The 288,358-nt window shown below is 46.5% G+C and overlaps 1 protein-coding gene across 9 annotated transcripts; it reads left to right on the top strand.

The window, feature by feature from the left end:
- The first annotated feature begins 9,173 nt into the window (after positions 1–9,173).
- ATP10A (ATPase phospholipid transporting 10A (putative)) lies at positions 9,174–197,509 on the top strand. 9 transcript variants are annotated; one of them, XM_031668919.1, is made up of 23 exons: positions 9,183–9,852; positions 97,748–97,952; positions 142,533–142,618; positions 146,655–146,747; positions 151,306–151,412; positions 152,160–152,291; positions 154,245–154,375; positions 156,319–156,571; positions 160,072–160,289; positions 161,522–161,716; positions 164,197–164,761; positions 170,145–170,248; positions 170,343–170,469; positions 175,875–176,059; positions 181,382–181,709; positions 184,561–184,637; positions 188,473–188,598; positions 192,778–192,978; positions 195,166–195,246; positions 195,326–195,430; positions 195,920–196,107; positions 196,254–196,562; positions 196,665–197,509. In XM_031668919.1, exons 1-23 carry the CDS (start codon positions 9,404–9,406, stop codon positions 196,870–196,872), a joined length of 4,473 nt encoding a protein of 1,490 aa, XP_031524779.1. In that variant the 5' UTR covers positions 9,183–9,403; the 3' UTR covers positions 196,873–197,509. The 9 variants fall into 9 exon arrangements, 7 of the variants coding, with proteins under 7 accessions (XP_031524782.1, XP_031524777.1, XP_031524779.1 ...); XR_004185236.1 differs by lacking the exon at positions 196,665–197,509 and having other exon boundaries at positions 9,179–9,852; positions 195,326–195,513; positions 196,254–196,470; XM_031668916.1 differs by having other exon boundaries at positions 9,185–9,852; positions 196,254–197,509.
- Positions 197,510–288,358: the final 90,849 nt, after the last annotated feature.

The following is a 288,358-nucleotide window of genomic DNA, read 5'->3' on the forward strand; positions in this document are numbered from 1 at the left end:
GGGTCTGTTTAGTGAGGGTATTTCCAGAAGAGACTAGCATTTGAATCAACAGACTGAGCAAGGAAGATCTGCCCTCATCTGATGTGGGCAGGCACCATCCAATCAGCCGAGGGCCTGGATAGAACAAGAAGGCAGAGGAAAGGCGAATCACCTTCTCTTCTGAAGTGGGCCATCCATCTTCTCCTGCCTTGGACATCAGCACTCCAGGTTCTCTAGCCTTCACACACCAAGACTTACAGCAGTGGCCCACCGGGTTCTCAGGCCTTTGACCTTGGGCTGAGAGCTACACCTTCGGCTTCCCTGGCTCTCAGACCTCAGTACTTGGACTGAGCCACACCGCCGGCTCCCTTCATTCTCCAGAGGGCACATCATGGGACTTCTCAGTCTCCATAATCCTTGTAGCCAATTCCCACAGTCAGTCCCCTCTCATCCATCTGTCCATCCATCTATCCATCTATCATCTCTATCCATCATCATCTACCTATCTATTCTATCTATCTATCTATCTATCTGTCTGTCTATCTATCTATCTATCCATCCATCCATCCATCCTCTATCTACCTATCATTTATTTATCTATCTGTTATCTATCTACCTAATCTATCATCTCTTGTCTCTATCATCCATCCATCATCTATCATATCTATCCATCCACTTAAATATCTATCTATCTATCTAATGTATCCATCCATCTACCTATCGTCTCTATCCATCAATCAATCATCTATCTACTTATCATTTATCTATTTATCTATCTGTTATCTATTTATCTGATCTATCATCTCTATCATCCATCCATCTATCATCTATCATTATCTATCCATCCATTTAAATATCTATCTGTCTATCTATCTATCTATCTAATCTATCCATCCATCTGCCTATCATTTCTATTTATCCATCCATCTATCATCTGTCAATCCTTCTATCTATCCATCTATCTATCTATCTATCATCTATTATTTCTATCTTTCTATCTATTAATATCTATCTTCTATTATTTCTGTTTTTCTGGAGAATCCTGACTAATACAGCTATTTTATAGTTAATTTCTTGAGTTGAAAAAATAAATCCAGCTGGAATATTAGTTTGGAAAATGTATAAAATGAACTGGTTACTTTCAGAGTTCCATTTAGGGACATGGCATATTTTATAGATACTATTGGGATCTTTATCACATTCAGTAAAATTTTAAGTTGACTAGTCATGTGACAACATACTTCTCATCTATAATATTGGGATAAACATTCTTCTGCCTCAACGAATGGCCAGTAGGGTGGAGAAAATGACTAAAATGAGAAGCACATGCCTGGCTGGTGTTACATGTGCCACACAGGCCAAATATTACTGCTGCTGTTGTTTGCTGTAATTATTTGCAAACATCTTGAACTAGTTTTTGTTATTGTTCCTTAAATATTTTATTCTAAAAAAGAGACCATTTTGTTCATTTATTGCATTTTCTAATTGCCTGTTGCTTGCATGGGAGTAACTTACTGATTTGTGCATCTTTATCATATAGTTAGCCTCATTACTAACCACTTCCCTGATAAAACCACAGTTTATTACCTGGGCGTGGTGGCATGCCTGTAGTCCCAGCTACTTGGAGGGCTGAGGTGGGAGAACCACTCGAGCCCACAAGGTCAAGGCTGCAGTGAGCCGTAATTGCGCCTCTGCACTCCAGCCTGGGTGACAAAGCCAGATCTTGTCTCAAAAAAACAAAACAAAACAAAACAAAAAACCTCACAAAATTGCAAATAGTGATAGATTTTGCCTTTATACCTATAAATATTACTATAGAATAAAAAAGAAAACTACAAATAAACTATTTTCCCTTGCAATTATGCTATCCAGTGTTAATAGCAGGTTTTGCTAACCTTGCAGAATCAATTGAGAGGGTTTCAGTATCTTTCTGTACTGCGTTATAAATAAAATTGAAGAATAAACCATTTTGTAAACTTTGTCAAATGTTCTTCATTGCGTGATTTTGGAGGATGAGATTCTGAGGACCCGTTCAAGATCTTCTGGAGATTGTTAATCGATTCAAAATATATGCTTATTCTTTATTAATATATATTTTGTTTATTATATAAATACATGATCGTGATATCAAGGTAAATACTTTTTCTTTCAGCACACAAGCACAAGTGTTGTCTCTCTGAGTCTTTGCTTGCCTGGAAGTGGATGTGGAGCCCTGGGTGGGTGGTGTAGGAAGAGGTGCCTGGACAGTCGCAACCCCAGCTGGGCTCAGCTCTCTGGTGTCTTCCTTCTGCCGGGTCTTGGTTTCATCATCTTAGTTGCCCCGTTAGTTCCCCGTGGCTTTAAAATATATTTTTTGTAAGCATTTTGTCCATCTTTCCTAGATGTCTCCTGAAGGGTTATCCCAATTTTCTTGGTCTGCTATTAGCACAGGCAAAAGCGAGAGGGATTTTTCTGGATCCACCCTCTCATTTTTGCCAGCCTCTTCTATATATTTTCGTTTCTTTATTTTATGCCCTATATTATGAAAGAATTCCCCAATATGATCATCTAGATTGTTAATGTTGCCACTTTGTGTGTGTGTGTGTTTTTTAAATTTGTTACCTGCTATGCTTTCTACTTCCAAGACTTTTTGGCTGTTCCTCATTTACTTCTTTTCCATGGCAATTTTATGGATGGGCTGGTCTGCTGGATATCTAAGGACAGTAATGGTGATTTCTAATGTTATTGTCTGTGTTCTGCATTGGCTCTTTTTTCTCAGAGAGGGGGAATTCACTTGGGTGAAGTTTGCTTTTTTTCTTTCATGCTACCAGTTGTTCTGAAACAATCCAGTGACTCTTGACTATAATATAGATTCATGCGTATCATGGCAGATAGAAACCAGAGGTCCTTAAACCCGGCTGCAATTGGAATCACGCAAGAAGCTTTTAAAAAATCTGGGTGCTGGGGCCAGGTCCCCATGTGTACTGAGTCTGGAGCGAGGCTTGGGCATTCCTTGGGCATTAGAAGCTCATCAGGTAACATTAAGGAGCGGCCGGTCTTAAGAGCAACTACTTGAAATGACCAGCATGCGACTTGGAGTGGCATCCGGGATGTAGCAACATAGCGGCCTCCCTATTCTCCCAACTGCGCCTCATCCTAGAATGGCCAGCTTTCTCTGATGTTGAGCCTTCTCAAAGGATCTACTGGAAAAACTCACTTTTTTAAAAAAAGCATCCTTGTCTACTTAACTCTGTAATGTGTTTTCTTTTTTCTTTTCTTTTCTTTTTTTTTTTCTTTTTGAGGCAGAGTCTCGCACTGTCTCCCGGGCTGGAGTGCAGTGGCGCGATCTCAGCTCACTGCAACCTCCGCCTCCCAGGCTCAAGAGGTTCTGCTGCCTCAGCCTCCCAAGTACCTGGGATTACAGATGCCCGCCACCACGCCCAGCTAATTTTTTGTATTTTTCAACAGGATTTCAACATGTTGGCCAGGTTAGTCTGGAACTCCTGACCTTGTGATTCGCCCACCTCAGCCTCCCAAAGTGCGGGGATTACAGGCGTGGGCCATGGTGTGTTGACAATGTTTTCTTCTATGTGTTAGACTTTCCCGCTAATGCGTTCATCAGTTTTACATATTCCTGATATCCCTCAATATCTTCTGAGATATCTTTTCGTCTTCTGAAAGTGCTTTTCCCCAGTTCCCCAGCACAACTGTACATTTATCTTTTTGAAAAACCTCGTTTTTTTGTTGTTTGTTTGTTTGTTTGTTTAATTAACTCGTCATTTCCATTAGGTATATCTCTTAATGCTATCCCTCCTCCCTCCCCACTCCCCACAATAGGCCCCAGTGTGTGAGGTTCCCCTTCCTGTGTCCAAGTGATCTCATTGTTCAATTCCCACCTATGAGTGAGAACATGCGGTGTTTGGTTTTCTGTTCTTGCAATAGTTTGCTGAGAATGACGGTTTCATATATACCATGGAATACTATGCAGCCATAAAAAAGAATGAGGGACGTGGATGCAGCTGGAAAATACCGTGTCTTTTTAAAAGAAATTTGGTTTGGAAAAAGGGAGAACAAATTATCTCAGGCAGGCATTTCAAAATATGAATTCCTTAGAAATGATGGTATGCAGGATAAGGAAAAGCTTAAAAATAAAATATATAAATCTTTGCTTATCTCTCTAGCTTTTTTTTTTTTTTTTTTTTTTTTTTTTTTTGACGGAGTTTCACTCTTGTTGCCCAGGCTTGAGTGCAAGAGTGCAATGGTGCAACCTTGGCTCACCGCAACCTCCACCTCCCTGGTTCAAGCAATTCTCTTGCCTTAGCCTCCCGAGTAGCTGGGATTACAGGCATGCGCCACCACACCCGGCTAATTTTGTATTTTTAGTGGAGTTGGGGTTTCTGCGTGTTGGTCAGGCGAGTCTGAACTCCCGACCTCAGGTGATCCGCCTGTCTCGACCTCCAAAAGTGCTGGGATTATAGGCGTGAGTCACTGTGCCCGGCCAGAATTTGTATTTCTAGGATTATGTACATAATTATAGATTCAGTTTATTCAATCATTAGTCAATTACTTTTATCTAAAATTTCACAGCTCTATATTTTGGAACTTTTTGAATGATGCAGAGGTCATATTAATTAATTGACAGATAGCATCTGTGCCTGCTTTTTCATATTACAAATTTCAGAATCTGGCTGGACCAGGCAGGAGGATTGCTTGAACCCAGGAGTTTGAGGCCACCCTGGGCAACATAGGGGGACCCTGCCTCTTTCTAAAAATTAAAAATAAAAATTATTTATTTATTTATTTTTGAGATGAAGTCTTGCTCTCTCACCCAGGCTGGAGTGCAATGGCGCAATCTAGGCTCACTGCAACCTTCACCTCCCAGGTTTAAGCAATTATCCTTCCAAGGCCTCCCAAGTGACTGGAATTACAGGTGTGCATCACCATGCCAGGCTAATTTTTGTATTTTTAATAGAGACAAGGTTTCACCATGTTGGCCAGGCTGGTCTTGAACTCCTGACCTCAAGTGATCCAGCTCACCTCGGCCTCCCAAAGTGCTGGGATTGCAGGAATGAACCACCATGCCCAGCCAAAATATTAAAAACATTTAAAATAAAAAATTTTAAAATGTCAGAATCTGTTATGCCTATTTGTAAGGGCAATCACTAGAGTAAATATTAAACAATGCTGTCAGGTTAAAATGTTTTAGACTGTGATTCTTACTTATTCCATAATTACTTATTTCACCAGCCATTAGAGGTACTGATTCTTGGTACCTGAAAACTGGAAACAATCTTGATGATTGTCTCATTCAATTCTTAGTTGGAAAGTAACACCCAGAGTCTCTTCTCTGTGCTCCGTTTATGCCCTGTGTGCATCTGGTGCATCTAGGTGCGATCTCATCACATAGCTCTAAACCGCAGGTGTCTCCCAGCATCCCCCACAGCTGTGTCACCAGTGCAGACCTTTGCTGTCATGTCTGAGTCTTCGATATGCCACTGCCCACTTGCCGTCTCACACTTAACATGGCTTATGCTGAGCTTGCATTTTCTCGTTAAACCTGTTCGTTTATTTTCCTCACTGAAACATCCAACCTATTGGCCAGTCACATTAGCTCTACTTGGAAGACGTACTTCCAATTTGTCTATGTGTGTCTACAGGTCTAAGCCACCTCTTAATTTACACCTCTCCTGCTCCTACTGTGCTCTGAATCGATTTTCTATCTATTAAAAGAGAATATAAGATCCTCTCATCTCATGCCTCTCTGCTTGGGGCAGCCCCTGGCTTCCTATTGCACTTGGAGCAAATCTAGAGACTTGTTCCTTCCAAAGGCCAGTGAAGCCCCAAACGCTAGCCACTCCGCTGTTCCTCATGGCTACCCTTTCCTGCACCCAGACCTGCTCTTGACCCCAGACTACATCTCCAGCTAAGCTTCTCCCCTGACGTCAGATTCCTGCACCACTGCCAGCATGAGTCCTGCTCCTGAGGGCTGGTGAGCACATCCAGTTCTGCCTCATCCTCTGTCTTCCCAGCTCAGTAGATGAAACTTGGGTTTTTAGCTGCTGGGCCACCCTCACCTCCTTTCTGGCACATCTCACAACCAGTCCAACAGCATGTCCCGCATGCTCTGAGGCCATGTCCCACCTCCACCATGGCCACCCAGCCTGAGCCTCAGCGCCTTTGCAGGATCACTGCAGTGACCGCTCGCCAAGACGTCTCCCTTCTTCTGCTCTGGCCCTCTACATTCTATTTACAATGCAGCAGGGGTGATCTCTGGAAACCTCGGTAAAGCCACTTGATGCCTCTGCTCAAAATCCTCCCAAGGCTTTCGCTCTCGCTCAAAAGCTAAAATCCTCACCAGGATCCAAAAGGCCCCACATGACCCCACTCGAGGCCACATCTCCAATCTCCCACTCAGCTCCAGCCACCCCGGCTTCCCTGCTGAGCCTGAAATCCCTGAACGCACCCCCACCCCGCCCCGTGCTTGCCATTTCTTCCCTAGATGCCTGCACGGCTTGTGCCCCCAGGCCTCCGCTCGTGTTGCCGGGAAGCCTCCTCGGACCACCCTATTGACAGGAGCAGGAGCCCACCCCTCCCAGCCCTGGTTTCAGGTGTCCCTTCAGTTTCTGAGCCGTCTTTGTTGGTATTCCCAGGTGAGGACTTAGTGTTCTGGGGAGCAGAGACTTGCTATATTTCCCAGGTGTCCCCATCGCCTAAAGCAGAAGCTGTGGGTTTGAAGGTTTTGGAATGAGTGTGAGGCAGCGGCCCCACCTGTTTCTTAAACATATGGCGATTTCTCCTTCTTTGGGGCCTTTTTGACAGAGCTTCCCCTTCTGTCTGGAAGCTTCTTGCACCTGATCTTGTCCCATTCAGGTTTCAACTTCAATGCCCCTCTTTGGAAACGCCCTCCCTAAGCCCTCCACGGGGGTCTCATGGTTTCTCGTTCGGTTGCTGCAGCTCCATGACAACGTCTTGTCTTCCCTAGCCCTCCGATGAATTCCTGTGCCTGGAACATTGCTGGGCATAAGGCAGGTGATGAGTAGGTATTTGCCAAACAAGGACAGTTACAATGGTTCGCAGGGCCTACGGCAAGCCCTTGTTAGAGCCCTGCAGTGCAGATGGCCAGCCCTGAGTTGACCAGACCACATCAGAGCCTTGTCCTCGTCCCGACAGGCCAGGGTCTTAGAGTCCAGCTGGCAGAAGACACCTGAGCTCAAAACCCCTCCAAGTTTCCCTGGATCACACAGCGTGGAGACCTTTCCGGAGGTGAGCAGCTGAGCTAGGCCCTCCTGGAAATCCTGACTTTGGACTGGGGAAGAGCAGGTGGAAGAATATTCCAGACTTGGGGACCATTGTGACTCACAGAATCTTGGAACCTTAGGGTGGAATGTGGATGGGATGAGCAAGGACTGTTCTGAGAAGGATAAGGAGACCTCTTGCCTTGGGGCTGGGTCTGAACCAGGGAGGGGCTGAAGAAAATCAGCAAGTTGGTGCCAGTTCCCCTCAGGGCCTCAAGGGACCTCTGCCTGAGGAATCAGCATTTGGCTTTGTAAGCACCAGGATACTCCTGGAAGCTCCAGGGTAAGCAAATGGAATGAGGCGGTAATTACTTTGGCAACAATGTGGACTGGCTGAAGCTAGCAGTCTGGGAGGCGCCCACACCCCTGGAGGGTTTGGGCCAAGGGTCCACAGGGGATGCCTGTGAAGACAGGAGGCCACTGTGGAAGTACAGGGAGGCCGAAGGCCTGGGGGGTCACCGGGTGGGCTGCTAGAGGAAAACAGGGAGCCATGAGATGTGAGGCTGCAAGGCTGCGGGTGCTGTGGGCCTTCATTCGCAGTTGATGCTCCATTTGGGTTGCTGCTGATTGACTGTGAGACCTGACTCCTTTCCCTGACAATGGAGATTTCAGCCAAACTCTTCCCTGATCTGGGCCTCTATATCTTAAAAGCACACCCCTGTGACTGGGGGACGGGATTATTTTCTTCATACCTGTTACCACTCTACCTTCTAACACTGGGGAACATTGTGGATGGTGGCAAAACTGGGTAACTATGTAAGAATGTCATAACTGGACCCGGGTAAGCCAGGGTGCGGGAGAAGAGGGCCTCCCCAAGCCAGGGTCCTGGGGAAGACTTAAGTGATTTGAGTCCATCCAGGGCAGTGCCTTGTTAGCAGGCACCCCCAGGAAGAGCCTGGGACCAGGGCCAACCCTCCAGCCCTGGGCAAGAAATAACTGCTTCTCATCTCTACTTCTTGAGTGGGAGGCAAACAGTCATAGCCGTGGGACATCTTTGGGGTCTCACTGCGGACATGGGGGACTCCCAGCTCCTTTTTCCACGCCGAGCTTATTCTCCTGCCCCCTCTCGGATGCCCCATGATATGGAGGGAAGCCCTTCGCCCCACACTTCTGGGACACACTCCTGACCCTCCCCTCTTTTCCCCACAACCATCCTCGCCTCCCCCGCCGTCTGGGCCATGACAGCCACCTCAGAGCTACAGCGCACAAGGAGCGTTTCGGTCCTCATGATTTCCCAGGGAGGGAAATAGAGACTCAAATACCTGCAAACCAAATCCTATCTTTGCTATAGCGATATATTTCTCCTTTCCACGAAAAAAAGAACAGAAAAAAGAAAAAGAATTTAGGAGAGGAAGGACAGTGATGATGATGGTGGAAAGGAAACTGTCTAGTTCACCCAAGAACGGAATCTGAAAGTGGTGGTGGGGGCTGGGCAGGGGGGTAGGGAAGAAGGTCTCAGAGGCAACGCGGAATCGCCCTTCCCAGGGCTCTCCAGGAACGGAGGTCCTCCGTAAAAAAGATTTTAAAAATTGGAGCACTGGATGCCATGGCTCCTTTGGATTCTGATTCCAGTTGATCCCCAGAGTAGGGTCCTAACCGGGGTCTCCCAGGTCGTTTCGCCATCCAGGATGAAGCAGATCTGGCCCCTGGAAGGGCGCGCGGGCTGCTTGGGGACGGCGGCGCCTTTTCTCGCGCTTCGCGGTTTCCTCTCTCCTACTGCAGCCAGCGCGCGTTTGCAGTGTTTTGGGACCGGACTGGTGCTTCTGGGAAACGAAACTAAACCTCTCTGAAGTTTCCAGCTCGGGCTTTTTTTGTTTCCCGCTATCCGGCGTGGCCCAGTCCGGGCGCGGAGCGAGGGCGGGGCCGTGGCCACCGCGGCGGAAACGACCCGGGCCGGGGGCGGGCGGCGCGGACAAGGGGGCCCTGTGCGGCACCCGCCCAGCCTGCGCCCTGGGGACTACGGCCGGGCGGCGGGGCTGGACGGGAGCGGACGGGGCTGGGCGCGGGCCGGGCGCGCTGACCGCGGTCTCCGTGCGTCCCGCAGGCGGGGAGCCCGCACCGCCGCGCCCGGGCAGCGAGTGATGATCACCTAAGAGGCCGGCGCAGGCGGGCGTGAGTGGCGGAGGAGCCGGGCGCGGCGACACGCGGCCATGGAGCGGGAACCGGCGGGGACCGAGGAGCCCGGGCCTCCGGGACGGCGGCGGCGCCGGGAGGGCAGGACGCGCACGGTGCGCTCCAACCTGCTGCCGCCCCCGGGCGCCGAGGACCCTGCGGCTGGCGCGGCCAAGGGCGAGCGGCGGCGGCGGCGCGGGTGTCCCCAGCACCTGGCCGACAACCGGCTCAAGACCACCAAGTACACGCTGCTGTCCTTCCTGCCCAAGAACCTGTTCGAGCAGTTCCACCGCCCGGCCAACGTGTACTTTGTCTTCATCGCGCTGCTCAACTTCGTGCCGGCGGTGAACGCCTTCCAGCCCGGCCTGGCGCTGGCGCCGGTGCTCTTCATCCTGGCCATCACGGCCTTCAGGGACCTATGGGAGGACTACAGCCGCCACCGCTCCGACCACAAGATCAACCACCTGGGCTGCCTGGTCTTCAGCAGGTGAGTCGGGCGGGCGCGCGAGCGAGCGCTGGGTGGCCCGAGGCAGGGCGCCCCGGGAACTTGGTGTTGGGCGCGGTGATTGGCAGGGGCTGGGTGCTTGGAGGGCAGCTCCACTCAGGGTGGAGGGCCCCGCTGCGCGGGACCTGGTGCCGACCGAAGCCACAGCGCCGCCAAGGCCCCTCTGCGCCCCGGCCGCGGCTAAAGGGACGCCCTGGATACGGGGACGCGTGGGGAATCCCCTGTCACTCCGTGTCGGAGCCAGAATGATCCCAGGGCTAGAAACCGACGGCCGCTGGACATCCTCATCCGCAGCCGCCCCCATCTGAAGTGAAAGGCAGGGAAAGCCAGCCTGGCCCCCTGGCCTGAAGTCCCCGCCTCAGTCCTCGGCCGGCCACAGTGGTCTGGGAACAGCCGGCACCAAGTCCCTGCCTCAGTCCTCGGCCGGGCACAGTGGTCTGGGAACAGCCGGCACCAAGTCCCTGCCTCAGTCCTCGGCCCGGCACAGTGGTCTGGGAACAGCTGGCACCAAGTCCCTGCCTCAGTCCTGGGCCCGGCACAGTGGTCTGGGAACAGCTGGCACCGGACAGTAGAGCTCAGTCTGATAACAGCTCGGCTCGGGACAGCAGCAAAGTGAAACTGCCGCCAAGTCCCGATGTGCCTGGCACAGCTCAGGTACCAGGGCAGGGAAAATAACAGCAGTGTCCATCCTCCACTGTGAGCCATGAGCCGCCAGCCAGGCACCGCCCGATAGCTGCCTGCCTAATTTTTTTCATCTTAACTTGCTTCCTCAGGGAAAGAGGCTGTGGGGGGTTTGTGAGCCCTGCTACAGGCAGTACTGGGGTGACCCTGCGATGGACCTCTCCTGCTCTTCCCTCCCTGAGTTTGAGAGTCTCGGGCGGGCCTGTCCAGAGGCCTGCAGCCTTTTCAGCCTTTATGCTCTCCACCCCAAGAGAGCCCCTTGGTAGATCCATCTTGGAGCTGTGTGCAGCAGCCTGGACCACCTCAAGGCCCTGTCCCTGAGAAAGGTTGGTCGTCTTAGCTTTCCTCCAAAGCTCAGCCCATCCTTACCTCCTGCCTCACCTTGCTTGACCCTGGTACAGGGACTGAAATGGGCTTCTGAATAGAACATTAGCGGTATCTGGCTTCCATCATGCATGGGAAGACCCTAGGAAGCCCTATTCCCTCTTAGTGGCAGATTGTTCCCCTAAAAGAGGAGGGTCACAGTGGTTCTTGCCTCTTAGAGGCAGGCATTCATGAATGCCTTAGACACAGGCACTCATGGCTTGGATGAAGCCATGGATGCTGCCTCTGTAGCTGAGTGCCTTTCTCCCTCCCAGCAACACTGCAGTGGTTATGCTCCATATTTATGTAAACAGAGTAAACGGGTTCAGAGAAGTTAAGTAAACCTGCCCAGTGTCACACAGCAGCAAGGTCGTGGTACTCAGATTTGACCCAGGTCTTCCCGACTGCACAGCTTTTCGAATATTTCTGTGCTCCTGTGAAACTTTTCTAAGAGTCACTGGAGTCGCTTGTAAAATAACAGTTTTCCAAAGTGTCTCACTCAGCAGGCCTGGGATTGAGCCCAGGAATGTATTAGATTAGTGTGCAGGTGACTCTTATATGATGGCTCACGCTTTCAGAAACACCTCTCTGCCTGCTCCCAAGCCTTGCCCTTTGGCCAGTCAGCAAGCGTCACTGTCATTGGAGCGGGCTGTGGGATTTCCTGGCACCTGTTCACCAGAAGCCTGAGCAGCGACAAGAGTGGCACCCCTTACACAAATGCCCTCAGTGTCTCCCGCGCGAGGCCTCCACCACATAGCCCTGTTGGGGCTCAACAGTTTTAAGCCTTTGCACAGATACCACTTCCTGTTATTACTGAGCCTGTAAACTCCTGTAGCCTCCTTTTTAGAAATACTTATGCCTCAGGAGAAATATAGTTTATTTTCAGTTGGCAAAGTGTTTTGAACCCATTATGTCACTTGATCCTTACAGTAACTATCACACCCATCTTGCAGATGAGGAAACTGAGGCTGGGATCTAAAAGCTATTCTCTTGCCTCTATGACCTTGTAAGGCTTCATGGGACTTTGAAACTTCAGCTTCCACTTAGACTACACTCATGTATGTCCCCGTCCCCTTCCACTCTGCCCTTGACTCCAGGCATCCTAACTCTCCCTCAGACTCTGTCTTTTTCCCTAGTGAAGGAACTGTCAGTGTTTTTCATTCACTTCCCAGCTGCCTTGAGGACAGTGGCCCCAATGCCCCATTTCTGTTTATTGTTCCCTGGGAAGGCAGGTCAAATTCTTCCAGTCCCAGAAAGGCTGTAAGAGGTGGTGCCAGGCCCTGGGAATAGAAGGAGGAGGAGGCTGGTTTCACCCAGAGTTTACTGTAGGGACAGATGGCACCGTAGGGCATGTCTACCAGGTGAAGTCCTGGATGGGGCTCCCAGCCCTGGGTTGCAGGCTCCATGTCAGGTGAGGCCTCCCAGCGCAGGACAAGAGTCAGGGACGGTGGTGTGAGGCCGGGAAAATGTTGCCAAGCAAGGTGGGGCAGAGGCCCAGTGCTGCAGTGAGAGATCGGGGGCGGGGGGTTGACAGGGTCATGGCACAGAGCTAGAGAACAGGTTCTAGGGTACACTGGGGTGAAGCATCGAGATGAAGCCCTGGCTCTCGGGTCCTGGCACCCAGACAGCACAGAGGAGCCAAGGAAATGACTTCTTGTCAGGCCAAGGTCTGTGCAGTGCCTTTGGTTGACTGCAGAGAAGATCAGAAGCAGGACTGTGAACTGTCTAGGTCTGTTTTGTGTGGCGCCTCCTCCAAGTGTTGCTGCTCTAGCTGCTGTGTATAGGAGTGTCGGTCCAAGCGTGCAACGCGTTGTTCATGGAGAGGATGAGCAGACTTTAGCTAGAAGTCTTACCTGCTGCCACTGTCCCGGAAGTGACTTCTTGGACATTCCCTTGTATGTGGATGTGCAGCCTGTAGTGTGTCATTTATGTGATTCTTTATGTGCTGTTTTTCAGTGACACCATCCTTGGGCCCCTTTCTGTGAGAATCCCCTATGGAGCCTGTTAGAAATGTAGCTTCCTAGGCCAGGGTGCTTGAGAAGCAGTGCTCTGTTTCCTCCTCCTGAACCCATTTTCTCCTCATGGATCTTACACGCTATTTAGGAAAACCCTCGTGAGCCACACTCAGCAGGTTGGAGGAGCGCGGGGTGATTCTGGGGGTTAGGTCCTGCCTGTGGTGCCTGTGGAGGGGAAGGGCCCACCCACCCAGCATGACTAGGCTGTGGTCCAGTGGGATGAGGAGGGTGTGGGAAGCCCCTCTGGTCATATGGACCTCGGTGTTGGCTAAGTCCGTTCAGAGAAGCCATCTTCCCACAGCCCTAGGTGGGAAGAAAGGGGCTCCCTGCGCTTGAGACCCTGCCACTCAGGGAGCCCTGGTGAGAGTCTAGGGTGATGTGGCCTCGGGCTTTCGTGTGGGGCTCGGACTTCCCGTGAGCTGACATCGGTGTCCCACACTGAGTGTGCAGCTGGAACAGGGTGCGTATCCCTGGGGGCTGAGGGCTGAGGGGGCAGCAGAGCAACCTCAGGGCTCCTGCTGGGCCAGGCTGGAGGAGGAGAGGGGAAGGAGAAGGGCACAGGGACTCAGCCCAGGCTGGGAGAGTGGCGGGCCGTTCTGCAGGCAGGAAGCAGAGATCTCCTATCAGAGGAAGACTGTGTGCCTTGCAGAAAGCACTCTCATCCACCTCTTCCACAGCAGTGGTTGGGGGGAACCTTCAATCAGCAGACCTGGCGCCCTGCTCCCAGAAATGGAGTGTGCCTGGCAAGGGTGCTGCTGGAGGAGGACCTGGGCCAGTGACCTCCTCTCTCCCCCAAAGCCTGCCTGGGCTATTGTTATCTTTTTTTTTCAATTTTCTCCCTTTTGCTTATATGTCCATTGTGATGACTTGAATATAACCTTATTGACACCTTTCAGTGTCTGTCTCCAGGATGCTGTAACCAGCAGTGTTTCCGCAGGAAATAACTGGAGGCGACTTTTCCCTGAATCTTCTGGGCTCTGTGCTTGGGTCTGAGGGCGGTGTCTCAGTGTCTCTCCGTCATCTTTTGGGAAACAGGTAGTCAGGAGGTGTTCTCTGCTTATTTTGGAATTGCCCTACTTTTGGTCTCTTCCCCTCACTCTGATTTTCACTCCATTTTCCCAGTCCACCAGGGTTATTTATCCAGCCTGTGTCCCCTGCCCTTCAATGCTTTGTTGTTTCGGAAAAGCTGAGCAGATGAGATGGTGAGATTCTCACTGAACAAAGTCCACCTTTTGTTTCCTTTTCTGCCGGGGCTTTTGTTTCTCTTGTCTCCCCTCTCCCACTCCTCCTCTGTACCTCTTTCCCTTCCCTTCCAGGTGAGCCTCGTGTCTTCCTCTGCAGCGTCCTTGGCTCTTTCGGGGCATATTCCCTCCATCCCTCCCTCTTAATGCAACAAGAGGCCAGCATTCAACACATCTTTCCCCTGGGAAGCACAGCATCTCTGTCACTTGAGTAAAAGGTTTGCAAAAGCAGAGACACCAGGACAAGACCCAGGAGTTAGGAACGTGCAGGGACCATGCCAGTTCTTCTTAAGCAGGGTTGACATTCCTGTAGGTAGGTTAGAGCACTGGGCGCTTGCGGAATATTATTTCAACATTGCCGTTCACATGTTTGTTGGAAATAGTTTTTGGTACCTGTTACATGTCATATATCACTGGGCTCACGAGGTCACGTTGCAGTGGAAAAAGAACGTTTCTTTTCCGAAAACCTTGGTTGTCATCCAAAGCAGGCTGGTTCGTGAGGCAGTTCTTTTTCTGCTTGTTAATACGAGCCAAATGTTGTATATGCACAATTCCATTTCATCCTCCCAACGATCATGTCATTTCCACACCCCCATTCCACAGATGAGGAAACTGAGGCTTCAAGGTTCAATAGCTTGCCTAAGGTCACACTCTTAGGGGATGGCAGTACCGTGATTTGAGCCCAGATCTACACTGCTCTGATCCCGTGTTCACAGTTATTACCTTACTTGCTATTCCCACCCCAAGAACAACAGGCCTCATTAAAATAATTATTCTAGAACATTTCACATACATAGAAATGTGCACATGTAGCAAACCGCCATGTACCATCATCCAGTTTCAACAATTAGCAACTCATGGCTAACATTATTTTATCTGTATTCCCACCTACTCCCTCCTCCTCTGTCATTCTGATGCAAATTCGAGACATCATGACGTTTTGCCTGTAAATGCATTGGTATTTGTCTTTAGAAAAGCATGACTCTTCTTAAAACTAAACTGTAAATACCATTATCATACCTAAAAAAAAATTATTATTTTTAAGACAGAGTCTTGCTCTGTTGCCTAGGCTGGAGTGCAGTGGCGTGATCACGGCTCACTGCAGCTTCCATCTCTTGGCCTCAAGTGATCCTCCTGCCTCAGCCTCCTGAGTAGCTGGGACCACAGGTGCACACCACCACACCTGGCTAATTTTTCTTAAAAATTTCACAGAGATAAGGTCTCACTGTGTTGCCCAGGCTGGTCTCCAACTCCCGAGATCCAGCTGTCTTCCCAAAGGGCTGGGATGACAAGCCTGAGCCAGTGTGCTGGGCTGCTTTCCTAATATTGTTAAATACTCAGTCTGTGTTCAGATCTCCACTTGTCCCATAAATGGGATGTGTGCATTTCAATGTGTACATTTGAATTAGCGATAAATAAGGCCTACTCAGCAAGTGGCTGATAAATGTTTTAAGTCTCTTTTAATCTATAGACTTTTCCCCCAGAAAACTCTATATTCTCTTTCTTTTTTTCCCTTGCAATTTATTTTGAAGAAATTGGGTTATTTGTCCTGTGGGGTTTTCCAGGGCCTGAATACGGCTGATGACTTCTGTGTGGTTTCAGGTAACATGTTCTTTTCTACTGTAATTCCTGTGAGTTGGTAGACGGGCCGCACACTTCCTCAGCGTTTCATCAGGCTCAGGTTTGAATTTTTGTTGTTGTTGTTGTTTTGGTCTCCGCATTCGTAGGTGGTGTTCTGCACTTCCATTAGGAGACACGTGTGCTCACTTGTCTTTTTGTGATGTTGACAGTGATTGATGATCATTGCCTATATCCATTGATTTATTAGAGGTTGTAAAATGGTGGTGTCCTAATTTATGATAGGAAATACTTTTATAAAGAGACACTTCCCCTCATCTACTCCTGGTTTTGCAGTGGTCCAGCCTATATAGTAAAAGAGAAATAAGTGCTTGATATTGGATCACTAACATCTTCTAACGCTAACTGTATTTTAGTCCATTCTCAGGTTGCTATGAAGAAATATCTGAGACTGGGTAATTTATAAAGTAAACAGGTTTAATTGACTTACAGTTCTGCATGGCTGGGGAGGCCTCAGGAAACTTACAATCATGGCAGAAGGCATCTTTTCACAGAGTGGCAGGAGACAGAATGAGTGCCAGCAGGGGAAATGCCAGACACTTATAAAACCATCAGATCTCGTGAGACTCACTCATTATCACGAGAACGGCATGGAGAAAACCGCCCCCATGATTCAGTTACCTCCACCTGGTCCTGCCCTTGACACGTGGGGATTATTACAATTCAAGGTGAGATTTGGGTGGGGACAGAGAGCCAGACCGTATCAGTAACCAATTAGCTTTCTAAAATTCTTAAACTTTCCACTTTGAAATCGTTTTAGACTTAACAGAAAAGTTACAAAAATAGTACAGATGCATACCCCTTACCCACCTTCTTTTAATTTGAACATTTAACTGCACTATAATTTTCAAAAACCAAGAAAATAACATGAGTACAAAACTATTCACTAAGTCACATTCTTTATTTAGATCTAAACGGTTTTCCATTAATGCATTTGTAAGTTTTGGTCAGTATGTTTACATGTTGGTCTTGTGTCCTGTCACCTGGCTAACTCATTTATTGTATCTAATAATTGTTTGGTGGCTTCCTTAGCCTTTTTTATATAGAACCATTAATCAGTAATCAGAGATAGTTTTACATATTCCCTTTTAACCTGATATCTTACATTTCTTTTTTTTGCCTGATCGCCCTGCCTAGAAGCTCCAGTATAATGTTGAATAGGAATGGCAAAAATGGATATCCTCCTCTTGTTACTGATCTTAGGGGGAAAGCATTCTCTTTTGCCATTGAGTATGATGCTAGCTCTGTGTGTGTGTGTGTGTGTGTGTGTGTGTGTTTTAATCAATATCGAGATTTCAAGCTGTGGGATTTTATAGTCGCTCTTTATCAGGTTGAGGAATTTCCCTTTTGTTTCTACTTTATTGAGTGTTTTTGTATCATGAAAGGATTTTGGATTTTGCCAAAGGCTTTTCCTATGTCTGTTGCAATGATCATGTGGCTTTTATATGTAGTTCAATTAATATGACATATACTCACTGATTGATTTTCAAATGTTAAACCAATCTTTCATTCCTGGGATAAAACTTATGTGGTCATGGTGTGTACAGTCTGTTGTTATATTTTGCTGGATTCCATTGACTAGAATGTGTTGGAGAATTTTGCGTTTGCATTCATATGTGATATTTGGGATTGGGGGCAGTGTGTGTGTCTTTGTCTGGTTTTGATATCAGAAAAGTACTGCATTGGTCTCACAGAATGAGTTGGGGAGTGTTTCCACTATTTTCTTTTTTCTTTGAGACGGAGTTTCACTCTTGTTGCCCAGGCTGGAGTGCAATGGGGCAAGCTCAGCTCACTGCAACCTCCGCCTTCCAGGTTCAAGCGATTCTCCTGCCTCAGCCTCCGAGTAGCTGGGATTACAGGCACACATCACAACGCCTGGCTAATTTTTGTATTTTTCTAGTAGAGACCGGGTTTCACCATGATCAGGCTGGCCTCGAACTCCTGACTTCAGGTGTTCCATCCTCCTCAGCCTCCCAAAGTGCTGGGATTACAAGCATGAGCCACCACGCCTGGCCTATTTTGTTTTTTGGAAGATTTTGTGAAGATTTGGTATTAATTCTTCATTAAATGCTTGGAGTAATTCAACATTGAAGATAGCTTCAGTCTGAGCCTGGGCTTTTCTTTGTGGGGAGTTTTAAAAATTACTATTGCAACCCATTTACTTGTTATGAGTCTGCTGAGATTTACTTTCTTCTCAAGTCGGTTGTGATAGTTGTATCTTTCTAGGAAGTTGTCCATTTCATTGAGTTACATAATTTGTTGTTGTAGAGTTGCTGATGGTATGTGCTTGTAATCCTTTCTATTTCCATGAAGTCTGTAGTAATTATTGTGATGTGGTCTAAAAGCGATTTTCTTTCCCCCCATTCCTTCTCTATTATTAACTAGAATTCTTAGAATAGCTGCTTTTCTTTCTCATTGATTAGTATACTCTATGACTGATGTCATTGTAGTCTAATGGAAATTTGTTTTATTCTGGGGATGATCAGTGGATATGAATGTAATTGATCCTTTTGCTTACACTGTTCCAGCTGTGGCCTTTGGGAGCTCTTTCAGGTTGGCTCTCCTGTCCTTCACAGGCCCCATATTTTCTTCTTTCTTGACTCCCCCTTTCTCTCTGACTACATGGGATGTTCCGGGCTCATCTATTTTGGCTGCCCCAGCTCTAGAATCAACCACTTCTCCTGCGGGCTATATAACTTTTCTAAAAAAAATATTATTATGAATTTGCGGATTTAAATATAATTTATTGGTTTTGGTTCATTGTAGTTATTATTGTAATTGATTTCTTTGGTCAGTAGGAACCAATCAAGTTGTCTCCCGAGTCTTTTTTTTTTCTGAGACAGAGTCTCACTCTGTTGCCCAGGCTGGAGTGCACCGGTGCAATCATAGCTCACTGGAACCACAAGTCGTCTTGTTTTTGGTTGTTTTGTTTTGTTTTAGCTGATTCTTTTGGATTCCACCAGGTCTTACTATTTTTAATGCAGTTCTTCTGTACCTTTCAGTGGCCTTTGAAGCCCCACCTGTCTGTTCCCAGGTGCTATCCCATGGCCTGCATGGTGCTCATTTAATGGTCATTCTTTGTGATGATTGTCAATTCTCAGGTTCCATCCTTCCTGCTAGGTAGGGGTCAGGGGTCTCATCTGGGGGGGAGTGCTTCCTTTCCAATGTGTTGGCAGACATTTAACAATCACAGTGACTGGCAGTGTCCCTGGCACTGGTACTCACAGCCGGGTTTGCTGGTTGATATGTGATGCCCCCACCTGCCTTTCCCAAAGGCCAGTCAGGCCTTCACTGAGAAGCATGTTTGGAAGAACCTTTTAAAGACAGGGCTTCCCCACGTTTTGGGAAGGTTGAGAAGGGGCAGGGTGACTGTTAGACTCCTGCTGGTCACAACGTGGTGCTCCAGCTTCTTGTTGAACTCCTGCAGCAGGGGAGCCCACTGTGCACCTTTGTATAAAACTCACCTTGCCATATTTAGCACAGTGACAGAACTTACAGGAAATACGAAGAGCTATTTTGATTTCTGCTTTTTTAGAAGACTCTTAGCCTGACCTTCTGTGTTTACTTGTTTTGCATTTTCCCGGAGTGCAGTTTGTACGAATTCCCCTGCACATACCTTGTGGTTATTTTCCCACTGGGGATGCTGTATTTTGGAATACTTTGCCTACCAAACTATTTTTATTAGGCAATTAAGAATTTTTATCCTCATTTTAAGTTAGAGACAATGAAAACGCCCTTGTAGGGCCTAAAGGAAAACTTTTCCTTTGTCCTCTGAATGTTTGCTGGAAATCAATTGACAAAAGTCAGATTAATAAGAGAAAAGGCATGCACATTTATTAACATGCATAGCACAGAAGAATTGTAGGAGAATGATTGCCCAATCTCAGTGGAGTATGGAGGGTTCTATACCCTCTTTCTTAGGGGAAAGGGAGATGGGAAGTGGGGATGATTTTAGGGGAGTAGTAAATGGGTTTTAGGGGAATTCACTGTGCTTGAAGAACACAGCAGAGTCTGGGCCACAGGCTTTCAGGCCTGCAGAGCACACAGTGGTTTGTGACAAAAGCCTGTCCAGCCGTGTTGACAGACTTCAGTTTTTCTTCCCACAATATGAATTCAGTTAATACAAACTTGTTTTCCTCTTTGGAGTGTCTGGATTTTAGGGAGAGAAGGGAACCTCAGAGGAGTTCATCTTGGGCTTTGGGTGAGACAGAGGATTGAGAGGTGGGGTTGGGGGGTGGTTAGAGAGCCGCTGAGGATTCTTCCGTTCAGCACGTCAAAGTGCCATATTTTGGGGTATTGGTTCCTGAGCCCCAACACCCTCAATGAGGTCAGACCCTTGCCAGCAGTTGGATGCTAGGCAGAATGCATTTCTCTTCATCCCAGTGTTCTCATTTAAATTGGAGGGAGGATGGCATTCAATAGGAGAGAGGATAACATTACTTTGGAGGGAGGATGGCATTTAGCAGGAGGGAGGATGGCATTCAATAGGAGGGAGGATAGAGAGAGGATGGCATTAAATTGGAGGGAGGGTGGCATCAAATTGGAGAGAGGATAACATTAAATTGGAAGGAGGGTGGCATTCAACAGGAGGGAGAATGGCATTTAATTAGAGGGAGGGGAAGAGAGAGGATAGCAGCCTCTGGTGTGCTGTGAGGAATATGTGAAATAATGCAGTGCCAGGCAGGCAGGTAAGAATTTGAAAAGGTTAGTTGCAACTCATTATTATTACTGTTACTACTGCTATCATTATTACTACTAAGATCTTTTGATCAAAATAAACTTCCTCAGTTTTTTTAATTTCTAAAATAGTTTTATTTTTAAAGATGAGGTCTTGCAATATTGCCCAGGCTGGTCTCGAACTCCTGGCCTCAAGCAATCCTCCCACCTCAAGCTTCCCAAAATACTGGGACCACACCTGGCCTGTCCACATTGCTAAGACACTGAGTTGTACCTCCAAGCCTAAAGAACTTTAGGTGTCATTTAGCTGTGTACTTGTACCGTGAGTAAATGGACAGCTTTTGGAAAGAATTTTGAAATATTGGGAATAGATCCGACCCCCATTGAGAATTTTAAGGACCACCAAGGATCCAGAGATACCCTCTGTTGGCGCAAATGTCTTCTGAGAAATGTACCTCACTAGAAGAAGCACTCTGGGGAAATGGTAAAATTAAAGCATTCTTTGTTTAAATGACAATGTGGCGTATATTGTAAATGAAATTGGATTTGATAGTAACCTTTTTGGAGGAAGGATTGTTTTGAAAACATAAAATGAGTTAAATTCATTGGCTCATTTAATGTATTTGATTCATTTTTGCTTATCAACAGTTATAACAATTAAAAAAAAAAAAACCTACAGTGAGTATTGGTTTTCAAAAGGAAACTCAACCTGTGGCAGGAATGGAGAACCTTGGAACAGACGCCTCCATGCAAGTCTTCTCAGAAAGGAGCTTAGTGGGTGCTTTGGAGGCCCGTGAGCTTTTGCATAGTAGGGAACTTTAGATCCGCTCAGGGATCTGCCTTATTTCTGTTTCAGCATCAGATTTGCCTCTTGTACCGGCATCTAGGACTTTTCTAGAAAGGTCCTGGGGTGCGAACGGACCTCAGCGTGGGCCAGGCCAGGCCTGACAAGGCTTCCTCCCCAAGTTTGGCGGAGTCCCCGAGAGATCCCTACTCATCCCTCCCCAGCCTCTGTCTGCTTTGCTTCCCCCAAGAAGTGATGTTTGGCATGGAAACTACTGCTTCTAAAAGAATCCAGTACACGAGGGGTTAACGAAACGGCAGGAAACCTGAGCTGTCACCGCACATTTGAACTGAGTCATTTGTAGAGTTTAAAACATTTCACTACTATGGTGTCCTGCCTTTTGTTTTTGTATACTTCTAACAACAGTTTAAAAAGTCAGGGGCAGGAAAGGTAAATGTAGCTTCCAAGTTCCATCCTTTGTTCAGATGTGACCCTGGAGTCCTTAGGTGCTCTGTGCAGGAGGGGAGGTGAGCGCGGCCGGTCCTGGGGGGCGGTGGGCGTGGTCTCGCCCTGCCCCGGGCTGCGGAGTGAGTCACCCGGGCTGGGGGTGGCGGGGAGGGAGGGAGGAAGGAGCAGCGCTGGGTCCGCTGCAGCCGGGCGCCCTACGGTTCCAGTTCTCCAAAACTGGCCGCCGCGTAGGATGGCGCCTGGGGACTCGCCTCGCCTGTGGGCTGGCCCCCAGGGTGTGGCCACATCCCTTTTTCTGGGCCTTTCCCTCCAGGGCTCGGCTGAGGCGGTAGCAGACACAGCTGGGGCCTCTCCTGCTGCTTTTTGCCAAGTTGGACATCAGTTTTGTTTCAGTTACAAAACGCATCCACGCCGTCTGTCTCGGTCATCTCCAGTGCTGCACCGTGGCCCAGGAGCATGGTTGACTCAGAAAACCAAGAGCATTGTGAGAGGAAAGACGAGGCAGGGCGAGAGCGAGCTGGGGAGGCCCCTGTCCTGCTGGGTGCCCCCCGCTGACGCCGTTTCTCTCTGAACAAACCAACCATTTTTGAACATAACTCAAAGCGATGTTTTCCAGAATGTCTCATATACATAATGGGCTACAATTGTTCACCTTCACTGAACACTTTCAAAATATACGTGGCATGTAATTATTTTCTCAAAAAGGGTAATCTTATCGACCTGCATGATTTAATTATATTTAGTTATGTATGCCTTGTCCTTCATAATTAATTGGTAGAAGCCTAGGTAATGACATTTCATAGTGCCATCGTTATCACTGTCATTATTTTATTTATTCATTTTGCCAGGACACACTTTAGTCAAACCAGATGTGTGTGTCTTTTCCCGGCATTTAACTCTCATTGTGACTTGCATTGTAATATTTTCCATGTACACATTTTTTTTTTTTTTTTTTTTTTGGAAAGAAAATCATTGCTTTTAAGCAGGATGGAAAGTTTGATTCATTCCGTAGAAGTCTGGTTGCTGCCTGTGGTCTTTCACATCCACGGGGAGCATGTTTGGGGGCCAGGAGGCCACGCTGACAGAGACCCTCAGGTTCTCTCTCGCATGGAGGTGAGAGCCAGAGTTGAGCTCAGTCCTGCAGCTGCACCTCGCTGCTCCTTGATCACGGTTAAATTCCTCCGTTTCTGGTCTTTTTCTCTATTTCTCCTTTTAGTTTCCTGTCCTGTGTTAATTTCTCTGTAAAGCATCTGGCCAGACTTAATGGGAATTCTTTCATAATGCGCCCTTGGGACTTGGAGAACTCATAGAAGGAGGGAGGGTGGTGTCTGTCATTCTTGGCTCTGTTCCCAACTACTGCAAGCAGTGACATCTTAAGTCAGTTCCTGCTTATTCAGTCCTGCACTAAGGATGTCTTTTTATTTTCTGTTTTCTGGTGCTTTGACATCTGGAGCCTTGCTGCCTCCTGAGGGACAGGCCCTCCCAGGGCTAGATAATTCCTAGAGATAGCAAACAGCATTGTTGCAGCATGCTTTCCGTGTGCAAGCCACGCAATCCAACGTCCACACCCTTGGCCCCCTCCATGTTTCATCCACTGTGCACCTGCTCTCATCACCCCAGGTCCAGCCACCAGGCAGCTGGGGACAGCCCTTTGTCCCAGGGTCTACCGAGAGGTTATTCAAACTAATGGATTCTACGCCTGCTTACCCCGCTTTCTCCTGTTCTTTCCCATGGAAGGCACAGAAGAGACTCCCTCCTCTAACCCCGGTCTTTGCCTCCGAGGACCCTGGTCTCCCCTATGTTCCCCCTCCCACAGCAGTAGGTGTGGCCAGCTCCTTCTCCGGAGGACTCTGAGTAACAAATCCTCTTTTCAATGGCAGTCCTCTCCTGACCTGTCAGCCCCACAGTGTTTGAATAATAATAGAACTTAAATTGTAAAACACCCCTGGAGCTACTGCCCTGGGTGAGGTCCCATGAGAAAGGGGAATGCAAGTCGGCTGCAGTTAAGTTCACTAATCAGTTGATGGTGCTTAGCTACCTCAACTGCAGCCGTTTCTAATTCCCCTTTCTCGTGGAAAAAGATGGGGAGATTATTCTGCAGTGAATCGTGGGCCCAGTGTAATCACAAGACTGTAAAAGTGGAAGAAGAGCGGGCAGAGAGATCCAATATGAATACTACTTAATTTGCCATTGTCGGCTTTGAAAGTGGAGGACCTAGAGTCAAGGAGTGTGGGCAGCCTCTAGGAGCTGGAAAATGAAGGAAACATTCTCTCCCACAGCCCTGCTGAAACCATTGTTTTGACCCAGTAAGACCCATGTCAGATTGACCTCCAGAATTGTGAAATGACAAATTTGTTTAGCTGGTGCAGTGGCACAAGCCTATAGCCCCAGCTCCTCAGGAGGCTGAGGCAGGAGGATCACTTGAGACCAGGAGACTGAGGCTGCACTGAGCTGCGATTGTGCTACTGCACTCCAGCCTGGGCAAGACCCTATCTCTATAAAATGAAATAAATAAAATAAAACTCCCCAAATTTGTGTTACTTCAAGCCACTGAGTTGTCATAATTTGTTGCAGCAGCGGGAAGCTAATACATGTGTTCACTGTGGAGTCTAACAAACAGATACTATGTTTTTTGTTTGTTTGTTTAGCGTCCTCAGTTTACAGATGATTAAAAAAAAAACTTTTTAGAGGCCAGGTCTTGCTGTGTTGCCAGGCTGGTCTTGAACTTCTGGCCCTCACACAGTCCTGCCTCAGCCTCCCAAGTAGCTGGGAATACAGGCTCTCTCTGCCATGCCTGGCGGAAACCACCTTCTTAACTACAGCTTTTTGTGTGTTAATATTGATTAAGATCATTTCAGTTAAAAAATGGCTGTAGGCCAGGTGTGGTGGCTCACATCTGTAAAACTAGCACTTTGGGAGTCCAAGGTGGGTGGATCACTTGAGCTCAGGAGCTGAAGACCAGCCTGGACAACATGGCGAAACCTCATCCCTACAAAAAAATACGAAAAATTAGCTGGACATGGTGGTGCATGCCTGCAGTCCCAGCTGCCTGGGGGGCTGAGATTGCTGAGCACAGAAGGTCGAGAGTGCTGTGAGATGTGGTTATGGTTGCACCCCTGTACTCCAGCCCAGGTGACACAGTGAGACTCTGTCTCCAAACAAACAAACAAACAAACAAAAAAAGCCTGTAGCTGTTTCAATTAGCTAGGAATATGCAGAATAGCTCCAAATTGCTTGATGGGATCATGAAGACCCCATGACCTCCAAAGATCATGATACGGTGGAAAAAAGGTGCTTTTTTTTTTTATTGTTGTTCAAATACTTAGTGATAAAACTTCACATATTTCTCCAGCACCGTGTACTTGCCAGAATTTTTTTGAACTTATATGGTACCATTCCTAGCTAGCTCTGTGAGGTGCTTATAAATCCTTCATTGTTCCTGTGAGGAAATGGGACCCCAGAGAGGGAGGTTTCAGTCCAAAAGGGGCAGAGCTTGGGAGCAGAACAGGTGGCCCTGGGGCTCTGGGGTCCCAAGGGATGTTACTCAGGGCCACCGGCCGAGTGCCTGCGCGTGCTGCTCAGTCAGAGCCTCCTGTGTCCATTTGATCTTTGACATGTGTGTGGATGAGATCAAGTTGTTTAAATATTTCTGGCTTTTGAGAAAGTGCCTAACACCAGATAGTTATGCTGATAAAAGCCAATACCCAGAATTTAACAAGGATAGCTGACAAAGATGCTGTATGGATGCTTTGTAGAAAAATGTATGTTATTGATCCTTTTTAGTGTAGCTGGTTCATTACAGCCGCAGTCTTCAAATGTTTTTGATCTCACACCTCTACCAGTAAAAAGTGGGCATGTGCACCCAATGTGGGTGGGTGTGTATTTGTTTATAAATTATAGGCATGTAATGCGTAAATATCTTACATTTATTGAAACATACAAAATATAAATAAAAAGAAAATAAACCCCAATTACAAACAAAGGTGGTCGTATTTTTCTGCGCCCCTGTGATGGTGTGTGTTTGTGTGTATGGGCCCAGAGCATCTTCCAAGAGCTTTATGTTGTGATGTCATTTGAGATCCCTGAAGGAACCCGGCACGTGTCAGGCACATGTCAGTCACATGTCAGGCTAGCTGATTGTCATGCTGTCTGCTGTCTCTTTTATCCAGGGATATTTAGGAAGTCTCCAAGAACGCCCAGCAGCCTGGGGCCACGTGGTCCGCTTGCATACCCAGGGATGGGCCCTTCTGTGCTATGGGTGTCAGTTCTGAAGGTTGAGGCATGAGGCGTGGGGTGTCCTGACTTCTCCACTGCCTGGAAATGGTCCACGTGCTGACCCGGGGCTTGCCACTGTCACACTGAGCTGCCGAGCTGTGCTCCACTGGCACACACAGCCTTATAACCTTAAGCATGTTCTTTCTTGTGCTTTACTTTTAGAAAATTGTTTTATTGTGGTGAAATACACATAACATACAATTAGCCACTTAACCCTTTTAAGTGTGCAGTTCAGTGGAATTCAATACCTTCACCTTGTCATGACCATCACCGCCACCCTCTCCAACACTTTTCATCCTCCCAAATGGAAACTTTGTGCCTATGAAACACTAACTTTCCCTTCTCCCATGCCCAGCCCCTGGCAACAGTCGTTCTGCATTCCACCTCTAGGAAGTGGACTGCCCTGGGTGTCTCATGTGAGCGGAATCATGCATTGCTTGTCCTTTAGTGACCGGCTTATTTCACTCAGCATCCTGTCCTCAAGGCTCGTCTGTGTTGTAGCGTGTGCCAGAGCCTCCTTTTTGAGACGGACCCCATTCCATTGCATGAATCCATCACCACATCTTGTTTATCCATTCATCTGTTAATGGACCCTTGGGTGCTTCCACTTTTGGTTACTGTGAACGGTGTTGCTGTGAACATGGGGGTACCGGTGTCTGTTTGAATATCTTGCCCTTTTCGTCCACGGAGACATTCTGCATGGATCCCCGGACAGCTTCGTTGGGGTGGTACCTAGGGCAGCATGCACCCTGAGGACCCTCCCACGGTCGCATTTGTGCTGCTCTCAGGACCTCTACGGAAGTGGCCCCTTAACTCACAGTGCTGCTGCTGCCAGTGGAGAGGTGTCGGGCCCTGGCCGGGTGTTTACTCCCCTCCCTGCAGCCCTCTGGCCAGGGAGCCCAGGAGAGTTGCTGTCAGCATGGGCGGGGTCAGGTGCCCTGTCTGTGGTCTTGTTGCTTAGATGTTATCTCACACTTTCTCTCAACCTTGACGCTCCTTGTAAGGTCCTGCTCTCTGGTGACAGGGACGTGACTGTGAGCTCGAGGCACAGTATGCGAAACAGTTCCGGGGAGGCTCAGTGTGTATGTTGGTGGAGGTGGCCGGGCCTCATCACAGTCAACCTCAGCCATCACCCAGGTGGCCTCTGACACACGCGCGTGCACACACACACACACACGCGAACGGTCTATGCTGATTTCCTGATTCTGAAGGCTTCACTTGGTCTTCTTGGCCTTTTGTTGAATATGTCACTGCCACCTTTCTTTAATACATTCAGTCTGTGTCCCTTGTGAGTGCCCAGATTCCTGGCAGTCAGCAGTGAGAAGCTGCTGCCAGCACTCCCTGCAGTTCCGGAGAGGCACCAGCTGGGGGGCTCCGTGAGAGGCGAGGTCTTGCTTGGTGAGTGTCCACCTCGTCACACTGTCTCCCGGTGTTTGGTAGGGGTTTGTGGAGAGCCACTTTCTCCTGGTGTGTGGTAGGAGTTTATGGAAAACCTTTTCATTCATCCCTTTGCTATGGCCCTTGTTCAGGCCGGTGCCCCTTGAGTAAAATCGGAGGCGTAAAGTGACTGGGGACGGGAGGGACAGGGAGAACGCCATGCCTGAAACCTGTCATTTAAGACAAGCTGAAGCCACCTCATGTGCCTCCCAGTTGTGGTGCAGGCTGCCAGCCCCCTTCTTGTCTCATTTTGCAGACAGAGGCTAAGCGTGTCCCCAGACGGCAAGCCACAGGGTCCACAAGGCCTGGCTGCTTGGCAGCTGGTGCACGGCCAGGTCTGCCCTCCCCACTGCTCGCCCACCGCAGCCTCTCGGAGTGGTCCAGGCAGGAGGGGCAGGAGCCCTGTTCTTCCTCTGCCACTCAGGGTGCATGGGGCAGGCAGGAGGATCAGACGGCGGGGCTGCACCCTGAGTAAGTGCTTGTTCTCCCTACATTTTAAAAGCTCACAGGAAAATGGAGAACTTTTTTGAAAGAAAACAATTTCAATTATTTGATTTAGTTTGGATTACCTGGGCAATTAATATCCCTTTATTTTAAAATATGACCTCATAAAATCAAATAGACTAGGAACATGGTGATAAAATAGAAAAATATCTGTTAAACTTCCTTAGTTTAGGAAGACCCATAAAATTCCCTTTTACTTGCCTTGTAATTTAACTTGAGGTTGCAGTTTATGAGTCCTCCCTTTCGTAGAGGCTCCAGCTGGCAAAGACATGCGGTGGAGAGAAACGCATGACCTGTTCCCTCGGGGTCCCTTCTACTGAATGGCAGATTCTCCTCCCGTCTTTATGAAAATGTTCAGATTGCAGTGTTGTGGCACATACCTCTCGTAAATAACAAATACGTGAGCAAAATGTATGACAGAGGTATGTTTTAATACCTGTGTGTGTTGTGGCCTTGTATCATTTGTTTCTGAAATTTTGACGCCTTCATGTTCTTGGGGTGACGGTAAAATCAGGTGATATCTCTATTCAATTTATCTTGAACACAAGTATCCGGTGTGATGGGCGCTGTCTCAGTTTTGGCGGTGGGTAATACTGTCATTTCAGACAAGTACTCTGAAACAGCTCTGCAAGATCACGGGAAGCAGGAAATCGACTAAAAGGGAGACTCCTGCCTGGTCCGTGTTCTTGAACTTAGTTTCTTGTGTTAACCGGAAAGCGCATCCAAAAATAGCTCCTAGAGTTAGTGGGGTCTGTGGCGGGAGCTGTGGGCATGGCGTGATTTTCCCAGATAGCTCAGATGGGAGTTTCCCTGTGGCAGCCAAAAGTCTGTCTTTGTACTGGAGACCAGTTCTCCTCAAATATCCCCAACGGACCTTTTCTACTGTGGATGCCTGGAATAACTCTGAGTAGATGGAGTCTGGGAGGGATGTTGGAAGAAGCTGTATTCACTTGTAGATGTCTAACGGGTCTGAGCCTGTGTGCTGCTTTTGCTGTGGTATAGGATGCAAATGATGAATTCCTGCACAGAGAGGAGTAACTCTTTTCTGCACCAAGTCTGGGCTCTGGTTTGGGAAAATCTATCATCCTGTCTATATAGAGGCACAGTTCAGCCAGATTCCTGGAGAATTTATGATGCTCCCCAGTCCCCGTTTAAGTCACATCTGTCTCTCTCCACTTGCAGTGAGGAGTTTCCTTCCCTCTCTGAACTTTGACATCTGTGGATCTGTGCTCCCGGAAGCCTCTGCACACACTGATGTGGGTTTGGGTGGGGATAGGTGGAGTGCCGAGGTCACACCCCCGGACGTTGGGGGTGGAGGGTGGGCCTGCTGCTGTTCATGGCAACCGTCTGGTGCCGGGGAGGAGGCACATGGAGTAACTGCACCGGACATGAGTTTAGCTTAATGTCATGCCAACTGTTGGCACCTCCTGGCAGCCATTCAGAACAATAGGTTTTGAAATTCTGGATAATGGAGGGTGATCATTTTGATATTTAAGTAAGCCTGCATGGCCAGGCACCATGGCTTGTGCCTGTAATCCCAGCACTTTGGGAGTCTGAGATAGGAGGATTGCTTGAGGCCAGAAGTTTGAGACCAGCTTGGGCAACATAGTGAGATCCCGTTTCTATAAAATATATATATAAAAATAGCCAGGTGTGGTGATGTGCATCTGTAGTCCCAGCGGCTTTGGAGGCTGAGGTGGGAGGACTGCTTGAGCCAGGAAGGAGTTCAAGGTTGCAGTGAGCTATGATTGTGCCACTGCACTTCAGCCTGGGTGACTGACAGAGTGAGATTCTGTCTTAAAAAAAAAGAAAAGTCTGCTTGATTATGGAGTCAAAGACGTTCACCTATCTATGCAATCAGAGATAATATTTATGACTGAGACCTAAAAGACTCTTGACATATTCATTCTATTCATCCTAGTATGAAAATCATTTGGCTCCTATAGAAATATCCCCTAAAATACAAGGAAATAGAAAACCCGTGTTTTATTTTCTAGGCAGTGCCCGGAAACATGGTAGAAAAATTTAAAAACAGGGGTGTCTGGTTTTAGAACAAGATGGTGTAGATTTATTTTTCCCTGCTCCTCCCTGTGATTACAGTAAATAATTCGACAGGCAACAGTAAAAGGACACTGAAAACTAAAAGCAGGCAGACTGACTGGGGCTTCAGGACATGAGGGGTATCAACACCGTGAGTCCCTGGACTTCGGTTTTATCTCCCGTATCCTTCCAGCCTGGGCACGGGAAGGCCTGTAACCAGAACCACCAACAGGTATAGAGGAAACAAAATAAAGCAAAACCAAAAGGCTCTGTCAGGCCAAAGGGGAAGCTCAGTGAGACCTAGTGGGAGCCCAAGGCCCGCTCCACACCCAAGCCACCAGTGGGCAGCCTGATGTCGTTGTGTGGACCCCCCCATCCGGTGGCTCCAAGAGGCCCAGGCCCGGGGCTTTTGCCCACCTACCCACACCACAGCAACAGGTGGCCCAGGGAGCTGCCTTCACTCCTCTATACAGAGCATTTACGAAAAGCCGACAACCAGTTTCACAGTTAAGGGTGAAAGATTGATTCTGCAAAACCAAAAACAAAACCTTTTACAACTGAAAAATGAGCTCATTACAATGACAGAATACAAGATCCATGGCTATGAATTGACTGCATTTCTGTATCCCCACAATGGACTAGTGAAAACTGAAATTACAAACATAATACCATTTACAGTTGCACCTAGAAAATGAAATACTTACATATAAATTTCACAGTGCTCATACAGGATGCAGGATGAGCATTACAAAATGCTGATGAAAAATATCAAAGAACATCTGAATAAATGAAGAGACTTCCCATGTTCATGGATTGGAGACATGAACATAAAAGGGAGTTGGTTTTCTCTATAATTATCTATAGATTTAACATAACTCCTATCAAAACCTCAGCAATGTTTTTTGTAGACATAGACAAGCTTATTCTACGTGGAAAAACACAGGTCCAAAAATATCCAGAAGTTTTCTCAAAAAGAATAATAAAGTGGAAGCTCTCACTTTTCCCAATATTAAAGCTTACTGTGGAGCTGCAGAATTTACGATAGTGTGGGATCAGCAAAGGGAGGGCACATATGTAATGAACCAGAGTGAAGAATCCAGAAATAAGTCCCAACAGATAGGCCCAATTAGTTTTGGACAATCAGTTCATTGGAGGAAGTTTAGTTTTCCGATAAATGGTGTGAGCGCAATTCGACATCCATTAGAAAAAACAAAACCTGAACCTCACAAACCTCATATAAAAATTAACTTGGTAAAGAGTATAGATTTAAATGTAACATGATAAAACTTCTAAAAGAAAACATAGAACATATTGAGGATCTAAGACTAGACAAAGAGTTCATAGACTTGACACCAAAAGCATGATCCTCTGCTGTGGGAAAGACCAAATGAACGAGAGTAGACAAATTCCAGACTTAGAATATTTGCAGATCACATCCCCGACACAACACTAATGTCTAGAATATGTAAAGAACTCTCAAAATCGAACATTAACAAAACAACGAATCCCGTTTTGAAATGGGCAAGACATGAGACATTCGCTGAGGAAGGTGCACAGATGGCAAAGTAAGCACATGAAAAGATGTTCAACGTCTTTACAAAACAGGGAAGTGCACATTAAAGCCACTCAGAGACACCACTGCACATCCGTCAGAACGGCACAAATAAAAAAGTGATACCACCAAATGCTGCTGAGGGTGTGAGAAACAGGGTCTCTCCTACATTGCTGTGGGAATGTAAAACATACCCACTCTGGAAAATAGTCCCTTCACAAAACTAAAAACGGAATTGTCATATGATCCACCAGTTGCACTCCTGAGCATTTGCCCCAGATAAATGAGAACTTATTTTCACAGAGAACCTTTGCAGAAATGTTCATCGCAGCTTTTTAAAAATATATATATATATAATAACCTAACACTGGAAACAACCTAGATGTTCCTCAAAAAGTGAGTAAAGAAACTGTGATCCATCCATACGGTGGAATACTAGTCAGTAGTAAAAAGGAACAGACTGTTGATAAACACAATGACTTGCATGGGCTTCAAGGAGATTTTGGTGAATGGAAAAAACTTAGGAGCTAAATGGTAAGAATTAGGAACAGAAAGAAGGGAACAGCGGATGCTGGAGTCTACCTGAGGGTGGAGGGTGAGAGGAGAAAGAGGAGCAGAAAAGATAACTGTTGGGTACTAGGCTTAATACTTGGGTGATGAAATAATCTGTACAACAAACCCCTATAACGTGAGTTTACCTACGGAACAAACCTTCACATGTACATGGGTTTGTTAGCTATGTAACAAACCCCAAAACCTAAAATAAAAGTTAAGAAAACCTAATTTCAAAAGGATATATACTGCATGATCCCATTTATAGAACATTTGTGAAATAACATACTTAGGGGGATGGAGGGCAACTTAGTGTTTGCCAGGGGTTGGGGATGCAGGAGGGGTGGGCGTGGCCCCCGAGAGGTAGCATGAGGGGGCCTTGTCCCCTTGGTACCATCTTGATTGTGTGTGGGTACTATTTTGGTTGTGGTTGGTTGAGAAATTGCACAGATGCACACGCGCGCGCACATGCACACGAATGCACTTAAAGCTAGAGAAATCTGAATAAGCTCTGTTGGCTGTAGCAATGTCAATTTCCCAGTTTTGATTTTGTCCTCTGGTTTTGGGGCGTGGTAGCCTTAGGGGAGGCTGGATGAAGGGTGCGTGGGACCTCCCTCTACATTTCTTTGCAACTTCCTATGAATCTATAATTATTCCAAAATAAAAACCTTAAAATATGACCATTGAGTTATTAATGGTAATGAGCCAGTATAAGAAGAAGACACCGAAATTCGGTGTGCCCAGCGCACACGTTGCCCAGGTGGGGCTCCTGCCAACAGAGTGCCCAGCGGTGGGAATGTGAGGTTTTCAGGACCCAGCATGCTCTGCAGAGCCGGAGAGACGACGAGCCTGCCGCCTTGCTAAGGAGGGCTAGTGTAGATTTACCCTCTTTCCAGCAGAGATGAAGATCTTGGTCAACGACATCTCCCATGGGTGTGAGGATACGCGTTAAGATTTATGAGTAACCTGAGGGCGAGTGGGAGAATGTTGCTTTTTTCCCCCAGACCTGTCCTCTAAGGAGGCTTGGCTCTCTAGTTACAAAGGGTACATAAAATGTTCTGGATGATTAGTTACATTAACTCCTGGAAATACCAAAAGTACTTTATTTTAATGTACTTCTTCTTGTAGTTATGAACAATTTGGATAATTAGAGTTGGAAGGGATGTGCTGACGCACATACGCTGGAGTTACTTACTATCCCTGCCTTGATCCTGGGAATATCACAGCCCTTCGCCTGTGACACTGGAGTTTAGACTGGAGCTAAGGTGTAGCCAGTGTCGTCTAGACAGAATGGGTATTGGATACAAGCCCGCTGTTAAGTCATTGCTGTCCCCTAGGTAAACATGCCATTGTAACACATTTATGAGAAATGGACGCCATAGAGAAATAAATACTACACGGCGATGGGATATTCCTGAATGAACCAGCTTGCGGTTAAACGTATCACTCCACCAGACAAGTTTACAGTGAACTCGGGGCAGGTGTCTTGCAGTCATATGGGAAGACGAGGAAGCTCTCAATAGGAAATGCTTCTGCAAACACACCGCTCGCTCACCATAAAGAAAGGCTGCTTCTAACATTGCAGTAGTACCCTGGAGTACAGCCCGTCCTTTCCCCATTTTCTCAGGGGACATAAGTGCTAAGGAAGTGCCACATGCGATGTCATCACCAAGCGCCACAACTCTCAAAGGGCTGCTTCTCTTAAAAAGCCCCAAGGGACTCTGCTGCAGAGTGAGTTTAAAGATGCAGAAAATCAAAACTTGATCTGCACTTGAGTAATAACACTAAGTTGCTGGATTACTGAAATGTGATTCTAGGATGGAGATTAAAGGGCGACACCTCAGCTCCCAGCCAAGCCCTGAGGCCCCTGGACTTTCATACTAACAGTGTGGTTAGGGAGGTTGCCAAGGGTGGCTTTGCTGGGAATGTGAAGGTGTCACTGTCACGTTACTGGGCATAGGCAAGGCACTTGGAATGAACAGCCCCAGAGCTTTCACTCCTGTCTCCCTGAAGGAATCTAAGGGCTGGGCAGACACCTAGCGTGCCAGGTGCAGGCAAGTCCTGGGTGACATGGGCGGTATATTCCAAAGTGTGTTAGGCCTCCTAGGTTCTTATTTCTGAATAATAAGCATGCCTTTCTTTTTCTTTCTTTCTCTCTCTCTCTCTTTCTTTCTGTCTGTCTGTCATTCTGTCTGTCTGTCTGTCTTTCTGTCTCTCTCTCTCTCTTTTTCTCTCTTTCTCTCTTTCTTTCTTTTTTTTGAGATGGAGTTTTGCTTTGTCACCCAGGCTGGAGTACAGTGGCACGATCTTGGGTCACTGCAAGCTCTGCCTCCCAGGTTCACGCCATTCTCCTGCCTCAGCCTCCCCAGCAGCTGGGACTACAGGTGCCCGCCACCACGCCTGACTAATTTTTTTGGTATTTTTCGTAGAGACGGGGTTTCACCGTGTTAACCAGGATGGTCTCGATCTCCTAACCTTGTGATCCACCCGCCTCGGCCTCCCAAAGCGCTGGGATTATAGACACGAGTCATCATGCCCAGCCATGTAATAAGCACTTCTTTGAGTGTGTTGACTTCACATAGAAAAATCAAAGCACCACACTTTCTGTTATGTTCAAATCGGGCCAACAAGTGCTGTCCAGACAGGGTATGGACTGCTCCTACCTGTCATCATCATTGCTCTCCACATTGGATGCTGTCTCATTTTTAATGAAATGTATTAAAGTTAAAAATCCCGAGATGCGCTAGTTTTTTGTAAAACAATGAACCTTATACATTAATCTATGCAAACCAGCTCTGTGGCCCGGAGCCCTGGCAGCTCAGCTGTCCCTCGTCCATCCTCCACACTGCCAAGGGGCAATGACAGGCTCCAGCATCCCTTCCTTCCAAGAGCACTGTCACCGGGACAGCCCTCCCCATCCGTCCTCCCCACTGCCCGGCTCCCCTTCCACCAGAGCCTGCCGCGTGCTCCTGAACAGTTTCCCCGTCTGTTAGCCCAGAGCCTCCCCCATGCCCTCGAGCTGTTTCCCAGGACCCTGCCAGCCAGCACAAAGCAGGAAGGTGCCTTTCGGGCAGTTTGCTGTTTGTGGATGTGCTTGCCTTCTGGTCCATGACCCAGTGGCGCTCCTGCTCGTTCATGTCAGATGGGAAATCCTCTGAGGGCTGAAAGACGCTTTCAGCTTTGATCTTCAGGTCAGCAGGACCAGTCAGCATCAACATCTACTACGTGGAAAGCCCTAGGCTTATGTGTCCTGCAGCCTCGAAACTTCCTGCCCTGTGACCACCATCTCTGCATTTCTCCCTCTCCCTGCCCCGGGAGCCTCCTTCCTACTCTGTCCAGGCGTTTGAGATTGTTTGTTAGAGTGAGATCACGCGGCATCTCTGTGTCTGGCTTATTTCACTTCAAGTCCTTCAGGCTCATCCAGGTCATTGCAAATGGCAGGATTTCCTTCTTTTTAAAGGCTGCATGGTATTTAATTGTGTGTATATACAGTTTTCTTTATCCATTCATTCCTCAGTGACTTAGGTTGCTTCCATATCCTGGTTCTTTTGAATAATGCTGTTGTGAACCCTGTTGAAGGGGCAGGTAGGAAAAATAAGTCTCAAGATCTAATGCACAGCATGAGGACTGAAGCTAATATGGTAGTTACTCTTGTATTATATACTGGAAATTGGCTAAGAGTAGATTTTGGGTGCTTTCACCAAAACAAATGAGGTAACTGTGTGAGATGATGGATATGTGAATTTGCTTGACTGTAGTGATGATTTCTCTATGTATTTCACTATGTTATATGTATATCAAAATATAGTGTTTTGTACCATATATGTATATAATAATTTTTTAAGAAAAGAGAGCCCCATGCAGGTGGTGTGTGGACCTGAAGGTAAATACTGGCTCTTGCCTTCCAGGGACTTGCAGGCCTGGGAGAGGGACAGCACCTGCATAGACGGTCTTGCTGGATGCGAGGCTCTTGCAAGTGACTTCTGCCCTCATCTCCTGTGAACCGAGACTAACAATAGTGCCCGCTTCCTAGGGTTGCTATGGGCACTGGCGCCCATAAGCCAATAGCTGCAAAGGACTCAGGACAGCTCCTGGCCCATGGTTGGCACTGTGTGTGTGTTTGGTAGAGGTAGGGACAAAGCTGCCTGAGGGAACAGGGAGGCTGCTAAGCCTTGGCCGCCCTGCCTGGAAGACACCCTCCAGAAGGTTCTGGGCCTGACCAGTCTTGATGTTCACCCAGGTAGACAGGAGTTTGATGAAATCGTCGCATGTGATTGCCTGGCTTTGGTGTTCGGCCTGCACCGTGAGCCTTAAATGCTTCTCGCTTTGCAGCCAGTGTTGCCACTCTGTTGTCGGGTGTGTTTCTCTTGCCAAACTGGACCTGTAGGATGGTGGGTTCAGACAGCCCGTGGAAAGGAAGCTGGAAAGAGAAGAGAATTAGCAAAGAGGAAAGGTTAGAAAGAGAGAGATGAAGACCTGTGGCTGGGAAAGTGGAGCAGGAATAGCATAGCAACTGAGAAGAAGAAAAAGTGGAATACTTCCAGGCTGGGGGCCCACACCTGTAATCCCAGTGCTTTGGGAGGCTAAGGCAGGAGGATCACTCAAGGTGAGGAGTTCAAGATCAGCCTGGCCAAAATGGTGAGATCTTGTCTCTACTAAAAATTTAAAAATCAGGCCAGGCGCAGTGGCTCACGCCTGTAATCCCAGCACTTTGGGAGGTCGAGGCGGGTGGATCACGAGGTCAGGAGATTGAGACCATCCTGGTTAACACGGTGAAACTCCATCTCTACTAAAAATACAAAAAATTAGCCGGACGTGGTGGTGGGCGCCTGTAGTCCCAGCTACTCGGGAGGCTGAGGCAGGAGAATGGCATGAACCTGGGAGGTGGAGCTTGCAGTGAGCCAAGATCGCGCCACTGCACTCCAGCCTGGGTGACAGAATGAGACTCTGTCTCAAAAAAAAGAGAAAAGAAAAAATTAAAAAATTAGCCGGGCATGGTGGCACGAGCTTGTAGTTCCAACTACTTGGGAGGCTGAGGTGGGAGGACCCGCTTGAGCCCAGGAGTTTAAGGTTCAGTGAGCAATGATGGTACCACTGCACTCCAGCCTGGGTGACAGAGTACGACCCTGTCTCTTAAAGAGAATATAAAAGTGGAATAGTGATTGGGAGGGAGGAGGATGTGCCCAAGGATGAAGGTCCCTATGGCAGGCCTTGTTGTGTGCAAAGGACCAGGCTCTGGCCCCCGTTCAGGACAACTGGCAACACCTGTGCTGACCCCAGAGCCAGGAAAGCAGCTGTGGTCCTGCCCTCACTGCGACCGGGGAAGGAGCTGCTTTCGTGGGCTGCTGCTCCTGCGGGGGCTTTACTGAGAGGCACTTCACATACCATACAGTTCACCCAGTTAAAGTATACAATCAGTAGCTTGGTAATATGTTTGAGTGTCTGCAAGAGTTTTGCATCCATCACCACAATCAACTTTAGAACGTTTTTAACTAATTAATTAACGTTTCAGAGAGAGGGTCTCACTCTGTTGCTCAGGCTGGAGTGCAGGGGCATGGTCATCACTCATTGGAACCTCGAACCGCTGGGCTCAAGTGATCCTCTCACCTCAGCCTCCCAGGCATAGCTGGAAGCACAAGCTCATGCCATCATGCCCAGCTAATTGTTTTTAAAACTTTTTGGTAGAGACTGGGTCTCACTGTGTTGCCCAGGCTGGTCTCAGACTTCTGGCCTCAGTGATCATCCTGCCTCGGCCTCCCAAAGTGCTGGGATTACAGGTGTGAGCTACTGCACCTGGCCTAGCACATTTTTAGCAGAAATATGAACCCCATATTCCTTAGCTGTCACCCCCTCATCCTCCACAGATTTGCCTAGTCTGCATATTTCACAAAAATGGATCATATATAATACATAGTCCTTTGTAACTGGCTTCCTTCACATAGCATGTTTGCAGGCTCATTCATACTGTAGCCTGTATCAGTGCTTGAGTTTTGTTCCTTGCTGAATGGTATCCCATTGCAGGGATGTACCACATCTTATTTATCCATTTGTCATTGATGGGCATTTGGACTGTTTCTACTTTTGGCTGCTATGAATAACACTGCTGTGAACATTTGTGTACGAGTTAGTGTATGGATGTATGTTTTCATTCCTCTTGTGTATGTCCCTAGGAGGAGACTTGCTGGAGCACAGGATACCTCTCAGATTTAACTGGAGAGCCCTTTGCATTCCCACGAGCAGTCCTGCGAGGGTTCCACTTTCTCCACATCCTCCAACGCTTACCTGTCTTTCAGACTCTAGCCATCTATCGGGTGTGAAGTCACGTCTCACTGTGGTTTGGATTTGCATTTTCCAGATGGCTACTGATGTTAACCACATGACGTTTGATGTGTTTATTGGCCACTTGTATATCATCTTTGGAGAATTGTCTAGTCAGATCTTTCACCCATTTTTAAATTGGGCCTTTTATTATTTAGTTGTAGTTTTTAGTAGATACAAGTTCCACTCAGATAATAGGACTTGCAAAAACCTTTCCCCATTCTGCAGGTTGTCTGTTTGCTTCCTTGATTATGTCCTTTGAAGCACAAACGTTTTAAATTGTTATTTTTAACTGACAAAAAATTGTGTATATTTATGGAGTAAAACATGATGCTTTGAAATATATATACATTGTGGAGTAATGAATAGTTAAAGCACACAGTTAATAGCGTATAATAGCATAATAATACATAATGACAATGTATTGTATACTTAAACTTGCTGAGAGAGTAGATTTTTTTTTTTTTTTGAGACAGAGTCTCGCTCTGTCGCCCAGGCTGGAGTGCAGTGGTGCGATCTCGGCTCACTGCAAGCTCCGCCTCCCGGGTTCACGCCATTCTCCTTCCTCAGCCTCCCGAGTAGCTGGGACTACAGGCGCCCACCACCACACCTGGCTAATTTTTTTGTATTTTTAGTAGAGATGGGGTTTCACCATGTTAGCCAGGATGGTCTCATCTCTTGACCTCATGATCCACCCGCCTCAGCCTCCCAAAGTGCTGGGATTACAGGCATGAGCCACCGCACCCGGCCAAGAGTAGATTTTAAGTATTCTTAGCACAAAAAAATTAAGTCTGTGAAGTATGCAGGAATAGCATAGGAACTGAGAGGAAGAAAAAAATGAAATGGAATACTGGCCATCGCGTGTTAATTAGCTTGATTTAGCCATTCCACTGTGATCCATTTTGTAATAATGGTAGGGTTACTCTACTGTCAAACTGCCCTTTAAATAAATGAAAGTGAGGGTTATCTCAAGAAACTCATGGTGAGCCGGCCTCAGACCAGTCATCTTCGGCTCTGTGGGCCCGGGCTTCTCTGGCTGTTTAGAGACCTCAGTGTTGCATTTCAGTGAGGTCTTTTGGGGACCATGGCCAGCATGCATGCATGCTTTTTATTATTTTAATTAAAGATAAAAATGAAAAAATATGAGCCGGGCGCAGTGGCTCACACCTGTAATCCCAGCACTTGGGGAGGTCAAGGTGGGCGGATTGTCTGAGGCCAGCAGTTCGAGACCAGCCCGGCCAACATGGCGAAACCCCGTCTTTACTAAAAATGCAAAAATAAGCCACATATGCTAATGTCCGCCTCTAATTCCAGCTACTTGGGAGGCTGAGGCACAAGAATCACTTGAACCCGGGAGGCAGAGGTTGCAATGAGCTGAGATCACGCCACTGCACTCCAACCTGGGCAACAGAGTGAGACTCTGTCCCCCCCCAAAAAAAAGAATAAAATAGATTTTAAAACTTTAATTAACATGTAACAATTATACATATTTGTGGGGCTCAGCGTGATATTGCCCATGTGTACAGCGTGTAATGATCAAATTGTGATAATCAGCATGTTTATCACCTCAAATACTTATTTCTTCTTGGGAGCATTCAGAATCCTCTCTTCTAGCTATTGGAAAATACACACTGAATTACTGTTCACTATAGTCCCCCTGTGGTGCTGCAGAACACCACAACTCATCCCTCCTCTCCGGTGGTAATTTAGTATCTGGTAACATTCTTTTAATTTCCTTTCTTTGGGCAGAAGGCTAGATGATGCCTGTTTTTGTTTTATTTTTCTGCTTCACATATAGTGCACGAAAGCAGAGTATATTCAAAAAAAAGGAAATGTGTTTGGGAAAAAAAAAAAAAAAAGGAAACAAATTTACATAGACCCCATAAGCATAAGACAAAAAAAAATGGAATCTGGTCATTGGCAACCTTAGATATAAAGATGCCAATTTTGTATAGCACGTGCGACCAGCACGTGACAAATCTTCGTGATGTCTTTGCCTTGCCCGGCACACTCACAGGCAGCTGCCTTTGCTCACATGAGGCCTTGTGTCTGCTAGGAGAGTAGCACTCGGGTTTTCCGCCCATTGCTGAATGAGTTTCCTGAGGCTTCTATAACAGATTACCATACAGCAGGTGGCTTAAACCAACAGAAGTGTCTTCCCTGACAGTTCTGAGGCTTCAAGGCTGAGACCAGGGTGTGGGCAGGGCCATGCTCCTGTGGAAGGCTCTGGAGAATAAGCTTTCCTTGCCTCTTCCTGCGTCCGTGGTGGCCGCCAGTCCTTATGTCCCCTGCCTCGCAGCCGTGTTGATCTGATTTCTGTCTCTGTCTTCACATGGCTATTCTCTCGCTCATGACTCTCTGTGTCTCTGTTTTCTCTGCTTACAAGGATACTAGTCACTGGGTTAGGACCCACCGTACTCCAGTGTGACCTCATCTTAACTAACTATATCTGTGAGGATCCTATTTCCAAATACATTGACAGTCAGAGGCTCTGGATGGACATGAATTTTGGAGGACACTATTCATTCAACACAGTGTAATTGCCAGTCACTCACTGGCACTGCCCTCCTGGCACTGGAGGGTTTTCGTTTGCTTGTTTGTTTTAGGCATTCCATTTTGCTCGTGAATAATGAGTTATTAACAGCAGGAGGTTCAGAAGGTTGTGTGGCTCTTTGGAAATAGGTGACAGTGCTATCTTCTAGATCCCCTCACCTGGGTCAGGCAGTGAGGTGGTGCCGGTATGAGCCTCTGTAAGTGCAGGTTCTCCTTGGTACCATGCCTTGCACATCATGTGAGCTCAGAGTTTGTGGATAGATGGAAACTCAGGAAACACAAAATATTGATCCATATGGTATTTAGCTGAATCTGTGAAGACTGTCATTGATTGCCAAGACTTTTGAGGATATTGCTAAGTCAGTGGCAGTCATTTACACTCCACGAAAAGCCATTTTCACATCTCGACACACTGAACGCATATTTTTAGAGAATGACTAAATGTAGTTCCATCCCCTATTAGGAATTCCCTGCCCGCAGCATTCTCCAGGAAAATGTTGTCAAGGAGATTAACTGTCTACACGGGTGAGTCCAGCATTTTTCTGAGGTAGCACAAACACGCAGAGCCCAGTACAGTCGCAGAACTTGCCCAACAATGTGTAATTGCAGCGTGGAGAGAATCTCATACAGGGAGGAGCCCCCCAGGCCCCCGAGCCACACACAGCTTTGAAATGAGGTGGGAGAGGGCACGGGCAGCGGTCCCAGACGTCCAGACGCGGTGGAGGGTGCTGGGTATGCACGGGGTCCAGCCTGTCTACTGAGAAGCAGGCAGGGCATGGTGGGGAAGGTGGGGCGGGCGGCTGGGACTTTTGTTTGCATTTCATTGCAGACTCGTCATTTGCTGCAAATATGATTTGGGCCTTGAATCATGTAGCAAAGCAGCCAGATGAAGGGAGGCCCGGCACGGCCAAAGCTGTGTGTTGCTGTCCCCCTCTGAGAACAGAGTTAGTTCAGTGAATCACTTTTCTGGCTTCCTTTCAAAGTCTGAGGCAATGAAGTCCTGAGGTTGGAAACAGTGATTTCCGGGTAAGTGCCGAAAGCCTCATCAGGCGGCACGTTTACGAAAGCCACTTGTTTCTTTGGAAAAGGGTTTAAGATAGACCATCTCGAAGTGTCATGACCTCATGGGACAACGCACGGGGACAGAAATAAGTTGTCACCTCTGAGTTTGGGACTGAAGACCCCAGAGCCACAGTGAGGGAAGATGGAAGAGGGCCGTGGCGACCTGGGCTGTTAGAGATCATGTGGCTGGTGCAGGGACACAGGCCCCCCCTCACTGGAGAGAAAGGGTCTGGGTCTCTTCTTGAGAGCCTGTTCGGGAATCTCCAGATTCCTGAACTGGTAGCGTGGTTTTCTTTGGAAAGGAAGGAAGGTGTAAAGAAGCCCAAGCCAGTTTCCTGCTTGAGAAATGCTGTTGCAAAGGGGCAGTGTGGTGCGAATTTTAAGCTTCGCCACTCCCTCTAGCAGAACTGTGTGGTTTTGGAGAAGCTGGCCGCCAGTTTCAGGACACAATAGAGGGACACTTCCACCCCTTTCAGTGACTTCCCAAGGTGGCTCTGCAGAGCACCCCTTCCTTAGGGGAGCAGAGGCCTGGCCTCTGAGGCCATTCTGAGTGAGGCGAAGGTGGGGATGACCCAAAAGGCCAGTGCTGCATGGCCACACCCCCCTCCTGCATTTACCCCCAGGTGCCTGTGCTGGCAGCGGCACATCACCAGGCCTCCTCCTCTCTGTGGCTCCATCCACAGCTCCTGCTGGCCGAGGCCTTGAACCTGGCTGCCCACCGCACTTCTCCCCGCCTGCACCACCTCCATCTCTCTCCAGACGGTGACTGAGGCCTCCTAGCTTACCCTAGACACCTGCCTCCACTCTGGCCTCAGCACACCCTGAGTATCCTCCACCCAGTGGCCAAAGCAATTCCTTACAATAGAAAGCAGACCAGGGCCCCCCTCTTCTTGGAAGCCTCCCTGTCTTCCCTTCCCTGGGACTGAGATCCAAAGTCTTTGCTTGACCCACAGGGCCTTGTACCTGGTGGCCCACTGTGTCTCTTCCCCACGCCCTCACTCTCCACCTCCCATCCCACCATGCCTTGGCCTCTTAGGACTCCGGGGCGAGCCCCGCCTCAGAACCCTGGGCTGCTGCCCCTTCCCCAGCTCTCTCCTGGCTCCCCCCTCGTTCAGACACCTGTCCCAGTGTCACACTCCCAGGGAGATCCTCCCTGAATGCCTCATCTCTGTCCCTACTCTGTTTATCTTTGACGTACTTCCTACACTCTGATCCACTTATGGATTTGTGCATTTAGCTGTTTCTCTACCCGCCCTCCTCCACATTAGAACGTTACCTCTTGGGAGCAAGAGCTTTGTGTTCTGTGTGGCCGCATGCGTGGTTCCTGCTCAAGAAAAAAATTTTTTTGAAAGAACAAATATCATCACTCAATACTCATTTATTGACATATTTAAGACATTTTTACTGGGCGTCCCATTTTAATTCATCCTTAAAATGGTACTGGTCTTGCCTCTTTAGCCTAAGTTCAGGGAAAATGGATGCAAAGCTCTGATAGTCACTGATCTGGGTGCTGTGAGAGGTGACATCATCACAGGTGACATCTCCACTCAGCCACGGAGATGTTTGAACGGACCCTCCCCCTTTCTTCCAGACAGGTGTGACCAGGCTTTATGAAAACTTTTCTGTAAAGAGGCACTTTTCACCACATTGTTTTAATACACTTGTGTTATTACCAGAAAAATGGGAAAGCAGGAAATAAAATTTGCATCGACTTCCTCCTCCTTACACCATGTTGGTTCTTGCAAAGTGACTGGAGTCGTGTGTCTGTTACCCCCTCCTTTCTTGCACACGTTCTAGCATTACGCATGATGTGGAACAAAGCTTTACTAATAAGGTTGCCAGGAATCACCAGCCATAGAAATACCTACATTTTTGAGTGAACAATTCCATTTCTATAAATCTATCCTGGGAAGATAATCTTTAATGCAAAGATTAAAGTACCCAAGGATAGTCAGTTTTTACAACAGCACATGTAGAACACAACATGAATGCTGCCAAATCCATATAATAATTAGATATCATAGTTCACTTACTGGAATACTGTGTATTTATTAAACTATATTTTAAGATACTTTCTAGTTACATGGAAATGCTTATGACTGGATAAAGCAGTACAAGTGATGTCAAATATGGGATGTTAAATTTCCCTCTAAGCTCTGCTTTGGCTGCATCCTGTATGTTTTGGTGTGTTGCGTTTTTGTTTGTGTTAATCTCAGAGTATTCCTAATTTCCCCTGTGATTTCCTCCTTGATCCATTGGTTATTTAAGAGTGGATTGTTTAATGTCCACGTATATATGTATTTCTCAAATTTGCTTCAGTTATTGATTTCATTTCTAAGCTCATTCCAAGAGCCTACTTAGTATGGTATCAATCCTTTAAACTTACTGAGGTTTGTTCTATGACTTAGCTTATGGTCTGTACTACAGGACATGCCACATGCACCTGAGAAGAAAGTTTATCCTGCTGTTCTTGGGCAGAGTATTCTACAGTTGTCTGTCAGGTCTAGTTCGTTTATAATACTGTTCAAGTCTTCTATTTCCTTGTTAATTTCTGCTAGTTCTATTTACTACTGAAAGTGGAGCATTGGATTCTCTATTATTGTTAAATTGTCTATTTCATCCTTCGGTTCTGTCGTTTTCTGCTTCATTTGTTTTGGGAACTTATTGTTAGCTCCATTTGTGTTTATAATTGTTATGGCTTCCTGATGGGTTGACTTTTTCTCATTATAAAATGTCTTTCTGGATCTATAGTATCATTTTTTTGCTTTAAAGTCTATTTTTTTCTAATGCTACATAGCCAATCCAGCTCTCTTTTGGTTACTTTTTGCACAGGATAACTTCTGTCATCCTTTTACTTTCAACCTATTTGTGTTTTTTAATCTAAAGTGTGTCTCTTACAGATCACATATAGGTGGATTGTGCTTTTTAAAAAATCTATTCTGTCAGTTCTGCCTCTTAATTGGAGAACTTGACCATTTACATTTAATGTACTTATTGAGTTGGTAGGATTTAAGTCTGCCATATTGCTATTTGCAGTCTTTATGTCTTATGTATTTTTATTTTTCTACTCCTCCCTTACTGCCACCTTTTTTGTTAAACAGATATTTTCTGTTTGCCATTTTTATCTCCTTGTCATTTATTTGATCACTTTTGGGGTTATTTTCTTGGTAATCACCTTGTGGGTTTTAATTAGCATCTAAATTTCCAGCAATGTAGGTCAGATTAATACCACCTTAATGACAGTGCCATGAGAACTTTGTTCTTGTGTAGCTCCGCCATCCTCCCTCCATTGTGCTGGTGTTGTCATGTCCTGTCAGTTACATCTTTTATACCTTGTACGCCCATCAACATAGATTTGTAAATGTTGCTTTATGTCTTTTAAATCAAGGGGAAAAAAGAGTTACAAAGAAAAACTACATTTGCATTTTATATTTACTTAGTAGATACTTTTACTGGTGCTCTCTTTATTTTTTCGGGTCTATTCAAGTTACTGTCTAGTGTGCTTTCATTTCAGCCTGAAGGACTCTGTTTATTATTTCTTGTAAGAGAGGGGTCTGCTAGTAGTGAATTCTCTGTTTTTGTTTATCTGGGAATGTCCAATTTACCTATGTATTTGAGTAGTTTTTGCTGAATATGAAATTAGTGGCTGGCAGTCTTTATTTCAGCACTTTGAAGATGTCACCTGACTCCCTTTTGTCCTTCATGTTTTCTGATCAGAAGTCAGCTGTTAAACTTATTGAAGATCCCTCGTACGAGGTGCATCACTGTTCATTACTGAATGTAGGGTTTTGGGCTTTTGACAGTTTGATTATGATGTGTATAAGTTTAGATCTCTTTTGAGTTTATCTAACTAGGAATTGTTTATTTAGCTTCTTACTTGTGCATATTGATGATTTTCATTAAATTTTGGAAGTTTTCAGCCATTGTCATTATCGTCATTATTATTATTATTACTTTTTTTTTTTTTTGAGACAGAGTCTTGCTCTGTTGCCCAGGCTAGAGTGCAGTGGCATGATCTCGGCCCACTGCAGCCTCTGCCTCCTGGATTCAAATAAGTCTCGTGCTTCAGCCTCCCGAGTAGTGGAGATTACAGGTGTGCACCACCACACCTGGCTAATTTTTATATTTTTAGCAGAGGTGGGGTTTCACCATGTTGGCCAGGCTGGTCTTAAACTCCTGAGCTCAGGTGATGCCACTTTTTGAGACAAGGTCTGGCTTTGTTGCCCAGGCTGGAGTGCAGTGGTGCAATATCAGCTCACTGCAACCTCCACCTCTTGGCCTGAAGCCATCTTCCCACCTCAGCCTCTCAAGTAGCTGGGACTACAGGTGCACCTTCGCACCTGGCTGATGTTTGTATTTTTATTTTGTAGAGATGGGATTTTGCCATATTGCTCAGGTTGGTCTCAAACGCATGAGCTCAAGCAATCCACCCACCTAGGCCTCCCAAAGTGCTGGGATTACAGGCATGAGCCACCGTGCCCAACCCAGTCATTATTTTTCAGCTGTACTTTCTTCTTTTTGTCTCTCTTTTTTCTTTCTGGGACTCCCATTATTCATACATCTGTTTGCTTGATGATGTCCTATGGGACTCTGAGACTGTTGATATTTCTTCATTTTTTTTCTGTTTATCATACTGAACAATCTCAATTGACCTATTTTAAAGTTTTCTGATTATTTTTTCTGTTTGCTCAGAAATCTGCTGTTGAGACCTTCAGTTTTTTATTTCATTTATTGTACTTTTCAACTCCAGAATTTGTACTTGGTTCTTTTTTTGCAATATCACTTTATTGGTATTCTCTATTTGATGAGACATTATTATCATACTTTTCCGTAGACATGGTTTTCTTTCATTTTTTGGAAATACTTATTTTTTCTAGTAACTCCAACATCTGAGCTTACTTGGGGACAGTTTTTCCTGTGTGCATAGGCTTTTATTTTCTTATTTATTTGCATGTCTCATAATTTTTTTGTTGTAGAAAATGACATTTAAAATAAAACAATGTGGAAACTTTGGAAATTGAATTTTTTTTCTCCCCAGTGTTTGCTGTTGTTGTTTGTTGCTGTTGTTGTTTATTGACTTTTATGAACCGGTTATCTTAGGTCTGTATTCTTTGTCGTACGGTAGCCTGTGCTTGATTATCTTAGTGGTCAGATAATGATGGATGGAGTCTCCTAATCTTTGCTGATGTTATGTGTGCATGTATTGGGCACACCTTCAACTCGGAGCCAGGCGGTTACTTCTGTCTTAGCCTTCATTCCTGCTTGTGCAGGACCTCATGTCTGCCAAAGATGAGGGCGCATGGCCTTCTCATGTGCCTTCTGAGTGTGTGCATAGCTCTGAGCATGTGCATATTCCTACACTTGTGTGTGACCTTAGAGATTCCCAGGAATATGTTGGAGTTTCAAAGCCCTCTGTTAATATCACGTTCCTCAGGCTTTCTTTTTAAGATTTTGATCAGCTTGTTATTTGCCCCACTTCATAGCCACCATCTCAGATGTCCTAAACAACTGCCTCTAATTTGACAAACATCCAGTGAAAACGTTTTTCCTAATGAGTGAGTTCCAAGTCAGGTTAAATAAAGACAGACTTGTGAATGGGATTTTCCAGGGAAAAGCAGCCTGGTCAACTAATGATGGTTCTCTGCTATGGTCTTTGAAGGAGCTCCAACCTCATATTTTGCCCTTCGGTAGCTGGTTTTTTGTTTTGTTTTGTTTTTCCCAGAGTCAGGGTGTCGTTCTGTCACCTGGGCTGGAGTGTGTGGTGCTCACTGTAACCTCAGACACCTGGGCTTAAGCGAACCTCCTGCCTCAGCCTCCCAAAGCACTGGGATTACAGGCATGAACCACAGCACCTGGCCCAGTGGCTGGTTTTAAAGGCTACCTTGGAGCTGCAGTGAAGACAATAGGAAACAAGGAAAGGTAAAACACCACAAAGCTCACTGTTCTTACTGAGTTTCAGCCATTTTTCTTGAATAAATGTTCTTGGATTGTTGCTAGTATTTGATTAATTTTCAGAGACCCGAAAAAAGTTGATTTTGACAATATTTTGCCTTTGTTCTTTCTCACTGCTTTTATGAAGGAGAGAATTTTTGGCGGTCCTTCACTCCACCATCTTCATTGACTTCCTAAACTTAGGATATTACACATATTTCGTTAAAATGAAAGAAAAAAAAGTGAGAATGTTAAAAATGTAAGAAGGAGGAATGAGTTGAGAAATGTTTTTTCTTTTTTCTGTTTCTTTCTTTTTTTTTTTCGAGACAGGGTCTTGCTCCCTTCCCAGGCTGGAGTGTAGTGGTGTGATCACGGCTCTCTGTAGCCTCAACCACCTGGGCTCAAGCAACCCTTCTGCTTCAGCATCCCTAGAAGCTGGGATCACAAGCGTACCCCACCACACCCAGCAAATTTTTTGTATTTTTTAGTAGAGGTCTCACTGTGTTGTCCAGTCTAGTCTGGAACTCCTGGGCTCAAGTAATCCTCCTGCCTGGCCTCCTAAAGTGCTTGGATTACAGGCATGAGCCACATTGCTAGGCTGAGAAATGTTTTTTTAATTACTATGTTCAGCGAAATTTTTTTTTCTCTTTAATAGTAGGATGTGTAATCTGTAAATGTTATGTTCATGCACAAGTAAGTTTGCCTTGTAGCAAATTTTTAGTAAATGGTGGAAGTTGGTAAACTACAGCCCCCATTTTGGTAAATTCAGTCTTACTGGCATGCAGGCATGCTGTTCTGCTAGTGCACTGTCCGTGGCTGCAACCATGCTGTGGTTGTAGAGGTGCATAGGTGCAAAAGAACGCACCTGACCTGCAGAGCCTAATATGTTTACTCTCTGGCTCCTTACAGAAATAGTTTGCCAACTCCTCATGCATCGGGATGTAAATAGCTATTTTTTTAGTATAGTAATGAATTGGGAAATGTGTTAACTTGCAGTTTGCTTATTTCTACATGGTTATTTTAAAAACTCTAATGTCAAGAATGAATTTATTAGAACACTTTGGTTGTGAGCAATGTTATGCTATGAAAATTTTTTACTTGCCTTATAGAAATTAAAGATCAACAATAGTTGAATTAATTCAAGTAATGCTTTTGGTGCTCTGAATAAATTGTACAATAACTTCCTTGGAAAACTTCTATTTGGAAACAGTTTGGTCCAGTCACTTATATCTTGGCATTTGGAATACAGCATAGTGGATATCTGACCCCAAAGCAGGAGGAATGCCTGTGTAAGGGCAGTGACCCCACAAAAGGGCACCCGGGGGATGTCCTCAAGTTTTCAGTTGTTATTTGAACTTGGGCAGGCCACTTTGTTTTTCTGGTCTCAATTTTATCCTCTATTAAATGGGTGTAATATAACTCTTCTGAAAACATTGTATGGATTAAATGAGGTTATGTGTGACTATTCCTCATAAACTATAAGAGTTGAATAATTGTCTGTACTGTTATTATTATCGATATTGTTACTAATGTGTAATCAAGATGCAGAAGAGGTTGTTTCCTGTTGCTGATGCCACTAGCCATACCACTGAAGCCAGATTCTTTAAAATATTAAACCTTCCATTAATTTAAAAACACTATGCGCTTTCCAAGCCCAAACCCCAATTTCTGTTTCACTCTTGAGATTTCTTTTTTCAAAAATAAAACAAGTTTAATTTAAAAATGTTGCTTCTTTAAATAGTTGATTTCTGAAAGTTTGCACATTGCAGAAGCATCAATAGTTCTTATTTTTTCATGTCCTTGAAAAAAAAAGAGTTCTTATTTAGGTTAAATGACTCATAATTTAGTGAAGGTAGAATTTACAATCCTAGATGGAAAGTCTAAGAGAAAATATTATATAGGAATCTAGCATGTTTTTATTTTAGGTTGGAATTAGCAATTCTATGTGGCTAAAACTTTGACTTACCGCAGTTAAACATTATTCAACGGTGAATTGATGATATACTGTGTTGTATAAGGTATAAAAGGTGAGGGAAATAGTTATCTCTAAGGTAATTTTCTCTAATAACATTATTTTCTAAGCAGTAAGTTCTGTATGTGTGTGAGAGAGAAGGGTACAGAGGGCATGTGATTAGGTTTGTCCTTGGAGCGAGACAGGTCAGGGTTTTGTTTCTGCTCCTCTTAGAAGCTCGTTGTGTCAATTTGGGCACGACACTTTGTGCTCCCCTGTAAATTGGGAATATTACTTGCCTCATATAGCCTTATCGTGTGATAGGCAAAGGTGTATCAGGACCCTGTGGTCTGCCCGCCACTCTGATCATTAGGCCAGCGGAAATGGGAGGGCAAAGCATAGGTCAGATCAGTAAAATTCACACCTGTCCCAAAGTTACATATCCAGACTAGAATGTTAATGAAATACTGAAAAACATAGGTTATTATTTATCATTATTTGTGTTTTCAGAAGTACTACCGAACAGCTTAGCATCGTGCGACATGTATTTGTGAATAAGACATACAGCCGGCCCTCCATATCCATGGGTTCTGCATCCCTGGATTCAGATCCAAAAGTATTAAAGACAAAAATCACTGGGTCTACACTGAACACGTACAGACCTTTTTTTCTTGTCATCATTCTCTAAACAATACAGTATAATAAGTATTTACATGGCATTTACATTGTATTAGGTATTATAAGCATCTAGAGATGACTGAAAGTATATGGGAGGGTGTGCATAAATTATATGCAGACATTTTAGATCAGAAACTTCAGCATCTGTGAATTTTGGTAAGGGGGACTCCTGGAACCAGTTTCCCACAGGATTCCATACTGGAGGGTTGACTGAATTTTCATGATTCTAGAAGGTACACAGTATTTACTATAGATCATTTGGAACATAGAGTAATGTGGAGGAAAACAGCCGTCATTTGCAGGCTTCTTTGCTATTACCAGTTTGGCATAGTTGTAGTTTTGTGTCCCATGTTTGTCCCAGCAATATTATGTTTCCTATGCCATAAAATATTCTGCAAAAATCTGATTTCTAAAGACGACAATGTTTCTGCTGTAAAGATTGTGACCATTGACTTCATTGTTTGTTTTGACCTGGGCATAGATCCTTATAGACAACTTTGTGCACTCTTCTGGTGATTTCAAGCAAAGCCCCTTCCAAAACTGGATGCCACAGTTGAAATGCTCACCCAGAGAGGCCCTCCCCACTCTCAATGACACTGGGACACCCCCTTAAATTTGGGCTTTCCTTTAAGGTAGGCAAAAATGGCATCTTTTTGTTTCCAGGTTTATCTATTGGATAGCTATGGTTTAATGTTGTTTCTTTAAGGTCGCTAGCCATATGCTTTTTTTTTTGAGACAGGGTCTCACTGTGTCACCCAGGCTGGAGTGCAGTGGTGAGAACACAGCTCACTGCAGCCTCGACCTCCCGGGCTCAAGTGATCCTCTTCAGCTTCCTGAGTAGCTGGGACCACAGGCTCATGCCATGACAACCAGATAATTTTTAATGTTTTTGTAGGGGTCTAGCTATGTAGCCCAGGCTGGTCTTGAACCCCTGGGCTCAAAGGATCCACCTGCCTTGGCTTCCCAGCGTGCTGGGATTGTAGGCATGAGCCATTGTGCCCAGTCTGTTTCTTCGTTAAATCACCTGTTTCTTTGCCAGTTTTTCTAAAAATTAAGGTTTTTTAAATTAAAAAGTTTATAGGATATATTGATATGACTATAATGTATGTTTATTTTTATCTGTCACGTATTTTTCCCACTTTATCATTACTTTCAATTTTGTTTAGAGTGTTTTTGGCTCGTAAAGTTGAAAACTTGCATAGCTTCCAATATATCAACCTTTTCCGTTTTAAGTACTTTTTAACTTAAAAAGTTCTTTCAAACCCTGAAATATGCAAATATTCGCCTACATTTATTTCTGTTTGCCTTATGGTTTTGTGTTTAATTTATCTGAAACTTTTAAATGTGTATTCTGTTTGGATATAGGTGTTGTTTTTCCTTCATATAATACATTTTCCCAAGCAGCATTTTTGAATTTTCTCTTCTTTACCAATGTAAAATCCTACCTTTATTGTACTCTTTATAAAACATTTTTTTCCCAGACCACTGCTATTATCTTGCACGCTATGCTGGACATTTATAAACATTTCAACACACAGTGGTGAAAACCCCCCTCTGAAATTGTTTTGGCCGAGCGCGGTGGCTCAAGCCTGTAATCCCAGCACTTTGGGAGGCCGAGACGGGCGGATCACGAGGTCAGGAGATCGAGATCATCCTGGCTAACACGGTGAAACCCCATCTCTACTTTAAAAAATGCAAAAAACTCGCCGGGCGAGGTGGCGGGCGCCTGTAGTCCCAGTTACTCGGGAGGCTGAGGCAGGAGAATGGCGTGAACCTGGGAGGCGGAGCTTGTAGTGAGCCGAGATCCGGCCACTGCACTCCAGCCTGGGCCACAGAGCAAGACTCCGTCTCAAAAAAAAAAAAAAAAAGAAATTGTTTTCTTGTGTATTTTCACCTATTTATTTTTCCATGTAAGTTTTAGAATTATTGTCAGGTTCTCTCCCTGACTTTGGAGTTTTAGTTGGGACTGGTCTTCGGTCAGGATTATCAGCATCAGTATGGTATACTGTGTTTCTGTTTAAGACATGGTAGGTCGTTGTATTCGCCAAGTTTTCCTTTTTACGTCATTCAGAAAGTACTGCCATTTTCTCCATAGACATTCTGTCCATTCATTTTGAAATTTCCTTCTTTAACTTTTGCAATTTTTGTGTTATGGTGAATGGACCTACCTTCCGTGGACAAACCCCTTTTCCCAGATTTTTCAGCTAGTTATTGCCGATGCATATTGTTCATGTGAAGCTGGCTTATTTGTTGAAGGTTTAAAATTATAATCCTGTAGTTCTATTGTATTTTTATTTATCTATACGTATTTCTATTTATATCTATAATACAATGTATTCCTTCTTTTAGTGCCATTTTAAATTTTAAATGTTTAAAAATTTGTATAAATTGAAGGGGTACAAGTGTATTTTGCCTGGGGGTGAAGCCTGGGTTTTTAATGTATTTACCACATGTATATAATGTACATTAAGTAATTTATCATCCCTCACCCCCTCCCACCTTTTTAAGTCTCCAGTGTTACCATTTTACACTCTATATCCTTGTGTTCACGTTATTTAGCTCCCACTGGTAAGTGAGAATACGTGGTATTTGACTTTCTGTTTCTTAGTTGTTTCACTTAAGATAATGGCCTCTGGTTCCATGTATGTTGCTGCAAAAGACATGATTTCATTCTTTTAGTGGCTGAATAGTATTCCAGTGTATAGATGCCACATTTCCTTTATCCAATCATCCATTGATGGACACTTAGGTTGATTCCACATCTTTGCTATTGTGAATAGTACAGTGATAAAAATACAGGTGCAGGTGTCTTTTTGATATAATGATTTTTTTTTTCATTTGGGTACATACCCAATAGTGGGATTGCTGGGTCAAATGGCAGTTCCATTTCTAGTTCTTGGAGAAATCTCCATATTGTTTTCCATAGATTTGCACTAATTTACATTTCCACCACCAGTGTTTAAGCGTTCCCTTTTCTCCACAGTCTCCCCAGCGCCTGTTATTTGTTAACTGTTTAATAATTGCCATTCTGACTGGCTTAAGGTGGTATCTCATCAGAGTTTCAATTTGCATCTCTTTGATGATTAGTGACATTGAGCATTTTTCATTTGCTTGTTGGCCATTTATACGTCTAGTTCTGAAAAATGTCTATTGATGTTCTTTGCTCAGGAGTTACTTGGTTTTTCTAAATTTGTTTGAGTTCCTTGTAAATTCTGGATGTTAATCCCCTATCAGCTGCATAGTTTGCAAATGTCTTCTCTTATTCCGCAGGCTGTCTATTCACTCTGTTGATTATTTCTTTTGCTGTGCAGAAGCTTTTTTAAAGTCCCATTTCTCTATTTTTGTTTTTGTTGCTTGTGCTTTTCAGGTCTTTGTCATGAATTCTTTGCCTAAACCAATGTCCAGCAGTCTTCCCTCGGGTTTCTTCTAATACTTTTATAGTTTCGGGTCTTAGAATTAAGTCTTTAATCTATCTTGAGTTGATTTGTGTATACGGTGAGAGATAGGGGTCCAGTATCATTCTTCTGCATATAGCAATCCAATTTCTCCAGCACCATTTATTGAAAAGGGTGTCCTTTTTCCCAGTGTTAATGATTTTGTAGACTTTGTGAGATCAGTTGAATGTATCAGTGTTCTCTTCCATTCCGTTGGTCTGTATGTCTATTTTTGTGCCAATATTGTGCTGTTTTGATTACTATAGCCTTGAGGTATAATTTGAAGTCAGATAATGTGATGCCCCGGCTTTGTTCTTTTTGCTTAGGACTGTTTTGGCTATTCAGGCTCACTTTTGGGTCCACATGAATTTTAGGATGGTTTTTTTTTTTTTTTTTTTTCTAATTTTGTGAAAAGTGATATTAGTATTTTGATAGGGATTGCTTTGAATCTGTAATTGCTTTGGGCAGTATGGTCATTTTAATGATGTTAATTCTTCTGATCCATGAGCATGCAGCATGGAATGTTTTCCATATGTTTGTGTGAGCTACAGTTTATTTTATTAATGTTTTGTAGTTTTCTAAAAATTCTTGTTAAATGTTAACTTACTACCTTTCTTTAACCTATTCTTATATATTTGGCTTTTAATATATTTTTCATATTAAAAACTTTCTTTAGGTTTAACTTGCATTAGGAGTATCTCCTATAAAGAGCAAATATTTTGACTTTTATATATTGTTTGCATAAAAATCAAGTTAAATTGGAAATTGCAAAGTTTCTTTAAAGATCACTTTAGTGGGATTTAAGTTCAAATAAATAATAGTATGAGATATTTTTGTGTCTCTAGATTTTATATATATATTTGTAAATGTATATCACAGATGTTTCAAACAAATTCCATGCAAATTGCTTTTTTTAAAATAGTTTTTTAAAAGCCAGTCAAATTTAGCAGTGGGGGGATTGAATGCCAACTTCAGTGACACTAATGTTAATAAGTTCTGATAACCCACTACCATCTGACCAGCCAAAAATTAACTAGAATACTAAAACTAATTTCTAGTGAAAAATAAAAATGAATACAACTTTGTATATTCTCTCTAAAGGAATGTACATTGCAAATAGAATTTAATTTATCATCATCCTATTATTACATGTAATCTTTCAAATTCTTTAAACCATTCCATCTTAACAAGAGCCCCGTGTTGTATTGTTCCCATTTTAGAGACAAGAAATATGACCCCAGGAAAGGTTAAATAATGTGTAGAGGTGGATATCCATGTATTGAGTTGAACTGACCATTGAACCTTGATAGTTCTTTTAAACCATGGTGGTGACCAGTGTCCTCCCAGCTATAATCGGAGTAGACTAGAGATTTGGGGGAAAGGAAAGAATAATTTATGTGCATTTGGGCAGCTGTTGTCTGCACTTATGTAAATTATTTTATCAGTCTTATTTAGACCCTTTTATAGGATTCAGTATGCTAAGTGAAGTCATATTTCCCATATTGCTAATATTTGCATTTCCGTTGTCTTTATACTATCCAGATTAGAAATCGATTTGTTAAACTGATCTAATTTAAATAAGAATCTCACCTTCTAGTTGCATACAAACCGCATTGTTTGTTAAAAGAGAGAGAAGCTGGGAGTGGTGGCTCATGCCTGTAATCCCAGCACTTTGGGAGGCTGAGGTGGGAGATCACCCGAAGTCAGGAGTTTGAGACCAGCCTGACCAATATGGTGAAACCCTGTCTCTACTAAAAATACAAAAATTAGCCAGGCGTGGTGGCGGACACCTGTAATCCCAGCTATTTGAGAGGCTGAGGCAGGAGAACTGCTTGAACCTGGGAGGCAGAGGTTGCAGTGAGCCAAGATTGCACCATTGTACTCCAGCCTGGGCGACAGAGCAAGACTGTCTCAAGAAAAAACAAAAAACAAAAAGCAGAGAGAGAGAGAGAGTTGCATTATAGATAGTATATTATATAGACTAGCTAAATTGTAAAATTCAGGCAGAATTTTTTTTTCCTACACATTAACAAATTTTAGGTTAGAGGCCCACACCTTTTATAGCCAAGAGTGTAAGATATACAACAGAATTATTTTGTTTGTTTTACAACTGGATTTTTAAGATCCATTTTTACTCCAGACTTTTCTTTGTAAGCCTCTTCTTTCCCTGACAAGCAGAATAATACATTGAAAGTGGAGATCTTAGATCTTTTCACTTTGCAGATGGGTCATACCTTAAAAAATAATGTGACAAAGACAAAAAATTATTATTTTCTCTCATTTCTTAATTCCTTACAATATCATACTGTCTCCTAATTGAATAGCATTATCACTGACACTGCAAGGTTAGGGAAACAAGTACACAAATATTTTGCATGGTGGATTGTTACTTTTTAAAATGTGTGAACGGAATGGCAGTACTTTTGAAAATATTTTTTAAAAATCACTCTAAAAATTGCACAGTTCTGTATTTCATATTTTTACTAGGCCCATCACTTAACACAACCTTGAATTTATATCATATGTAGAACCAATTTTATTATTTAGGCACCATCAGAAAGGAAAAAGGTTTTCATTTGGCTTTCCATATTTTTCCACCTTTAATTTTAAAAGCAGAACTAGAAAAGCAGCTGGGTGTGGTGGCTCATCTGTAATCCCAGCATTTTGGGAGGCCAAGGTGGGGAGATAGCTTGAGGCCAGAAGTTTGAGACCAGCCTGGTCAACAAAGTGAGACCCTCATCTACAGAAAACAAAGCAAAATAAAACAAAACCCAGAGAAGCAACATAAGATCTTTCATTTCATTTATAATAATTTTTATTGTTCTCCAAGTTCTATTTACCAACTTAAAATATTCTAAATTCTAAGTTTCAAATATTATTGATGGTAAATAAGCAAGTATATCTCACTTTGAAAAATATTCTTAATTTTCATATAAGTCAATTATTATTGGCATTCTAGATCTTCTACCCTGTAAATCTTTGATTTTAAAATGTTTAAGTAATTTCTTCTTTTCTTAAAACTTTCCACCCTAGACAATTGTCAGATTAACCCTCAGATTATTAGCACAGAGTTAGAAAGGCAAAATTTCCTTACATTTGCAAAAGTTGGAACTGAAGTCAATTAAAACACAAAGATATTCTATATAAAGCAAAAATGTGTTATTCTAAGCAGGCGAGCTAGTTGCTTAATAAAGTTAACGTTTCTTCTAAAATGGCTAACAAATAGCAAGTCTTTTAACATTTCCAACATTTTATTTTCGTGGAAAAAGCAATTTTTCACATGTGCAGAAAATGCAATGATTAAATAAGCTTAACAAAAGATTTTTTGCACAGTTCATTTTTGGGTTTGGTTTTGGCCTGTGTTTCTGTAGTACCCAGTAGACATAATCTTGTGGATGCCTAACAGTCTCAAGAGGTGAACTCTTTTTTTTTTTTCATGCTTGTAGTTTGCTAACAACGGGTTGTTGATTTCGTCTGTTATATATAAGATGCGCAGAGATGGGAGGGCGATTAGGACTAAGATAACCGCGGGTAAAATGGTTCAGATGGTTTCTATTTCTTGGGCGTCCGTGATGTTAGTGTTGGTTAGTTTTGTTGTGAGTGTTGCGGATAGGGCGTATAAGATTAAAAAGCTAATTAAAAGTATAGCTATAAGGGCATGATCGTGAAAAGTAACTAGTTCTTCTATGACAGGGGATGTGGCATCTTGTAGGCCTAGTTGAACTGGATGAGCCATGCAAGATATATAGGGCTTAACCTACAATTTAGCTTTGACAAAGCTATGAAATAATTTTTCTAACATCTTGTTGAAAAAGTTATAGGGGCTATAAGGCTGGCTTGAAACCAGTTTTAGGGGGTTCGACTCTCTCCTTTTTCACTTAGTTTAATATAGGCTGGTTCTTCAAATGTGTGGTGGGGTGGGGGACATCCATTTAATCACTCTAGGCTAGTGGAGGGTTGTTCGGTCAGCAGTACTTTACGTTTTGAGGCGAAAGCTTCTCAGATCATATAGATTATTAGGATTGTTGCTGTTAGTGAAATAAAGGAGCCCATAGATGATAAGATATTTCATGTGGTATAGGCATCGGGATAGTCGGAGTAGCGTCGGGGTATTCCGGATAAGCCAAGGAAGTGTTGTGGGAAAAAGGTTAGATTTACACCTACGAATGTAATGATGAAATGGGCTTTGGCGTAAGTTTGGTCTAATGTATAACCTGAAAATAAGGGGAATCAGTGGATAAAGCCCCCCATAATGGCAAAGACGGCTCCCATTGATAAAACATAGTGGAAGTGGGCAACGACGTAGTATGTGTCGTGTAGTACAATGTCTAGAGATGAGTTTGCCAGGATAATGCCGGTCAGGCCCCCCATGGTGAATAGAAAAATAAAGCCTAGGGCTCAGAGTATTGCAGGGGATCATTTAATGTTGCCCCCGTGGAGTGTGGCAAGTCAGCTGAAAACTTTAACGCCCGTAGGGATTGCAATAATTATGGTGGCGGAAGTAAAGTAGGCTCGTGTGTCTACGTCCATGCCTACTGTAAACATATGATGGGCCCACACAATAAAGCCTAGGAAACCGATTGATATTATAGCTCAGACTATACCTATATACCCGAACGGCTCTTTTTTTCCAGAGTAGTGGGTTACGATGTGAGAAATTATTCCGAACCCGGGGAGAATGAGGATGTAAACTTCGGGGTGGCCGAAGAATCAAAATAGGTGTTGGTATAGAATAGGGTCCCCTCCTCCGACAGGGTCGAAGAAAGTAGTATTGAGATTGCGATCTGTTAGTAGTATAGTGATGCCGGCGGCTAGGACTGGTAGGGAGAGAAGTAGGAGGACTGCTGTAATTAAGATTGATCAGACAAATAAAGGGGTTTGATACTGGGATATTGCAGGGGGTTTTATGTTGATGATAGTGGTAATGAAGTTGATGGCCCCTAGGATGGAGGAAATGCCTGCTAGGTGAAGAGAGAAGATGACTAGGTCTACGGAGGCCCCTGGGTGGGAAAAGTTCCCTGACAAAGGAGGATACACTGTTCAACCTGTCCCAGCACCGGCTTCTACTGCGGTTGATGCTATTAGTAGTAGGAAAGAAGGGGGAAGGAGTCAGAAACTTATGTTATTTAAACGGGGGAATGCTATGTCAGGAGCGCCAATTATTAGAGGTACTAACCAATTTCCGAAGCCTCCAATTATAATAGGTATAACCATAAAAAAGATTATGACGAACGCATGGGCCGTTACAATGACGTTGTAGATGTGATCATTGCCTAGTAGGTTACCGGGTTGACCCAGTTCGGCTCGAATGAGAAGACTTAGGGCTATGCCTGTAACTCCGGCTCATGCACCAAATAACAGGTATAAAGTTCCAATGTCTTTGTGGTTTGTTGAAAACAGCCAACGATTGATGAGCATGAGTGGAAGAAGTGGTAAAATGGCTGAGTAGGCATTAGGCTGTAAACCTAAAGACAGAGGTCTAACCCTCTTTTTACCAGCCTCGAGGTGATTTTCACATTGAATTGCAAGTTCGAAGGAGCAGCTTTAAGTTTCTGCCGGGGCTTCTCCCGCCTTTTTTTCCCGCGGCGGGAGAAGTGGGTCAAGGCCAGTTGGTTGGGGTATTTAGCTGTTAACTAAATTTTTGTGGGTTCGAGTCCCATTGACCTAGTAAGGGCTTAGTTTAATTAAAGCGATTGATTTGCGTTCAGTTGATGCGGAGTAGGTGTCTGCAGTCCTTATGTGTCTCAGAAATTAAGTAAGTCTACTTGCTAAGGGCTTTGAAGGCCCTTGGTCTTGTCTAACCTAAATTTCTAGGGGATAGATAGGATTAGAGGAGAGATTGGTAGTAGGAGGGTGGAGATGGTGGTGAGTGCGGGGATGAGGAGTGTGGGTTTTGTGTTTTCAAGTTGTCATGTTATTTTTGTGTTGTTAGACGTGGGGAGTAGTGTTAGGGAGATGGTGTAGATTAAGCGTATGTAGAAATATAGGTTGAGCAGAGTTATGGTGATTATGATAGTTGGGATGATAAAGTTATTGTTTATTGTGAGTTCTTGAATAGTGATTCATTTGGGTAGGAAGCCAGTTAGAGGGGGTAAGCCTCCTAAGGATAGAAGGGTGGATGTCATTAGTGGTATTAGGTGGGTTGATTTGTTTCAGGTATTAGATAGTGTGAGAGTTGTAGTGCTTGAGTTTAGGTTGAGAGTTAGGAATATTGTAGTTGTTAAGGTGATATAGGTAATTAAATAAAGGGTTGTGATAGTTGGGTTATATGTTAGTGTTATTATTATTCAGCCTGTGTGGGTGATTGAAGAATACCCTAGGATCTTGCGTAATTGTGTTTGATTGAGGCCTCCTCAGCTACCTACTGCAATGGATAGGGTTGAGAGGATCAGTAGAATGTGGGTGTTGATTGATGGGTGGATCTGGTATATGATTGAGATTGGAGCTAGTTTTTGCCATGTGAGGAGGAGTAAGCCAGAGGTTAGGGGTGTTCCTTGGGTAACTTCTGGGACTCAAAAGTGGAAAGGAGCTATCCCTAGTTTTATGGTAAGGGCGATTGTTATTGCTAGGGGTGGGAATTGATTGGTGTAGTTTGTTGTTGTTCAGTGTCCTGATAATAAGTTGTTGGAAATAATTGCTATTATGAGGATTATGGATGCGGTAGATTGTGCTAGGAAGTATTTGGTAGCGGCTTCTGTGGAGCGAGCATTCGTTTTTTTGATTAGGGTTGGGATGAAGGCTAATATATTTATTTCTAGACCTGTTCAGGCGAGGAATCAGTGTGAGCTTAGTATTGTAATGAGTGTGCCTGTGATTACTGTAGTGTAGATAATAAGTTGGGCTAGTGGGTTGATTAGTACGGGAAGGATATGACCGACATTTTCGGGGTATGGGCCCGATAGCTTATTTAGCTGACCTTACTATAGGATAGAGTGTGAGGGGTAGCACGGAGAAGTTTGGATTCTCAGGAGCAGGTCCGATGCCTGTAATCCTAGAAATAAGAGGATTGGGGCCTCTATTGTTTACTCTATCAAAGTAACTCTTTTGTCAGACATATTTCTAGGTTTGAGGGGGGATGCTGGAGATTGCGATGGGTATTGAGGTACTTCATATGAGGAGTGCCAGTGTAAGTGGGAGAAAACTTTTTCATAGTAGGTGCATGAGTTGGTCGTAGCGGAATCGGGGGTACGCTGCTCGGATTCATAGAAATAGGGAAGTTAGGAGGAGTGTTTTAATGGTAAAGGATGTTGTGAATAGTTCCGGTGAGTGAGTGGGGTAGAATGTGCCTAGAAAGATTGTGGTTGTTAGGGCATTTATTATGATAATGTTTATGTATTCGGCTATGAAGAATAGGGCGAATGGGCCTGCGGAATATTCAATGTTGAAGCCTGATACTAGTTCTGATTCGCCTTCTATAAGATCGAAAGGGGTTCGGTTTGTTTCTGCTAGTGTAGAGGTAAATCATATTATAGCTAGCGGTCATGATGGTAGGATGAGTCAGAGGTGTTCTTGTGTTGTAATGAGTATGTTGAGGTTGAATGAGCCACTTGTTAGTAAGATTGATAATAGGATGATGGAGAGGGTAACTTCGTATGAGATTATTTGGGCGACGGCTCGTAGGGCTCCGATTAGAGCGTAGTTTGAGTTTGATGCCCACCCAGATCATAGGATGGAGTAGACGGTTAGGCTGGATGTGGCCAGGATAAATAGGAGTCCTAGGTTGAAGTTAATTAGAGGGTTGGGTATAGGGAGGGGGGTTCATAGGAGGAGAGCAATGGAAAAGGCTAGGGCGGGTGCTGTGATATAAAGGATAGTGCTGGATGTTGAGGGTTTTAGAGGCTCCTTAGTAAAGAGTTTTATTGCATCGGCGAATGGTTGTAGTAATCCATAGGGACCTACAACGTTAGGTCCCTTGCGTAGTTGTATATATCCTAATAGCTTTCGTTCAACGAGTTTGAACCACCACGCCTGGCTAGTTTTTTTTGTATTTTAGTAGAGACGGGGTTTCACCGCCTTAGCCAGGATGGTCTCAATCTCCTGACCTCGTGATCTGCCCGCCTCGGCCTCCCAAAGTCCTGGGATAAGAGGTGAACGCTCAAGCTTCTTTGCTTTTTAGGATTCTGCAACTTGAAGAACATTTGTTAGAAAGTAGCAAAGCTGATACATTTCAGTTTTCCATCTTCTGTGTGCCTGTTCTCTCCCGGCTTGGAAAGTAAGGAAGAGCTGGTGGGGAGGGCTGAGGACATTGAGGGGCCGGAAGAAGGGCGTGTCCACACTGAGATGCTGCTGGGTGCATGGGTACTGGAGCTCCAGGGATGGGGCCACTGTGTGGCTGCAGAGCAGCTTGGCCCCAGGGGGCCCGGAGCCCATGGAGTCCAGTGCTGTCTGAGGTGTACGACAGGGTACACGTGGAGATTTTCGTAACTGTCTTTTTCATACGTCTCCTTTTTTGAGAATCACTGGTTGGCATCTCGACACCCTCATGGAATAGACCGCCCATGCACTGTGTACATGCTATTTTAAAAGTGTCCGGAATAGACTCTTGAGGCAGGTAAGGAGCTACCATTCCTCCTTTACACAATGAGAAGTCTGTGCACGTATAAAATGAGAAAACAGGCTTAGAGTGCATGAGCGGCCTGCCCAAAGTCACGTGAAACATTTTGAGCACTGATGATCTCCATTTATCAGTAGTTTCAGCTAACTGGGTTGTTTAAGTGAGTAGGTATTTATTTGTGGTTTTGTTTTTCTTATGATAGAGAATAGTAGTCGGGTTTCATGGAACGTAACTTCTGAGTGCCTGGTGGTGTGATGTCGACCTGGTAGTGGGTTTAGGGGATGGAGGGAGATCCATCTAATCAAGTTGATTTTAACAACCAGCAGGATACTCAGTTGTGCATCTTCTTCCTTAAAAGGACATTCTGACTCTTTGAGAGAATCTTCCTGTGTATACATTCTTCATAGGCCAGGTGGATTTTTCCTGTATATAAGGTACACACCATACACAAAAATGCATGTGTTGGTGCATTTCCCCACTGGCTTTTCATCATTGGTGCCAGGCTGTGACAAGCTTTGCAGTACCAGATTATGTGGCTGCCTCTGCCTTTTTCTTTTCTTTTCTTGGACAGAGTCTCGCTCTGTCGCCCAGGCTGGAGTGCAGTGGCGTGATCTCAGCTCACTGCAAGCTCCACCTCCCGGGTTTGTGCCATTCTCTTGCCTCAGCCTCCCGAGTAGCTGGGACTACAGGTGCTCGCCACCACACCCAGCTAATTTTTTTGTATTTTTAGTAGAGATGGGGTTTCACCGTGTTAGCCAGGATGGTCTTGATCTCTTGACCTCATGATCCACCGACAGCCTACCAAAGTGCTGGGATTACTGGCATGAGCCACCGCGCCCGGGCAGCTCTGCCTTTTTCTTCTGTCTGTCCTCAGATTTGGAAATAAAAAAGTGTTTGCACTTTTTATACACCAAATGACTTCCCAAATGAGACAGAACGGTTCTGAGGACATTGCACAGTAGCTTAAGTTAACTTAAAGAAGGCTTATTCACCTGTCTTTAGACGTAACTAACTCCCACCTGCCCAGCTTTAGGACTGTGGGGACTCCAGGGATCACAGTGAAGGGGGTATATTCCAGAGCGATTTTAAAGAAACAGAGGAAGATGAGGTTCCTGTCATCACAGAAGGTACTGAGGAAAAGGGAAAATGGGATTTGGATTCCAGTCCCGATCACGGTGGTCTGCAGACATCATTGGTGGAGCCAGGCAGAGGGGCATCCTTGCCATTTCTGGTGCCTTTCATTCCCTGTGTACACGCAGATTTTGTCTGGCATCATTTTCCTTCTGCCTGAAGGACTTCGTTGAACATTTCCCATGGTACAGGTCTGCGCATGAGGAATGTCTTTAAGTCTGAGCAAGTCTTTATTTTTTCTACATTTTTAAAATACATTTGCACCAGTGCAGAGTTCGAGGCAGGCAGTTTTCTTTCAGTTCCTGACATGTGATGCTCCTCGGTCCTTCTGCTTCACTGTTTCCAGTGGGACATTTGCTATAGTTCTTACCTTTACTTCTCTGTATATATAAGGTATTAATATCATTTTTTCTCAGTTTTCAAGACTTTTCGTATCACTGATTTTAAGCAATTTGAATATGGTGAGCCTGGGTGTAGTTTTCTTCTTGTTTCCTGTGCTTGGGGTTTATTGGGTGTTTTGAATCTGTGGCTGTATGGTTTTCAGTAAATGTGGAAACATTTTGAGCATTATTTCTTTAACCATGTTTCTCTGTTTCCCATCCCACCAAACTTGAATTACAGATAGATTAGGCTACTAGAAGTTGTCCCACAGATTACTGACTCACTTTTCATTTCCTTATCTTTTAAAAAAAATATCTGTCATATTGGATAGCTTCTATTGGTTTGTCTTTAAGTTCACTAACTTTTTTTTCTTTCACAATGTCTAATCTGTCATTAATCCCATCAGTGGGTTTTTCATCTGAGACATTGTAGTTTTCACTGTAGAAGTTCAATCTGGATCTTAAAAAATTTTATTTTTTAATCCATTCCATGTCTCCATGTAACTTAATATTTCCTCTAGCTTCTGGGACACAGGGATATTTCACAAGCGTTTTATCTGCTGTCTATTCCTTTTATCATCACTACCATTCCTGGATCTTTTTCTTTTGATTGATACTTATCCTTATTTTAGGTTGTGTTTTTCTGCTGCTTTGCATGCCTGATTTTTTTTCATTGGAAATCTAACATTGTGAATTTCATCTTACAAAGTGCTGGACATTTTTATGTTGATATAAATATTCTTGAGCTTTGTTCTAGGATGCAGAGAAGTTATTCAGAACAGGTGGGCCCTGTGGAGCCTTACTTTTCACCTTTCTTAGTTGGAATCAAAGCAGCCTTTAATCCAGGCATTTTCCCCTACCACTGAGATAATATCCCTTAGATTACTCTACCTGATGGCCTATGAATTTCTACCTTGACTGGTGAGATCAAGGACTATTCCTGGGTCTAGGTGAGCTTCAGAGAAACTTTCCTTTGCTTTTTACCATTGGGTCTTTCCCTGAACTTGGGGAAGTCTCCTCACATGCATGCACCGATCAAGCCTCAGGCACAATCTCAAGGTGTACCCTCCAGAGACAACTAGAGCTGTCCTCCTGAGGCACTGCCTTACAAACCTGAGCTGCCTATGCCTCCGTGGGGCTTCATTCAGGGCTCCGCAGGCTCTGCCTGGCTCCTCAGACGATGAACTGGGACAGAGAGCTCACCTTGTTTTACCTTATTATAGGATCATTGTCCTTCACTTCCTGCTGTCTAAAAATCATTTCTTAATATGCATTTCTTATTTGGTGCAGAAGAGTAAATTCTGCACTTTCATTCTATCTTAGTGAGAAGTAGAGGTTTGTGATCACTTTCAAAGTGAAATTACACTTTGTCTTTCTAAAAATCTCACTCAGAGATCAATAGCGTGCTTGGCCACCCTTCCACAGCCAAGAGAGAATAATCAGGCAGTGTTTCAGAATCCTGTATTCCCCTGCGTTCAGAGAAAAACAAGAGGCAGCCCAGTAACAAAAACAACAAAAATAGCTTGTTTTAATTTAAAGTAGAACAAAATGAGTATTTTTTCCTTTCTGTTTAAGTCGGGTCAATCGTAGATAAATTAAAGGGCTTTGATATCATCAGCAAAGCATTCTTACAGTTCAGGAACAAATGCAACTGTTCTTGGAAAAGGGTTTGTGGGTGTACTTAGGGCGTCCTTGTTATTTTCCCTCGCTTTGAATGAAGAAAGAAACTTATTTATTTTTATAGTAATGTTTCCTCAAAGTGATTGTGTAGCAACCATAGAACATAACACTCTATGTTACAAAGCAGAAACAAATAGAGCTTTGTACTTAGTACAGGTCATGATACCCAAACTACAAAAGTCTTTTTAACAGGGTGAGGATCTGAGTGAGAGGTTCCTGTTTCCTGACTTGTTATTTTGAAGTGTGATTGATTCTGTGCTCTTCACCAGAGAAAAGTCAGAACTAAGGAAACTGTTAGCAACAGAAAAACTAAACTAAACTAAAAGTCATTTTGGTTGATGTAACTCCAAGGCGTCAGTTTCTTCGAGTGCCAACCCCAAACACTGGCTGCCATCTTTGCTGCTGTAAACATTTGCTCCATTTTAGGGGAGCGTGTTTGTGCCATGTAGGGTGGAACGGGGAGTGTGTGCTGGGTAAGAGCCACAGCAGTCTCTCCGCGATGCTCTGCACCAGCTGGGGCTGGGGCATTCTGCCCACTGGCAGTTTCCAGACATGTGCCTTGGTTTCCTCTGGCATCAGGGAGGGTCTGAGCTGTGTCGGCCCTTGCAGAGTGAAGAGCAGTCCAGGCAGGTGCAGCCAGCTTGGACAGATGCACGGTGGAAGGACAAGCCCACATCCTTCTGGACGAGGAAGCGCTACGAGGTCAGGCTGGGTCAGACCTTGGTCTCCTTGCCACTGATAAACCACCATGCGTGGTCCCTGGACTCCTAACGCCTGTGGTGTCTCTGGGCTCCCAGCGTTTTCTCCCCACAATCTCACAAGTGGTTTTCACTTCCTTCTTGTAAACTTTCAGATCACATCCCACTTATGCACTGGTCTTGCTGCAAACACTTACCAAATAGTGGAGGGGAGTGTGCACTCCTCTAACAGGAGCTGCGATGGGCCCATCCACAGGAAGCCGGGAGGGGTGCCCGGGTGTGCACTTTCCACACGGGGAAGTCAAGGGAAGGCTTCTAGCATGGTTCATGCCATTTGGTTTGTCTCCTCATCTTTACCTCTTGTTCCTTTCTTTGTTTCCTCTTCTCCTTTCTTCTCCCAGCTCTGCCTTACGTCTTTGGGGATCCTTCACTCCCTTGATGGCCTAGAACTGGGCAGGAAGCAAGGTTTGCCTCTGTCCTCCTTCTTCCTCTCACTCACTCCAATCCCTTATCTGCGAAGAGTCTGCTGGAGCCCAGGGAAGTCTGTTTCTGCTGGGGACATCCCAGCCACCGCCTTAGTGTCCCCAGATACTGACTTCCCCCTCCCTTTTGTGTCCCACCCGCGCTGAACTGTCCAGGACCTATTTTGCTATTTTGTCTGGGGACTTAAGGCTGTTCATGGGCTTTAATCAATCCAAGGAAGTAAAATTCCAGCCAAGCTGCATTTAAGGTCATCTGGGGGAGACCCAGATGATATGTAATATGATCCCTCTGCTGACTCTCAGATCAGACCCTCCTGGCTTTGCGTGCCTTTGTAAGGCTGTGGTTGCACCGGAGGATGCGGCTGCCCTCCTCTTAGCTGCCAGACGTAATTGATGGTGTGTGGGTCTTGGCTGCACCTCACTTTCCTGGCTCTGAAAATGAGTCACTAACCACCTCGATTCCTCGCGTTGGAATCCCTGGAGTGCTATTTTCCAATGGAGGCTTTTACTTTCAGAACCTGGACAGCCCCGGGCTCCTGCTCCTGCCCAGGGCGATGCTGGCTCGTTTTTCAGACTGTGGTACAAACAGGCCTTATTGAGCTTGTGCCTGTTGTAGGCAGGTATGAGGTAAAGCCCTGTTGAATATATAACCTGACTTTAGTTTGGCTACTGTTTTCTTTGACTGGCTTTCATCCATCTGTGTTTTCAACTTTTGGAAAACAGTCCCCGTGCCCAGAGTCCCAGTGGCACTGCGACACTTTGAAAATAAGCAATTAAACACATGATACCCTTTCCTAGGACATCCTCAGATTTAAAGGAACCATAAGAGCCTCGGGCTGGGCTTGAACTGCTGATAAGCAGTGGTGACTGCTGAGCAGTGCAGGTACCTCGGGCTTTGACCCACAGAGCCATCCTCCCTGTGGGCTCTGCCCTCTCGGGTGACCAGGGACAGGGAACGTTAGGGGATCTTGAGCCAGGCCCTCAGGCTTTCTGACAGCAGATCTTATTAGAAGGTCTGGGGGAAATGAGGAGCATGAGAATGGTTTTGCTGCTCTAGCCCCGCATCCATCATCTCCCTGACGCGTCCCCACTCTGGGTCACTGGGAGTGATCAGGAAGTGATGTGGAAACTCTCACCAAGGGTTCCAGTCACTAGGTGGTGATCCAATGTCTAAGATTGGCTCCACAACGAACGTTCTGTCATTTTTTTTTTTTTTTTTTGTAATGGCTTTCTTATGTTTGGATGGTTCACCATGCATATCCTAGATTTTCTGAAAGTGCTTGTAGCTCCCTAGCTTGGGCGACTCGGAACCCGCAACCACCAGGGCAGGCCACTTCCCCATGGGTGACCCAGGCAGCAGTGGTCCAGAAGTGGAACTGAGAACGAAGGTTGTGGGAAACAGGACTAGGTGTCTCCAATCCCTTCCTCGCTTGTCATGCGTTTCAGGATCTTCCCATGCTCAGGTTACAGTATGTTGCTGGAGACCAGAGACTAAATGCAGGAGTGGGGCTGCCTTCCCGCCTTCCCAGCCCCTCCGTGAGGAACGGCACTGCTCTCAGGCACATAGTACATACATGGAGCCATGAGTGAGTCTGAGGTTTTCTCAAGAAGAAAAGGAAAATGAATAAAAATGAAGGGTTTAAAGCAAAAATTGAATTATGTATGACTTTGAAGATAGGCTTTACAAAAAGAATATCATTCTTGAATAAAGTAAATTTGCCCTGTTTATTCTTAAAAGCTCACAGCAAATTTTTGATGGAGCAGATGGATTTCTTAAATTAAGGTTTGATACTCCATTTGATTTTTTCCTTGTCTGTGATTTTAAAATAAAATTTATTCCTTAGAGAAAAATCAGAGTAAAAGGCATGTTCTCCACTCCTCCACCATGCAGTAAGCCATCTCTGAAGGTTTGAGGAGTGCGTGCCTGGGTCATGTCTCACCCGCCCCAGATGTATGCTCCTCTCTCCCGTCTCAGGGGCTCTTCAGGTGACACCCTGCAGGGCCCTCCCCACCCCACACTCACTGGGGCTGTTACTGGTGGTGGCTTCATCCCACCCACGGCCACTGGGGATGCCCTGACCCACAGTGTAGACTCCTCTGTCCTTCAGGAAGCATCTGTAGGGCTCAGGTTTCAGGGACGCAAGAGGGACACTCTCAATTAGGCATTATGTCCCCTCTCCCCACCATGTGGCCCCTCTTCCGTTAGACCCTTACTGCCTGTACCTGGCTTCTCCACATGCCCCACCCTCATCTCGTGACCACACAGTGAGAATATCACACCCTCCCAACTACATCCAGTCTTCCCTCAAAGCCCAGGGAACCCTACTCTAATGTTAATGCCTGTCCATCTTCCCCATCCTCTAACCCTAAACTCAAATCCCACCTCACTCAAGGACCTGCTTCGGGTCCCCTCAAAGAATGTATGGCATTTGGCATAAAACTGGTATACTAACATAGATCCAGGTTGGCCACCCAATGGGGGAAAAGAGTGGGGTAAAAATACCTAAGTTGGGAATCAGTAGTTACTTATAAAACTGTTCTCAGCCAGGCATAGTGGCTCACGCTTGTAATCCCAGCACTTTGGGAGGCCAAGGTGGGTGGATCACCTGAGGTCAGGAGTTTGAGACCAGCCTGACCAACATAGTGAAATCCTGTCTCTACTAAAAATACAAAAATAAGCCGGGCATGGTGGCTTATGCCTGTAATCCCAGCTACTCCGGAGGCTGAGGCGGGAGAATCGCTTGAACCCGGGAGGCGGAGGTGGCAGTGAGTGGAGATTGTGCCATTGCACTCCAGCCTGGGCAACAAGAGCGAAACTCCATCTCTAAAAACAAAAGAAAACTGTTCTCATACCTGCAAAATGAGGTAAACTGGAGCATGTTTCTGTGAGAGCTATTGTGGGTTGTGTTGAGGTAATCCTTCCTTGCTGTTCCTCATGGAACCATTAATTTATGGCCAGCTGCTTAATCTAAAATTCCCTGCAGGACAGTAAACCCATGATGAGCCCTTGACCAAAGACAAATGCAACAGCGAGAACAAGCCTTAGACCCAGAAAATAATCTTGGGGAACAGGGAAGATTCATGGCAATGCTGTTTTCATATTGCAAAATTAAGGACATGTATTATGTCCAGAATGAAAACAAAGAGTTGAATCTCGAGGTGTGTTCTATCAGCCAGTGATACATCTGTCACTTTTGAAAAGTAAATATGACAGATTTAGCTTTAAATATTCTTTCATGATTGCTTATCGGGTTTTTTTCCTACTGGTATGTTCCACTGTGGTCTTCCTCAAAGAAATTGTTCAATTGACCTTCACCTCCACTACAAAACAGGGGCAGAATTCATACAGTTGTCAACACATACATGTTGGGTTCTTTCTTCTTTTTCTTTTTTTTGGGCGGGGGGATGAAGTTTCACTCTTGTCGCCCAGGCTGGAGTGCAATGGCACCAGCTCGACTCACTGCAACCTCTGCCTCCCGGGTTCAAGCAGTTCTCCTGCCTCAGCCTCCCAAGTAGCTGGGATCACAGGCGTGCACCACTATGCCCGGCTAATTTTGTATTTTTGGTAAAGGCAGGGTTTCACATGTTGGCCAGGCTGATCTCAAACTCTTGACCTCAGGTGATCCGCCTGCCTTGGCCTCCCAAAGTGCTGGGATTGCAGGTGTGAGCCGCCACACCCAGCCCCTTGTGTTTTTCTTTTAAAAATATTTGGTGAATGACGACTTCATTTAAAACTGTTATTTCACAGGGAGTGTTCACCTGTCGTCACAAGAACTTTCAAAGCCTTCATTCATTGAGCTAGCAAAGCTCACTTTAATATCGCTGGGAGGCCCCCGTGGCTGGACACCGAGACAGGCGGCCTGAAGCCAGCCCCCTGGCCGCAGAAGGGTAGGCAGGAAGGCCCCTGGGCTGGCGGGGGAACCACCCTGCTGGCTGCCCCACCTGCCTGGGGCAGGGTGCTCAGGACCGGGTGGAGCAACCAGTGACGCGCCAGGGAGGAGAGAGGATGGCATTGGAGCAGATGCTTAAAAAACATAAGGATGCCAGCAGGGGAGAGAAGAGTGAAGGATGTTTTCCTCGTCTCACAGCCATCACAGCCATTCCTTAAAAGCCATGAACTTCTCACTCCTCCCGCTTGTGCTCTGTTATTGCTCCTCCAAAGCTGCTCTCTCCACCCCGGCGGATGCCCCTCCTTTTGTTGGAAACACACGCGTGAGTGGAAGCATAAGCTGAGGTCAGAACGGTGCGATGTCCATGCACTAGAGAAAAATACATGCCCTTCAGTTTCTGGAGAAAGGGAAGGAGTTCTAGTTTGAAGTAAGCGAACATTTACGGTGGAGAGAAAGAGAAGAAAATGTACAGCTGACTTTTGAACAAGGTGGGGCTTAGGGGTGCTGACCCTTGACCCCTGCACAGCTGAAAACCTGTGTTTGACTTTTGAGTCCCCTGCAACTTAACTGCTGATAGCCCACTGTTGACCAGAAGCATTACCAATCACATAAACAGTTGATTAACACATATTTTGTACATTAGATGCATCATATACTGTGTTCTTACAGTAAAGTAAGCTAGAGAAAAGAACATGCTATTAAAAAAATCCTGGCCGGGCGCGGTGGCTCACACCTGTAATCCCAACACTTTGGGAGGCCGAGGCGGGCGGATCACAAGGTGAGGAAATCGAGACCATCCTGGCTAACATGGTGAAATCCTGTCTCTACTAAAAATACAAAAAAATTAGCCGGACGTGGTGGCGGCACCTGTAGTCCCAGCTACTTAGGAGGCTGAGGTGGGAGAAGGGCGTGAACCTGGGAGGCGGAGCTTGCAGTGAGCTGAGATCGCGCCACTGCACTCCAGCCTGGGCGACAGAGCGAGCCTCCATCTCAAAACAAAACAAAACAAAACAAAACAAAAAAAAGAAAGAAAATCTTAAGGCAGAGGAAACATATTTACTACGCATCACATGAAAGTCGATCACCATAAAGGTCTTCATCCTCGTCATCTTGATGTTGAGCGTGCTGAGGAGGGAGTGGAGGGCAGCTTGCTGCCTCAGGGGGGCAGAGAGGTAGAGGAGGTGGAAGGGGAGGCAGGAGAGCCAAGCACACTTGGTGTAACTTTTGTTAGAAAAAACCCACATGTATGTGGACCTGTGTAGTTGTGACTGTTTCATGTAGTACATGGAATGAATGAAAAAATCATTTGTTCGATGCATGACCAAAAGGATATTTAATTTTCTGTGTTAGAAAATAAAAAGTGCTAAAAATTTGGCACTTTTCTGTTTCTTCTCAAGGTTGTAAGGGGCTGCTTGTAATCATTAAGGTAAATGGCTTGGGAAAACTGTTCCAAATAAATGGCAGATGTTCCTGCCATCTTTGATTTCAAAATACATTTTCCTTTAGTCTCTGTTTGGGAATTGTGGGAATTACAGGTTTACTTTTTCTTCTCTTTTTTTAAAGTAAAGGCAAGACCTTGTTTTCATGAAGCAAACTGTAAAATGTTTGGCGTTCCCTAGACTTAAGTTAATTTTGGGGGGAAAAAAAACAGCGCAGCCTTTGTGTTTCACATATGGGTTCAGCATTTCCTCAAGTTCTTCCCCTGTAAGACAGACACACCCCTCCAATCTGAGGGCCCAGAAAGTGCCAGAAAGGAATGCCACCCGCGTTGCTTTGGCTAAAAACTGTGACTTTTATCTGAGACCTACTTAGATTTTAGTGCATTCTGTTCCCCATCAAAATGTATAAGTAGCCAGTTCATTTCTGTTCTCACTCAGAGATAGCACAAAAATAGACGCATGTAAAGCGTGCTGCCGTGAGTGGGTACATACATTGCTAAGTGCTGCCATTGAAAAAATTCACTGTGGTAAAGGACCTTGTTTTCGACAATGAAGACAGCATCTCTTTTCCTGGATCGAGACCCGCAGGCACAGTGAAGGAACTTGGAGTTGTGTGGCTGGTGGCATCGCTCCAGTCCCTTGGAGGCACCGGCTGCCGCAGACCCGCGTGGGCTCCTGGCACACAGTGAGTCACCCGGACCCAGCCAGTCATTCAAAAACAAGCTTGAGAAGGATCACTGGGTGCAGCCTCTCTCCACGTGGCAGACGGCTGTCCCACAGGCTGCCGGGCCCCGTGTGTGGACGCCGGACTGGCTTCTCCTGAAGAATCGTCCCCGTGATGTCCCACAGGCTCACCATGGCTGCCACAGGTCTCATTCTGGCAATGTGCCTTTTATTTCAAAATGATTTTTCCTTTTCCTCCACACCCGCCTTTCTATTTTCCAAACGAAGCGCCTCTGCCTACCAAGGCTTTATTATAATTTAAGTAAATCTATAATTTAAGTAAATGCCAATGTTTAAAATTTCTCATATTTCTATAATATTTTTTACTTGTAAAAGAACTTTCATATCAATTTTTTCAGCTATTCAACAAACACTTATTTGAAATATGTTAAATATTCAGCAAAGGCCTACTTTGTGCTGGAAGAATTCTCATTTGATTGTTAAAGATGGTGCTGAGAGGTGACTGGCCTATTGTCGTTACCGTATTTCACAGACGTTACCGTATTTCACAGATGAGATGGCTCGGGGTCAGCTCACAGGAGTGAGCTGCTTCTCCAGGCACATGTGTGGAGTGGGCGGCCGGGCGGAGCTGGACCTGGACCTGACCACCTGTTTAAGGCCTCAGCTCTTTCCACTCCACTCCGCTGCCTGTCACTTATCCTTTCCGTGTTTAGCCACATGTGCTCATTCATGTGTGTACACACATGTCACACACACACACTCACCACACACTCATATCCATACACCACACACACACACCCCGTGCACATAGACACACACACTACACATACACACACAGATGCACACACACACCATGCACATAGACACATACCACATATACAGACACACACAGGTGCACACACACGCCCCACACACATATGCACTCACACATACCATGCTACGTACTCACAAACACAGCCTCACATCACAAACACCTCATATCACACACTAAGCACAGTTATACCTCACACACACAAACACACACCACACATTCACATCCATACACCACACACACACCATGCACAGACACACACCACACATACAGACACACACACAGAGTGTGCATGCCACATACTCACAAACACAGCTTTACATCACAAACACCTCACATCACACACTGAGCACAATTACACACACACACTCGTTTGAATACCTCACATACATGTGTCTTGGGACCAAGCAGTATGCAGGCGGACCAGCAGCAGCACGTGCATGCCAGGAGAGGCGATGGGAGGACAGCGGCGGTTCCCGGTTACACTGAGAGAAGCTGAGGCCCACAGAGGTTTGCGAGTTGTCCATCATGGTAAAGACTGAGGGTCATTCTCAGGTTTTCTGAATCCACTGTTGAGTTCCACAGGCCCTGCCGGAGTGCCCACTGCGGACTGTCCCGGAAGTGCAAGCAGGATGACCACAGGCCTTGTATCCCGGGGAACGTATACGTGTGTAGAACAAGTGTTGGTGACGGATACTTGGGAGTAGGACAGGACTGGCCCACCTGAGGCTGCGTCTGGGGATAAAGCTGCCCCTGGTTTGCACGGACTCACGCAGACAGAACAACTTGGGCTCCTCATTTCAATTCTGTCACTTTCTTCACCAAGCTCTTGGTAGAGGGTGAGTTGTCCTAGCCATTCAGTCCTTGTACCTGAGAAGCAGGAGAGAAAATGTCCCAGCACCCAGGGGACACATGACATGGGCAGTGCCCACCTTGTGCCCCACTGTATCCTTGGCAACTAGCGTGTGCTCAGCAGAACCAACAGATGTTTCCTGAATGAACGCATGAATGAATGAATGGAGGAGCCCAGCAGGTGAAGTGTAATTCAGGTGTCGGAGAGGACGTTGTGGCGGAAGTGCCCGAGACAGGGAGGGAGGCACCAGCACAGACCACAGGGTCACAGGCCAGCTGTCTGCTTACTAACCGTCTCCCTCCCCACAAGTGCCAAGATTGCTCCATCCCAGGGTGAGATGTGGCTGTGTCCTCATGACCCGGCTTTGCTAGGAATTATCTCACCTCTCAGAGACACAGACCTTGGCCATGAGGGCGCCTGGAGGAAACTAGGTTCTGGGCAAAACCCCAAAAACGGCAGCCCCTACTGCTGTTGGCCACACCCTCATCTGTGAAATGCAGTTTCACCTACATTCTGTTCATGGTTTGTTTTAGGCAGATTAATGACCTCCACAGATGTGTACATCCGAATCCTCAGAACTTGTGGGTGTTTTAGGTTGTGGGGCAAAGGGGAAGTCAGGAGCTCCTCAATGACCTCAAGACAGAGTCTCCTGGATCATCTGGGTGGGCCCAGTGTAATCATAAGGTTCTCAGGGTGGAAGAAAGGATCAGATGAGGGAACCAGAGTGCCGGTGGCCCAGTGCGCAAGACTTGCCACCATTGCTGGCTTTCAAGACAGAGAAGGCGGCCGGCCTTGAGCCGAGGCATGCAGGTAGCCAGCAGAAACCAGGAAAGGCAGGGAAGCAGACTATCCGCTGAGCCTCCAGGAAGGAGCGTGGCCCTGCCGACACCTTAGCTCAGTGGGCCCTGTGTTGGAATTCTGACCTACAGAATGATGACATCATAAACGTGTGTGGTTTTCAGCCACTCGGTCTGTGGCAACCTGTTACAGCAGCCCCAGGAAGCGAGTTCATGGGTCTAGTGGTCAGAACACAGCACGCAAGGTCTGGGTAGCCCCAACCTACAACAGGGAGGCTAACGGGCCTGAGAGAACCTGCTGGACGTTTATCAACAAAAAGCCTGCGGTGGGAGGTGCCGAGGAACATGGTCCTCGAGGTCTGCAAGGACCGAAGCTGGCTGCCACAGCCTGGTGCTGAGATTCCGATGTTAAGAACAGCTCAGTGTGTGCTGCAGTGCAGGCATACGCAGGTGTTTCCACAGTGCACTCTGCCCAATTTCTGTTCTGTTCTAAGGAGAAAAGCATCCAGACGGAGAGTTCCCAGATAGAGTTTTGGCCCAAAAGCAACATTTTACTGAGTCAACACAGGAAAATTATTTTAAAAGGCTCTTGAGAGAAGAAAGATGGCTTTGTATTTGTTGCTGAACCCAAGTGGGCCACATGCCCTTGTCCTGCAGATCTCATGTTCTCCGCGTTAACATAAAGGAGTTGAGGACATCCTCGGCTCCGGAACACGGGGAGGTGTGGAGCCTTCCGTGCGGTGCAGGTGGCCAGCTGTTCACCACCTGAATCCGTTATCTGTGTGATGAGTCAGTAACTGGGGAAGTTTACGGAAACGGGGCTTTTGTATGCTGTCAGATATATCCATCGGGGTGCAGAGACTGGCACGGGGGCCTTCCAGCCGGTGGGCTGCGATGCCATTCCTGCCCAGCAGTGCCGAGCAAAGCCAGAGCAAGCCAGGCGAGTCAGAGACACATGAGCATCAGGAGGCTTGAGAAAGCTGGAAAGTGTGTTTTCCCTGAAATGAAGCTGTCCCACACCGAACTGAACCACTGTAACATGCTGAGCACATTGAGGTCTCAGCGTAGTGACCACTGGTTGCCCAAGAGTTGACCAGGAGTGAGCATCGCACCTGCCCCCAGGACTCTCATCTGCCCTCATTCTCAGTGCTCTGCCTGACGCGGGGTGCTAAGCACTGCATGCACCTTAACACAGTCCCCCTGACTACCACCTGCCACACAGGCACTGCCACTGTTATCCCCACATTGCAGATGGGGACGCTGAGGCTCAGAGCCATGATTGGCTGTAACCTCTTAAGTGCTGGTGCAGCCATAATCCTGGGGGTCTGGCTCCCACCCTTGCTCCTGTTCTCTGGGGTCTGGCTCCCACCCCTCACTCCTATTCTCTGCTGATCCACCTCATGCACCGAGCCCAAGTGCAGTGGAAGGGCCTCTGGATACCTGCATCAGCTCCCTCTGGGCCTCAAGGAGATGCTGGCTGAGTGGCCCTGGGCATTCAGAGCACATGTCCCCAAATTCCAGCATGCACAAGACAGCCTGTGGGTTAATACACATGTCCTCAAATTCCAGCATGCACAGGACAGCCTGTGGGTTAATACGCCTGGGGGCATAGACCCCACAACCAGCCTTGGGACACCATTTGTGCACCTAACTGCTCTCCTCTGCTGAGGAGAGGCTGTCACCCCAGAGGTCTCTCTCTTGAGTTAGTTTTGTAAAAGGAGAACATATTTTCCCTTCATCTGGAGCACAGTTACCAAACCCAGTGACTGGGCCAGGAGCAGCGAGCGTCAGCATCTGGTAGCAGCGGGTTCATCAAACATCAGGAAGATGTGACAGAGACAGGCTTGACTTCTATGGGAATTCGGTTCCTGATGCTGTTGTAATATTGGTAATAAAGTTAAACCAAAAAATAACAGATGAAATGAAGTCAGAAAGACATGGTTAAAATAGTTACTGTGAGCACTAGCTTTTGAAATTAGGGCAGGTGGGAAGCCTCGGGGCCCCCAGAGTGGTCTGCTGAACACAGCTTTCCACGCGAAGCTAAGCTGAGTTTGCATGAACATCTTCAAGCGTTCGTGTTTCCCCCTGGTGCTTGTACCTCGGCACTCACTCTTCATTTGCTCCATTTGAAATTACCGTGTCAGAACGTAGCTTCTTGCGGGAAGGCGCATGGTGGAACAGTGCCAGGGAGCAGCAGCACCCAGCAGGCATGTGTGGAGTGAAGGAACGCGGTCAGCTCCCAGCTACAAATGCTATGTCACAAGGGGAGGGCAGCTGAGAAGTCAGGCGGGAGAGGAGAGGCTCTTGGGAGGCAGAAATCTGTGCTGTGTCCCCTGGGGAGGCAGGAGCAGGGGACAGGCAGATATCGGAGAAGGAAGGAGCAGGGGACAGGTGGATATTAGAGAAGGAAGGAGCAGGGGACAGGCGGATATTGGAGAAGGAAGGAGCAGGGGACAGGCGGATATCGGAGAAGGAAGGAGCAGGGGACAGGCGGATATCGGAGAAGGCAGGAGCAGAGGACAGGCGGATACTGGAAAAGGAAGGAAATGGTTCTTGGGGTGTTCAGCCATTGTAGGGTGGGCCAAGGAGAGCAAGGGAAGCGCCTTATCTGTCCAGGACATAGAAAACTCACTGAAGCCCCATGGGAGCCTGCAGCCAAAGAAAACTCAGCAATGTCGATTCTGTCTTTATTTTAAATTTCAATGTTTCTTCCTCAGGGATATTCTTTCACTCGTTTTGTTTTGTAAAAAAATATTGCATTAAAATAGTATTCATCCTGATCCCTGAGCTGTTGCTTGGACCCTTGCGTTTTGCACTTGATGTGAGCTCCTCGCCTGCCTCACCCTGGCCCCCAGGCGAGTTTGGTGTCTAATGATAAGGTTCTTTGTCGCTTTACCTCCTTCAGAATTCCTGAGACTGAGGAGGAGTTAGAGGCATCCATCAGTAGTTCCTATTAGTGAAGAATTGTTTCTGCTGTGTTGGGTTTCTGGGTTTGTTGTTGTTGTTGGCCAGGAAGAGATATATTGCATTTCAGAACTTTTACCTAATTTGTAAATGTACCAGTTTATAAATACTTAATTAAATATTGATGTTTTTGAACTGGATTCCCTCACAGTGATGCCCTGAAACTATATGCACTTTGGGTTTGTGGAATTTTACTTCTATTTATTTATTTTTGAGACAGGTCCTGCTCTGTCACTCAGGCTGGGGTGACGCTCAGCTGTGACATGATCACAGCTCACCGCAGACGCGACCTCCTGGGCTCAAGCAATCCACCCACCTCCGCCTCCCGAGTAGCTGGGACCACAGGCGTGCACTTCCACGCCTGTCTTGAATTTTATTTCTTTGTGGAACATGCCAGTGAATGTTGTTTAGTTTAACTTTGTTTTTTGTCTGTTTGTTTTGTTTTTATTCTTAGTGAAGAATTTGGCTGAACCCCATTTTGGTTCATCTCTGAGTTTAGGGTGCCTGGGCCGGGCTGCCCAGCCCTGAGTTTGTAGTGCCAGCCTTTAGAGGCTGTAAATTCCCAAAAGCTACATTTGAGCACCCTGGATGCCGTAGGCCACACGCTGACACATCAGCGCTCGGGAGCAGAAAAAGGTTTATTCGATTGGGCCAAGGTATGAGGGCGGGAGAGACAAGCTCCCAAATCCGACCTGTGTTTGGACGTAACTGAGGCTTTTATGAGGAAGGCAGGGATGCGGGAGGGAGGAGCCCAGGATGAAAGCTGCTCACCTTCCTGGGCCAGTCAAGCCAGACACCATCAGGGAGGTGTGCGTGATGGAAGAATGGTTGTTCTTTGAAAGAAAAACAAGTTCCGTAACCATTCGGAGGGCCCCCGAGTTAGGAGGTGAAGTTATGGATGACTAGTAATGCCCCTGTACCAAAATAACTGCGGGCAAGCAGGCGTGGGGGAGGAAGGAGCGGCACAGAGAAAGGGAGGTCGGCTAAACAGGCGCCTTATGGGGTTTTTATTGGGTTTTTTGTTTTGTTTTGTTTTGTTTTTTTGGGACGGAGTCTCGCTCTGTCGCCCAGACTGGAGTGCGGTGGCGCGATCTCGGCTCACTGCAAGCTCCACCTCCCGGGTTCCCGCCATTCTCCTGCCTCAGCCTCCCGAGTAGCTGGGACTACAGGCGCCGCCGCCACGCCCGGCTAGTTTTTTGTATTTTTTAGTAGAGACGGGGGTTCACCGTGTTAGCCAGGATGGTCTCGATCTCCTGACCTCGTGATCCGCCCGCCTCGGCCTCCCAAAGTGCTGGGATTACAGGCGTGAGCCACCGCGCCCGGCCTGTGGTTTGTTTTTTTAAAGTCACAGAGGCTCTGCTACGTGAGGACGGGGGGAGGTGGTTTCTTCTATGGGGGACACAGAGCAAACCACTCAAGCCAGTGGCGGGGGGTCTCCGAGTGGGATCCCTGTACCGGGCTGGTGGGTGCGGGCGGCGCACGGCGCCCCCCTGAGGAGGAGCGGAGGGACGGGCACAGCTGTCAGGCAGCTGCACAGAATCACGGAACTGGTTTTGCCCCATGGTCCGCAGAGTTTGTTCTCCCCCTCGGTGTCTGAGGATGGCCCAGTTCACTCAGCGGTGGAGACCTGGGCTCCGTTTCACCAGATGGGAGTCCGGCACAGCGCGGGGGGGAAAGAGCGAGCCTTCTCTGTGAACTTGAATCTTTGCCGCCTTGCGCCGCTCTGGCCATTTGGTGGGACATCCACGTGGAGGCTGCAGTAGGCTGCCTAAGCCCCGGGAGCGTTTGCAGGGTCATTTAATTACACACGACATCTGTCACCCAGGTGGGTCTGGGCTTTGGCCCCCTTTTCTATGACACATGACCTGCATGGGTGTCTGTTGAGGCTTTGGGATTCCTGCCTGAACCCTCCTGGTGGCTATGGGACCTCAGACTGCCTGGGGCAGGAGGAGGACTGGCAGGCGCTGGATTCCCCCATGTCCCCCAGCACTGGCTTGGGGAGGGGGCGGCCTGTTTGTAGAATTCAGACCTTACAGCCTGAAGCGCACACTGCCTCAGGCGCCTCCAGAGTGCTGAGTCGCCGCCAGGAGACTTGTTTGGAGTTTTGATGTTGTTGCTTTGGGGTCCGTCTCCCCTGCCAGGGCAGGGCTCTCATTGCTGAGACTGCCCATGTCAGTGAAGCTGAGGAGCTCCTTAGCTCCGGTGATGGGAGAAGCCGGCTGAATGCAACCCGGGGCCTCCCTCCCTCTTCCTGTTAACTAGGCCGGATTCCAGATTTGTAACCCTGATGAATTTTGCAAGGGTTATATTTTTAAGAAGCTTAAAATGAAGTCTATAATAACACAGAAGTCTTACATTTAACTCTCTTCTTGGAAAACTTATTGTGCTCGCTGGGTAACACACTCTCAGTTTAATCCCTGTAGACGTCCCTGGAGGGTATGACATAGATGAGGCGCCAGCCCAGGGTGAGATCGGGTAGCGTGGCTGTGCTGGCACGTGGAGGGTAAAGCGAGGGCTGAAGGTCTCTCTCCCCATCCTCACCCCCAAGGACGGCAGTCTCCTGATCTGCCTGCCCCAAAAGAGTGCCATCCAGAGGAGCCCAGCTCTGACCTCGGTGACAGGGAAGGATCTGCGGGCTGTGGAGCCAGGCTGCCCTTCTTGGAAGGCTGTCCCCCCGAGAGGGGCCCAAGGACCCACTGCCCACACTCCGGAGCTGCAGCACTGGCACCTGGAGCCCAGAGCGTGGCATGTCTCCATACGTAGAGAGTCTGTAATTTCAAAGAGAAAACCTAGCACTAAATGGAAAAGTGTGGTGGAAAGTCGGAGAGTTGAGTTCAAGGGAGCACAGAACCTCTGAAAGGGTGGGGTGGGGGCAGGGGCCAGGGGCCAGGGCAGTCACCACAGCACTGGCCTCAGGGGCCTCTCCCTGAGGGGGCTGGCCTTTCGTCATGCCACTGAGGAGTCCACATTCACAAAGACATGTACTTTGTGAATTCTTTTCTGAAAAAATTATGTTTCCAACTTACTGGAACTTGCAACAGCACAGATGAACCTGGAGAACATTATCATCAGTGAAATAAGCCAGCCACAGAAAGACAAATACCGCGTGATCTCACGTACACGTGGAACCTAAAAAAGTCGAACTCACAGAAGCAGAGAGTAGAATGGGGGTTACCAGAGGGTGGAGGGGACTGGGGGGGATTTTGGTCAAAGGATACAAAGTTTCCCTTAGACAGGAGGAGTCGTTTTAGGATCTGTTGTATAGCACCCTGACCATAGTCAATAGCAATGTGTATTTCAAAATTGCTAACTGAGTAGATTTTAAATGTTCTCATCAGAAAAAAAGATGAGTATGTGAGACGTCAGTGGTTTGATTTAACCACACCACAGTGCGTACATGTATCAAAACCTGACATTGTGTCCCATAACTACATACAACTATTATTTGGCAATTAAAATTTAAATTTTTTAAACATCTCCAAAGCTACGGAAGGAGGAAGGCCTCTACAAGGCCAGCTCCAATTACCGCTGTCACCACCTTCTGTCAAGTGTCACATTGTCCTGTGGCCTAGTTGGCCCATCCCAGAGGGATATCAGGCAGGTTCCAGGCAGGTAGCACCTGCCCAGGACACATGTGGCTCTGATGACACTCCAGATGCCTGCCTCACCTGTGGAGGGTCCATGACTATGGGAGAAGGTCCCCCAGTGTGGGTGGGAAGAAGCCACGTTGTGAGGTGGGCTGGCAGCTCCCTGATGACTCATGAGCACCACGTTTGTGCATGAATGGAGGCTTCTTTTCCGACTCCAGCTGCTCGGGCATTGCTGCATGCATGCACACAGGCCATAATTAGACCATGGCAGTGTGCGGGAAAGAGGCCGATGCCACACTCATATTTATAAGCTCTGAAACAAACTATTTTTTTTTTTGAGACAGGGTATCGCTCTTTTGTTCAGGCTGCAGTGCAGTGGTGCTATTGTGGCTCACTGCAGCCTCAACCTCCTGGGCTGAAGCAATCCTCCTGCCTCAGCCTCCCAAGTAGCTGAGACCACAGGGGTACACCACCACACCTGGCTAATTTTGTTTTTGTTTTTTGGAGAGCTCAGGCTAGTCTTGAACTCCTGGGCTCAAGCAGTCTTCCTACCTTGGCCTCCCGAATTGCTGGGATTACAGGTGTGAACCACCACGCCTAGCTCTGAAACAAGGTATTTTCACATATTGTCCTGGTTCATTTTGTGTTGCTATAAAGGAATACTTGAGGCTGGGTAGTTTACAAAGAAAAGAGGTTTATTTGGCTCACAGTTCTGCAGGCTGTACAGGAAGCATGGCACCAGCATCTGCATCTGGTGAGAGCCTCAAGCTGCTTCCACGCATAGGGGAAGGAAGAGGGGAACAGAATCAAAAGGGTGAGGACGGGGGTGCCAGGCTCTCTTTAACAACCAGCTGTCACAGGAACTAACAGAGCCAGAACTCACTCACATCCCCTACACCCCCAGGGCAGTCATCTCTCCATGCAGGAGGCAGCCCCATGACCCAACATCTCCCATGAGGCCCCACCTCCAACGCTGGGGATCGGTCTTCAGCAGAGGTCTGGAGGGGACAACCATCCACACTACAGCACATGTCAAAAATGTCCCAGTGTGTTATTACACAGGACTGCAGAGTGAAGGAATAAACTGATATCTAAAGAAATACTTCCGGACAGGTGTCTTCGTGCTGGCACCTGTCTGGCACACTTTGGGAAAGCAAGTTCTCCTGCTAGGAAAGCATAAGGGTCGTAACACATGACTAAAACCAAAATCAGCTCATTCAGTGGCATTGGGTTGTTATTCTCCTCATCAGGAATCCAAAAATGTTAAAACAGTTCTTGTTCCTATTTACAATAGGAAAGGTGTTCAATCTCAAATCACTGGGCAGAATGCAGGGAAGAGGCTGTCACTCTCTCAGCAGGTGGTAGGAAAAGCCCAAGGTCGCCGTTCATTAGGGGTTAAACATCGGACTGGAGGTGCCATGTTGGCGCAGGCCTTCCCTCCGTGGGCCTGTGTCATAGTCACATGGACGGTGGTGTCCTGGGTGGCCCCCAGGCCCCGGGTGGGTTGGGCTGTGTGGCCGTGATTCGTGCTGAGAAGGTGGGGATGCCCTGGCTGATTCAGCCCCTCAGGAGGGAGCACTGCTCACTGTTGTATGTTTGTGTGGTCACATAAGATACCTGGGATATAACCAGTTGTAACCTACACAATTTTCCCAAAGAAAAAAAGAAATTTTTTTCCTAAATAAAGATAGGAGAGAACCACTGTGATTCAGCAATGCCCGTTTCTCAGCACTCCCTGCCTCCCAGATACTCTAAAATTGGGCGACATGAGCCAGTTGAGTTTTGGGCCTTCCTTAGAACTGCTGTTCTGACTTCCAGCTGTGAGTCTTTGGGCGTTGACTCAACCCCCTCTATCCTCAGTGTCTTCATCCTGATAACGAGAAAGGCACACCTCCCAGGGATTGACTGGTGACAATGACTCTGCAATGGCCTTTGTGGAATCCGCGTGTGTGGCCTCCAGAGGAGGTGACCATCGGCATGGCCCTTCTCACCGTATTTCACCCAAGGAGGAAAACTCAGTTTGTAGTTAGTTCTGAGTTTCAGCCTTGTTGTCCATTCTCGGAATATTACTGGATGAAGTCAGTTTCGCCAGGGTACTGCTGCTGTCGATGCTTGGCAGGGAAAATTGATGTTGGCTTCCAAGCCGGGATTCACAAAGGTGTCTTAGGTCACTGCACACTGTGCTCAGGGAAATCGTGTCTCCCTAGTACATTTTGATCCACATGTCAAAGTCCTCTCTATTCCCAGGGCTGGATCTTCCAAGACAGGGCAGTGTTTGTTTGCTTAAGGTACTTCACTGATCATACTCTGTAGCCCGTTACAATTTAGGGATATTTGCAGTAAATATGTTACAGAGAAATATTGTTGTAATATTTTTTGGAGATATTTCTGGAGTGTTTTTTGTCTGCTTGTATTTGCTTATTTATTAAAGAGGTTGCTTTTGTGATTTCTAATTCTGCGTGGTAGGAGAAGCTAGCCTCTGGGCAGGGTGATGTTAGTAAGGGACTGATCGGAGGGTGCGTGCTTTCCGTAAGTCGTTGCGAGAGAAGCCTCAGGGAAAGGCACATCTGAGGGCTTTGACCCAGGCTGCCACCCTCACATGAGTGAGAAAATCAATCTCTCTGGTTTTTCATCCCCTCATAATGAAAAATGAGAGAGAGGGACCTCATAATCAGTGGAGCCTTTTCACCTTCAGAATTCTGATTTAGAGGAGTCAGAGGGCTCTGGGGAAATGGTGTCCTGGACAAAACTCTTCTCTCCCTCCCGTACGCATCCTGAATGAGGTAGCTGCCGTATCCCTGGGCATCTGCCCATAAACATCCTGAATGAGGTAGCTGCCGTATCCCCGGGCATCTGGGGCAGGACTTGGGTTCCCTGGGTCCCTGGACAGCACTGGTGCGGCGTTGAAGAACCCTGGGGTGAGTCCTGCAGAGCAGAGCATCTTGGAGAAAACTTGGGCTTGCAGAGGTCTGTGGGCCTCCAGTGGAAAGGAGGTCAGTTGTGTATGCAAAGGCGACTGCAAGCCCTGGTTCCCCAGGCTGATTTTCCCTTGCTCCTGAGGTAGGTTTGGGGAAAGCTATGTGCTCACAACTCTTGGGAGGCCGCTTCACCTTTTCTAAAGAAGGGATCTGCCATCACTTTAGAAAGCTGACCCAAGCGTGCTATGCTAACCAAAATAGTCACCATTCATCCGCAGCGTCCTGGCAGCCAGGGAGCGGAAGATGGTTCGAACAAACAGAACTCACACCCAGCGAAGTGGAGCTGCTGGGGAAGACCTGTGGCCACTTACAGAGAACTACTTATAATCACTCAGGGAGTACGATGAGCACTTAGAAGGGGAAGTGGGGAAGGTGGTCCACAAAAATAGGAACAAAAACTGCACAGTACTCAGGAAGAAACTTAACAAGAGGCTTAGGACCTTTGTGAAGAAAGTGGCGATATCTTTTGAAAGGATGTAAGCGTGCATGAGGCAGTGCAGCATCTCCCAGGGTCCTGGGTGGGACGGGGGAGCAGGTGTGATTGCAGTACCCGTTCTCCCAAGAGCAGCACACATTTCTATCCGGAGGCTTCTCTTGGAATTGAATAAAATGGCCTTAAAGTTTATGATGCCTCCAAATAGCCAAGACAGTCTTAAAAATAAGATTGAGGCCAGGTGCAGTGGCTCATGCCTGTAATCCCAGCACTTTGGGAGGCCGAGATGGGTGGATCACCTGAGGTCAGGTGTTCGAGACCAGCCTGACCAACATGGAGAAGCCCTATCTCTACGAAAAATATAAAAATTAGCTGGGCATAGTGGTGCATGCCTGTAGTCCCAGCTACTTCGGAGGCTGAGGCAGGAGAATCACTTGAACCCGGGAGGTGGAGGTTGCAGTGAGTCAAGATCGTGCCATTGCACTCCAGCCTGGGCAATAAGAGCAAAACTCCATCTCAAAAAAAAAAAAAAAAAAATTGAAAAGGAGCAACTTTTTGTACCAGATATTGGAACTGGGGCTGCAGGTGAAGTTGTACAGGTAAAGATGGTCTCAGCAATCAGAGCCCTGCCCTGATAGACCCCAAAGCCACAAAATTCAAACTCCAAACAAGTCTCCTGGAGGTGAATTAACACTCTGGAGGCGCCTGTGTGTGCGCCTGAAGTGCAGTGTGCGCTTCGTGCTCTAAGATCTGAATTCTAAACACGGGCCTCATCCTCCCCAGGCTGCTGCTTTGGGGGTTGGGGTTGGACATCCACATAGAGGCTGCAGTAGGCCATCTAACTGCCTGGGAGCATTTACAGGGTCATTTAAATACATGCAGCATCTGTCACCCACGTGGGTCTGGGGTCGGCCCCCTTTTCTATGACAAACGACCTGCATGGGTGTTTTTTGAGGCTTTGGGGTATACTGCCTGAGCCCTCCTGGTGGCTATGGGACCTCAGACTGGCTGGGACAGGGGAAGGGCTGGCGGCCACTGTCTTTGCAGAGAGCAGAGCAGGACCTCCCCAGTGTACTGCTTCAGGGCTCTGTCTCTGGGCTCCACCCTGAGCAGGTACCTTTGCATGAAGACTCCTCTCAGCGCTGAGGCTGATGGTGGCACTGATCCAACATACTGTACTATTGTGACATATGAGGTTGACATGAGAGAGGACAAGTAGATTACTGGAACCTAATAAGCCCAAATCAAATGATATTATCTATAACAGGGTGGGTATGTAGGTTCAGTGGGAAAAGAACTAGTCAGCAATATTGACACAATTGGCTGTCTGAAAGAAACAGCATTGGATGATCAGGTTGTAGCAGAGGAAAATGAACATCAGTTGGTTTGACCATTTAAATGTTTTTTTTTTTAATACTCTGCACTCCTCCCACAAAAACCAAACAAGCAATACTTGGAAACAACATGTATAATACAGGTACATAGGCGACTATCTTAGCCAGGCCTGGAGAAGTCAGCTATATTTAACTATATAAAAATCTGAAAGGATTATAAAACAAAATTATGCCACAACTAGAAATTTTAAAACTGACAAACCATGGCTCTTAGAGAAAAATATTTGCAAGGCAAAAGACAGAAAAAGGGTTAACATTTTCAGTATGAACACTCTCACAGGTTTCGTTGTCAGGAAGGGAGGAAAGAATACAATAGAACAAATGAAGGAGGCCAGGCATGGTGGCTCACACCTGTAAGCACAGTGCTTTGGGAGACTGAGGCGAGAGAATTACTGGAGCCCAGGAGTTTGAGACCACCCTGGGCAACATAGCAAGACTCCATCTCTACAACCAAGTCAAAAAACTGTTGGGCATGGTGGTGTGTGCTAGGTACTCGCAACTACTCCAGAGGCCAAGGTAGGAAGATTGCTTAAGCCCAGGAGGTCAAGGCCGCAGTGAGCTATGGTTGTGCCAGTGCAGTAAGCTAGATTGTGCCGCTGCACTCCAGCACAGTCAGCAGAGTGAAACCCTGTCTCTAACTAAATAAATAAATAAATGAGAAAAAAAAAAAAGAAAGATTGAAGGGGAAACATGCAGAGTTAATTCACAGAAGAGCCTGCCAAGTGGTCTGGGTGGCAGGGAGATGTACATTAAAAGTATAGTAGATGTCCAGCCATAGCCAGGTGTGGTGGTGCACGCCTGTAATCCCAGCTACTGGGGAGGCTGAGGCAGGAGAATTGCTGAACCCGGAAGCTGGAGGTTGTAGTGAGTCGAGATCGTGCCACTGCATTCTAGCCTGGGTGACAGAGCAAGACCCTGTCTTTGTTTAAAACACACACACACACACACACACACACACACACACACACACACACACTTGCAGGGAGGTTTTAAAAAGATAGAAGAAAGCAGCTGGTTTTGCAGAAAAAGGGGCCTGGGGACTCTTAGATACTGATGGAGGAGTGTGAATTGCTATAGCCTCTTAGGAAAAAATACTTAAAACACAAAACTTCTCCATAGGCATAAGGAGCGCACAACTCCTGCCCATTTCCTGAGATTGTCATACCGATAAATAAATTAATGCATTCAAGGTAATTTCAAGAAATTACCTTGAAAACGCTAGAAGTGCCCCCGAGTGTTTTCCATCCATTACTAGTGGGCAGTATTATCGAGATGTCTTGAAGTCTACTAAGATACTTTGAGAATGTACCATTATATCCAGAAAAGACCACAGTAGAAATGATTTGTCGGAAAAGAAAAGTTTCATGTTAAAACTTACTAAGAGGTTTGTAAGTGATCTTGTTTTTAGGCATCATTTTGCTTTCGCAAACTAGTGTTTCCTGGGGAAAATAGATTTAATTTGGGTGTTCAGTGTTGCATTGTAGTGAATAATTGTGTGATGTGAGCATAGCATGGTGTGTCACTTTCTCTGGGCTGAGAAACTCTGCATCCTTTCTTCATTCTAAAAAGAGGCCAGAGGCCCTGCCTTCTGGGGGTGAGTTCTGCTGGGACAACGTTCAGCCCTTTCCGACTTACTGCTAAGCGACCAGTATTTTCCATTCCGCTTGATCCATTGGAGTAGTCTGCTCCATGCACACATGTGCTTCCACACATCCGGGACATTGCTTAGAGCTCACGTCACCTCGAGGAGACATGCAGAATAGAAAGTAGTTCAGAAAATACATTTTGTGCATCTAGTCTACACTGCCGTATTTTTGGCAATTTTGCTATCAGAAGATTCGCTCCAGAAAAAGCACTCCAACTATCATTTCTCCCTGCCTCTCACGTTTGGTATTAGATTCAGAATCCATTAGCACGTCTCACTGAAGGCGCAGATGTTTCAGTTTATGGTGGAAGGAAGACACATTCTGGGCGTTACGCAACATCCTTGGCTCACGGTCCCGCTGCGGATTTTGCCATTCCTGTTTCAGTGCTGAGTTCTCACCTTCGCGATTTTAAAAATATGTTGGTTCTGTAAACATTTACTTAATAATCCATTTTCCAGAATGTTCGTCCCGGGTGTTTTAAAGCAGCATTTCTCAACTGGGAGCGATTTTGCCCCCCAGGAGGCATTTGGCAATATCTGGAGCCATTTTAGGTTGTCACGACTTGTCGGGAGAGGGCCCTACTGGCATCTATAGGGAGAGGCTGGGGATGGTACTCAGCAAACTGCAGAGCCCAGAGCCATCCACCATCAAGGATATCCCGCCCCAAATCTCAACAGCGCTGACGGCTGAGAAACCTTTGAAAGCTACTGTTGCTGGCTTTCTGGGCTTTCTGCTTCTCTGCCTGTTGTATAATGAGTGTATATTAAATCTGCAATAATTTTAGAGTCTTGTTTGGTCTTTTTAAAGTGATGTAAAATTATTTTTTCTCTCTCTCTCTGTCACACACACAGACACACACACACACAAGCACACTTCTTTATTTGTCCAGCATCTGAAAAATACATTCCATAATGGGTTTTCTTATTCCCAAGGCATCGGGCCTTGGCACCAATGATTATTCCACAGGATTCTTGGATCTCCTGTGGTGATCCTCCCATTTAGGGCTCGTCTCACTGTGTCCTGGTTTCACATTTGCCCTGTTTGTTTAAAGTATTATGCACTTCTCCTGTTAGCTGGGCAAAGGAGTCCCCCAGGCTGACCTCACTCGGGAGGCCTCAATCTAGTTGGTCTGCATGTTAGGTTCATTAACATGTCTTCTTTTTTCTTAAAAAATGTATTCTGGCCAGGCGTGGGGACTCACTCTTGTAATCCCAGCACTTTGGGAGGCTGAGTCAGGTGGATATTTGAGCCCAGGAGTTGAAGACCAGTCTAGGCAACATGGCGAAACCCCGTCTCTACAAAAAATAAAAAACAGATTAGCTGGGTGTGGTGGTGCACACCTGTCATCCCAACTACTTGGTAGGCTGAGGAGGGAGGATCCCTTCAGCCCAGGAGTTGGAGGCTGCAGTGAGCTATCGTCACAGCCCTGCACTGCAGCCTGAGTGACAGATCAAGACCCTGTCTCAAAAACAAAAAGCCCCACAAAATAACACGTTACCTGTTTTGTCTATAAGGCACAAAGCATCCAGATTCTTCTAGGTTTAGTCAAATGTAACACAGGTTTAATTGAAGCTTTCTCTTTGTAGGGATTAATTGTTCTGTACCAGTGAAATAATCCAGAATGATAGTAAACACATAGTCATATTTTATATACCACCGCACCTCAAGCAGTACCGTCTGTGTTCTCCATTTCATGGAAATCCTGTGAGCAATCTTACCATCTTTCAAATTTAAAAGAAATCAAAATAACAGCTCTTGCTTTAATTCCAAACCACAAATCAAATATAAGATGTAGCACGCTGCTCATTTGTACTATTTCTGATTGTATTAGTCAAAATCAAATACTCACTTCAACAGTAATGGTGAGGAAAAACCATGCTCAAAAAGAAAACACGAAATGTGAAGTCAAAATAGTGGCCACAGCCTCTCACTTAATTGAGCAGTCACTGTTGACAGTCCGGTGACAGCCGGAAGAGCATGAAGCGGGTGGGACAGGAGCAGAGGGCTACCAGGAAATGGGTCAGCATCTGCTGGGGGAGACTGTAGCGATACTGTAGACCCCCGTTTTGCAGATCAGGAACCCGGGCACTCAGAGTCGAGGCTTCTGGGCCAGCGCCCTGTCTTGCTGGGGGTGAGTCATCAACGCACTTGAGACTGTGTGTGCACCGTGGTTTTGTGACCCTAAATGAAAGTCGTGGCCAGATGTGAAGCATCCTTGTTAATTATTGATCACTCCAAAAACAGCTGTTTAGTGCTGCTCCTACACGTTTCCTGCAGGAGGGATTTTGTGAGGAAGGGTATGGCGGCTTTGTGCAGAAGAAACCTGTCAGGTGGCCCAACTGGGGCCCCTCGGTTGTCAAGTGTGCCCTGCCCACATTGGGAGCCACCAAAGCAGCCTGAAGCCAGGAGAATCAACACCTCTCCTGCCCTAGCGGGAACTCTCTCAGAGGCTTGTTTAGCCCAGAGGGAAGTCCCCAAGGTGAGCCCGGGGGAGGGCAGTGTCCTTCTGTGGCCACAGCTCAGATGGTCCCGACTGCAGGTGGTCCCAGTGAGGGAGGAGCTCACCCCTCATCTACGCAGGCTGCTGTAGGGGGCATGTCCCAGTTTGTAGCCAAAAAACCCACAGTTTGGTGACTCCTGATCTTGGACAAGCCCCCTCCAGTTGCTTGCACATTGGCAGTGGTTTTGGCAAATGGACTGAACTGTGTTACTCCATGTCTGCGTCAAACACTGGCACACATCTGGAACTGTCTGCCTTTCCTCCCACCTTTTGTTTTTGTTTTTGAGAAGGAGTCCTGCCCTGTCATCCAGGCTGGAGTACAGTGGCACGATCAGGGCTTCCTACCACCTCAACTTTCCCAGGCTCTCGTCCATTCTCCCACCTCAGCTCCTGAGTAGCTCGGACCAAGGGGTGCCAACATACCTGGCTCATTCTTGTGTATTTTGGAGGGATGGGGTCTCACCATGTTGCCCAGGTTGGTCTTGAACTCTTTGAACTCTTGAACTCAAATGATCCTCCCACCTCAGCTTCCCAAAGTGCTGGGATTACAGATGTGAGCCACCGCGCCTGGCCTCCACCCTTTCTCAAACATAGTGATATTTTATCTCAGACCACATTAGTCTCTGCACTGCATAATTTAAAAGGGAAAAATGGAAGAATTTTTTGCTTAGCATTTTACAGTCTTCATGAGATATTCCTCCTTTAGCTACCGGATCAGATGTGCTTTCAAAACCAAATCTCTCTAAGGCTTCCAGACTCTGGAGTCACCCAGGTTTGTGTGACTTTGGGGAGGCCAGTCTCTGCATGTTTGGTTTCCATGTCTGTAAGTGGTACCGTACTGTCAGGATCGCGGGAGGGCTCACTGAGGTAGAGACTGTGACATGTTCTGTGCAGGCCTGGGTCATGATAGGATACCTAGCACAGCTTCGCCGATTTTTTAATGTTGTTATTACTATTAAGATGATAATGATGTCTCAATGCTGAGAGGAATTTAACGTCTAGAGCTCCTGCTCGTGTGGCCTAAAGACCTGTCCCAAGCTCTTAGTCATCCATGGCCTTTGTAGGGGAGGTCCACTTCTGAAGAACAGTTCTGTCTTTCAAAAGACTACATGGTCTCGCTACAGCTGGGCATGAAATGTGCTTGAGTGGTGAACAAGAGGACTGTCTATCTACATGGATGTGCCACTGGAAGTTACTGTCTCCAAAAATGGAGTAAAACTGCGGTGATGACAGGCACACGTTCGAGATGTCCTTCCAGGCATGTTCACTCGGCCGTGGGAGGTGAAGGCCGAGGTGTGGAGGCAGACCTGTGGCTGCCGGCGGGGTTGGCAGCACCCAGGAACCCTGTGCCCGCCTTTCCCCCGTGTGGTCAGCCCTGGCCCACCCCGATGCCGTGTGCTGGCGTGGCACCTCTCTGCCCCCGGCCACTCCACCGGCTTCCCTGCCTGGGCACGACCTTGCCTGCGGGGCCTGTCCTCAGCCCTCAGCTCTCCTTCTCCCCACACTTCCCCCTGGTGCTCTCAGTGACGGCATCCACAGTGGGGGCTGCTGTCACATCTGTGCTTAAGACCTCCAAATATTTCTGTCTCCGTGTGCCTGTCTTCAAAGCTGGAGACACCTCCTGAGAGCCCACCCCGCACAGCCCCACCAGCTTCTTGAACTCAAAGTTGGTCACTGTTGGACTCTGTCCCTTCTCCAAGCAGACCCTGCCCCTGGGCAAGGTGGGTGGTGCCCCCCTTCCAGCCACTGGGGCCGGAGACCCGGACACCCACTCCCTGATGTCCTCTTCAGTAGCACAGGCAGACTTCCCCGGCCAGCTGTTCTTCCTGTCTCTAGAGGTCTGTGCTGATAAAAGCCCCAAGAAGGGCGTGCTGAGCAGCTGGTGTTAGAGTGTTGTGCCAGTGGGGTTGATTTCTGTCTTGGGGGTGTGTAGAACCTGCACGTGGGGATAAATTGCAGGGTGAGATGCCCCTCCTGCCACCCATTGCTTCTGCCTGCCCCTCAGTTTCTGTCACTACAGGCTGTGAGCTGCTTCTTCCAGCCAGAGTCACGAGAATGGACGTTATTAAGGGTATTCGTCAGTTCGGGCTGCTGTAGCAATGGACCACAGATGGGGTGACTTCAACAGCAGGAATGTATCACCTCACAGTTCTGGAACCCAGAAGTCAGACACCGAGGTGTGGGCAGGATGGGTCCTCCTGAGGCCGCTCCCCTCACCGTGTTCCCCCTGTCCTCACAGCTGTGTGTGCACGCCTCTGCTGCCTCTTTCTCTTATAAGGACACCAGCCACTTTGCATTTGGGCCTAGCCTTATGCCTCATTCTAACTGGAATCCTCTTTAGATCCTCTCTCTCCAAATAGTCTCTGGGGAGACACAGTTCAGGGAACATTAGGAAAGGCTGGAAAAAAAAAAGATATAGCCCCATGGAAAGGAGGGCTACACATACGTAAATACAAACACATACCTATACCTGCCTATATCATGAGATGTATATCTATGATATAGTTACTTATACAAACACATATCTGTATATATATCTGTATCATAAGAAGATTAAAAATCAGGGAAATGCAGCCAGTGATGACATGGCAGGGTCGATGCGGGCCCAGGCTCCTTGCCGGGTGCTCCAGCTGGAGTGGTTGCAGGGTTTGGACCCCCGAGGCATCTCTTGCCTTTGTGGTCTGCTGCAGTAATGAGGGGCTGTCCCGCTGTGCCTTCATAAGGGGTTCCTGAATCTGAGTCTTCCAGGGTCTGTCCCTGGTAGGGATTCCTGTGAACTGCAGGGCCTTTTTTTTTTTTTTTGAGATGGAGTCTTGCTCTGTCACCTGTGCTGGAGTGCACTGGCGCAATCTTGGCTCACTGCAGCCTCCACCTCCCAGGTTCAAGCGATTCTCCTGCCTCAGCCTCCTGAATAGCTAGGATTACAGGCACGCACCACCACACACGGCTAATTTTTGTATTTTTGGTGAGACGGGGTTTCATCATGTTGGTCAGTCTGGTCTTGAACTCCTGACCTTGTGATCCACCTGCCTTGGTCTCCCAAAGTGCTGGGATTACAGGCGTGAGCCACTGCACCTGGACAGGACCTTTTCTTAGAATCCAGCGTCCTTTCTGCAGCCCGTGAGGAATCCTTTCCCCCGCCCCCGCAAACCAGGACAGTGACCTGAGGTCTCCACGTGGCACCCCGGTCTCTCCATGTGTGGAGGGTCCTTGGGGGGAATCTCCTTCAGAGCCCAGATGCCTCCCCTGAAGTTTCTGTTTTAAAAGCCTCCTGGATGGGGCAGGCAAGCTATTGTTTTATGATTACAGAGCAGATGGAAACCGACTTTATTTTGGATGAGGGTTATACATGGAATGTAGTTAACATAAACTGAACAGAGACAGTGCCTTGCGGTGTCTCTCCTCCTCCGCCCAGGGTGAGGCCCAGGACCGCCCGGCCTCCCGGGGACCGACCCCATCGCCACAAAGCCGGCCCCGCCGATGCTCCGCACAGGCTGCCTTCCGCTGTGAGCGAACTGTGACTGAGCGCTGGGTAACATTCTTCCAAAGGGACAGGCCCTTTCAGATGGCTTCGTGTCCTCTGTAGGAGCCCAGCAGGTGCTTGTGAGAAGGAAGGACGAAAAAACTTGTGATGACATGAAGTCAAGGCTTGACCTTTGGAAAAGCAAGTAGGCACATGGCTAGACATGTCAATGTCTCAGTCATCAAAGCTTCCTGTCTGTGCTCGAAAGAGGTCAGATTGGCCGTCGCAAGCTGGGTGGCCCGGGGTTGGGGGTCACTGCCATGCCTCCTCTCAGACCTCGGGCTGGGGCCTGAGGAGGGAGCCTCTGCATGGCCAGAGGACCCCATGGTTGCCTGGACAGACCATGCTGGGACCACATGGCCTGCAGGTGACCGAGCTTGCCGCAGCGGGAGAAGCAGCTCTGAGGAACGCTTGCGTGAGCCCAGGAAGAACAACTTTGGGACCACTTTCAGGGGGCTTGACTCCACAGCCCCCAAAGGGCGCTCTCTGGTGGCGACAGCTTGCCTTGCGTTTGTTTTTGAGGACAGAACCGCATCCTCTAGTATCTTTGTTCCCACTGTAGCGCCCCGGAGCTCTGCTTTGTACATAACTGATTTGGTGGATCTTGAATTAGAGGATTTAAGAACACAGAGATTTAAAATGAAAGGGGATTCTTCTCCCTTCAGCCTCTAGGGCAGCCGATGGCTTCCTGGGAGCCTCTTGAACTTTGCCAGGGGGTCCCTCAAATCCACACAGGGGAATAAAATAGAAGTGAGAAAATTGGTGCGTGGCTTCCTAGCTCTGCAGACTCCCCAGACTTCTCATCCAATGCTCAGGCAGCTGACAGATGTGGCCAACACAGTCCACCTCCAGATCCACCTCCTGGCTGGTTTGGAATTCAGGCGAGAGCAGAGTTTTATAGGGGGTGTAGGGTGGGAGGATTAGTACGATGGTTATGGTTAACATGAAATGCATTTTCGTGCTTTTTACTCTTTTACAGTATCATCCAGAGGGTAGGTTTGTTGGTTTGTTTGTTTGTGTGTTTGTTTTTGAGACAGGGCCTCACTCTGTCGCCCAGGCTGGAGTGCAGTGGTGCCATCACGGCTCCCTGCAGCCTTGATCTCCTGGGCTTAAGTGAGGCTCCTGCCTCAACCTCTCAAGTAGCTGGGACTACAGGCTTATGACATGATGCCCAGCTAATTTTTTAATTTTTTTCTTTTGCAGAGATGGGGTCTCACTATGTTGTCTAGGCTGGTCTAAAACTCCCAGCCTCAAACAATCCTCCTACCTTGGCTTCCCAAAGTGCTGGGATTACAGGTATGAACCATGGCACCCAGCAACCCGGAGGATTTCTTGATGAGATTTCCTGTTGTAACATATCTTTTTCAGATAAATTTGTGTCCCTCCACTTATTTAAAGATGGCCAAAAACTGCCTTCAGGGAACTCTTACAAGTGACCTTTGTGGCATTAGTTAGCCTGTTATTCCAGGGAAAAAAATTGAAGAAGAAATCTGAAAATTATGTTTTAATCTAAATATCTGTTGATAGTGACTCGTAGGTTCTGCAGGCTGACTGTATTGGGCATTGTTCTAAGCAGGTGGCTTGGAATGTGTCCCTGGGAGGTGAGGGGCCTTCCAACTGCCAAGCGTCTCGTTACCTGCTGCAGTTTAAGTCCCATTTCCCATGGCTTCACGTGTTTTAATTATGTTTTTTTATTATGATGAAACACGCAAAATATAATACTTAACATTTTAACCATTTTACATTTTTTAAATTGTAAAATGCACATAAAATGCCGTTTTAACTTTTTTTTTTTTTTTTTTTGAGACGGAGTCTCGCTGTGTCGCCCAGGCTGGAGTGCAGTGGCCGGATCTCAGCTCACTGCAAGCTCCGCCTCCCGGGTTTTTACGCCATTCTCCTGCCTCAGCCTCCCGAGTAGCCGGGACTACAGGCGCCTGCCACCTCGCCCGGCTAGTTTTTCGTATTTTTTAGTAGAGACGGGGTTTCACCGTGTTAGCCAGGATGGTCTCGAACTCCTGACCTCGTGATCCGCCCGTCTCGGCCTCCCAAAGTGCTGGGATTACAGGCTTGAGCCACCGCGCCCGGCCGTTTTAACTATTTTTAAGTGTACAATTCAGTGACATTAGTGATACTTACAGTGTGGTACAATCATCACTACGATGTATTTCCAAAACTTTTCCATCACCCCAAACAGCAACTCTGTGTCCATAAAACGGTAACTCCCCGTTGTGCCTCTCTCATCCACTGGTGGCCCCTAACCCACTTTCTGTCTCTGAATTTGCCCACTCCGGGCACCTGGTATTAAGCGGAACCGACAAGAGTTGTCCTTTGGTGACTGGCTCATTTTACTTGGCGTAGTATCTTCAGTATTATAGCATTTCTCTTTATGAGATAATACTCATAAAGGATAATACTCCATTTTGTTTGTCATTCACCTGTTCATGGATACGTGGATTATCCCGCCTCCTAGCAATTCTGAGTGATGCTGCCGTGAACATTGGCTTGCTATGCCTGGTCGAGTCACTGCGTTCGGCTCTTCTGAGTGTAGAACTAGGAGTGGTCATTTTAATCATTTAAGAGTGAAAAATTCAAGTGCATTCAGTGGTGTGCAGCTGTCACTAATTCCAGAATATTCATATCTTCGTAGAAAGAAGCCTCTTGCCATTAAGCTGTGACTCGTACTCCCTTGTCCCCCAGCCCTTGGCAGCCGCAAATCCACTTTCTGTCTTTATGCATTTGCTTGTTCTGTGTATTTCATGTAAATGGAGTCATACAATATGTGGCCTTTATGGATACTCTTCTACTTTGAGTGGGCTTCAGTGGTATGAATATTCTTTCTTTTTTTTCTTTTTTTTCTTTTTTTTTTTTTCCCGAGACGGAATATCACTCTGTCGCCTAGGCTGGAGTTCTGTGGCATATGATTTCAGCTCACTGCAACCTCCGCCTCCCAGGTTCAAGTGATTCTCCTGCCTCAGCCTCCTGAGTAGCTGGGATTACAGGCACGCACCACCACACTCAGCTAATTTTTGTATTTTTAGTAGAGGCGGAGTTTTGCCATGTTGGTCAGGCTGGTCTCAAACTCTTGATCTCATGACCTGCCCGCCTTGGTCTCTCAAATTACAGGCGTGAGCCACCACACCCGGCCACAGATTCTTTTTAAAACACCTGTTTATTACGAAAATTTTCAGCCTATGCAAAAGTAGAAAGAATTGCCACATGAGCCCCACGTGCCCATCACCCAGATCCAGCCATGACCGATGTCTCGTGAGTTTCATTAATCAAAGTCTGTTTTCCAGGGAAGAAAAAAAGTACGTGAACCGATTCTGGAAAGAAATCCACGTGGGAGACTTTGTGCGTCTTCGCTGCAACGAAATCTTCCCCGCGGACATTCTGCTGCTCTCCTCCAGCGACCCCGACGGGCTGTGCCACATCGAGACCGCCAACCTGGACGGAGAGACCAACCTGAAGCGGCGGCAGGTGGTCCGCGGCTTCTCGGAGCTTGTAAGTGACCCACGTTTCCAGGGCCTCGCAGGCATCGCAGCCACACAGCGTCCCCGTGGCAGCCTTCCGGGGCTCAGAGCACCTGCATTTTCCTCTCTGTCCGACCAGGTTGTTTTCCCTGGTAGACGAGTCTGAGGGTCCGAGAGGACCCCTGACCTACCTGAGCCCACGACCTGCCTGTGACTGTGGGAAGCAGGACTCAGTTTTTCTGACTCTGATTTCCCTTGTGCATGTCTAAGTTTCTCAGAATGTTACTTGTTCCTGTAAAGTTACAAGGACCGTTTATGACCAGCTGATGGTCAACACGTACCTAGCAGTTTCACCGGTTCACTAAATGGCAACACAGCAGGAGTCACGGCCTGTCCCCACCAGGATGCTCAGGAACATTTTCTTCTCGAGGGTGTTTGGGTTCAGCGCCAGGTCTTCGTAGCTGAATCCTGCCTCTGGTGTGCCCCGGCCACCGTGCAGCAGGGTGAGGGGTGAGAGGCTGGAGGGAAACAGATCTGACAGCTGCACTCACACACCGACTCCGTGGGGCTGCCCAACCTCTGTCCCTGCCCCGGGGAGAAAGGGCTGTACTCACCAGGTCTGTCCCGGGGTGCGAGGTGCTAATGCCAGGTGAACTGACAGGGCAGGAGCCCTCAGACATCAGGAAGACCCTAGAAGGAAATGGGCCTGGCCCGAGCCTTCCCTTCCCGAGCCCCCTTCTCCCAGCCCTGCTCTGGCCTTGAAGGGTGGGGAAGCCAGCCTCTGGTTCACAGGGAGGACGCCGCTGGGGTTTTCCTCCTCTATCAGGCAGTGCCCTCCCGCATCGGCCTCAGCACCAGCCCATCGGGCTTCCCTGGGGCAGTGGGCTCTGCCCTCTGTGGACCTCAGCGAGGGCACTGTAGAGAGTGGGGGGTGAGCGATCGGCTGGGCAGGATCGTGGGGGGCTCTAGCATCCCTGCCTCCGCTCTAGATGCCCCCGGCCACCGTCACAAGGGGAGACGCCTGACACACTTGCAGCAGACCAGGTACTCCGCGCCTCGCCCGCCCAGCCCGCCTGCGGCAGGTGTCACTGCCGCACGAGCATCTGCCTGAGTGTTTCACCCGTGCTGACTTCCGCCATGACTTCCTCATCTACTTTTTTTCTTTTTACCTTCTTTTATGCCAAGTGTATTTTTGTGAACTGCCTCAAATCTTTTTGGAATAAGGCAACGCAGACATAAAAATTTAAAATAGTATTTTTTTGTTGTTAATGGAGTGATCTCATTTAGATCAGGAGAGCTGGTGAAAGAGTTAGGGACCCTCGAGGCACAGCCCGGCAGCGCCCAGCTTCTCCATGACTGCACTCCAGGGTTTCGTGATAAGTGAGGGTCCCATCCACTGCCACTCCCTCGCCCCAGCCCTCGTGCTCCCCGCTGTCTTCAGTAAGTCATGGGCGTGAGCTGGCCTCACTCTCAGCTTCTCCCCTAGACCTGCCCCGTCTCCTCTGCAGGGATGTGAACTCACGCTGACATCAACCAGGGACGGCACCCCCCTCAGTTCCCGAGGTCCAAGCTAGACTTAGGGGCAGGCAGAGGGCTGACAGCTCAAACATCACCTCTGAAAGGGGCAGCCCGTGTGCACAGAGGATGAGAGCCACTTAAACAAATGCAGATGAGTATCTAACTGGTGAAACCTCACACAAGGTGGAAAATACTGCAGAATTGAAGCACTGGAGGGTGGGGCATGCATGCTTGGCGTGGCGGGTAGGGGAACGCCACAGACAGAGCTCCTTGATTAACTCTCAAGAATGACTTCCTCTACTGGGCGCGGTGGCTCACGCGTGTAATCCCAGCACTTTGGGAGGCTGAGGCAGGTGGATCACTTGAGGTCAGGAGTTCAAGACCATCCTGGCCAACATGATGAAACCCCATCTCTAGTAAAAAAAAGCTGGGCGTGGTGGCGCATGCCTGTAGTCTCAGCTACTCGGGAGGCTGAGGCAGGAGAATCGCTTGAACCCGGGAGGCGGAGGGAGCCGAGATCACACCACTGCACTCTAGCCTGGGTGACAGAGTGAGACTCCATCTTAAAAAAAAAAAAAAAAAGAACTTGCCCATTTCCTATCTTCTGATCTTCAACTTCTGAACCCAGTCATATCTACAATCCTCCCCCGCCCGCTTTTTTCCCAAACAATAACCACAGCACTTCATAGCTCAGTGGTGCTTTATAGAAATGAGCTGCTTACAAGTTGGATGTTTAAAACTCGAGGAAGGCTGCAGACAGACACATCTACGTCACCCTTCTCAGGGCCCCGGGAATCCGAGGAAGTAGCTTTGAGCCGTGATCTGGTCAAAATGGCCAAATTAACAGCCTAAACAATTCTGAAGGTTTTTTTAAAATTATATTATTAGCACCAGAATTCTTTACTTGCATGCACATTCTGGTCCCAATTACCTTTTTTCCCCCACTTTCTGGTTTTTGGGTGTTTTTTTTTTTCCTCTTTCCCTAAAGGTCCAAAGACATTTTTTTTGGTATCCAAATTCCCATTTATGCATTACATTCTGAAATCTATGAACCACCCCACTGAAAATAAAGGAAGCAAGTCTCTGACTTTTAAACCCCAGCAATTGACAAACCACAAATGCCAAGAACATTTAAGTACTCTGTGTTTCAATTAGTTTTTTTATAATATCGAGTTAGCTTGTCTCGGACAGGTTAAGAACTGGTAATAATCTGTATACTGACTTATGTGAAATACAATATAATATTTTACCGGTTTAATGAAAGGTCAGTTGGAAGTGGGAGCCCTTTTGCAAATCACTTAAATTAGAAGTGGCATTAATGCAGGAACTTGGTGTATCCAGCAGGGTCCAATCAGGAGACAGAAACCACACATGATTCAATCAGGGAAAGTCTAATGTGAGGAATTCTTAGTTGAGGATTGAGTTGTAAGAAGTAATGATAAGTGAATTATATCTCAATAAAGCTGTTATCTTTAAAAAATAAATAAATAAGAAGTAAAGAGGACTCCGAAAAATATAGGAGTCAGGAACAGTGGCTCACGCCCATAATCCCAGCACTGTGGGAGGCTGAGACAGGAGGATTGTGTGAGGCCAGGAATTCCGGACCAGCCTGGGCAACACAGGGAAACCCCATCTCAAAACAAAACACAAAAACAAAATAGCCAGATATTGTGGTATGCAGCTGTGGTCCCAGCTGCTTAAGAGATTGAGTGGGAAGGATGGTTTGAACCAGAAGTTTGATGTTGTGGTGAGCTGTGATCACGCCACTGCACTCCAGCCTGGGGGACAGAGCCCCTATCTCTGTCTCGAATATATATGTGTATGGGGAATAGCTGATGAAGGGACAGCCACTGCCCCTGGCTCTGAGACAGACGTGTTCTCCTACTCATAGCGCCCTCCCAACCCCTGACCCATGGCAGCGGCCACAGCCTCAAATTGGGGGATGGCAGAAAAGGTACTTAGGGGCTTCACTGGTGGAACCTGCTGGAAGCCTTCCCTTGGGGGCCGGGGAGGCCATTGCCAGGGAGGTGCCAAGCATGGGAACTTGCTAAATGCCAGGGGCTGTTGGTCCCTGGACACTGCTGGAGCCAGGACCTCGCTGCAGTGGATGAAGACTGGTGGCAGCTCTCTGGACAGCAGCGCCGCGGAGCCCCACCTTTGAGAGGGTGCATGGAGCAGCAGCCTAGGCTCGAGACGGCCCATGTTGTCTGCAGGAACATGTCCTGGGTACCCCAGACTGAGAGGTGGGGAAAGAGTGGAGCAGGCCAAGCCCTGGAGAAACGTGGAGGGGGTGGGCAGTGCGGAATGGGTATACACACACACACGCACACATGCATGCACACACACACACCCCCCACCTGAAGACCAGCCACAGGACCAATACCTGCAGGACTCAGGCCTATTCACCAGCGATGCCCAGTACGGAGCAGTGAGATGAGTCCAGGAGGCTTTTGTTAGGGGTTTAGGGCCATCTGAGAGGTCAAGGGAGGTTCTACAAAGAGGAGCTTGAAACTCACTCTGAGGACCAGGATGGAGAGGTCTCGGGTGCCAGGCACTACAGGGAATGATGTCGGTCAGAAGGTGCCCCAGAGGTGGAATAGGGTTGTATTTATGAAGAGCATTGGAAAAAGTGCAGTGTTGAGGGGCTACAACAAAAGCCTGAAGGCATGGCCCACCCAGACCCCAGAATCTGAAGATGAGGCCTGGACACCGGGCTGATGGCTCCAGGACCTTAAATCACCCAGCGGTGTCACCTCTGGAAAAAGAAACAGAGATCTGCAGACGTAAAGATTTGATGTAAAGGTTGGAGTTGAATGGATGTTATCCAAGAATTGAGAGAGGCCCCTGTGTGGAGCCTCACACTCTCAGGCAACGACTCACATTTGGTTAACCTCCTGCGTGCCAGGCCTGCTATATCTCCCACAACTGTAGTAGAGCAAACATTTTTAAACAGAGTTTCACAGAGTTTTAAGTATAAATCTTGTGAGATAATGATTATCACACCATTTTATAGATGAGAAACAGAAAAAGTGAAGTCAGGAGATTCTCCCAAGGTGCCTCCCCTCCCCCACCCCGTCCACCAGTGTGGATTCAGAGCGGGTGCCTCCGCTTTGCGTGGGGTGTCTGTTCTCTGTCACCCGCACATTCGTACAGCCCTGCAGCCCTGCCACGAAGGTGCATACGTTCAGACGTTCTGTGGGTAGCAGTTTCTAGTTCATCTGTAACATTTGTCATTTCTGCAGAACTCGGAGATCCCTAGACTGATAATTTTATATAAAACTCAGTGTTTTCAAAGACTCATTTTTGTAAGTTTTAATTCATTCAGCAGATATGTATTGAGCATTTATTAATATGTGTATTGAGCATTTATTAATATATGTATTGAACATTTATTCTAGCCCCATTTTAGGAGGGGCATTGATGAAAACTGGGAGCGTCTTTCCCCTCATGGCGCTTACATGATCTGGGTGAAAAGTTAGATAGATGGTTGAAGTCTTCGGTGCTCACTGTAGACGAGAAACAGGGATATGAAATGTCAGATGAGTGTTGGAATTTCAGCCGGGGTGAGGCGGGGACAGGGCCAGCCTGCTTGAGAACAGCTGGAGAGTCCAGACCCAGAGGACACGTCAGTCGAGAAGAGCCATCCCAGAGGTGACTTCCGTGTGGGTTAATTTACTGAGAAAATAGTTTCCAAGTTTGTCTCTTGGGTGGACCTGTTTGGATTAGTGCCCACAGTCCCAGCCACACCCACGTGCTCTGTGCAGCGCTGTGGGGAGCAGTCATTGTCAGGCTTGCAGGAAGATCTGCTGCTGATTCTTCCCAGGCCTGCGCAATGTGTGCACGTGTGTCTGTGCACACTGGTGTATGTTCCAAATAAGGAAGAAAGATGAAAGGAGCGTGGAAACTTCCTAGGCTGGACAAACACTACTATTAAACACGTACCCTCACAGTCAGGTCTGCGTGATGCCAAGGCGGAGCCAGAGCTTCCCCTCTACTTTGTGAATACCCTGTGACCAGTCTCTGGGGGCCCGGTGTATTCAGGCTGTGACTCGGCAGTTTTCTTTACGGAGGAGAGTCAGTCCTGCCCCAAGTTACTTGACAGAATTCGGAAGCTTAGAAAATGACTCTAAAAGTCCAAATATGTAGAAGACAAAATATTTTTTTTAAAAAACTGCTACCTATACATGCTTCCAAAATTGTCTTTGGAATCACAGGAAAACTAGAAGTGAAAAAGTACAATTTGCAAGGTAGTTTTCGTACCCAAGTCTCTTTTCCCTGAGCTTTTCAAGTTGTTAGTCTTTAATGAAATTTAGCTACATTGGCCATGGGATTGAAGGAGGCAGGATAATCTGTCATCGAAGTGGAAAACAAAGACACCTACCTGGGTGTGTTAATTAGATCGATCAATTTTAAGCCTTTACGAAGAGGCTTACATGTTTTTCTCTTATATGTTGAAGGATAGTCAACGAGCTCATAAATTATACTGAGACATTTTTGTTTTTAAATTTAACAATCTCATAATTTTCTTGAAGGACATTAAATCTGGTAACAGGAAAGACAGAAATAAATGACTTTGACAATACAATAACTTTATTTAGATTAAATTTTTAATTCCAGCAAGTGTGGATATTCAAAGAAATTCAGTTTGGTAGGTAATATGATTACTTGAGACATACCATGTTTTCTCATATTAACTGTGTTTATTTCATGGCAATGTAAGTTTGGTCCTAGATTTTTGTTTTTATTTCTGGTGACTTCACAATGGATTCTTTGCCTTTAATTTATAGTCTATTCAATCACCACGTACAGAGAGTACAGCACCAGCACTCTGATCTTTTTTTTTTTTTTTTTGAGGCGGAGTTTTGTTCTTGTTGCCCAGACTGGAGTGCAATGGTGCGATCTCGGCTCACTGCAACCTCTCTGCCTCTCGGGTTCAAGTGATTCTCCTGCCTCAGCCTTCCAAGTGGCTGGGATTACAGGCATGCACCACCACTCCCAGCTAATTTTGTATTTTTAGTCGAGATGGGATTTCTCCATCTTGGTCAGGCTGGTCTCAAACTCCCGACCTCAGGTGATCTACCCATCTTGGCCTCCCATCTCAGCCTCCCAAAGTGCTGGCATTACCAGCATGAGCCACCGCGCCCGGACCTCTGATCTAAATGAATACATTAATGCCATGAAGTTGATGATAATTTGACTAGTCTGAAATATTTATCCAAAAAGATCTTATTATATTGTGTGGAAACTTAAGAAGTTTTGTGTGACTGGAAATGATTTCTTATTCCAGAAGTAAAAAGACAACCAAAGCAGTAAGATGTTTTAATTCTGTTCAAGGCAGCATATAATGTGAAATGCCTTTTTTCTCTTTGACTATATTTTCACTGTTAAAAAAAAGGGGGGGAATTTAATACAATTTCCAATTTTCCTAAATGCAGTTTAATTGCATCAGTAATTGCAAAGGGTTTGAAACTTTCTCTATGTGTGTTTCTGGAGCAGGGATTTCCTTACCAGTGGGAAGAGCTGACAATGTGAGACTGACTTTAGTTAACAAACAGTAAGCGTCTCCTCATGAGTGAGTGTGAGAGTGTGTGTGTGTGTGTGGATGTTTAGGTGTGTGTGTTTGTGTGAGTGTGTATGCAGACAGGTGTGAGTGCAAACATTCTTGCAAGTGAGTGTGCAAGTAAGTGCAAGAGTGTGCAAAGAAGAAAGCAAAATGAAGTGGTTTTGCTTTATTAGGTTATCACTTTCTATTATCTCTAAATGTAGGAGAGGATAAACGTTCCCTCCCGGGCTGAGATAGAGTGTTGTAGAAGTGGATTGCTCTGAAGAGAGTGCTCCCCGGGGGAATCTGGACTTTCCAGTCTCGCTGTTGAGGACCTGCTGTGAGCCCATGCATTAGGTGAGGGGTGCCCACGTGATCCACCTCTGCTGACTGGACTCTGGAACCTTCGTCCCTTGGTGGAGGCCCTGTGCTGTGTGTCATTTCCCTTCTGCTTGTTTTGTGAGCACGGCTTACAACAAGAGGGAACGTCCTTGCGTCCGCAGAGCACAACGCAAGACCCGTCGGCACCCCCTGGCCTCCGCAGACATGTGAGTTACCCTCGTGTTGTGAAATGGTTGGAGCCGGCTTCGCTCGTTCAGCCTATGCCGCGCTTTTGGTTTGCGTGTGCTCCTCCAGTGGAAGGCTGTATCTTGGTTCTCACTGTGGTGTTAGGGCTTCCTCAGAGTTTTACCCGTCCACAGCAGCAGAGATTCATGGGCACATTTGCAGTTTCATATAGTCACGTAAACCAGAACTTAAAAGGGAATCGACCTTTAAAGAAAGCAAGAACTCGACTTCAGAAAACACTGTTACCTCCTGGGATGTGGATGCAACTGGGCTTCCTGACATCTCAGTTGCGTTTAATGTTGAAATTAATTCAAGGCTTTTTCACCGTTGCTAATGAATAGTCCGTGTGCCAAGGAAATGACTTCATGAACCCCAGTGAGACTTTTCAACAAGCTGAGATCAGGCCTAAGGCAAACTTCTTTAGTTTGTCAGTTTTTACAAAGCCCTTTTCAGTAGTGTGTCTGTCCGAATGTCTTATGTTCCCCACCCCGCAAAACTGTAAAAGGACAAGAAATGTGGGTGTCATTGCTGGTGGTGAGCCGTCTTCCCTGGCGTTGCGGAGAGTGGGGGGTTAGGTGCATGCCGGGGGATTCAAGGTTAGGAATTGGGCCAGAGCTTCAGGGTCGTTCCACTCACCTGTCACAACTGACCTTTGCCGCACTGGCACCAGCCCTTGGCGAGAAACAAGCCCTTTCATTGGTGTGGTAAAGAAGGCCAACTTCAAAGCACTATGGATCTAGGTTTGTTTTGGACAAAACTTCAAATAGCTGGTTTGCTCATCCGGCCTTTATCAAGCATTCAGGAGCCTTGACCACCAGGCAGGAAATTCTGCGAGGACAGACTCTGAGGCTGACAGCTCCACCTCGGCCCAGCGAGCCTGCACGGGCCACGGAAACCACCCTCGGGGATTTTGAGTGTTGTTTTAAGGCTAAAAGTGGGCACGGAAAGGTCTCGGGTGCAAAGTCAGGTTCCGAAGCTGAGATCAGACTGTTGCAAGCATCAGAGCCGTCAGGGCCTGGTGGGTGGGTGGGGGACTTTGGGAGGAGAGCGCCCTACCTTTTCTGCAAGTCGCCTGTGGACCAGAGATTCAGCCCCAGCCCAGAACCTGGAATTGGGGTGGTTCTGAGTCAGTGTTCAGAAAGCCAGTAACCCCTGACGACTGAAATGAGTGACTGAGGCAGAAGTATCAATCAATTGAGGTTTGTGAAGCCAGCTTTAGGATGTGTCCCGGTAGAATAGGAACCACAGATACCTGTGGCTGCTTTCTGAAGAGATTTTTAGGCCAGGCGTGGTGGCTCACGCCTGTCATCCCGGCACTTTGGGAGGCCGAGGCAGGTGGATCACCTAAGATCAGGAATTCGAGACCAGCCTGGCCAACATGGTGAAACTCCGTCTGTACTAAAATACAAAAATTAGCCGGGCGTGGTGGTGGGCGCCTATAATTCCAGCTCCTCGGGAGGCTGTGGCAGGAGAATAGCTTAAATCCAGGAGGCAGAGGTGGTTGCAGTGAGCTGAGATCATGCCACTGCACTCCAGCCTGTGTGACAGAGTAAGACTCTGTGTCAAAAAAAAATAGGGGGGTTTTCAAGAGGTGTAGTATTCATACATGTCCTTAAAGCAGGAGGAGGCACGCAGGAAGAGGGGCAGACAGCAGCCAGGGAATGGTCACTTGCCTTTGAGACTTCAGTTGGTGTTCAGTAAATCCACATTTTTCCGTCAGACAAAGTGAATGTGTGAAGAGAAACAGAGAGCACAGAATCAGTTATGCAGACATCTCTGGGTGGGTGGAGGAAGGAGCTTTGTCTTTGTTCTGTACCTGGGAAGATAAGCTTGTAGTGGACATTACTAATGTGGAATCCAACAGACTTTAGTTTTAGAAGCTAGACTGAGATCGCAGACCTAACGTTTTTTCTTTTTATTTTTTATAGAGATAGGAAGGTCTCACTATGTTGTTCAGGTTTGTCTGGAACTCCTGGGCTCAAGCAGTCCTCCTGTGTTAGCCTCTCAAAGTGCTGAGATGACCGGCGTGAGCTGCCGTGCCGGGCTCTTCATGTTATGACTGGCGCGTGTTTGTTTATGGGTGGCCAGCAAACAGTGTCCTCATGTGTGATCTTGTCGGGCATGTTGTGCTGCACCCCTGTTAACCTCAGTGGGGAAGGCACAGGTCCAAGAGGCGGAAGGAGAGACCCAGAGCCAGGAAGTGTGACACGGGGTTTGATTAGGGGCTTACACAGAGGTGAGAGAGTCTGGTGGTGACAGGCTGAACAGGAAAACCACTACCGCTTATCACAGCATGCACTTTCTACAGCATTTTCACCTAATACCCTCGCCTGAAAGACCTCCACCTGGAAGCCTTCATTTTACCCGAAATTCAGGGCCTCAACCCCCTGTGCGGCCCGAGTTCCACAGGACAGGTGGGGGCTCAGATGCTTATCACAGTTGAGGAACAAATCTCTGGGTTGGCCACGCCCAGATGTCCTAGCTCAGCACATACACACAGGCACATCTGCCATGCAGTCACCTGCAGGGCAGGCTGGAGGTATTGCTGTCAGGTGGGTTTGCCCTGCAGGGCAGCCCTGCAGAAATGCCTCTTTCCTGTCCCTGGGGCGTTGGATGATGCGTAATGCCAGTGACAGCCGTTCATCTGGAACAGTGTGTTGCCTGACTCCATCCACCTCTGGGCGTAAGTTTGGGGTCCTGAGATTTATTATTTTCCTTTGCAACCCTCTGGTGAGAGTGACGACCCCCACTACTCCCTTCTCCTGGCTGGGTAACAGTGCCAGCTGACACTGGGCACTCGAGTGTGTCAGGCCCTCGTTCATTTAGTTCTCTTGGCAGCTCTGAGAAGGTGCTGTTATTACTCCCATTTAGCAAAGGAGCCACTGAGACTCAGAGGGAGTCAGCCCCTTGGCTGGCCGGGGCCCAAGTGAGTGGTGGGCCAGGTTCGCGGCCGACAGCTGGGGCACAGGGCCTGGCTATGAAGCCCCTCAGGGCCATCTCCGCAGGGCAGCATCACCACTGCTGTCACCGCTCAGGCTGATTGGGCTGGGCTGGGCCGATCGCAGCTGTGGTCCAGTCGGGAAGGAATCACAGGTGGCCGAGAATATTTCTGCACCTCCGAATTGAACTCCTGCTGTTAGTATTAGTGGTGGGTGCTCCAGACATGCGGCATGGGGCATTTCTGACATCCCAGGCACTGGCACGCGTTGGTGGTGGGTGCTCCAGACATGCGGCATGGGGCATTTCTGACATCCCAGGCACTGGCACGCGTAGGTCGATATGATGGGCTGGAAGGTTTTGAAAATGTATGCTGTAAATGCAGTGTTTGGCTGCCCACCTGCACTCGCTGGCCTGCACGTGTTGGGGGAAGGGAATTCTTAAGTCCCTGGTTCCTGTAGGTCACATTAGGGGATCTGCCTCTCATCCAATAAGGACACAGGCCTGCAGCGGTGGCAGCTTGGTGCACAGGGCAAGACGTGTCCCTGAGCCGTGACAGTCAGGCTGGTGTTCCACTCCCCAGAGAACACATGGCCCCGTGACCCCAAATCACTGCAGCCAGGAGCAACAGCCGTTCCTGCTGGGTCTGGCACTCGGAAACTCACGTTTCCACCCCAGCATGAAAGTCTCCTGAGGAACCAAAAAGAAAGGTAGGCTTTGTGTCTGGGCGAGGAGGAAGGGACCACCCCGTGATGGCTTTGTGTCCTTGGGACCCACCCAGCAATTTGGGGTCATCTCTGCTCGCTTGAGGTTTTAGTCTGCAGGAGTCCATGAATGCGGACACCAAACGAAGTCTCAGCTTCAAGCCCTGGGGGGTGTCCTGGCTGAAATCCACAGGCAGGGACGGCTGAAAGCATGGGTGGGGCCCCTCTCCGCCTCGCCCGGGTCCTGTTTTAAATGCGTACCTCATAGTTGGCTTGGGCTGCCATAACAAAGTGCCATGGATTGGGCAGCTTAAACCACAGAAATTTATTTTCTCATAGTTCTGGAGTCTGGAAGTCTGAGATCAAGGTGCCGACAGGGTTGGTTTACTTGAGGCCTCTGTCCTGGGCTTGCAGGTGGTCGTCCCTCTGTGTATGTCTGTGTTCTGATCTCTTCTTTAAGGACACCAGTCCTGTTGGATCAGGGCCCACCTTAGTCACCTCATTTAACCCTTATTACCTCTGTAAAAACTGTCTTCAAATCAGGGCACAGTCTGAGGTATCCAGGGTTAGGATTTGAACACATGAATCTGGGGAGGGTAGAATTCGACCGCTCGCAGTGCAGGTTCAGAGTGAAAGTAACCGCCATTCCTGGATGGTGGCGTCACCATGCTGATCACCTCAGATCAATCCATTTCACTGCATCTCAGTTCTTTCCACTGTCAGGAAGAGGAAAATGCTTTCTCGTGATGAACCTACAGCTAGAAACTGCAGCTCCAGAAAGTTAGCTGAAGGCTGAGGCACTGGGGCAGGATGGCCACTTCCCCGGCTGGCTGGCTGCAGCCTTCAAGGAAGCTGATGGTTGTGGTTAGTATATGCATGTCCTTTTTTTTTTTTTTTTTTTTTTTTTTTGAGACAGAGTCTTACTTTGTCACCCAGGCTGGAGTGCAGTGGCGCCATCTCAGCTCACTGCAACCTCTGCCTCCTGGGTTCAAGCAATTCTCTGCCTCAGCCTCCTGAGTAGCTGGGATTACAGGCACCTGCCACCACCCCCAGCTAATGTTTTTGTTTTTTTAGTAGAGACGAGGTTTCACCACGTTGGCCAGGGTGGTCTTGAACTCCTGACCTTGTGATCCATCCGCCTCAGCCTCCCAAAGTGCTGGGATTACAGGCGTGAGCCACCGCACCCAGCCTACATGCATGTAAAAGTAAAAGCTCTGTGGACGACGGTGGATCAAAAGGAATGAGGATTTTACTACGGGGCAGGCTTCAAAAATCTGATAGGAGTGTGTTTCAGCATCGGAGTGTGTGTGCATGCACGTGTGTGTGAGAGTCAAGGCGTTAATGAGCAGTGTCAGGACAGAAACTCTACTAAACATTTCCTTTAGAAATAGTGAGGGAAGGCCAGGCGCGGTGGCTCACACCTGTAATCCCAGCACTTTGGGAGGCCAAGGCGGGAGGGCCACATAAACCCAGGAGTTTGAGAGCAGCCTGAGCAACACATTGAGACCCTATTGCTACCAAAAAAAAAAAAAAAAATAGCCCAGCTACCTGGGCGGGTGAGGTGCGAGGATCGCTTGAGCCTGGGAAGTTAAGGCTGCAGTAAGCCGAGATTATGCCATTGCACTCCAGCCTGGATGGCAGAGTGATACCCTGTCTCAAAAAAAATAATAATAAAATAAAATAAATACAGAGAGAGAGAGAGAGAGCTCTACTGAGAGTCAATCAGAAATTGGAAACACAAGGCCGGACCTGGACCTGGGGTTGAAGCACTTGGAGTGGACAGGATGGGAGTCCAGTCCCCAGCCAGGACCTTTGCCTCTCAGTCCACACTTGCGAGTAGAAGGAATTAGGAAACGCTGCTTTTCTTTTAAACAGACAACGCCATTTTTTCTCCGATTACATCTTTCACAGAAAGTCCCCAATAATGACTGTGAGCCATAGTGACAGGAGTAGTGGTACAGGAGCCCTGCCGCTCACCAGCCCACAGCTCGGGAGGCCCAAGCCACTGACCCTTCCTCCATCCCAGCTGCTCACGTGCTGACTGTATCCTGTGAATGGTCCAGCCGTTTCGTCGTCATGCTGGCCCAGCACTTGGGGTTCCCTCTGACTTGGCTGTCCCTCATCCATTGCAGAGCACCAGCTGCCAAGTCCTGTAGATTCTACCAGTGCAAGTCCAGGAACCAGCCTCATAGGGGTGAGGGGACTTTGGGAGCCAGCCCTGGTGCGCCCTTTGGACCCCCTTGGCCCCATGTTCACCCCAGTGTCTCCTAGGTCAGGGACGCCCAGTGCCTGCCCATGCACCCATCCAGGTTGGCGTGTTAGGTGCGTCTCAGACGCAAGGGTCCCATACTGCAGCGAGCACACCTACCTCCGTCTACAGCGCAGTGCTTCAGAGAGGTGACCAGCTGGGTGCTTGCTCACTGCAGCGGCCGCAGAGAACATCTGCCGGCACTTAGCACAGGCAGCTAGCACACATAGTTTTTACCCCCTTAGTGTCTCACTGGCCAAGGTGGGATTCCTCCGAGGAGCTTTCGAAGTCCCAAAGGCCTGGGCTTACGCCTGCATTCTGACTCCCTTGATGTGGGGTGGGCCAGGCACTGGGGTGCTCCAAGCTCTTCTGCACTAAGAATCACCACCCTGAGATAAGTACAGTCGCTTCCCTATATTAGAAATAAAGGGGTCCAGGTCTGGATGGGTCAATGGGCTCACCCTACTATGCAGCCAGTCAGAGGAGGGGCTGCGCTGCAAACCCAGCGTTGAGCTCCAGATCCTGTTCTTACAGCACTCCCCATGCCTCTCTGCCTGAGCCCCAGTTCATCCAGGTCTCCCAGCAGACTCACTGTCCGGGATGTGGCGCAGCCTCCACCCATCCTCTTTGCTACCCGGTGACAGCAGCCTTGCGTGGCACCTCCTTCACCTTCTTAGGGGTGCCACAGCGTGTCCACCCATCTCCCCTCTGCAGGAAGCCCTGCGTTCTGCTGCAGCACCTGCCAGAATGATGCACCAAAAGTTCTAACCTCGGCACTCTCAGGCTGAAAAGCCTGCAGCGGTGGGTGTCGCCTTTGAACACCATGGTAAAGTTAAGGAATGGCTCTCTAGACCAGAACAGGCAGAAGGGAATTTGATTGCTGCTCACACATCTGACTGTAATGCGCTACGTAGCAGAACAGCCCTCTTTAAAGAAACTGCTGATGCCAAGAAACCAAGCAGGGCAAAGTGTGTGTATGTGTCTGTGTCTGCCAGTGCATGTCCATGTATTTAGTTATGTGGGACCCACTAAAGTTGTTTTGTTTCTTGTTTTTAGAAAGGGTTCCACTAGTTTATAGTATTGACAAAACCCCAATTAGAGTGTTTTTCAGGAGTTTTTTGGGACTGGCACCTTCTCAAGCTGCAGCTCTAGTCCCATGGCACCTGGCTGTGTTCTAGGACGTTTTGCTGAGGCCCAAGGAGCGCTTGCAGGCGGCACAGACACTGAGCTCAGGGTGCTGCAATGGAAGTGGCTGGGTTGGGGCTTGGAGGCAGTGTTTGAGCACGTGGTTCGTCAGTGCGTGTGCATACCACATGGCCCTTTCTTGTCACCGAGAACTGCCAGGAGGGAGATCCAATTACAGTAGAGGCTGGTGGAGCTTCCTGCCCTCCTCACTTCTTCTCCTGGCTCCGAGGGAAGCCCTGTTTCAGGAGGGGTGTGGGCCGCTGGGCTGGGCCTGGGGAGGGAGACGCTGGTGGAGCATTCGGGGGCTCGAGGATGTTGGGTCTGAGGGCTTGACTACAGCACAGTGAGGCACTTGATTATACAGGCAGGCTACAGTGTGGCATGGAGAGTGAGCTTTGGGGTCTGCCTCCTGCATTCACTAGCTTGTAATCCAGGAACATCATTTGACCTCTCTGGGCCTCAGTTTCAATATCTGCTGATACGGTTTGTCCCCACCCAAATCTCAACTTGAATTGTATCTCCCAGAATCCTCACGTGTTGTGGGAGGGACCCAGGGAGAGGTAATTGAATCAGGGGGGCCGGTCTTTCCTGTGCTATTCTCGTGACAGTGAATAAGTCTCACTAGACCTGATGGGTTTATTAGGGGTTTCCAGTTTTGCTTCTTCCTTATTTTTCTTTTGGCGTGGCCATGTAAGAAGTGCCTTTCACCTTGTGCCGTGATTCTGAGACCTCCCAGCTCTGTGGAACTGTAAGTCCAATTAAACCTCTTTTTGTTCCCAGTTTCGGGTATGTCTTTATTAGCAATGTGAATACGAACTAATACATCTGCAAAATGGGAATGATGTCAGAGGTGCTTCTAGCCTGCCCTTTGCACTGCACCTGGCAGGTGGTGAGTGCTCAAAAGGGTGGCCGTCCTCAGCACTGCCCCACTGCTGCTCTCATTGAAAGGCGGGCTCCTGGAGGAAAGGCAAGGCCGGCGCCAGGAGTGAAGTTGTAGAGAAAAGGGTTTGTGTTTCTGTGAGAAGAACCTGATGAATACAATACCTCTGTCTAATCCGCAGAGCTGGAAGAATTAAGGTGAGGCTGGAGAGTTTGGGTGTTAGATGAGAATTGGCGGTCCAGGGCCAGGAGCTTCCAGCTTGAGCTCTGGGAAGGAGGAAGCTGCGTCTCAGTGATCTCTTCCTTGCCCAGGACTTCAGGAGTGACCTGCCCACCTGCACATAAGAGCGGGACAGCTGTAGAGCCGCAGTGAGGGATGTGACACCATCAGAGGCTCTACACGGGCAGAATTCTGGAATGTGGGTGTTCAACGCTGAGTCTCTGACTTTAACGTGAGCTTTCTTGGTGCCAGAAAACCAGATCAAGTTGGACACGCTGAACGTTCTGGGGGGCTTCTGAGATACCGGCGGCAGGGGCAGGCGCCGAACGTTCTGGAGGCTTCTGAGACACCGGCGGCAGGGGCAGGCGCCGAACGTTCTGGACGCTTCTGAGACACCGGCGGCAGGGGCAGGCGCCGAACGTTCTGGGGGGCTTGTGAGATACCGGCAGCGGCAGGGGCAGGCGCCGAATGTTCTGGGGGGCTTGTGAGATACCAGCGGCAGGGGCAGGTAGACGTGTTTCTAATGGAAGTTCTGATGCTGAAAGGGAATTATTTGATCACATGTTGTCGTTATTGGCAGGTATTCTACAGAGGAGTGGAGAATATTGGATTACTATGCTAGTGGCATTAAACATAGTCTCTCCACGAAGCCACCAGGCCGTGCCAGGCAGACACAACACCCTCCGTGTGCTGTGCTGACTTCATCACGAGGGCTCCGCAGGGCTGCTGGTGCTCCCCAAAGACCCTTGACCTCAAACATCAGGGCTGTTTAAAGTCTGGGCTTCAAGGAGAAAATCATCTAGAAGCAAGCCCTGATGCTGTTTGGTGTGTGTCCTGCCTCCTCACTAGCATTCAGCAGGCAGACGCTTCAGCCGGGAGGTTTAATAGAGTGAAGTGCATTTCCCTACCTTTCCCTACAGTCTCAGTGCCCCGATGGTACTCATTTCCCGGGCCCAATAACAGAAGCCAGAATTACTCTCTGCCATTAGCAGGCTGGAGCTTTTAGCTTATGGCACTCCTAAAGCTGAAAGTGGAGCCTCTGCGGTTTCTAGCATCATAGGCTGAGTGATAACCCTTTGCATTTCAGGTGATGGGAAGAAGTGAAGGATAGCTCAGATTGTTGGAAAGGGAATACCTTGGTCTGTTCCTAATACTGTAATTAAATGACCACAGACTGGGTCATTTATAAATAATAGACATTTATTTCTGACAGTTCTGGAAGCTGGGAGTACAAGATTGAGGCGCCAATAGATCTGGCATCTGACAAAGGCCCTCTTCCCTGACCTGCAGACAGCCCCCTTCTCTCTGTGTCCTCACATGGCGGAGAGAGAGGCAGAGCTTCGAGTGAGTGTCTCTTCTTAGAAGGGCACTAATCCCACTCATGAGGTTCCACCCTCATGCCCTAATCACCTCCCAAGGACCCACCTTCAAATACTATCAAATTAAGGACTAGGTTAACATATCCATGGGGGACTCAAACACATACATTTTAAGGGCTAAGTTTTAACATATACATTTTGGGGGACTCAAACCTGCCACCTGCAGCAGGGAACATCCTGAGTCCTGGAAGTCCACGCTGCACCGTGCATCTTAGGCTGGAAAGCGCTTTGCCCAGGAGTCCTCGTTTTCGTAAGTCTTTGTCGGGTCAGTGGAGTAACAGCATCAGCCTCACCCGTTGCCTCTGAGAAATGCAGAGTCCCAGGCCCCGCCCAGACCCATTTAGACAAGGATCTGCATTTTGACAAGATCCTGGAGGATTGATGTGCCCATTGGAGACTGAGAAGCCCCGTGTTGCATGGGTGTCACCTGGACATAATTAGGCATATTCTTCTCTAATTGTCCTCGGTTTGGGATGCAAGTGGGATGATCAGCTTCTGTGATCTTGCTCTCCTGATGTAGTTGATATTTTCATACTTCACTAATTAAGGCACTTAAAAGAAGACACAGAGAGGTTATCTTTTACAAACAGTGTACTTCTGAAAAGCTCTGAATAAAATAAACAGTGTTCTCCTATAGATATCATTTTAGGGATGCTTTTTTCCCATTGCCTATTGATTGATCCACAGGGGAGGAGCTTATAGCTGGCCAGCTTTCATCTGCAAAGGAGTTAATTATTAACAGCACTTATTTGCACTGATCCTGTGCTTCCTGGAGTGAATCATTTTACAGCAGGTGCCGCAGAATCAGTGTCTTGCTGTGTCCTGGTCTTCATTAACCTGCAGCCTGTGTTCCTCCAGCTTTCCCAAATAATGAGCGAGAACAGACATTCACAGAAACAATGTTTAATCTGGGCACCCTGTGGCCCACTCAAGTTGACACATAAAATTAACAATCATGTGCATGGAAGCCTCAGAAGCCTTCTAGAACTGCTGGAAGGGATGCTGGAGAGCCAACTTCACCAGGAGGAAGTGAGTCTGGATGCAGGAGGCAGCCATCTGCTGTCGTCTGGGATGAGTCGGACTCACTGGTTGCTGATATTCAAGACAAACAGATGAGCGGATGTTACATTAGTGATCTAGAATTAAAAGGATGCCCAGTCCCACTGAAAATAATTTATTTCAAGAATTCCATGGGCAAGCAATTTAGGGATGTAAAATAACACCCTTATTCTCAGCAGGTTAATTTTGCTCGAGAATGAAGTGCAGGTGGAGGAGCAATTATTTTCTTACAAAAATAAGCTTCGCTTTCCCTAAGTTGAAAATAGCCTTGGATAAGTCAGATGACAGTAGTTTCTTAAAGACAGGCAGTTCATTAACTGGTTGTTTTTAGCTGCTCAGTAAAAGTCTTTCAGAAAATCAAAAGTTTGGGAAAATTTGTGCCACTTGAAAAAAAGCATCGTTAGTTAATTATCGGTTGAAAACTGTAGCCGTTCTTTCATTTTTTAAACAGCCTTATTGAGGTCTGACTGACGTAAAATAAACCGCACATATTTAAAATGTATAATTTGGCCAGGCTCATGCCTTTAATCCCAAATCTTTGGGAGGCAAAGGTGGGAGGATCACTTGAGGACAGGAGTTGAAGACCAGCCTGGGCAATGTAGCAAGACCTTGTCTCTGCAGAAAATTTACAAATTAGCTGGGCATGGTGCCACATGCCAAATCCTAGCTGGTTAGGAGGCTGAGGCTGGAGGATCCCTGGAGCCCAAGAGTTCTGGTTTGCAGTGAACTACAATTGTGCTATTACACACTAGCCCACACCGTAGAGTGAGACCCTGTCTCTAAAATAATAAATAAATAGGCTTGGGCACAGTGACTCACGCCTGTAATTCTAGCACTTTGGGAGGCCAAGATGGGAGGATCACGTGAGCCCAGGAGTTTGAGACCAGCCTTGGCAACACAGTGAGACACCGTTTCTACGAACATTTTTCTTTTGAATTTGCTGGGCGTGGTGGTGCATCCCTGTAGTCCCACCTACTCGGGACGCTGAGGCAGAAAGATTGCTTGAGCCCAGAAGATCGAGGCTGCAGTGAGCCATGATTGTGCCAGTGCATTCCTGTATTAGTCCACTCTCAGACTGCTAATAAAAACATACCCAAGACTGGGTGATTAAGAAAGGAAAAAGGTTTAATTGACTCACAGTTTGGCATGGCTGGGGAGGCCTCTTGAAACTTACAATCGTGGCCGAAGGGGAAGTAAACACGTCATTCTTTACATGGTGACAGGAAGGAGCAGTGCCAAGCAAAAGGGGGAAAAGGCCCTTATAAAACCATCAGATCTCGTGAGAACTCACTGTCACGAGAACAGCATGAGGGAAACCGACGCCTGAGTCATTTACCCCCCACTGGATCCCTCCCACAACATGTGGGGACTATGGGAGCTACAATTCAAGATGAGATTTTGGTGGAGACACAGCCAAACCATATCATTCCACCCCACCCAAATCTCATGTCCTCACATTTCAAAACACAGCCATGCCTTTCCAACAGTCCCCCAAAGTCTCAATTCATTCCAGCATTAACCCAAAAGTCCAAGTCCAAAGTCTCACTCAAGACAAGCAAGTCCCTTCTGCCTATGAGACTATAAAATCAAAAGCAAACTAGTTACCTCCTAGAAACAATAGGGGTACAGATATTGGGTAAATACAGCCATTTCAAATGGGAGAGGTTGGCTAAAACAAAGGGGCTACAGGCCCCATGCAAGTCCAAAATCCATAGGGCAGTCGTTAAATCTTAAAGCTCCAAAATGACTTCTTTTGACTCCATGTGTCACATCTAGGTCACACTGATGCAAGAGGTGGGCTACCACAGCCTTGGGTAGCTCCACCCTTGTGGCTTTGCAGGGTACAGCCCCACTCCTGGCTGCTTTCACAGCTGGCCTTGGTGATATGGCTTTCCAGGTGCTTGGCATAAGCTCTCGGTGGATCTACCATTCTGGGGTCTGGAGGACCTCGGCCCTCTTCTCACAGCTCACTAGGAGGCTGCCTGGACTCTGTGTGTGTGTAGTCAATTAACCCTCTTTCCTTTATAAAGTGCAGTCTCGAGGTATGTCTTTTTTTTGAGATTAGAGTCTCTGGCTCTGTCGCCAGGCTGGGTGAGTGGCGTGATCTCAATCACTGCAAGCTCCACCTCCCGGGTTCCGCGCCATTCTCTGCCTCGGCTAAAGTAGCTGGGACTACACAGGCGCCTGCCACCGCCAGGCTAATTTTTGTATTTTAGTGAAGTTTCACTGTGTTGTGGGATGGTCTCGATCTCTCTGACCTTGTGATCCGCCCGTCTCGGCCTCCCAAAGTGCTGGGATGACAGGCATGAGCCACCGCGCCCGGCTGGGTGTGTCTTTATTAGCAGTGTGAGAACAGACTCATACAGTAGGGTGGTGCAGAAGCATTGAGCAACCACTGATCTTCTTTCAGGCACTGTGGATTATTTCGAATTTTTAAGAGGTAGAAATGGAATAATACAGTGTGTCCTTTTTTGTCTGACCTTTTTTCTTTTTTTTTTTTTTTTTTTTCTTTTTTTTTTTTTTTTTTTTTTTGAGACTGAATTCTGGCTCTATGCGTAGGCTGGAGTCACGGTGGCTTGATCTCAGCTCACTGCAAGCTCACTCGGGTTCCGCAGCCATTCTCTGCCTCAGCCTCAGTATGGGACTGAGGCATACCCTTAGCCTGTTAGTTTTGTCTATTTTTTAGTAAGTGAGGGTTTCACCTTGTTATGGGATAGTCTCGATCTCCTGACCTATTGATCCATGCGTCTCACGGCCTCTCCTGATGCTGGGATTACAGGCTTGAGCCGCAGCGCCCATCTGACCTTTTCTCTCAATTAATATTTTGAGATGTATCCAAGTTGTAGGTATTCATAGTTTATTTCTTTTTATTGCGAGTAGTAGTTGGTTGAGATATATAGTATAACTCAACTATATATCTTTTGGATTCATTCGTCTGTTGATAGACATTTGGGTTGTTTACAGTTTTTGGTTGTGATAAACAAATATGCTATGAAAATTCATACAAAAGTCTTTGCAAAGACAGTCTTTCATTCTCTTAGTCACATCTCTTAGATAAATCCAGAGGTGGAATGACTGAAACATACGGTAGGCACATGTTTTATGTATGTATGTTTCAGTCACCAGGCTAGAGTGCAGTGTCATGATCATAGCTCACTGCAGCCTCAAGCTCCCGTGTTCAAGCCATCCTCCTGCCTCAGTCTCCCAAAATGCTCACATTACATGCGTGAGCCACCGTGCCCAGCCTCATGTAATTAATTCCTGCTGTGATCTTGCTTAGTACAAACCCATCAGTTTCTTCATTCTAGTTTTGGAAATTCAGCCCAATGCTATGAACTCAAAATTATTAGAAATTATATACTTGTCAGAGTTTTTTCATTCTTTCCGTTCTTTCCATGAACTGCCCTGAAGACATAACACTTTAAGACTGTCAGTGCTTGCAAGAAGCTTTCAGAAAGGCATCTGAATAAAGCAATTACTATGAACACCAAGGCTTAAAATGGCCATGGCAATGCAGTTGACAAAGAAATTTGGTTATTCGTGAACCAAAATTATGACTGATAGCATTTATACGAAGACATAGATTTCTAGGAACTTTATATGATTTTGGAACATCTATTAATAACACATCCATATAACGAACTCGAAGGCTAAACATCATTCCATATTTTGACAGTGCTTCCCATATAATTTAAAATATTCGATAAGCCCATGTTGGCTTAATCGCTTTCTTTTACAGTTCCTTTCAGAAGTTCCAGGGCTTTCTGGAATGTCCTAAAGTTAATTTGCGTCAAAAATTTTTTGAAAAGTTTGTCAAATATCCAAGGTTTAAATTACACAGCTACTCAGGAGGCTGAGGCAGGTGAATTGCTTGAACCCGGGAGGTAGAGGTTGCAGTGAGCTGAGATCTCACCACGTACTCCAGCCTGGCGACAGAGCGAGACTCCATTTCAAACAAACAAACAAAAAATTACATGATCAGATAGGAACATAGATCTTATGAAATAAAACCAAAGTGTCAGATTTCAAAGACACAAAGCACAAGAAATTATCTTGATTAAACATAGAATCAGTTTCCTAGGCCAGTTACCTAAAAGGTAAAGAAAAACATTTCACTTTTTTTTTTTTTGAGAGAGGGTTTTACTCTGTTATCCAGGCTGAAGTACAGTCGGTATAGTAGTGTGATCTTGGCTGACCGCCACCTCCACCTCCCAGGCTCAAGCGATTCTCCACGTCAGCCTCCTGAGTAGATGGGACTACAGGCATGTGCCACCATGCTTGACTAATTTTCTTAAAAACTTTTTGTAGACACAGGAACTCACCATATTGCCCAGGCTGATCTCGAACTCTTGGTCTCAAGCAATCCACCCCTTCGGCCTCCAGAAGTGCTGAGATTATAGGCCTGAGCCACCACACCCGGCCCACAGTTTTCTATTAAGGGCAGAGCAATGCTCCAAGAAAACCTTGTTCTAACATAGAGGCTCAAACTCCTCCCTCCCGTCAGTGTACTTTTTGTATTAATGCTCAGTTTTTTAAAAACTTAAATTTTCTAATTTTAGTCAATCTGATCACACATAAAATTCTTTTCATGAGGTTAATCTTGCACAAACCTACATCTTGCTTAAACCTTCCATTTTGTCCTATGCCTTCTACCTGAGGATAAAAATTTACTTGCCTTTTCCCTTTATCATTTTGTTATATATATTGTTACATATAAAGTTTCAGTGCTGCAAAAGAAATAGCACTCAAAAATAAAATTTTCCTTTTAATTCTCAGCAAGGCAAGTTAATTCTGTATAGAAGGGTGTGCCCTTACAGATGGAACAAAGGTGAGTGCACATTTGGACAAGGGAAGGGAAGGGGTTCTTGTCCCTGACACACGGGGCCCCTGCTGCTGTGTGATTCCCCTATTGGCTAGGGTTAGACTGCACAGGTTAAGCTAATTCCGATTGGCTAATTTAAAGAGAATGATGGGGTGAGGGCGGAGCAGGTAGCAGGTAATTGGAATGAGTTAGGGTGGAGCAGGTGTTCAGAATGAGTCAGGGTGGTGTAGGTAATCGAAAAAGGTTGCTTTACGAGGATGTTAAGTTTAAAAGTAGAAGGCAAAGAATTGAACATACTGACATATTAACTCTTTGAAAAGAAATTTAGAACTCATCTCGAACAAGTTTCACCACACAAAGTTATCTCTCATGCAAAAGAAATAAATTACTCTTTTTTCAACTTTTTAATCTTTTTACCAAAAATAAATCCTCAGAGTTATACCATTTTTCACATCTCTCCTATTTACTGCTCCTTTCTGCCTTTTTTCTATTTCCTTCTTAAATCTGTATTTTGATTAAAAATCTCAGAATAACTTTTGAATTAGATAGAATTGCTCTTTTTTAACATAAAATATATCCACCTATCTTCTCAAGATTTTTCTCACCAAAAACACATCTTACTTTCTTTGTACATTTTGCATACAAAATTGTTTTCCTTTTCTCTAGTAGTTCTAATTAGATATATTAATTAGAATTTTAACCTCTAAATTTTAACCTTTATGATTTGTGAAAACCTAGGAAATATGCAATTTTTATTTGTCACATACTAACATTTTATGAATTTACATTTTATAATTACTGGAAACATGTAACTTCCTCACAGAACAATTGTTTTATGTTTACTAACAGACCCAAATATATTTATCTACTCTCTACCATATAAAAATAAGATGTCAAAGTATATAAACTTTTAACTTATGCTTAATGATGAATGCTTAGTATTTTAACTTATCAAGAAATGACCTAAACATTTAATGAGTATCTATTACTTAATTTCACTTTAAGGTTTTAAGTTACCAAAAAGATTTTAAACTATGAAGAATTCATTTATAAATATTTATAGCTGTTTGAATGTACCTAATTTACTCATTTTAACAGTTATATTTGAGCTGTTCATGAAAATTTTATGAGACATTGAACTAAACTAGCCATCATCTCAAGTTTTCCCTGTGAACCATTTTTACAATATGCAAATGTTAGCACCTAAGCAAAAACCCTAAAGTTAAACACACGGGTATTTTGCTGACGAGAAGACACAACTGTTTTCATTAAACCAGCAATATTAAACCAGTTTTGTTTACCAAAGATTTACCCGGGTAATGTGAATCAAAAGTCATTTGAGTTGTTGTTTCTTTCTGATAGAATATTTGATTTAAGCACTCACTTTCCTTTTCTTTCTTTCTTTTTTTTTTTTTTGAGACGGAGTCTCACTCTATTGCCCAGGGTGGAGTGCAGTGGCACGATCTTGGCTCACTGCAAGCTCTGCCTCCTGTGTTCATGCCATTCTCCTGCCTCAGCCTCCCAAGTAGCTGGGACTACAGGCGCCTACCACCAAGCCCAGCTAATTTTTGTATTTTTAGTAGAGACAGGGTTTCACCGTGTTAGCCAGGATGGTCTTGATCTCCTGACCTCGTGATCCACCCGCCTTGGCCTCCCAAAGTGCTGGGATTACAGGCGTGAGCCACCGCGCCTGGCCAGCACTCACTTTTCTTTAAGCCAGTTAATCAGAGCTCTCACATATTTTGGCAGGGAAATATCACATACATAGAATACATACAGACATATAGACAGACACACAAATAGAAGCAGATCTTACAAGATTCTTCGTTTGCCAGTGTTCTCTCCTTCCTTTGACTGTCAGTCTTCTGCTTCCCTGTTCCATTGTCCTCAACAATTGCTAGCTAGGCAACCCTAAATTTGCACTCTCAAAGGGATGGCTCCCAAATGAAACAAGGTAAACAATGAACGGAACTTAGATCTAGATACTATCATTTGCCAAAACAAAGAAGGGGTAAAGGCCCAGTTAAGGCAAGATGGGCAGGAAATGTACATTAAAGAAAGGTAAGGTTTGTCATGTAAAGGTTGAGCCGATGTCTTTCCCAAAGTAAAAGTTTCTGGTGGTTTAAGTTCAGAGAAGGACACAGCCTTACAAATGGAGGTTTCCTTTATAGATGCAAATTTCTTTTACAAAGAGTTTCAAAATTAGCTAACTGAATGTCAGAAAATTGTATTTTAAAGACAGGTTTAGTTCCAGAGGTGGACTTTTCAGCTTTGTTTCTTAATTAGATTATTGCCTTAGGGGGTAGAGCCTGCTAATGAATGAGCAAAGAATATTAGGTAGAAGCCTCCTGGCGCTTCCCTCAGAGGCCCATTTGTCCTGGTGGTTAACATGGAGGCCATTTTCAGAGGCTGGGCAGACTGCTCTTAGGGGCTTTCTTGGGAATCTTTGAGACAGCCCTTTTCTAGTGTCCTGGTTGTTTGCACAAGTGGCAACAATGTTTTGGAAACTGTTGTTTAGGGGTCACCTATTAGAAAGTGCTTCAGGGCAGTCCCCAAACCATTCTAGCTTGTTGGTTACCATGGAGCTGAAACACTCTGGGAATGGCTCTCAAAAGCTCATTCGTGCTGTTTCAGCAGTGCCTGGCCCATAAGCAGTCCATTGAGGCTTCTCAGGTTCCTCTCATTCTCAGAAAATATCAGTGTGCCTCTTTCATTCACTTTTGGGCCTCCCCAGGTCCCACCAACACGTGTATTAGTTGGTAGCGGTCAGGTATCCAGAGGTCATACGTCACAATTAAGACCTTGAATTATTTAGAAAACTTTCAAAGGTCTTTCCTAGGTTTAGGAAGTGTTTGAACTATGGCCCTGGCTCTATTTCTGTCTAGGGAGTATAAGTCCGTTGGGGATTATCTCCTGAATTTTTGGGTAGTTCTTATAAGGAAACTGTTTAACTGCTATTTCAAAGGAAAAAGGCAATTCAGACAGAGTGTTAGCCTATGAATATTCAGGAGTAGACCATGAATATTCAGACAAAGTAGGATAGGGTATGGGGAATCTCTTGCATTTTTAGCTTTTCATTAGCTTTTTGTAGTGAATCTTTATAAACGGCTATTTTGGAATCCTGTTACCTCTTTGAGGATCCTGAATGCCAATAAGAATCCCATTCCCTCTGCCCAATGTGTGGAGCCCAGAACTCAGGTGCATTTCTTCAATAAATGGTTTTGTTCATCTGGAATGTTTTACATAATGGCTGTTGTAATTCTGAATTATCTTTAGTAAGATTTTTCCACTTCTGTAAATATTTGCAGGTTACAGGGCCAAATATACATGAAAAAGCAGGTCTGCAAGAAGGCAAGTACTTAGAGCGTGAGAAACGAGGGATCCCACTTTTATGTTGGATCTTGGGTCTCTCGGGGCCGGGATAACTTTGCCTCTGAGATCGCCTTGACCAACTTAGCCAACGATTTTCCATTTTCTGTCCGACCCAGACACCTAAGGCTGTCTTACCTATGTGTGTAAGAAAAAAGAACACACGGATCTAAATCTGTGAATTCCAAAAGCTGGAGTTCACGCCCTCCTGCAGTAGTAACCACTTATGACAACTGCTGTCAGTTCCCTTTAAAACTGCAGCCCGGTGGCTCACGCCTATAATCCCAGCACTTTTGAGGTCAAGGCAGGCGGATCACAAGGTCAAGAAATCAAGACCATCCTGGCCAACATGGTGAAACCCCATCTCTGCTAAAAATACAAACAAATTAGCTGGGCATGGTGGCACGCACCTGCTGTCCCAGCTACTCGGGAAGCTGAGGCAGAAGAATCTCTTGAACCCAGGAGGCGGAGGTTGCAGCGAGCCGAGATCATGCCACTGCATTCCAGCCTGGTGACAGAGCGAGACTCCATCTAAAAAAACAAACAAACAAAAACAAAACAAACAAAATTAAAAACTGCAGCTCATGAATGCACAGTGGTTCACACCTGTCATCTCTGCACGTTGGAAGGCAAAGGCAGGAGGATTGCTTGAGGCCAGGAGTTTGAGACCAGCCTAGGCAACATGGCAAGACTCCCATCTCTACAGCATTTTTTAATCTTGTCTATACAAGAACAAAAAATTAGCTGAGTGCGGTGGTGTACGTCTGTAGTCATAGCTATTTGGGAGGCTAGGGTGGGAGGATCCCTAGAGCCTAGGAGGTCAACGTTACAGTGAGCTCTAATCACGGCAATGCACTCCAGCCTGGGTGACAGACACCCTGTCTTTAACATATATATATAAGCTTCAGCCCTTTATTTATGCTAGCCACGGATGGGGGGCAATGTACACTTCTGTTCAGCCATATTCTTGGGAACTTGACTCAAGTCTTTTATGGAACTAAGCACAAGAAGTTCTGAAAAATGGAGCAAAAATTGCAGCCCTGCCCTTAAGAGTGACTTGTTCGGGGGTGCAGTTAGGGGTGCCTTTTCCTGTGTTCCTCAGGGGGTCTCAGGGAATCAACCTAAGTGTCCATCAACAGATGAATAAATAAAGAAAATGTGGTATACACACACAATGAAATACTATTCAGCTTTAAAAAGAAGGAAATTCTGTCATTTGCAACAACATGGATGGAGTTAGACAACATTATGTTAAGTAAAATAAGCCAGGCACAGAAAGACAAATATCTCATGTACTCACTTACGTGTGGAATCCAAAGCAATCATACTCAGACGCAGAGAGTAGAACTGTTGTTACAGAGGCTGGGGAATGGGGGAGATAGGAAGATAGGTGATGGTCAAAGGGAGCAAAATCTCAGGTAGACAGAAGGAATAAATATACATTTTTTGAGTTCTGTTGCACAGTGTGGTGAATATAGTTAGTAATGGAATATTATACATTTCAAAATTACCTAGAGGGTAAATTTCAAACGTTCTTACCACAAAATCTTTAGGTACGTGGAGTGATAGATACGTTAACTAGCTTAATTTAGTTATTCTATATTGTATTCACAAATCATACCATTACTTTGTACCCCATAAATTTATACAATTATAAGTGATTAAGTTGACAACAAAAATCACAAAATAAAATAAACAATTAGAGAAAACAGCATCTAGAATAATAAAATACCTGGAAGAAATTTCAGCAAGGAAGTGAAAGACTTATATACTGAAAACTATAAAATGTAGCTGAAAAAATTTTAAAAGACTTAAATAAATGAAAAAAACATCCTACGTTTGTGGATAGGAAAATTTCATATTGTTAGGATGCCATACTAAAAGCAATCTACTGATACAATGTGATCTCTGTCAAAACCATAATGAATTTTTGCAAAAATAAAAAAGGCAATCCTCAAATTTATGTAGAATTACAAGATTCCCCATATAGCAAAAACAATCTTGAAAGAGAAGAATGAAGTTGGAAGATTCACATATCTTGACTCCAAAGTTTACTATTAGACTACAGTAGTCAAAATAGTGTGGTCTACCTGAGATGTTGTACCCTTTGACCATCATCTCCCCATCTCCCCCAACTCCCAGCCTCTGTAACCACAGTTCTACCAGTTCTACTCTCTGCTTCTGAGTTTGGTTGCTTTAGATTCCACACATAAGTGAGTATATGAAATATTTGTCTCTGTGCCTGGCTTATTTTACTTAGCATAATGTTGTCTAATTCCATCCATGTTGTTGCAAATGACAGAATTTCCTTCTTTTTAAAGCTGAATAGTATTTCATTGTGTATATATACCACATTTTCTTTATTCATTCATCTGTTGATGGACACTTGGGTTGATTCCATTATTGTGAATAATGCTTCAATGAACATGGGAGTGCAGACATCTCTTTGGCAAACTGATTTCAAATCTTTTGCATAAATACCCAGAAGTGAGATTGTTGGTTCATATGGTAATTCTATTTTTAGTTTTGGGGGAACCTCCATATAGTTTTCCATAACGGCTGCACTAATTTACATTTCCATCAACAGCGTATGAGTGTTCCCTTTGTCCACATCCTCACCAACATTTGATATCTTTTATCTTTTTTATAATAGCCATTCTGACAGGTATGATAGCATATCTCATTGTGGTTCTAATTTGCATTTTCCTAATGATTAGTGATGTTGGGCATTTTTTCATAAGTCTTTGGGCCATTTGTATGTCTTCTTCTAAGAGTTGTTTATTCAGATCCCTTGCCCATTCTTTACTTTGATTCTTTGTTTTCTTGCTATTGGGTGTTTGAGCTCCTTGCATACTTTGGACATTAATCCATTATTATTCAACAATAGCTTGCAATAATGGATATATGGTTCGCAGATATTTTCTCCCCATTCGCAGGTTATCTCTGCACACTGTTAATTGTTCTTTTGCTGTGCAGCTTTTAAGTTTGATATTACCAAACTTGTCGATTTTTGTTTTTGTTGCCTGTCCTTTTGGGGTCAAATCAAAAAAAAATTCTTACCCAGACAAATGGGAAGTGTTTTGTATAATATGAGTTATGGTAAACTTGTTGACACTTGTTTTAGGACCTAAAATATTGGTCTATCTTGCTAAATGCTCTATGTGCTTTTGAGAATAATGTGCATTCTGCTGTTTTTAGGTGGAGTATTTTATAGATGTCAAACAGGTAACACTGGTTGATGGTGTTTTTCAAGTCTTCTGTGTTCTTGCTAATTTTATGCCATTTTTTTTTCTGGAAATTATTGGAAAGGGCTATTGAACCTCTGAACATAATGCAGATATGTGTATTTCTCTTTGCAGGTCTATCAATTTTGCTTCATTTATTTTGAAGCTTTGTTGTTAGGGGCATTTTGGCCCTTTTTTAAATCTCTGACAATATTCTCTGCTTTGAAACTTACTTTGTCTGATAGCAATATAGCCATTTTAGCTTTCTTTTGACTAGTTTCAGCATAATCTTACATAACATATTTGCATCTTGTATTTAAAGTGCATTTTTTTAGCAGCAAGAAATTGAGTGTTTTGCTTATTTTTTTAAAGAGTCTCTGCCTTTTAATTGAAACGTGTAAAGCTTCTGCATTTAATGTGATTAATGCCATGATTAGATTTAAGCCTATCACCTTGCTAGTTGTTTTCCCATCTTCTCTTTGTGACCTTTTTCTTCTTTTTCTCCTCCTTTTTTCTCTCATTAGTTGTACCTCTTCATTAGAGGTTACTTCAAGGTTTGTTGGATACATCTTTAATTCATCCTGATCTATCCTTTCAGTGATACTACTTCAGTTCACATATAGTAAAAGAACTTTGCAATGGAGTCCTTCCATTTCTCTCCTTCCAGACTTTGTACTGTCATCATCATCATCATATGTATGTTGTAAACAAATGTTATTATTTTTGATTATACATTTTGCTTATATATTGCAGAGATAATAAGAAAAAGTCTTACATACTTCCCCATGCTCATAAAAAGAACACTAAAGTCACCTAGAGCTTAAGGGTGAGCTTGCTGTCAAATAACAAAACAAACAAACAAACACAGTTGCCTTTTCCTGTGCACTTTATTCTTTTGTGTAGATCCATATTTCCAACTGATATTTTCCTTTTGCCTGAATGGCTTCCTTTATCATTTTTTTTCTGGTATGGATCTGTGGGTGATGATTTTTTTTTCAGCTTTTGAGTATGTGCAAACATCTTTGTTTTACACCCTCCTTTTTTAATTTTGAAAAATATCTTTACATGGTACAGAATTCTAGGTTGATCGTATTTTACACTTTGTGGCTTTAAAGATGTTGCTCAAGTGTCGTCTTGCTTGCATTGTTTGTAATGAAATATCTGTTCTTATCCTTACTTGTGTTCCTTTGTACATAACAGCTGCTTGCAAGTTTTTTTTTTAATTACTGGTTTTAAGCAAATTGATCATGATGTGCTTTGTAATTTTCTTCATAATTTGGGTGTTTGAGATTCTTGGATCTGTAGGTTTATAGTTTTCATTAAGTTTGGAAACTTTTCAGTTATTATTTACTCAAATTTTCCTTCATACCCTTCCCCTTCTTTGGAGATTCTAAGTAATAGAATATTGGCTTCTTGAAATTGTTTTACAACTTACTAATCCTCTCTTTTGATTCTTTTTTCTCTTAGTATTTCAGTTTGGATAGTTTTGGTTACTATTTTTCAAGTTCACTATATTTTTCTTTTGTAGTCTCTAATCAGCTGTTGATCTCATTCAGTTTATTTTTTGTGTCAGATATTGTAGCTTTCATCTCTAGAAGTTCAATTTTGGGTCTCTTTTTTACCTTCCATGTCCCTACTGAAGTTTTTGATTATTGGAAAGCCAGCATAATTACTGCTTTAATGTCCTTTTCTACAAATTCTAACATCCATGGCTCTTCTGTGTTAGGTTAAGCTGACATACTTATTCTCTTTATTATGGGCCTGGTTTTCTTGCTTCTTTGCATGCCTGATAATCTTTAATAGGTTGCCAGATATTGGATTTATGATTAGTTTTTACAGTGCAGCAGGTGGAGGCAGGCACTGACCCCAGATCTGTGTAACACAGTACATAGTTCCCTCTATTTCTCTCTTGTTTGCATCATCTTTAATCTCTCAATAATACTTTATGGTTTTCAATGTTGAGATCTTATACACTTTTATTGAGATCTTATACACTTATACACTTTTGTTGAGATCTTATAACTTTGTATTCCTAGCAAAGTGATTTTGTTAGCTTATTACAAATAGTGTGTTTATGAGTTCAATGTGTTTACATGTAGTAAATATAGTATACATGCATGTGTATGTATGTTCATACAGTCTATAGAGACATAGTAGATGATCTTGTATCCAGAAACTTTGCTAAACTCATGTATTAATTTCTTTTTTTTTTTTTTTTTTTGACAGAGTCTTGCTCTGTTGCCCAGGCTGGAGTACAATGGTGCTATCTTGGCTCATTGCAACCTCCGCCTCCCAGTTTCAAGCAATTCTCCCACCTCAGCCTCCTGAGTAGCTGGGATTACAGGCACTCACCACCACACCTGGATAATTTCTTTTTTTTTTTTTTTGTATTTTTAGTAGAGATGGGGTCTCACCAAGTTGGCCAGGCTGGTCTTGAACTCCTGACTTCAGATGATCCGCCCACCTCGGTCTCCCAAAGTGCTAGGATTACAGGCGTGAGCCACTGCACCTGGCCACTCATGTATTAATTCTAATAAGTTTCTAAGATTGTTTTAGATCCTCTATACAGTTGTTTTATTTTTGGATTATGATAGCATTATTTCTACCTTTTTAGTCATTATACTTTTATTTTTTTTCTTACCTAATTGCAGTGGCAAGGACTCCAGTACAGTCCTAAATAGAAATGGTGATATCAGACATTCTTTCCCTGATACAATGTGTAAAGGGAAAAATTTGAACATTGTACCACTATATATGATATCTTATTAGGATATTGGTGAATAGCCTTTACAAACGAATGATTCTTTTATTCTTAGTCTGCTAAGAGAAAGTATCATGAATAGATGTTGAATCAAATGCATATTCTGCTTCAGTTGATTTGATCATATGATTGTTCTCTTTTTGTGTTAATGTGTCTAATAACATTGATTTTTCTAGTGCTATACCAATCTTGAATTCTTGAACTATATCCATCTTCCTAATGTATTATCTTTTATGTATTTCTGGGATTCGTTTGCTACTGTTTCATTAAGGATTTTTGCCTAAGTAAGGTAGACTTGTACTTTTGTGTTTTTTAATGTGTTTATTGTGTTTTAGTATCAAGCCCATGCCAGCTTCATAAAATAAATTAAGAAGTATTTGTTCTCACTACTGGAAGAGTTTATATAAGTGAATATTATTTCTTCCTCAAATTTTTGGCAAATTTACTGGGGAAACCATCTGAATCTGAAGTGTTTTTTGCAGAAAGATTCAAATTACCTTTCAATTTGCTGAATGTTAAAGAACTATTGAGAATATGTCAGGTTTTTTCTACTCTTAAATTTTGGAAACTTGTATTTTTCTATTAATCTGTCCTTTTTACTTAAATTTTCAAATGTATTGGCATTCAGTTGTTCACATAACACTTTTAACCTGTTGATGTATGTAGGATTTGTACTGATGTTCCTTTTTTATTTCTGTTATTATATAATTTTTACTTTTTTCCTAGTTTGTCTTTTAATTAGTTATTTTTATGTTTTTTTCTGCTACTGTGTTTAGTATACTCTTCTTTTTTACTTTAAGTTTCATTTGTTGTTTTCTAATTTTTCAGATAGGTGCCTAGCTCATTAATTTCTCCTTTTAGTATTCCTTAATATATTCAAGTAGACTTTTAATTTCCCTGAAAGCAAGCAATATCCCACAATCTTTGATACATAGTACAAGTTGAACATGCTTTTTTTTTTTTTTTTCCTTTGAGGTGGAGTTTTGGTCTTGTTGCCCAGGCTGGAGTGCAGTAGCGCGATCTTGGTTCACTGTAACCTCCACCTCCCATGTTCAAGCGATTCTCTTGCCTCAGCCTTCTGAGTAGCTGGGATTACAGGCTCCCACAACCATGCCCGGCTAATGTTTTATATTTTTAGTAGAGACGAGGTTTCATCATACTGGCCAGGCTGGTCTCCAACTCCTGACCTCAGTTGATCCACCTGCCTTGGCCTCCTAAAGTGTAGGGATTACAGGCATGAGCCACCGTGCCCGGGTGTGAGTACTTGAAAAGACTGTGTGTTCTACAGCTGTTGTGTGCAGTGTTTTATACGTGTCCATTAGGTTAGTTCATTAAAAGTGACATTCAAATTTTATGTAACTTCCTGATTTTTTGACTGTTTTATGAAATACTCAGTGATACTTGATGATAAACGTGATAAACTCAATGAATCAGAAAAAAGGCAAAAATGGAGAGAAAAAAGAATACATTAGGAATGTTACCAAGTTTGTGAATTTGTTTTATGTCTCCTTTGTTTCTGTCCATTTTTGTAATCTATAATTTGAGTTTATGCTATTAGGATTATATACATTTAGACATTTTTTTCAAATGAGTTGAACTTTTCAAATGAAATTCATGCTTTTTATAGAGAGACATGCTTTTTGATTCAATATTACCTTGTCTAATATTAATACAGGCACACTAACTTTCTTTTTGTTACTCTTTGCCATGTATATCTCTTTCGGCTTTTCACACTGTTTTCTAGTATCTACATACTTTAGGTCTTTCTTTCTCATCAATATAGTTTTGAGTTTTTAAACTCAGTCTGACACAGTCTTTGGGTTTTCATTAAAATATTTTTCTTGATCCACTTTTAAAGTTACTACTGGTATATTTGAGTGTGAAGCACCCATTTCTTATTTTTATTTGTCCTGCCTGATGTATTCTTTTTTCTCTCCATTTTCACCTTCTTTCTGATTCATTGAGTTTATCATGCTTTCTTCGGTTGGTTTGGAAATTATATGCTTCTTTACTGTAATATTGGTGGTTACATGAGCGATTACAACATGCATCTTTGACTATCAGTATTAAATGTGATTTGATTTTTATTCTCTTTCTGAATAATGCAAGGACCCTTTTTAAACAAAAAACATCTTTTTATTCTCTTCCAACTTATATACTCGTGTGTGTTGTAATTATATCAGTTTATGAATTGCCAGAGACACTATTATTTAATACAGTCAACATGCTTTTATATTTACTTTCTTATTTACCATTTTTGTTGCTTTTCATTTCTTCCTGCATCTTAGTCCTTTCATCAGGGCCAGTTTCCTTCTCTCTCTCTCTCTTTTATAGCAGAGACAGGGTTCTTGCTCTGCTTCCCAGGCTTATCTCAAACTGCTGGCCTCAAGCAATCCTCCTGCCTTGGCCTCCTGAAGTGCTTGGATTATAGGCATGAGCCACTGTGCTTGGCCTCCTTCTCTTCTAACACTACTGTTTAGTATTTTCTTTAGTTTTTGTGTACCAGTAACAAGTTTTATCAATTTCCCTTTTGTATTTATTTATTTATTTTTTGAGACAGAGTCTTGCTCTGTTGCCCAGGCTGGAATGCAATTGTGCAATTTCTGCTTACTGCAACCTCCACCTCCTGGGTTCAAGCTGCAACCTCCACCTCCTGGGTTCAAGCGATTCTCCTGCCTCAGCTTCCCGAGTAGCTGGGATTACAGACACGTGACACCATACCCAGCTAATTTTTGTACTTTTAGTAGAGTCGAGGTTTCACCATGTTGGCCAGGCTGGTCTTGAACTCCTGACCTCATGATCTGCCCGCCTCGGCCTCCCAAAGTGCTGGGATTACAGGAGTGAGCCACCGCGCCTGGCCTCAATTTCCCTTTAGGAGTTTATTTTCTTTGGTTTTCATCATTTTAGTGTCATGTGCCTAGGTATAATCTCTCTTCACTGACCCTATTTAAAGTTCTTGGATCTGTGGTTTGTTGCTTTTTAGTCAGATTTACTACATTCTCAGCTATTATGTATTCAGTGATTGCTCCTGCATCATTCTCTCTCTCTCTCTCTCTTCTGGGGCCCTGATTACGTACACGTTAGACTTCCCTCTATCCTTTATGGTTTCTTCCCTCTCTTCTGCACCTCTCATCCTTTCATCTTCCCATGCTTTATTCAAAACATTTTTCTCATGTTTCTCGTAGTTTGCTAGTTTTCTCTTTGTGTTTGCCAAATCTGCTAATAAGTCATGCAGTCAGCTTTTAATTGAAAATTTCATGCAGGCTCTATTTTTTCCAAATCTCTTAGGTCACATTTTATAATTTCTAGCTGTTCTAAAATTTCAGGTGCATCTTTAGCTTTATGATCACAGCAAGCATGCTTTTAAACTTCCTGTGGGTCTGTTCCTATTCTTGTTTTGTTGGTTCTTCCATGATGCTTTACATCCTGTTATGCCTGGTTATCCCTGAGTCTGTGTCTCACATTGTACTTGGAAATTGACTTTTTACAAAAAATTTGAGGCCTTGTATTTCATATATATATGAAATACACACACACACATGGGCACACACATGCACACATATATAAAGAAGACTTTGCTGGTTTTGTTTAGTACCTAGGGGTTCTAGCAATTTAGAATTATTATACTCCATATTTTACATTGAGAATTTTCTGGGCCATTTGGTTGACTCTAAGCTGGGCAGCAGCTGCACAAAAGGAGCTCCGCAGTGTTCTGGATGTGTTTGATGCAGTGACGTCATGTTGGATTAAGTTCATGTTGAAGCTCTTTCCTGCAGTTCACTTCCTGTGTGATGCAGTTCTTCCTGGTTGTGTTAGAAAGCATAGGAGTTTAGCAGGCCCCTCTCTTGGTAGGTTTTATGGTAGACAGAATAGTGGTCCCCCGAAAGATGCCCACAGGTAATCCCCTAAACCTGTGGATATGTTGCGCTACATAGCAAGCAGAAATGAAGGTTGTAGGTGGAATTAAGGCTGTTAATCAGACCTCACTATCAAAGTGGTGCAGCGTTAGACACACTCAGTCCCCACACACTGATGACTTCAGAAATGGAAGGAAGCCAGAAGTCAGGGAATGTGACTCCAGACGCTGGAACAAGCAAAGAGATGGATTCTCTCCTAGAGCCTCCAAAAGGAACACAGCCCTGCCAACTCCTTGACCGTAGCTCAGTGAGACCTGTTTCCAACTTTCGACTTCCAGGACTGCGAGGTAACAAATGACTGTTGTTTTAAGCAACCACATTTGTGGTCATTTGTTACAGCAGCCATAGGCAACTAATATGGGCCCAGAGCACCAACGTGTGTCTACGGGCTCCGCTCAGCCTCTTAACTGCATCTTGCAGAAGCTGTAGACCCTCCACAGGGAAAAGAAACCTCAAAGCCCAGCCTCAACTCTGGATTTTTGTCTTTTTATTTCTTGGCTTGTTCCTCACTTTCCTGTTAAATTGTTCATACCTCCAGGCAGCTGTCTTCAGTTTTCTGTCCAGCATCTCTGTTTGCCAGTAACTGGAGGTTTGGTCCAAATTGCCCAGTTGGCTGGTGCTGGCGAACTTTTCGTTGGAATCTGATGACTGAGCTAATCTGGTTGTGCTTCAGAATTTCATATTTCTGCTGGCATTTTAGTCTTGGAATCATTCCCCAGATTAGCACAAGAGCTTTCTTCTTAGCTGACTCCTCTTTTTGTATTCTCCATCCCGATTGGCCTCTAAAATAGTCGTATGGTCTTCCTCTCTGTGGCTACCAATGGCCCAGTGGTCCATGGAACTCTCCCTTTAGGTCCCTTTTATTACAAATACAGAGGCTCCAGACCCATTACGCTGTGCAGAGAGAGCACCTTTCCTCCAGCAAGGCTGTCTACTCAGTGATCTCCGAAGCATGATACGTTCACACCCCAAAGGTGTGCCTCTGCTCACACCATCACCCCCACCTGGAGTGATGGCAGAGGCACTAAGTGGCCTGTGGCGGTGGAAGCAGACGGGCTTATGTGGACCCGGCTGTGCGGATTAGCTCAGCAGAGCGGCTGCAGGCAGGTTTCATGCGGGGGCACCCTGTTGGATTAAGTACAAATACGTTCAAGAGGGCAATTTTAATGAACAGCCCTCATCTAGGTTTGAATTTGGTGTTCTGTGAAACAACTCTCATTACCGACTGTCTGAATGCACAGCCAGTTCTTAGTCCTCTTAGGTGCCTTTGGCAGAGGAGAAAGCAAGGCTTTGCTGACAGCCTCAGCCCACTGAAACAGCGTGGAGCGTTTGGGGCCCGCAGGGAAAGAAAGCGTTTTGATTTTGAGACTTCAAACTCTAACCCTGCACTGTGAACCTTTGAATTTTGCCACCATCTACTGAGGCTTTTTGACTGTGAAACAGTCAGGAGGCAAGGGGACAAAAGATGAAAGGCAGGAAAGGCAAGGCGGGGCTGGCGCCTGCATTCTCAACTGGAATTTAGCAAGGGAAAAGCTGCCTTTCTGCTCAGACACTGAGGGAGGACCATTTAATCTCTAATACTCGTGCTTGCGGCAGGAAAATCTCCAGTTAGAAAAAGAAGGCAGAACCCAGGCACCCCTTGATCAGTGTCTCCGAGGCGTGAGCCTCCCAGAAGCCACCTGTGGACCTGTGTGAAGTTGACTCTGAAAAAGGACTGTGGAGGCCCCGATGCCAGTCCTCATTGTCCCCGTCACCTTGTCACCGTGGAGACGAGGACCACGTCAGGCAGGGACGCAGCACTCACAGAGTCTGTCACATGCTCTGTGACGTGCAGTGGAGTGTCCTGCCATGCGCGGCTGGGCCAACCTACTTATCACCTCCACATTTAGGACACCTTAAATACTACAATCACAGCCGCTATTGTAGATTACACTGCTGTCTAAATGGGTTTCATGGTCATTTCTATTCAGTATCTGTCTTGGGACATAAACCCCTAGAGTAACACTGAATCTGTGGAACTTGGAGAAATTATCACTCTGAGTTAAGTTTCCTTGTACGTTTGGTGTTTCTTGCCACCAGGATGCTTTCACTTGGGTATATAACTGATTGAGTGCCCACTGCGTGTCAGGAGACACCGGGGTGGACAAAACAGACTACTTTTCTATTTCAGTTTAGCAAATTGAAACGGTTCACCTGACAATACAGGCTTGGCTGTGAACGAGTGAATTCACTCATTCATTCAGTATTGGGATCGGGCCGTCTGCCCTCCTTTGAATTTCCACAGCACTGACCATCAAGTGGTAAATACAAATTAGATGGAAATACAAAACAGTAATAGTAATAATAAAGAAAGTACAAAACAAAAGAGTTGGGGGCAATTATTCCATTAATTTGGGTGAAGATGCTTGGCTTAATTTAATTAAGGTATTCTCTACCCATGATCAATAAGTAAGGAGCTAAGGAGCTAGATTAGGGACTATGAAGAAATCATTTTATATTGCTGCCAGGGGAAACGTGCCCACACTTTAAAAAGAGGAACTATGCATTCTGGAACACAGAGACGCCTCGCCAGGCCCTCTTGGCAGATGGTGCAGCAGCCAGGGGCTCTAGGTCCCCAAGAGCCCAGCACGGAGTTCTGGGGTGATTCGGAAGCTTGTGGCACATGAGATCCTTCTGAAATAAGCATTCATCACCCTCTGACCGTGTGTGTGCCAGGCACTGCGATGGTCTCAAGGGCACAGAGTATCTGTGCTCAGGGAACCTGTGGTCTAGTGAAGGAGGGATGGGAGCCAGCTCCAGCCACACCCAGGCTCAGGGAACCTGTGGTCTAGTGAAGGAGGGATGGGAGCCAGCTCCAGCCACACCCGGGAAGCACAGGGTTTGATGTCTGCATGGGGACCAAGCAAGTTTGGAGCTGTGACACCTGCCTACCCTACCAGGGGGCTGTCAGGAAGGCTTCTCCAGAAAGGACAACATCCTGAATGCTAAATGACAGGCACTTCGCCTGATGCTGCAGGATGGGAAGACAAAGGAAGCCATGCAGAAAGGTCTGGGCTTCCTCAGGGTTCCCTGTGTGCAGGAATGGGTGCCGGGAGGGGTGGCAGCCGAGAAGTTCAGCGCTGTGACCCTGGGCAGAACTTTGCTGTTGCATGGGATGAGGATTGCGTCCTGTAGGGCAGCAGCTGTCTCCAAGGCTTTGCTGAGGTGGGATACTTCTGTGATCAGATGGGGATCATTCAGTCCAGGGACAAATAGGCCCATAGCAGGCAGCGAGACCAAAGCCAGGTAGGCAGTGAGAGGTATCGTGTTTGTCCACTGAGAGCCTTCGAGGACCATGTCCTGGAGTGAGGTCAAGGCTGGAGGTGAACCAGGGGGACCTCAACCTCCTTGTGACCTAGGAGTATCATGACAGGGAACGCAAAGGGCGTTTTCAGAACGGGATCCAGATGCAGAGGACGGGAATGTGCGTGTTCGCCATGTCTTCTCGCTGGTGCAGGTGGTGGCCCTGCCTGCCTGGCAGGTGCCGCCTCTGTGCTCTGTGCATTATCTCACCAGGCTTCTCTCTGCCCACATCGTCCAGAGACCCAGACAGGTGGCCTCACTCAGAGGTTTCCACCTGGAGCATTAGGCAGGGTCCCTGCTGGCAGCCAACCTGCAGATGACCCAAGTGTGCACCTGTGCTGTGTGCTCACCCCATTGCTGAAGCAATATGAGCCTCTTTACTTTAGTTGTTTTATGATAGAAAAAAAATAACAGTATCCTCTTTAATGGACTATAAATGCCCTTTCCAACATCACTGCTTCTGTTTCAAGATGGAGGACATCTGTATTTGCTTTTGTTGAGTTACTTAGTAGCAATTCACTTAATGCAAATGTGAAATACAAGGTTGGTAATACGGTCTCCCCTGTGAATCAGACCATTCATTCAAGCAGCAATCTGGGCACTGCTGAATTAGACACACGCCTCCCCCATGTGGTTGAAGAGGGGACGCAGCTGTTCTACCTGGAGGAGGTCCCAGGCATCAGGAGGAAGCAGAAGCATGCCGCAGGGCTCTGGGCCTCCCTGGAGCGCCTCTGCTGTGGTCTCTAGCAGAAACGCAAGTTCGGGGCAGGGCTGGGGGGCTCTCTGTTGCACCACTCTCCCGCTTCTTTCTTTCCACCTAGTAAGGTCAAATCACTTTGCCCAAAGAAGCTTCAGAAATATTTGTAAGACAGCAACAGAAACGATGAGCACTTTCTTTCTTGCCAGTGAGATATTTATTTGAACATGTTGTTGCTCTGCAGCGGGCGAACCCTTCGCATTGTCCGCTTCCTTTCGTCTGAGACGCTGGGGTGCTGCGGCAGAGCTGTAGAGGGCAGTGCTTCAGCTTGAGGCTGCCTCGTGTGGCAGCACCCTTGCAGGTGATGCTGTTTCCGCAACAGTGAGTCTGTCGTCCCAAGCACAGGGATTAATTGGAACCACCTCTGCATCCTACAGAATTGTGGACTTATAGGGCAACAGAGACCCCAGAGATCCGAGTCCAAATGCCCTCTCTTCACTTGCCAAAAGTCTCATTTATTAATCAGAAGAACTAGCACTAAGTCCCCGGGCTCCTGATTTTTTACTCTGTTTTTGGGTGGGCTCTGGTAAGCCCACATCCGCGGGCATTGCTGAAGATGGAAAGAGGGTATCTACGATCAGATTAAGGTATGTTGAACTGAAGCATGTTTTCAAAACATTAAAACTTAAATTTTGGAAACTTAGAACTTTAAAAAGCAATTAAGGCCGGGCGTGGTGGCTCACACCTGTGATCCCAGCACTTTGGGAGGCCAAGGCGGGTGGATCACCTGAGGTCAGGAGTTTGAGACCAGCCTGGCCAACATGGCAAAACCCTGTCTCTACTAAAAAATACAAAAACTAGCCAGGCGTGATGGTGGGTACCTGTAATCCCAGCTACTCGGGAGGTTGAGGCAGGAGAATCACTTGAACCCAGAAGGCGGAGATTGCAGTGAGCCAGGATCACACCTCTGCACTCCAGCCTGGACAACAGGAGTGAAACGCTCTCAAAAATAAAAAGCAATTTAAATTTTGGGGGATATTTCTGTAGAATCTGTTACACATTTTCTGGCTTATTTCCACAATCTTTTTCTGTTAATGCCAGATTCTCTCTGCAGGTATTGATGGTTGAGCTGATAGCTCAGAGGCCAAGAAAGCTCCAGTGCATCACTCCAAGACCACTGTGACCTTGGGCATGATACTAAAGATTCTAAGTTGAAGGTGGTGCGAAAACCGACTTTCTGGCAGGGTTGCATGATAATTGAAGGGCACTTAGCACAGCGCCTGGCATTTGGCACGCCTTCCAAAACTCGTAATGATGTTGATGGTGACGACGATGAGAACGGCAGTGCCCTTAGGAATTACTGGTGATGGAGACTTTATGTACTTGTACTGAAAAGTCCCAGGTTTCTGGTCTATGTTCAACTTGATGATTATTTCATTTCTTCTCAGTCAATTATCAGAGTTTGTTTATATCCACTTAAAAATTTTTAAATTGTGTCTCCCATCCAAGTACTGACCCTGCTTAGCTTCCGAGATCAGTTAAGATTGGATGCATTCAGGGTGGCATGGCCGTAAATGAAATTGTTTATCATGGCAAAATATGCATAACATAGAATTTACCATTGTAATCATTTGTGAGTGTACAGTTCAGTGGCATTAAGTTCATTTGCATTGTTGTGCAGCCATCACCACCATCCATCTCCACAATTGCTTCCTCCTCCCTAGCTCGATATCTACATTTTAAGAAGAATGGAGTTAGTGTGCTCAGAGCAGAAGGTGGATCGGGGGCCTCCAGCTCTGTCCATGCTCCAGGGGGCAGGTTGACAAGTCTGACTGGTGGATAACTCGGGCATGACCTCAAAGCTGATTTGGAATGAGGCAGGGGTAGACATGAGTGCATGGAGGGATAAATCAATATATTTCCTAAGTGAGGAGTGTGTTGCTGTATTGGCTGTTGTTGGAAATAAACACCGTAAACAGGATTTTCCTCATTCAGAAGGTGTGCTGTGGACATGAAATGCTTTTTAAATGAGAAACTCAAAGTTGGCCCCTGTGTTCGTTTACCGGGGCTGCTGTAATGAAACACCGCAGACCGGGCTGCTTGAGCAGCGGAAGTTTATTTCTCGCAGGTCTGGAAGCTGGACGTTCGAGAGTAAGGGGTCAGCAGGGTGGTTTCTTTTGAGGCCTCTCTTTCTGGCTTCTCCCTGTGTCCTTGCATGATCTCCCCTACGTGTGTCTCTGTGTCCTGATTTTCTCTTTGTGTAAGGCCGCCAGTCATGTGGGATTAGGGTTCACCCTGATGACCTCACTCTAATTTAGTTACCTCTTTAAAGACTTCATCTCTAAATAAGGACACGTTCTGAGCTACGTGGGGTTAGAACTTCAACATATGAGTTCTAGTGGCGGACGAGGGGCTCCAGGTCAGCCCATGCCAGTCTCTAGAGATCCCTCCAGTTCTAAAACTCCTCCAAATCCTCCCCAGTTCCAAAAGGAAGCAGAGGAAGCCAGGCGTCCTGTGCCTGGGGCCGCCCCTGTGCACACTCCCCAGGGCACGGGATTGTTGGTAGAACATTACAGACACAGCTCTGAAGTCCCAGAGACAGAATGTCCTGCTGTTTCTGAGCCATGTCCATGACATTTTTCTTAGAGAGAAAGAATAATAAACAGAGACAGAATATTTTTAAGTCCTACCCTCCTTGTCTGCCAAGAATAATCCTGGTGTTCTCTGGAACTCACTGCCTTCATGGCCATCCTGTACTTTGTATCTGTAAATGTCTGCCCTGGAAAAAGCTATCCACTGGTTTCAAGATAATCCGCAGGCTTTAAATAAACACAAGACTCCTTGAAACAGAGCCTCGCTCTGGAAATAGAGCGAGAGGCCATTTCAGTCCAAGGAGAAGAGAGACTGATGGCTAATTAAACTCCAAGAAGTGCCTTTTAAAATAGCATTTCAGTTTCAGTTATTGAATCGAGCTACGATTATCTAACGCACACCCCTTTTAATGTACGCTTTGCACTGGGAAACAGTAGGAACTGAGTTTTATTATGTGCAGGGAAATATGTGGTTCTGGCAGAGCCATAGTCACCCGGGGTGGTGTCAGGCGTGTTTATGCCATTTCTTGATTTCTAACCACCTTCACTTTTTGTGTGTGTGAACAAAGATAGTTCAGTTTTTACCTTGTTATGACACTTGATAGATTAAGTAGAATGACAGGCCTGACCAGAGAGCTAATAAAAAAGAAATCCACTAATTGTACTCATTTATACGGAAAGCTTATTCCCTCCATTTCTCTCCCTTCTTCCTCCTTCCCCCGACTCCTAAGTCTTTTGTATGAGCCAGGCTGTGTTCTATCTATCAATGGAAAAATTCAAAAGACTTTTTTGTGGTGAGTTGTCAGGTTTTTTTTTTTTTTTTAATTGAGCAGAATGCTAAAGAAATTGTTGACTCCCTCATTGGCTATGTAAATCTTTTTCATCGAAGATCCATGAAGATCGTGTAGTGTGTGTTGAAAAAGTAGAATTTATTATAAGCTCCCGTTCTCCAGGTGGAATTTGCTTCTCTAAGTCTGCAAAAATGGGCAAGTGCCATGTGTCTTAAAAAATTCATTCATCCGGCCGGGCGCGGTGGCTCAAGCCTGTAATCCCAGCACTTTGGGAGGCCGAGACGGGCGGATCACGAGGTCAGGAGATTGAGACCATCCTGGCTAACACAGTGAAACCCCGTCTCTACTAAAAAATACAAAAAACTAGCCGGGCGCGGTGGCGGGCGCCTGTAGTCCCAACTACTCGGGAGGCTGAGGCAGGAGAATGGCGTGAACCCGGGAGGTGGAGCTTGCAGTGAGCTGAGATCTGGCCATTGCACTCCAGCCTGGGCGGCAGAGCGAGACTCCGTCTCACAAAAAAAAAAAAAAAAAAAAAAATTCATTCATCCCTTTGCTTCATTGATGGCCTCCTTTGCTTGATCACCTGTTCCCTCATTTTGCAATAGAGCTGCAGTCATGTCTGCTCACTTACTAGCCAGTAACCAGCATCGGTCCCCCAACTGCCACTCATTATCAAATGATTAACTGTTATTTATTATACAGTGGAGAAGGCCGTGCCTCGGCTTTCCACAGATTCATAGGCTGAGTTCTTCCCCTGTGAAACTTGCCTGCCACGGATGCAAGACAGAAAAACAAGTGCCTTTTGGAACGGAGCAGCCTGAGCCCGGATTTCTCTAACGTATACGTGCTGTTATTTTAGGTCTCCGAGTTCAATCCTTTGACGTTCACCAGCGTGATCGAATGCGAGAAGCCAAACAACGACCTGAGTAGGTTTCGCGGCTGCATGTGAGTATCGTGCGTCTGCCCGCACGCATCCTTCTGTTTGATAACTATATAGGCAGGTGCATACACTCGCTCAGTTATAAAGTATGCATTTAATACTCTTTACCACATGGTGTAGCTGTTCGGGAATGTGGCCCAGCACCTGAGTCTTCTTGGCTGCTTTTGGAACTGGTGGGTAAGAGCCTGTTGTCAGTAGAAGCTCGCCACGACCATCTGTAAGGAGGAGGTACCGCTTTTCCTCCCGCTAGCAGGCACTGGGAAGGTGATGGGTGTGAGCAGAGACGTGTCGCTGACCACACATGGCCCCGTGACATGAAAGCAGGAGTAGGCCGGGTGGAGTTTCGTGGATGTATGCTTCCACTCAGTCACTGAACAAGTATTTACTGATACCTGCTACATGCTGGGCACATTCAAGGCACTGGATGTAATGTGGTAAACTGAATAGACAGAAGTTCCTGCCTTTGTGTTTATTTCATTCTAGTTAGGGGGAAAGAAAGACAATTAAAACAAATAAGCATAACCTAGAGTGTGTCTGGTAGGCCAGCCCCTTCCTGCTCCAAAACAGAAAGACAGGTGGATCAGGGCACAGGCCTGGCCCTGTGTTAGCACTTGCTGAAGCCGCGTGATGGGGAGTAGTAGAGACAACCTTCATGTCTGTTTGGAAATTTCCATGATAATCCAAGTGTGTGTGTGTGGTCAGTGGTGGGGGGAGAAACATGGAAGAGAATAGGCAGTGTCAGGACGGAGCTGCTGAGTGGCCTGCCAGGGCCCTTGGGGATAGTCTCCTGGAGAACCAGCCTGTGACAGGGGCATGACACACATGGCGTTCCACTGCCCTCAAGCACTGTTCAGCTATCACACCTCAGCCACCTCCTGTGGGCTCAGCCCTCTCCCCTGCAGTACAAGGGGCCGCCTCCTGGCACTGTCCTACTTGGAGGCGGGGATGGATCATTGATGCCTGCAGCTGCTGAATGGCCCAGGCAGTGGTCTTCCCCCCCCTGCCCCCCGCAGACACACGGAGGTGTGGGGACGATCTGCTTCTGAAAGTGGCCCCATTTCTGAGAGCTTTCAGTGTGAGTTTGAGTCTTCTGATTTGCCAGCACCTCCAGCCTTGCTGCCTGTGCCCAGCACACAGTGGCAGGCGGTAGGGCTGGGGATGACTCAACAGAAGTGAACTCTGCACAGCAAAAGCTGAAATTCGTCTGCAGCCAAATGTTGACCCCGTCACCCACTGGAATTGCCCCGTAACCTTCACACCACACAGCCCAGAAATACTGGCAGATTTGCCTCTTTGAGGACCAGCCATTCCAAACTTGAAACATTAACCGTTTGCACTTGGAGAACAGAACTGAGCTTGGGTTTGTAGCAAGAAGACCCTAGCCTGAATAGAGGCTCTTCCTCTTCCCTGGGAGGTGGCCTTAGGAAAGTGATTCTGTCTTCCTGAGCGCCGGCCTTCTCCGAATCCTGGAGGTATCATCGGCTGCCTGTCAACATCACAAGCTGACGTGAGAGTCCAGTGAAGGAATGTACGTGACGTACGACATGAATTAGAAAGTGTCGCGTGTGGAATGCTCGCAGTAGGAAAATCTTAGAGATAGAAAGTGGATTGGCAGTGGCCAGGGTTTGGGGGTGTGGAGTGAGATAGGAATGGGAAGGGACTGCCCATGGGTCTAGGGTTTATTTTCGGGTTATGAACATGTTCTCGTTAGTTGGGTGTGGTGGTGCACTCCTGTAGTCCCAGCTACCTGGGAGGCTGATGTGGGAGGATCGCTTGAGCGGGGGAGGCAGAGATTGCAGTGAACCATGATTGTGCCATTGTACTCCATGCTGGGAGACAGAGCAAGACCCAGTCTCAAAAAAAAGAAAGAAGAAAATGTTCTCATATTAGCTGGTGGTGGTAGTTATACAACTCTTGATGATACAAAAACAAACAGAAAAAAAAGCTAGGCTGTGCAGTGGCTTAGGCCTGTAATCCTTTGGGAGGCCTAGATGGGAGGTTCACTTGAGGTTAGGAGTTTAAGACCAGCCTGGACAATGTAGTGAGACCTTGTCTCTACAAAAATCACACACAAAAAAAGTTAGCCTGGTGTGGTGGTGCGCACCTGTAATCACAGAAACTCAGGAGGCTGAGGTGGGGGGATGGCTTACACCCAGGGGATCCAGGCTGCAGTGAGCTCTGATCACAGCACTGCACTCCAGCCTGGACAATAGAGAGACCCTATCTGAATCAAATCAAAACACAGAACTGGATGAACTTAAATGAGTGAACATTATAATCTGTGAAATATATCTCAAGCTGGCAGAAAAATAGTGCTAGGAGCCTCATTATTCGAGTGCCCTTTAAGGCTGCATTCTTTGGAAGGATCCTCATATAGTTAAACCCTAATGAGATCTTCAGAGTTAGGATCTGGAAGTAACATCATTCCCCACCTTCTCCAGCTGTTCCCGGCACTCACTCCTCAGCCCCTGCCCTGAGGTGTCCTCGCCCAGAGAGGCCTCCTGGGAATGGAGACCTGGCTCAGCCTGACCCTGCTGATTATGCACAGCCAACTTTATGGCACACGGTCACCTCTGAAGCCACAAACCGATCAAACATTTGCATTTTCCCCTAAAGAATCAAGCGAAGAGGTTGGCTGGTTAATTGGTCATCCGACGTAAAATTCCATTTGACTTTGTAAAGCCGGTTCGCTAGCTCTCTTTTCAGACCTGTCAACATTTGCTCAGATTCTTGAGTGCCGATGGCCACGCACAGGCCATAACCATAAGTCTTCCTGCATAATTGCCCCTTCTTTGTCTTGTAGGACAGTTTTCGACTTAGTCTATTTTGTCGGATACAAGTATAGCCAGCCCTGTTCTCCTTTGGTGACCATTCTTACCCCACAGAGCAGGGTTCTGAGCTGCAGAGCCTCCTGCAACCACACAGGGCTGGCACGAGCACAGCTGCATTTTGGGGTAGACTCTTTGCCCTGGTGGGTGACACCCTCCAGAGACCATGGTTAGTAAAGCCAGCAGGGCTGTCACTAACAACAGAGCTGTCACGGTCCCTGCCCCCTCCTACCTGGTGTCTTCAGGAGCCTCAGCGGCTGGGTCCAAATGCCCTTATCGCTCAGTGACCGCCATTGCAACCGGCATCAGCTAGATTCACTAAACTAACCACGAATCAACTGTTACCTTTAGTTGACATATTTATATCTTAAAAATATTGAACATCAGCACAAAACAGTTTGGTAATTTCCATACTTACTTTTGTTAGATAAACAAAAATCTGAAACATATTATTTTAAAGAAAATTCTGCCAAGGATTTGCCAGTGAAGCAATTATCTGTCATTCCTTCCTCCCAACTTATGTCAGTCAGGATCCACTTAGGAAGCAGACTGAATCCACCCCATCCAGCTTACAGATGAGGAAGCATGCCACACATCTTGCTATGGGAAGGGGTGATGAATCTGTAGGCGCAAGGGTGTAAGTGTAGGGACGCATTGGGCATTGCAGAGCACACTGGATTAGTAGTCAGCCAGACCGGTCAGTCAGCCATGAGGCCCCATGAGGCCTGCCACCAAGATGCCCTGTGTAATCACACAGTGTGTGGAGAGGGCCCCGGGGAGACTCCATAGCCCCCGGCTTTCCTCCCAGGGAGCCGACCGCCAGCCTCACTTTGAACCCAAGTTCCTCCTCCTCCTGAGTGGAGGCGCGGGAGAACTCTCCTGTTCTGAGACAGAGTTTCACTCTGTCGTCCAGGTTCGAAGGGCATGCCAATCTGTCCCCTGCAAACTCTCACCTCCCAGGTTCAAGTGATTCTCCTGCCTCAGCCTCCTGCTGCCGATCAATAAGTACAACGCCAATCAAATCAACACCTGTATTATTATTTTCTTTTTTTTTTTTTGGTATTTTTGCAGAGATGGGATTTCACCGTGAAACAGCTGTGCTGGCCCTAACTCCTGGCCTCAAGCAATCCTCCCACCTCAGCCTCCCAAAGTGCTGGGATTACAGGTGTGAGCCACCGCGCCCAGCCTACTCCCTGTCTTTTCTTGCTCTCAGGCACTCCTCCAGTGTGCTTCCCGTCATCCCCACTGGATGGACCCAGCTCAAAGCCAAGGGCCAGGCAGCCTTCAGTGTTTGCCAAGCTCGGAGGTAGGCATTGGGGTGTGCAATGGATAGGACATGAGCAGCTCCTATTTGGAAGCAGAGACATGGAAGGAATACTGCCAGCAGGCCTGGCTGGAGGGCCTGGGAGTGTGGCGTGGAGGACTGCCCTGAAGGCAGCAGAACCTGAGCCCAGGCCAGAAGGCCGGGCTCCCTCAGGCAGAGGCCAGCACAGAGTCCACAGAACATGCTGTGTGGGGGTGGCTGGGGCAGAAAAGCACAGAAGCCACCCCTTCTGTGGGCCAAGCAGGGGCTGTGGAGCGGGCTGGGCCCTGCGTCAAGCTAGAGCAATGAGGAACTCCTCAGGGGACACTCACATGCACACATTCGAAGATTGCTCCGGTGCCTGTGTGAGGAACCCAGGCCGGTGGAGCTGAGGCCAGCAAGCATGTGTTGCAGGCTCCAGCAAGAGAAATGCAGACGCCTAAATCAGCAGTGCTGCATGGAGATAGAGAGAAGGGGACATGGGTTAAAGACACAGCCAGAGTAAGGTTAATGTGGAGATGAGGTTGAATGGATGTAAAAAATGAGGGAGGCGTCACGGACGGCCAGTGACCATGCCAACGTGGAGCCATCACCTGGGTACCGCGGAGAGGAGGGTCTGGGGCTCTGGTTGCTGGAGGCGATGTGACCTGGGGAGGAACTGGCTTGGAAACTGCTGTCCCTGGTGCCGGGCTTGCATGCTGCTGCCTGTGGCCGTGGAGGAGACACCGAGCACTGTTGCCCTGCACCACTGTGTTGGAAGGGGAAGATTCCCACCCTGGTTGCGGACCCTCACCTTTCTTAATGTGCTGGAACTCAGATGAACGAGACCCATTACCAACAGCAGGTGTAGTCAGGAAAACGTAATATCTTCTGAGAAGAAACACGGGGCAGGAGGTACCAGGCGAACACGGCCACTTCCCATGGAGCCTGCACGGGGCACTGTTCAGTGGATGGCTGGTGTTCTCACCAGACAGTTCTCCCATCCAGTTTTGATTTGGAAGACATGGGTCTGATGAGTCAGCAGACCTGGGGACTTGGACCGCATGAGGCCTTCTAAGTGGCTTAATTAAATGTTAAAGGATGTGTGTGAGTGCTTGGGCCACAGAAACAGTGCCACAGACTGGGTGGCTTTACCAACAGACTTTTGTTGTCTCCTGGTTCTGGAGGCTGGGAAATCTGAGATCAACGTGTCTGCAGGACTGGTGCTTTCTGAGTCTCTTTCTCATTAGCTTATGAATGGCAAGATGTCTTCTTGTGTTTTCACATGGTCTTCCCTCTGTGTGTCTCTGTGGCCTGATCTTCTCTTCTTAGAAGGACCTAGTGCTATGGAGTAGGGCCCACACTAAGGACCTCATTTTTTTTTTTCTTTTTGAGACGGAGTCTTGCTCTATCACCCAGGCTGGAGTGCAGTGGCATGACCCCGGCTCACTGCAACCTCTGCCTCCTATGTTCAAGCAATTCTCCTGCCTTGACCTCCCGAGTAGCTAGGGTTACAGGTACCCACCACCATGTCTGGCTCATTTTTGTATTTTCAGTAGAAATGGGGTTTCACCACGTTGACCAGGCTGGTCTCAAACTCCTGACCTCAAGTGATCCGCCTGCCTCAACCTCCCAAAGTACTGGGATTACAGGCGTGAGCCACCATGCCTGTCCAAAGGACCTCATTTTAACTTAATGATCTCTTTAAAGACGCTGTCTCCAAGTACAGCCATATTCTGTAGTCCTGGGCGTTAGGGTTTCACCAGCTGAATTCTGAGGGGACACAGGTCAGCCCATGACAAAGGAGCTGACGGATGACGTTCCTGTGTGCATCTTTGTGGAGTTGAGCCTCGTGCCTGTGTGGTCCTGGGCCTGTGTTGCCCTCGGCCGGGCGCCCTCTCTCTCACAAGCCCAAGGCAGCTTCCAGCCCAGGCACCAGGCACCTGATGGTGATGTTGTTCTCCAGCCTCCCCTTTCTGATGTGGGGCTGTTCACGCAGGAGTGCGCTCCCGCCCCCCACATTCCCTCGTCCTTCTGGCATGGACCTGTGTAGGTCAGTGCACCTGTATAAAGTGCCGAGTTTCCGTCTGGCTTGGACTCATCAGAAATCACAGTAGTTGCTCAAAAGTCAGTGTCACAATTAAGAACATTTAACGTAGAACATTTTTCTTGTTCCTATTAAGTTTATTGTTCGTCCTTAATAAGCATAACCTGAACTTGGAGACGATTTGTTATTTTCTGCTGTCCCAGTGCAATGGTGTCTTTGTCTGGCTGTCGCTGGAGAAGTCCATGGGAGACACGTGGTGGGTGGGGACCTCACTCCAGAAGTGTGGAGCCGGGTTTTGAACCTAAGGATGTCTCGTACCTGTCGGGCTGTCAGTGCTGTGGCTGCCAAAGTGGTTTGCCGTCTCGAATCTCTCTTTAAAGGAAGACCTTACTCTGTCTTGGAATTGCCAAGGGAGCAGTAGACACAGCGGTGGCTGAATAGCCCTTGTGCGGCCCCCTGTGTCTGCTCTGGCGAAGAACCCTTGCTGTGGGTAAATAACTGACTTGTAGAAAATGTATCCTCCCAGCTTGCATTTCAGCCTTGCCTTTACTGTTTAGCTTCTCTTCTCCACTAGGACATAGGTTTATTTCCCTGGTCAGGAGGCTAAGAGTTGGCAGGAGGGAAACCCCTGCAGGGGTCCCTGGTGAGCCGCTGAGAGCCACACAGGAAGCATTTGGGCTGTGAGAGTGTGGAGAAGATGTGTGGAGCAGGTGTGGGTGTGAAAAGGTGGCCTCTTGGAAGGCACTCCCTTGGTGGCCCTGCCTGGGGTGGGTTAGGCTGGGCCCCTGCTGTTGTTCTGGAAACCTGAAACTATAGCAGGCCTGGGCTACAGTTCCGGTTATGAGGCCTCCCCCTGTGACAGCCAGATGCACAAGCATCTGGCTCCTGGGGCCACATCTGTCCCAGTGCGATCCTAGCCCAAGGCTGCCCAGCCAGCCTGGGTCATGAGTGGGCCAGGAGGACAAATCTGAAAACCAGTAGCTTAAGCTTGGACTGTCCCTCCGAATCTAAATAGCAGTAAAACAGAATTTATAGAATTGTCTCATGGAATTTACCACATTTCAGACCACATATATTAATATTGCTAATAATTTTATAACTTCTTGTAAGAGAAAAGGATGTTAAAAATGAAACCAGTATCATCCCCTTTTGTAGAAAGGTGTTTACTTTTTTTGTTGTTTTTGGTTTTATTTTTATTTTTTTATTTTTTTTTTTTTATACTTTAAGTTGTAGGGCATGCATAACGTGCAGGTTTGTTAATGTATGTATACTTGTGCTGTTGGTCTGCTGCACCCATCAACACGTCATTTCATCAGGTATACCCCAATGTAACCTCTCCCTCCCTCCTCCCCCTCCCCATGATAGGCCTGTGTGTGATGTTCCCCTTCCTGAGCCCAAAGGATCTCATTTGTTCAGTTCCCACCTATGAGGAGAACATGCGGTGTTGCTCTGTTCTTGTGATAGTTTGCTAAGAATGATGGCATACAGCCAACAGACATATGAAAAAATGCTCATCATCACTGGCCATCAGAGAAATGCAAATCAAAACCACAATGAGTACCACCCTACACCAGCTGTTTTGCTTATCATTAAAAGTCAGGGGTCATGCCGTGGCCTGCCTGTAATCCCAGCATCTTTTAGAGAGGCCGAAAGACCATGGATCAATGAGGTCATCAGGAGATCGAGACCATCCTGGCTAACACAGTGAAACCCCGCCTCTACTAAAAATACACAAAAACTTAGTCGGCTGCAGGTGGCGGGCGCCTGTAGTCCCAGCTACCGGGAGGCTGAGGCAGAGAATGTATGTGAAACCCGGGAGGCGAGCTTGCAGTGGCTGAGATCCCGCCACTCTAATCTCCAGCCTGGTGAGGATTTAGACCCGCCTCAAAAAAAAAATAAAAAAATAAAAAAAAAAAAAAATAAAAAAGTCAGGAAAACAACAGGTGCTGGAGAGGATGTGGAGAAATAGGAACACTTTTACACTGGTGGGAGGTAAACCAGTTCAACCATTATGGAAAAACAGTGCATGTATGATTCCTGCTGACGAACTAGATACCATATGATCCAGCCATCCCATTACTGGGTAAGGTAAAATCAAAGGATTATAAATTATGCTGCTATGCTAGTGTTTTGTTTTTATGACAACTGAATGGATTAGGAGTAACATTTCCTGTGTTGAGCAGGAGATGTGCAGAGACCACGTAGCAAGGCCTTCCTTGGCCGGTTAGGGGTTTGCCCCTCCTAGCGGTGGTCAGTCCTGGAGTGAAAACAATTGCATCTGCAAAACAAACAAACACCAGGCCCTGGGGCTGCTTCTGGATGCCCAGTGACTAGTGAGCAGCAGTCCTGTCTCAGCTCTTGCAGAGACCCACAGGGCGAGTCACCCACCCTCGGGGCCCCCGTCCCCTTCCCAGTCCAGATCCGGCATCCCCAAGCTTTCATCGTGTCAGGGCCTTCCTTCCTCAAGGCAGTGCCGCCCAAGACACGAGGTACATGCCTGCAACCACGTGACACGTGCCAACCGCCCCTCCACAGCATACATGACAACGGGAAAAAAGCCGGGCTATATAAAGAAAACCTGCTGCTGCGGGGCTGCACCCTCAGGAACACGGACGCCGTCGTCGGCATCGTCATCTACGCAGGTAGGCTCGGGCACCTGGCACCACCTGCCGCCAGGCAGCACTGTGTTCTCCAGCCCTTCTCCCTCACTGCTTCCTAAGCATCACGTGGCCGGGCGCGGTGGCTCATGTCTGTAATCCCAGCACGTTGGGAGGCTGAGACGGGCGGGCAGATCATGAGGTCAGGAGTTGGAGACCAGCTTGGCCAATAGAGTGAAACCCCGTCTCTACTAAAATCACATAAAAAATTAGCGGGGTGTGGTGGCCTGCGCCTGTGGTCCCAGCTACTAGGAAGGCTGAGGCAGGAGAGTCTCTTGAACCTGGGAGAGGGAGGTTGCAGTGAGCCGAGTTTGCACCACTGCACTCCAGCCTGGGCAACAGAGCAAGACTCCATCTCAAAAAAAGAAGAAAAAAAAGTGTAACATATCCCCATTGTAGAAAATTTGGAAAACTAAGAAAACGGAAAGGAGCAAAAGCAAAAATTCTTTGAATAGTACCTCAACCCAAAGCCTTCTTTCTTGGCACGGTGGTGTATTTCTTTCCATTTCTTTCTCCACAGTCATTATGCATATGAGATTAATTTCATTTTATTTTATTTATTTTCCGACCTGTTCAACAGGAAGGAAGATTAATTTTAAACCCTGCTTTTTTGACCGAGCTTCTCACCTAAGCACCAGTGAATGGCAGCGTGGAATTCCCTCCACGCCGTCCGTGCAGCTGGTCCCTTACCTCTGGGCTCTGACTTGCCGTGTCCTTTGTCCTCCCTAACAGGACATGAAACCAAGGCTCTGCTGAACAACAGCGGGCCCCGCTACAAGCGCAGCAAGCTGGAGAGGCAGATGAACTGCGACGTGCTGTGGTGTGTCCTCCTCCTTGTTTGCATGTCTCTGTTTTCAGCAGTCGGTAAGTCTCCTAGACAGATCGGAAATAAGTGGGGGCTGGGCGCAGTGGCTCACGCCTGTAATCCTAGCACTTTGGGAGGCCGAGGTGGGAGGATCACTGGAGGTCAGGAGTTGGTGACCAGCTGGCCAACGTGGTGAAACCCCATCTCTACTAAAAATACAAAAAAAAAAAAAAAAGCCGGGCGAGGTGGCAGGTGCCTGTCGTCCCAGCTACTCGGGAGGCTGAGGCAGGAGAATGGCCTGAACCCGGGAGGCGGAGCTTGCAGTGAGCCGAGAGCGCACCACTGCACTCCAGCCTGGGCGACAGAGCGAGACTCTGTTTCAAAAAACAAAAAACAAAAAGAAGGAAATGAGTGGGCTCCAGGTGAGCTGGGTGGGCCGCCCCCAGACATGCAAGCCTAGCACTCTAAAGTTAAAACCCCGGTTTTCACCGATTTGAACTCAAGGGCAGCCTGCATCAGCACAGGCCACATGGAAACGCCGGGGTGAATGGGCATGGCAGAGGATAGCTGTCCCTCGGCATCCATGGCGGGTTGGTTCCAGGACTCCCCCACCATACCAAAATCTTCAGATGCCCAAGTCGTTGATAAGAAGTGGAAGAGTATTTGCATATAATCTACCTATACCCTCCTCTGGACTTTCAATCAGCAGTCCCCGACCTTTTTGGCACCAGGGACTGGTTTTTTTCTAAGATAATTTTTCCACGGATGTGGGGGTAGCAGGGGATGTGGTTTAGGGATGAAACTGTTCCACCGCAGATCATCAGGCACCAGTTAGCTTCTCATCAGGAGCGTGCAGCCTGGATCCCTCCCATGCACAATTCACAACAGGATTGGTGCTCCTGTGAGAATCGAATACTGCCGCTGATCTGACAGGAGGCGGAGCTCAGGTGGGAATGCAACTCGCCTGCCACTCACCTCCAGCTGTGCTGCCCAGTTCCTAACAGGCCGTGGACCAGTACCAGTCCGTAGCCTGGGGTTAGGGACCCCTGCTTTCAGTCACCTCTAGGTTACTTACAATGCCTAACACAATGTCAATGTCATGTAAATAATAGTTATACTGTGTTGTTTAGGGAATCACACAGATAGAATTTTTTTCTCCTAATATTTTTGGTCCACGGTTGGTTGAATCCATGAATATGGAACGCACAGATACTGAGGGCTGACTGTAACGTTATTTTCAGAATTGATGATTTCTTAGTGGAAGAATGCTTTCATCACAGCAGTGGTGGTAATTCCAGGGCAAGAAGTATCAGTAAGCTGGTGCTGAACTAAGGCTAATAGCTGGAGAAGCACAAATGTTACTAATGGGAACTTCATGAAAAGAGAGACAAAAAAATGGCTTTGAATCGTAAGAAGGGGCTAGCAGTTAGGTTCCATGTGGGGCCACACCAGGTGGGTGTGAGGTGGTCTTAGCCCAGTGGCATGAGATACAGATGTACGGGACCTGAAAAAGGTTCCGTGACCAGACAGGTGCGGGTCCAGTGGATTAGGCAATGTGCACTACTGTTGGCTTCCCAGAGCCTCCCATATGTGTATTGTGAATCTCAGGAAAGGGCAATAATGGCAGTGTCCGAGCCTACTGACTGTTTTTGCTGCGCATTTCATGAGACTGGTGTTTCGTGAGATGTGTGTTAAGAAATTCCGTCTTGGTGCCTCACACTGTCAGCTGCCAACACACGGGTAGCTTGTGTTGGGACAAGTGGTGCCACTTAGCACCAACAATGGGAAACTCTCAGTGTGAGGAAGAGACCAAGTCCCACCTCCTTCCTGAAGTTGGATCGAAGGTGCCAAGAACATTGTGTGTTTTCGCTTTCTGACATGGCAAAGCTGACTAAGAAAACCAAATGTGCTTGCGTCAGGTAACAAATATTCAAGTTTTGCTTTAATATACGCTAGCAATGTTCTTATTTTTCCATTGGATGAATGACATTTCTCTTTGAACTTTACTACAGGACATGGACTGTGGATATGGCGGTATCAAGAGAAGAAGTCATTATTTTATGTCCCCACATCTGATGGAAGCTCCTTATCCCCAGTCACAGCTGCAGTTTACTCATTTTTAACAATGATAATAGTCCTGCAGGTAACAATACTCAGTGTTGTACAATAATTGCTTTACTTTTATGAAGAGAACTTAAAATCATCATACTCTGTTCAGAATTTCCTATAAATTCTGCATCTGGGAGGACAGCAAATATATCCGCCTGGATTCTGCCTTTTATTTTTCAGCCTAAATCGTCTATGGGATCTTTCCTTGGGGGATTTTTAAGTCAAAATTTTCCTTTTCTGTTCTTAAGATTCTTGTACTTTGAGGGTTTGGTTTGGGTCATTGTTTTCGTTTTGTTGTTTTTCCTTTCGGTTACTTTTTTTTAAAAAGTAGATTTTATTTTGGAATAATTTGAAGATTTACAGAAAAGCTGCAAAGTCTTATTCCAAAATAAAATCTAATTTTCTAAATAAATTTTACAGAGAGTTTCCATACATCCCTCACCCAGTTTTCCCTAATGTGAACATATTACATTGTCATGGTACGTTGTGAAAACTAAGAAGCCAACTTTAGTCCTTTGCTTCGTTTTTTTCTTGTTTCTTTTTCTTTTTTTTTTTTTTTTTAGACAGAGTCTCGCTTTGTTGCCAGGCTGGAGTGCAGTGGTGCGATCTTGGCTCACTGCAGCATCTGCCTCCTGGGTTCAAGCAATTTTCTTGCTTCAGCCTCCAGAGTAGCTGGGATTACAGGGGCATGCCACACACCTGACTAATTTTCGTATTTTTAGTAGAGATGGTGTTTCACCATGTTGGCCATGCTGGTCTCAAACTCCTGACCTCAAGTGATCCACCCACCTCGGTCTCCCAAAGTGCTGGGATGACAGGCGTGAGCCACTGCACCTGGCCTAGTCCTTTGCTTTGAACAAAACTCCAGACTTCTTTCAGATCCCACTAGTCCTTCCATAAATGTGCTTTTTCTGCTCCGGGATTTAGTTGAGGTTATCCACACTGCATTTGTCTGCACTTGTTATTCTTACTATTATTATTAATTTGCACGCCTCCCTGACGCCTCCCAGTCAATGACTGGCTATCTATGCCCAGAAAGGTCTGTGAAAGAGTGGGGAGGGTCCCAGAGTCCAGAGGACGAGGGGGCAGTGAGTTCACCACCAACCTTCCTGGGAACTGAGTGACCAGAGGACATTGGCTCAGGCTTTGCCTAGGAGGGAACCTGCGCTGTCGCTTATATGTGCTTCATACAACAGGAAACAGTCTTATTTAACTGTCTAAATTAGTTTTTTAAAAAATGCAAATTTTGTTCTAGCCTTGAGTTAGGACTGCAGTTGGTGTTTCATTAACGTACTTCAGTTCCCAGGAGAACCCAGTTAGTCTGTGGATGATATTCTGAGTGTGTAAACATTAGTTCAATACTGTTACTCTGCCAAAATAAATGAGTAAGTAAACATTATTTTCGAGGAGAATTGTTCTTAAATTATGAAGGCATCACTGAATATTTTTCTCAAAGCCTCGTTCCCTTCCCTCTGCATTGTACAAGAAGAGCACAGAACCGGCATCTGAAGGACGACTGTGCTGTTTCACACTGTCCCCGGAACTTGGGGTTGTAGTCCTGGGAGAGGGGGCCCAGGGAAAGCCTGGGGGTCGAATGCCGCCGTGGAGTGTGGTGTGAGGTGACCTTGCTTATGAGGACTGACTGTGCCATGACTTTTTTTCTCTTTTCTCTCTTTCCTGTCCTAGCCTCTCTCAAGCACAACTTGCTTGCTTCTATCCAAGCCATGGGTACCATACTTCCAGACACGATAGTGGATCCCTGCTCTGCAGCTGCTCCATAAGCTGTCCTAGTTTATTCCCTTTGCCAATACTCTAATGCTTTTCCAATACTGACTCTAAACCAGGCTATTTAAGCTCTTCAAGGTACAGTATAGTCCCTACTTCCTTGCAGTTGTAGTCATTTGTTATTTAAATAGATTAATTTCCCGGCTCCCCGGTCCTCACGGTCATTCGTCCTGTGTGCCTTGTCTCTTCCAGGTTTTGATTCCAATTTCCTTATACGTTTCCATTGAAATTGTTAAAGCATGCCAAGTGTACTTCATTAACCAGGACGTACAGTTGTATGACGAAGAAACAGACTCGCAGCTGCAGTGCCGAGCTTTGAACATCACGGAAGACTTAGGGCAGATACAGTACATTTTCTCAGATAAAACTGGCACTCTGACAGAGAATAAGATGGTTTTCCGAAGATGCACCGTGTCTGGTGTAGAATATTCTCATGATGCAAATGGTGAGTCTGGAGGTGTGGGGCTCTCAACCCGGGCTGAACCAGAAAGCTGCTCTATCCAGAGCTGCTTGGAGACACACACATACACACACACTCTCACACACACCCCACAGGCTTCAGGGATTACTGATTTTCAAGGGAGTATAAAGATGTGGCTGTCAGAGCAGCTCAGGTGCCTGAAGCCCGGTGCTATTTATAGAGCAGGCACTGGCACGGCCGCCCGCCCTGTTCCTGCAGTGTCTGGGGTGCCAGGCATCCGCCAAGCAACCAGGCAAACCACCTGCGAGGAGCTCACTTCCAAGGCATCCGGCCCCCTTGCTCTGCCACCTTTCAGGGCATCCGGCCCCCTTGCTCTGCCACCTTCCAGGGCATCCGGCCCCCTTGCTCTGCCACCTTCCAGGGCATCCGGCCCTCTTGCTCTGCCACCTTCCAGGGCATCCGGCCCTCTTGCTCTGCCACCTTCCAGGGCATCTGGTCCCCTTGCTCTGCCACCTTCCAGGGCATCTGGTCCCCTTGCTCTGCCACCTTCCAAGGCATCCGGTCCCCTTGCTCTGCCACACCAAGGGACAAAGAGATGTCTCTGTTGTCACCCATCCATTTTCTAGTCATAAAATCCTCAGAAGGGCACCGGCTAATTCATGCTTCATTCTCTCCCCTGGAACAGTGTTCCTGGGAACTGGAAAGATGAATCGCCTCACTCCCAATTATTGAAGCGGTCCCCACTCCCACCTCTCCCTTCCGTATCTGTGGCTGCCTCCTTCCAACCTGGTGCCTCTGGGGAGACACCAGCTTCCGAAACCCAGGGTGTGACTGCAGCCAGCACCCCGCCCCAGCCAGGAGAGGGTGCAGACCAGGGTCCCCGCCACGGCTATGCCTGGGGCTGCAGCGCCTTGGGAGTGCGCACGCTGCACTGCAGCCTGGGGTCCATTTCCTGCCTGTGACAGAAGCCGAGTGCATGCTATGGAAACAGCAAATTAAAACCCGGCAGAGGGAATGCAAGCGGGCGTGACTAGGCAGCTGCTCTTTAGAAGGATTTAGAGGGAGGCCTCTGTCGAATACTTGACACTTTTGTGAGTTTTATAAAACCAAGGATTATCATGATAGCCACCGTCTTCCTCAACATGAAGTGAAGCAGTCGTAGTAAACAGAAGGCAGAGGAAATTACCCACTTTGTTTAAAGTTTTATTTGCCACCCAAAATAGATGATCGGTGACAGTACTCCATCCACTCGCCCATCCTCCCTCCCACCAGCCTCCTTCGGCCTCCCGCTCCTTTTTACCCTTCTGCTACCCTCCTCTCCTCTCCCTCCTTCCTCCCCTTTCCCTCCCGTAGTTGCTAAACCTGGTGCAGCACAGTGCATTGTGTGCTCTTCTCAAAAACAGAACTCAGCAGGGTCCTGAGGGGATCAGAGATCCGGGCAGTGGGTTCTGCAGCAGCCCTTAAAGCCGAAACCCAGTTTCAGACAGACACGAGGAATAGGTTTTGAGATCTGTTGCACAGCCGGGTGACCCGAGGCAATAAGAATGTATTACACATTTCTAAATGACTGAGAGGGTAAATTTTAACTGTCTCACCATAAAAACATGATAGGTGAGTAAAGTGATAGATTTGTTAATTCGCATGATTTAATCATGCCGCATTGTACGCATATATCAGAACGTCACATTGCAGCCCGTAAATGTATACAATGCTGATTTATCCGTTAGTAATTATAATAATAAATTTAAAAGATAATAATAAAGTTGGAAGCTCAGGCTCCCAGGGGTAGGATCCCAACTAAGATTACAGAAAGATTCTGACAGTTGCCAAATGCTACCGTAAAACCAGAGGGTTTCCTTGCCTCAAGACACAGGGGGCTTCCTGGTGATAAATGAAACCACGTGGGCCTCAGCAGCGTGTTTTAGAGAAGTGCCTGGATCAGCTGCTGACAGGCACCCAGGCAAGGAGCGTCATCAGCCAGTTATCTTACGATCTGACCTCTCCGCATCTTCCTCATAAAGGAGTTCAGATGGACTCTGAACCCCAAGCTCTGCTCACGGACCGGAACCGGATGTGGAAGTCCTGGGTGTACCCCCTCTGACGGCTTGGCCTGATGACCTGGAGCTGACCGGCTGTGCATGCCTAGGAGGGAACATTACCTGCTCCTGGGCCTCATATTCCCTGAGGGGATGGAAGGCATCCCTGGGGCCACTTCCAATCAGAACACCAACACACCAGCCATGGCCCCCACAGCCTCCGAGGGAAGGAGGGGGCCCTGAAGGATGGCGCCATGGAGCTCCGGATGTGCGGGACCGCTGCTGGGGGAGGGTGGGACGGGCCGGTCCGTTTTCCCGGAGGCTGAAGCCCAGCCCCTCACTTCATGCTGGACAGAGTCATGTGTCCAGGTTTTGTGTGTCCTTGCTTACGGTGCACTGGGCTGGTATCACCCAAGAGCTGGTGAGGCGTCTGCAGGACGTCTGCTCCTGGAATGAGGATCTCCCTGAGTTGGAATCCTGGTATTGGCAAGTACTCGGCCTCGTGACGGTGGGCAGGTGACTTCCCCTTTTTTATCCCCCGTTTTCCTCAGCTCTCACAGAGGGCCTGTTAAGAGATGTGCGATACAGGGCCTGGTCCACGCGGCTGGCCAACTCCACAGGCATCTCCTTCTCCGGCCTCTTGACAGGCCCCTGCAGCTTTAACTCAGCACCGTGCCTGTGCTTGACGTTCTGATGAAACGCTTGTTCTGATGAGTAAAGCTCATGAATGGTCCTCTTTTTGCTTATCCACGGTGAAACAAGCTGTCCTCACTGGGCAAAACGCAGAAGCCTGGTTCAGAGCCATGGGTTAGCAAGAAGCCGCGGTGCAGCCACCGCTGCAGGGGATTCGCCCTGCGTTCACGGGGTCATGGGGAATTTGCTCAGCAGGGGCCTCTACAGGCTTTGGAGCGACATCACAGTCAAGATCCCCTTGGATGGAATTTCAAAGCTGAGTCCAAACGCTGGCTGGCTGTAGGGGTCCAAGCTGTGCAGTCTAGGAGAGTGAGCCCCCCGTGCCACAGCATTTCATCCAGACAGGGGCAGATGGTGCCCACCGTCCCTATGGGCAAGGAGCTCAGCACCAAGCGAGCACGGTCATTCCAGCATGACTGGAAGGCTTGCCACCCTCTGTCTTGCCTCCCTCCTCCAGCCACCTGCCACCCTACCCCATGTACACCTGGGCTCTACCTGAACAAACCAGCTGGACGTCACCCGTTCCCCTTCCCCTAAGTCATGCGACCTTAGAAAGCTCCTTACGTTCTCTGAGATGAAAGTCAGTCTTCTCATTTGTGAAACAGTTGAGAAGATCAACCTCCCCAGGTTGCAGCTAACTGAAGATGTTCTCTGTCCCTTGCTATTAGAGATCAAGGGTGGTGAATCCTCTGGGGCTGCCCTGCCGGAAGCCTCGTGGAACCTAAAACACCCTGAATGGGTTCTGTCCTCCCAGCCTTCCCCCACGATGCCTCACCCTGCGCCCTCTCCCCACAGCGCAGCGTCTGGCCAGGTACCAGGAGGCTGACTCGGAGGAGGAAGAGGTGGTGCCCAGAGGGGGCTCGGTGTCCCAGCGCGGCAGCATCGGGAGCCACCAGAGTGTCCGGGTGGTGCACCGAACCCAGAGTACCAAGTCCCACCGGCGTACGGGCAGCCGGGCTGAGGCCAAGAGGGCCAGCATGCTGTCCAAGCACACAGCCTTCAGCAGCCCCATGGTGAGTGTACGGGGCCTCCTGCTAGGGCGCTGCCACGTCCCTTCCCCATTGTCACCATCCCCCCCGCTGGTGGAAGGTGTCTGTATTTAATCCTACAAATACACTGTCGCTGGGCGGCTTGGCTGTACTCAGCAGAAGCTTTTCTGGCCAACACTTTCTCTCCACCGTTGTCTTTTCCAAGACACTGACAGGGCCCCTTTGCCATGGCTTCTAAGGCTGGTTGATTGCTGGCGACTCACCCAGAAAGGGTGACAAAGAGGAAGCCGGTGCTGCCAAATGAAGCAAATAAAAACCTCAGGACAAGATGACAACTGCTAAAAAGCAAAGCCAACCCCTCCCGAGGGAGTTTTAATTAGACGAGCCCAAATCCATAAAATACTTTCTGCCTGGCCTTGTCAGCCGCCCAGACATGAATGGACCACCCTCATCCAGCAGGGAGGGGCGCAGAAGTGAGCAATGACCTCTGAAAGAGACGTTCACTTCCGACACGTTTCACCAGCACAGCGGAGGGGCAGAATCCCCCTTGCTCGCTCTGTGGTGGCCTCATTCTCTCATGTGCTCCTAAACCCACGGAGAAGCTGCCATCTAAATAGGGATGATCTGGAGTTTTGGACGCTGTCCCCTCGGATGGGGGCTCTCACGCTTGGCAGGAGGGAGGCTGCATTGGAATGAGGTTTCCTGACGGCATTTTTCAATATGAGTCAAGAGTATTTAAAGTATTCAAACTTTCTCGTCTAGCAATTTCGCGATTCAGCCAAGGATTGCTACATGTGGAAGTTTATCAATGTGTAATTTACATCAGCAAAACTGAAAGAAATTTAAGTATCCAGTGATAAAGAGACGGTCAAATAAATGATGACATGTCCATTTAAATGTGTTTTTAAATGATTTTTAAAAGCCTGGAAAACTTCAGACAATTAATAATGTTTTGGAGAAAATGGAAACCACCAATATGTACATAAAATATTTTGATTACGAAAAATTTAAATGTAGAGTGAAAAGACTAGAGGGCAATGCTGAAGCATGTTTTTCACAAAGTAGATAGAAGTTATGTATATTTTGTGCAATTAAAATCATAAGTAATTTACAATTATAAAACGACATATATGTATATTAGAGATGAAGTTCTGTTTACAGCTTATGATAAAATCAAAGCACCTTAAATAGTCACGCCCCAAGACCCTCGGCAGACTACTGGGTGGGACTCACTGCCAGCCTCCCTTTCTCCCCAGGAGAAGGACATCACGCCTGACCCGAAGCTGCTGGAGAAGGTGAGCGAGTGTGACAAGAGCCTAGCCGTGGCGAGGCACCAGGAGCATCCGCTGGCCCACCTCTCGCCTGAGCTGTCTGACGTCTTTGATTTCTTCATCGCACTCACCATCTGCAACACAGTCGTCGTCACGTGCCCGGATCAGCCACGAACAAAGGCAAGTTCTGGAGGGTCCCTGAGCTTCACCTTGACCTTGACCTTCTGCACTGCGGGCCATGGTTGTCAGTCCTCCTGAGGGCAAGCGCCCGGCCCTTTCCTGCAGCAAGTGCTCTTAGCACATCCTGACCTAGGGCGGATGCAGCAGACACTTCATACTGAGAAAAACAGCGCTGTGGTTCTGCAGCGTCGGTCCCGGGCTGTGGTGGGCAGGGGCTGGTTGGGGCCAAGTGGGAGGGGGCAGCCCACCTGAGATGCCTTCTGAGCCTGGGAGGGGAGGGACACAGGGCAGCCAGCTAGGCCAGCCTCAGGTAGGCAGGTGGGTATGTGGAGGCCCTGCCTGCCTGGGTCCTTCCTTCGCTGCCTGGCCTGGGGCAGGGCCGGAGGGAGGCTGCCCAGGACAACCTCTCTGAGCCTCAGGGTCCCAGATCCACACAGGAGAGAGGACAAGACAGGCCGGGGCCCAGCTTCTGGGATGAGGAACTTGCACGTGGACCCTGACCCTACCAGCCATGCAGGCGGAGACGCATCGGCCTCTTCCCTGTGCCCGGGGTGCCTGCCTGGGCTGCAGGCGGAGACGCATCGGCCTCCTCCCTGTGCCCGGGGTGCCTGCCTGGGCTGCAGGCGGAGACGCATCGGCCTCCTCCCTGTGCCCGGGGTGCCTGCCTGGGCCGTGGGGCCATGGGGAGGATTTATGGGGGCATCGAAGATTGTTCTTCAACGAGAAGCAGTCGAGAATTGATGAGAGGCTACTTAGGATACTAGAAATATAGCAATGCTCAAATTGGTTTTGGTTCAGTCTGACATTAAGGTTTTCTCCCGAGAGAGGAAAGGTTGTATGTATGAAGGCTCCTCTATCACCCAGTGCAGCCCAGAAAGCCCTGCGATGGGCTAGGCAGTGTGCGGGGCGCGGAAGCGATATGCATATGGAACCAGACAGCTTTGAATGTTTGAATGGGGTGCATGTGTGTCATAGACCTCCCAGCTGCCGACTCTCCCAGGATCCCTTCCCAGCCTCCTGGGTCAGCCCCTCCAGCAGGTTCCTCAGCAGGTGATGTGGGGTGAACAAGGTGGCCTGTATTTTCTCTGCTGTGGCAGCGTGTCTGGCAGTACCTGGACCCAGTGACTCCAATGGACAGGCCTGCCACTCAGAGACCAGCAGGCTTGAGGCTTATGCCGGCAGCCCTGGGCTGGAGCTCCTTCCCGAAGCCACAGTTCATCTCCTGGCTGCCTCAGCATCTCCCATCTGGCCTCTGGGCTCTGCCCTCAGCATTAAAAACCCTTCTGGTGTGTATCCCTGCAAAAGTGCCCCTTTTCGGGTTAGACCCTGCCTGACAGATGTTAAATGAAGGGTGAGAGACCACAGCGTCATGGAGGCTTATGCTGAAGGTTACACGACATGAGTTCCACCTAGGGAACAGCCTATCAATCACCCACACTCAGGCTGCAGGCGAACATGTCTCTGGGTGCATTTCTGTTCCCACGTATTGGTTGGTGAGCGCCACCTTCGAGGACATTTGGAGCTAGCAGGGATTGCCATGTGGGTGCCTGTGTCTCCCAGCTGGCTATGTAGCGTATTTACAGTCATGGCAAGACCAAAGGAAAAGCACCTGTATCAAAATCTGGCTCTGTGCGCCTTGCTTTACCAAACACCTGACTTTTCTGGAGGCTGTTACTGTAATTCAGAACTTAGGATGCAATGGTAAAATGGCGGTTTTAAGAATTGCTAATTCAATATTTCGGTTGTTTTGACATTTGCTCTTTCAATAAAGAGCAAGAAAAAAACATGGCTCTGTTGCTCTATCATTGAGCTTTTTGAAACTTTAACTCTGTGTGTGTGTGTGTGTGTGTGTGTAACTCATTTTGTTTCTTACTGTGGTGGTTAAAATATTGTTTCCATGTTTGGGATCCTCAATTTGTCAGTGTATTTAATGTGCTTAGAAAGATTATTTGGGGACTGGAAATGTGATTTGTATATTAAATTCTTATAGACATAATTCAAAGGAAGTATAAGCTGATGGTTTGTTAAATGGCTTTTTAATTGGAAAAAAATGCCCAGTTTTGTGCCAGGCAATGGTGAGCCTGCTCCTCTGAGCTGTTTTTTGCAAAGCAAGGGGACACCGTAGTACAGGGACAGCCCCAAATGAAGCCAGCAAATGCCACCAGCTGCAACTCCCCTGCATACATCAGGGCCTCACTGATGGGCCCTCAGCAATCACGTTCTGAAAGAACGTTGCATAACCTTTGCTTAAGAGAAGTGGAAGAGGCCAACGGAGGATCTCAAGGCAGGAATACTGTCTCTGCCTGCAATTTCAATGCATGCCTGAAATCTGGGAAATAGGAAATGTGTGTTCTGAGACCCCGTGGGGAAGTCAACACCATTGTTCCTCCAAGTGCCTGGAGCATCCTGTGGGAATCAGGGTGGGGCCTCTGGGGGACATAGCAGTTCCTTCACCTGCCTTCTGACCATTTCTCTTGCAGGTGAGGGTGAGGTTTGAGCTGAAGTCCCCCGTGAAGACGATAGAGGACTTCCTGCGGAGGTTCACACCCAGCTGCCTGACCTCTGGCTGCAGCAGCATCGGGAGCCTGGCCGCCAACAAGTCCAACCACAAGTCGGGCTCCAGCTTCCTGTCCACCCCGTCCAGCGACGGCATGCTTCTCAGGCTGGAGAGCCTGGGCCAGCCCACTTCGGCCATCACCAGCAACAGCTACAGCAGCCAGGCGGATGACTGGGCCTCGGAGCTTGCCCAGGAGCAGGAGCCAGACCATGAGCTGCGGTACGAGGCCGAGAGCCCGGATGAGGCGGCGCTGGTGTATGCGGCCAGAGCCTACAACTGCGTGCTCGTGGAGCGGCTGCACGACCAAGTGTCCGTGGAGCTGCCCCACCTGGGCAGGCTCACCTTCGACCTCCTGCACACACTGGGTTTCGACTCCATCCGCAAGAGGATGTCAGTGGTGATCCGGCACCCGCTTACCAATGAGATCAACGTCTACACCAAGGGGGCCGACTCAGTGGTCATGGATCTCCTGCAGCCCTGCTCTTCAGGTACCCCCACCCCTGCCCAGCTGCACCCCGGCTCCGGGGAGGAAGTCCTGATAAATATACCCACCCAATTCCTTCTCTTGAGTAAAGTGATTTTCATTAATCCTTTCCTGAAAGCAGTGCCCATCAGAGAATTGCACGGTTTCTTCAGATCACTGTTTGCCTGTTTGAAGGGTTTGGACTAGAAAGTATTCAGGGGGCTTCCGTGCCTGGACACCCCCACCTCCAAGAACTAGGGGGACAGAGGATACTTGGAGAGTGTCAGGTTTTAAATTTGAACGATGAAGGGTGAGAATCTAGATAGTAGCTCTGGAAAGTTCTAGTGCAGCTCAGAGATCCAGGCCACGGTTTGTGGGCTGCCTGGAGCCACGGTGGGGGCCCAGGAAGTGAGGGATGCCGGCCTCACCCACTGCCCTCTGTTCTGGCACTTGGGAGGGGAAGGGTCAAGCGCCTCTCATAAAGCGAACCTGGCCACCCACCTCTCCCTCTGTGCTCGGAGGATGGAGAAGTGCAGCCTCAGCTCCGGGGAACTGAGCTGGGTGGAGGTGAGGATGCTGCAGCAGCCTAGGGGCCCCACTGAGGCTCTACTGCCTGCCACAGGCTTCCTGTTTTCTGCACCCTGGAAGCAGCTCTGGGCAGCAGCTGCTGGGAAACGCTATCAGCCAGATGCTCCCTTCTGGAGCTCCGAGTTGGAGCTAGGGAGCACTTCACCTCCCACAGGCCTTTCTTGCCAGCATCTCAGTGCCCCAGGACAGGACCCCTGGCACAGAAGCCCAGGACCGTTCATGATGGAGAATTGGATGGGAGGAAGAGCTTCATACAGGAAATCCATGTCCCCATCACAGAGCTGTGACCTCCAAAAGGCAGCTGAGCTGAATCTGCAGATGTGTCTCTGAGAGGAGTTTTGATGACCTTCCACAATGACAGCCATTGCGGGGCGAGATTTCGCCTTTCTCCTGCTGCAGGGCCTCTGCCCTGGAGTCGGCAAAGAATCCAATTCATGGACAGATTTTGAGTTCTAGGAAGCTTCTTCGGAAAATGGATTCCTGTTTACATCCACACAAGAGAAAAACATAAACAGGGCAGTTATCTGAGTGATTTCATTCTACAGCAAAAAACTCTCTCTGTCTTACTCCACAACCTTGGGTTCAAGACAACTGAAGGGGTCCTGGGCTTCAGACTTCACAGCATGACGGGTGATGTCTAAGGGGAAGGCATGGAGTGGCCCTGGCATGTGGGGGCTGCCTGGCGCTGGCAGGTGAGGCCTGTCCCAGCCTGTAGAGCAGGGAGGCCTGTAAGCTGTGCGAGGAAGGCCGCAGCAGTTGCCAGGCTTGTACTTTGCTGGCAACGTGTTTTTTTACATGAGTAGAAAACCTCAAAAGCAGAACACAGACAAAAATAACTGCTGTCATTACGTGTCGCTAATACCATCAGCCATCATTTCATAAAAGAAAGACGAGATTTCACATCCACCCTGTCCCCTCCCAAAAAATCACCAAGGATATCCCAGAAAACTGGATGCCTTTCGATTGAATAAATTTAGCATCATGACCTGCTCACTCTTCTACCCCTGCTTTTTGGTACCTTACCAGGGTGGATAGAGCTTATCAGGAGGCAGGGCTCCCCTCCCTGTTCACTGGCAGGCACCGAGGCCATGGCAGAAGGAGCAGTGGCGGCCTGGCCTCCACGGGCCCTGAGTGAGCCAGGGATTTCCTCGTTCGTCTGCAAGTTGGGAAGGCCCTTGATGCCGGTTACAAGACCATCCACGCTGCTCTCCTCTGACTCAGAATCGACCTCACGGTCGGGGTCGGGGAGCCCCTACCCAGGCCGGGGAGCCTCTCAGGCCCAGCATCGTCAGCGTGACTTTGCTGTGGCTCTCAGGAAGGGAGCTTCCCATAACCAGGTAACCGCAGATAAGAAAAAGGACCTGAAATCCATGGCATCATGGAAAGGCCAGGTAATGACATTGTCACAGCTCTCTCCTTATCAAAACCATGACATTGATGGGGAAAATTAATCAAGGGCTTGCGTTATCTCTGCCTTCCTCTGGGAATTTTCAAGCAGTGCACGAAGTCAGGTTCAGATAAGGAAGATCTACGTGTCAACACTGGGCAGGTTAAGGTTCAGGAAGTTCAGAGATCCCAGCGGTTTCCCAAGAGAATGACTACAGCATGGCCCTGGGGTCCCCTTGAAGTTACCCACCTGTGACCACCCACCCTTATGCACAGATCGTTTGCCTTTTACTTGGGGAGTGGTGGAGGGATGTGGACCAGTGCAGACTCATTACAGAGGACTCACTGTGCCTGGCGATCGCTCTGCCTGTGCAGATCAACTTACCACCTACGTAGATCAATTTATCACCTGTGTGTAGGTGACAAACTGAGGAGGGCACAGAGCTGTCCCACTCCGGACTTAATCTGATGCCCTCTTTAGAGGGCTCAAAACATTTTCACCAGAAGAAGCCCGAGTTGGCTGAGCAGATAGTGGGCGTGACTGTATTACATCAGGAGGATGCGGCCACGGCTTACCTGCCCTGGCAGGTGTGGTGTCAGGCAACAAGCAGGGACTCCACCGCAACCCATTCTCACAGATCTCTGTTCAAATCCCAGGTCTACACTTACTGGCTGGGATGACCCTGGACGAGTCACTCACTCTTTCTGTGCCTCCGTTTCCCATCTACAAAGGAAATCACAGTGCCTACCTCTCACGGGAAGTCCCCACACGAGCCCCTAGCTGAGTGCCCTCTGTCACGTAGATGTCCAGCATCCACTCGGTACCTTCCCAAGTCTCTGGCCCCTTCCCGTTAAGATTCACTTACTTGCGGTTTGGTGGCATTGCTACTTTGTGTGGTCTTTAAGGCGTAAACCTCAAGCCAGTCTGCCATCTCTCAGAGCCAGGACAGAGAGTTGGCCTTAGCCCACTGCCTAGTGTGGGCCTCACACGTTGCTGCCATGCAGTAATCAGTACGTATTTTTTTATGATGAGTACATGCATGTACAAGCAGGGACTGCACCTTAGTTTACCATTTTAATCAGATAACTCCTTGTTGGGGAAATATCGCTTGTAAAGCGTAGAAGAAATGGAAATATCACTTGCAGCAACGTTAAAACACATGGTAAAATCACGAAGAGAGGCTACCCTCATCCCTCTGAGGGCCTCTGCAGGGCTGCAAGCACTGCTCACCAGCTGTCTCCTGGTGGGGATATCAGGTGCAGCCCACTGCCAGGCGCAGCTGTCTCGGCCCTGCTGTGTCTGAGGTCGGTGGGCACCGGAGTCATCTTTGCAGACTGTGCCTGGAGCTGTGTGCTTAGCCCCGTCCACCCCCACCCAGATGCGGCCTCAGGGGGCTGCGGCACAGAGCTCTCGGCTGTCCCCACCCAGCAGGGGGCGCCGGGCAGCACTGGTCCCGCTCCTGCGGGTGGTGTCACTCCTTACCCAAGGAGCTGAGTTCCAGGCACAGAATTCCTCCTGTGACCATAGGGAGACAAGACACACAGGACCTGGCTGGCTGTGGAACATCAGAAAGAAGGCGCTAATATTGCATGACCATCGCCAAAAATGCAGTGTGAACATTGCCATGCCTCCAGCCTGAAATCAGCCACCCCCAGCGTCACTCCAGCAGGTGGAGAAGAGCGGGTCTGACTGAATGCCTCTGGGGATCCACACTCTCGTTCCCCAGTACATTCTCCTTCGGAGGTTCCCCCAGCTCCTCAGTGATGGTCTCCTTGGAGCTTGAGTTCTTCCCATCCTCTCCTGCCCTCCATCAGAGTGTAGACAGATCCCAGCCTCCACAAGGGCCCCACCCTCCAAAGTCCAGCCTCGGTTTTCTGCAGTGACTGCTCAGTGGTAGGTGCAGCAAGACGTGTAAAGGAAAAGTCACCCAAGAACAAGGTGCAGATCTTGCCAGAAGGGGCACAGGTGTGTGTCCGTGTCTGCAGGAGAGGACGACGGGCTCAGCCGCTTCTGCCTGGCAGGGCCAGGTGCTCCCTGTCACTAGGCCCTGTGCAGATGGCCCTGCACAGAAACACCCCAGTGTCTACCTGAGAAGCAGACGCCTGTGGGGCCATCTCCTTGTCTGGGGCACCCAGGGTCCCGAGTGGCCCGTCCCCCCTCTGTGGGCTCAGTTCGTTTCGTTTTTGGAAAGTGTGGTTAATCTCAGTGTCACACCCAGTACCACCACATGTCCCAGTACACACCACATGTCGCCTCTGCCCGGAACAGTGGGACAGCTTTATCATGACTGTTTCATTTCCAAAGCCCCTCAGATAGGCAGGCTTTGTTCGAAGAACAATCTGATTCTGGGAAAAGGTTATCTGCGTCTTCTAAGAGTGTTACCATGATACCAGGAATACAAAGATGAGTTTGAGCATCATCCTGTCAGGAAATGTAAATACCTAAAGCAAAGGATCCCAGGGCAACTTTTTTTCTTCCCCGTTATCAACTCCATAAAGAGCCTTTTCAGACTTTTTTTTCAATTGTCCCCTCATGGCCTTCTAATAACATAGATATGCTGTGTATCTGTTTATGTTCTATATGTGTACTTAGACTTTATATAGAAAGGAGTAAGATTCTTCCACCTCCAAGAACCAATGATCACTCCCTTGAAGGCTCCATCACCCCCATGGAGAATGCAGCATGGCCAGGCACGTAAAAGCGTCTCTTACCAGGTCTGCTTTGTCAGGCGGTAGACTTCAATTAGTAGATAAGCCTTCCTGGGCCAGGGGCCTCATAACTGGTCAGTAGTGTTGCCAGATTTCACAAACAATGTATATATATATAGAATGTCCAGTTAAACTTGAATTTCAGATAAATCATTTTTTAAGTAAAAGTATGTCTTATGCCATATTTAGACATCATTTGTTATATCTGGCAGTGCTACTTGTAAGGATCCTACTGTTCTGAGGATAGAAAGTGCACTTCCCATTAAGTAAGACTTTTCATTAACAGGAAGAACGTGAGCCTCCATTTAATAGGCTGGGCAAAAGGATGCCAAATTGCTTTTGATGAAGTTTTTATTTTCATGAGCTGATTTCAACAAAGGTTGTTAGAAACAGCCAAACATCAGCCGGACGCAGTGGCTCACACCTGTATCCCAGCACTTTGGGAGGCCGAAGTGTGCGGATGGCTTGAGCCCAGGAGTTCGTGACCAGTCTGGGCAACATGGCAAAACCCTGTCTCTATGAAAAAATAAAATAAACAGCCAAACATTTGCATATTGATGAGATTCTTTTTTAAAAGTAACAGCTCATTTTTGCTTTGAATTCTATATGAAAACTTGTGCTGTATTCGCAAGTAACGAACAGACACGGGGTAAATCTCAGAGTGTCTGAAGATCGTTCCGCAGATGCCAGGTCTTACCCATGTTTCTGCTTATTCTCCAACCTAGTCGACGCCAGAGGGAGGCATCAAAAAAAGATCCGGAGCAAAACTCAGAATTACCTCAACCTGTACGCGGCGGAAGGCCTGCGCACCTTGTGCATCGCCAAGAGGGTGAGTGGGGGCGGCCCCGCGAGGGTGCCTGTGCCGGTGGGCGCCCCGCAGTGAGCAGCACCTGGTGCAGTACTCAGCAATGCATCTCCCACAGGTTCTGAGTAAAGAAGAGTATGCCTGCTGGTTGCAAAGCCACCTAGAAGCAGAGTCCTCCCCAGAAAACAGCGAGGAGCTCCTCTTCCAGTCTGCCATTCGCCTGGAGACGAACCTGCACCTGTTAGGTAATTAACTTGCGAGCCGCATGCCTAAGAGCAGCGTGGAGTTTGCAGGGGCAGCCCTGGAGGGGTGAGAGCTCTTGTCAGCAGCTGCTCCGCAGGCTGGCCTTGGTTAGGGAGCTGCCTGGCCGGACGCTGGTGCAGCCGAGGCGGGAGGGTGCTTGCCTGAATCTTCTCCCAGTGTCGTTTCTGTGAGGCGCAGCTGCTGCCCGCCAGGCACCCCAAGACAGCAGCTGCCATGCTTCCCCTTAACCTGCTTTCCCACCAAAAATAGAGACAAGGAGTGAGGTTCCTGACAGTTGGGGGTTGAAAGGATTTTTCCCTCGGGAAACAGGGAAACTTTTGGAACCCAGAGACTGCTGCATTTTGCATCTTAGGAATGTTTCACAGATTTGAGGTGGATGAAAAGAACATGGGCTCATTTTTTTTCTGAACTATGTCCACATTTCCTACTGTGTTCATCTTGGTACTTAGTAAATGCTAACTAGTATCAGTGATAAATGAAGATATTTTTTATGTTATTGCTTAATACTTAAAATATTTATTTTCCTATTTATTAAAGCATTCATTAAACTAGCTGAGTCACTGTATACGTGCTCTGTGTGTCCTCGAGGAGCTGGTGTTGAGGGTGCTGCACCCCCACCTCCATCCCGGGTGCTGTGGGTCAGGTGGTACCTCTCGAACACAAAGCCCTGAGGAGTTCGTCTTCACTTCACACAAAAAGGCGGTGTTCACTTGCCCTCTTTTTCTGGGCAGAGGAGTTGGGATAGCTATATATTTATATCTACATTTCTAGCATAATACATAGTTAAGGTTTGCATTTAATAGCGTAATGTACACTAGGCATAACATATATCTGCACACATTTTATGCATTATTTGCCCATAGTATCTTATAGAAGGCCACACATTACTCGGAAAGCCCTGGGATCCAGGAGCCCAATGGCACCACGAGTGGCAGCCCTGGATGTGAATTAAAGGGAACACCTGAGAAATGGCTGTGCCTGTTTTAGGCCCCGAAGTTTTGGCTTACTAAAACAGGGCTGCTGTCGTCTGGACTGACTGGGCTTCCCCAGAAGACAGTATTGTGCAGGCCTGTGGGGTAGGAGCCGTCTGCTGGTTCTCCCAGACGTGCCCGCCCAGCCTCACTGACCAGCCTGGCTTTTAACCCTTCACTGTGGGACACCTTCCCCAGGGAGCAGCTTTTCCCCCGGACAGCACTAACTTCTCGAATGGAGGGAAATTGACCCTCCGGTGCCTTTTCACAGTGTGTGCTGGTTCCACCCCCTGGAGTCATGCAGACAGAATCTCCTCCCTTTTCCGCATGATGAAACCTTGACTATTTGGGGACATGGCTGTGAGTCCCAGCCTGCCCTTTCTCCACCTTCCCTGCTCTCAGAGCCCAGGAGCCCTGACTCATTTGTCCAGCCCTGCTCTGCCCCTGCAAGCTGGTTGTGCAAGTTGGCCAGGCAGGCTGGTCGTGCAGGCTGGTTGGGCAGCCTGTGGCTCAGTCCTTTTTGCATCCAAGTTCTGCTCTGGGGGGCTGGTAATCCCAGTGTTTCGGGCTCCCGTGAGGGTGAAAGGAAGGGATGACGGGAGGCACTGAGCGTGGCGCAGGCACAGGGCCTGGCTCTGAGCGGTTGTGCGGTGATGAGTCTCCTGTTGGTGCTTCCACACCGTTTGCACCCAGCTGGCCTCTCCTCTGCCGGCTCTCTCTGGTGATGGTGCATCTGTCACCTCTCTTGGCCCTGGTGCTGTAGCTCTGTTAACATATCCTAAGTCATTAACAGCCCCTGCTGTACCGAGGCTCATAGTGAACTTGAGATCCAGTCATCTTAGGTCTTCTTCACAGGGATTTCTTGCTTGGATTCTGTAATTTTTACTTGGGCAACTGTGTGAAGATCTAAAATCAGAGTTTTCTGATCCCCTGTTCCGCTTCCTTTGATTGGAGTAGGGATCCTGGCCATCAGCATTTCTCCAAACCCTGATTCCACCACGTCCCACTGTCATCCTTAGGTGACACTTCCCTCCAAGTGCACATGAGGATGGCTCTGAGATGTGTTGGTGATGGAACTCCTGGGTTGCCCACATGGGTGCCAGCCGTGCACTGGAGCCTGCTCACGCCTGCTGGCAGAGCCCTTGGATAAATTTTGAAGCATTTTGCAGTAGCCCACATAAATGTTCAGGAATCTCACGTTGCCTTTTGATGCTATGTTAGTAGATTGAAGTCAGCCGAGGTGGGAGTATTTACACCACAGAAATGAGCAAATGCAGTCAGTCAGCCTCCCTCCCACAGGCCGGTTGTTCACCACTTACCATCTCCTGCTACCTGGTATGTTTATGTTTCAAATGACGAGGCCTGAGCCGGAGAGTACAAGAGCCACCCACCACCTTAGTGTTCACACAGCTCAAACGCGGACACTGTGTTCCAGCTCCTCGGCTTCATTGAGAAAAGTGAAGCCAGCCACTTATATATTTACAATTCCAAAGCCAAATACTCCTTTCTAAGTCTTTCCATGAAGGTGCTTTCTTTTTTTTTTTTTTTTTAGCTTTGAGACAGAGTCTCACTCTGCCACCTGGGCTGGAGTGCAGTGGTGCGATCACAGCACACCGTGAGCTCAAATTTCTGGGCTCTAGTGATCCTCCCGCCTCGGGCTCCTGACTATCTGGGACCACAGGCATGGGCCACCAGGCCCAGATGAATTTTTAATTTTTTTGGTAGAGATGGGGTCTCACTCAGGCTTGTCTCAAACTCCTGGTTCAATGCGATCCTCCTGCCTCAGCCTGCCTAAGTGCTGGGATTACAGGTGTGCACCCCTGCACCAGGCCCAGGTGCTTATCTTAAATAGCATCAGAGAATCATACATAACTATCTTTGGCAGAAAGATCTCCATGCTCTCCATGCTCTTGAAACTTTCTTTTTCTTAATGCTCTGGGCAGGAACCTAAATTCAAAGGACACTGTCTTGCTCATTTTCCCTGGCGTCCTTGCTAGTTTCTCTAAATGTCTAAAACTTCCTTGTTGGTGAAATCCTTTCCCCTCCCATTCGAAGCTGTGTGGCACCAAGCACAGTGACGCTGGGCTCTGCACACTACCAACTCCTGTGTTACGATACTCAGAAATGCCAGGCCCTCCCAAGGGTCAGGTCATAAAGACAGTGGCATTTACTCAGAGTCACATAAATTATATCACGAACAAGTACCTTGGAAAGCTGAAGAAAGCCACTGTGCCCCAAATCATCTTGAAAGGCTGCTCCCTGCAGACACTCTTTCCTCTGCCGTGTTTCATGCCAAGGTGGGGGTCCTTCCCATAACTCCGTTTTTCAGTTCAATGCTAGTCTGCACATGACTCAGGCTCACACCTTATAAAGGTGAGGGTTGTGGGGTGACCCAGTGGGAGGCCCATGAGTTTGACCAATTAGCTCCTGAACTAAGAAGTTCTGTTTTCAAGGTGTTAGCTTTTCCCTGTGAAACAACAGACACCCTCCGTATGGGAGTTTCCGGCAAAGCCTTCCCTGCTTTCTTTCTTGGCAGACGTTTAACTGAGGGACTCTAGCTGGGCAGCTGGGATACGAAGGTGGGACGCACAAGATCCTTGCGGCCGGAAGTTGCCATTTACAGAAGAGTGGGCAACTGCCTGGGTTATGTTTCAAGCACTGTAGTGGAAGCGTTATCCTGGCAAATTGTCAGTAATCCATCAAGGTTAGCCATTATTAGGCTTACTCTGTAATCACTATTACTATCATTAAGTATGAATGAATTACTGCGAACACACAGAGGAAGGCAAGACCATCCCTCTGCCCTCCCCAGACATGAAGAAACCTGTCACAGTGCAAGTGACCCTCAGGATGAGCCAGTTCCGCCTTCCCCTCCCCATGCCTGCCATCCCGTCATTCTAGAAGAAGGGGTAAGGGCGGCTTAGTTCATTTGTGCTGCTGTCACACAATACCACAGACTGGGGGCTTAAGCCACAGACATTTACTTCTCACAGTTTTGGAGGCCGAAAGTCCAAGATCAAGGCTGTGACAGCTTGCAATGTCTGGTGAGGGATCTCCTCCTGGTTTGCAGGCGGCTGCCTCCTTGTGGCGTCCTCACACGATGGGGAGATTGAGAAATCACCTCTCCAATGCCGATTTATTGATTGATTGATTAAGACAGAGTCTTGCTCTGTGTCCCAGGCTGGAGTGCAGTGGCGTGATCTCAGCTCACTGCAACCTCCACCTCCTGGGTTCAAGCAATTCTGCCTCAGCCTCCCAAGCAGCTGGGATTACAGGCACCCACTACCACGCCCAGCTAAGTTTTGTATTTTTAGTAGAGAGGGGGTTTCACCACATTGACCAAGTTGTTCTGGAACTCCTGACCTCAAGTGACCCACCCCCCTCGGCCTCCAGAAGTGCTGGGATGACAGGCGTGAGCCACCGCGCCCAGCCCCAGGGCCTCTTTTTATAAGGACATTGATCCCATCGTGGGAGCCCCATCCTCATGACCTCGTCTGAACTTAATTACCTCCTGCAGGCCCCACATCCTAATACTATCACATTGGGGATTAGTGCTTCCTCCTATGGATCTGGGGGACACAAACGCTCAGTCCATAGCAGCATCCCAGCACAGGGCACAGCATGGTGTCGAGCAGTAAAGGAGCCTCAGTCAGGGCTCGAACCCGGGGCCTGGGGGCTGCAGCTTACTTCCAGAGCGGGGAAGACAGAAACCATCTCACCAAGATGTAAACAGATTAAAAAAAAAAACCAAAACAAAACCCAAGGCAGGCCTAAGCACATTGCTGCAGTCAATAGTAGATTTTTCCCAACATACTGAGATCAAAAAGGCAAAACCCGCCTCTCGACTTCTCTATGTTTGTGGAAAAAGCATATTTAAGATAATCTTGGTTTCAAGACATAATGGGCTTGCCTGTGAAGCCTGTTTCTATAGTGACTAGTAACAAGCATTGTTGAGACTGGACATTCTGAATTTCATTCACCAGAAGCTTTGTATGGGATGGGCAATTTTTAAGGCTGTATTTTTATCCCTCCAAATAATCGTCATTCCCAACACCTTCCCATACGCTTTGCTTTCAGGTTATCTGTAAAGTTACAAGTTAGAGATAAGTCGAGGTACTTTGGTGTAAGTACATATAATTATACTCAGTGACTCACAGTTACTCCTACGCACTCTGGACTGAGTCACATCGAAAGAGCAGTCAAAAGCGTCCACCACTGTCCTGAAATGGTCCCACAAAGGACTTCCTGTCACTGCATGGCAGGCAACTGGCAGCCCAGCCCCAGGCAAGGCCCAGGCAACAGGGACTGTACCAGTGCCTGCCTTCGGTGTATCTGGTGCATGCCATTTGCACCCCAGCAGGATTGGGGGCGCACGTGAGAAGCGGGTTCGCTCACACTGCTGTGCATTTGACCAGGTGCCACTGGGATTGAAGACCGCCTGCAGGATGGAGTCCCTGAAACTATTTCTAAATTGCGTCAAGCGGGCCTGCAGATTTGGGTTCTCACTGGTGACAAACAAGAAACCGCCGTCAACATTGCGTATGCCTGCAAACTGCTGGACCACGACGAGGAGGTCATCACCCTGAACGCCACGTCCCAGGTAGGTGGGTTTCAAGTGGCTCTGCTTCCTTCCCCTGGGGTGGTCCATGTTCATCGTGGTCCCCTTGGCAGAGACTCTCATTCCTGGCAGCTGCTGTGAGAAGGACCTCACCCTCTGCGTTCAGGTTTAGGACGTGCATGTTATTGCCTTGGAAGAGGTGAAGTTTGCTGGAATTCTTAGTACCAAAGGAATGCACACGTGGACTTTATTAATACGAAGTTCAGCCTGCTTTCTCCTGACGTACTGTCCAAGTCATCAGAGAACTTTCTCGTGAGGTCCCATGTGCTTCTACAGTGGAGCCAGGACAGTGGTCCATTTAGCACTGACCACCTCAGGACCATCGCAGGCACTGAGGACTTCCTTATCCAGTCGGATTTGTCTGTTTAAATCCCCAAGGCTGTGGGGAATAGCTGCCTCATATACTGCCCTGGTCTGGGCTCTGAGTCCTCACAGGAGTTCCCACTCAAAACTTCTTGCGCTGGCTTTCAGGCTTCTTGAATGGAGCAGGGAACCGTCTTGTTGTGGCTGATCTGCTCCTCCCCAGTGTGGCCAAGGCCACCACAGCCTCTCTGGGGCCACACTTAAGAGTCCCCCCAGCCCCTCTTAGGTCCACAACTGCACCATCAGCAGACACCAGCCTGCTTTTCAAAGTGCTGTACTATTTCGCTCAGTATCTTTTCCAGCACTGCACATTGACATTGATTTTCTTCTGCTAGCCCCTCTAATGGGTGTGTAATGGTATCTTGTTATGGTTTTAATTTGCATTTCACTAGTGTCTAATGAAGTTGAACATCTTTTCATGTGCTTATTTTCCATTCATATATCCTTTTGGAGGAATTGTCTAGTCAAGTATTTTTCCATTTTCTAATTGAGTTGTTTTCTTAAGGTTCAGTTTTGAGAATTCTTTGTGTTTTCTGTATGCAAGTCCTTTGTCAGCTATGTGATTTGCATATATTTCATCCCTGTCTTATTTTTTAATATTGTCTTTTACAAAAGCTTTTAGTTTTGATAAATTGTTATTCTTTTTAGATTTAATTTTATTTTATTATTTTATTTTTTTAGAGATGAGGTCTCACTCTGTTACCCAGGCCAGAGTGCAGTGGCGCCATCGTGACTCACTACAGCCTCAATCTCCTGGGCTCAAGGGATCCTCCTGCCTCAGCATCCTGAGTAGCTAGGACCACAGGCGGGCACAAGCATACCTGGCTAATTTTTTTATTTTTTTAAGAGATAGGAAGAGGGGGTGTCCCCATGTTGCCCAGGCTGTTGTTGAAATCCTGAACTCAAGTGATCATCCTGTCTCGGCTGAGATTACAGGCTTGAGCCACTGTGCCTGGTCTGATTCCTCTTTTTTTTTTTTTTTAATTGTATGGATCATGCATGTGGTGTCATGTCTTAGATGTGCCTAATTATGAATATTTTCTCCTATGTTTTATTCTAAAAGCATTACACGTTAACATCTTGTCTGTAGATGCAGTCCATTTTGGATCACATTTCATGAAAGGTGTGAGGGTTAGCTTAGACTTCGTCTTTCCACATGTGACTGCCCAGTTCCTCCAGTACCATTTGTTGAAAGCGTCTTTTTTTGGTTGCAAGCGTCTTTGTCAAAAATCAATTAGTTATATTTGTGTGGGTCTGTTTCTAGACTTTCTGTTCTGTTCAATTGATTTGTTTGTCTGTCCCTTCACCAATACCGTGTGTATTGATTCATTGTAGTAGTTTGATTACTGTAGTTTTTTATAAGTCTTAAAAATTGGTAGTGTTATTCCTCCAACTTTATTCCATTTCAAAATTGTTTTGGCTAGTCATCTTGTTTGCCTTCATGTATGAATTTTAAATTAATTTTCCCATACAGAAATTCCTGCTGGAACTTTTATTTGAATTTTGTTAAATTTATGAACCAATTTGGGAAGCATTGATGTTTTTATTATGTTGATCTTCCATTCTGCACAGTTGGTATATCTCTACATTTTTTAAGTCTCCTTTTATTTCTTTTATCAGCATTTTATAGTTTACAGCATACACATCGCATACATGTTTTGTTAGATACATACCCAAGCACCAATGCTCCTCAACTTATGACAGGGTTATGTCCCAGTCAACCCATCATAGGTCAAAAATGTCGTAAGTTGAAAATTTATTTAATACCCCCAATAAACCCATCTAAAAGTTGAAAATTTGTAAGTTGAATCATTGTAAATCAGGGACCATCTGTACAATGTTTTTGGAGGTTTTGTAAATAGTATTTTTAAATTTTTATTTTCCATCTGTTTATGGTACAGTTTTCCCTTGGACGCATAGGGATTAGGGATACCAGTTCCTCTGTGTGGTCAAAAATCCACATATAACTTTTGACTCCCCCAGAACTTAACTACTCATAGCCTACTGTTGACCAGAAGCCTTACTGATAACATAAATAGTCAATTACCACCTATTTTGTATATTGTATGTATTATCTGCTGTCTTCTTACAATAAAGTAAGCTAGGGAAAAGAAAATGTTAAGAAAATCTTAAGGAAGAGAAAACATATTTGCTATTCATTAAGTAGAAGCGGATCTTCACTGGCTGTTTCCTTGGTCATCTCTATTCTGCCATTGAGCCCATCCAGAGAGTTTTTAAAAATAAAGTCTATATACAGAATTGTTTCAGATTTAGAGAAAAACTGTGAGGAGAGTACAGAGTTATTTCTCATATCTGCCATATGTAATTTATTCTGTTCCTCATCTCGCATTAGCCTAGTACATTTATCACATCAAGAAGCAATGCTGATACATTATTACTTTCTAAAGTCCATACATTGCCTTGGTTTTTACCTAGTGTCCTTTTCCTGTTCTGGGGTCCCATCCAGAACACCACATTACATTTATTCAGTCATCATGCCTCCTTACACTCTTCTTGGCGGTGACACTTCTGGAAACTTTCTTTACTTTTAATCATTTTGACCATTTTGAAGAGCGCTGGCCAGGTATTTTGTAGAAGGCCCCTATGATTGTCGGGTTTATTCACTGTGCTCTTTGCCTCTTCCATCACTGAAGTGGAGCTAAGGGTTTTAGGGAGGACAGCCACAGAGACCAAGTGCCATTTTCATCATATCCTGTCGAGGGTACATGCTATGAAGTGGAGCTAAGGGTTTTAGGGAGGACAGCCACAGAGACCAAGTGCCATTTTCAGTTAATTATTTCTGTCTAAAATTTCTATTTGATTTTCCAAAATATCTTCCCTCTTTTTGGCCAAGACTTTCTTTCTGTTCGTTTCCAGCACATTCAATCTTACTTCTTGGAACATTTGGATAATGGCTGTTTTAGTCTTTGTTGATAATGTCAATATCTGTGTCATCTTGACGTTGGCTTCTGTGGATTGTCTTTTTCCACAGAGTTAAGATTTTCCTGGTTTTGTGTGCTAAGAAGTTTTGGATTGTATCATGGGCATTTTGAATATTATGTTATGACACTGGCCATTTTTAATTTCTACGGAGAATGTGGATTTTGTTAAGCAGGTGATCAACCCTGTGGGGTTTGGGCTGTGAGCTCTGGGTGTTGGTTTCAAAGGCAGATGTGTTTATAAGACTTAGTCTTGCATTTTTGCCCTCCAGAGGTCACCTTGGAACTTGGGTGGCAGTCTGTTGCAGAGTTTGCCTCTCAAAGGCTTTGTTATGGGTGAGGCCAGGAATTCATAAACAACATTATGGGGTCAGTTAGCCAGGCTTCTCCTTTACAATTTTTTCCAATGCCTTCTGGTTCCCCAGGAATCCCCTTTTCAGTCTTCTGGCAGGAAAGGTGGAGTGCATCACCCTCTTCTTCCCGTATTTCCTGCCTTTCCCCTGCGTCCAGCACCAAGTGGGGGCAGAATAGAAGACAGAGCACCACAGGCTGTGATGGAAAGGAGGATCCAGCTCCCTTGGAGTCTGCGGCAGCAGACGGCTCTGCCACTGCCATTCCTGCACAGCCACGGTAGCAAAATTGCCTGGGACTGGGTTTAAAATAATAGAGGAAAAAGAATAAATAAAACTGCAGACTTCCTCATCTTCTCAGAGCATTGGGAACCTCCTTTTCACTCCTCAAGCCAGAGCCAGAAGGTGTCTCCTGGAGCTCTGTCTGTCCCTGCCCTGGGGCCCACGTCCAGGTTCCCTGGTGCCTTGGGCCAAGCCAGGGGCCACCAGAGTAACAGTGACATACCCACCACCCAGTCAGTGTCCTTCGCACACTTGTCTCCTCTCCCAGTCCCTCAGCTGCTGCTCACTCTCCGAGCTCCACGGTGGTGACCCCATGCGTCCTGCCCGCACGCCGGCTGCAGTCAGTGGGAGCTCGGGATGGAGGAGTCATCTCCACTGTTGTGCAAGTCCAGGGAGCTCATGTACTTCCTGTGATGGCATCCTGCATTCTCCTGCAGGCCTTCCCCAGTTACTGCCGTATCCCACCCCACGCCTTGGAGGCAAAGCTCTCCCTCTCTTGTCCATCTCCACACTTTCGCATATCCCGGCTGGTGATTTGCTGCAGTCATGAGTGTGTGTGCATCAACTCTCTGTTGCCCCTATGGCAGTAACTGTGTCTTTTCAGTCTCCTTTTCTCTAGTCCGGCTTCGTTTTCTGAGTACAAAGGATCCTCAGTAAGCGCATGTTGAACGCAGCTGGATTTCCGTGGTGTGTCTGGTCACTGACTTAGCAGACTCACCGTCTGCAGAGGATCAGGGGCTGCTCAGGCTCGCCGGAGCGTGTTTGTCCCTGGAGACTGTGGACCCTCCTGTGCCTCCTGCTCCTGCCCCTGGTCCCTAGTGCTGCTACCACCATAGGTGTTCCTCCTCTTTCTGGAATCCAGATCAAGTTTGCCTATTAAAAGCCTCCGTAATTGTACTTTTTTTCTTTTCCTGGCTGAATTGGAGAACTTAAGGAGAATACTGAAAATTCCATTTCTTTACGGGCTAATCATAACAAAGCCTTTTGCAGAGCTCTGTGTCCTGCAGTTGGTCCTTGGTGAGTTAGGTAAGGGCCTCCAAGAACCATCAGGAAGTACATGGAGGGCCCTCAGTCTTAACTATCCGGCAATTTTGCAATATACAGTCCAGCCTCCCAAAGTGAAGATGGTCCATTCCAACCTCTGCACTGTATCACGGGCGATCAAGTAAGATCCTAGAGAAACCTAAACCAGTTCAGTCTCTTCTATGGGGAAAGTCATCCTCTCTGGCTGAATTTCCGGAGGGTGGCCTCTGGTCAGGCAGGTACTACAGCCCAGGGAAAGACGTCAGCTCCAGAGGTGTTGAGCCAGGGCAGGGATGTTTGTGGCATGACTCTGAGGGAACTGCGCTGTCCTCTCACGTCCCTTTCAGGAGGCGTGTGCAGCCCTGCTAGACCAGTGCCTACGCTACGTGCAGTCCAGAGGCCTCCAGAGAGCCCCTGAGAAGACCAAGGGCAAAGTGAGCATGAGGTTCTCCTCTCTCTGCCCACCTTCCATGTCCACTGCCTCTGGCCGCAGTCCCAGCCTCGTGATCGATGGGAGAAGCCTGGCCTACGCTCTCGAGAAAAACCTGGAGGACAAATTCCTCTTTCTTGCCAAGCAGTGCCGCTCCGTCCTCTGCTGCCGGTCGACGCCTCTGCAGAAGAGCATGGTGGTGAAGCTGGTGCGGAGCAAGCTCAAGGCCATGACCCTGGCCATAGGCAAGTATCCCAGCTGGCCGGACGGCCTCCTCCCGGCTCGACCCCAACTTCCTCTACCCTTCCGTGCTGCACCACAAGATGGGCAAACACTTCCTCACCTTTCCTTCTGTCTGTAAAATCACACCCAGCGCGACAGAGCAGGCAGCATCTTCCGAAGGTAAAGCTCACATTGGAAAGCCACAAAAGAGAGGAGCAGAGTTACAGGTTCATGCTGTAAGGTCAGTAATCCAGTGCTGCTTTACGGCAACAAGAGTGCTGCTTTACGGCAACAAGGTGGCACTTACCCTGTTTCTCTGGAGACAGGACACTAGAGACCTGCCTGTCCCAGGCTGTCCTGGCCACAGCAGAAGGCATTGCACACTCAGCCTTACCCAGGCCAACTTAGAAGGAAGGCCCTTTGCAGCTGCTTCTGGTCACCATGAGCCCCTGGGTGTCCAAGGCTTTGTAACACCTAAGGGTCCAGAGGCTTGGTGACCAGAATTCCCACTGCCTCCCGTCAGCTGTGCTGATGGTTCTGGGACAGGCTTCTGAGTAAATAAGTCCATCCTCAGATATGCATCGCTGCTCACCAGTTATTTAATAATATCAGTTATTAAAGGACTGTGTCTCTCATGGTAGTTTTTCCTGAAAGACACTGTTGACCTGGAGAGCCCTGTCTGCTCCTCTCCAGGGATGGGATGGTGGCCACTCGCCTCCTTCCAGGCCATCCTCTCTGCCCACTTCTGGGCAGGCAGAGTCTCTAGCACAGGTTCAGGGGCTCAGCAGCACCACCTCCTGGTGAGGGCCAGGAAGGAAGCAGTGGCAGTGACCCCCACATGCCAACAACTGGACCTCCCTGTAAATAGAATCTACTGTAAATAGAATCTCCCTGTAAATAGAAGCCTAGGTGAGAAGTGGCTCAGAAATAAAGTACCCTCACCAATCCATCAGCCAGTGTTGGCTGTATTTTCTGCAAAAGGTCTGTGACAGCCACTGCTTGTTGACATGGGGATTGCCACCTGCCTGTTCACAGTGGGCACCTCACCTGGCCAGAGGAGACAGCTGTTGAGCCTGGGTCATGGTGGGAGTAAGGAGAGCGAGCACTGGCCTGAACACGGTTGTCACGGGGACCCTGTCCTACGCACCCTGAGGCCTGTAACTGCTAAGGAGAGTGGGCACAGGGCACGCGCTCAGAAGGCCCAGGGAGCCTAACAGCCACGTCCTGTCCTGAGGCCATCCTTGCCTTCCTGTGCCTGGGGTGGCCCTCAGGTTTCCCTGAGGAGCTGGAAACGGTCTTCAGGCTGACCTGCACCGCCCCCATCCCAGCCTCCTCCTCTGAGCGTCAGTGTCCTCCCTGGGAGCACGAGGACAACGTCAACCCTGAAAGGCCACAGTAAGACATGAATGATGGTTTCCTGGCCTGGCCAGTGCCCAGCTCAGCCACGTAGCCACTGGTGTCTGGTATTCCTTTAAGAAGTGGAAGGAAAGCCTTGGCTGATTAAAAAGAAAAGGAAACACAAAATGGAATCTCAAAAGAAAAAGGGAAAGCAATGACCGTAAGAACATTAGCGCATGGCTGGGCACGTGGCTCACACCCATAATCTCAACAGTTTGGGAGGCCAAGGCAGGAAGATCACTTGAGCCCAGGAGTTTGAGACCAGCCTGGGCAACACCAGTGAGACCCCATCTCTACATAAAAACACAAAACCTGGCTGGGTGTGGTGGCATGCACCTGGAGTCCTAGCTACTCAGGAGGCTGAAGTGGGAGGATCACTGGAGCCCAGGAGGTTAAGGCTGCAGCGAGCCATGATCATGCCACCGCACTCCCACCTAGCCTGGGTGACAGAGTGAGACCCTGTCTCAAAAGAAAAAAGAAAGAAAGAAAGAATGCGTTAAAGCACCAATGTGACCTACTCCTAGTGCCCAGTGGTTTATAATATAGAGTACTGTTGCATACCATATCTCATTTTAAATGGGACATTCTGGGGAAAGCTGTACAGATTTCTATTACTTCAGAGAAGTCCAGTTTGATATATATTGGCTGATCGCTTAATGTTGGTCTCAACATTATAAAGAACAGGAAAATCACAAGGAAGAGACTCCTGTAGTCACACTATGAGTCACTCTAACGTTGTGTATCTGCACATATTCTCACTTGTGCAACTTGGGATGTATGCCCTGATTTGGGCTTTTCTGCTGTCCAGTTCCAAGAATGGTGACCGTCACACAGTGATAACGACTTTATGTCTCTGCTCTCCTTTCCCCGAAGGTTTCCAGAGCTCTGACCTGTGACCTGTGTTCCTAAACATTTTCTATCAAAAAATTGACAGCGTGATGAGAAGTTCTCCTTTATTGCACCCCTAGAGGGCCCCAAAGTGAGCACAATGGCTAATACTGTGGCAATCCATGGGCAAAAAAAAAGAAAAGAGCTCCACAATATGCTGGGCTCAATTTAACCTCCTTCCTTTAGTTTAGAAACTGCCCAGGGAAGCGTGCCTGGGAGTAGCCTTGGCTGCTTGGCTGGTGTGGTTCGGTAACTAATGATGATGAAGATGATGATGGCATCTTTCCTTGTGCCAGGCAGTAGGATGAGGGCTTCACTGGCGTAAGAGTGACACGGCAGAGCGGGTACCGCGTCCCAGGTGGCTCAGCTCTAGCCCGCTTTCTGAAACATCTCCCAGTGTGTCTGGCTTATTCTGAATGCTTAACTCTATTCTCCCAGGGTGGGTGCTCTACTCCTTTTCCCCCATCTTCCCCAGGACCCTTTCACAGGACTGAGTTCAATGGGGACCCCCAAGGAAATCTAGCACATTGATTTGATCCTGTGCTGTTTCTAGAATCAAACAATTCTTCCTGCCTTTGCTGTTTCTAGGTGACGGAGCCAATGATGTCAGCATGATCCAGGTGGCAGATGTGGGTGTGGGAATCTCCGGCCAGGAGGGTATGCAGGTACAGACCAATCAGGCTATTCTGTGGGACCAAGTGGCCCTACTGGCCTCCTGTCCTATCACCCTGTGGGCTGTCCCCACCTTCCTCTGGGCTCTGTTGAACGAGGCTAAAGAGTTTGCCCTCGATACAGCTGATGCTCAGTACAGCTGCTGAGCCAATAGTGGAAGGTCTGGGGAAATACCACTCTTCCTGTTTATGAAGCAGTGTGCAATAAGCATGTCTTCCCATGTCACAAGTCTATTTTTGTGAAATAAGTGGTTCCGAGAGAGGCAAGGTGAGTCATCGCCTTCCGTCTGGCTTTCGATGGCTCAGTCCCAGCAGGCACGTTTTACTGTCCGTGAACACTGAGCAATACCATCTGAAAAAATGCCTTTGCTGTAGGTGGAGCCTGGCGTCACTGTACAGGTGGAATGTAGCCATCCTCACTCACACAGAAGTTCACCTCTGCATCTTTCCTCTGCCGCTGTGTTCACTCTCGGTCTGGGAGTCAGACATTGAGCAAATGACTTCACTAAAAATGTGCTGCTTTTAGATTAAGTATTACAACGGTGTCCAACATTTGGTTAAGTATGAATCACAACTTTTTTGGATTGGTGGAGATTTTAGGGAACAATTTATCCAATGTTCTGAAAACCAAGATATAGACACCACTTACTCACTGGTTGATTCATTCGCTGATTCAGTGGTTCGATCAGTAATTATCTGCTGGGCACGAACTTCGTGCCAGATCTGTGCAGAGCTCATTAGTAGTTTCAGCTGATGTTCTGCCCTCAGAGGGAGGGTCCTAAGCTAGATGCACCGTAGTTCCATCATGGCTGGTCCTTGACACTTGCCATACCCCACCACCGTCCTCTGACTGGAACCTCTGCATTATGTTACTCACACGTTTTTCTTCCTCCAGAAAACTGAAAATGGTGTTCACGTGTGACTCACCTTTGTGTCTTCACAGTGCCCAGCGTGGCACCTTGCACAAGGGGAAGCTCAAGACACATTTGCTAAATAAATGAACAAAATACAGGGGACCCTTGAACAACACAGGTCTGAACTGTGTGAGTCCACTTATATGGGGACATTTTTCAATAAATATTTGGGAAATTTTTTGGAGATTTGTGACAATTTGAAAAAACTTGCAGATGAACTACATAGCATAAAAATATCGAAAAAATTAAAGAGGGCCAGGTGTGGTGGGTCACGCCTATAATTTCCGCACTTTGGAAGGACAAGGCGGGAGGATCACTTGAGGCCAGGAGTTTGAGACCAGCGGGGCAATGTGGTGAAACCCCATCTCTACTAACAATGCAAAAACCTCGGCGTGGTGGCCCATGCTTGTAGTCCCAGCTACTTAGGGGGCTGAGGCAGGAAGACCACTTGAGCCTGGGAGGTTGAGCCTGAAGTGAACTATGATTGCCCCACTGCAGTCCAGCTTGGACAATACAGTGAGACCCAGTCTCTCTCTCTCTCTTTCTTTTTTTTTTAAGAAAAAAAAAAATTAAGGAAAAGGTAGGTATGTCATGAATATGTGAAATACATGTAGATTCCGTTGTGTGTGTTTATCAACTCTTTATGTGATCAGTAAGGCTTCCCATCAACCGTAGGCTATTCGTAATTAAGTTTTGAGGGAGTCAGAAATTACATGTGGATTTTCGACTGTTCGGGGGCGCCCCTAACTCCAGTGTTGTTCAAGGGTCAACTGTAGTTCATTCATTCTGACTTTTTTGGCATTGCTTCTGTTTTCACGGTTTCCTCTACTGAAAATCTGATGGGGGCAGTGCATGTTGACCTCATATGCTTGGAAACTCGACTAGTAAACATCTTTTGGATCAGATACTTGAATGTTGAGCAGGTGGCTGGGGAGGGGCCGGAGCTGCCGTGCCTGCTCCCCTCCTCAAGGTGGGAACACCAGCCCAGGCCCTGGGGCTGTACGTGAGAGGTGATGGGAACGGCTGAGCCACAGGGCAGGTGCCCGGAGGTGCAGCTTTGAACAGGCGTAGCTGCTGGGGAGGAGGTTACTGGGCACTTCTGCAAGTATGTAAAGCTGCGCATCCTCCCTGGGGATGTGTTTGGAGAGATGGGGCCAGGCTTGATACCTTTCCTTACCATGCTATGCACTTGGGTTTTCCAGCACTGGGACCCTGTTGCTTGCATTTTAGTCAGTCCCTGCTGAGCCCTTTGAGAGATGAGCTGTGGGATGCTGATGCCGGAGCTGTCAGAGCTGAGCCGTGGAGAGTCAGACAGGAGGAGTAGGTGCTCCCCAGCTCAGCCAAGGTGGGGAGGTTGTCCCAGGCAGGGGGCAGGAGGAGCAGAGGAGATCTCCCAGCTCCCAGGAAGCTCTGTCTTCGTGAGCTCCTGCACCATCTAAGGCTGGCTGGGAGCCAGGGGTACAAGATGACCCCTACATCTCCGATCCTGCTCTCCTGAAATTCCCAGAAAAGCTGGGAGGCTTTGGAAAGGTCACTGTGACGGAAGGACAAGCATTGTATTTGAGGCCTGGATTTAGGGGAGGAAGGGGCTGCAGAAGGCTGGCAAGCCAGGCGACCTCAGCAGGGGTTTGACTGTGGTTCTCAAGGGCGGGGGTTTCTTCTTCAAAGGCAGCCTAGAGTTTGGCCTTGCAGGCCATCAGCCTCTTTTTAACACTTGTCCCTTTTGACTGAACTTTTCAGACAGATTCTGTGGAGGACGGGGACTGTGTCTAATGGTATCTGTTTCTCCAAGTCTGTGGCTGGCAGTAGTGGAGTCCTAAGAGATGATTTTTGAGAGAATGAATCATGGGGTTAATGAGTAAAGCACTACAGAACACGAAAAGACTTTTAAGCCCCTATGTATTGACAGGAAGAGGCAGAGAGACGTTTGCTGTGAAATCCTTAACTTTTGGTTCAGAAAATTGATGTTCTAAGGTTTTGTGTATCATGACACTATTCCATTTCAAGCATACCACTTGAGGCATAATTTACTGCTTTCTACATATTATTTGAGTATAGGGAAATCAGTTAGATGTTAAAGGCAGATTGGCATTTTGTTTAGAATAACCTGATGGTAAGGAGAAATCTAACATTGTCTGCCATTTTGTTTGATTTTTTTTTCCCAAAGACATTTATTGTACAGTGGGTTTCAAATTATTCTGGGGACAAAAGGTATCATTTGGTGGCATTTTCCAGCCTAGTTGGCTTCATCGTGTAGGCACCTTGCTTGATGATGTGCAGGGGAATCTTCCACGGCAGGGTCCTGCCTGTCCATGGAGGAAACGTCTTCTCCACTCCCTCCTGCACACAGCCACCACCTGCACCCGGCGTCCTGGGTTGGGAGTGTGTGGGAGGCCAGTGGAGCCGTGGGCCTGGCCTTGCCCATCACCAAGGCTCCTGGGGAGAACAGCCCAAAATGCACGTCCCAGGACAGGGAATGTCTGTCTCTGATACATATGGCAGGAGCAGCTTTGGGTCATCCTTGGGTTGTGATCATGGACCAATTTAGAGGAAAATGACGTCCGGGGTGAAGAAAGGCAGATACACTCCATGCATCTCTGTGTTTTTTCATTTGTTGAGAAAACAGCAGGAAAAGGAAAACATTTTAAACCCCATTAATGACACACATTTGAAAGCTTAAATGAATCCTAAAAGGTGACATCCCTGAACTAGCGTGTTGGGCGAGATTGCCTCTTTTGTAATGGAAGGAGATGCTGAGGGAGATGACAGCAATTGAGACCCTGGCCAGCCACGCTCCCACTGTGATCGGAACGGGAATTTTCCTTGCCTGTTGTGTACCTTGCATTTTGAGAAGAGGAGACAAACCTTACACCAGGTCGGCATCGCCAGTAACAGGAATCCTTCTCCCTTTGAAGGCAGTGATGGCCAGCGACTTTGCAGTGCCGAAATTCCGATACCTGGAGAGGCTCTTGATTCTTCACGGGCATTGGTGCTACTCCCGACTTGCCAACATGGTGCTGTACTTCTTCTACAAAAACACAGTAGGTATTGGATACCTGCCTAGAATTTTGGGATTGGAAGATTCGGTTCTTAGGACCATCGCCTGAATGAGGCCAGTGGGCTGTCCACGGCCTCCCATCTGCTCCATCCTCCCGTGCCTGTGCGAGTGCCCCCTGTCCTGGGCTGGCTCTGCGCTCTGCAGGCTCAGAGTCTAATTCAGGGGCATGAGAGCAGCTGCATCTCTATGGAGAGGTGGTGGAAACAGGTAGATAACACTAGCAAGTCCACTGACGGCTGCAGAGTGAGAAGGGGTGTAGTAATGAGGCTGGCAGTTTGCACGGGGGCACACAGCTGGTAAACCTTCAAGGCTGCATTCAGCCCAGGCCGCCCGGCTCCTCCTCCCAGGCTCCTAACCACTCTGTCCGTGGGTTTCTCAGGTATCCCCAAACAGGAGTCCTCTAGTCAGCGTTTTCTCTAGAGTAGACAGGAAAAATCCAATCAGTACAAGTGTGCTTTGTGGTCTGGGATCAGAATAAGGGAATTCAGCCACACTCTGATTCCCATACTGAATGGCCTCTGTTGGGACACACCCACACCAGGACAGGCGACAGGCGGCAAGCCCCCAGGTCAGGGAGACTCAGACCCGACAGGAAGGGGGCGCCCATGGGGCCTTCCCACTCTCTCCCACCTCCCAGGCTTGCAGAGCAGACGCACCCCTCTCGGATGAGCTCAGTCTGTAGCTGAACTGACCCTGCTGTACAGTCACACCCAGGGCAGATTGGCCGCAGACATTTCTGTCTCTCTGGGGGCTCTGCAGACAGCCTGGTCATTTCACGTGGATCTTCACGTCAGACTCCTAGTTCCTTCTTCACTGCGGCTTTGGCAGATGGGCTCCTCCACAGCCCTGCAGGATGGACCGCACGGCCGCTTCAGGGCTCTGCCCCGTTTGTAAGCGATTTCTAGATATTTTACTGAGGAGTTGCTGGGCTGCTGCTGCTTTTGGCTGAATGTACAAACAGGAGACAAAATAAACTCTTAGGATAAGTCATCTTCCAGGGTAGTCCCATAAATCTACCTGGCTAAACACCAGAGCTCCAGTGTCAAGCCTATCCTGTACTCTTCTGAAAAACAAACAAAATAAAAGCTGTATTCTTTTTCCAGTTCCATATAAAAACTCTCCAGTTAGCTAGCTCTAAACTATCATTGGTTGTTCATGTTCTTTTTCTTTTTATTCTTTGAGACGGGGTCTCACTATTTTCTCCCAGGCTGCAGTGCAGTGACACTATCATAGCTCACTGCAGCCTCAACCTCCTGGGCTCAAGTGATCTTCCAGCCTCAGCCTCCCAAGCAGCTGGGACTACTGGTGCGCACCACCACGCCCATCTAATTTTTATTTTTTATTTTTTATTTTGTAGAGACAGGGTCTCGCTATGTTGCCCAAGCTGGTTCTCCATATTCTTAATTGTTTTTCTGGAGGCTACACCTGCCTTTCTTTTCCCAATCTCTCTTTCCCCCTCACGCCCACCCCCTTCATTTTTCAGAGCATCTTCTAGCAAATGCATACAGATGCTCAGACACAGTCAGGGCATGTTTAACTTCTAGATTTGGTCCGACATTAATTCAGATTAGGTTGTGCCTGGGACTATCCAAGGAGGGCTGTGTCACACCACTCCTGGGCTTGCCAGCTCCTGCCTCCTTTCTCCCAGCCTGGCATTGAATCCCCAGAGCTTCGAGGCCTCGAGTACACAGTTGTAAGCCTAGAGGTTCTCAGCTCCCAAAGGAGTGGAGGGATGAATGGGGGTGGGCAGGGCAGAATCCAAGCACCATTTCTATCACTTATTAGCTGTGAGATCTTGAGCAAGTTAATTTCTTCTTTGGATTTTTTTTTTCTTAAAGACAGGGTCTGATTCTGTTGCCCAGACTGGAGTGCAGTGGTGCCACTATAGCTTACTGTATCCTCAAACTCCTAGGCTCAAGCAATCTCCCTGCCTCAGCCTTCTGAGTAGCTGGGACTACAGGCCACCATGCCTAGCTATTTTTTTCTAGTTTGTAGAGACAGGGTGTTGCTATGTTGCCAGGCTGGTGTCAGACTCCTGGTCTCAGCTATCGTCCCATCTCTGCCTCCCCAAGTGTGGGATTGTGGGCGTGAACCACCATGTCCAGTCTTCTTTTAAATCTTAGAAAACAAAATGAAGCCTGTGGGTTGAGCCAGCCGATCCCTAATTCCCAGTTAAAATGGCTCAGATCGAAGGGAGGGCAAGAATGATGTAGGCCAAAGCATTAGACATTTCAGATGCAAACAAAGCCCCCAGTGGCCACCTAGAATGGGCACAGCCTTCTGCTTCCTGCGATGAGTCCCTCTCCATTGAAGGCTGCAGAGAGGAGAAGAGGGGGCCTGTTTTTATTCCATAAAAACGCCAGACCTTTGTTAACAAGCGTTAATCTACACGAGGACTTCAAGGATAATCACTCTGCCTCCTGAAATGAGAAATTCATTAGTTTTAGGAAGAAGTTGGCCTTTCTTTCCGATAAAAAGCGGAGAAGAAAAGTTTCCATAGCAACAGTGGTTTGGGAAGAAAGCTTTTTGGTGCTATAGGAAAAAAAATCTCAATTATCTGAGTACTTCTCTTTCTCTTGACTGCATTTGCTACCGATGACTCACTAGGCCAAGCCTGTGGGGGTGAGTGAGCGAGAGCCAGCCGTAGGAGTGAGGAAGGGAAGAAAGTCAATGAATAAAAACCAAATGTTAGTTTTCAGCGTGTAGGGGAAAGGCTGCAGATTAAGACATTTAAATCATAGTCTGACACAGGACTTGGAGGCTATGTGGCATGGTGGGTTATTTCAACATAAACTGTTGTTTCTTATGATCTTCACAAGTCACTTTCAAGTCAAGAAACCAAAAACTCAGCGAGGTGAAGTGACTGAGTCAGGGTCAAAAGGGTAGATAGTCGCAGCTCCAGCACCAAGCGCAGGCTTTGCGGTGCCCAGCAGAGAATGTCTGTCCAGCGTCAGAGCTCCCTGCTGGGACTGCACCTGCCCTCCAGGCCAAGACCCATCGCAGTTGAACAAGTTGGGCTTCTTACTCACACCGTGACCTCAGCCAAGTCATTTGATGTCTTGGAACTTCAAATTCCCTCTCTGTATGTGGGGTGAGAGCACTCGCCCTGCCTGGGCCCCGAGCAAGGGAACTAATGATGCCACTTACCACCACACACTGTAGGCGCGCACCGATAGCTCGCCAGGAACTCTGGTGAGTACTCGAAATGCATTGGGTCTCTTAATGCTGACAGCAGCTGCATTGGCCGAGTGGCATTGGTATGTCCATGCCATAAGCAAGGAAAGCAAGAATGAGGGGTTCATGCTCTGTGCCCAGCTGCATAGCTCATGAGTGTTAGAATGCTTTGCAATCACTGAACTGTCATGCCCACCGTATAAATGCACTCAGGCCACTGATATTCAGGGATCTAGCAATAGTGAGAAGAGATCTGACCTTCTTCCCACCCCACTGAGCAGGGGCCAGAGGTGGCTGTTCCACCTCCCTGAATCTCACTTTCCTATTCTGCTGAGCCGGGTAGCTGTAGCTATGAGGATCAGAGATGATGCCTCTCCCTCTCCCCCCAGCAGAGGTCCCCGTGGACAATCAGGTCACCGCAGCGACGTTGATGAGGTCGTTGGCTTTGCTATTGTGCTTTTGTGTGTCCTCCCCTCAGTGGGAGTCAGTCACTGCCCACTGCACCTCCTCAGAGAGTATGCAGGTCACTAAAGAGGAGACAGGAGCAGAGATATAGCCACAGGTAGGCTTTGTCTGGGGTCACAGACAGAGGAGGACCGCTAGGGAAGAAGCCACAGCTCATACCTAACTGGCCCTCTTGAAATGTGAGCAGCCCTAGAGCCCTGTGAAACCTTGATTTTGTTTTATGTTAATGATCCAGAGATTGTCAAACACAAAACCTCATCCCCGCAAGGGCTGCTCCCGGAAACTCCCAATTCCCACTGCCAGTTCTTCTTTCTTAAGGGAGTGAGGAGGGCAAAGGGAAGGAGGAAGAGGGAGAGGCGGAGGCCAGCAGCAGGACTCAAGGTCGCGGCTGTCTTTGGAAGAATTGCTGCCAATACAGTTAATCTTGACTGTGAAACGCTACAGGCCTGTCAGCTCCCTCGATGAGAATCCTCAGCAATGACTGAAGACTCGCCTGTTCCTCTTCTTCCTTTCTTGATTTCAGATGTTCGTGGGCCTCCTGTTTTGGTTCCAGTTTTTCTGTGGCTTCTCTGCATCTGCCATGATTGACCAGTGGTATCTAATCTTCTTTAACCTGCTCTTCTCGTCGCTTCCCCCACTCGTGACTGGGGTGCTGGACAGGGATGTGCCGGCCAATGTGCTGCAGACCAACCCACAGCTCTACAAGAGTGGCCAGAACATGGAGGTAAAGTTCCCCGGAGTTTCTGCCTTCCGCCTCCTGAGCTCTGCCCCCCACGTTCACTCTTCCAAAGCGCCAGTCCCCCAGCCTCCCTGGGGGAGATGGACACCCTGGACAAACAGAAATTCTAGAACTCACCATGCTAGAGGAAGGAGAAAAAGGGCCGCTCTCTGCTTGGCTGCGGTACATTGAGTGTCGTAAGCAAAACTGTCCCCCCTCCAAGAGTCTCCAGGAGCCCAGGGAAAGCCCAGAGTCCAAGTCAGTCGCAGGGGATCACTGAGGCTGGAGGGGGGATTTTTCTAAAGCAAGGAAGAAAATGTGACTTACTTTGATTGGAATTAACAAGAAGACAAACCCACAGGGAAGCCACTGAGCCACTGAAAGAGCAACTAGATTTAAATACATATTGACATTAATATACCACATAGATTCACACATTGATGACCAGCTGTTTCTAGCCAGCCATTGAAGTAAACAGTAAGTGCTTTTCTTTGCCTTGAATTATTCCATGTGGGTAAAAAGAACATGGAGTCTCATTTCTCCTGCAATAATCCCTAATTCCAGATTCATTCACTGGTGAGTTAACTTCCCTTGGTCACCTCTGTGAATATTCAGTTCCCACAGAAGCAGGCTGCATGCACTGGGTGCCGGGAGGCGGAGGGCCAGGGAGGGGAGCAGGGCCTCTGCTTGTTACCTGTTGCTTCAGGGGAATTCCCATCCTTGGCCAGGCCTCAGCCTCCTCGGCCACCTGTGGAACAAAGATGCTGGGAGTGTGTCCTGTCCTGTGGAATTAGGTGGCCCACGAGAGCCCAGCCAGCACTTTCCCTGAGTGCTCAGCCAGAGCTCTTTCCCCAGTCTGTGTCCTGCAGGTCCCGTGCCAGCTGCTCTCGGACTTGGCAGGGTCAAATACACATTTGGTCGCCCGGGTAATAGAGACTGTTCATCTATATCAAGGTTATTTTCATTTCTGCCCATGGGCATATAGTTTTTTGCTTTTAACATTGGGACACGTCCATTGTGTGATTTTAAAATCGCTCTTAAGAAACATTCTAAGGGACCTGCCACCAAGAGAGGCAAAACCTGGTCAAAGTGGAAGGAATGCAAGGGCTCAAACTGGGGGAGAATGCCTGGAATTTCAGGTGCTATTCCTACTCGAGAGGCGTGTTCCCTGGGAAGATGTAGAAAACAGTTTCATCTTTTTTTTTTTTTTTTTGTGAGACAGGATCTCGCTCTGTCGCCCAGGCTGGAGTGCAATGGCGCGATCTCGGCTCACTGCAAGCTCCACCTCCCAGGTTCAAGCGATTCTCCTGCCTCAGCCTCCCTAGTAGCTGGGATTACAGGCACCCGCCACCACACCCGGCTAATTTTTTTGTATTTTTAGTGGAGTCGGGATTTCACCATGTTAGCCAGGATGGTCTCCATCTCCTGACCTCGTGATCTGCCCACCTCGGCCTCCCAAAGTGCTGGGATTACAGGCATGAGCCACCGCCCCTGGCCAGTTTCATCTTTTTACTGTGAACCTGGAGCTACTGAAGCCCGTCTTGTTGGTGCACGCGTTCCCAGTGACTCGGCTGCAGATAGTTTTGTAGGTGTTTGCTGGTGCTTTTCACCAGGCCTCTGGGGCCTCGCGTCTCCAGAAGTCCTGAGAGAGTGAGCTTTCCCCGGGTGCTTGCCTTGTGCATTTGCTTATGTGTAGTATCCTAGGAAATGTCATTTGAGGTGTCAACCTAAACAGCAAACAGAGAGAGGCTCTCTAGAAGAGAATGGTGTGTATTCAGGAATAGGGCATTGCAATGGGAATATGTGTGCTGTAGTAAACTATGTACATATTTAGGGAGGTAAAGGAAGACATATGTATTTAAAGGAAAAAAACTTCATGATTGTTTTGAGATGCTCTTTCCTTGGCTACAAGGATAAACAACAAAAATGATGCCTGTCTGAGGTTGGACAGACGGTTGCTGGGCACATGTCCTTACAGACATATTTTTTGTGGATCTGATCATTTTTGTTGTCAGACATTTATGCATAAGAACCCTCCCTTCATGGCCTTTCCCAACTCTCTTCCTCAGGGCTGGTTTTTGTTGTTGTTATTGTTGTTGTTTTTAACACAAGTGACTCCATTTTTATTCTAACTGCTTTCACAGAGGATGCCAGCACTTCACTGTAACATCACTGATTGTTTTTGTGTCCCAGGAATACCGGCCGCGAACGTTCTGGTTTAACATGGCCGACGCCACCTTCCAGAGCCTGGTTTGCTTTTCCATTCCTTACCTGGTAAGTTGGCCCCCGGGCGCAGTTTTTCTTAACAGCTGCCTCCGGGGACCTACAGATCCAGGACCCCGCTGTCTTTCAGGCCTACTATGACTCGAACGTGGACCTGTTCACCTGGGGGACCCCTATCGTGACGATCGCACTGCTCACCTTCCTGCTGCACCTCGGCATTGAGACCAAAACCTGGGTAAGCGCCGCCTGCGTGGCCACGTCTCAGAAGGGCACTGATGCCGTGGACCCTACACTTCCCTGCAGATTCGTGAGGTCGATGTGAGTAGACAGGAGACTGCAGATCTGACCTCAGTGTGATGAGAAGGACAGTGACATGTTCCCGAGCCCTGTGGTGTGGGGAGCTGCTGCAGCCCGATGCTCGCACTTCCCCGGCCATGCTCATCTCCCTCCTGCCTCTTTCCCTCCTCCACCACATTCTCTCCTTTCCCTCCTGTCTTGCCCTCTCGCCCCTGACTCCATCTCACCTCCTGTGCATCTCCCAGGGTGGTCCACGGGTTCCGGAGGCCTCACTGAGCCCCACCGGTGACCCGTGTCATAGACCGCAGTGTGTCCGAAGGCCTCAGAACCTCACACCCGCTCATTGATGACTGGCGCATTTTTGTTATTGTCATTGTTGTCACTTTCAGGTGGAAATAAAAACCCTTTCTTTCTCATTCCCCCTCAGACCTGGCTCAACTGGATAACGTGTGGCTTCAGTGTCCTTTTGTTTTTCACCGTGGCTTTGATTTACAACGCGTCTTGTGCCACGTGCTATCCTCCGTCCAACCCTTACTGGACTATGCAAGCCTTACTGGGTGACCCAGTGTTTTACTTGACTTGCCTGATGACACCTGTCGCTGCACTGCTGCCCAGGTGGGTGTCGGAGTGGGATGGTGCCGCTGAGCCCTGAGTGAGCCCAGACAGCATTGGCATTGCTTCTGCCCTGTGAGGGTCTCTGGAAGCTCAAAGACACCACCCACAGCAATACCTAACCTTTTGTTTTAATGTGCTCTTTCTAGATTGTTTTTCAGATCCCTCCAGGGGAGCGTTCTCCCCACCCAACTTCAGCTGGCACGTCAGTTGGCCAGGAAGTCCCCCAGGAGACACAGGACTCCCAAAGAGACCTCTGCTCAGGGATGCCTCCCGAAGGACTCAGGAACCGAGCACTCAGTAGGGAGGACCGTCTCTGTGCCCCTGTCCCAGCCTTCTTGGCACACACAGCAGCCAGCCTGCTCCCCAGAGGCCAGCGGGGAGCCCAGCACGGTGGACATGAGCATGGCATTGAGGGAGCACACCCTGCTGGAAAGGCTGAGTGCACCGGCGCCCAGGTCCTCCACGCCAGGGGATGCTGTCCCGGGAGGGTGTCCTGAGGAGTCCAAGGTGAGAGCTGCCAGCACCAGCAGGGTGACCCCGCTGTCTTCCCTCTTCAGCCTGCCCACCTTCAGCTTACTCAACTGGATTTCCTCCTGGTCACTGGTCAGCAGGCTGGGGAGCGTCCTACAGTTCGCCCGGACAGAGCAGCTTGCCGATGGACAAACGGGACGTGGACTTGCTGTCCAGCCCCACTCAGGCCGATCAGGACTTCAGGGGCCGGACCACAGACTACTTATAGGAGCATCTTCAAGGCGGTCGCAGTGAAAACCTTGAAATGGCCTTTTTTAATATATATAAATAAATGTTAATATTATTTATGTTTATTATTTGCACAGAAGAATCGTAGGGAGATGTATTCCTAAATGTTTCCCAGGCTAATACAGGAAACAAGAGGTACCAAAAAAGAAAGTTTATTTTTTAAAGTTCTGAGTAGAGTATATTGAAAAAGAAGAGCTTTAACATATATAAAAGTTTAAAGAAGAGTGACAGTTGAAAAGTGTGTTTAGATTTATTTTTTCATCTCATTTTTAAGAACAAGCAGTGTGATTTGTTTTCTTCAGCGTGCATGGCCCTGCTTTCCCTGGGTACAAACGTGTGACCACTCAGTGAATGCAGGCAGGTGTGAACACGGGGGAGCAGTGAGCAGAGATGGCAGAGGGCACAGCACGTGGCCCCCAGACGCAGAGTCCCCCACGGGCTTCCAGTCCCACCGACACAGGAGGGCTGGGCTCTGCTTTATCCAGGTGAGGGAAAGGAGACCTCAGGAAACATTCATGGTTGCGTGCATCCCAGCATTCCGTTCTGGGCAGGCATTTCACGAAGACCACTTAGGTGTTACAGCCTGGTGTAGTATTTTGCCTGTTAAATCATAACAAGCAATAAACAACCTTCACTTTGCAAAGAGAGTGTGTCCAGTTACCACTGGTGTATGAAACGATTAATAGCTGACCTCACAGAGTATGATCTGAGGGCACTTCCGTAAGGCAAGTCCTTTTAGAGGCGATGAAGAAAACAGCTGCCTGGCACACACCAAGCTGCTGCACAGCCGGCCACCGCGGCACCCTGCACCAGGCCATCAGCACCGCGTGCCAAGGAGCTCGGCCGACTTCAGGCATTTTTCTAATGAGCCGTTAGTTCTGTCCCTCTAAAACTAGAGAAGGAAGGGGAGGAAATGATAACAATCCCAGGCAATGCTGTGGCATGTCCTCTTCCGAGTCCTCCTTTCTACTTTGTCAAACAGTTCTTAGTTGCTGGCTCTGCTCAGCACTGGGGCTGTGAGGGTGTGCTTCCTGCTGTATGGGAGAGACCTAGGGCCTCTTTGCATGCCTGTCTTCAAGGACAGCAATGCAGAGAGGGCATAGGATCTGAGGACAAAGAAATTCCTAAGCACAGCATATCAGGAAAGAATGGCTCATTCCACAAGGAGTGTGGGCCATTGCAAGTCACAGAAAATGCATCTCATTCCAGTCCAGCAGAAAAGCAGGCACAGGCTCAGTGCAGGTCCCAAGAGAGGGTGCCTGGACTCAGCAACTCAGACCTGGGCTTTTCTCCCTTATCCCTCCCTTGGCTTTCAGGGACAGCTTTGTCCTGGGGCTGCCTCTGTTCTTGGGGATGCTTGGCTGGAGTCACCCTCAGGACTGATCCATGCGTCACTGTTCAGAAGAGACAGAGGGCCCCTCTCTCCACATTCCAGAGTCCCGGTTTCCTCAGCCTCACCCTGCAGAGCTTGCACAACATCCTCAGAACCGTTCACTGGCAAATGGAGGGGAACGTCCTGAGTGGGACTCCCAGCTGGAGCTGGGAGAGAAATCCACTTCCCTCAGAACACCTGAGATGCGGCGTGAGTGAACGTCAGAGGAATCTCTGTGCCCTGTTAAATGGCGCAGACAAAGCGGCGGTGGGGGCTTCAGCAGCCAGTGATTTCGGACTGAAGGTGACAGCCATCCCCACCCTGCCCAGCCCGATGCCACCTCCTTTGTTCTTGGGACAACACATAGGAAAAGAATCTCCTTGGGAAGGTGGCAGTGCTCCCTGAATTAAGGGAATGGTTGTGAGCACCAAGTACAAGGACTAGACACGTATTTACGTGTGTATCTGAGAGTTCCAGATGCCCAGCTTCCAGACAATCCTGCGCACACACCACCTTCTTCCCAGAGGACGTCTTTCTCCTCTGGAGAGTAGATGCTTGCTCTTGGGAAACGGAATGACCTTGGTGCTGGCTTCAGGAATATGCATCCCACAGTCAGTTGAGAGAAATAAATGTAAAGGGCATTGACAGCTGCTCTTAGGATGGGGAGTATTCACAGAAATCCACAATTATAACAATTCATGCTGAGCAACTAAGTTTGATGTCAAAATGAACATAATATGGGGGCGAACTTCATGATTATCTCAAAAAAAGCAGTAGGTGAAATAGGTTACCAAATCCTAATAACGAATCTAAAATAAGTAGGAAGGCTGGCTTCCTAAGGCTTGGTGACAAAATAGCTGGATTAGTCATTGGACATTGTACAGTGTGCCTAACTCGTCAAAGTCAAAATCAATCAATTCTAAGTTCTTGGAGGTCAGATACTATGTCCTCTTCCCTATCCCTGGCACCTTGCACAGAACCTACCAGTTGGAATACGCTGAGAAAATGTTTGAAGAATCTAAGAATGAGTGGTAAACCTGAAATGCTGAAGGCAGTCCTGTGATAATCAGAGGTAAAGGACAATTGCTTCCTGTAACCCATTATGATTTAATATTTTCTGTAATTTCTGGCTAATATAACAAGACTTGCATTCTTCAAAAGAAGGCGTGTGAAGTATAAAGACACTGGGTTGAAAATAAATGGATGCAAAAGAATTTTACATATAAGCAATATGTAAAAGAAAGGAGACATAATTATATTAATATCAGACAACATAGACTTCAGGCCATAAAGAGGGATGTGATCATGGTAAAAAGGCCAGCTTCTCGGGACATGAGAATCGCCCAAGTGATACACCCCTAATAACCAGAGCTTTAAAATACATGAAACTAAAATTTACGAAAAGGAGAAATAGACAAATCATGAATATACCCAGACTGTCTTTCAGTCATTTATAGAATAGACAGAGAAAAAAGTGGGTGTAGGAGTTAGAGGGACATAGGCAATTTCTTTATTTGTGACTAGAAAATGCAGGCCCAGCTGTAATTGTGCATGGCTGCAAGTGCTTGGATGTAACTATAAGCAGAGCTTCTCACCTGCACGTAGAAGCTGCCCAAGCCGTGCAAGGCCAGGGAGGCGCAGGGAGGGGTGCAGAGTGCAGAGAGGAGCAGGAGGAGAGACCCGGAAGAGCAGTGAGCACAGAGAGGGTCCCGGCTCCCTGACGCGTTGGCCAGGAGGCACCTGCCCTCATCGTATCTGTGCCTTCAGTAAGGGGCTGGGACTCAGCTTTGCCCTCCTCCTGCTTTCCTCGAATCTCTACTGAAAATTCCCCTGTTTGGACCTGTTACCTCGAAGGCACAGAGACTTTCGTAAGCGTTCACCCTGCCACTGCTGCAGAGCCCATGTCCAGGGGAGCTTCCCACACGCAGGGTGAGAGCACATTTGTGGATCACAAAGTCAACTTTGACAGCACCAGCACCTCCCCCTCTCCCTCTCCCTCCCCCTTACCCTTTTCCTACGGGGTCTCACTCTGTTGCCCAGGCTGGAGTGCAGGGGTGCGATCACAGCTCACTGCAGCCTCTACCTCCCAGGCCCACAGGGTCCTCCTGCCTTAGCCTCCCAAGTAGCTGGGACTACAGGCACCTGCCACCATGCCCGGCTAATTTTTGTATTTTTTGTAGAGATGGGGGTTCACCATGTTGGCCAGGCTGGTCTGCAACTCCCAGGCTCAAGCAATCTGCCTGCCTTCGCGTACCAAAGTGCTGGGATTACAGGCGTAAACCAGCTCCACCTGGCCTTGTTTTCCTTTAATGAAATGATGGCCTTTGGCGGTCTGAGCAAGCCCTGGGGAAGACAGCCTCGTTGCTCCCTCCCTCCCAGCCCCTGGGTTCATCTCACTCAGAAGGGAAGCCATCTCCGGGGCCTCTCAATGGTGTGGCCGCTGTTACACGGGCCCTGTGAGCCCCACCCAGAGGATCTTCCTGTTGCAACTCCTTTTTTATCTCAACCTAACCTGGTGTCTTACTGAATGAATCCCTTCTCATGTTTGTATTTAAAAGCACTAAAATACTTCGAAACTGTTTGACCTTAGTTTATACCTAACCTGGGGCAAGTGTTTTGGAACAACAGAAGAGACAACAGTGTTGACAGGACATGTAGAATGGTCCTGCTGTTCTCCGGTCCTCATTAATCCAACCACAGCTGGAGGCCTTCGCTGGAAAGTGGACGACCTGGCTCAGACTCCGGGCGGCACAAACCAACACCTCCTGAGCCAGGCCCAGGCTCAGGTCCAACCGGTACACTATGTGCCTCCAACTTTGCCGGGAGACCATCCGCAGCTTCCAAAATTCCCTGAGCAGCGCGCCCACACCCACAGCCACAGCCAGGGCAGACTTCGGCCGGCTCTTAACGTTTTCTTCCTAATGAGGACTTTGCAGCGTCCTGTGCTCTTATTGAAAACAGCACACAAAGCCCAGGTTGTTCCCTGAACTGCAAACCTGTCTGCTTTTCACCTTTCCCAGCCTCTCTGGCTGGAGGGCAACAGCAACCGTGGGGAGACCGGGGAGGCCCCGCGCCCCAGGCTGTCCTCCCGTTTCTCTTCCAGCTTTCAGCACAGCTACCTTCTCTAACGCTACAGGCAGGTTCGTGCTTTACTGCGGAAAGTGGTATTTCATAGCTCGCAATTCAATTATTTTAGAAAGGGATATCTTTTAGTTTTACAGATTTTATGTTTGCATCTCAAAGTTAAATGACCAAAAAACCATAATAAATAATGCAAGACAGACCAGTCATGCTCCTCCCGCAAATAACCCACAGAGACATGCAGACGCGTTCTGGACGGCCAGGGTGACCCATCTGTACTTTCGGGATGAAGCCGCCAAGTTTCTTTTTATTTATTATTCCCAAAGCCATGAATTCTAAAGGGGACTGGCCAGGGACACAATCACTAAATAAAACAAAGAAGGGGGTCCTGACTAGCTGGGCCGTCGGAGTCTGAATCTCCTTCCTCCAAGCTCAAGGCCTGTGATGAAGACTTACTCTCAGGCCTTTGGGGTACAAGAAGCTGCCATGGTTATTCTGTTTGGAAAACACTTCCAGAGCCCTGACCCCACGGTGCATGAGTGGCTCTGCCTCATCACCCAGCAGCCCTGAGGGGACCCGGGCGAGCTTCCTCTTTGCCCTCCAACCCTGCTGGGGCATCAGAGCACCATGAAACTCATGCCCACATGCACTTTGATGGAGAGCGTCCCCGACTGGGGACACACACCAAGGCTTGCAGTCACGTTCTTTTCATCAGTCTAACGGCGGTGATCGTCCACGGACACGCAACCTCCTCGTCTCCCATCACGCTCCCTGGCCCAAACACAGCACAGCTGGAGCCAGGAAATATCCACCAAGCAAACGCCCATGGCTGCCACACACTCACAGCTGTCTCCCTCGGCCCCTGCACATGCAGGTGACCAGGACGGCTCTGGACAGGTGGGGCACTGAGACAGCCCAGCCAGGCTGCCAAGACAGGCTTCTTAAGCCCCGTGGAAATTGTATGTTTCACCTAAGACCCGCAGAGAGAAGCATTGCCACCACCTCCCTTCTTCAAATGCAAGGAAAAAAATCTCAATAGTTTATTGTTTTCGGGACTTTTGAGCCTGGCAGTCTCAAAAAATGAGCCAAAGCAGGCAAGAAATGGTGTGCAAGGCCTTCTCTGGGTGACAGTGACGAAGGGCGAGTCCTTCAGAACACTCCACTCTGGAAGCCTGGCCCGGTGCAGAGCGACGTTTCTATCATTTGAAAAGCCAACGTCGTCCCCCAGCTGTCAGGTCCAGTGCATGACTGTGAGAGTCCTATGTGTGTGGCCACAGATACGAGGACACATTAGAGTAGTTTGAAACTGAAGAGAGCGAATTGCAGAATGAGGACAGTCCTGACAAACACATACCTCTTTTCCAGCTGGTGGAGCTGAAAGCCTTTGGCACAGGAGCAGCAGCTGCATGAGACTGACACCTGGGAAGTCCTACCTCTCCTTGATGCTTATTTGAAATTTCTGCCAAGGAGGGTCCATGACAATGGGTAGCAGGGGCCTCCTCCACCCCTGCCCAGTGCCGTGGGGGAGCCGGGCAGGTTTTGCCCGAGCTGTCCTGCCCAACCGGAGTGGGTTGCTCCGCTAAAACCCACCCTCCACATTGGGATGAGATTCCAGTGCATCCTCACAGCTGACCGCTGGGGTAGCAGCCCACCCTGCACCCTCAGAGCCACTGAGGGGCCCTGGATATGGCCTTGTGTGCTGCTCACCAGCCCTGCTCACTGGTCCTTGCCCCTGTGACCCTCCTTCTCCTCCTCCTCCTCCTCCTACCCCGGAGTGTTACGCTTGGGATGTAACCGTGCACACACCTGTACAAGCGTCTCAGGAGTGATGACCACAGGTTGGTCCTTAAACTAGTAACTCTCTGCACACCTCATCTTGCCCTAGGACCCCCTTCTCCTTTCCAGGCACCATGGTTTTTCTTACCCTCAGTTGACCCTTGAAAACAACCATCGAACATATCCTACAGGAGTTTTTTCCATTGTTTTGGTCATCATCAGTCATAACAAGGATAGTCAAGGCACACTCAACATCACTAATCAATAGAGAAAGACAAAACCGCAGTGAGATAGCACCTCACCCCCATTAAGAAGGCTTTCTGGATCGTTTAAACGTGAAGAAATGACAGGAGCTGGTGAAGATGTGGAAGCTCCAGAGCCCTGTGTGCTGCTGGAGGGAATGCAAACTGGCACAGCTGCTGTGGGAAACAATACGGCTGTTCCTCCCAAAATCAAAGGCAGAGTGACCATCTGATCCGGCAGTCACACTTCCAGGTATCTACCCAAACAGTTCGCAGCAGGGACTGAAACAGATACTTACACCTCCATATTCACAGCAGCATTCCCCACAACAGCCAACAGGTAAACGTAGCCCATGTCCGCCGACAGATGAATGAACAAACAAAAATATGGACTCTACGTAGAATGGGATATTATATTATTCTATCTTAAAAGGAGGGGATTTCTGACACATGTATAACACAGATGAACCTAGAGGACAGTATGCTGAGTGAAGGAGGGCAGTCATAAAAGGACAGGCTGGGCGCAGTGGCTCACGCCTGTAATCTCAGCACTGTAGGAGGCTGAGGCCAGTGAATCACCTGAGGTCAGGAGTTCGAGACCAGCCTGGCCAACATGTGAAACCCCATCTCTACTAAAAATACAAAAATTAGCCAGGCACAGTGGTGGATGCCTGTAATGCCAGCTACTCAGGAGGCTGAGGCAGGAGAATTGCTTGAACCCAGGAGGTGGAGGTTGCAGTGAGCTGAGATCGCGCCACTGCACTCCAGCCTGGGCAACAAGAGTGAAACCCTGTCTCAAAAAAAAAAAAAAAAAAGAAAAGAAAAAAAGGACAGATGATGTGACTCCTCCTATATGCAGTGCCTAGAATAGTCTAAGTTGTGCAGACAGGAAGAAGAATGGGGGTTGCCAGGAGCTGGGAAGGGGGGAAGGGAAGTTCGTATTTAATGGGCACAGAGTTTCCATTTAGGTCGATGAAAAAGCTCTGAGATGGATGGTGGTGATGGTTGCACAACAGCGTGAAGGTACGTCATGCCCCGGAACCAACTATATGCTTTAAAGTGGTTAAAATAATAAATCCGATGTATGTGCAAGTTACCACAACAATTTTTTAATTAAAAAAAAAAAGGCAAGAGCACCTTAGGGAATACAATTTTAGATTAAAATATTTTCAGAGCACTCAATTCTGAGACAGAGCTCGGAGAGGCTGCCAGGGCCTCCAGCCCGGGCCTGCTTGGCAGCAGGGCTTGCCTCATCACCCTTCGCTTCCAGAGCCTCTGAAAGTTCATCTCCTTGTAAAATCAACATGACAGTAAATGTGTCTGCTCCACCTGGGAAGCCCTGAGTAACTTGTTGGAACCCAGGTGGCCATAAATCTCTGCCCTGAGTTATGGCCTGAGATGCAGGAAACACGTGGACGTGGAGGTCCAGTGCAAGTCATTCTGCTATTTTTAGCTCCCACTTTCTCCCAGAGAAAGCTAGGGGCTGACACCTGGGGACGGAAGCTATCAGAAGAGCCACGCTGGGCAGGACAGCTCCCCTGGGGCACCCAGCCGGCCTCTGCAGACATACACCGGGACACCTTCCCCAACCCTAAGCCAGACACTTCTCCTGTACACACACTATATTTCCTTTGCAGGAATTACTGCCTCTTGATAGCATCTTGTTTAGTTTTTACCCGCTTCTTATTTCTCTGCCCCTTATCCCTCCCTTCCCATTAGGTGGGGAGTTTCCATCTCAAAAATCCCATAGAAGAAATGAGGAGAGAGGAGAGAGAGAGAGAAATTATCTGATAGATGAGACAGTACTTTTCACGGTTAATTGAGGATGATTTTCATAACTGGCAAATGTCATTCTGATCTTTGATATTAGAACATCTGCAGCGTCTCACAACAGGAAGCGCAGATATGTTCCTCGGGGTTTACCTATTTTTAGCACGAAGAGCACACATTCCACCAGCTGTCTCGTGTGGAAAATGTTAGCTTTCCAAACACACGCAACTGGGTTCAGCATTTATAAATAGATTCAATAAAAGGAGGTTCCATTAGGTCTATACACTAAAACCTGAATTTTTTAAAGATCCTCCAAGGCCCCCCTTTATTTGGTCTCTTCTTGAACCATGCCCTGAGAGCAAACCATGCAGTTTTACTGCTGAAGATAATACACATTGTTTTTTGAAAACAGAAAGGTAATATGATATTGCTCTGTGTGAAAAAGGAGCTCGATTCTTGGCTGCACCTAAGCAGCCGCATAGTGACCCCTTGAAAGGAAGTGTACGTGACACATTCGGAGACCGGGGGACCCTCCTCCTGGAGCAGGCTGTGTACACAAAGCCTGGTCACTCCGGGGGCTTGGGGAGAGGTCTTCACATCCTCAAACCCTGCCCCTGAACCCAGGAAACGCCCCCCTGGCGTTCCTCAATGCACATTCCAGATTTATCGGACGGCACTGGAGTTAAAGGAAAACCAAGCCTGTGGTGTATTCCAGTGACAGATCAGAATAAGCCAGCGCTTCTGGTGTGTCACAAAACCGTCAGCGCACTCCTAATGCTGCTCTGAACCCTAGAGGGAAAATCGTGCCTGCCTGAGCCGGAGAGTGTGAGGCTCCGGGCTATTTTTAGCTTGGATTTCTCATGCGGGTTGGCCACGTGGGGCTGCGGCTGCTGCCTCCCTGCTGGGGATCCTGCACAAGGAACCAGGATCACATGTCCCCTCCCTCTGGAGGTTCCCTCGTTCCCGTTCCCTCCCCCAGCCCTGACAGGGATTCCCAAATCTGGCCAGGGGTGGGAATCAAATGCAGAGACCCCAGCCCAGGGCTACAGAGGCGTCTCTTTAAATGAGGATGTCGTCTCCAAGACAATCGTCCCATATTTTCCTAAATACACATATGTATGTAGTTACATATAATCACCTTTTGAAGAAGCTGTTTCCATGTGCTCTTATGAAGCACCGCACAGTGTAAAGCACACTCTAGCAAAGTGATGGTGAGTGGGTGCCCACAGGCTGAAGGTGCGTGTGAGTAACCTCTGAGAGGGCTTTAACGAATGCCACCCTCCACACACACACACACACACACACACACCCCACGACTGCGTGGGCTCTGTATGCGGCTTTAATAAAACTGTTTCAGATGGAGATGATATGAACTTGGTTCTCTCGAAGCGGAAGCACCGAGGTTTCTCTGTGTGGCAGCCTGGTCCTTACACGGTTGGGGGAGGGAGGAGCAGCTGGATGCGAACCATATTCTTGGATCTAAATAAATGTATTTTATACATGGTTTCATCTCTGCTGCATCCCTGTGCTTTGGAGTCAGCTGACTGGGGCATGGGGACGGGGGAGAGGAATTCAGGTTCTTCCATTAGGGCCGTTAGATCAGCCACCTAATGTGATGTGACACCCACACATTTCAAAACCAAATGAAGCAGCATCCTCCAAGCACCTGCTGACGTGTCTCTCATGATGAGGCAGACATCCATCAGAGTGATTTATGCAGATGGAGCGCCTCAGCCCTCATAAAAGCCTGTAAAACGTATTCTAATTTCACCCAGAGTGCAGATGGGAAACATCGAGGCCCAGCCAGGGTAATGAACGTGCTCAGGTCACATGGCAGCACGTGGTGGAGCTGGGACTAGAGCCCAGGCAGGCTGGTGCATGAGTCTTCATGACTACATTCTAGGATCTCGGTGGAGGAAAGGTTCCACAAACAGGAATTTCCAAATGTAAGTCAAAAATATGAATTCCATTTGTGCATAGACATACCGATTGTCATTCTCAAATCCTGGCCTCTGGGGATAAAGTAAATTTAAACAAACACTTTAAAGGTAATTCTGGGGGGACCCGTGTTATTTCTAAATCAGGGTTCATGTAGCACCCGCTGTCTAATTCAATTCACTCATCCATTCATTCACACATTCAATCAATGTGCACTGAGCGGCAGGCCTGTGCCAGGCCCGGGTGCCCCTGCCGCACCCTCAGTGCGCTCACGGCTCCACACTTGGGCACTTGGGCCCTTGGGCCCTGTCCTGTCCTGGGTGAGTTTGGTGCGTTACTGGAGACATGAGCTTAGTGTCAGGTGTGTCATCAAGTGCTGCGAAGGGGACACATGGGGCAGGGGCTGGCGGTGAAGGGGGGATGGGGGAGGAAGGGAGGGCAGGCTGAGGTGGATCTAAACCAGAGTGGGTGCAAATGTGACCTTGGCATCAGGAGAAGGCATTGAACTTTGACCCAAAGTAAAGTAACAAGAAGGGGCTTAGCACTGTGGGGTTGTGTGGCACGGAGGGAGGGACGGGTTTGCCCCAGGGCTCCAGACATATACAGAGATACACACAGTGGTATGCTCCATGAGGACAAAACTGGGACCAGCAAATGTGGTGGATTTTCTCTAGAATCATCTGCCCTTCCTGCCTGTCTGCTGTCACCCACTGGGTAGCAGGAACAGTTTAATGTTTATCCCGTCCCCTCCAAGCACCTGTTGGGGCTACTCCTCAGTAGGGCTGCTTCTCCTTGCTCTCATCCCCAAGTCTCTTCACCCCGTTCAGCCTCTAAGACGAACCTTGACTCTGTGAGGGAAGGTCTTGCAGGGACTGGCGCTGTGGGGGCCCCGGGACCCACTGGAAGGTGCGCTAAGACCGTCTTCCACGTGTGCAGGCTGCGGGGTTCCCACTGCCTTGACTGCTGACATCAGGGCTGTCAATCTGTGAGCTCTCTGGGCTTGCACAGAATCTGGCAGCCTTCCCCCAGGGCCAGCATACTGCACAGGGGGTGCGGCCTCGGGGGCACGTGGTGGATGCAGCCAGGCCTGGGCTCATGGAGAAGGGGTGACGGGTGCTGCACTGCAGGAGCCTTCCCTGTCTTCATGCCGTGGATCCCCAAGGTCATCTGCGGAAGACCATGGACTCCTCACACTCATGCTTCTAAGTGTATGAAATGAACTACTTCAGGTGACAGAGAAAACCAATGACACTGAAACAGCAAAATAAGTTTTAAAAAACGAGCTTGCTATGTGACAACATATGTGCATTATTAATGCATTAAATCATCTGGAACCTGGTTTCACAGCTGCTGCGGTTTTGGAACAGTGATGAGCACACAGGTGTGTCAGGATGACCGCAACAAGCGTAGTGTGAATGGAAATAGCTGATGGCTGTGGGGACAGAGTCCCCAGGACAGAGGGCTGCTGGAGAACATGCAGGACACCAGTTCAGTTTAAATTTCAGATAAACAATGAATAATTTTTGTAGTGTAAGTACGTGTCAAATATTGCGTGAGATATACTAAAAATTTTTGTTTATCTGAAAGTTATTTAGGCATCCTGTATTTTTTATTTGCTGAATCTGTCAAGCATTGCCTACCAGTACTGGCAACGTTACAGTCGTTTATTTTGCACATTTATATTGGAAAGAAATGCTAACTTTTGGTTAGAGATTAGTGACAATAAATATATTTTTCCCACCCAAGTATATGGACCTCCCTTGGTCAGGAAGCTGTGGCCCACCACCATCCCTCACCAGACATTTGGGCGCAGGGCATCAGCCCACGGCAGGCACCTGTTTTCTGTTCTCACCATCATGCTTCATGGGCTCTAGACCCTGTTTACCTGTTGGCCTGGCCTCACCTGGGGTCTTGCTAGTGTCCTGGACCCTGAATGTCTGCGGGATTATCCAGATACTGTTGGGCTGACTCCTTACTGGGACCTCAAGCCCATGGTCAGTCCCCGTAAGACATCATCTCTGCCATCTCTGAGTGTGTCTCATCTGTACCACCCAACACTCTACCGGACGGAGATTCTTCTTTTATTGGGATCCTTTTCTGGATTATAAGTCCCATGAAGACTGGAGTTAGATCCACCATTGTATTCCCTGCACACAGTAGGTGCTTAATACTTGCTGAACAAACAAATACATAAAATAACAAAGAATCACAGGCCTCTTATTATGTTGCTGATTATGATTATGTTTGTCATTTGTGTGTAAAATGTGCTGAGAGAGGTAAAATTGAGCCATTCGATAGAGCCTTAAAAACCATAGGGATAGGCCGGGTACAGTGGTTCACGCCTGTCATCCCAGCACTTTGAGAGGCCAAGGTGGGTGGATCATGAGGTCAGGAGTTCAAGACCAGCCTAGCCAACGTGGTGAAACCCCGTCTCTACTAAAAATTCAAAAATTAGCCGGGCATGGTGGCATGTGCCTGTAATCTGAACTACTCGGAAGGCTGAGGCAGGAGAATCGCTTGAACCCGGGAGACGGAGGTTGCAGTGAGCCGAGATCGGGCTGTTGCACTCCAGCTCTGGGAGACACAGCAAGACTCTGTCTCGGAACGGGGGAAGAAAACTATAGTGATAAATTTTAATTTCATGAACTGGGAACTTCAGAGCCATGATGAGCTTCTTGGGAGAGAGGGATATATTTGTAGTGTCGATCGAGAAGGAGTATTTTGGGTATCACTTCTGGCAGAGCAAGTGGGAACGAGGAAGACAGCACGGTGACTTCTCTCAAGACTACTGTGCACTAGGAAATCTGTTCCAAGCTCCCTTCCATATGGAAGTGACGTCATAGGGACCTATTTTCTTCTCTTGGGTCTTCCTAAAATCTGCATCTGAAGCAGCTTCCATAATGCTCAATATAACCTTCCTCCCCAGATCTGGAAGATGAAAAGTCCACCCCCTCCAAGACAGTAGCTGAAGTTTCACATGAAAACGAAAACCTGCCTCTGGGGCAGAGAACGCTGAAGTTGGAAAGGCCATGATTTTCCAGCAGTAATTGCCTCTCTGGTCCCATCATCGTTTTTGTTCGTTCAGATTCTCAGTCGGATACGTTCAACACATCTGAGCGCAATATGAAAGGGAGCTGTAACGATCACAGCTGTAAATAAGCTCTGGGTAACCCGGAGGGGTCCAGTTGAATCTCAAGTGTGCAGACATTCAGATGTGGTACCACATGTGGCCTGGATGAAGTGAGAAATCACCTTTCCATTCCGCACAGACACCTCCTGAGCTCACAGGCCCCACATCCCAGGTCAACCCCGACCCCATCCCTCCCTTACTGTCCCCATCTCTGACCCCATCCAATCCTTTCTGAAATCCTCTTAGTTCAGCTTCAAAATGTGTCCAGATGCAACTGCCTCTCCCCACTGCCACCCCCAACCCCTGCACTCACTCCCCTGGGACTGCACTCACAGTCCGACATTTGCTTCCAACAAAGGGGGCCAGATCTCCTTGACCTCCTGCATATGGCGGGGCACACGCCACACTAGGGAGCTGCAGGCCCTGCTCCTCCATGCTCTGGGAGGCCCCTGCACCCCATGGAATACTCATGGTCACCCCACCTGTTCTACTAGGCTCAAGCTTTTCTCTTTCCTCCATGCCTGCCACCCTCTTCAGATAAACTCTCTAATTCACTTTTACACAGATGCTCTTTGGTTCTTGTCTTTGCCCTGCCATGAACTTGGGGGTTATCTTTGTCTTTGTCTTGTTCACTTCAGTATCCCAAGTGCCAGGAGCAGTGCCTGGTTCACACAGAGCGTTCCATAATTATTTCTTTTTTTTTTTTTTTTTTTTTTTTTTTGAGACGGAGTCTTGCTCTGTCACCCAGGCTGGAGTGCAGTGGCCGGATCTCAGCTCACTGCAAGCTCCGCCTCCTGGGTTCACGCCATTCTCCTGCCTCAGCCTCCCGAGTAGCTGGGACTACAGGCGCCTGCCACCTCGCCTGGCTAAGTTTTTGTATTTTTAGTAGAGACGGGGTTTCACTGTGTTAGCCAGGATGGTCTCGATCTCCTGACCTCGTGATCCACCCACCTTGGCCTCTCAAAGTGCTGGGATTACAGGCTTGAGCCACCGCGCCCGGCCTCCATAATTATTTCTATAATGAATGAGTGATGAAGCAAATGAATGAATGGATTCAAAGATGGGCGAGACAGATGACTCAGACTTCGTTTCAGGTCATTTCCTTCTGGCTAACTACCAAACCAGCAGACTAGCCCTGTGAAGGATACACCCAATGTCAGAGGAAAGACTTGGGCTGGGCACATTCTCTCATTCCCACAGGGGAACACTCAAGTTCTCAGCAAGGCCTGTGCAGAGTGAGTTTGACAGTCAGAGGCAGTTTGTCCCTCTAGGCTGGGGCCACGCCAGCCTTCAGGGTCCCCCTGTTACCGTAGAAGGGTTTCTTATTCCATAGTCGGAGACTTGTGTGTCTCTCCTGCTTATGATGGGGCCAGGGCCATTGCTTCCTGTGTAAAGTGATGGATTCTTAGAAAACTGCTCCTAGCAATAGAGACGTGCCTCAAGGACATTACGTTAAGTGAAATAAGCCAGGCACAGACAGGTCAATACTGCATGTTCTCACATGTGGGAGCTAAAAAGGTGCATCTCATAGAAATGGATGGCAGTTACTAAAGGATGAGAGGAGGTAGGATAGTGAGACATGAGTTAACAGATATGAAATTACAACTAGATACAAGGAATAGATTCTAGCAGTAAGGCCACGTGCAGTGGATCACGCCTATAGCGGATTGGGAGGCCAAGGTAGGCGGATCACTTGAGGCCAGGAGTTTGAGACCAATCTGGCCAACATGGCAAAACCCTGTCTCTACTAAAAATACAAAAATTATCTGGGCGTGGTGGCGCATGCCTGTAATCCCAGCTACTTGGGAGGCTGAGGCACAAGAACAACTTGAATCTGGGAGGCGGAGGTTGCAGTGAGCTGAGATCGTGCTACTGCACTCCAGCTAGGGCAACAAGAGCGAAACTCTGTCTCAAAAAGAAAAAAAAGAAAAACCATGATATGCTTTTTATTTGACGTGGCATACCCACCCTGTCCCTGTGTTTGCCACCACTCTCAGCCCCGTTACACAGCAGGGGATGTGTGAGGCTGTGGGCAGGAAGAGGGCATCTCCTCAAAAGGTGCAAAATTGGCTTTTAAGGCAGATCAAAATGGCAATGTCAAAATGTCTCATACTCAAGCAAAGCAGGATGTTCTTTCCATTGACCATCATCACCTGGGCACCTGGAGATCGCTGGTGCACGGAGAGGCGTCCACCACGGGGCCTGTCAGATGCACCCATTTGGAAAGCAAAAGGCCAGCGAGTGGGTTGGGTGGGAGGCAGTGAGACGTGAGCTTTGAGCGGTGAATTCTTCTCTCCAGGCCCACAGAAAATACAGGTGATCTGTCAGGTCAAGTCTTGTTTGCAGCGAACGGTCAGCTGGTTTAGAATGTCCACTACTGAGGAAGTGTTTCCTGATGCCAGCTGCTGTCAGGGCCTCTCTCCAGATGCAAATTAGAGAAAGTGGCTGACATTTGATTGAGAAATAACTTGAGCACAGTATTAAGAATCTCTAAGTACTACTTCATACCCATTAGGACAGCTATTGTATTTAAAAAAAAAAAAAAAAGAAAAGAAAGAAAGAAAGAAAGAAAAGAAAATAGCAAGTATTGGTGAGGATGGGGAGAAACTTAAACACTTGTTCCACTGGTGAGAATATTAAATGGTAAAATCACTGTAGAAAAACAGTGTGGCAGTTCCAAAAAAAAATAAAAAACCAACCAAACAAACAAACACACAGAATTACCATATGATTCAGCAATTCCGTTTCTGCATATGTACCCAAATGAATTTAAAACAGAGATTCAAACAGATATTTGCACATCCATGTTTATAGCAGCATTATTCACAGTAGCCAAAGAATGGAAGCAACCTACGTGTCCACCAACTCAGTGAATAAACAAGATGCAATGTGTGCATACATGGGAGTACTATTCAGCCTTGAAGAGGAAGAACATTCTAACACATGCCACAACGTGGGTGAACCTTGATGACAGAATGCTCCGTGAAATAAGCTGGCCACAAAAGGAAAATGCTGCATGATTCCACTTAGAAGAGGTACCCAGGGTAGTCAGATTCAGGCACAGAAAGTAGAATGGTGGTTGCCAGGGCTGACAGGAGGGGGAATGAGGAGTTCCTGTTCAATGAGCACAGTTTCAGTTTAGAAAGATGAACGAGTTCTGGAGGTGAATGGTACTGACGGTTGTGCAACAAGGTAAATGTGTGATACTTAATGCCATTGAACCATACACTGAAAAATGGTTAACATAACATAAATGTTACCATCTTATATTTTACCATAATAAAGAAGAAGAGGAAGCGAAGGAAGAGGAGGATCAGAATCTCTACGTGGATTTTCTACAGAGGAATTGTGCAGAAATTTCCCCTTAGGTCTCCCTTTCCTGATCCACTGTCCAGTAGACTTGCCTGAGTTCCTCCCCACTTCTGGAGTATGCATCGCCTTTAAAACGCAATCTTTATGTCTACCCGAGGACTGCATGCTCATGGTTTAAGGTGCCCAAAGAGGACCTAAACCATGACATTTAAAAAAGGCAGTTGCCAATGCCTCCCTCTCCACTTGAGGTTGAATTCTACTTTCAACCTGGTTCTTCCAAAGTTCTAAATAAAAATGCTTGTAGTCCTGTTTATTGCTTATTTTTAAGCATTATCCATTCACAGTCTGCTATGAAATGAAAACTTAGCACTTACCTGCCCCTCCTACCCCAATGCTTCCAATCTATACCCATTTCTCTTAAATCAGTTTTCATTGCTTACATTACATTTTCAACACTGAGCCGAATATACTACTGGGCCAGTCCCATTTGCTGTCTCACGTAAGTTTTTATAGTTGTTTGGAATTAAAACTGACTGTTCCCTTTGCCTCATTTTCTATATAGCTATCTCTAATTCATCTTGTCCCACCTAATGGGACAGTAAAATGCCTCTCAATGCTATTTTCCACACAAACACATCAGGTAATGGGCCAGTTCAGGCAGTGTACTGGTACTGGCTGAAAGAGCCTGCTGTTAAATATTCAGGAATTCTATAATTTAGGTGCTCAACACAGCATGCTGGGAGCTTTTACAGAAATCAGCCAATGCTACAAGTCAGGTTTTGATTTGTTTTTGCCAGGGAGCCGTTTCCCCGCATAGCAGGGTATCAGTTCCATCTTTCCCTGCAGGACCCTCTTCTAGCCCCCTCCTGCTGCTGCCCTGTCCTTCACTTACCACCTGGAGGGGTCCTCTTCACCCTCTCCAGCACTGTATTCCGTTTCCTGGTCAGATATCTCTTTCTTCTTCATTTACTCCCCATTTTGGGTGAAATCTTCCAGTAGCTTCCTTAGCAAGTGTGTACTGGAAATACATTATGTGATCTATTAAAGAGAAAAATATTCCTGACACTTGTTACGTAAAAGATGATAAGGAAGACTTTGTGGGGGGGCTACCACAATGGGGTTTCGTAGTAGGCAAGAGACACTGGCTCAACTCTGACTATAATAAGCAAAAATGTAGATTTGTAGGCACGGAGCAGGTGTGGAGGGCTGGTGGGTGGAAAATTACCAGGAGTCATTCTTTGCTAAGGCAGTTCTTTGCTAAAATGACCTATCTGGATTTTTGCTGAAGGTAGCCAGGGTGACAAGATGGCAAGAGTGGTCAGACTAACGGTGGGGATTTTCACTAAGTGACTCAGCCGGATTCTTCCTGAGGTCAGCGTAAGTGGACCAAGAACAGAGCCCAAGGTCGGGTCCCAGTCAGAATCCACAGGAGCCGGACTAGAGTTAAATCAAGGTAAGAGCATTGGTCAGGTCCTTTGCATGCTTTATCCTTGCTCATAATTGACTGATAATAGCTTGACAATGAAATTCCAGGTTGAAAATGACTTTCCCTTGGCATTTTGAAGGCCTCCAGTGCTTTCCAACTTGCAATGTTGCTGCTTAGAGGTTGGTTGGAAGTCATCCTTGTTCCCAGTTATTTGCATGTGATTGTTATTTTGTCTTTCTGGAAGTGTTTAGGATCTTTTCTTTATAGCTGGTGTTATAAAAATTTTACAGTGACATGAGTTGCCTTGGAAAAAATACTTGAAAACAATTTTCAGTATTTTCCAGGGAAACATAACTGACACGTTAAATCTGAAAACTCTTGTCCCTTCATCTTGACAGTTTTTTCTTATTCTATTGATAAACTCCTCTCCTCTCCGTTTTTTCAGTTATTCCTTTATGGAATTTATAATTCTTTGTGCATTTAGAGTGTACTTTTTCTCTTTTCCTTCCTATTTACACCTTTGTCTTTTGGAATCTATAAATATTTTCTAGGATATTTCATTGACTTTTTCTACTCATTAAAATTTTAAATTTGTTATACTTTTAATTTCTTATTTGTTAAGTTTATTTTAAATTTTTCTTTTTCCTTTTAATTAATAGAGATGGGGTCTCACTATGTTACCCAGGCTTGTCTCGAACTCCTAGGCTCAAGCAATCCTCCTGCCTTGGCCGCTTGCAGTGTTGGGATTATGGGCATGAGCCACTGTGTCCAGCCTATAATTTTAATTTCTAAAAGCACTTCCTTGTTCTTTATTATTTGTAATGGCACCCTGGTTTTTTTCATAGGTGCAGTATTTTGGGGGATATTACATTTTTCCCTGTTCGTTTTGAGCTCTAACTTTCACGTATGATGCTTTCTCAAATGTTTGATGATTCTTTGTATATATTTAAAAGTAAATGATTGAAATCTAATTGGAGATAACAATTCTCCTTAGCGCGATTGAGCTGAGACCCGAGTTAGAGAAGCTACAGGGCTTTACTTTGGGGCTATGTAGTTACTGCAGTAATGAGGCATCCGGTGTGCACCCTGGGGTGGTGTGGACCCAGCACAGGTGTGTCTACTTGTGCTGTGGAGGAACCCGGGCAGGACTGGAAGCTCTCCCCATCCACAACGGACAGGTAACCTGTTCTCACCCCAGTCTCTCACCCCTCTCTCCCACTGCCAGAGTTCACAGGCTTCTGGACGCATTTCTCCAGTGTGGGAGGAGGGTATGTGCTTCTGCAGTCAATGCACCCCTCTCCTGGTGTTCTGGGGTTCCCGGTGCCCAGGCTTCCGGGGCTCTGCAGGGAGACTCCGGGCTGTTTGCACATCTCATTGGCGACTGGCTCTGTTCTTTCCCCGCTGCCTTCCTTTCCTCTGATCATCGGATGCTCTTGTCCACTAGGACAGTCTATACACTGTTTTCTCCCTGACTATAACTTCCTGCGGTTCCCAAAGGAGCTGAGATAAATACGGGTGTTCAGCCTGCCATCTTTAACTGGACGTGTATTATCCATCACTTTTCTTGCTCTTTTTGTCTTGCATTCTGTCCCTGGTAGGAGCATCCTTAGGCCTTTGCCCAGGAAATCCGTTCTCCTGGACTCTGGTCCCATCTCTCCCCGATGACGTAGTCTTTCTTCTTTTTGGTTTTACACCTGTCTTTCTTTACTGACTCCCTCTCAGCCTGCAGGCATGCTCGCTCCCCCACCCCCCTCAGTCAAAGGTGATGGATTTTCCTGGACCTCTTCTACGAGACGGACACTGAGGATGCACAGATGACCACGGCACACGCCGGATCCCCGCCGGACACGGAGGCAGCTGAGTACGGGCAGGGACAGGAGAACCAGGCCCCGGCTGCGCAGGAGAGGGCAGTGGGCGCTGCACGCGGGGCTGCAGGAGCAGAGGCTCCCGGGGCGCATCGGATTTGGAGGCCTCCACAGGGGAGAGCCCGGGAGAGTGAGAAACGCTCTCCAGGAAGCTAAGGAATGTCTTTTTTCTTTCTTTTTTTTTTTTAGACGGAGTCTCTAGCTCTGTCACCCAGGTTGGAGTGCAGTGGCGCGATCTCAGCTCACAGCAACCTCCGCCTCCCGGGCTCAAACGATTCTCCTGCCTCAGCCTCCCGAGTAGCTGGGACTACAGGCTCCCACCGCCACGCCCGGCTAGTTTTTGTATTTTTAGTGACAGGGGGTTTCACCATGTTGGCCAGGCTGGTCTCGAACTCCTGACCTTGTGATCCGCCCACCTCGGCCTCCTAAAGTGCTGGGATTCGAACTTGGGCCACCGAGCCCAGGCGGAAAGAGCTTGTGTGAAGCCCTCTGAAGAAGGGCCTTCCGCCTGTGGCGGTGTCTGCCCCCACAGCTGCACTGCAGTTGCTCTCTCAAATACCGCCAGCGACTCCTGAGTATCCCACAGGTGTCTCCTTTTCCAGTTCACGGCTCCCCCGGCTCCCCCGCGTCCACCAGGGCTGTCGCTGAAACTGAAGCTGCTCGGGGGGAGCTGCCTCCCCTCGGTGTTCCCGCGCCCCGCTGGCTGCCCCCTGGTCTCCACCTGGGCGCGCCCGGCTTCCAGCCAGAGCCTCCCCTCACTCTGTGCCCTGGGTCTTGCGGCGCCCACCCACTGCCAGCCCTTCAGCAGCCCCCAAAGTAACTCTCAGCCTAGCTTCCCGGGCTTCTGCCGTGTGTGTGGAGGAGACGCGATGTCCTGGATGCCCCAGGAATCTTAAACCCAAGCGTCCCAGATCCAGCTTGTCTGCCCTGCAGCCTCTGTTTCTGCGGAACTGTTGCTCTTAGTCATACAATCAATGGCCTCAGCTCCCAACTGAAAACGCTCCAACCCGTCTTAGATTCCTCTCTTGACAGAGCAAGTCTTTCACCAAATTCCACTGATTTTACCTCAGAAATACCTCTCAAATTCATCACCTCTCCTCCACTTTGTCCCACAGTCCAGGCAGAATCTTCCTCCCTGTCCCTGGTTGCCCAGACCCTCTCCAGGCCACCACCAGCATCCTCTTTCCCAAGCTTACACCGGCCTTGTGTCTGAGTCTGTGCTGATCAGAGGCCTTCCACAGCTCCAGGGTCCGAACTATGGAGCCTGGCAGGGCACTTCACAATCTCACCACGCCTGTTTCCATCCACCCCTGCCGCTTCACACCCACCGTGAAGGGTCAATACGCTTCACGGCTGTTCATTTACAGCCGTTCCTCTCCTTCTGGATATACAGCAGACGGCACGACCCTGTGCCCTTGAAGTTAGGTGTGACCATGTTACTCGCTTTGACTACTAAGATGTGAGTGAAAAGGACATGTGTGGCTTCTGCAGAGAAGCTTTGAAGAGCAGCATGTGATTCCCTGGGTTCTCCCAGACCAAGGAGACAGCGATGCCATAGATGGTGGTTCCATCAGCCCAGGACACTGAGAGACACCCTAGAGCAGAGCCCACTGCCAATAAAGATGACGTGAGCATGAGCGATACTTCTACCTTGCTTCCTTAAGCCATGGTAACCTGAGGGTTGTCTGTTACTCAGCATTATCTAGCCTGCCCTGACTGAGAAGTCATTGATGTCTCAGTGTATTAGAGCTCTCCAGAGAAACAAGGCCAATTGGATATACATATATATATACACATCTCCAAATATATATATTTCCATATATATATCTCCGTGTATATATCCATATATATATCTCCATATATATCTCCATATATATATCCAATTTATATAGATATAGGAAGAAATTCATTATGAAGTATTGGCTCATGTGATTATGGACACCAAGAAGTCCCATGACCTGCCTGCTGCAAGCTGGAGGCCCAGAAAAGCTGGGAGTCTCATTTCTGTCCAAACCTGAAGGCCTGAGAGGACCTGATGGCATATGTCCCAATCCAAGACCAAAGGTGGAGAATTGGAGGGCCGTGGTCTAAGTCCTATTGTTTCGGGTGGATCTTTGTTCTTAGAGCTCCCAAGAGGGTGGCGGCTGTTCCCAAGATGGCAGCAAGCCTTTTGTTCTCTGACTTGGGGTTCTTGGCCTCACAGATTCCAAGGAATGGAACCTTGGGCCATGCGGTGAGTGTTATAGCTCTGTTAGAAGCCGTAGGTCACAGAAGAGAACCGTGGAACCCAGTGACTAGTGTTCAGCTTGATGAGCACAAACCTGGGCACTTAGCTGCACAGGAACAATGGTAAGCCTTTAGCCCAAACGGAAGTGGCAACGGGCACCTTGCTGGATCAGAAACGCAGCAGACGCCGTGCCGGATCCGGAGGGGTGGAAGTCAATTGAGGGTCTGCGATGACGGCAAACAACAGTGGTGGATGGTGAGCAAAAGATCAGCTTGAGCCGGAACAAACAAGGACCAGAAGAGTGTGCAGCTGGAAGATTTAATAGAGTGAAAACAGAGCTCCCATACAATGGGAGGGGACCCAAAGGGGGTTGCCCCCTCCCGGCTCCAGTGCCTGAAGTTTATATCCCAATCATTGTCCCTCCCCCTGTGCTCTCAGGTGACAGATGATTGGCTCTTTCTTTACCTCCTGCTTTTAGCCTAATTTGTATTTTAGTGAGCCCTCTTTACTACCTGATTGGTCAGGTGTGGGCTGAGTTACAAGCCCCGTGTTTAAAGGTAGGTGTGATCACTTTCCCCAGCTAGGCTTAGGAATTCTTAGTCAGCCTAGGAAATCCAGCTAGTCCTGTCTCTCACTATTTGCATCTGAAGGCCCGGAAACCTGGAGCACTGATGTCCGAGGGTAGGAAAAGAGGGATGGCCCAGCTCAAGGAGAGAAAGCCCATCTGCCCTTCCTCTCCCTTTCTGTCTGTTCAGGCCCTCAGCAGATGGGATGATACCTGTCTGTACTAGTAGGGGCAATCCACTTTATTCTATGTACTGATTCAAATGCCAATCTCTTAAACACCCTCACAGACACACCCAGAAATCGTGTTGTACCAGCTATCTAGGCAGTCTGTGACCTAGTCAGGCTGGCACATAAAATTAATCCCAGCACTCGGCTTTGTCCCCTCTGCCTGGAATGTCTGCTAGCCTCATCCTTTTCTCATAACAAAGTCCCTCTCATTCCTCAAGCCCCCTTTCCCCTTGAAGTTTCCATAACGGCTGGATCTCCCCTCATGCTGCCCTAGCTCCTTGCCCACACTTGAAGCCTCAGCGTTCATCTTGTGTCGCTTTGAGTGCTTTCCTTCATGTGTCCCCTTCTCAGCTGTAACTTCTGCAAGAGTGAGAGCAGCTTCTTTTTCACCATCAGCCCACAAAGAACCTGCCGAGTGCAAGAAGACCCCCCCCCCCAGTAGACACCATGGCCTGTTTTCAAAACTTTATATTCTGTCCAATTTGACTAACCAGCTTCTCAAGCCTCCGGAAATTATTTTCAGAAATCATCAGTTAGTCTAAAACTGGCCCACCAAATGGATTGTTTCTAATTTTATTCAAAATATAAAAATTCTGCCTTTATATAATGGATCAATTAAGGGGAAATTGCATGATATACATAACAATTGTTTTCTTCACCAAGGTTTATTCTAGAAGCTTTCGAGCCTATTATAATACAAAAGCCAGCGAGCTCTGGGAGGCAGGCAAGGGAATGCATTTTATTCATGTTTGCTTCCCAGAAGCTCGCACAGTGCCCAAGCTAGAGGAGGTACTCAGCTGACATTTTCTGAATTAGATTTAATGAACAGGAAAAACGGCTTGTAAAAATGAAAGTGAAGTTCCTCTTCCTTTTCCCTCCTACCTGCCTGCTTTGTCTAGTCAACTGAAGAACGACGAGGTTCATACATTTGGAAAGGAGAGTTTTTTCTCATACAGCGTTGCAGCCTGCAGGGTGGTCATTCTGACAGGCTGAGAAGGGTAGCCTCTGGCCAGAAGCCAGAACAGGCACCTAGAGAGTGAGAATAAGAAGTCAGGGATTTATGCTAAGCAGCGTGCCCAGATATGCATATTCAATAAGCATGGGAGGAGTCATGAATATTTATGAAAGGAGAAATGTGCGCATGTGCAGTCGAGCTTTGTGCCTCTCCATAGGACCCATGTTCAAAAAACGATGTTCTTAGCATGATCCGGGGGTGGAGCTTTTGGACCTCTGACATCAAAAGGTGAACAGAAGACCCCTCCTCACTGTACATCCTCCCTCGACTGGCCTGTTTTCAGGAAGAAATGCTGGTTGGTTGTGCCCAGGTGCTGTGACTCACATCTGTAATCCCAGCACTTTGGGAGGCCGAGGTGGGCAGATCACTTGAGGTCAGGAGTTTGAGACCAGCCTGGCCAATATGGTGAAACCCCGTATGTACCAAAAATACAAAAATTAGTCGGGCATGGTGGTGTGCACCGATAATCCCAGCTACTCGGGAGGCTGAGGCAGGAGAATTGCTTGGCGGAAGGTTGCAGTGAGCCAAGATGGCACCACTGCACTCCAGCCTGGATGACAAAGGAGGGAGGGGAGGGGAGGGGAGGAGAGGGAAGGAGAGGGGAGGGGAGGGGGGGGGGGGGGGGGGGGGGGGAGGACCAGCCAGGAAATCAGTTATCTTTCTCTGGGGGGCCCTTGGCCAAGAGGAGGTTCCGTACAGTTGGTTGTGGGACTTTTTATTTTATTTTATTTCTCAGTCTTATACAAAGTCTTTTTTGTTCTTTAACTTCTGAAACCAAATACAGGGAGGGTGTATCGACTTACTTGTTTTATAAAAATTGTAAACCAAAAATAAAATCCTAAGCCCTCCAACCAAATGAATGGGCCCCCTTCATTGCTCAAGAAAACCCCAGAGAAACTTGAGAAACTGAATCCCCAGTTATGGCGGGAAGGGAGGTCAGACACACCTTGTTGTACCCCCTGCTTTTCGGCGTTTAGGTTAAAATAGAGATTCTAAGACTGGCAAAGGCCGGGCGCGGTGGCTCACGCCTGTCATCCCAGCACTTTGGGAGGCCGAGGCGGGCGGATCACAAGGTCAGGAGATCGAGACCACGGTGAAACCCCGTCTCTACTAAAAATACAAAAAACTAGCCGGGCGTGGTGGCGGCGCCTGTAGTCCCAGCTACTCGGGAGGCGGAGGCAGGAGAATGGCGTGAACCCGGGAGGCGGAGCTTGCAGTGAGCCGAGATCGCGCCACTGCACTCCAGCCTGGGCGACAGAGGGAGACTCTGTCTCAAAAAAAAAAAAAAAAAAAGACTGGCAAAACAGACTCTTGTGCCAATAAGATACCAAATTTTTCGGCGTTTAGGTTAAAATAGAGATTCTAAGACTGGCAAAACAGACTCTTGTGCCAATAAGATACCAAATTATAAGCAAGACCTGAAGTCATGCAAGTCAGGGATTCAGTCATGCCCGACACACCATGAAATCGCGCTAGACAGGTTTCTATTAGCCCAGTGCGATGTGGCTTACTTTCCATCCTGACTCTGGTGTAGTGTCACGTGACAGCCGACCTGAAGGAGATCAAAACATTTTTCTCCAAAATATATTTCTTTGACACATTCTGAAATGGCTGGTTGGGTGTGGTGGCTCACACCTGTCATCCCAGCACTTGGGGAGGTGGAGGTGGGAGAATTACTGGAGCTCAGGAGTTCAAGGCTGCAGTGTCCTGTGATCATGCCAATGCACACCAGTCTGGGTGACAGAGTGAGACCTTGTCTCGAAAGAGAGAGAGAGAAAGGAAGAGAGGGAGGGAGGAAGGGAAGAAAAGATTAAAAAAAGGCAAAAAAAAATTTTTTTTTGGCTGGGTGCAGTGGGTCATACCTGTAATCCCAGCACTTTGGGAGGCTTAGGTGGCAAGAGTGCTTGAGGCCAGGAGTTCGAGATCAGCCTGGGCAACATAGTGAGACCTTGTCTGTAAGAATAATTTTAAAATAAAAGTAAATTTTAAAAAATAAATGAAATGGTCGCCACAAGGCCAACAGATTGAAATAGCCCTACAAAGCTATCTTTTGTGGGGAAAATTTGAATCTGTAGAAGATCGCCCTTTATGCAGCCAGGTCTTTCCTTTCTAGGCCTTTCCCGGATCTAGGAGAGATTAACTGAGAGCCTGACACCTTTAAGATCTGAGAGGAGATATTCACCATCTATTCTCTCCAAGGGCTGACACATAAGAGCCTTCCTCTACATAACAAGAACTTTGGCCCCCAACCCCCTTATCTTAACTCAACCATTCCTTTCCACTGACTTCAAGTCTTTAGTCAAAGCTTAATTCTTTCAACCAATTGCCAATCTGAAAATCTTTGAATCCACTTATGACCTATACCCCTTGCTTCAAGAGCTCCTGCCTCTTTAGGCTGAACCAATGTGTACCTTCTATGCATTAATTTATTATTTCACCTATAATTTCTGTCTCCCTAAAATGTATGAAACCAAACTGTAACCGGACCACCTCAGGTGGACTTTCTCAGAACTGTTTCCTGGGCCATGGTCGCTGACATTAGCTCAGAATAAAACTCTTTAAAATACTTCACGGAGTTGGCTTTTTCCGTTAACAAAAGTGTATACTGAATGCCTTTGGGAGCTGCAATTAAAGAAGAAGGAAAATGGAGAAGGAAGAGGAGAAAGGAGGGGAGGAGGAGAAGAGACATGAGGGGAGAGGGAGGAGGAGGAGGAGAAAGAGAAGGAGAAGAAGATGAAGGAGAGGGAGGAGGAGGAGGAGAAAGAGAAGGAGAAGAAGATGAAGGAGAGGGAGGAGAAGGAGAGAAAGAAGACAAGAGGAAGAAGAGGATGATGACAAATATGACACAGGAAGAAAATAAGCAAGGAAAGGGGTGCAGCAGGTCGTGCGCAATCATAATAAAAGCCGTAACTTCCTGAGCTTTGAATCCTTGGGACACCTCTCCTTGTAATCTACGAGCCTTACATTAGCCTGGCGGTGAGTGCTCCTGCTGCACAGATGAGGAAGAGGACTCAGGATCAGACAGCTGCTCCAGGCTCTGAGGCCTGGAGTGGAGCCTCTGCCTTACCCTAGAGTGTGCCCTCTGTCTAGCCCAAAGCTTCCTCCACTCTTGGGAGCTGACTTGCCATACCCAGTTCTGGCTCCTAACTGGAATTCTTGTTCTAGAGTGGATCGGCCACCCTGAAGCCTCATCCTGGGGCAAAAGTCAGCTCGTCCACTCTGCTTGGCTCTGATGTAGAAGAGAAGGCTGCTGGAACAGCCATTTTTACCTTCTATGCCTGCGACGCCCTGGCTGGCCTGAAGCCCCCACCTGCCCTCCACAGCCAAGCTGCCAATGGTCCAGCCCTCGCCAGTTCCCAGCAGTCCTAGAGCCTCCCTCTCCAAGCCTTGGGTGGCCCAAGGCCTGAGGTCGTCAGCAGAATCAAAGGAGGAGCTAAACTCTCACCCCCAACCTTCATTTGTATTGGGGTGTAATTCTCATGCAGGTAAATGCAGAGATGTTAAATGTGCAATACAGCTCACTGGTTTTTTAATGTAAACACACACCCACATCACCACCACCCTAAACAAGGTATAGAACATTTCCATCAGCCCAGAAGGTTCCCTCTCACCCATTTCATCAATTCCTCTCCCCACACTTACCACTGATCTGATTTCTATCACCATAGTTATGTCTGTCCCAGAACTCGTATCAACGGAACCGTGGAGCGTACATTGTTTTGTGCCTGCTGCTCAGCACGGTGAGATGTGTGCATCTCGGCACAGTTATGAGGAGATTCATTCATGCTGTTAATACATATGAGTAATGCGATTTTTATTGTTGGTTAGTATTCCATTGCGTGACTCTATTGTAATGTTTATTGATTCTCCCTTTTTTTAAACTTTATTTTGTTTTTCTAACGAGAATTTTTAATTTTTTTGACACTTTGTTTTTCTAACGAGATTCTTTTTAAATTTGAAATATGCATACAAGCTGGGTGCAGTGGCTCAAGCCTGTAATCCCAGCACTTTGGGAGGCTGAGACGAGCAGATTACCTGAGGTTAGGAGTTCAAGACCAGACTGATCAACATGGAGAAACTCCATCTGTACTAAAAATACAAAATTAGCCAGGCATGGTGGTGCATGCCTGTAATCCCAGCTACTCGGGAGGCTAAGGCAGAAGAATTGCTTGAACATGGGAGGCAGAGATTGCAGTGAGCTGAGATCGTGCCATTGCTCTCTAGCCTGGGCAATAAGAGCAAAACTCTGTGTCAAAAAAAGAAATTAAAAAAAAAGAAATATGCATACAAGAATGTTATGCTTTGTATATGATATATGGTATATGTGATGTACATTATATAAATCTGTATTGTACTACATGTGTGTATATATGTATACACACATATATTTTTTAAAATAATGATAAAGTAAACTGCTACATTCCCATGAGCCAAGCTGAAGACAGAGAACATTACCCATACCAGAGACGCCCCACTCAATGTGCCCTCCTCTGACAGCCTGCCACCCCATCCCCAGGGAAATACTCTGAGCTTGGTTACTTGTTTCCTTGGCTTTCTTGGAAGCCCTGTCCCACATGTGCATGTTCACAGACAGTATAGTGCTCAGTTGCGCCCATTTTTTAGCTTCGTATAAACCAGATCACTTGTACGTATCCTCTGCAGCCAGTTCTTCCTGCCCGACATTGGTGAGATCCTTCCTGGCTCATGCCTGGAGATGCGGTTCATTTATTTTCACTGCTACACAGTGTCCCCCGTGTGAATGTGTCTCGTGTGTCTGTCCATTCTGCAGCTGTGGTTGCTAGCAGTGCTGCTGAGAATGTTCAATGCACCTGTTAGGTCACGTGTACGGGTGTGTCTCTAATGCATATGTAGAGGGTCAGAATTGCTGGGTAGCAACCTATGTGCATACATTAGTCAGGGTTCTCCAGGAAAATAGAACCAGTGGGATGGGTTGATGGATGGATAATAGATAGACAGACTTATTATGAGGTATTCACTCACACAACTATAGAGGTTGAGAAGTCCCATGACCTAATGTTTGCACACTGGAGACCCAGTAATGCAGGTGGTATGATTCAGTTCAAGCCTGAAGGTCTGAAAACCAGGGGAGCTGATGGTGCTACCCAGTCTGAGGGCCAGAGAAGATGAGATGAGATGAGATGAGATGAGATGAGATGAGATGAGATGAGATGATGAGATGAGATGAAATGAGATGAGATAAATGAAACAGATGAGATGAGATGTCCCAGCTCAAGCCGTGAAGCCAGAAAAAAGAAGCAAATTCCTCCTTCCTCCACCTTTTTGTTCTATTCAGGCTTTCAAAGGATTGGGTGCTGGACTCACCCTCCCTGACACACCCAGAAATAAGGTTTATTCTGGGCACTCTGTGGTCCAGTCAAGTTGACACGCACAATTAACCATCACTATGTATCTTTAACTTTACTAGGTGCCATGGGCTGAATCATTTCTCAAAAAATGTGGATGTTGAAGCCCTACCCCCCAGTGTGACAGGATTTGGAGATGGGACTTTGCGAGATCACTGGGTTTGGATGAGGTTATGAGGGAAGTGTTCTCCTGGTGGGATCAGTGCCTGTATAAGAAGAGACCAGAGGCTTGCTCATTGTTTCTCTCTCCCACCTGCATCCCCCCTCTCCCCATGTGAGGATACAGCAAGAAGGCAGCTGTCTGCAACCTAAAAGGGAGTCCTCACAAGGAAATGACCATGCTGGCACCTTGATCTTGAACTTCCAGGCTCCAGAACTGTGAGAAATAAATATCTGTTGTTTATGCGACCCTGTCTGGGGTATTTTGCTATGGCAGCTGAGCACGCTAAGACACTAAACCATGCCAAATTATCTTCTAAAGTACACATCCTCTAGAAGAATCCTTACTTTTTTAAAGAATTGTTTTTTTCTAGAAAAAGAAGAAAAAAGACCTTTTCTTCAGACTGCCAACTCCCCATGCTGATTGATAATTGCTGTAGTCTAGAGGTTTCCTCCCCTACCTAATTCTCTCTCCCATTGGCCTCACTCGGTAGTCAGGCTTCCTTATTTGAGCTGCTTTCATTTCTAACTTTCCACGAGGGGCCCTGGGGGAGTCACCACTGGTGTCACTGTCAGCACAGCCTCCAAGGACACTGCAGCAAAGCGCTACGGGTTATCCTCACAGAGGTATTTAATTCCTCCCAGGGTCTCTAACACAGATCCTTTGTGAATCTAATAAAAGTGATAATCTCTGTCCCTGGGAAAATTTGCATATGCACACAGCGTTCATCTAATTTCAGAAGGTTCATAGCCTCCCAGCCCTTCCCTAAGTGAGTAAGTCATATTAAGCCTGGAGAAGAATGCTGTGTCAGCATTTGGTTCTGGCTAAAACAAAGGCTGAATTTCAAAGTAAATGATAAATGGATAAATGTTTATATACTTTTTAAGCATCATATTTTTAACAGAAAAAGATAATGGCAAGAGAAGATGAAGTATTGTGGTTTCCCCTACTTGAACCCCCCTTATAATTGTGACATCTCAATCCTGGTATCCAGCCCTACTTGGTCAAGGATTTAGTCTGGGATAGGAAGGAAGCAGCAGGGATGGATAAACACCTACTCTGTCTTTCTGCTAGGGTTGGTGGTAGATGAGTGAGTGTGTGGATCAAGAAAAGGCCATTATCATAGTTCTGAATGTCCCCAACCCTATGGCCCTGAAGACCCTCCTCTTCTCCCCTACACAGGCAGCCTTGGCAGTCTGGAGCTCTCTCCTTATTTTCCCTTTGTCAACCACCAACTTGCTAGCAAACAACTTCACTTGAGTTCTTTTTTTTTTTTTTTTTTTTTTGAGACTGAGTCTGGCTCTGTCGCCCAGGCTGGAGTGCAGTGGCCGGATCTCAGCTCACTGCAAGCTCCGCCTCCCGGGTTTACGCCATTCTCCTGCCTCAGCCTCCGGAGTAGCTGGGACCACAGGCGCCCACCACCTCGCCCGGCTAGTTTTTTGTATTTTTTAGTAGAGACGGGGTTTCACCGTGTTAGCCAGGATGGTCTCGATCTCCTGACCTTGTGATCCGCCCGTCTCGGCCTCCCAAAGTGCTGGGATTACAGGCTTGAGCCACCGCGCCCAGCTTCACTTGAGTTCTTAATCCTTTGGTGTGGATACCAGCAGATGTGACCTTGTGCAGGTGTACTTCTTTGTAAACCTCATCATTGATTGTGGACAGGGTAGTTCACTGGTGGCTGAGAGCATCTGGGAAGAAGAGATAGACATTTTTTAGGACAGGGTCTCTTTCTTAAGGGCCTGCAGAAGGACCAAATCTCTTGTCTGAGTCCTTGCTTTGTTTCTTGTGAGTGGTGTGATTTTTGTGCAAGTTACTTAACCCAGATGTGGCATTCTCATCTACAAATCAGGAGTAATTATAACAGTAGCTGTTCAAGAGTACTGCAAAGATTGAGTAAAATCATGTGAAGTTGGAGTGCTTTGTGGACCGTACAAATGCAATTTATCTGTTCATCTGTTTACCTGCCTACCTACCTAGCAGCCTATCCCTCTTTCTTGTGTATGGAAGGATGAATGTGAGTGTGAAGGCTTGTATGAATGTATGCATGTGTCCATCCTATGCATGCATCCATGTGTATACATCCATCCATCCTTCTGCCTGTCGTCCTCTCCATCTCTCCACCCACCCATCCACTTAGCCTTTACATTCATCTGGAAGACAGCAGCCTCTAGGCTCTGGGGTGCAATATCACTTGTCCAATGGCATAAACCTGTCACTTACGGTCAGAGGAATTAGTAAAAGTAAAAACAATATGATTAGTAAACTGTTTTGCAGGTATCAAGGGAAAAGGTGTCTTAATTTTTCAGCACTTGAATGTTTTCGGCTGCCCTGGGAGATCTGTCATCTTGCTGAAGCGCCACTCGTCAATGTATCTGCTCATCCACAGATCCAATCTACTGTGCCTCCTTCCTCCAGGGGCCTCGAGGGAAGACCTGGAGCTGCTGCGTGACTCATGATGATTAAACATTTCACACTCTGTTGTGGAAGGAATAGTATGTATATGTGTAAGGGCTACAGCAATAATTCTGTACCTGGTGTTGAATTTGTTAGAACCACTTAGAATGAGGCCTTGGGAAAATGTTATAAAGGTGACAAATCCATGGGCATTTTAAGAATTACTAAATTTTTCTGTATAGTTCCAGAATTTAAACTAAAATAAACAATAGCAACAACAAAAAAACACTCCGAGAGAGCACTTATTTGGGGACAAGATTGATTCCTAGTTAACCCACCCCTTGTGAGAGTGACGTTGCTGCAGGGACCCAGGACGCTTGGGTGCTCTTCTCCTTCCCCTCTCTGTCCACTGGTCTCCCCTTACCTGGGTAATATGAGCTTCTCTTCTGCCACACCTGGCCCCAGCACAGCCATGTGTTACGTTTGTGGAGGCAGGCATTCTTTTCTTGCTCCTCTTCTCCTGCATTCTTTCCACAGCCCGACTCTCTCTTTTTTTTTTTTTTTAGACCGAGTTTTGCTCTTGTTGCCCAGGCTGGAGTGCAGTGGCATGATCTTGGCTCACTGCAACCTCCGCCTCCCTTCTCCTGCCTCAGCCCCCTGAGTAACTGGGAATATAGGCACCTGCCACCACGCCCAGCTAATTTTTTGTATTTTCAGTAGAGACAAGGCTTCGCCATGTTGGCCAGGCACAGCCCAACTCTTGATTATCCCAGTGTCTGCTTGGCTGTCTTGCAGGACTGCAGGGTCCTGTGACGAGCTTTGTGCAAAGGACTTCCACAACCAAGTATGAGCAGATGCTGCTCCTGGAAATCAGTGATTCTCAATCTTGAGTGCCAGTCAGATTTACCAGGATGTTTAAAAATGCCTGTGTGCCTAGGTTCCCCGCAGACAGCTGGGGTGGGCCCTGGCAAGTTGAGAATTCCTGCCCTAAATCAAAGCTTCCCTATCTCGGTTCTCAGCTGGTTTCTGAGAACTTGAGCAAAATATCTGCCACTAGAATGGGTAATAGTCTTTTTCCTCCCTCAAATTAAGCAGAACAAAATTAAGTTAGTGGATAAAATTTTCCAAATTTAAATTTACCGCTCCTAAGTTTTCTTAAAATTAGGGAATCTAATTTTTTTTTTTTTTAATCCAGCTAAATGTAAGATTTAGGGATCTAATTCTGATTTTATTAATTAAAATATAGCCAAAATATTATGTCTGATTTAGACCACATTGTGCATTTAAATTTTAAAAAACTTGATGGTGGTAAAAAAGACAACACAAAATACGTCATCTCAACCAATCTTTCAGTGTATAGTTTAGTAGCATTAACTATATTCACATTGTTGTACAACAGATCTCTGGAACCTTTTTATTTTGCAAAACTAACACTATAGCTGTTGAACAACACCCCATTTTCCCCTTCTCCCAGTGCCTGACTTTCTGTCTCTATGAGTTAGACTACTTTTTAATCTTTTTAAAAAATTTTATTTTTAGAGATGGGGTCTCGCTATGTTAACCAGGCTGGTCTCAAACTTCTGGCTTCAAGTGAACCTCCTGCCTCGGCATCCCAAAGTGCTGGGATTATAGACATGAGCCACCGTGCCTGGCCCAGTTAACCTAATTTGTATAACTCATGTAAGTGGAATCACACAATATTTGTCTTTTTCTGTTACTTACTTATTTCACTTAGTATAATGTCTTTAAAGCGTATCCATGTTGTAGCACGTGACAGGGTTTCCTTCTTTTTACAGGCTGAATAATAAATATTCTATTTATGGCTAGACCACATCTTATTTATCCACTTATTCTTCAGTAGACACTTGGGTTGCCTCTACCTCTCTACTATTATACCTAATGCTGCAGTGAACAAGGGTATGCAAATATCTCTTCCAGATCCTGCTCTCATTTCTTTCGGGTATATACCCAGAAGTGGCATTTCTGGATCATATTGTAAATCTATTCACAACCTTTTGAGGAACCTCCATACTATTTTCCATAGTGGCAGTACCATTGTATATGATCATCAACCGTATACAAGGGTTCTAATTTCTTCATATCCTCACCAACACTTTTTCCACTTTTTTGAGTGTCCATTCTAATGAGTGAGAGGTAATATCTCATTGTGGTTTAGGTTTGCATTTCCTTTTGGTGATCACTGATGTTGAGCACCTTTCCATATACCTGTCAGCCATTTGTATGTCTTCTTTGGAAAAACGCCTATTCAAGTCCTTTTGCCATCTTTTAATCAGATTATTTGTTTTGTTGTTGTTCTGAAAAACATTTCTAGGAATGGAGATTCTATCTGCAAAGCCCAACTGCAACCTTCTAAGTCCGTCATCACTGGAGCATCTGCTCGTGCTTGGTCGTGGAAGCCCTTGGCACAAAGCTCGTCACAGGACCCTGGAGTCCTGCAAGACAGCCCAGCAGACACTGGGATAGTCAAGAGTTGGGCTGTGCCTGGCCAACATGGTGAAACCTTGTCTCTACTGAAAATACAAAAAATTAGCTGGGCGTGGTGGCAGGCCCCTGTAATCCCAGCTACTCGGGATGGCTGAGGCAGGAGAATCGCTTTATACCAGGAGGCAGAGGTTGCAGTGAGCTGAGATCGCGCCACTGAACTGCAGCCTGGGCAACAAGAGTGAAACTCCATCTCAAAACACAGTGCACATGCACACACACAGATGCACATAGACACACATACATGCAAATGGACACATAAACACATGCACACACATGCACACCACACCTTTGACAACTTGTTCCAGTGTTAAGTCATTATCTTAGTCCATTTGCTACAACAAAATACCATAAACTCAGTGGCTTATAAAGAGCAGAAATGTATTTCTCCCCATTCTGAAGGTTGGGACGTCCAAGATCAAGGCACAGCAGGTTTGGTGTCTGGTGAGGGCCCATCGTCCGGTCCATAGATGGCACTTTCTCACTGGGTCTTCGCATAGGGGAAGGAACTAGCCAGCTCTCTATACTCCTGCTGCCTTTTTGCTTGACCCAAAGTGGAAAACCCAGAAGACATCCCAAAGGATCCAATGTGTCCTCAGTGCGCTGCCTGCACAGTTGTGCCTATACAGCCTGCTTTCTTCAGGGATGCAGAGGACTGGCCTTACCTCCATGCCCACCAGCTCTATTGGGCCCAGTCTGTGTATCAAACCAAAGCTCAAGAAATGCTTGCTGGTGATGACGACATCAGGAGAGCAAATGGGCTGTTTTCTGAATTTTTCCAAATGAGTCACCATTTTAATCAGGGCCTCACTACTTGCCCAGTTTGGAATTTTTCTAAAAGGAGTTTTGTCCTCAACATGGAAACTCAGAAAGTTGGGGCTTTTGAATTAAAAAGAAAAAAAAATCAAGAAAGAAAGGATCTTTTTTTTTGCAATAGATCATCCAGACACTGTTACATTTTCACTATGGTGTACCAGAAAAGAAGGGTTTTTTTTTTTTCTTTTTTAAGTTAAAATAAACTCACCACGGCCTTATAATCTATTTATAAGGTCCTCCCAGTCTGCCTGATTGTCTCTTCCCATTATTATAAAGTCATCTTTGGTCCCAGTTTGTATAATACAGAGAATTGCTCACCTGCAGTTATTTGGTTCTGGACATTGTCCCCTCGGTGCGAGGCGGCTTTTATGAAACTAAGGCTCATGCAGACTGAATGCAGTCTTGCACCGGGCACAGGATTTAAATAGAACACAGGACTGAGAGAGGGCGGTGGGGCGGGCTTTCCTTTGTTCTAGGAGCCTGGGGGGAAAGAGAAGCCCCCTCCTGCCCTGCAGGCCTTGCGGCAGGCTCTCTCCCTCTCCGCCCAGTCCGTGGGCTTCCTTCTTTTCCCTCCTGCCCAGTGTGGTCAGGCCATTCCTGGTGTGATTTCCAAGGATGTCAAGGGCAGCCCTGGCCCGTTTCCCCAGTAACAGAGACTGGCCTTGGGAGAAGAGGAGCGGCCTCTCCCCGTGATCTCTGTAGCCCTCCCTTCAGTGCCCGGAGCCAGGCGCCCAAGCCCAGCGCTGCCAAGTTTCCTCCACATCACACGTGGTCTCAACTTCCCGGGCTCCTTGGCCTGGTGGTTATTAAGGAGCTGAGTCACCAGGGCCCTTGTGGTCGGTGTCTCCATCACTGATCACTGGCTTCCCATGTCGGTCCCATTCATATTTTCTCTCTTCATCTCCTGGGAGTCCTAGCTGCGTCTGAGATTTCATGGAAAGGGTTATATTGACAATTTGCATTTAGAAATATTATTTTTCTCCTTTTAAAAATAGTTCTTTCTTTCTTTCTTTCTTTCTTTCTTTCTTTCTTTCTTTCTTTTTCTTTCTTTCTTTTCTCTTTCTTTCTCTTTCTTTCTTTCTTTGCTTTCTTTCTCTTTTTTTTTCTTTCCTTCTTTCTTCCTTTTCTTTTTTTTCTTTTTTGAGACAGAGTCTCACTCGGTCACCCAGGCTGGAGTGCAGCAGCATGATCTTGGCTCACTGCAACCTCTGCCTCCCTGGCTCAAGCAATTCTCCTGCCTCAATAGCCCTCCCCCCAATCCCACCCCCCAGTAGCTGGGACTATAGGTGAGTGCTACCGTGCCCGGTTAATTTTTGTGTTTTTGGTAAAGACAGGGTTTCACCATGTTGCCCAGGCTAGAAAAAGAGTATTTTCTATTGTCTTCACAAAAATAATGACTGTGAGGCTTAAGAAAAAACGGGGGCTTTTATGCCTCTTTCAGAGTCAGGGGAACCTAAAACCAGCTAGAAGGCAAAATACTGACGTCCACACAATGGAACAAAGAGGGTCTTGGCTCTTTCCTCCAAACCAGGGATTCCCAGCTGTAAGTTTGCAGACCCCAGGAAGCCACAGATTGCAAAGTGGCTTCAAATTAGTGCACCAGGCCCTCTGCAGATGGAAAGGAGGGTGCCTGCAGGCATGCACTACTGTTTCATTAACATAAGGTGAATTCTTTCTGAACAGTAGCTTTGGATGTTATCTATTTTCTCAATTGGCAGATACTAAAAGAATACTTCTCGACTAGGGCATGTCCACATGCTTGTTTCCCTCTCATTCCAAAGGGCTCCTCATGAGGGGCTGCAAATTCCAGGGAAGGGCCAGAGGCTTAGCATCACCATTTCGCAGAGTGTGGTGTGCACCCAACCGCTGACGCACAGGACAATTTTAGGGACTCCATGGGCAACATCTTTTAGTTAAGTACGGTAGCTTCCTTTTTTGATAGCACGTATTGATTGTTTTGTTTTTAAAAAGAATATTCAGTATGTGTTGTTCTCCCCATGTATCCTGAACTTAACATAAAAATTGAAGGGAAAAAAAGAATATTCAAGTAGAAGTGTGGGTTGATGTAAAGAGAAGGCAGGTAGATACGTGGCTTGGCAATTTTTGGGGAAGTGCTAATTGCAGGCAGGAAGGACATCTGTATGCTGAGGAAGGAAGAGTTGGTAAAATTAATACATTACAATCCCTGGGATGTGTGATGTCCTGTGCACAAGTGTCTGTGTGTGGTGGGGCCAGCGGTTGGATAGTTGAGCAGGTCCCCGGTCCCATGACTCCTACAGCCTCCCCAAGGACACCGCAGTGAGGACAGTGGCAGAAAAGAAAAGCCCATGGACAGTTCTGCCAACCATTCATCTCCACAACACATCCACCCTGCTGAGGACCCCTCAGCACCCAAACCAGAGATTCCTCCTGCTCCCACAGGCCAGGGCGGGCTCAGAGTCTGCAAGCTCCCCTAGGCAATGATGCATAAGGATGAACGTGAAAGACGTGAAGGAAAAAGTTCTCTCTATCCCCAAAGACACACCATTTTCACCATCACCAGGCTTTCAAATCCAAGACTCTGTCTTGGAGTTTTGATCCTCGCAGGATATTCCCTTTTTCTGAGGTTAAAAGAGTTTGCACCTTCACAGCAACTCAGACTTGAATATGGAACTCTGCTGAGACCAGCTTGGTCGTGGAGACCCTAACCCAGTGGCACTAGAGGAATTAAGACAAAGACACAGAAATAGGCGCAGAGTGGGAATCAGGGGCTGATGCCTTCGGAGTTGAGAGCCACGAACAGAGTTTGACTCACAGATTTATTAATAGAAAGCCAGTGATGAGCGTAGTTTCTCTAGATTATAGATTAACTAAAAGCATTCCTAGTGAGGAGCAGGGAAACAGGCTCTGGCTGATTATCTGCAGCAAAAGCACGTTGTTAAGGCACAGGCCACTCCTGCTATTGTTTGTGGTTTGAGCAGTTTTCCACTCTGAGCGGCCCAGCTTGTCCTTGCCCTGCTCCAGTAAACCAACAGCTTCTAGCAGTGTGTGTAATAGCCATCACGAGCATGTCCCATTGCTGCAGAAATGCTGTTTATGGCCAGTTTCTTTCAGGCCTGTTTAGGACAGGCTGAGGGCTTGCTACCAGCATGTCCCCCTTTATTTATTTATTTATTTTTTTTGCAAAGGGATAAAGGCAAAGGCAGCTTCGTCATAGTGGGCTACTTCTTGCAGGATTTGGGATCCACATCTGCAGACTACACAAAGACAAAAACCACAGATTAAAAGCACAATCACCGTTGAAATCAGAGCCTCCAAGTGTCTTGATCCATTTTAACCAGTTAATAGCTGCTAATCTGTCTGCAGCTCCTTCAAGCACTTCAGCTCCTGGCATTAGCATCAGATATGCCTGAGAGGCTTGAGATAATTGCTCCTTCAGTTTTGCAATATCCAAAGGTAAATTTCCAGTATGAACCTTTAAATGTCTGTTAACTCTTTGCCACTCATGCTCTGTTTCATTCTACTGTTGAGGAGTAATGCAAAAATCAGAAATATTCCAATCACATTGTAACTGCATTCTATATTCTAGACTAACTACTCAATCTCCTGGCCACATTGCAGTTTGTTGGAGATCATCGATTTGATTAGTTAGTTTCTGGTCTGTATTAGTTTGGGAATTCCACAGCGGAGTAGAATTTTTCTGCCAATTATTTACATAATCTGCTGTTTGAACTGTGAAATGCAAAGAAACTCCAGCTGCCGTGGCAATAGCTGTAACAGCAATCAATCCCATAATGACCAAAATTAAAGTGGCAATTTAATGCCAAGAGCACCTCAAAATCTTTTGAAGAATTTCATAATAATATGCACAGAAGGAGAGGCTTTCCAAGGATGGGAAAGCTTTACAGGTATCCATACTCCTTCTTGGGCTCTTAACCACTAAAATAGAATGATCAGTATTACACAAGGAAGAATTCACACAAGAAAATAATCTACATTCTTGACAAGTCACATCAAAAAGCTCCTCTTTTTGAGCTGAAGTATAGCTCAAAAAAACACTTGATCTATGGAGATCAAGATTTAAATCACCCACTACAAACAGGAAAAGAGGCCTTATTGTCAGTCCTGACTTGGCTGCAACCGGGGGTGTCCTCGGATCCCTCCCAAAATATCTTCCTTGGCATCTGGCTCATGATAAGGTTTCAGGTGTCTTGGTGGTATCCAGATCGGCTGCTGGTTTTGGCCTGGAGAAACACAAGCATAACCTCTACCTCAAGTTATCATTTTACCTATTTCCCACCTTTTTGTTATTGGATCTCTCCACCAAACCAGTCGCTCTGCTTCTGTCTTTGCAGCTGGTTTCTGTAGATGCTGTTCAGCTGCTGATAACATCTGGCCTTTAGGCAGGCTCAAAAAATTTAAAGTTAATAATGCTAGATTTAGCTGCATGTGTGGAGTCCTATAATTACTGTTCCCCCCTTTCTGGTTTTGTAACTGCTGTTTTAGGGAGAGATTCATTCTTTTCACAATGGCTTGTCCTTGTGAGTTATATGGGATACCAGTAATGTGTTTAATATTCCATATAGAGAAAAATGTAGCTAGAGCTTGGCTAGTATAGCCTGGGGCATTATCTGTTTAAATAGAAGCTGGAATGCCCATCACCATAAAACACTGCAAAAGGTGACGTTTAACACAGGCAGAAGGCTCTTCTGATTGGCATGTAGCCCAGACAAAGTGAGAAAAGGTGTCCACACTTACATGTACAGAAGTTAGTCTCCCAAACGAGGGACTATGTGTGACATCCATTTGCCAAAGAGAATTAGGTTCTAATCCTCGAGGATTAACTCCTCCTGTAAAAGATGAGGAATGTACCATTTGGCAAGTTGGGCATCACTGGATAATAGCTTTAGCTTCTTTCCAGGTAATGCTGTATCTGTGTTTGAGACCAGAGGCATTGACATGGGTTAAATTGTGAAAGTGTCTGGCATTAGATATTGCAGTAGCAACTAGGAGATCAGCCATTTGATTCCCTTCAGTTAAGGGTCCTGCAAGAGGTGTATGAGCCCTAATGTGAGTGATGTAAAAGGGGTGCATTCTACTCCTGACTGCTGTTTGCAACTGGGTAAATAAAGTCATCAGTTGCTCATCTGTGTGGAATCATAGCTGAGCATTTTCAACTAACTGTGTAGAATGAACCACATATGAAGAATCAGAAATTACATTGACAGGCATCTCAAAAGCAGTCAGTGCCTCATTACAGCTACGAGCTCCGCATTTTGAGCTGAAGTATAGGGCATCCGGAAAACTTTACTTTTTGATCCAGAATAAGAAGCTTTACTATTACTAGACCTATCTGTAAAAACATTTTCAGCACCTTCAATTGGTTTAAATTTAGTTATTCTAGGGAGAATCCAATTAGCTAATTTTAAAAATTGAAATAATTTTGCTTTCAGAAAGTGATTATCAAGAACACCTACGAAATCAGCTAAATGGGTTTGCCAAGTAAGACTATTTATAAAGGCTTGTGATATTTGTGCCTTTGTAAGAGGGACAATAATTTTTCCAGGGTCATAGCCATGCAATTTAACAATTCAAGTTCTCCCATTTCCTATCAGAGTAGCAACTTGATCCAAATAAAGAGTCCATGAATTAGCATGCAGAAGAAAAAGCCATTCTACCCAGCCTTGCTCTTGGACAGTAACACCAGTAGGTGAATGCTGAGTCAGAAAAATTAACAAGTCAAAAGTATTTTTTGGATCTATTCTATTTATTTGAGCTTTATGCACTTGCTTCTCAATCAGCTGTAACTCAACCTCAGCCTCCTTTGTTAATTGTCAAGGGCTGGTGAGACTAGGATCTCCTCTAAGGATAGAAAATAGATTACTCATGGCATAGGTAGGAATGCCTAGAGCAGGTCGTATCCAATTAATGTCCCCTAGTAAGTTGTGACAGTCATTCAATGTTTTTAATTAATCCCTACGTACGGTTACTTTCTGTGGCACTATTGTAGTGTCATTTACTAAGGTCCCTAAGTAGGAGTAAGGAGGAGTAGTTTGAATTTTGTCAGGAGCTATAATTAAACTGGTGTGATGAGAAATCGAGTTTTGTAAGTGATAATAACATTGGAGTAATATTTCCCAAGTGGGGGCAGCACGAAGAATATCGTCTATATAATGAATAATGTAACACCGTGATAACTTATTACCAGTACGTTCAATTGCTGTTCTACATACGTCTGACACATTGTTGGACTGTTTAACATGCCTTGTGGCAACACCTTCCAATGAAAATGCTTAGCAGGCTGTAGGAATTGTAAATGCAAACCCTTCACACCCTTGCTCAGCTAAGGGGATAGTAAAGAAACAGTCTTTTAAATCTATGACTATTAAAGGTCATTTTTCGGAATCATAGCAGGAGAAGGTAATCCTGGCTGCCATGCCCCCATCAGTTGTATAACTGAATTAATGGCCCTAAGTCAGTTAACATTCTCCATTTACCTGATTTTTTCTTAATTACGAAAACTGGAGAATTCCAAGGGGAAAATGTTGGAGCTATGTGTCCTTTTTCTAATTGTTCAGTAACTAAAGCCTCCAGTTTCTCTTTTAGTCAGTGGCCATTGCTCTATCCAAATTGGCTTATCTGTTAACCATTTTAAAGGTATAGGTTCTGGAAGCTTAACAATGGCCGCCATCAAAACTTATATCCTAAACCTTGGCGGGAATTCTGTCCTTCCACTTGAAGTGGTTTCTTTAACCCTTGTAAATGTTTTTCTAATCCCATGCCAGGCACACACCCCATCTCTGGCATCATACGCTGACTTTGAGGGCTGTATCATTGTTCTGGAATTAACACTTGTGCTCCCCACTGTTGTAATAAATCTCTCCCCATACATTTATAGGTACAGAAGTTACAATTGGTTGAATATTCCCAGATTGTCCATGGGGCCCTTCACAATGCAAAATATGACTGCTTTGATACACGTCAGGGGCTTTACCAACTCCAACTCTGTTAAATTGAGTGTGTTGAATTGGCCATGTGGACGGCCAGTGCTGTAGAGAAATGATTGAAATGTCCACTGCTGTATCTACCAAACCTTTAAATTTTTTTCCTCAAATAGTTATTTCACAGGTAGGACGTTTATCTGTAATTTGATTTACCCAGTAAGCTGCTTTGCCTTGTTGATTTGTGCTTCCACATCCTTCTGTTGGTTTAGTTTCACTTTTCCCCATTTCCACATACAGCACAATCAGGAACTGTACTATGCGCTCTCCGGGCTCTGCTTTCCAGGGAACAGAAGTAGATATAACAATTTGAGTTTCCCCATTGTAATCTGAATCAATGACTTCTGTTTGTACCTGTACTCCTTTTAAATTTAAACCAGATCTTCCTAGAAGTAATCCTACGGCCCCGCTGGCAACACCTGACTGAAGACAGAACATTCTTTAACAGTCCCATTACAAAAGGAGAACCTGGTCCACATTGATTAATAACTTGTTTAAATTATTCAAGTAATTTAAAAGGAAAAAGGCTCAAATGTAGTATACTATTTCCCTGTTGATCAGGTGGGTGTATTCTAACAGGGAACTGCCAAGCATCCATATCACCCTCTCGTCTAACTTGCTGGATTTCTGCCTGAATAGAAGTGAGAGCGGTCGCTGGAGGCGCTGCTCAAACAGTCACTGGGGCAACTACTTTTCGTCCAGTGTCCTCCGGAAGAGAAAGATCCGAAGGGTCAGGCCACTCTTTTTCTTCAAAATAATGAGGGGGTGCAGAGCGGTAGGGACAAACCTCTCCCTCCTTTGCTGCTTTAGCTGGCAAGCAAACCTGCTCTGTCACCTCTTCTGTTACTTCGTTACACTCTCCTTCTTCCTCTGATTCCTCCTCCTCATCATCTGTGTGGAAGGCTCCAAAGTGGAGCGAACCAGAGCTCACCCTGAACAGACAGAAGAATATCCTCAGCACCATCCTTATATGCCTTTTTCAGTGTGCTGCCTACCTTTTTCCAGACCTCTACATCCATAGTTCCTTGGTCTGGAAACCAGGGGCAATAGTTCTCTAATGCACTGAAAAGCTGCATGAGTCGGCTAGTGCTAACCTTCACTCCTGCTTTTCTGAGGAGCTGCCAAAGCAGACTCAAATAAGCCTCGTGCCTGCTTGACCCTTGTCCCTTTGTCACCCTGGTGCTTCGAGCTCCCCTTCTTACTCACCATGGGGACTGCTTAAGAGTACTCGGGTGTCCTCCAGCTGTTCTCCATCCGTCGCTCTGGCGACCCTTTGACCCAGGTTCGAGCCCCCACATTGGGCGCTGCTTGCTGAGACCAGCTCAGTCATGGAGACCCTAACCCAGCTGCGCTAGAGGAATTACGACAAAGACAGAGAAATAGGTGCAGAGTGGGAATCAGGGGCTGACGCCTTCAGAGCTGAGAGCCACGGACAGAGTTTGAGTCACAGATTTATTAACAGAAAGCCAGTGATGAGCATAGTTTCTATAGATTATAGATTAACTAAAAGCATTCCTAGTGAGGAGCAGGGAAACAGGCTCTGGCGGATTATCTGCAGCAAAAGCACGTTGTTAAGGCACAGGCCACTCCTGCAATTGTTTGTGGTTTGAGCAGTTTTCCACTCTGGGCGGGCCCACTTGTCCTTGCCCTGCTCCAGTAAACCAACAACTTTTATTAGTGTGTGTAATACCCATCACAAGCATGTCACATTGCTGCAGAAATGCTGTTTATGGCCAGTTTCTTTAAGGCCTGTTTATGACAGGCTTAAGGCTTGCTACCAGCAGATCTCTAACACCAGTTTTGGTGAGTTCAGTTCATGTGGACAACTTGATGCTAGTCTAAGGAAAGGAGGGTCAGGAAGGGATGGAAACAAACCAGCAAACCTCAATAAAGCAGCAATGCCCCAAGAACCCCGCAGACCGTGGCATGCACAGGTGCCACCCTTACAAAGGCCCAGCCCAAGGGAACAAAGCAGGCAACTGAAGTGTCAGCCTGGCAGAAACCTGCACCCCAGGCTGCAGAACGAAGAGCAGCAGAGAGAAAATCTTCTCCAGAGCGCAAGGAGGTGGACTGAGCTGCTGCACAGAAAACTCTTTCCCTTCCTGGTGGATTTCCAGGTACGGCACGGCAGACACAGAGGTGCACGTTTCTTTCTTGTTCTATTTTTTTTTTTTTTTTTTTTTTTGAGACGGAGTCTCGCTCTGCCGCCCAGGCTGGAGTGCAGTGGCCGGATCTCAGCTCACTGCAAGCTCCGCCTCCCGGGTTCACGCCATTCTCCTGCCTCAGCCTCCCGAGTAGCTGGGAGTACAGGCGCCCGCCACTGCGCCCGGCTAGTTTTTTGTATTTTTTAGTTGAGACGGGGTTTCACCGTGTTAGCCAGGATGGTCTCGATCTCCTGACCTTGTGATCCGCCCGTCTCGGCCTCCCAAAGTGCTGGGATTACAGGCTTGAGCCACCGCGCCCGGCCTCTTGTTCTATTTTTTAAAGTAGTTTTTAATTTCTGTTTTTGTGAAAATGGTGATCTCACTCTGTTGCCCAGGCTGGTCTTGAACTCCTGGTCTCGAATGATCCTCCCACCTCGGCCCCCCAAAATGCTAGGATCACAGGTGTGAGCCACCACACCTAACCCCTCGATTACTTTTAAGAATGAAAATATCAGGTAGAACTTTGTTGTGGGTTGAATTCACTGCCCCCCATTCATATATTGAAGTTCTACAGCCAGTTCCTCAGAATATGACCTTACTCGGAAACATGCAGTTGTGTATAACTGGTTAGGATGAGGTCATGCCACAGGAGGGTGGAGCTCGAGTCCGACATGACTGGTAATGTGACCAGGAAAAGAATGCCATATGAAGAGACTAAGACACACCTAGAGAGAAGCATAGGTGAAGAGACACAGGGAGAAGGTGGCCATCTGTGAAGCAAGGAGAGGGACCTCAGAAGAGACCAACCCTGCCTATAATTTGATCTTGGACTTCCAACCTCCAGAACTGTGAGACAACCAGTGTCTGTTGTTTAAACCTCCCCAGTTCATGGTGCTCTGTTACAACAGCCCCAGGAAACTCACATAAACTTCTTGTAAATTCTCTATGCTATCCATGAAAAAGATTTTTTTTCTAATTTGAAACAGAAAACAATTAGAGAAATTTAACCTCTCCCACGTTGATTCAAGAATCCATTTCTATTATATAATCTAAAATTAAAATTACTGGCAGGGCATGGTGGCCCACACCCATAATCCCAGCACTTTGGGAGGCTGAGGTGGGTGGATCACTTGAGGTCAGGAGTTCGAGACCAGCCTGGCCTGTTACATGGTGAAACCCTGTCTCTAGTAAAAATAAAAAAAAAAAATAGCTACTCTGGAGCCTGAGGCATGAGAGTCATTTGAACGCAGGAGGCAGAGGTTTCAGTGAGCCAAGATCACGCCACTGCACAAAAAAAATGAGACTCTGTCTCTAAATAAATAAACTAAATAATTAAATTAAAATGACTGTTATTCCAAAGCACCTCTTGATCAAGAAGCTTTATTCTGGTAGCTGCATGGATTACACACACTCTCAACCATTTATTCAGGTACAATTGATATACAATAAACTGCACATATGTAAAGTATACAATTTGATGGGTTTTGCCATATCTACACGGTGGCACTGTGAATTAGTTGTATTTTCTAGGATTTTATATACATCTTAGAAATTTATAGAATACGGTGGCTCAAGCCTGTAATCCCAGCACTTTGGGAGGCCGAGGCGGGTGGATCACGAGGTCAGGAGATCGAGACTATCCTGGCTAACACGGTGAAACCCCGTCTCTACTAAAAATACAAAAAACTAGCCGGGCGTAGTGGCAGGCGCCTGTAGTCTCAGCTGCTTGGGAGGCTGAGGCGGGAGAATGGCGTGAACCCGGGAGGCGGAGCTTGCAGTGAGCCGAGATCACGCCAATGCACTCCAGCCTGGGAGACACAGCGAGACTCCGTCTCAAAAAAAAAAAAAAAAGAAATTTATAGAATATGTGGAATCGTACAGCACCCTCCGCTTTCTTGGGGGCAGGGACCTGGCTTCTTTCACTCAGTGTAATTATGTTGAGATTTATTTTTCCCCATATGATTAAGTATATCAGTGGCTGATTCATTTTTATTGCTGAGTAGTCATCTATTATGTGGATAAAACTGTGTGTTTCCGGTTTCTGGCTATCGCAAATGGGCTGCTGAGAACGTTTGTGTAAAAGCCTTGGTATGAACTTATGCTTTCTTTTCTCCTGGGTAAGTACCACAGAATGGCTGGATCTCACGGTAGGTGTATGTTTAACTTTCTAAGAGGCTGCCAGGCAGTTCTCCAAAGTGGCTGTTCCATGTGACATTTGCATCAGCCGTGTGTGGGTTTCAGTCCTGCACAATCTCACCCTCACCTGTGTGGTTGGCTTTTGTCACTGTCATCATTCTCATACGGGTGCAATGGCATCTCACTGCACAGCCTGTGGACTATGAATGTAAGCAATGCCCCTGGAATCCTGTAATGTAGAAACTGCGGAACCAAGGTAACAGGACACTTGACAGACCAACCTCTGCAACTCAGTGGGGACAAACGAAGACAATGCAACCAATGGTGCTGGATAATCTGATGAGTCACTTGATGCCTGCCTTCTAGCATGCAAAATAAATTCCAGGTAAATTTATTCAGACCTGCATTTAATCTCAGTTAAGCACAACAGGGTGACGGGAGTCAACAATAATTTATTGTATATTTAAAAATAATGAAAAGAGTGGCATTGGAATGTTTCTAACATAAAGAAATGATGAATGCTTGAGGTGATGGGTACCCTAATCACCCTGATGTGATTGATATATACCGTATGATGGTATGAGAACATCACATGTATCCAATGTGCCTACGTATCCATAATAATTAAAATTTTAAAACTTCTAAAAATCTGTTAAAAAGTATCATTGTTGGCTGGGCGCGGTGGCTCACATCTGTAATCCCAGCACTTTGGGAGGCCTAGGGGGACAAATCACCTGAGGTCAGGAGTTCAAGACCAGCCTGGCCAACATGGCAAAACCCCATCTCTACAAAGAATACAAAAGTTAGCTGGGTGACGATAATCCCAGCTACTTGGGAGGCTGAGGCGGAAGCATCTCTTAAATGCATAAGGCAGAGGTTGCAGTGAGCCGAGATGGTGCCACTGCACTCTAGCCTGGGCAACAGACCAAAACTCTGTCCAAAGAAAAAAAAAAGTATTACTGTTTGTTCCATAGGAAAATTAATATATGAGCAGAACATAAATATACAAACACATGAGTGTCCCCGTCCACACTGCCTCTCCCTCCGCAGCCTCTGTGCTTCCCGCCTCTCTGATTCCATGCACTGGCCTTCAGTCACACTGAATTGCTGACCATTCCTGGAGACAGCTGAACCCTTCCACGAATCACTGGCTTTGCCTAAATGTCACCGGCTGGGAAGGTGCCTCCCCCAGGTATTCACCTAGATAATTCCTACTCATTCTGCAAGACTTGCCTCAAAGAAATGTCACCTCCCTTTGGAATGTGCCCTGCCTGCACAGGCGGTCTCTCTCACCGGCACATTCTCACAGCACCTATCTCGTTGCTTGGGATAGCTATTTACAGATTGGTGCCACGCACTGGTGAGTCCCTGTAGGGCAAGGACTTTGCATTCTGGGGGCTGTATTTTCACTACCCAGCACAGAGGAACCTGGTGATATGTGCTGAGTGACGGGAGTGAGCGTGTGTACCTCTTAAAAACATACATGACGCCGCAGTGGCTAGACATTCGACATTCTGCATTTACACTTACTGAGGAGAAGCTCTCCTAAAGGCCCTTCCAGAATGGCGTCGCTGGGCTGGCAGGGCTCTCCCAGCTTCCTGAACCTTCTCGAGGGAATCCCTGGGCTGCAGCTGAGGGCCTGGGCGCCAGAGAGCAAGCCACACGCCTGGTCCATCAAGATGCTCACTGCCTTAGAGTTGGTGGCATTGGTGCCCAGCCCCAGTGTGCCCAGATAGTGTTATTGCATGATTTAGTGAAATATTACCTAATCCCGTGACAATATGAGTGGGGAAGAGTTACTGTTTCTATGAAAATGAAGTTCAAATCTGGAAAGACTCAATAAAGGTGAATCATGAAAAAACATTACGTCCAACTAAGTGTGTGGGAAGAAACTCTAACAAATGGAGGGAAGTAAAATTCCACAGGAATTCCACGCTTAGAGTCTGTCCACAAGCTTTTAAGCTCTCATGTCACTTTAAATCAGCTGAAACTGACAAATATGGACAATGTATTACAACTGTGTGCTCTGGCCAGGAAGTCGATATAGATCTAGATGATCCACATGTACATCTGTGTCTTTAGGCTTCAAGTGAGAATAAAATGTTATACACACACATGCAGACACATGTGCACACATGTACATGCATACACATACATACACATATGCACACATGTATACATATGTAGGTACACATATATGTGAATATGTTTATATGTGATGCACATGTGTGCCCACGCACATACCTGCACATGCCTGCATAGACACACACATATATACATCACATATATACATATGTGCATGCAGTATATATAAATATATATGCTCATATATAATGATTTTCTACTTAAATAATTTTGGCTGTATGCTTACTAACTACTGGGTTCACAGGAATTAGATAAGAGAGCTCCTAGTAAATATTTTAAATACTTTAAAAATACTTAAATAATTAAATATGTGTGTATATGTAAATACATATTTTGAATATTTTTGTTTATACATTAAATATTTGTGTAAATATACTTCATATATTGAATATGTTTTTGCAGATATACATAGTCCATAAATTAAACCTCTGTGCTTCCTCAGTCTTCTGCCTTTGAACATTTTTAGGTCAGATGGTTGTCACAGTCCGGTTTCCCCGGAAGCCGATGCTGAGATGGAGCTGGGCACACAGGGTGCTTACTATGGGATCAACACTATGGGAGGAGGAGCCAAAAGCAGGATTTGTTCAGGGGAAGTTGGGCTGAGGGGTGACCCGGAAGCGGCTTTAGCTGACCCTAGGGGGCTCCTTAGCTAGCTGGTGTTGTTTCTAAGGTGGACAGAGATGGACAGGCCTTCCTATGGACACCTGGATCCCTCACTGGGTGTGGGCCACCCGAGGGAGGGATGCATCCCTGGACAAGGTAAGCTGGCTTGAAGCAGAGGCAGCCCTCAAGGGTCGGGCAGCAGGAAGCCACCTGCCACCAGCACTCCCTGGAGCTGGGCAGGGAGCTCATCGTTGAAGGGACTCTGGACAGCACACCCCGGGGCCATGACAAAGGCTGATTGGGTTAGCTCTAGAACAAGGCCTCTGTGTCTTGTGGAAGACGTCCCAAAGCAGCTGCTAGAAGCCTCTGGATTGAAAGCCCAGTGCTTTACTTATCATCCCATTTCTTCTTTCCTTGTCCTCAGAACGCCAGGCTCCTCCACTTTAGGATGAAGAGAGTATTCAGGAAGCCAAAGCTTTAGTGGGAAATCCTGGGATTTTTTTCATGCTCAGGAAGAACTGTAAATGGTGGCTAATTAAAGGTTTTTGGCCCCAGACCATGTCATCAGATAAACACAAACTTTTTCTCCCACACATGTGAATTCCAGTGCCCAATTACATCTCTCTTAATAAAGACTCAATAACAGTTATTCAAAGAATGATGCCACTTGCCCATTGCGGAGGTGGGTCCATCTCTGATGCCACCACTGGCTGGTCCTAATTCAAAACGGCCTTTGGGCTGGGGACTTTCCCAGTTACCATGTGCCCTCAGCCACACTGCCCAGGAGGAGGGATGGGTGCCAGCTGGGGCTGCCTGACTGTTGGGAACAAACACCCTGTAGCCTTGTGGTGATGGGGGTCACGAGGTTTTGTACCCCACAGTTTTGACAAAGTTGCACTTCAGGCTGTCCTTGTGCTATGCATATGCAATTTACAAACTGGCTTCTAGAGCTTGGAAGATCCATGTAGGCTCTGACTCCAGAGAGGTTCTCTCGGTCTTCTCTGACCCTTGGCTGTCTCATCTCCCTCCACGCCTCATCCCTAATCACCTTCATTTCAACTTTTCTTCTTTCTTTTCAAAATTGGTGTTTATTTCTCTCTCTTCAATTTTCTTTATTTTTTTAACTTAACAAAGTAAAGCACGCCTCTTGTAAAAAGAGACCCGGTAGGAAAAATGTATGAAGTAAAAGTTAATGGAAATTAAACAACTTGCTCCTGAATGACTTTTGGGTAAATAATGAAGTTATTGTAGAAATTAAGAAATTCTTTGAAACTAATGAGAACAAAGATATGACATACCAGAATCTCTGGGACACAGCTAAGGCAGTGTTAAGAGGGAAATTTATAGCCCTAAGCACCTACATCAAAAAGTTAGAATGACCTCAAGTTAACAACCTAACATTGCAACTAAAAAAACTAGAGAAGCAAGAGCAAACCAACCTCAGGGCTAGCAGAAGACAAGAAATAACCAAAATCAGAGCGGAACTGAAGGAGCTTCGGACACGAGAAACCATTCAAAATATCAATGAATCCAGAAGTTGTTTTTTTTTTTTTTTAAAAAAAAAATAAGATAGGCCACTAGCTAGACTAATAAAGAAGAGAGAAAATGCAAATAAAAACAATCAGAAACAACAAAGGGAATATTACTATTGACCCCACTAGAACTATAAACAACCCTCAGAGACTACTATGAACACCCTTATGCACACAAACTAGAAAACCTGGAAGAGATGAATACATTCCTGGGCACACACACCCTCCTGAAGCTGAACCAGGAAGAAATCAAATCCGTGAACAGACCAATAATCAGCTCTAAAATTGAGGCAGTAACAAATAGCTTACCAACCAAAAAAAGCTCAGGAGAAGACTGATTCACCAAATGTACAAACAAGAGCTGATGCCATTTCCACTGAAACTATTTTTTAAAATTGAGGAGGAATGCCTCTCCAACTCATTTGATGAGACCAGCATCATCCTGATACCAAAACCTGGCAGAGATACACACAAAAAAGAAAACTTCAGGCCAATATCCTTGATCAACATTGATGCAAAAATCCTCAACAAAATACTTGTAAACCAAATCCAACAGCCCATCAAAAAGCTAATACACCACCATCAAGCAGGCTTTATCCCTGGGATGTAAGATGGGTTCCACATACACAAATCGATAAATGTGATTCATTACATAAACAGAACTAAATACAAAAAATCACATGATTATCTCAATAGATGCAAAAAAGACTTTCAATAAAATTTGACATCGCTTAATGTTAAAAACTCTCAATAAACAAGGTATTGAAAGAACATACCTCAAAATAATGAAAGCCATCAGTGACAAACCCACAGCCACTATCATGCTGAATGGGCAAAAGCTGGAAGCATTCCCCTTGAACACTGGCATAAGACAAGGATGCCCTCTCTCACCACTCCTATTCAACATAGTTTTGGAAGTCCTGGCCAGATCAATCAGGCAAGAGAAAGAAATAAAGGGTATCCAAATAGGAAGACAGAAAACTATCCCTGTTTGCAGATGACATGATTCTATATCTAGAAGACTCCATCATCTCAGCCCAAAAGTTCCCTCAGCTGATAAACAACTTGAGCAAAGTTTCAGAATACAAAATAAGTGTACAAAAATCACTGGCATTCTTATACACCAACAACAATCAAGCCAAGAGCCAAATCAGGAACACAACCTATTCACAATTGCCACAAAAAGAATAAAATACCTAGGAATAGAGCTAACCAGGGAGGTAAAAGATCTCTACAAGGCAAATTAGAAACCACTGCTAAAAGAAATCAGAGAAGATACAAACAGATGGAAAAACATTCCATGCTTATGAATGGGAAGAATCAGCATCATTCAAATGGCCATATTGCCCAAAGCAATTCACAGATTCATTGCTATTCCTATCAAACTACCATTGACATTCTTCACAGAACTGGAAAAAACTATCTTAAAATTCATATGAAACCAGAAAAAGTCTGAATAGCCAAGACAATCCTAAGAAAAAAACAAAACAAAAAACCCAAAGCTGGAGGCATCGCGTTACCTGACTTCAAACTATACTACAGGGCTATAGTAACCAAAACAGCATGGTGCTGGTACAAAAACAGACACATAGACCAATGGAATAGAATACAGAACCCAGAAACAAGGCCACACACCTACAACCATCTGATCTTCAACAAAGCTGACAAAAAGAAGCAATGGGGAAAGGACACTCTATTCAATAAATGATGCTGTGATAACTGGCTAGCCATATGCAGAAGACTGAAACTGGACCCCTTTCTTACACCATATATAAAAATCAACTCAAGATGGATTAAAGAGTTAAATGTAAAAGCCCAAACTACAAAAACCCTGGGAAAAAACCTAGGCAATGCCACCCAGGACATCGGAACTGGCAAAGATTTCATGATAAAGATACCAAAAACAATCAAAACAAAAGCAAAATTTGAGAAATGGGAGTTAGTTAAACTAAAGAACTTCCGCCCAGCAAAATCAACTATCAACTGAGTACACAGACAACCTACAGAATGGGAGAAAATATTTGAAAACGATGCATTTGACTCTAATATCCAGGATCTAGAAGGAACTTAAATTTACAAGAAAACAACAAACAACCCCATTAAAAAGTGGGAAAAGGACATGAACAGACACTTCTCAAAAGAAGACATACATGCGGCCAACAAGCATATGAAGAAAAAGCTCAACAACACTGATCACTAGAGAAATGCAAATCAAAACCACAATGAGATAACATCTCACACCAGTCAGGGTGGCTATGATTAAGAAGCCAAGAAAATAACATGCTGAAGAGGTTGCAGAGAAAAGGCAATGCTTACACACTGTTGGTGGGAGTGTAAATTCCCAGCAATCCCATTCCTGGGTATGTACCCAAAGAAATATAAGTTTTTCTGTTCTAAAGATACATGCACTCGGAGTTCACTGCAGCACTATTCACAATAGCAAAGACATGGAATCAACCTAAAGGCCTATCAACGGTAGACTGGATAAAGAAAATGTAGTACATATGCACTGTGGGATACTACGCAGCCATAAAAAAGAATGAGATTATGTCCTTTGCAGGAACATGGATGGAGCTGGAGGCTAACTATTGGGTACTAGGCTTAGTACCTTGGTGACGAAATAATCTGTACAACAAACCTCTGTGACGTGAGTTCACCTATATAACAAACCTGCACATGTTCCCTTGAACCTAAACTAAAAGTTAAAAAAAAAAGTTAAATATTCACCAGCCTCCATCACCATTCCTCAAGGTAAACCTCACCATTTCATCTTGAAGTTGAACATTTACTCAATATTGTGTCATTCCCAGGAATCAGGGGGAGTACAGCACCCGGGACAATTTGTTTTTATTGGATTCATTAATATTTTATTCCTAGTCTTTGCTTTTAACTTTTTATTTATTTAATTTGAGACATGGTCTTGCTCTGTTACCCAGGCTGGAGTGCAAGTGGTACAATGATGGCTCACTGTAGGTTCAACTTCCCGGGCTCCAGCAATCCTCCCACCTCAGCCTCCCGAGTTAGCTGGGACCACCATGCTTTGGCCTCCCAAATTGCTGGGATTACAGGTGTGAGCTACCAGGCCTGGCCAGTTATTACTATTAACTGTTTATTTCCAGTGGCTCAGACAGAAAAAGGGAATTACTGCTCACAGCAGCAGCCACCCATGGGTTAAGGTCTAGCCACTGTCAAAAGACAAAATTATAACAAATTTAGTTTAAAGATCTCAACTGGTTTTATTTGCAATTCCAGAGTTGGGCAACACCTCATTCCATACTGCGGGATCAGTGCTCCAATGAGCTGAGCAGAGGAGGCAGAGAAGGGCTTTGTAGACAGAGAAGGGCTGAAGAGGGCAGAAACAAGGACAAAAGCAGATTGGTCATCTCACAGTTACTTGTCTTATAAGATGAGGACAAGGAGGCAGAACAACAGAAAAACAATTGTTTGTTGCCAGCAGGTGACTTCAGTTAAGGATTAACACAGAGGCAGCTTCATGACCTTGTCAATAGAAGATGGAAACTGGTCTGTTTGGGAAACAGGGTGCTGTCGCTCGTGATTTTGCAGAAGGTCAGATAACAACTTACTTTAGGTTTGCTGAGCATGGCTGATTCTATTTCGATTTCTAGACTTAGTCCACGAGAATGGCCTCCTATAATCTTCATTTACCACCACCCACCCTCCTTGTCTTCAGATTTGTGCCGCTCAGAGCATCTGGACCAGAGAATGATCTTTGTTCTACATTGGAACGGAAACTTCACAGAGGCAGCTTCTGAAAGATTCGGAGCAAGCCCACATGTGTGGGGTGCATGGGGGAACCAACATAACCTCTTTTTTTTTTTTGAGACGGAGTCTTGCTCTGTTGCCCAGGCTGGAGTGAGTGCAATGGAACAATATCAGCTCACTGCAAGCTCCGCCTCCGGGTTTTAGCGATTCTCCTGTCTCAGCTTCCTGAGTAGCTGGGATTACAGGCACCCACCACCACACCCGGTTAATTTTTGTATTTTTAGTAGAGGCAGGGTTTCACCATGTTGGCCAGGCTGGTCTTGAACTCCTGACCTCAGATGATCCACCTGCCTCACCTCCCAAAGTGCGAACGTAACCTCTTTAAAGCCAGGAGACACAGCCCTGTGGGGCAGTCCCTGGAGGCCCCAGACACACCTCGTAGCTGGCCCTGGATGGACTTTTCCTCCCACCTGAGACTGCTCACAGAGGGAGATCTAGCGTCTGTGGGGAGGGCAAGGCCAAGTCTCTCTGTGTCCTCATTCGTGCTTAGAAATGTCTCCTCTAGAAATTAACTTTCTCTGAAAACTCAGCAACATGAGTGGGTGTTTCTCAAAGCCTCCCTCCACACTGCCTGAGAAAGAAGAAGGAAAATGAAATAATAATACACGGCTACACTAGGCTAATTTCAAACTGTGATGACCTTTCAAACCTCTTCTCCCCACCCTGCTCCATTCGGAGACTCTACCCTGCTGCTTGACAAATTAAACAGGCGGGAAAGACGGCCATTATCATGAGCCTGTAGCCTTCCCCTCAGCTGCTCGGTGCCACTTGGGGGTTCAAAGCCAACACCCTGTCTGTCTGCACTTCCGAGTCATCGCCTCTTTGAGCTGGAAGACAGCAGCCCCTCATGGCATGGGCCATGGGCCTGAGGCCGCAGAGGTGACCCGGCTGATCTGGAGTCCCCAGCGAGCTGTGCAGAGCTGAAGAACAGTGTGCTTCATACTCACACATACTCACACAACTTCCACTGTTGTGATGCTGAGAAACACGGGGAAGACAAAACAGAGGCTACTTCTGTTCAAACCAAATCCAGCATGCCTGTGGCAGTGTACATGCCTCTGTGCTCCCCAGAGCTGAGCTCGGCTGTCCTCGGCTGTGGGCTCAGTCCACCGCAGCCCCAGAGACAAGCTGGACCGGAAGCTGAAAACACTCACGCCCACTGGTTCCGCGCCTAGCACGGCTCCTCCAGGCCATGTTCGTCTTCGGGGAACTCCAGCTCTGCTTCCTTTGGACCGAGCTGCTGATGCAGATTTCCTTCTCCAGGCCAGGATGCCTGAGACCCAAGTCTTCCTCGGAGTTGGGCAATCCTTCTTCTTGTCTGGCCTCTTCCCAGAAATCAGAGCCCTCCCCTATGCCCAAGACAGTAGCCAGGACAACGGAACTCAAGACAACGGTCATATCAAGAGGAACCTTTCTCTGTAAAATTATACTACCTAAAAGCTGGTGTTGTGCAGCTCAAGTCTGGGCAAGAGGCCTTGCAAAGGGACTCTTGAGGGCCACAGTCACCCCCTCCGCACACCACCTTGGAAGATGAACCAGAGCTTACCGGCTCTGAGGCAGAGTCAGTCGCTTGCCTACAGGCTGTGAGCAGCGGCTTCAAGTAACTCAGTCTTCGCTCGCCTGACCCTCCTGGACTTTCTCCAACCATTGCTGAGTTTCTGTTGGCTTGAAATGCTGCCTCGCACATCCAGGCACTGTGGTGGTCTTGCCTACAAATGCACAAGCCTAAACACCCGCCTCATCCACTCCTCATTGCCAGAAGGAGTACATCTATGACTGTGCTCAGACATGTAACGGTGAAAGCTGAAGAACCGTCTCCGCCCTTCAGGTCCAGTAGCTGGAGAAACCAGAGACACGTATGCAGTCCCCAAGCCTTTACAAAGCAGGGTCTTGCTGAGGGCAGTGGGGAGTGGGGTGGAGAACCAGTGAATGAGGAGTGCCGGGAGGGGCTGGTGATGAGGGCACTGGGAAAAGCTTTTCAGAGCTGGGTGGAGTGTCACGCGTGTCCATGTGAAGAGACCACCAAACAGGCTTTGTGTGAGCAACATGGCTGTTTATTTCACCTGGGTGCAGGCGGGCTGAGTCTGAAAAGAGAGTCAGCAAGGGAGATAAGGGTGGGGCCGTTTCATAGGATTTGGGTATGTAAAGGAAAACTACAGTCAAAGGGAGGTTGTTCTCTGGCGGGCAGGAGTGGGGGTCACAAGGTGCTCAGAGGGGGAGTTTTTGAGCCAGGATGAGCCAGGAAAAGGAATTTCACAAGATAATATCATCGCTTAAGGCAAGGACCGGCCATTTTCACTTCTTTTGTGGTGGAATATCAACGGTTAAGGCGAGGCAGGGCATTTCACTTCTTTTGTGATTCTTCAGTTGCTTCAGGCCATCTGGGCATACACGTGCAAGTCACAGGGGATGCAATGGCTTGGCCTGGGCTCAGAGACCTGACGTGGAGGCCGGGGGGGATATGGCTATCGGGAGAACCTGCTCCCAATGTTTAATGTGGGTTCTTTTCTATTTCCTGAGTGTCTCGGCTGGGTTGAGAAATAAAGGGAAAGAGCACAAGGGAGAGAAATGTAAAGCTGGGTGTCCGGGGGAGACATCACGTGTCGGCAGGATCCGTGATGTTCCCCGAGCCGTAAAACCAGCAAGTTTTTGTTAGCGATTTTCAAAAGGGGAGGGAGTGCACGAATAGGGTGTGGGTCACAGAGATCACAGGCATAAAATAGGGTGTGGGTCACAGAGATCACGGTAATAAAATATCACAAAGCAAATGGAGGCAGGGCGAGATCACAGGACCACCGGATGAGGAGAAATCAAAATTGCTAATGAAGTTTCTGCACGCATTGTCATTGATAACATCTTATCAGGAAACAGGGTTTGAGAGCAGGTAACCGGTCTGACCACAGTTTATTAGGTGGGAATTTTCCCATCCCCGTAAGCCTGAGAGCACTATAGGAGACCGGGGCTTATTTCATCCCATCGGCTTCGACCATAAAAGACGGGACGCCTTAAAAAGGGGCCGTCTATAGGCCTACCTTCAGGGCGCATTCTCTTTCTCAGGAATGTTCCTGAGAACAAGAAATTCAGCAATATTTCTCCTATTTGCTTATGAAAGAGGGAGAATATAGCTCTGTTCCGTCCGGATCACCAGCGGCCAGTTCAAAGTTACCTCTCTTGTTCCCTGAACATCGCTGTTATCCTGTTCTTTTTTAAAGATGCCCAGATTTCATATTGTTCAAACACACATGCTCTACAAACAATTTGTGCAGTTGATGCAATCTCAGGGTCCTGAGGCGACATTCATCCTCCTCAGTTTACAAAGAAGATGACGGGATTAAGAGATTAAAGTAAAGACAGGCACAGGAAAACACAAGGATATTCACTGGGGAAGTGATAAGTGTCCATGAAATCATCACAATTTATGTTCAGAGATTACAGGAAAGACAGGTGTAAGAAATTATAAAAGTATTAATTTGGGGAACTAATAAATGTCCATGAAATCTTCACAATTTATGTTCTTCTGCTGTGGCTTCAGTCAGTCCCTCCGTTCAGGGTCCCTGACTTCCCGCAACAGATGGCCAGCTGTGAAGGAGCAGAAGTCAGGTAGAAGTCAGCATGAGAGAAGGCAGGGTGAACACGTTAGGATTCAGGGAGTAAGCCACTCACACCGTCCTGGGCACAGCTAATGGACTCCTTCCAGGCCTGTTCTGAGGTACTCGTGTGCCCTGGAGCCACGATTTTTTGCCTCCTTGATCTTTTATGCCCCTGACAAATAGCTCTTGAAAATATTACTTGGGTTCAATTCTAAGCAAAATAAAAGTGGGGAAAGTCCTTTTTGCACGATAGTCACAGCGAACCAGATAACAAATGTAGAATATCTGGAAATGAGGATCTCGCTGAATGGTGCACTCCCCTCTGCAAGCTCCCAGGCAAACCCAGATGCCAGTGGTTCTTTGTGCATTCAGTCCCAAGGGCACTCTCGTCCCTCCTGAAGCCATGGCAGTTTCACCTTCTACACTTTGCTGTTAGGGGCCTCTTGCTTCTCAGTGCATGTCCTTGTTACTGTTTGCACAAGGCTGCTCACATTGCAACTGTAACTGTCAGGATCTTGCAAGACTATGTCCCTGGAGGCAGCTTCAAGAAGCATCCAGGTGTAAAAGGAAGAAATGGCAGTTGGACCAGCATCTTCCAAGGAGTTAACCAAACCAGCGGCGGTCTCTGGTTCCAACCACAAACTCCAATAGGCACAAAGGGCCAGACGCTGGGCTGGGAGCCTGAGCCACACTCCAGCCTGCTTTTCACCTGCACTAGCCGTGTCCCTTAATGTGACCAGCCCCCACGTTGAGTCTTTGCTCAAGAAAATGCAATGCTGTCAAACTGCAAAATGTACATTGTCCCAACCCACATCGCCAAAACAATTTTCAGTAATCCCCTGCTTACTCCAGTCCTGTAACTTTTCATTTCCCCACATCCCCTCTCATCTCCTTTTTGGTTCTCCCTTTTTTCACTTCTCATAGCCTGTTTTTGTTCCCTTTCTGTTCTCTCTTTCAAATTGCCTTTAGATCTCGGTTGGACTTGAGTTCATTCATACTGGTGTCCCTTTCCCCCGATGAAATAGACTGAATAAATCCGTCTTGCCACCTTTAAGAAGTGTCCTGTGCTGTTTCTCATTGACACAACCAGCTGGGACACCAGACCCTCTCTGGGACTAACTGAAGACACTTCCTGACCAGCAAGTCAATTTGGATTCAGTGTGAGCAATGAGTTCATCTGAGGGAGGGGGGGCAGCCTCAGTCCTCCGTTAGTGTGGCCACAGTAAAACCTCTACCATCAGTATTCCTGAACTTTCCCTCTCAGACTCAGGTGAGCTGACTTCCTCACTGGTGTGGGAGCCCTCGCCTGCCGAGTAAATTCCCAGCTCCACTCGCTGACCCCTGGAGCACCCGGGGTCCTCCATGCGTTCAGGGAAGCACTGGCTGTGGGTCAGGATGGGATCTGCCCTATCAAGCTCAGGATAAAGAACCAGAGACCAAGGCCGAACTGCAAACACCACCCCTTAGAGCTACCATTGGCCCTCGCCCTCCTCTGCACCCTACACTATGGGATATTCACACATATCTATTTTTGTTTCATTTTCCTCCAACAGCTCTACTTTACCAAAGAGGAAACCAAAGCCCGTGAGGTTGAGAATCTGCCACAGTCGCAGAGCCAGGACTTGGAAAAGTGGAGGCTCCATGTCATGTGCCTCTGGTCCCAAAGCCACCCCCACCCCATGCTGTAGTGTCTTCTTGCTCGGCGCTCCATCACTGGGGCCGCGGACACTTGAATAAGAGAGCTTTCCCCAGATGCGCCTCTGAGGCTTGGAGCGGAAACACTAGGGGCAAGACCGGGAGCGGTGGCTCCCAGCTGTAATCCCAGCACTTTGGGAGGCCAACGTGGGTGGATCGCCTAAGGTCAGGAGTTTGAGACCAGCCTGGCCAACATGGTGAAACCCTGTCTCTACTCAAAAATACAAAAGTTAGCCGGGCATGGTGGCGGGCCCCTATAATCCCAGCTACTCCAGAGGCTGAGGCAAGAGAACTGCTGGAACCCACAAGGCAGAGGTTGCAGTGAGTTGAGACTGCACCACTACACTCCAGCCTGGGCGACAAAACGAGACTCCATCAAAAAAATAAAATAAAATGAAAGCCAGCATTGGGGGCAACTTGAAGAATGAAGCCCTTGGGGCCAGGGCTGGCTCCCAGACACCAGTGGCCACTGCATTCTCAGGACAGGAGAGAAAATCAGTCTCCTACAACAGCTGGCTGGAGGGTCGAGGTCTGGGGTGGAGAGAAGCCAGCCAGGAAACAGCAGGAACTCCAGGAACCAAGCATCTTCAGGGTGGTCTCGGGACAGCCTCAAGCCAGCAAAACACTCTCTGGGGCCCAGATAGGGAAATGTCTGTCTCACACAGGGCATCTGAGTTCAAGGCAGAACCCACGGGGCTAGCATGCCTGTGACTGGGGGCTTGCCATGGCTCAGGGTCCCTGGAGAGAGAAGGCAGACGCTGGCAGAGTTGGACACGTCTCCTGGCCCTGGCTGGTGCCCATCATGATGGATCCGCATCCAGGCTTGGGCTGCTTGACCAGGCTTCCAGTGAGGGGAGGAAGCAGCCTGCGCACCAGAGTCAGTGCGATCAATTCAGGCAGGTTCTCACTGGCTTGGGCTATTTCTAAGTGTGAAGTCCAGCAGCATTATGTACATCCAGTGCTGTGCTACCATCACCACCCTCCATCCCCAGAGCTCTTCATCTTGCTGATTGAGACTCTGTACCCATTAAACACCAGCTTCCCTTTTCCTCCTCCCCCCAGCCCCTGCCAATCACCATTTTATTTTCTTTTTCTAGGAATTTGAAGACTCTTGGCACCTTATATAAGTGGAATGATACAGTATTTGTGCTTTCGTGACTGGTTCATTTCACTTAGCGTGTCTTTAAGGTTCATTCATGCTGTGCCACGTGTCCGATTTCCTTCCATTTTAAGGCTGAATAATATTCCATTGTATCCATACACCACATTTTGCTTACCCATTCACTTGTTGATGGATATTTGAGTTGTTACTATCTTTTGGCTGCTAAGAACAATGCTACTATAAACGTGGGAGTGCAGATATCTCTTCAAGATCCTGATTTCAATTCTTTCGGGTATCTACCTAGAAGTGGAATTGCTGAGTCATATAATTATTCTAGGTTTCGTTTTTTGAGCAAACTCCACATTGTCTTCATTGTGGCTGCACCATTTTACATTCCCACCAGCAGTGCACACAAGGGTTTCTATTTTCTTCACATCTTTACCAGCATTTGTTATTTTTGGGGATAGCAGGCATCTGAATAAGTATAAATAATGTATGTTTTTAAGTCCTTAGATTTCAAATTTTTTTTTTTTTTTTTTTTTTTTTTGCTACAGAGTCTCCCTCTGTCACCCAGGCTGTAGTACAGTGGCGTGATCTCGGCTCACTGCAACCTCCGCCTCCCAGGTTCAAGCGATTCTCCTGCCTTGGCCTCCCCAGTAGCTGGGTTTACAGGCACCCGCTGCCAAGCCCAGCTAATTTTTTTTATTTTTAGTAGAGACGGGGGTTTCTCCATCTTGGCCAGGCTGGTCTCGAACTCCTGACCTCAAGTGATCCACCGGCCTCGGCCTCCTGAAGTGCTGGGATTACAGGTGTGAGCCACCTCACCCTGCCTGAACCTTTAGATTAAGGAAAGTAGGGAAGTGCTTCCACTTAGGGCCAAAGACCTCAGACAATCAGAGCTTGGGGTGGGCATAGCAGCCTTTTTCCAGGAGCAGCAGGCACAGCTACCTGTGCTCTGAGACGTCTGCTTACCCATCCGTATCTGCATGTTTGACTCTGTCCCAGGCCAGGAGGCCTATGGGGTTAGAGCCCCATAGGGGCTGTCACCGTGATCTTTGTGTCCTGAGGGCCTAGCCCAGAGCCTGGCATGCAGCAGCGTTCTTGGAAAGGGTGTGTTTCACAGAGTTCTTGAACCCAGACTTGCGTTCCTAGACACAAGCACTCACCACCCTGAATCAGCGACTTCTGCAAATGCTTTCCCATTCATACGCTGGCTTTCCAGCCAGTGCCGGAAAACAGTTTCTCTTCTCTTGGTATATTGCTTCATGAAATTGACTATGGATGCCTAACTGAGCCATTTTTCACTCCTGGTGACCAGCTTCATTTCTGCACTAATTCCCACAAGGACACGTAAATCCCCTTTTAAGCTGGAATATCTCCAAGGCCCCATAAGCAGGTAGTGAAGGCAGAAATGTGTGCTAAGCAAATTAAACCTACACGGAATGAGCCTTGGAGATCCAGAGAGCATGGCTTAACAGCAAGTGGGGAAAGATGCCTCTCATCAACCCGCATGGCCAGTGGGTATTATGCTGGGCTTTCAGGGGCGATTTTCAAATGAAGGCTAAAGAGGCTCAGGGAAATGCCTGGAATAGAGTGTCAGCTCCAACCGTGTCTCATTTCCGCTTGCTGTAGTCCTTATGGCCGTGATATCTAAATCCTCTCATTTCTTTCAGTAAGGAGCTGGTGCGGCTCCCAGCAGCGTCCTGGTCACAAAGCTGGAGTGGAGAGAAGCAGGATAGATGGACTGGCACTGGGTTGGGGAATCTTCTTCTGATACGAAACGAAAGAACAAGCTTGGTGCAGGGGAGCTGTGAAAAACATGCCGGAAGACCCAGGTCTGCAATCCAAGACGAGTGCAGGATGATGGGCACGTGTGTAACCAGAAGGAGCACCTACAGCAGGTGGGAAGCCAAGAGCCTGGAGCATGGAATGAGCCAACTCAGCAAACCGCAGTGAGAGGCTGTGGGATGCACAGAGGGAAAGGGGCAGGGGCCGCTGAGCATTGAGGGCAGCGTCAGCCGAGGGTCTCCAGACAGCTCATGGGCAGTGTGTGTGAGCGAGTGTCAGTGTGCATGCATATATGTGCGAGGGTGTGAGTGTGTGTGAGAGACCATGTGTGTGTTTGTGAATAGTGTGTCTATGTGTCTATGTGTGTATACATGAGTGCATGAATGTGGGTGTGTACATTTGTGCACATGTGAATGTGTGTGAATGTACATATGTGTGATGTGTATGTGACAGTGCCTACATGTGTGAATGTGCATGTGGGCTTTTGTGAGTGTGTGTAGGGGTGTGTGAATAAGTGTGAGTACATAAATATGTGAGTGTGTATGTGTGTGTGAGTGTGCATATGTATATGTGTGTGAGGATAGCAAATAGCATCATTTTTAAGATTGTTTTGTTGCAATGTTGATGATTTACAAATCTATTCCTGGCCAGGCCGCTGTGTGGGTTTGCACATTCTCCCCATGTCTGTATGGGTTTCCCCAGGTACTTCGTTCTCTCTCACATCCCAAAGCCGTGCGGGTAAAGCAGATCCCCATGTCTCGGTGGTCCCTGTGTGAGTGAGTGTGAGTGAGTGAGTGTGAGTGAGTGAGAGTGAGTGAGTGTGAGTGTGGGTGAGTGAGAGTGAGTGTGAGTGAGTGTGGGTGAGTGTGGGTGAGTGTGAGTGAGTGTGTGAGTGTGAGTGAGTGTGAGTGAGTGTGAGTGTGTGAGTGTGGGTCTGTGAGTGCTTCCCGTGAGGGCATGGAGTCCTAGCCAGGGCGGGTTCCCAGTTTGCACCCTGAGCTGTTGGGACAGATTCCTGTCACCAGCGACCCTGACATGGAATAAGTGGGAAAATAATTCATCCTAGTTTTTATTAATCTTTCTTAAATGTATGTATAGCTCACATGTACTTCAATGTTTAATATTAGAAGTGTTTTGGTCTTTATTAAGAAGTTTGGTGATGTTTTTGTGAACAGAAATATGTCATAGAAACTTAAGTCTTGTTTATATCAATTAGCCTACAGTAAAACAGTTTTATTAGACATCATTTCACTGTGAAACCTCTTGAGGATGTTTAGGAAGGACTTACTGTATGTTTGTGTAAGTGTGAGTGTCTGTTAATAAGTGTGTATGAGTGTGTCTTTGACTGTGAGTGTTTGTGTGTGTGCATGCACACACATGTGTACAGGGCACCAGGAGAATGGTTGAGGCTGGCCTGACTCAAACATCTGGGGCTTGAGGGCTGGTGTCACTTTAGGACAATGTAAGATGCTTCATCTTAGGACAGTTCACACATCTTCATATGCCTCCTTCTCATCATTAGAAAACTGTGTACACAAAAATGACATTTAAATTGTTGGAGTTGGCTGGGCACAGTAGCTTATACGGTAGTAATCCCAGTGCTTTGGGAGGCAGAGGCAGGAGGATCGTTTGAGCTCAGGAGTTTGAGGCTGCAGTGAGTTATGATCTCACCACTGCACTCTAGCCTGAGAGACATAGCAAGCCTCCATTTCTAAATAAATAACTGTGGTAGCCACCTTCAAAGATTCCAAGGACTTCAAAAGGATCCTTGCCTCCCAGTATGCATGCCCTTAGGTAGTCACTTCTTGTATAGAGTCAGGGCTGGTCTGGGTGACCCACACAATATGGCAGAAGTGATGGTGTGTCACGCCCAAGTCTGTTTCATAAAAGGCTCTGTGGCTTCCATCCCTGTTTCTGGAGTCATCGGCTCCAGGGGACCCTGCTGTCATGCTGGGAGCACCCTGGCGAGGCCTGTGGAGAGGCCCATGAGAAGAGGCAGTGAATCTGACCAACACTTAGCAACCCCTGCCAGCACTCCCTGCCCACCATGTGAGTAACTGCCTTGGAACTGAATCCTCCAGCCCCAGTCAAGCCTCTGGATGGCTGTAGCCCTGGCTGACACCTGACTGCAACCTCAAGAGAAACCCCAAGTCATAACCACAGACATTGTGAGACAGCAAATATTTATCACTATTTGAAGCCATTGAGTTTGGGGTAACGTATTATAAAGCAATAGATGACATATAATAGGACAATGAGTAATAGAAGGATCTTTGAAAAGATCCTTCTTGTTTAAAAATCCTACTTGTTTTCTTAGTAGGTTATTAAAAATTATACATACAGGTAAAAATGAAGTTTCACATACATAACTTTAAAAATGGAATTGCATCAATGTTAATGTTTTCAGGTGATTTATAAAAATGTGATGACTGAAAAGAAAAATATGAACCATACGAACCATGAAAGGTGACCCTTAGACTGTGGAGCTCGCATTCATATTCCCCTTCTAGCTCTTATCCCTCGACAATTCCCAGTGAGGCTCCATCAAAAGGTGGCCGTCCGCGTGGAGGATCAGTGGAGCCACCACACAAGGGCAAGCAAGAAAGACACCACGTGACACTTCCGAACGCGAGATTGCCTGGAGGTCTCGCAGACCCGCATTTTACTTCAGAGCTCAGGTCTTACTCTAACTCTTGGTTGCTTTCTCCTATCTTTGGCATTGGAGCGTAGGCCAGAGTCTTCTTAAGACCGTGTCTTCCAAAAAATATCCTCATTTGAAACAAAGACCGGGTTGTGACAGACAGATCATTTGTGATGATAAATTCTTTCCCCACTTTTCTCTTTCTGGAAATAATTTTAAAAACAATCCTAGTGATTCTCAGAGGCCATTAGAGTATCTCAGAGAAAGCATGGGCATTTGACTGAGTAGGGTGGACCCTGGGCTGTCCTGAGCCCCGAGGGTGCTTGTGCGGTTGCTATGACAAGGGAGTGACATGTGGGCCCCACTCTAAGCCTGTCAATCATCCTGGGAGGCTATTTCCGGGTAGGGGGTGGGGACTCCCCCTGTTACAAGAGGCCCAAGAATCTCTCCCAAAGAGGAGGCAAAGCAAAGAACTTATCTGAAGGAAGGCTGCACTGAGTCTTTTTCTGGAAAGGTGATCTGCCCTCTATGGTTGGAAGCACTGGAGGGTCAGTGTGACAGTAATGACAAGTTGGACCCAACTGTGAACCAGATCAGGAGAGAGGGCAAAGCTGGCACCCCACGAATCCAGAGGAGGGGTCTCGTGCCATAGGAATGTATCCTGGGGACTTGCAGGAAGTCTTTGAGAGAGGTCGGGTGAGGATAGAGCCAGAAAATTGTGCCTTCACCTTGTGAGTGCTCTGGAACAGCCTGTCCTGGTGTTTGCAGTGCTTGCTCAAAAGAGAGAGCAGAGGGTCAAAACTGTTAGGACCAGATGGGGCTCTGGTGTCACCAGTGAGAGCGAAACCTTCTCTGACTGAAATGTGTTCCCCCTGCTCCTCGGGGACACAGGAAGGGCGGCATCTCTGTCATTTCGTATTTGTGAAGTGGAGCCACCCAGGATACCTGGCCCTCCCTTCAACCAGGATTCGACTGTGAAGGTTCGGTATGGCCTTGGAGCTCACCGCGTCTTCTGATTCCCGACATGAGAGAGGTGTCGCTGTACCTTTGTCCTGACAGTAACCTTTGTCGGAGAATGACTGCACCTCAGTCACTCAATAATTCAGTGCTGATGTGAGAGCTAAGACTGCAACAGAGGAGCTTCCCTGGACAAACGCCCCTGACCTAAGGACAGCAGTCTATCCTCTCCCTTGATAACGCCACCTCCTCACTGCCATTTGACTATAGGGAAGGCCTTGCAATTCAGAAAATAATTATAACAAGCAACAGAGAGAAGGCGTGGTGTGGCCAGGTGCATCCTGGCACTACAGGTCCACCCTTTCAACACAGGCTCTGGGCTTCATGTTGCCTTCCCCTGATGAAGTTCACGGGCCTCATGAAAATAAGGCCCCCAGGTGTCTACAGAACAAATTCCACAAGTTGGTGAAATGATGAAAGGGTATTTATTTGGGGATGGTCTGACATGAAGAAAAAATATTTTGATCATTGGTTTCAACATTTCTAAAACTAACAACATAACATTTTCCTTCAAAATATCAATAAAACTTCAAAAAGCACTGCAGTTTCCGACCTGTCTGAGAAAGAGTGAGCCCCAGGGAGAGCTGGTCAGAGGCACTTGTGAGCCTGCCATTGCCTTGCCGGTGATGAACCCCCCACGGCTAAGCCACAGAGCGCTCCTGCCAGCAGCCCCTGCACCGCAGTGGCCAATGCAGGCAGGTGCAATGACACAGCGAGACTCTATCTCAAAAAGTAAAAACAAAAACATACAGAATCGGTAAAAGACAAGACAAGCAAGCCAACACCTTTTGATATGCTAACAGAAAGAGCCACAAAGACTGACCAAGACTGACCAAAGATACAAAGACTGACCAAGATACAAAGAATGGAGCTGTCATAGCTGCTTTCCCCAATTCCTCCAATGGAGGGAGTATGTGAATGGATCCTGATGTATTGGTAGGAGTTTTTTCACGTGTGAATATCTCCCCCAAAGCCTTTTCACTATCTAAATAATTCATTTTCAATAATTCACTGTCGAAAAGTCATAAATATAGATTAAAAACTTTTAAATTATTTTTAGGTCCAGTTTCTTTTGAATTAAATACACAGAAATGAGATTACACCCTAATATTCTGTTTGATGACATATTCTTTTCCAGTGACCATTTTGTGAGCATGATTTCATGTGCACAATTATGTCTACACAATCTTTATTCAGAACTGCATATTATTCTGTCATCAGATACCATAATTTATTTGATGAACCCCTATATTTGAACATTTCCAGTTGTTTCTAATTTGTCATAAATAAACAAACTTGAGTATGTGTCTGTGTGCACTATTATTTATTTATTTATTTATTTTGAGACAGAGTCCCTGTCACCCAGGCTGAAGTGCAGTAGCGTGATCTTGACTCACTGCAGCCTCTGTCTCCCGGGTCCAAATGATTCTCCTGCCTCAGCCTCCTGAGTAGCTGGAATTGCAGGTGCCCACCACCACATTTGGCTAATTTTTTGTATTTTTAGTAGAGATGGAATTTCACCATGTTGGCCAGGCTGGTCTCGAACTCCTGACCTCAAGTAATCCACCTGCCTCAGTCTCCCAAAGTGCTGGGATTACAGGAGTGAGCCACCGCACCTGGCAAGTGCACTGTTTTAATCATGACTTTGGGATTCGTGCCTAAAACTAGAATGGACAGGATTTACAGGAGAGGAATTGGAGCCACAGCCTCTGTGTGGAGGGAACAGTGGGTGCAAAGGAGCAGATGAGGGCCAGACAGAACAGAGTTGGTTGTGTTCCTAGAATATACTCAGTTTAATTGGAAAGCTGACTCAGCACAGAGAGGAGCTAGAGGTGGTTAGAAAATGTTCTCTGTCCTTATTCCAAGTATTTGAAAGGCTTTGGCGAACTGGGCTGACTACAGAGAGAGTGTAAATGCCTCTAACCTTCTGGGTAAGCAAATTGGCAAAATGTATTTGGAGTTTTAATAATGTTTATACCCTCTACCCTAGAAATACACGCTCAGGAATTTATTCTACTGCACATTTATTGAACTACCATTTACATTAGGAAAATTTGTAAACAGTTGAAGAATAAAAAACTCCTCTAAATTTCCAAATGAAGGAATGTTATACAGCCAACAATAATTATGTTTTGGAATAATAATTTCAAATCTGGCAAAGAGTTCACAATTAGAGTGACCACACATCTGCATTTTCCCATTGGAGTCCTACTCTATGCTTGTGGCCCTGGTATAATCATGGACGGTGTACTCTTCCAGTTCCTGGTCACTCTGTCCGTAATGTGACACTGAACAGGGCAGGCCGTGAGACCAAGTACACTCCGTGTGCTGTATAAACAGGCCGTGGGCCAATATGTCTTTAGCAAGCGGCTTTCTGGGAAACCAGCTCTGATTTGCAGAATTTGCCAATATCCATGGTGTAAATACACCAGCTGTGGCCAATTTCAAGCCACAATGTGAGGTTACTGCAGGCATAGTTGAGATGAGATTAGCACAGTCGGTCCTCCCAAGCCAGGCTAAGCTGACTCAGCATATCTCCGAGTAAACTCAACACTGTGTGGGTAGTTAATCCACAAGGACAAAGGTGGTTTTCCCGGTTCACACAGATGGAGGTACTTTTATTCTTTTCTCTGTGTTGGAGGAGAGGAAGAGGGAATGCTCCCTTGGAGAGAGAGTCTGACTCCCACTGGGCCGCCATCTCTGCAGAAGGTGATCCCTGTGCACCGGAGGCAGGGCAGATGACCCCGCTGATCCCCAGGGAGGAATGCACTTCTGTGCTCCGCCACTCCAGTCGCCAGGCAGCTGCTCCCTAATCCACACGCCATTACCCTCAGGGCAAAAGGATGGCCTTGGATCTCTCTTTGTGCTCCTGTCCCACCAGCCTTTCAAGCTGGACAGGGTAAGAATGTGGAGCAGCTGGACAGGTAAGCTCACTGAAAAACTGCCTAACAGTATCTATAAGAGGAAATGAGGGAGGTCCTAAAAGAAAACAACAGCACGAACATTTAGAGGAGAGGAAAGCTGCTAGAAGCACTGGACATTCTTGTTCCTGTGCTTGATAGATAAAAATCTTTTTTGTTTTCCAGTTTTCCAAAGTTTTCAAGTAATGCGGACTGTCATTAATGTGTCATTCTTGTCAAGACCATGCTAGCTAGTCTTCTCTGCATCATTGTAATTTTAGTATACATGTTGCTAAAATCGTTAATCTGCATCATTAATGCAGATTAAGAAGAACCCAGTGCCAGTTAGCTATGCCCCGGGGAAGGGACTGATCATGTGTCTGCCTTTGTTGGAAATCTTCACCGTCCACAATGCCAGGCTCCATTGGCTTTTGCCTCTGAGCCATAATCACAAATTGCATTGCCAGCTGGATCCCCTCCCTAGGCCAAGCTATGAGTGCAAAGATGCCTGGATGGCCACTCTGTATTCATGGGGTATCCTTCCGAGTGTGGCCAAAGTCTGGTAGCTCTTGTATCTGAAGGTATTTAAACACTTAGTTTACATTTTTATACAATTATTTTCTCAAGAAATATAATTGTCTTTCAGTATCATAGAAGATTGTTTCCAGAACTCCCCATAGATACAAGAATCTGTGGATGCTCAAGTCCCTAAGGTAAAATGGCACTGTTTTTGCATATAATATATGCACATCCTCTCATTTACTTTAAATCATCTCTAGATTACTTATAATACCTAATATAATGTAAATGCTATGCAAATAGTTGTTATGCTGTGTATCTGAAATTATATTATTTTATAGTTGTATTGTTATTTTTTCAAATATTTTTGATCTGTAGTTGGTTGAGTTCAATGCTGGTTGAGTTTGTAGATGCAGAACCCGTGGATACGAAAAGCCAGCTACATTTAAGTAGCTACCAGGCACCAGGCACTGCTCCAGGCATTCGAGTTACGCTGGTGAACAACAAAAATAGAGAAAAACCCCTTTCCTCATGAATCTATTTCTTGTGGGGAGAAGACAGATGGTAAATTATACAGTGTGTTGGAGGTGGTCAGTGCCTTGAAAAATGATAGAGCAGAACAAGGGAAATGAGAAATATTTTATGGGAAGGAGGAAGTTTGTCTTGGTTTTTAAATCCTTTATCCCCTCATGATTAAAATATCAGCCATGGCTGTAATCACTGATAGGGACACCAGGAGCATAAACTAAACTTCCTTTTCATAAATTTTTCATTAGTCAGTCACATAATTGAGTGAAGTCACGTGTTGGTCTAATGAATCTCCAGCACAGAACTTTCCAGGTGCTAAGTCTGTGTTCACACTCCTGTGTGTACAGCAGTGTCTCACTGCTTTGGAAAGCAAATCCTCTCTAATGAACCCAGGAGTGAGGCTGTAACACCTGGTAGAGCACATAAACTGAAAAAAACTTCATTAAAAACAATCTAAAACTTCATTAAGAGGAACACAATTTGCCCAGTCAGAGGAGCGTTAAAAAAATAAAAATAAGTGGGCTGGGTGTGGTGGTTCATGCCTATAATCCCAGCACTTTGGGAGGCTGAAGCAGGCAGATCACCCAAAGTCAGGAGTTCGAGACTAGCCTGGCTAACATGGTGAAATCTCATCTCTACTAAAAATACAAAAATTAGCCCACTGTGGTGGCACACGCCTGTAATCCCATTTACTCAGGAGAAGGAGGCAGGAGAATTGCTTGAACATGAGAGGTGGAGGTTGCAGTGAGCCGAGATCACACCATTGCACTCTAGCCTGGGCGACAGAGCGAGACTCAGTCTCAAAAAAGAAAAAAAAAAAAAAATTAAAAAGAGTGAAGAAAGCCTACAGGACTTAAGAGACAAAACTAGGTGAAAAAACATGTGCATCATGAGAATCTCCAAAGAAAAAGAGAAAGGAGCAGAAGGCCTATTTAAATAAATAATGGCTAAATACTTCCCAAATCTGGGGAGGAAAATGGACATCCAGATTCATGAAGACTAAAGATTTCCAAAAAGGTTGAATCCATAGAGATCTGCACATAGATATATTATAAGGACAGAAAAAGACTTTCCCTGATAAACAAAAACTAAGGGAATTTGTTACCACTAGAACTACCTTGCAAGAAGTGTTAATGGGAACTCTTCAAGTTGAAGAAACAGAGACTAAGCAACATGAAACCATATTAAACTACAAATCTCACTGGTAAAAGGTAAATAGACAAGCACAGAATATCATGATACAATAATGGTGGCATGTAAATCATCCTAAATCCTAGTATAATAGTCAAAAGACAAAAGTATTAAGAATAACTGAAACCACAAAAATGCATCAATGGATACACAATATAAAAAGAAACTCGGAAATAAATAATATGAAGTTGGGGAGGAGTAACAGGGTAGGACTTTCATATAGAATTGAATATAAGTCTTTATCAGCATAAAATAGACTTTTATAGCTATAAGAAGCCTCATGGGGTAACTACAAAGAAAAAATTCTATAGAAGATACACAAAAGATAAAGAGAAAAGAGTCAAAGCATATATCACGGCAAAAAATTTAAACCACAAAGAAGTAAGGCAAGAGAAGAAGAGAGGCACAAGTAAACTTCAAAACAGAAGACAGAACACAATGAACAAAATGACAATAGTAAATTATTACCTTTCAATAATCACTTTAAATGTAAACAGATTAAACTCACCAGTCAAAAGATGTAGAGTGACTGAATGGGACCAAAAAAAAAAAAAAAAAAAAAAAAAAACAACAAGATCCTGCCATAGATTTAAGACACATAAACAGAAGTGATGAATGGAAAAATACATTCTATGTGCAAGTGGTTACCCTAAGAGAGCAGAGGTAGCCATACTTAAACAAAATAGCCTTTCAGTCAAATACAGTGATAAGAAACAAAGAAGAACATCACATATTGATAAAAGGATTGATTCGACAGGAATATATAACAATTACAAATATATATGCACCCAGAATTAAAGCACTTAATATATAAAGCAAATATTGACAGATCTAAAGGGAGAAATAGGCAGTAATATAATCATAGTAGGAGACTTTTTTATTTTTTAAGGTCATATTTATTTCTTTAAAATTTTTCTTTATTTTTATATTTTTAGATTTTTGTGAATACATAGTTGATGCATATATTTATGGAATATATGAGATGTTTTGGTGAAGGCATGCAATGTAAAATGAGCACATCATAGAGTATGGGGTATCCATCCCCTCAAGCATTTATTCTTTGAGTTACAAACAATCCAGTTACACTCTTTAAGTTATTTTAACATATACAATTAAGTTATTATTGACTATAGACACCGTATTGTGCTATCAAATAGAAAGTCTTACTCACTTTTTCATTTTTAGTACCCATTGACCATCCACACCTCCCCACGCAGACCCCCACTACCATTTTAAGCCACTGTTAACCATCCTTCATAGTAGGAGACTTTAATACCCACTTTCAATAATAGATATATCATCCAGACAAAAAATCAAGAAGGAAACAGCAGACTTGAACAACACTGTAGACCAAGTGGACATAACAGACTTATGCAGAACATTTCACCTGATGGTAACAGAATACACATTCTTTTTAAGTGCACACAGAACATTATCCAGGATGGAATATATGCTAAGTCACTAAGCAAATCTTAACAAATATGAGAAGATTAAAGTAATTCCAAGTACCTTTTCTGACCACAGTGGAATAAAACTAGAAATTAGTAACAAAAGGATGTCAGAAAAACTCACAAAAACATAGAAGTTCAAAAACATGCTCTTGAACAACCATGGGTTCAGAGAAAACATGAAAAGGGAAATTAAAATGCAAACACACAAGTTAGAACAAAAACACAATGTACCAAAACTTACAGGATACAGCAAAAGCAATACTAAGAGGGAAGTTTAGAGCAATAAATCCCTACATTAAAAAACAAAAAAGTCATCAAGTAAACAACCTCAAGGAGCTAGAAAAAGAAAAACAAACTAAGTGTAAGATTAGAAAATGGAAAGAAATAATACAGATTAGAGGAGAAATAAGTGATATAGACCAAAAAAGCAGTAGAAAAAAACTGACAAAACTAAAGTTTGTTTTTTGAAAAGGTAAAATTAACAAACTATTAGAATAAGAAGAAAGAGATGAAACTACATAAAATTAGAAATAAAAGAGGAGACATCACAACCAATGCTACAGAAATGTTAAAAAGTTTATAATGGACTGTTGTGAATAATTACAAACCAACAAATTGGATAACTTAGAAGAAGTGAATAAATTCCTAGAGACATACAACTACTATGACTGAATCAAGAAGAAACAGAAAACCTGAACAGATCAATAACAAATAAGGAGAATGAGCCAGTAATCAAACACCTCTTAAAGAAAAGCCCAGAACCAGATGGTTTCACTGGTAAATTCTACCAAACATTTAAAGAAGAATTAATACCAGTCCTTTTCAAACCCTCCCAAGAAATAATAGGGGACACTTCCAAACTTACTTTATGAGTCCAGCTTTACCCTCATACCAAAGCTAGGCAACACATACCAAAGGAAAAAAATTGAAGTCCAGTATTCCTAATGAATGCAGATACAAATATCCTCAACAAAATAATAGCAAACCAAATTCAAAAGTACATTAAAAGAATAAAATGCTAGGGTCAAGTGGGACTTATCCCTGGAATATAAAGGTTGTTCCACATATGCAAATCAATGTGATATACCATATTAACAAAATGAAAGAAAAAATCCACATGATTATCTCAATAGATGCCGAAAGAGCACTTAATATAATCCAACATTGTGTCCACTTATGATTAAAAAACCTCTCAGCAAAATAAGTGTAGAAGAAACTTACTTTGAAACAACAGAGGCGATATATGAAAAGTTAACAACTAACATCATAATCAAGATCTAATACAAGTCAAGGATGCCCACTCTCACCACTTGCATTAAACGTAGTATTGGAAGACCTAACCAGAGCAATTATGCAAGAAAAATAAATAAAAAGCATGCCATTCTAAAAGAAAGAAGTTAAGATGTCAATCTTTGCAGATAACATGATCTTATACATAGAAAACCCTAGAGGCATCAACAAAAAATATTAAAATTAATAAACAAATTCAGTAGAGTTTCAGGTTACAAAATCAACATTAAAAAATCAGTTGTATTTCCATATACTAAGAGCAAACTATCCAAAAAGAAAATTAAGAAAACAACCTTATAACAGAGCATATATATGTTATAAATAATATATGTTTAACATATATATAACACTTAGGAGTAAATCTAGCCAAGGAAATGAAAGAATTGTATTGAAAACTGTCAATACTGATGAAAGAAATTCATCAGAAGATTGAAATAAGTAGAAAGACATCTCATGTTCATGGATAGAATAATTAATATTGTTAAATTTTTCATACTGCCAAGGCAATCTACAGATTCAATGCAATCCCTAACAAAAGTCTAAAGGTATTTTTACAGAAATAAAAAAAAAAAACTAAAATTCTTATGGAACTAGAAAAGATCTCAAATAGCCAAAGCAATATTGAAGAATGAAGCAGGAGGAATCACATTTCCTGATTTCAAAATACATTCCAAAGTTACAGTAAACAAAACAGTTTGATACTGGCATAAAAATAGGCATATGGATCAATAGAAAAGAATAAAAAGCCCAGAAATAAACCCAGGTATACATAGCTAATGGATTCTTAACAAGGATGCCAAGAATACACAATGGGGAAAGGACAGTCTCTTAAACAAATGGTGTTGGGAAAACTGAATCTCCACTTGCAAAATAACGAAATTGTACCCTTTCTTACATGAAACACAAAAATTAACTCAAAATAAGAGTGATGACTTGAACATAATATCTGAAACCATACAACTTCTAGAAGAAAACATGAGGGAAAAGCTTAAGTGGGCATACAGCAAACTAAAAAATTCCTGCACAGCAAAGGAAACTATCAACAGAGTAAAAAGCCAACTTATAGGATGGAAGAAAATATTTGAGAATCATATATCTGATAAGGGGTTAATTTCCAAAATACATAAAGAGCTCCTAAACTCAATAGCAAAAACAAAAACAAAAAGACAACCAAACAAAAAACCTGGTTAAAAAACGAACAAAGGATTGGAATAGACAGCTCTCCAAAGAGGACATACAAATGATGGACAACAGGTATACAAAAAGATACTCAGCTTTACCCATCAGCAGGGAAATGCAAATCAAAACCACAATCAGATATTATCTTGTACCTATTAGGATGGCTATTATAAAAATATTTATAAATATTAGTGAGGTTTGTATACTGCTGATAGTAATGTGAAATGGTATAGCCATTATGAAAAACAGTATGAAAATTTTTCAAAAAATTAACAATTGAACTACCATATGATCCAGCAATCTCACCTCTGGGTATACATCCAAAACAATTGAAGTCAGGATCTTGAAGGGATAGCTGCACTCCCATGTTCACTGCAGCTTTATTCACAATCGCCAACATATGGAAACAACTCAAATGTCTGTTGAAAGATTAACAGATAAAGAAAAATTGGTATATCCATGTGATAGAATATTATCCAGCCTTTAAAAAAAGAAGGAAAGCCTACGGACTGTGACATCATGAATAAACCTGGAAGACATTATGCTAAGTGAAATAAGTCAGTCGCCAAATTGTATACATTAATTTTTTTTTTTTTTTTTGAGACAGAATCTCGCTCTGTTGCCCCGGCTGGAGTGCAGTGGCGCAATCTTGGCTGACTGCAAGCTCTGCCTCCCAGGTTCATGCCATTCTCCTGCCTCAGCCTCCCGAATAGCTGGGACTACAGGCACCCGCCAGCACGCCCGGCTAATTTTTTTGCATTTTTAGTAGAGACGGGGTTTCACCATGTTTGCCAGGACGGTCTCGATCTCCTGACGTCGTGATCCGCCCTCCTCAGCCTCCCAAAGTGCTGGGATTACAGGCGTGAGCCACCGTGCCCAGCCTATATACATTAATTATGTGCGGTTTCTTGTATGCCAATTATACCACAATAAAGCTAAAAAAAAATGTGGGGGAGAGCGGACACATGGTTGGTATTACACCTGAGAAAGATTGCTTTGAATGTGGTGGGCTGGATAGACTGGGGAGGAGGGGTGCAGGAGATGAGTCTATAGGCCAGGATAGAAAGCTGGAGAGAGCAGAAATAGGATGGGAATCTTGAAAGGATGACTAGGTCAGAGAAGTAGGGGTAGGAAGGGGGGGCAGGGCAGAAAGAATGCACACTATATGGCTTAAAGGTGCAACAGGTTTCTCAAAGAATCAAGATCATGCTTTCATTTAAAAAAAATTTTTTTATCCATTCTTATTGACAAGTGACACTCTCCCAGATATATTTTTTTCAGGGTAGAAGTTTATGATAAATTGAAGTGAAATGAACACAAAAGCTTAACTTGTATAAAAGGACCCCGACAGCAGTCACAAGACTGTCTTAGTGTAGGTCCTGTGCAGGTTTGCAGAGACCCAGTCTAGCCTCTACACTAAGGTCTTGCCATGTTGACCAGGTTGGTCTCGAACTCCAGCATTCCTGCCTTGCTTGGCCTCCCAAAGCACTGGGATTATAGGCATGAGTCACTGCACCCAGCCAAAGCTTTTTTTTTTTTTTCTATTTTTTCAGACAGAGTCTCACTCTGTGACCCAGGCTGGAATGCAATGGCACGATCACAGCTCACTGCAGCCTTGATCTCCTGGGCTCATGCTGTCTTTCCACCTCCGTATCTCCAGTAGCTGGGACTACAAGCGCATATCACCATGCCTGGCTACTTTTTAAAAAAAAAACGGTATTTGTAGAGATAGGGATCTCACTTTGTTGCCCAGGCTGGTCTCAAACTCCTGGCCTCAAGTTATCCTCCTGCTTCTGCCTCCCACAGTGCTGGGATTACAGGGATTACAGACATGAGTCACCATGCGGGGCCTTTCTCTCTTGTTTCCAGCAATGGTGGGTGCTGAGTCTTCTGTAGATTTTAATGACATGACTCAGAGTCTCAAAGGACAAGTTGAGCAAGGTGAGTAGCACCCCACATTTCCACATTCCAAATTCTCTTTTCCATGCTGAGGTTCAGTTCTAAGTGTTGGAACTCTCTTACGAGCCTCCCTTCTCTTGCTCAAGTTAAATTTCTTTACCTGGTGTTCCTTTGTATATCTGCAAAAAAATTCTTCAGGAGGCCAGAGAACAAACCTGGACTTGTCTACCTAGCAAGAAGTTTGTAGCCTAGACTGATTACACAAAAGTAACTTGAATATTAATTTTCTGCCCAAATTTTTAGTATAAAAAATTGAAACACAAAAAAGAGCTGAAAGATTACTACAGTGAACATTCACATATCCACAATAGTATTCAACATTCCACATTTGTCATATTTACCTCTCTATCCGCCTAATCTATCTGTGTGTTTTTTGTTTTGTTTTGTTTTGTTTTGAGATGGAGTCTTACTCTGACACCCAGGCTGGAGTGCAGTGGCACAATCTCAGCTCACTGCAACTTCAGCCTCTCAAGTTCAAGTAATTCTCCTGCCTCGGCCTCCCAAGTAGCTGAGATTACAGGTGCGTCCCATCACACCCAGCTAATTTTTATATTTTTAGTAGAGGTAGGTTTCACCATGTTGGCCAGGCTGGCCTCGAACTCCTGACCTCAAGTGATCTGCCCACTTCGGCCTCCCTAAGTGCTGGGATTACAAGCATGAGCCACCGCCCCCGGTCATCTATCCGTGTGTTTGCTGAATCATTAGAAACTGAGTAGCAGATGGTAAGACACTTTACTGCTTCAGCATGTGTTTTCTAGGGAAAAGAACAGTCTCCTCGGCCGGGCGCGGTGGCTCAAGCCTGTAATCCCAGCACTTTGGGAGGCCGAGACGGGCGGATCACGAGGTCAGGAGATCGAGACCATCCTGGCTAACACGGTGAAACCCCTTCTCTACTAAAAAGTACAAAAAACTAGCCGGGCGAGGTGGCGGGCGCCTGTAGTCCCAGCTACTCCGGAGGCTGAGGCAGGAGAATGGCGTAAAACCCAGGAGGCGGAGCTTGCAGTGAGCTGAGATCCGGCCACTGCACTCCAGCCTGGGCGACAGAGCCAGACTCCGTCTCAAAAAAAAAAAATATTGATTAGAAAAGAACAGTCTCCTCCGTGACCACAATAGCATAATCACAATTTTAAAAATTAACCTCAATTTCCTAATATCATCTCATATCTGGTATATATCAACATTTTCCCAGTTGTCTCAGAAATGATTTTATGGCTCAAATTTTTTAAAACACGGAAAGAACCAAGATTCACAGATTGCATTTGGCTGTTGCATGTTCTTAGCCCCTTTTGATGATGATGTTGGAAGAGACCAGGACAATGTTTCACAAAATGCCCGCATTCTGGATTTGTGTGGCAGTGTCATCTGTGGCATCATTTAATTTGGTGCTCTCTTCCCTGTGTTTTCTGTAAACCAGAAGTCAGACAAAAAGATTCAGTTAGGTTTAGTGTAAACATTTTCATCAAGTGTACTTTAACTTGACTATTTAAAATATTTCCCAAGCTTTGAAAGCATACCAATTGGACTCGATAGTTCTAGAAACACCATGAAGTCATGTTGCAACTGTATTGAAGGGCTCTCCTTATTCCTTCATCTTTGTCTGGGTGTCAATACTATGAGGTTACTTTACTAAGCCATCCATGAATATCAGCAGTTAACATGTTGCTGATATGCCCTGAAGACGCTTTGGGTCAGAATAACCCTGGAGCTTCAGTCCGGCACTTTGGTTCAAGTTCCTTTAGCAATAAACCCTAAGCTGAAAACTTTTTCAGAAACTTCTCTTTCTTTCTACATTGATGCCTTATAAGGTTACTTAAAGAAGCACAATCAAAGTTCACTCAAAATTTACCCTTTATTTTGGCGCTGCAGTAAGTACTCTAGGCATATAAAAACTAATTTTCTGGTTGGGCTCAATAGCTCACATCTGTAATCCCAGCACGTTGGGAGGCCAAGGCAGGAGGATCATTTGAGCCCAGGAATTCAAAACCAGCCTGGGCAACATAGCAAGACCCATCTCTACAAAAAACACAAAACAAAAATGAAAACAAACAAAACACAACTAATTTTCTGTAAACTATAAAAAACGAAGGGGGTCCAGAGAGTTTCAGCAGTGGCCTCTTAGGCTGGTTTGTGACAGTGGAAAAAATTATTCAGCAGCTTTTTCAAGGCAATACAGATAAGCTAATGCTTGTATACAAATGTAGACCTACTGACAAAAGGAACCCAGTGCCTACAGGCAGGCCCCAAACCCTCCCTTTACAAAGGCTCTGTGCGTTTCCCTTCCAGAACAAACTCTTGCTCTGTAGGTAGAGCATGGTTTAATGTATACAAGTCCAAATTAGCCACATTTTTATTGTGCTAAGATATATATAAAACATAAAATGTATCATTTTAACCAGTTCAGTGACATTAAGTACATTCACATCACCACCATCCATCTCTAGAAATCTTCTTGCAAAACTGAAACTCTCATTTATAACTCACCATTCCCCTCTCCCTAGCTCCTGGCAAACACCACTCCACTTTCTGTCTCTGTAAATTTGACTACTCTAGGTACCTCATATACAGTATCTGTCCTTTTGTGACTGGCTTGTTTCACTGAGCATAATAATGTCATCAAAGTTCATCCATGTTGCAGCATGTGACAGAATCTCCTTTATTTTCAAGGCTTAATAATATTCCCTTTTACGGATATACCAGATTTTGCGTATCCATTCATCCATGGATGGACACTTCAGTTGCTTCCCCCCTTTTGGTTTTTGTGAACGCTGCTGCCAAGCAAGGGTGTGCAAATTCCTGTTCAAGTCCCTGCTTTGAATTGTTTGGAGTATATACGCATAAGTTGGAATTGCTGGACCATATGGTAATTCTATGTTTAACTTTTTTGGGATAATCATAATTTTTAAGGAAAGTAAATATAAAGTGTGGTGAAATCTCTATAAATAATAAGGAAGAAACCACAAGATCAAGTCACACATTTCCGTGAAGGCCACCTTTTTCTTCAAGTAAATAGACTCTATGAAGCAGCTCAGTTTCCAAGACTATGGTCTCAGTAAACCCCTGTATAGACCTCGTTGGACCTATGGAAATACTCCCAAAGTGAGCCAGGTCTGCAAGGAATGGTCCAGGCACACAAACAACAAATTATAAGAACCAATAGAACAGATGATCAAAACATTCATCAAAGCTGCCAAATACAGCAAGGCACAAATTCCAGAAAGAGTTTCTTAATAGAAAAAAAAGTAAATTTTCAACACTGGCCCAGATATGTTATCTCAGGAGGAAATCGCATTGGCCCTGAGGACCCAGAACGCGCCTCTGTGAGCTGTGCCGGCCACCTTCTTAATCAAAGGAACAGGAAACACAGCAAGGCAGGAACTGGGCTGGGCTTTTTGTCCGTTTGTTTGTTTTTAATTCCTTTTTAGGCTTTTATGCCTTTCCAAAGAAGTGCCAGAAGTCTGAGAAGAGTTTGATGTTGGCAATAAAATGGAATCTGGAAAAGGAGAATAAACTGAAATTTGAAAGAGGAAGGAGAAGGAGAAGCAGAAGAGAGATGGAGGAGGGCCTGTGGTGACTGAGGAAGTGAGGAGCATCAGTCGCACGGGGTATATTCCCTTGTCTGGAATCAGTGCAGTCCCACTGCTAGGGGACGCCTCCAAAGTCGCTACTGGTGGAGCAGGAACTGGGACCCAGCGGCCAGTCCTTCGGGGAGGCCTGCTGAAGGCTCTGGAGCCCCAGGACAGCCGGGAAAAGCCAAGGGCTCGCTGGCCAGTGAATAAGCCCACTCAGACCTCTGTCTCTGCGAATAGGAGACGGATTATTCACTCTGGAAACCAGAGCTGTCCAGAGACGCGGGGCTTTCCGCAGCTCAGAACCTGATCTGAGAATCTGGATTTCAGAAACATTCTCCAGGCTGCGTGCTCTCGGCGGGGCTGGGCAGAGCAGTTTTCTTCACAGCGTCGTGACAAAGCATGGATTCAAGACTGACAGCAGGAGTCACCCGGCAGGCCCTTGGTTTGCAGAAAATGGCCCCCACACTAATACCCCCTCAACACCAAGAGGGCTTTCCTCCCAAGGAGAAACCGCGCGCACGTCAGCACCGCCTTCCTCTGCTGTTTCCGTTTCCGTCGCCGGCCCGGCCGCGACAGCAGCTGGAGCGCTGCGCGGGGAGCAGCGCCTGTTCGCACAGACAGACGGCGCCAACCTCAGGGCCGTCTACACGCCGCCCGGCCTGACACACGGAATCGCCGCACAGCTAGATGGGCCCCTGCCTCGCTCCAATTAGACAGGTACGATCCTACCGTTCTCACTCTCCCCGACCCCTCGCCGTCCACGCCCGTCAGCCTCGCGAACCGTCACAGTGTGGAAGCCGAGGTCTGGAAGACGCGTTGGGCATCTGCTGTGCAGCCCGGCACGCAGGGCTGGTGCAGACAGAAAGGCCGACCCCGCCACGGGCTCTTGTCAGTGCTGTTCCCATCGGCCGCCTTCTCCCCTCCGTGCCAACTTCTGACTGCTGCGCTCAGCCCTCCTGGGAACAGCCCGATCTGCAGAGGTCATCTACCTGATTTTAGGATCTGGAGGTCCAGCCTCTCCTGCAATGGGCCTCCGTGTAGAAAATGAGGCACATCACCGGGCGCGTGATAATTGCATCCACAGTCTGATTTAAATTGTCTTTGGATATTCTAGCACGGAGCTTCTTATCAAGCTCAGGCCTGGAAACAGACGGTCTATGGGCGGGTGAGGTGGCTCACGCCTGTAATCCCAACACTTTGGGAGGTCACAGAGGGAGGATTCCTTTAAACTAGAAGATTAAGACCAGCCTGGGCAACATAGTGAGACTCTGTCTAAAAAAAAAAAAAAAACTTTCGAAAATAAAAAAAAAAAGAAAACAATGATCTTTGTTTTGTTTCTTCATTTGCTCATTCTTTCATGTGTTTATCTGCTAATTCTCTTGCTGCTGTATTGAACTGGAGAAGTGAAGGTCAGGCGCTGGGGACCACACTACTTCCATAACCTTTCCGGTGACTTGGGATAATGAGATATGGGTGTGCTGGCTGGAAAGGTGTCTCTGAAAAGATTCATAATCCTTCCCCACAAATCACAGTCCATTCACATTAACTGCTCTGGGAGCATTCTGAGAAATACATAGTCGTTTTAGCTTCCAAGGTGCTTGGCTTATGCTATGAGAAAGAAAATTATTTTATTCCCAAAGGACAAAAATACTGACATTATATTTTTCTTGGTTCACTATCCATAAGTCAAAACTGACACTGATCTCCCAAATATGCATGGACGTTTCTTTTTAATTCTTTCCCCAACTGTAAAAGTAACAAATGATTCTAGTAATGGCAGGCTGGGTAATTCAGACCAATCCTTGCTCTGAGAAGAATGAAAATATCTGGGAGATGTTAAAATATATCATCTTAAAAGCATCAAAGAGCCAATGAGAGTGAAGAATCACAGGACCACACTTTGAAAGAAGACAAGAGCCAGAAAAAATAAGCTGAAGGCTCAAAGCAAATTTTGCCCTGAGGATTTCCTCTATAAACAAAGAAACAGCAGGAAAACTGAAATCAGATTAGAAGAAATGAAAGTCAAATGCTCAGGCCTCCTGAAATGGGGCTACTGGCACACCATGCTCACGTAAAGCTAGGACTCCGAAGGCCAACGACATGCAGGGAAAGGGTGAAGGGGACATAAACCAACCATGCCGGTACTTGCAACCTGGTTTTGAGTCATCTGTGTGGCACAGGGAGCCTCAGACCTTGAACTTGGATTTGGGCAGTCTTAGCTGACTGGCACACCCAGCTCCTGACCCATAGACTATGGTACATGCACAAGGTATAATGCTATGCTGCGATTAAAAGGAATATTGCCAGGGAGCGAGCTCCAGGATACATTGTAAGGCCAAGGTCCTCAACCTTTTTGGCGCCAGGGAGCAGTTCTGTGGAAGACAATTTTTCCATGGACAAGGAGCTGGGCAGGGGATAGTTGCAGGATGCAACTGTCTCACTTCAGGTCAACAGGCATTCATTAGATTCTCATATGAGTGTACGACCTAGATTCCTTGCATGCACAGTTCACAACAGGGTTTGTGCCCCTGTGAGAATCTAATGCCTCTGCTGATCTGACAAGATTATGGATTTAACAACCAATTTATTCTTTAAAAGTAGGGACAGAGGAACATCTAAACTTGAACTGTCCTAATATCATTGAATAAATTAAATCAGAAATTTAAAAATCATCACATAATGAAAATCTCAGGCACAAATTGAAATTATTCTTTTAATCTTACTTACACAAAGATTGGTGGGAGAGTATATACTTCGAAAATGTTTTTAGTTGATTTTTTGATCACATAACCTTGATTCCAAAGCCTGACAGGAAAATTATATAAGTCAACCTCATTTGAATACACACACACACACTTATACAACATTATAGCAAGGAAAATTCAAAAATATATGAAAAGGACAACACAAGTATATCAATACCAAGTTGAGTTTGTGTCCAGAATGCAAGATTGCTTTAATCAATAGAAAACTAAGAAATATAATTTACCCATTATCATGATCATTTAACAGAAAAATCCCAACAGACATGGGAAAAGCATTTGTTAAAATATGACATCTATTGATGATTAAAAACCTCTAGAAAATGAGAAATGGAAAAAGTTTAGATAACCTGATAAAAAAGGAATATCCAAAAACCCTACAAAGGTCAGGCATCATGGCTCATGCCTGTAACCCCAGCACCTTGGGAGGCCAAGGGAGGGAGCATTGCTTGAGTCCTGGAGCTCAAGACTAGCCTGGGCAACATGGTGAGACCCTGTCTCTGCCAGAAATTTAAAAAATTAACTGGGTGTAATGGTGCACACCTGTAGTCTCAGCTACTCAGGAGGCTGACCTGGGAAGATTGCTTGAGCCCAGAAGGTCGAGACTGCAAGGAGTTGTGATCCTGCCACTGCACTCCAGCCTGGGCAACAGAGTGAGACCCAGTGTCAAAAAAAAAAAAAAAAGAAAAAAGAAAAAAACACACACACAGAAAAAACCTACAGCAAATGTTATCTTTATTGGTGATACATTGAAAGTTTTCTATTTGAAATTGTGAATATAATAAGGATGTAAGGGTGCTTTCTATCAGCCTCTACTTAACATTTTATTGAAATATCTATTAAAAATACTAGCCATCTAGAAAAATATACCAAAGATATAAGAATTAGAAACAAATAAGACATTATAGATATGATTATGTATGGAAAAATAACAGATAAAATATTAGAATTAATCGAGTTCAATAAGGTTGTTGTATATTAAGTAAAAATAAAAATCAATTGTATTTCTATTTCTATAAGAAATAATTTAAAAATACTTTTTAAAAACTGCCATTAACAGCAAAACCATAAAAGAGTAAGTATCTAGTAATAATTTAATAAAATGTGTTTTTAAAATACTATGGGAAAATTTTGAAACTTTATGGAGAGACACTAAAATGATTTAAATAGATACTGTGTTTGTGAGTTTTAAAACAAAATGTTATAAAGATTTCATTTCTTCCTGAACTAATTTATACATTAAATGAAAACGCAATCAAAGTTCCAAAAGGGTTTTTTGTGGACCTTGACAAATTGATTCTAAAATTTATGTCAGTCTGTAAAAAGTCAAAAATTTCCCAGACCCTCTAGAAGAAGAAATACAAGTTGGGCTTATTACAAACTTTTATAAAGTCATCATTGTTAAGGTGTGGTGCTGGTACAGACGTGCACAGGCAGGCCGGTGGAACATACTGCAGAGCCCAGAAACCGACGAGCTTGTACAGACTGGTCAGAGAGCTTATCCCTCTCTGGTCTAGAATATTCCATCTTACCCCCAGTATAGGTTCTTGAAAGTGACCATTGGAAGCTATAGAGGCAGAAATGCTCTGTCTCTGTCACTTTACTGATGGTTTAGGTCCTTAAGTGAACCTGAATGATTCTTGGATTACGCCTTTGACACACAAAACTCTCTGTGAAGTGGCCGCACTCTCCCCACCATCTTCCTCAGCCCCACGCCACCACATGGTCAGCCTGTGATCTTCCAAGTGGGGAGGACAAGATTAATTGCCTACCTCCTATCCATCTTCCCATTCACTTCTTTCCAGCGGTCAGAGCCCACCTCCTACCACAGAGGATAAAAATACCAAATAATTACTTCCACACCCCTGTAGCCAGGGCATGGACATGGATCTAATCCTGGCCCATGGTACCTGAAAGAAGTGTAATGGAAGCATTTCTGCTTTTATACAAAGACACACACAAGCATGCACTCACACACACACAGACACACACACAGCTCCAGTGTCACCCTTAGACAGCATATTGTTGTGCTTACATTAGGTTGCCTGAAACCTTAACAAGTTGGAGCACTAGAGAATGAAACTAATTGCTGAGACCATATGCCAAAGACAGAAAGAGCCTGAACCCTTGTTGAAATAAGTTTGCAGATGAACCAAACCTGGAACCATCTGACCCGAAATTCTTGTTATGTGAGTTGATGTTCAATTTCAGACTATATTCTTGCAGACCACAGACCACTCTCAAAGGGTTCACTGAAGAGGTTAGTGGTGGGTCTGGTGGCAGAAGTGTGGGTGAGATGAAGGAAACTCGTAAAGGTCGCTGAAACATCCAGGAACTGGCATCAGCAAGAAGCTATGAATTGCTACACCAGTCAGCGAAGGTGAGGGAGAGGTGGTTCCGGGACCTGGTGAGGCTTAACTCACAGGGCATGAGGGATCAGGTCCAGTAACTCTTGAGTTGTTTTCAAAACTGCAGCCCAGTGCGGAAAGGGTGGTTGCAACCTCTGCCACCTGGCACCCTCTGAAATCCTGCCAGTGCCTCCCACTGGCTGAATCCGAGGGAGCCCAGGTGGTGGTGAGGTCAGCTCCCCAGGACACAGAGAAGTGCAGTGTATGCATGTGGAAGGGCCATCAGAGAACGGCCAACACTTACAACAAACCCCTCTTCAGCAAGTCACTTTTACAAAAAACTTCTGTTACTTTTGACCGAAAGCACCCTGACTGACCTGTTCCCACCTCCCTGCTTCTGGAAAGGCTGATCTGATCTCTGCCCGGAATAAGGCTTCTGCCACTCCTGGAAGCCCCTGCGCAACCTGTGGGGCTCAGCTCCTCTGTGGTTTCCACAAGTAAACCTGTCCAACTCCCCTAGGGTTGTCACGCTACTTTCTGTGCTTTCAAACTGTTTTTTTTTTTCCTCTGTCACCCAGGCTGGAGTGCAGTGGCGTAATCTCGCCTTACTGCAACCTCTGCCTCCCAGGTTTAAGCGATTCTCCTGCCTCAGCTTTCAGAGTAGCTGGGATTACAGGTGCGCACCACCACACCCAGCTATTTTTTTTGTATTTTTAGTTGAGGCGGGGTTTCACTATGTTGGCCAGGCTGGCCTTGAACTCCTGAGCTTGTGATCCACCCACCTCAGCCTCCCAAAGTGCTAGGATTACAGGCATGAGCCACCGCGCCCGGCGCCAAACTTTTTAGTCTGACATGATTATAGACCCACAGGACTTTGCAAGAAGAGTATAGAGGTCTCATGTACCCTTTTACTCAGATTTTCACAATGATTACATCTTTCATAATTATAGTATAATACCCAAATCAGAAAACTGACATTGCTACAATGTGAGTGTATAGCTCTGTCTCTATCTCTTTCTCCCATGTACAGATTCATGTGATCAACCCAATAACTATTTCATCACCACCAACACTGCAGTGTGCTACACCTAGGTAACTGCACGTATTCTCCTCCCTTCACCATCCTTAACCTTGGAAACCAGTCTATCTGTTTTCCTACTCCATAACGTCGTCTTTTTGACAAGATTATATAATGAAATCATATGACATGTGACTTTTTGGGATTTTTTTTTTAATCGCTCAGCAAAATGCTCTTGCAACTCATCAAAGTTCACATGTATGCACAGTTCATTCTCTGTATTCTATGGTGTAGACAATGGATGTACTGCAGCTTGTTTCACTTTACCTACTAAGGAACATTCTGGTAGTTTCCAGTTGTTAGCTATTAAAATTAAAGCTGCCCTGAACGATCATGTACAGTTTTTTGCAGACACAACCTCTTCTTTCTCTGGGATAAATGCCTCAGAGTGCAATTGCTAAATTGTATGGTAAATGTATGTTTAGTTTTCTTAAAGAAACTCCTAAAATATTTTCTAGAGTGATTGCATCTTCTTACATTCCGAAGTAGTGATATATGACCGATCCAGTTTCTCCACAACCCCTCCAGCATTTGGTATTGTCATTGTTTTTTGTTTTAGTTTTCTAATAAACATGTGATGATATCTCATTACTGTCTGCACTTGTGTTTGCCTGCTAGCTAGTGATAGGGAACGTTGTTTCATGTGCTTAACCGCCATGTATATATCCTCTTCAGCGAAATGTCTCTTCATCTCTTTTTCTCATTTTCCAATTGGATTGTTTGTTTTTCTAACAAGAGCTGACTCTTAAGAATTATTTATATATGCTAGATAGGATTCTGCTGTTGAATATGCAGCTTGCAAATATTTTCCCCCAGACTATCATTTTCTCTTATTAGAGTCTTCCACAGAGCTCAATCTAAAATTTGATGAAGTCAGATATATTAATTTTTCCTTTTATAAAATGTGCTTTTGGTGTCATGTCTAAAGTTTCAAAGATTTATCTTCTTACAGGTATCTCCTTAAAGTTTTATACTTTTACGATTTACATTAAATCTGTTCCTTTTTGAGAATTTTTGGATAAGGCGTGATAATTCGGTCAAAGTGCCTTTTTTTGCCTATGAAAATCTAATTGTTCTAGGAGCAGGAGAAAAAAATGAAAGAAAGAATGGGAGAAAGAAAGAAAAAAGAAGGAGGGAAGGCAGGCAGGCAGGCAGGAATGAAGGAAGGAAGGAAGGAAGGAAGGAAGGAAGGAAGGAAGGAAGGAAGGAAAGAAGGGAGGAAGGAAAAACTATCCTTCTTCCATTGAGTTATTTTTGCACCTTTGTTAAAAATGAGTTGGCTGTCCATACATGGGGCTATTTCTGAATTCTCTGTTCTGTTGCAATAATCTGTGTGTCTGTCCCATTGCCAATACTACGTTGTCTTGATTGATGTTGCAACATAGTAGGTCTTAATATTGGTTAGAGTAATTCCTCTCACTTTACTTATCATTTTCATAATTATTTAGTCCCTTTGCTTTTAAATATACATTTTAAAATAATTGTATCTGTATCTACAACCTTGTTAAGATTTGGATAGGAATTGTGTTAAACCTATATATCAATCTGAAAAGAGACATTTTTACTATGTTGTATTCCCTAATCCATGAACACAAAATATTTCTTCCATTATTTAGACTTTTTATTTCTTTCATCAGTATTTTGTAGTTTTCAACATAGAGGTGCTGTACATGTTTTGTTAAATTTACATCAAAGTATTTCATTTTTACCTACTCTGGCTTCTTTCAAGATTTTCTCTTTGTCTTTGGTTTTCTGAGGTTTGAATATGATAGGGTTGGATGTAGGGTTTTTCACATCTATTTTACTTGGTGTTTTCTGAGCTTTTTAGATCTGTGGTTTGGTAGCTATCATTCACTAGGGAAAAATTTGAACATTATTATTTCCAATATTTCTCTTGTTCCATTCCCTTTTCTCCATTACATTTATGCATATGTTACACCTTTTGCAATTGTCCCACAGTTCCTGAATATCTTGTTTTCTTTCTTTACATTTCAGTTTTGAATTGGCATATCTTCAAGCTCACGGCTTCTTTCCTTAGTTACGTCCATCCAGGCTATTGATAAGCCCAAAGGCATTCTTTATTTTGGTTATAATGTTTTTAATTTCAAGCATTTTCTTTTGATTATTTCTTAAAATTTCCATTATCCTTCTTTAAATTACCCATCTGAAGTCAAACTCTCTCTGCAGACTGCATGATTCTGTATCTAGAAAACCCAATAGTCTCGACCTGAAAGCCCCTTAAACTGATAACTTCAGCAAAGTTTCAGGATACAAAATCAATGTACAAAAATCACTAGCATTCCTATACACCAAGAACAGCCAAGCCAAGAAGCAAATCAGGAATGCAATCTCATTCACAATTGCCACAAAAAGAATAAAATACCTAGGAATACAGCTAACCAGGGAGGTAAAAGATCTCTACAATTTGAGTTAGAAAACACTGCTCAAAGAAACCACAGATGACACAAACAAATGGAAAAACATTCCATGCTCATGAATAGAAAGAGTCAGTATCATTAAAATGGCCATACTGCCCAAAGCAATTTACAGATTTACTGCTATACCTATCAAACTACCAATAAAATTCCTCACAGAACTAGAAAAAACTATGTTAAAATTCATATGGAACCAAAAAAGAACCCGAAAAGCCAAGACAATCCTAAGCAAAAAGAGCAAAGCTGAAGGCATCACATTACCCGACTTCAAACTATACTACAGGGCTATAGTAACCAAAACAGCATAGTGCTGGTACAAGAACAAACACACAGACAAATGGAAGAGAATAGAGAGCCCAGAAATAAGACTGCACGTCTACAACCATCTGATCTTCAACAAAGCTGACAAAAAAAGCAATAGGAAAAAGACTCCTTATTTAATAAATGGGGTTGGGATAAGTGACTAGCCATATGCAGAAGATTGAAACTGGACCCCTTCCTTACACCATATATAAAAATTAGCTCCAGATGGATTACAGACTTAAATGTAAAATCAACAGAGTAAGCAGACAACCTGAAGAATGGGAGAAAATTTTTGCAAGCTATGCATCTGACAAAGGTCTAATATACAGCATCTGTAGGGAACTTAACCAAGTTTACAAAAAAAAAAAAAAAAAAACGAACAGCCACATTAAAAAGTGGGCAAAGGACATGAACAGACACTTTTCAAAAGAAGACATGCAGCCAAGAGGCATGTGAAAAATGCTCAATATCACTAATTATTTGAGAAATACAAATGATCGAGTACACACCTTTATAACTTTCCGTGTGATAAGATGGGAAGTACACATTATGCACTGCAGTTACATAATAAAGCAGGATGGTTACTCTGAAGGAAAGGACCTGTGCAATCATTTGCGTTGTGAGCTAAACCACCTACTTTTTTCATGAAACACAATTTTTACTTGAAAGAGCACCTGACAGATGGTGATTACTTAGGTTTGTGTATTTGGGAGTTGAAGGAGTTTGGGAAATGTCACCCCAAAATATGTCACCCCAAAATTTAGTGTGCTGATTACTTCAAACTGAGGGCACCAGGGGAATGGCAAATGCAGGGAAGGGCTGTCTCTGAACTCCCCTATCTGCCTAGAGACAGGTCCTCCAAAAGGAATTCAACTGCCATCTATCTCATCCCTGAGGCATCTCATTGACTGGAGAAGATGGACTCTTATCACAGGAGAGGAGAGTAGAGGTTGATGCCTTACACAGGCTTTGTCACAGGCTGTCATCTCCTCTTCTTTTTTTTTTTTTTTTTTTTTTTTTTGAGACGGAGTCTCGCTGTGTCTCCCAGGCTGGAGTGCAGTGGCGTGATCTCCTCACTGCAAGCTCCGCCTCCCGGGTTCACGCCATTCTCCCGCCTCAGCCTCCCAACTAGCTGAGACTACAGGCGCCCGCCACCACGCCCGGCTAGTTTTTTTTTTGTATTTTTAGTAGAGACGGGGTTTCACCATGTTAGCCAGGATAGTCTCGATCTCCTGACCTCGTGATCCACCCGCCTCGGCCTCCCAAAGTGCTGGGATTACAGGCTTGAGCCACCGCGCCCGGCCGTCATCTCCTCTTCTAACCCCATCTTTTACAAAAGTAATTTACTGTCTCCTAAGTTGCCTACATCTCTCCTTCCCTCTCTCCTAAGAGGAGGGTATGTAAGTTTCTAGATCTCACTGGGTTTGAGGGTATTCACTTTTCTTTGCTATGATGTTCCCATGCATGTAATACATTTGTATACTTTTTCTCCTGCTAATCTGCCTGCTGTCTGTTGATTTCATAAACTCAATTATCAAATCCTCAGAGGGAGGGTAATGGGAAAATTTTCCCTCCCCTACAGCAGACTTGTCCTGAAAATGAATAAAGTAAGCCTGTTA

The sequence above is a fragment of the Papio anubis genome, chromosome 7, assembly GCF_008728515.1.
Source record: "Papio anubis isolate 15944 chromosome 7, Panubis1.0, whole genome shotgun sequence".
NCBI lineage: Eukaryota > Metazoa > Chordata > Mammalia > Primates > Cercopithecidae > Papio > Papio anubis.

Bases quoted from the DNA above. Each gene is read 5' to 3' on its own strand.
- ATP10A (XM_031668916.1), top strand. From the start codon at position 9,404: ATGGAGCGGGAACCGGCGGGGACCGAGGAGCCCGGGCCTCCGGGACGG. The intron at 156,572-160,071 runs GTGAGTCTGGAG...CTCTCCCCACAG, and splicing joins ATATTCTCATGATGCAAATG to CGCAGCGTCTGGCCAGGTAC. The intron at 176,060-181,381 runs GTAGGTGGGTTT...CGTCCCTTTCAG, and splicing joins CCCTGAACGCCACGTCCCAG to GAGGCGTGTGCAGCCCTGCT.